General features: G+C 44.0%; 10 protein-coding genes, 1 long non-coding RNA gene, 1 other non-coding gene and 1 pseudogene across 33 annotated transcripts in view; 6 read left to right on the top strand and 7 right to left on the bottom strand.

The window, feature by feature from the left end:
• The window catches only part of Tyro3 (TYRO3 protein tyrosine kinase), a 17,755-nt gene extending 10,710 nt beyond the window's left edge, over positions 1-7,045 (bottom strand). Inside the window, exons 1-6 of the mRNA XM_020174219.2 lie at positions 6,886-7,045; positions 5,025-5,208; positions 4,749-4,849; positions 3,847-4,017; positions 2,289-2,375; positions 1,428-1,543 (exon numbers count right to left, since the gene is read on the bottom strand). Coding sequence (XP_020029808.2) covers positions 1,428-1,543; positions 2,289-2,375; positions 3,847-4,017; positions 4,749-4,849; positions 5,025-5,208; positions 6,886-7,003 — 777 coding nt within the window. The 5' untranslated portion in view covers positions 7,004-7,045. The remainder of the gene's footprint in view (positions 1-1,427; positions 1,544-2,288; positions 2,376-3,846; positions 4,018-4,748; positions 4,850-5,024; positions 5,209-6,885) is intronic.
• Positions 7,046-15,777: 8,732 nt separating this feature from the next.
• On the top strand, positions 15,778-38,022 carry Rpap1 (RNA polymerase II associated protein 1). 11 transcript variants are annotated; one of them, XM_074065711.1, is made up of 25 exons: positions 15,778-15,834; positions 22,282-22,510; positions 22,772-22,920; positions 23,119-23,208; positions 23,826-23,946; positions 24,461-24,682; positions 25,810-25,989; positions 27,010-27,125; positions 27,398-27,496; positions 28,425-28,526; positions 28,710-28,877; positions 29,360-29,542; positions 29,661-29,795; positions 29,877-30,047; positions 30,555-30,712; positions 31,124-31,282; positions 31,423-31,624; positions 32,128-32,237; positions 32,500-32,695; positions 32,876-33,028; positions 33,208-33,350; positions 33,822-34,659; positions 37,004-37,180; positions 37,329-37,388; positions 37,491-38,022. In XM_074065711.1, the coding sequence occupies exons 2-25, from the start codon at positions 22,330-22,332 to the stop codon at positions 37,638-37,640; spliced, it is 4,263 nt and encodes a 1,420-aa protein (XP_073921812.1). In that variant the 5' UTR covers positions 15,778-15,834; positions 22,282-22,329; the 3' UTR covers positions 37,641-38,022. The 11 variants fall into 11 exon arrangements, with proteins under 11 accessions (XP_073921812.1, XP_073921807.1, XP_073921806.1 ...); XM_074065706.1 differs by having other exon boundaries at positions 15,784-15,880; positions 21,757-22,510; XM_074065705.1 differs by having other exon boundaries at positions 15,789-15,849; positions 21,757-22,510.
• A 2,057-nt stretch (positions 38,023-40,079) lies between these two features.
• Positions 40,080-49,943, top strand: Ltk (leukocyte receptor tyrosine kinase). Its single transcript, XM_074058831.1, has 20 exons — positions 40,080-40,238; positions 40,629-40,881; positions 40,963-41,134; positions 41,529-41,679; positions 41,831-41,980; positions 42,192-42,348; positions 42,425-42,607; positions 44,753-44,851; positions 45,247-45,399; positions 46,142-46,237; positions 46,513-46,708; positions 47,182-47,272; positions 47,414-47,478; positions 47,646-47,775; positions 47,870-47,967; positions 48,443-48,535; positions 48,634-48,735; positions 48,873-49,007; positions 49,084-49,174; positions 49,293-49,943. Exons 1-20 carry the CDS (start codon positions 40,080-40,082, stop codon positions 49,620-49,622), a joined length of 2,904 nt encoding a protein of 967 aa, XP_073914932.1. The 3' UTR covers positions 49,623-49,943.
• A 43-nt stretch (positions 49,944-49,986) lies between these two features.
• Positions 49,987-58,590, bottom strand: Itpka (inositol-trisphosphate 3-kinase A). 3 transcript variants are annotated; one of them, XM_074065702.1, is made up of 7 exons: positions 58,030-58,586; positions 52,033-52,222; positions 51,725-51,941; positions 51,383-51,587; positions 51,038-51,139; positions 50,710-50,781; positions 49,987-50,588 (listed from the first exon to the last, which is right to left on the bottom strand). In XM_074065702.1, exons 1-7 carry the CDS (start codon positions 58,510-58,512, stop codon positions 50,385-50,387), a joined length of 1,473 nt encoding a protein of 490 aa, XP_073921803.1. In that variant the 5' UTR covers positions 58,513-58,586; the 3' UTR covers positions 49,987-50,384. The 3 variants fall into 3 exon arrangements, 2 of the variants coding, with proteins under 2 accessions (XP_073921803.1, XP_020029812.2); XM_020174223.2 differs by having other exon boundaries at positions 52,033-52,129; positions 58,030-58,585; XR_012445423.1 differs by having other exon boundaries at positions 50,522-50,588; positions 51,038-51,179; positions 58,030-58,590.
• A 6,792-nt stretch (positions 58,591-65,382) lies between these two features.
• Rtf1 (RTF1 homolog, Paf1/RNA polymerase II complex component) lies at positions 65,383-110,983 on the bottom strand. 2 transcript variants are annotated; one of them, XM_074065700.1, is made up of 18 exons: positions 110,779-110,983; positions 99,089-99,199; positions 88,049-88,196; positions 84,218-84,422; positions 78,408-78,522; positions 77,617-77,728; positions 75,047-75,182; positions 74,530-74,707; positions 73,720-73,802; positions 72,576-72,663; positions 72,374-72,481; positions 71,743-71,820; positions 70,967-71,088; positions 70,721-70,778; positions 70,176-70,253; positions 69,293-69,388; positions 68,217-68,328; positions 65,383-68,060 (listed from the first exon to the last, which is right to left on the bottom strand). In XM_074065700.1, exons 1-18 carry the CDS (start codon positions 110,974-110,976, stop codon positions 67,954-67,956), a joined length of 2,133 nt encoding a protein of 710 aa, XP_073921801.1. In that variant the 5' UTR covers positions 110,977-110,983; the 3' UTR covers positions 65,383-67,953. The 2 variants fall into 2 exon arrangements, with proteins under 2 accessions (XP_073921801.1, XP_073921802.1); XM_074065701.1 differs by lacking the exon at positions 110,779-110,983 and adding an exon at positions 100,072-100,276.
• LOC141421157 (small nucleolar RNA SNORA51) lies at positions 93,455-93,554 on the bottom strand (annotated as a pseudogene).
• An 8,370-nt stretch (positions 110,984-119,353) lies between the features above and the next one.
• Ndufaf1 (NADH:ubiquinone oxidoreductase complex assembly factor 1) lies at positions 119,354-144,494 on the top strand. Of its 4 annotated transcripts, none has more exons than XM_074065698.1 (5): positions 119,354-119,480; positions 121,323-121,958; positions 126,205-126,390; positions 133,757-133,831; positions 144,333-144,494. In XM_074065698.1, the coding sequence occupies exons 2-5, from the start codon at positions 121,398-121,400 to the stop codon at positions 144,348-144,350; spliced, it is 840 nt and encodes a 279-aa protein (XP_073921799.1). In that variant the 5' UTR covers positions 119,354-119,480; positions 121,323-121,397; the 3' UTR covers positions 144,351-144,494. The 4 variants fall into 4 exon arrangements, with proteins under 4 accessions (XP_073921799.1, XP_073921798.1, XP_073921796.1 ...); XM_074065697.1 differs by lacking the exon at positions 144,333-144,494 and adding an exon at positions 139,886-140,116; XM_074065695.1 differs by lacking the exon at positions 144,333-144,494 and adding an exon at positions 134,304-134,607.
• LOC109694357 (nucleolar and spindle-associated protein 1) lies at positions 138,085-166,321 on the bottom strand. 2 transcript variants are annotated; one of them, XM_074065694.1, is made up of 11 exons: positions 166,185-166,321; positions 158,429-158,497; positions 155,117-155,260; positions 153,165-153,270; positions 151,017-151,115; positions 149,113-149,222; positions 146,271-146,458; positions 143,972-144,126; positions 141,894-142,010; positions 140,111-140,219; positions 138,085-139,182 (listed from the first exon to the last, which is right to left on the bottom strand). In XM_074065694.1, exons 1-11 carry the CDS (start codon positions 166,275-166,277, stop codon positions 139,086-139,088), a joined length of 1,287 nt encoding a protein of 428 aa, XP_073921795.1. In that variant the 5' UTR covers positions 166,278-166,321; the 3' UTR covers positions 138,085-139,085. The 2 variants fall into 2 exon arrangements, with proteins under 2 accessions (XP_073921795.1, XP_073921794.1); XM_074065693.1 differs by having other exon boundaries at positions 138,095-139,182; positions 153,165-153,315.
• LOC141421178 (small nucleolar RNA SNORD77) lies at positions 157,038-157,105 on the top strand. The gene has a single exon (XR_012445838.1). It is a non-coding gene; the product is annotated as a small nucleolar RNA SNORD77 (small nucleolar RNA).
• A 146-nt stretch (positions 166,322-166,467) lies between the features above and the next one.
• Positions 166,468-180,319, top strand: Oip5 (Opa interacting protein 5). 3 transcript variants are annotated; one of them, XR_012445422.1, is made up of 7 exons: positions 166,468-166,944; positions 167,219-167,285; positions 169,928-170,026; positions 172,635-172,716; positions 174,629-174,792; positions 177,413-177,522; positions 180,119-180,319. XR_012445422.1 is itself a non-coding variant. In XM_074065699.1 (6 exons), exons 1-5 carry the CDS (start codon positions 166,623-166,625, stop codon positions 177,506-177,508), a joined length of 690 nt encoding a protein of 229 aa, XP_073921800.1. In that variant the 5' UTR covers positions 166,468-166,622; the 3' UTR covers positions 177,509-177,522; positions 180,119-180,319. The 3 variants fall into 3 exon arrangements, 1 of the variants encoding a protein (XP_073921800.1); XR_012445421.1 differs by having other exon boundaries at positions 169,904-170,026; XM_074065699.1 differs by lacking the exon at positions 174,629-174,792 and having other exon boundaries at positions 169,904-170,026.
• Positions 180,320-184,192: 3,873 nt separating this feature from the next.
• On the bottom strand, positions 184,193-193,580 carry LOC109694242 (uncharacterized). Its single transcript, XR_002213098.2, has 3 exons — positions 193,443-193,580; positions 191,809-191,897; positions 184,193-188,896 (listed from the first exon to the last, which is right to left on the bottom strand). It is a non-coding gene; the product is annotated as an uncharacterized lncRNA (long non-coding RNA).
• A 3,720-nt stretch (positions 193,581-197,300) lies between these two features.
• Chp1 (calcineurin like EF-hand protein 1) lies at positions 197,301-235,383 on the bottom strand. The gene is made up of 7 exons (XM_020176204.2): positions 235,142-235,383; positions 226,331-226,403; positions 212,361-212,441; positions 207,067-207,194; positions 202,486-202,547; positions 199,072-199,194; positions 197,301-198,946 (listed from the first exon to the last, which is right to left on the bottom strand). Exons 1-7 carry the CDS (start codon positions 235,206-235,208, stop codon positions 198,893-198,895), a joined length of 588 nt encoding a protein of 195 aa, XP_020031793.2. The 5' UTR covers positions 235,209-235,383; the 3' UTR covers positions 197,301-198,892.
• A 154-nt stretch (positions 235,384-235,537) lies between these two features.
• On the top strand, positions 235,538-265,833 carry Exd1 (exonuclease 3'-5' domain containing 1). Of its 3 annotated transcripts, none has more exons than XM_074065691.1 (12): positions 235,538-235,686; positions 238,829-239,012; positions 240,501-240,569; positions 243,621-243,678; positions 243,924-244,051; positions 248,311-248,369; positions 254,654-254,740; positions 257,666-257,770; positions 257,896-257,976; positions 260,921-261,064; positions 261,761-261,952; positions 264,168-265,833. In XM_074065691.1, the coding sequence occupies exons 2-12, from the start codon at positions 238,880-238,882 to the stop codon at positions 264,801-264,803; spliced, it is 1,692 nt and encodes a 563-aa protein (XP_073921792.1). In that variant the 5' UTR covers positions 235,538-235,686; positions 238,829-238,879; the 3' UTR covers positions 264,804-265,833. The 3 variants fall into 3 exon arrangements, with proteins under 3 accessions (XP_073921792.1, XP_020031628.2, XP_073921793.1); XM_020176039.2 differs by having other exon boundaries at positions 235,540-236,083; XM_074065692.1 differs by lacking the exons at positions 235,538-235,686; positions 238,829-239,012 and having other exon boundaries at positions 240,504-240,569; positions 243,919-244,051.
• Positions 265,834-281,577: the final 15,744 nt, after the last annotated feature.

Below are 281,577 nucleotides of genomic sequence, written 5' to 3'. Positions count from 1 at the left end.
ACCAGAGCAAAATGGACTGGAGGCGTGGCTTAAGCAGTAGAGTGCCTGCTTTGCAAGAGGGAAGCCCTGAGTTCAAACCCTAGTCCCACCAAAAATAATAATAATAATAAAAAGAAAAGTACTCCACATAGTATACGGCTAAATACTTAAACATTAAAAACATCTAACACTTTTTCTTTTTCTTTTTTTTTTTTTTGCAAGAGATCTTACCCAGGCCTTTATACATGCTAGGTAAGTGCTCTACACTGGGCTGTATCCCAAGCCTAGTTTCTATCTTGTTATCTTTAAAATAAACTTTCAGAGCCACCTTCCATTTATAATTCCCCAAGTCCTCAGAGTCCCAAGTCAGCGTGGTGGCTCTGGAAGAATTAGTCCCTAGGCAGTGGTCTGTACCACCAGGAGCCTCAAGTGCAGAGGTGTGGACAATGCTGCCTGCATACCCAGGCTTATCACCCCTGACCCCTCCCTCCAAAATGACTGCCCTTTGGGCTTAAAGGTACACATGACAGTGTGGGAAGATGGACCAGAGGCCTCACAGGCCCTGGAGTCAGACTCAAGGCCAGCCCTGTGAGGGCAAAAGACCCTGGGGCTGGTGGTGTAGCTCCGTGGTTACAGCACATGCCAAGCACAAGCAAGGGCCTTGGGTTCAATACCTAGCACCACAAAAGACAAAGAAAGAACGACAGAAAAAGAAAAAGAGATACTGGACGTAAATTATCGTGTCGTGGCTCATCTGAGAGGCTGGTTCTCATGACACTGGAGACTTTGCTCAGGCACAAAGGGCTGCGGCTAAAGAGATGGTGGAGTCCAGGGCAGGGGCCTCTCCTGCCCAGGGGAACTAGTGAGAACAATTTCAAAAGGCCCTCATTAAATCCCTTCTGAATAAACATAAAAATAAGCAAGGCTGCATTGCCTCTTGGACATAGTATCACGCTAGCCACCTTTTTTTTTTTTACTCTCCAGGGCTTAGGAGCCCTTCTGGTCCTCTTGGTCTCTTTGGGCAGCGGTAAGGACATGAGAGTGCAGAGTTTTACCCACACAGAAAAAACTCTTCCAGGGCTGGGGGCTGTGGCTCAGTGGTAGAGCACTTGCTGAGCATATTCAAGGCCCTAGATTCGATCCTCAGCATCGGGAAAAGCCAAAAAAAAAAAGCTCTTCCAGGTACTAAATCTGCCCTAGGATCCAGCCCGAAGGATTTATGTACAGGCTTGAGCCGATATGCAGAGTGTCTTAGTTGCCAGAGCATACTAAGATAAGAGACAGTGTTCTGGTCTCTTCCTGCTAAGATGCAGGCCCTGCATGGTGTGGCACATCAAGCCTGATGGACAGATCTGCTAAGTGCGACACCATTATCACAAAGTGCCAGTCAGGCAGCCGGAACAAGCATGGTCAGTCTAGGAGAACCAGTTGGGCTTATTTCAGCCTACCTGCACTGTACAGGATTGGAGCAGGGCTTGGCCATCAGCACCTGGCACCCAGGCCACGCTAGCATTGTTGCTGGAGAGCTTTGTCACTGTGATATTGAAGGGGGCCGCAGGTGGTGCTGTGGATGGAGACTTAGATTCAGTGCCCAGTAAGGATGTGAGAGGAGGGAGCAGGAGGCATGGGAGCCAAGCCTCAAGTTCTCCCTAGGGCCTGGAGCACCTCAACCTAGAAAACACTACTCAGCATCCCCAGGACACAGTGGTGCACAAAGCAGAAACCAGTAGGGCACAGCTGCTCATACCTGGGAATGTGCCTGGGTCGCCTCTCTGAATAAGGGGCCCTGACCAAAGAATAAGATAAGCTGATGTGTGGGGGCAGTTCTGGGGCCTTGGGAAATACAAAGGGACAAATAGGCAGCTGGCTCCTGCAGCCACAGACAAGCTCCTCCACCCGCTGGCTTCCTCCCTTCCTCCTTCTCTCCCTCTGTGCACAGCCCTTTGGGTCTCCTCAATCATCTGGGAGGCTGCTTCCCCCGCCCCCATTCCCTCCACAGGAGTGGGAGAAACAAGGTTGAGCTGGAGCCTTGACCATCTCCTGCTGGCTCCTTTCTCCCTCCCTCCCTCCCTCCTTCTCAAGGACTGTGCTTCGTGATGGGAAATCTGCTGTGACGTCAGGATTCTATTCTCATCTCAGCCATGACAGGGTCTCAGGTGCTCCCACTAGGAATGGGAGCTATGCCAATTACCCCTCTCCCAGAGAACCCAGCAGGACTGAAGGAAACTGGAACACCACAATTGTACTATAGCTGGCTGAGAACGCCCCGGCCTTACCTACCCTACCCGGCTGCCCTGATGTCTTCCTACCTTGAAGGCGAACAATGGCTGCTCGGGAAGTGGCCAGGCCTTTTCTGTTGTGAGCTTCACAGGAAAACTCTGTGCTCTGGGTCACCCCTAGGGCCAGGAAACCTCAGTCAGCCTCCCAAGCAGCAACTCCCATTCCGTACAGGCTTGGGGAAGGAGGGCACTCAGCCTCTGGCCTGACCATCCTAGAAATCCCTCCAACCAAAGGAATGGGCTGGACAGTGGGGCACAGTGGAAGGGAACAAGGTCTTTGGAGTCTAACAAGCTTGGATGGGGCCTCTGTTTTCTTATCTCTTGAATGGGAGAATTTTGAGAATCAGGCAAGTTATGTAAAGTGCAGAGCACACAGTGAGCACTTGAGAAATGTTACCCAGCACCTCCCACCACAATCCCATCTCCCACAGGCAGTGCAGAGCTGCCTCCCTTTTCTGGTCACTCCTTTTTGGTGCATACCAGAGCCCTTTTGTTTGCACTGTGTCCTATCTTTGTTGTTTTTGCAGATTCTCTGACGTGCAGTAGTCCTCAGCTCCTTATGCGTGTCTTATCTCCTCAGTTATACTCAATTCTTCCTGAGCTGGAAAGGTGGCTTCTATCTCCTTTGTATTTCCTCAATCCCCTGTGGTGCCCAGCACAGTGTGGTATGTGTAGTAGGAGTTCCTTGAGTGCTTATTATAGAACTGGCTGCCTGAGGGTCCTAACCACGCACATCTGGAGGGAAGCAGCTAACACAGCCTCCTCTCCGAACAGGACCTGCCCTTGCTCCAGCAGGTCCTATAATCCACCTTTTCTCAAGCTTCAAATTGCTGGGGACTTGGCACATCAGAGCCCTTTCCCTCTCACCTTGTTCTCACAGGAGACCAAGCTCCAGCTCTCATCATTTTTGCCCAGTTCAAGACTCAACCAGAAGCAGTAAACTGAGTTTCACAGATTGGCAAACTTCACAAGCATGTGATGGTGTTGTGCCTAAGGACCTTGGGAACCAGGAGGATATGCAGGCGTAGCTGCTTTGGGTCAAAACTGTGCAGAGGTATGAGCAGACACTGTAGTTTGAGAAAAAGTCTGGAGATTTCTGGAAAGGGCCATCAGGAAAGGGAGGCCAGCACAAAGATACAGGGGCCTCCCTTTCCCCCTCCACCTACCCCCATTTCCCTTTCTGCAGCATGGAGTCTTCTCTTTTCCATGTGTGCCAGACACTCCTCCCTAGCTCTGCGTGGGCTGGTTTCTGGCTCCTTCCCTTGGGAGGGTGGGGAGGGGATGGTGCCCCTGGTCTCACACAATTCATTGCCCAGGCCCCACTGTGCATGGCCAAGACTGCTGTGATGGAGGCAAGGAGGCCTCAGCACCCTCCTTGAGCACACACAGAAGGATGGCCACTAATCAGCCCACCCAGCCAGCCTAGCACGCCTGACTAATGAGCTTAGCAACGAGGTGGCCACGCACCCAAGCACAGGGGATCGTTCTGGACACTCATGACAGAAACCCAGTGATGTGGGCAGATCCCGACTCTGCTGGCCTCACCACAGGCAAGGACCCAGCACAAGGCCCTCTGGAGGCTGCTCACCTGTTACATTTAAAACAGAGGGAGAGGGAGCAGGGCCCTCAATCCTCGTGTGTCCTCTCCACCAGAAAATGGTCACAGGTTCGGGAGGACCCACAGCTTCACAAGACAGTTGGAAAGGGGCATTGGGGGGCACTGCTAGGTCTTTTGGCTCCACAGTGAAAAATGGCACACCTAGGGAGAGATGAGGAGTGGGGAGTGAGCCTTGCTGCTTCTCAGCCTCCTTCTGACTAATGACGGGCTTGCTTCATTCCAAGTCCTCTACCAGAAGGTCCTTACCGACCCCTTAAGGTGGGACAACTACAGAAAAGCCATGAAGCTTGGGGGGCAGGGGTGCCTCTTTTCCTCAGCTTCCTTGGGAATATCTTTTCTGCTGCCCCCACACTGTCTTCCCAGACCTGCTCTGACAGCCTTTCTCAGAGTAAGGCAGGAGGCTGGGGTGGGGAGCTGGGGGAGGGGCACGCAGGAGGGGGAGTGGGTGGGAGCCTTCCAGAGTTCTGCTGGCAGGCCCCAGCTCCTGTTCAGGGCCTTTGTTACTTTCTTAGTCACTTTGTTTTCTAGGGCTGAACAGCTCTGAGCTCCTGCAGCTGTGAGGCCTTCCTCCCCTCCCCCACCCTGCCCCTGCTGGTTGGGCCACTTGGCAAAGCAGGGCCCAGTCCCAGATGGGTGCTTGAAGCTTGCTGCTCTGACAACTGAAAGTGACAGCATCCTGTAGGTTGTGGGTCCATGTTGCCCCTGGGTTCTCAGATATCCAGACTCCAGCAGGTAGGGTCTTCTGATGTCTGGGTGGGCCTGGAGCCAGGGGCAGTAGGGTATCCCAGTTTCCACTGTGTTCCCCTCTGCAGAGGTATGCTCACTAGCACCTGCCCCAGGAACAACACACCCATGCGGCTCTACCTCCTCACCTTCCACCGTGAGCCATACTGGCTGGGAGATCTCAGTTTCACCCCCGTCCTCCACCTGGCACCAGTATTGGCCGGCATCAGAGCGCTCCACAGACTTCAAGCTGTGGAAACAGACACCAGGCTTGCTCCCCAAGGTCAAGAGGGACAGATCTGCTGGGGTCAGCCTGCCCCACTTCTGGAAGTTTCCACAGGTTGTCAAATTTTAAAACCACACACCTCTGGATATCAGCATAGCCTCCCCAGCTGGCCTCCCACACCTTCCCCACATTCCTGCACCTGAGGAAGCCAATCCAGTGCTGCTCGCTGACTGAGATGTACACCTGGTTCGAGTTCTGGACCACAGCCCCATCTTTCACCCAGTAGATATCAGGCTCCTCCATCCCCTCCACACTACAGTTGAGCTTCACTGGCTGACCCTGGGACACTGTCATCTTCACTGGGGCTCCCAAGAGCTTCAGGCCTGAGGGAAGGGAAGGAGAATGTGTCAGCCTATTTAAGATGAACCCTGTCTCTGTAAAAATCTCCCATTCTCTTCCAGTACGGAGCTTCTGTGTTAAAGGGCTCTCAGCCAATGCCAAGGAAGCAGAAGCAGGACAGGCAAGGTAGTCTGGACCTAGGTTAGGCAAGGGGCCTGACAAGCTCTCCAGGTACTTTTTGTCACTGCTAAGCTGCCTTTAGCTCTAAGGACCTCTTCCTCATAGCTCCCTACTGCCCAACCACCAAAAGGAAGATATGCTGAGCTAAACCTGTGGGGAGTTGTCACCTCCTGGCGCACGCACTGCCCTGGGAATGACCGCTACACACCCAACCTGTGCAACAGGCTTCCAGCTCTCCACCCAAGATGTCAGCCCAGTCCCTGAACTGCCGCCAGCACCCCTTGCACCCCCACTCTGCCAAGTGAAGGGAGGCTGAGGAAGGGAAGGGGGGTGCTCCCCTGAAGTGGAGAACATATGGCTGCAAAACCACGTCAGATCAAACACATGGCAGCCTTCCTGGCAGCCGCCTGCTCTATTAATACCTGAATGTGTGCAGGGGCGGGTGCTAGGAAGGTGGGAGGTAGAAAGGAGGGGTGGAGCTCTGAGCAGGAACCCAAGACCCCTGAGGCACTGTCACATCAACAGGGCCCACCCACTGGAAGCTTAACCTCCCCACAGAGGCACACACCTCTCCTGGCTTTTTGAAGATGGGCAGGTGAAATATTGGCATAGTTGAAATCCACTCCTGCTTCTTTCTGTCCTTTGCTGTGTGACTTTAAGCAAATTCCAGAGCTCTCTGAGCATCAGACACACAACTTAACTTGTAAAATACTTGTCACCCTTCCCTTCCCTGAGACTGATAAAGCCTGGAATACTGTCTCAAGAGAAGATGCCAGCGGGGGTGGGGGTGGGGGTGGTGCCCGGGCCTGTGTCTCTACCCTACTCCCTTCACCCGCTCAGCAACAGTCACAGGACAAGCCTCACACCCCATATACACTAGCAGTCCCAGAGGTGTGCAGTGGGAACTTGGGGAGCCAGGCACTGCATGGGGCACTCCTGCCTCAGTAAACGCCTCAATGGCTAAGTGGGAACACCAAGGTGAACCCCCACAAAGACCAGCAACCTTGCCCCAGCTCAAACTCCAACATTCTGGGGCTCGGGGACCTCTGAGGGCACAGGAACGAGTATGTCCAGATGCATTTTGTGACTAGGCACCCTCACAGTCCTGTATCCGAAGGATAGAGGGGCGCCCCTTGGTGCTCAGACCCTGTGGTTTCAGAGTGGGACCTTCGCGTGTGCTGCAGGCAGGCGGGCAGATCGGGGTCCCCAGAACTGGGCGGAGGGAGCGAGCAACCAGGAAGATCCAGGCGGGAAAACCCAGTGCCAAACACACCCCGCACCCCACTCTCTCTCCCGTCCACCCCTCCAGAAGAGCCCCGGGCGCGAGAAAGTTGGGGGCGGGGGCCCGGGCGGGAGATCTGGCAGCCGACACCCGCTGCGCCCCAAACGTCGGCCTTCCAGCGCCGGTCCCCCTACTCCAATCTCCGGCCCGCCCAGGCCCGGGTCTCGCGGGCTCCGGTGCCCGGGCTTCGATCGCCGCCCCCCGGCCGCACCCCTCCGCCAGCCCCCCGCTTCCCGCCGCCTCCCGGGCCGGCCCCTACCTGCGGCCGCGGACTCCAGGAGCAGCAGAGAGGCCAGAGCCGCCAGCAGCAGTGGCAGCGGCGGCGGTGGCGGCGGCGGCGGGAGCCCCGGCCGCCCCATGCTCCGCCTCAGCGCCATCGGCGGCGACGCCGCACCATGCCGGGCCCGGCCCGCGAGCGACAAGAGGAGGGCGGAGGGAGGAGGAGCGGGAGGGCCGCGGGAGGGGCTGGGGCCCGCCCGGGGGGCGGCGCTGGCCCAGCGCCTCCCGGACCCGCGGCCGCCGGCGTCAGGGGCGCGGGGTCCCCGGGGCCGCTCCTGGGCCACCGCGCTCCTTCCACAGCCGTCGCCGCCGTCGCCGCCGCCGCTGATTCATGTTCTTCTCCGAGCCGCCGCCTCCTCCCGGCCCGCCCTCTCGCAGCCCGAGCTCGTACCGCCCCCCCGCGGAGCCCCGGTGGCTCGCTCCGCGCGCTCACCGGGCCCCCGTTGCCCGGCCCGCGCCCCCCGCCCCAGGCCCCTCCAGTGCCGCCGGCTGTGGACCTGGCTCGGTCCCTAGATGGGCGCCCCGGCCACGCCCCTTTCCCTACACGCTCTGCACCCTCTCAACACTCCAGATTCTCCCCTCCAGCCTTTGTGGGAAGCCCCTACCGCACCCCAACTCCCATCCAGACCCAGACCCCAGAAGCCAACACTGCCCTGTCAGAGCATAAAGCACCTATTAGACACCCCGAACTGCCGTGACTCAGGGCTCCCCTCACAGGATCCCAGAGCACACCTTGTGCCTCTTTCATTGAGCCTCTTACCCCACTTCCTCATATCCGTGCTCTGTTTCCCACCAAGTATTCTCCTATCCGAAAGAGCCCATTCTTTTCCAGCCCACCTTCCCAAGGCGCTTTCCACCTTGAGTCCGGTCGTGAGTTTTGCACCATCAGTTTGGTAATTCTCAGGTGTCATCTGATAATCTGTCCCCACTGCTGCCCTGCACAGGCCAAAGCCCAGTTGCCCTGTGTTTGGGGGCTGTCATTCTTCCTACTTGTTTCCTCTGCTTCTACCTCTCATTCCCCAGAACTTGGTGTGAAAGTTGGAAGTGTCCTCATGTTATCTATCCATTGAAACATCAGCTCTCATTAGTAGACCACCCTGCGCACAGTAGGCACTCCAGAAATAAACAGATCCCTGTTAAATGAATGAGTAATTGCCTCAGAACCTTCACCACAATAATCACTTGGGGTGGCCTGTGCCCACAGACATCCTGTCAGGCAGATGCAGAAGTGGTTCCAAACCACACCGACCAAGTGGTCCCCCTGGAGCCCACTCTAGAAGGCCCTTCCAGAGGTCCTGGGTGGGGAGAAAGGCCTCCCATCGCGGCAGGCTTCCTGGATCTTTCCAGGGATTCTCCTTCTGAGCAGCAGGAGCTGCCTCTTCCTCCACTTGGCCCCAATGCTTGTTTATTAATTATCCTAATGATAACAACAGTAGTGCTGGCGGGAGCCTCAGCCCCAGCTGGGGGCGCCCCCAGGCGGCAGCACTGGGAGAGACTCAGATAGTGCTGTCAGGAGTTGCATGGCAGGGGCCCGATGACTGCTTGAGCTCTCTGCCAGATTTTGTGGGCGCTGTGGGTCGCTCCAGGACCTTTCCTAAAGGAAAAGATTTATTCCTTTCCAGGAGCCACCGCTTCCGAGTTTGGGCTGGCAGATAACCGTCCAGGGTTGAAGCCAGATGGCTTAGCCACTTGTCACTTCTCAAGACCTCTCCCTCACCTCTTTTCTCTGGAAACTCAAGTTTCCAGTCAGAGGGAGCCTCCTCCTCTTATTCTGCCTGACTTTTGAAAGACTGGAGGATGTTGAAGCCAGACAGAGCCCAAACTCATCTTCTGTTTCCTTTCTTCCCTTCATCCCTTCCCCCATCACTTCCTGACCTGACGGAATCCTAGCCCAAGGGCCATTCTTTGCCATCAGTCAAAATGGCTCTTGGAGAATGTCATGGATGCAACCACATTCTCCACTTACAGCCTTGACAAATTTTCCACCTCAGCTGGAGGCCTGAGACACATCACTGTCACCCCAGGCAGTCCACTTTTCATGTGGGCAGGGAGCCCTAACTTCCTGTTTCCTCTCCCCTTAACTAGGAATTCCTCCTGGTATTACTGCTTGGAGGGTGGAGATGGGGAGAAACCTGTGGGGTCCTGGCCCTTCGACTTTTCAGCTCCTACAGAAGGTGCTTGGTTTCTGAGCTTTGACAACCCACTCATCCTGCCTGTCACCCCACCTTTCATGCTCTCTCTCTCTCTTTCTCTCTCTCTCTCCTCTCTCAGGGCACAGTATAGGAATGTGCTTCTGGGGGTATGTGAGCAGGTGTGATTTTGTGGAAGAGATGTGTAGGTGGGTGAGAGGGTGTGCACTGTGATGTACGAGGGAGGGTGTGCATTTGTGCAAATTCTAAATGTGACTGACACTTTGTGGGTGGATGGGGAGGTGTGTGTGTGTGTGTGTGTGTGTGTGTGTGTGTGTGTGTGTGTGTGTGTGTGTGTGTTTGTATGTGTGTGTCTGGAGGAGGTTGGTTGCCTGTGAAATGCATGCCTGCAAAAGCTCCTTGCATAAATGCACTGCTTGGAAGGAAACTAATCAAATCAACAGGAAATGTATTTGACCTAACACAAGAGCAGCTGTTCTAGGAGCTCCTGTCCTCAGAACAGAACCAGAGCCAGCTATATCCCAGGAGGAGCAGGGGGCTGGCTGCAGGAGTGGAAGGGAACTGAGTAGGAGGAAGGGCCAGTGGCAGCCACTTATGGACAGAGCTAGATTGGGCCATGGCATCTCCCTACACTGGTAAAATGAAATACGTCTCTGCCTACACTCTGCCTGCTTTCTTGTTTTATTTTGTTTTGTGGGGCTGGGGATCAAACCCAGAACTGCTAAAGTAGGCCAAGGACCCAGAGAAGACAAAGACAATCCTGGAAATAAAAAGCATTGGTCCCAGTAGCAGGGCACCCTGAAGCCAACTCTCAGTGGTCCCAGAAAACAGTTGCTCCAGCCTTTTCAGATTTAACAGTCCCCGTCCCCTCCAGAGGAAGGAAACCAAGGTGAGCTGTGGGGACATGGCAGCCTTACTGACCCTGTGCCCAAGCATCTGTTCTTTCCCAACTACTGGCTCAAGAGGTAAGTTGGCAGGTCCCACTCAAAGAATGTGGCAGGCCACAGACTATGTTCCTTGTCACCTTACAGGCAGAGGATGTCTGCCTTTGGGACTTACAGGAAAACTGCCTATAGTTGTAATTCCAAGGATGCTGGGAACTGTTGCTGTGCCTGCCAAACACTAAGCAAGAGACAATGTCATCCTTGTCCCACAGAAGGTGAAGCAGACAGGTACGTTCCCAAGGGAGATACACTTTGATTTATAGTCACAGGGGAACTCCCAAACGACCAGATTTCTGCTCAAGAGGAGATTTAGGAATAAGAAGAGAACAATAAGGTTGGAGTTTCTGAAAGGGCAGATGGGTCCAAACTATGTAAGAGAATTGCTCTCTTCAAAACTTCACCTGGGGCCAGGTGCTGGCAGCTTACAGCTGTAATCCTAGCTACTCATGAGGCAGAGATCAGGAGGATCTTGGTTTGAAGCCAGACCCTATCTCTAAAAAACCCTTCACAAGAAAAAACAAAAAAAGAGGGCTGTGGAGTGGCTCAAAGTGAAGGTCCCCAGTACTGCGAAAAAGGAAAAGAAAAAAAGAAAATTTCACCTGGGGGTGACCCTAACAGGAAGAGTTTCATGTGTGAATGTGTGTGTGAATGTGCACGCGTATGTACAGGTTGTGTCTGTGTCTGAGAGAGTTAATTCTGTCTTTGTGACTAGCTGTGTCTCTATTTGACCATCTTCAATTGTAGCCTGATGGGTGAGGATTTTCCACCTTTATTTATTTGTTTATTTATTAATTTATTTAGGGTTTTTTTATACTAATAAGGTAGCCCAGGCTGGCCTCAAACTTTTGATCCTCCTGTTCAGCCTCCATGTGTGACCACATGCAGTTGTAACAACTAAAAAAAAAAAAAAATTCATCCAAGCTAGGCCTGGTGGCACACATATAATACAGTCCTAGCTCCTTGGGAGGCTGAGATGAGAAGAATGTTTGATCCCAAGAGTTTGTGACCAGCCTGGGCAATAAACTTGTTCATAAATAGATACAAATGGTTACATATGGAAACATGTATAAAGATGCATACTTACAATAGTATACACACATATATCTACACTCTCAGTGGGGAAAGGCTTAAAAGCATGACTCCCCAGTAGCAAGGAGCAACCCAGCACCCAGATCCTGGTTTCTAATACCACTCTCAAATAAAAGGAACCAAGGGTCCTCAGAGAAATGATTGATTCAGAGTAAGAAATACACAAGACGATCTTGAAGCATCTTGTACCACGCACACACACATACTGATAGAGCATTTCAAAGGATTAGGGAGAGGGGGTAACTTTCAGCAACAAAATAATGTAGTATTAGATTATATGCCAACATGTAAAGTGTGTGTATATTTGAATACATACGTTAACGGAGAATACATAAATAAGTGCAGAAAAATTTCAAATACTTTATATACATACTCCACCTGTAGAAAGTGGAGCAAAATTCCCCACTCATTAAGTGTGGCTGCTCATACTGACTTCCTTCTTCTTTTTTTTTTCGTGAGACTGGGGTTTGAACTCAGGGTTTTGCACTTGCAAAGCTGGTGCTCTACCACTTGAGCTCCACACCTCCAGTCCATTTTGCTCTGGTTATTTTGGAGATGAGGGTCTTGCAAACTATTTGCCCAGGCTGGCCTTGAAACTTGATCCTCCTGATCTCAGACTCCCAAATAGCTAGGATTACATCTGTGAGCCATTGGTGTCTGGCTATGACTTCTTTCTTAAAAAGCAGGGGAAAAGCCAAGTCTGGGTTCACATGCCTGTGAAAGGAGGACCACAAGTTTGAGGCCAACCTAGGCTACATTAGTGAGATACTGTCTCAAATAAAGAAAGGAAGGAAGGGGCTGGTGGAACGACCTAGCAAGCAAGAGGTCCTGAGTTCAAACCCCAGTACCACAAAAAAGTTAAAAACCCCAGTACCACCAAAAAAAAATAAATAAAAAAAATAAAAAAAAAAAAAAAAAAGGAAAGAAGGGGAAACAAAAAGCGGGGTGGGGCGAGGGGAAAAGGAGAGAAAAGAATAACTTTATATTGGAGAAACCCAAAAACATTACTTCAGTTGGGTAACTAAAGTCAATACCAGTAATGATGTCATGTTGGTAGTGAGTACCATTGATAGGATGTGATAAAAATGACAATTTAGCTTTGTAGTCTTCTCTTGCCTGCCAGCACACTGGCCCAGCGCCCTAGGCATTGAACTACCCCACCCGACAGCATGTAGTCTTCTCAAAAACCTATAAGCAGAGCTCTGTAAGTGCATATCTGCAGTACCAGTTTACTGCTCCAGACTGCCAAATTCACAAAAACATACAAAGTAAAGGAAATTTAGCTGTAAGTGTGGCTCAGTGGAAGAGTGCATGCTTACTTAGCATGCTTGAGGTCCTGGGTTTAATCCCCAGGACCAAGAAAAAATAAACAGCAACAAAAAAAGAACATTAGAGCCAGGTGGCTCACACCTGTAATCCTAGATACTCAGGAGGTGGAGACCAGAAAGATTTCAATTCAAAGGCAGCCCAGGCAAATAGTTCCGTGAGACCCTATCTCAAAAAAAACCTTTAGGGCTGGTGGAGTGGCTCAAGACCTAACACCACAAAAAAAAAGAAAAAGAAAGAAAAGAAAAGAAACTAATAGGAAAATTGCCATGAAGTCTAGGTTTAAGTGGTAAGTATCTGAACCAGGGTGAGGCAGTTAAGAAAGAACAGAATGAACCCACAAAGAAATCAGAATTATAAAATAAATGTGGAGAAGAATCAAATTTAGGTGAGTAAGGGAGGAGGAAAAAAGAGTCAAGGTCATTCAGGTCACTCTCTTGGTACAGTGTTTCTCACACTGACCTTACCATGAAAAATGAACTCCACTGGACAAATACATTTTGGAAACATTCCTCTTAGAAATTAGCATATCTACTAATTAAAGAACTTGAGAAGTTCAGTAGCTTTAAAAATCCTCTTTCATTTTGTTCAACTCAAAATTTCCCAATCTATGTGAAGCTAAACATTTTTCTCCATAACACATCTACTAATATCAAACACACAGAACACAGTGGCTCTGAGATCTCCTGTATGAATGAATATACCAATAGCACTGTCAAGATGAGAAAATATAAATTAGAAGTGAAGAAAATGATGACAAATCAATTTAAAATAAGTGTAAAGCAGGGTGCCGGTGGCTCACACCTGTAATCCTAGCTACTCAGGAGGCAGAGATCAGGAGGATCACTGTTCAAAGCCAGTCAAAGCCGGCAAAACAGTTTTGTGTTTTTTGAGACCCTATCTTGAAAAACACTTCACAAAAATAGGACTGGTGGAGTGACTCAAGGTGTAGGCCCTGAGTTCAAGCCCCAGTACCAAGAAAAAAAAAAAAAGAACATTAGAAGGAGATCATTAGGGAAAAATGGGAAATCTGAAATGGTAATAACATATCAACGTTCATTAGTTCTAGCAAATGTGGCATATTAATGTTAGATGTTAACAGGAAAATTGTTTGAGGTACATGGAAACTCTTTGCAATTTTTCTGTAAATTTAAAACTATTCTAAAATAGTGTATTTTTCAAAAATTAAAAAAAACCATAAACATATCTAGCAAAAAAAGTTAAGAACATTCACTACCATACAAAATTCAGTTTGTGGTTCGTTTTCTCCAAGAGTCTCAAAAAAAAAAAACCCATCTTTCACAGGTTTTTTGTTAAGATATAATAAAGCCAGGCATATTGGTGTGCACCACACACAAACTCAGGAGATTGAGGTAGGTGGATCACAAGTTAGAGGCCAGCCTAGACAGCATAGTGAGACCCCCACCTCAAAAAAAAAAAATGCTAGTGGAGTAGCTCAAGCAGTAAGAGCATCTGCCTAGTGTGAGGCCCTGAGCTCAAACCCCACGCCACCAAAAGAAAAAAAAGAGCTACAAATAAGGACCACAGCTGGGTGCCCGTGGTTCATGCCTGTAATACTAGCTTCTCAGGAGGCAGAGACCAAAAAAAAAGGGTGGTAGAGTGGCTCAAGGTGTAGGCTCTGAGTTCAAGCCCTAGCAACCACAAAAAATTTTAAAAAATAAATAAGGACCACATATTAGATTTAATAAGTAAATTGTTTTGTGTGGGTTTTTTTGTTTGTTTGTTGCAGTACTGCAGCTTGAACTCAGGGCCTTGGGCTTGCTAGGCAAGAACTCTTCCACATAAGACACATTTCCAGTTCATCAGTCATTTTTAAATCAATAAGAAGTTCTCTCTTCTTTCCTGGACATGAAATTTATAGATGAAACTGGGTCATTTGTACAGTCTTCCACAGTCTGGATTTGGTTAATTGTATCTTTGTCTCTCTGTGTCTCTGTCTCTCTCTTTCTCTCTCTCAGGAACACTATTCCACTGAGCTACATCTCCAGCCCTGCAAGTGATAAATTTTCTACTATCATTCATCCTGCATTTTTGGCCCACTTCTCCTTCTTTATCCTCATAACTGCTGACCAAGTCCAGTACTCTTTGGGACCTCAAGTTTAGCTAAATCTTAGTAAATGAAATTAACTACTGTGGTTGAGGTCAAAAGAACCTGAGAAGGATTCTGTATATATGTAGAATATATGTAGTGGTGGACCAGTAGCATCACCTGAAAATTTGTTACAAGCACAAACTCTTGGCTCCTACTAGACACAGACTAAATCAGAAACTGTGAGTTTTTCTGTTTTGTTTCCTTGTTAGGCATCAAATGAAGGGTTTCACCCATGCTGGCCAAATGCTCTACTACTGAACTTGTAAAAGAGCTTAACAAGCCCTCCAGGTGATTCTGGTATCTACTAAAATGAGAGACCACTGGACTAACACTGGTTGCCCTAAGATGGCCTCAATCAAGCAGTAATTTCCTAAGGTTCACTTATGTGAAAGGTGATATGTTGCATTCTGGGCATTATGGAGGCAAAGAATAAGGTCCCTCATGCTTCCAGTCTATTCTAGGGAACAGGACAATTTCTTTTTTTTTTTTTTGGTACTAGAGTGTGAACTCAGGGCTTCACACTAGGGGCAGGCACTCTACCGCTTGGACCACGCCACGGCTGTGCACACACACACACACACCCCATCTTTGAGATAGGGGCTCACTATTTGGTGCTGGGATTACAGGCCTGCGCCACCACATCCAGCTGAACAGGTCCTACCTTATGAAATGGTAACCAGTAAGAACTGCAGCATGCCATGCACGTGCTTGATGCAGGAGATAAGACTCTAGGCGAGTCCATGTTCAGTGAGTTGACTGGCTTGACTTTAAAGAACAGAAAGACTTTGTGGGCAGGGGGTGGCAGGGAAAACAAGGGGGATTTCCAAGAAGGGAGACTAGCATGAACTAAGGCAAGATTCTTGGGAAGGTGATACCCTTGACAATGAGGCTGTTTTCTTCTCACCATTCCTGCAGTCTCTCGATCAGTGTTGCTTTCTTTGGGCAACACTTATGTTACCTTCTTGCTCAACCATAAACACACAGGCAAGGTCACATCGGTGTGGGCGCGGGTACTGGGGTATATGGATGTGGTTATGCGGGCTGGTGACAGGTGAGGGACGTCTGGTGAATCTTTCGCTCCTGCTTTGGCTGTTTTCCTGTAGAAGGGCCTGTACCTGCAATACATCAAAAGACTGAGTGTTCGGAAAGCCTAGAGCTATGTAGGATGGGTCACCGCTAGATTGGTACTCAGCGGGCGGCCGCAGGGCTTAGAGCCACGCCCCCTATCTGGGCGGAGCTTCGAGCGGAAGCGGAACCCTAAGCCGCGGCGGAAGGGCGGACCAGCGGGGCAAGATGGTGGCGCCCAGGTGGGCCTCGAGCTAGTAGGTGGCCGGCTGGAGGGACGGGCTTCAGGTGACTCGGCGGAGGTGCCAGTGGACAGGGTGCTCGGTTCCTTTGCCATAACCTGCCCGAGGGTCTGTGATCTGTACGGGAGCGGCTGCGGCCTCTTCGGATAGATCTCAGGCATAGCCCTTCATCACTGGCAGCCAAGGCTGAGACTTGGTGATCTCTGGTGGCTGACGCGGGTGGTCCAGGACGCTTAACTAGAACCCCAGGGACAGTGGCGGGACCTGACTCGGGGCAGATCCTGTTGGCAATCCGAGAAAACCCACTGGTCCAATGTTAGCCCTGTGCGTTCGAGTCATTCTCTAAGAACCATCCTTATTGTAGTTCAAGACGTTATTGCTTTTAGCACAGATTAGATTTGAGCAAATCTGCCCTGGAATTGGTGAAGAAATACATTCATGTACAATTATTGCTATCATTTATTGAGGTGTTGTGGTTAGTGCTTTGTGTGCATTGATATATATGTATATATGTGCTTGTTTTGCAAGCGCTTTACCGCTTGAGGCACACCACCAGACCATTTTGCGCTGTTTTTGGGGTTTTTTTCAATGGAGTCTTAAGAACTATTTGGCCGTGATGTCTTCGAACCGCGATCCTCCTGATCTCAGCCTCCCAAATAGCTAGAATTAACAGGCATGAGCCACCAGCATTCGGCCATGCATAGTTATTTAAATCCACAAAATTCCTATTCTGTAGTACCTATTATCCACATTTTACAGTTTTGGAAACTGGACTTTGGATATTGTAAATAACTTGACCAATTTTGCACAGCTTGTAAGTAGTGGAGCTGGGATTTGATTTCTGACCTATTGATTCCAAAGCTGCTGCCTATCACCACCCTGACTCCCTCCTCATTGTCCAGTCCTATTTTTTTTTTCATTTTTCTTTTATTATTCATATGTGCATACAAGGCTTGGTTCATTTCTCCCCCCTGCTGTCCAGCCCTATTTTTAACCATTAGGGATTTTTCCCACCTCTGTCGTACTAGTTTTCTGTGGTGTACTGCAGTTTTTAAATTTTTTTTTTTTTTTTTTTGTGGTACTGGGGTTTGAACTCAGGGCCTCATGCTTACTAGGTAGGCTGTCTTACTGCTTGAGCCATTCTGCCAGCTCTTTTTTGTGTTGGTTTTTGTTTTTTTTTTTTTTCTACCAGTACTGGGGTTTGAACTCAGGGCCTCATGCTTACTAGGCAGGCATTCCACGGCTTAAGCTGCTCCACCAGCCCTTGAGTTGGGTATTTTCAAGATAAAGTTTCTCAAACTATTTGCCAGGGCTGGGCTCAAACTGCGATCCTGATCTCTGCCTCCTGGTTAGCTAGGATTATAGGTGTGAACCACTGTTGCCTGGCTACTGTGTTTTTAATGTATATGTGAAGTTACCAAATCTCCTTACCCCAAATTGGGGTGTGTCGTTTGATCAAAGGAAGACTTCTACAATCTGGGAAATGTCATTTAAACTACAAACCTTTGGAATTTCTTGGCTTGTGAGAAGAGAGAATGAAATGGGAAATTATTAAAAGCCTCAGCATTTTGGGTTGGTCTCTGTCTCCCCAGAAAACTTGAACCCAGAAAGTAGGTTTTGCCTCCTGTTTCTTTGCATTTACAGCCACTAGTACACCATTCTGCCAGAGTAAGAGTACCACTGTTCTGTGGCACTGGGGTTTAAACTCAGGGCCTTTGCTACACACTCAACAACTTGAGCCAGACCCCCCAGCCCTTTTTGCTTCAGTTATTTTTCAGATAGGTTCTTGTGCTTTTGCCCAGCTTGGACCTCTGACTGTGATCCTCCTACTTTTGCCTGCTGAGTAACCAGGATTACAGATGTGTATTACCAAGTCTAGCTTGTTTTTTTAAGATAGGGTTTCACTAACTTTTTGCTTGGACTGGCCTTGAACTGCAGTCTCCTATCTTTACTTCCCAAGTAGCTCAGATTACAGGCCTTAGCCATCCCACCTGGCCCTTTGATTATTCTTCTTCCCTTTTCTTCCTTCCCTCTTCCTCCTTCCTTCCTTTCTTCTTTTTCCTTCTTCTTTTTGGTACTCAGGTCCTTATGCTTGCTAGGCAGGTGCTTACCACTTGAAGCACACCGCAGCTGTTTTTGCTTTGGTTCTTTTTTGAGATGGAATCTCATTCTTCCTTGGGTCTGCCTGGACCAAGATCCTCCTACTTAGGATTCCTTTATAGCTGAGATGACAGGTGTATTCCGCCATGCCCATGTTTTTTATTTTGTTGTTGTTGAGATAGGGTCTTCTTTACTTTTTACCAGGGCTAGCCTTGAACTCTGATCCTCCCAGTCTCTGCCTCCTTGGTGGCTAGCTGGGATTACAGGTGTGAGTCACCATGCCTGCTGATACTGTTCTTAAAAAAATCACACCTTCATGTGATTATTTTGCCATTTCTACTCCTTTTAGCCCATCTGTTGGGGATGTTTCCAATGCTAACCTAGTTATTAGATCTGATACTGCTTAGAAGTGGGTGAAGAAGCTGTAAGGAAATACGCTGTACTTTTATTACTCCTGCCCATTCAGCTTTTAGAAGATGGCTCATCAAACACTCTCATGTGTTTATTCCCTGCTTCCACACCTTTGCTCAGCTGTCCCTTTGTGTGGAGGACTGTCATCCCTTTAAGGTCTGTTTAGTAGTTTTCAACTGGGGGTGATTTTTTTCCCTGAGAGAACATTTGGTGATGTATGGAGTCAGCTTTGCTTGCTACAATTGGGGAGAAGGTGTGCTAAGGGTATCTAGTTAGTAAAAGCCAGGATTGCTGCTGAATATCCTATACCAGACAGCCTTTCCCAACAAGCAGTTATTCGACCCCAAAGGTCACGGTTCCTAATGAGGGACCCTAATGTAACTCCAGCCTTTGCTTTTTAAGAGCTTCTTTACAGTGTCCCCCGTCTCCCCCACCATTCCAGACCTTCAGGACACCCAAGTACCATGCAGCACTAGGCAGCAGAACATAATGGCAAGACCATAAGCTTCCTAGTCCTGTCACTTGCTGACTGAGACCTTGGGCAAATGACTCACGTTCTTAGCACCCCTCTTTCCTCAGCTATCAAGTGGGGATAATAATTGTAACTACCTCATGTGGTTGTTGTGAGGATCAAATGAAAGAATATGGGATAAGCGCTTAACCAGTATGTGGCCTATCCTAAGTGCTCAAAAAGTGTTAGCTACAGTAACAACAATGATAATTTTTTTTGAGACAGGACTTTGGTATGTTGCCCAAAATGATCTTGAACCTGTGAGTTCAAGTGATCCTCCTTTCTCCTCCCAAATAGCTGGTACTATGTGTGTGTGCCACCACACCTAGCATAATGATAATTTTATTGTTGTCATCGAACTTGGAGGCCTCCCCTAGTGAGCCAGCTTGCAGATATGTTTTTGTTTAGACAGTCTAAGATTTTTTTGTTTTTTAATTGAGATGTAATTCACACACCATAAAACACACAATTTTAAAGTATACAATTCAGTGGCTTTTAGTATATTCTCTAGGTTGCAACCAACAAGAAGATTTTCATTTTCTCAAGAAGAATTACCATACCCCTTAAAAGATACTCTTTCTTCCAACTCACCTAGCCCCTGGCAACCATGAATCTGCTTTCTATCCCTGTGAATTTGCCTGTTTCAGACATTTCACATAGTCATACATTATAAGATCCTTTGTAACTGGCTCTCAGCATGTTATCAAGGTTGTAGCATGTATCAGAATTTCATTTTTATTGACAAATGGTATTGTATTGTGTAGCTAGACAACATTTTGTGGGTCCACTCACCAGCTGATGGACTTTTATGTTGCCTCCATGGTTTTTTTTGTGAACTTAGGTTTTTCATTTTTCTTTGGTGTATACCAAGGAGTTGAATTTTTGTGTCATATGGTAGCTCTATGTTTAACTTTTTGAGAGACCGCCAAATTGTTTTCCACAGTGACTGCACCATTTTACATTGGCACCCTCATACATTTACCAGGATTGTGTGAGGGTGCCAGTTTCTCAACATCCCTAGCCAACACTTGTTATTTTTTATTTCCCCCTCCTTCTTTAATTATAGCCTCCTTCGTGGGTGTGAAGTGACATCTCATTGTGGTGGTTTATTTATTTTTTTGGTGATGGGAATTGAACTAGGGCCTTGTGCTTTACCTGCTTAGTATAGCATTCACCACTGAGACACATACATGCATGCACACGCACTCACACACACCACTCTCATTATGGTTCTGATTTTGTTTTGCTTTATTTTATTGTTTTCTGAGATGGGGTCTTTTTTTCTTTTTTAGAAATTTATTCAGTTTCCATCAGTACCCTTTAATGAGGTGTTAGGATTTTCTTATTTTTGTAATTTTATCATTTTTACATTTACTTACATGTGTATATGTTATTTGGGCCACCCCCCACCCCCCCCGTGCCATGGGGTCTTATGTGTTGCCCAGATTAGTAGCAAACTCCTGGGTTCCAGCAACCCTTCTGCCTTAGCCTTCTAGTAGCTGGAACCACAGGCTGGCACCACTGTATCCAACCATGTGGTCTTGATCTTCATTTCCATGATTATTAATGATGGACAACCTATCATGAGCTTATTGGCTACGTTTATATCCTCTTTGATGAAATGTTTATTGTAATCTTGGCCCATTTTTATATTGGGTTATTTGTTTTTTGATTGTTAAATTATTATAAGTTTGGGGTTTTTTTTTTTTTTTTTTTTTGGTAGTTCTGGGGTTTGAACTCAGGGCCCCATGCTTGCTAGGCAGGTGCTCTACCACTAGAGCTACTCTGCCAGCCAAGAATTCTTTATGTGTTCTGGATTCAAGTTCTCTATCAGTTATGTGACTTGTAAATATTTCTTCTGTTCTGTAAATTGTTTTTTCACTTCCTTTTGTTTTGGTGGTGGTACTGGGATTTGAGCTCAGGGCCTCATACTTGCTAGGCAGGCGCTCTGCCACTTGAGCCACACCCCTAGGCCCTGCCTTTTCACCTTCTTGATAATGACATTTGATTCATAAAAGTTTAATTTTAGCTGGACATGGAAGCCTGCAATCTTGGCACTAAGGAGGTAGAGGCAGAAAGATCTCTGGGCTACATATTGAGACTCTATCTCAGAAAACAACAACCAAAGTTTTTGATTTTATCCAAGTTTAACTTATCTGTCTTTTCTTTAGTTACTTTTGAACCAGAATAATTAACCAATATAATTGTAGCTCATACATATAGGTCTTTGATCCATTTTCGGTTAGCTTTTATATGTGATATGAGATAGGGGTCTAGCTAACATCATTCTTTTGTATGTGGATACCCAGTTGCCCTCATACCATTTGATGAAAAGCCTACTTTTTCCTCATTTCTCATCCTTGTTGAAAATCAGTTGACCACAGATGCAAAAGAACAACATTGACCTATATGTATGCTAGAAGCATACAGTTTTGACTTAAATAGCTTTGTAGAAGTTTTGAAATCAGGAAGTGTGAGCCCTCCAACTTGGTTATTTTTCAAGAGTTTTTGGGCTAGTCAACTAGTCAATTTGTCAGTTTCTGTTAGAAAAAAAAAAGGACAGTTGGAATTTTGATAGGAATTGCATTGAATCTGCAAATTTGGGAAGTGTTTCCTTCTTAATAATACTAAGTCTTCCAGTTCATGAGCTGTAAATTGTTTTATAGTTTTCAGTGGGCTTTTTTTTTTTTTTTAAGACAGGGTCTTGCTATGTAGCCCAGGCTAGCCTCCAACTCACAATCCTTCTGCCTCAGCCTCCCAAGTGCTGGGATTATAAGTGTGTACCACCATATCTGGCTAAAATTGTTTTCTTAATTCCATTTTCTAGTTGTTTTTTGCTAGTGTATAGATATATAAATGATTTTTGTGTGTTTATTTATTTATTTATTTATTTATTTTAGTACTGGGGTTTGAACTTAGGGCTGATACCTTGAGCCACTCCACCAGCCCTATTTTTGTGATAAGTTTTTTTGAGATACGGTCTCAAGAATTATTTGCCTGGGCTGACTTCGAACCACGATCCTCCTGATCTCTGCCTCCTGAGTAACTAGGATTGCAGGTATGAGCCACTGGCGCCCCACTATGTGTTTTTTGTTTGTTTGTTTGTTTTTCTCTTTTTTGGTAGTACTGGGTATTAAACCCAGGGCCTCATTCATGCTAAGCTAGCACTATACTACTGGAGCCATGCCCCCAACCAGATAGCAAACAACCTAAGTTGTCTATAAGTATTTTTCCTAGGCTGATGACTCCCAGGTAGTGCTGAAGAGGGAGGGGATGGTATAAGGTATGAATGAGGAGGATGGAGTTCACTCAAACCCACAGAAAACAAGGATCTTCCCTGCTGCATGCTAGAGAATCGGCTTTGTGGCAGCGGCCCCATCATCTTTATTGCTTTCGGTGAATGAGGGTGACTCTCCACACCACAGAAACAGGGCTGAAAGGAGCTGTATCAGAGAGGCAGCTCAAGCATCAAGATGCTGTCCAGACCAAAACCGGGGGAGTCCGAGGTGGACCTGCTGCGCTTCCAGAATCAGTTTCTCGCAGCTGGAGCAGCCCCAGCCGTGCAGTTGGTGAAGAAAGGAAGCAGGCGAAGTGGTGATGCTGACCTGGACCAGCCCCTGCTACAGGATGGTCGGGATGTGGTGATGCTTGACAGTGAGTGCCTACACATATGAGGTTGAGAGGGAGAGGACAGTCTCGAGCCTCCCTTGTCCTCATCCTGAGGTTCTGCCCCATCATTACTGCAAACACTGCCTAGCCTCTGTTGCTTCATCTTGTAGATTAAGAAACCTAGGCTTGATGAGGTTAAATATCTTAACCAAGGCAGCTGCTTTTATTTTATTTGCCCACAACCCTCAGTTTCCATGGCTTCCAGGGAAAGTCTGAGTATCCTCACATCTTGGTTTTTTCTTTCAGATCTCCCAGACTCACCCCCAGCTTTGGTTCCTGCTCCCCCAAAGAGAGCCAGGCCCAGCCCTGGCTGCCCCCTGCCTCAGGATGAGGACCCTGAAGAGAGGCTGAGCAGGCATGACCAGCACATCACTGCTGTCTTGACTAAGATTATTGTGCGTCCCACCCTTTCTGGATGGGATGGGTTGTTCTAGGGCAGCCAGGATATTTGGGGGGCTTCAGAAAGATGGACTTTCTCCTCTGCAGTCAGGGTGGAGGCTGGGTTAGAATCACTGACACTGGCTGCCAGGTGGGATAGGGGCCAGCATGGGGAAGTCTCTGCCTCTTTACTTCTCTGTGCTTTGTTGCCACAGGAACGAGATACAAGTTCAGTGGTGGTCAATCTGCCTGTGCCCAGTGGTGTTGCTTTTCCCCCAGTATTCCATCGCTCACGAGAGAGACAGGTAGGTAGGTAGGTAGGGGTAACGATGGTGCTTAGAAGACAGTCAAGTGTGTCTCAGAGTGCATCTTTTCCAGGTACATAATTTTGGCAATAGAAGCAGTCCAGTAGTTGCATTTCTAAAGCAGCAATGTGCCAAGCATTACACAGTACCTCACTTAATCCTCAGGACAACCTGTAATGTAGCTGTCATTGTCCCTATTTTTCAGATAATCAAACTGAGACCCTTAAAGATATCTAATAGGCAAAAGAGCCAGGACTTCAACCAAAGTTTGTCACATTTCAAGATCTGTGTTTCCCTACATCCCTACTTTTTGTTTTGTGTGGGTTTTTTTTTTTTTTTTTTCCTTCAATACTGGGTTTGAACTCAGGACTTTGTGTTTGTTAGGCAGGTGCTCTACCATTTGAGCTGCACTCCCAGCCCTGTGTTTTGTTTTTTGAGGTACTGGGGATCTTGAACCCAGGGCCACACATGCTAGGTAGGTGCTCACCACTGAGCTACACCCCCAGCCCAAGCCCTACTTTTTCTGAGGACTAGGGTTGTGACTTCTAGACATTGGTATAGGGAGTTGAGGTAGAGTGGATAGGTGTCAGTAACCTGGGTTTTTCTTTGCTCTGTAGGGGAAGCCAGCAGCATCTGGTAAGAGGAGCATCTTTGCCCAGGAGATCGCAGCAAGGAGGATGTCTGAAGGAAGGACCCCATTGGTTGGGGAAGTTGTGCCCAACCTGAACCCACCAGAGGGTGAGCTGCTGCAGCTAAAGATACTTGGACTTGGATTTTTTCTTTTTGTGGTACTGGGAATCGAACCCAGGGCCTCATGCCTGTGCTCTGCCATTAAGCTATGTGCCCAGACCCTGGGCTTGGCCTTTTTAGAAAACACCATCATAAGATCAGTTTTGCATATGTCTTCCCTGCCTCAAATGAGAGAAACATTTGAGCCATCTCAAGAGAAAGTCATCCTTGAGGAAGCCCTGAATTCAAACCCCAGTCCTTCTCCCCCAACCCCCCAAAAAAAAAACGAAACTAGGATGTTTCTGAGGAAAATTTTTTTCATATAAGTCTTAGAGAAAAAGTAAGTGAATAGCTATCACAGCCCTCCTCAGAGTGCCTGGAGTTCTTTGCCAGACCCAGTGGGGTCTCCCCTCTGCCCAGGAAAGCTCTGGGGCCTTTGGCTAATAGCCGTATAGAAGAGGGCCAGAAAGTCCAGGCAGAGTCAGGAGGGCAGGCAATGAAACTGAACATAGTCTTCTTCCAGGTGCTGTGACCTTTGAGGCACCCACCCTTAGAGACAAGGGCAGCCAGCTTCCAGGGAGCAGCCATAGCTTCCAGGGACCCCATGTGATCACAGGGAAGGGGCTCAGGGGCCAGGAGGCTGAACAGGAAGCCCAGACCATTCATGAAGAGAATGTAGCAAGACTGCAAGCCATGAGTGCCGAGGAGATCCTGCAGGAGCAGCAGCAGTTGCTGGCTCAGCTCGGTATGAGGGCCAGACTTTCCTGCTGGGACTGGGCTGGGAGGGCCTGCCACTGTTGATGAAGGTGCTCAGCTGAGTTATTCTTACTTTTATTTTATGTATATACTTTATGTATGTATGTATGTATTTTGCAGTGCTGGGAATTTAATTCAGGGCCTCATGCATTTTAACTCAGGGCTTCAAGCTTGCAAAGCAGCAGGTGCTTTTCCACTCAAGCCACATCTCCATTCCATTTTTCTGTGGTTATTTTGGAGATGAGGTCTTTCGAACTATTTGTCCAGGCTGGCCTTGAACCACAATCCTCCCAATCTTAGCCTCCTAAGTAGCTAAGATGACAGGTGTAAGCCACTGGCACCTGACTAATGCATTCTTCTATTTTGTCCTTAAACTACTCCTACAAGGAAGTGATGTTCACTTCATTTTGCTGGGCCTTGCACATGAAAGGCATGTGCTCTGCCATTGAGCTCTGTCCCCAGCCCTACATACGGGATTTAAACACAAGTAGGATTAAATGTGGGAGGCCCTCTCAACCACTGTGCTATGTATTACTGTGCTACCTGCTGTAGTACACACTGCTTTATTATAGACATACTCTAATGTAACTGAAGTATGTTCTGTTATACGTATGATACTTGGCATGCCTCATCTCCCTCTTAGTTTCTTCTGTTCATCAGAACACTGGACACCTAGTCAGTCTTATTCCCTACTGTTTATCTAGCACCTATATAATATATATTAGATTTTTGGTAAGTGCATACATAAACTGGTGAAGGAAATCGTTCCACTAAATGCCTTCTCTTTTGGCCTAGCTAGCAGTCATTCTTTTATTCCACAGCCACTTACTGTGGACCTCTGACCTGATGGCAAACATTGGGGTCAAGTATAGGAACCTGGGCCAGAGGACTGTGAAGGATAGAGGGAAGGGGGTGCAGTCAGGCCCCAGAGACTCCACAGGTATGAAAAGGCAGGGTCATTGAAGGGGCATTAGAGAGCACAGGGGGCCCAGGCCATGCCTGGGAAGCAGCTCATCTTGTCCTTTTCCTTGGCACTCAGAGGCAAGCAGCTTTCAGCAGGTGCCAGGTCTATAGGAAGCTGGGAGTATCTCATTCTCTCTCCTCCCGCGCCTCTAGACCCCAGCCTGGTTGCCTTCTTGAGATCTCACATCCACACTTGTGAGCAAGCAGGAGAGAAGGCCACCAAGAAGGAGAGGCCAGGAGGACCCTCAATTCATGTCACCAAAGAAGAGCCCATCATGTCAGCTTTGGCTGGTGAATCCAGGAAGGAGGACAAGCTGGAGCCAGAAGCCCCAGGTTTGGAGGAGAGGGACTATCTTTTGGTGGGAGAAAGTAGAGAAAAGAGCCCTTCCTCATGGGCCTGGCGGATGGGGAACAGAGAAGCTTCCCTGCCCTTGAAATTGGAACGTTAATCCTCATTAGTGCCCTTAAATTGGCTCAAATCAGGATTCATTTGCTGATGCCCATCTTCTTCCTGCACATGCTTCCTGTTTTCTTGTCCTGTTATTGCTCCTTCCCTCTGTGCTTTGGTAAGAGGCAGCACGTGACAGCTGAATGCTCCCTCCCTGGGCAGACCGTCTGCCCTTGCTACAGCTACCCAGCTCTGGTTCTGTCCATCCTACATTTCTTGCTGCTGCTTCTCTGTGTTGGGAGAAATGGAAGGGCCAGGGTGATGGGAGAGGAGGAGTTTGACAAAGGTCTATAGACATGCCAGACTCAAAGTAGAGGCCAGTGGAAGCACTCATTTCCCAGAAACTAGATTATTCCATTAGGGATTAACAAAAGGAGAAATTGAATTACAACAGCCAAGAACCTCCTGCTGCCTGAGGAGTGCTGGGCTAGCAGGGCAGGTTGGGTAGGGGTAGGGGTGAGGAAGGAAGAGGATGTTGGGGAGTTCATATCCTGCCCCCTGGAGCTGTATAGCCTCCCCCTCCCATTGTTCCTATTCCCTGGCTCCTTCAAAGGGTTGGTACTAGAGAGTGGACAGCTGTGCTTTCCCTGGTCTATGTAGTTCTCCCTAGTCTGTTCCTCTTTCCCTCTCTCTTCTCTTTCTTTCTTACTCTTTTCTTCTCCCAACAAATCCTTGAACTCAGCAAAGAGCTATAGCCAGGTCTGGGTATATCTACAGTAGCTGAGATATTCACACAGTTCCCAGGAATTCCAGCTTCAGGCCATGTCACTTAGCCATAACTGAGAGTAGAAGCTGCTGGATTCTGGGAGACAGTGGGACTTGGCAGCCACTGTCTGCTGACTGGAACTCCTTGGGTTAATAAGCTGAGCATCTTAGGGAATATTATCATGCGTCCATCTCTCCAGTTCTGGCACTGCCCATGACCCCTCACAAAGAATGGCTACATATGGACACTGTAGAGCTGGAGAAGCTGCACTGGACCCAGGACCTGCCCCCACTCCGGCGGCAGCAGACACAGGAGGTGAGGAGAGCCAGCTGTCACACTGGTGTGGGGTAGGGTGAGAGTGGGGCTGTTGCTCTTGCACCCAGAACTCAGGCCCTTCTCTTCCCCAGAGCTTGGGAAACAACTCTCCTTTGTTGCCACCCTCCTCTCCCATCACTCTGCCTGGTCCTAAGGCCACATGAGCTCCATTTCCAGTCAGAACCAAAGTCCTAAGAGGCCTAGATAAAACTTGAGTAGGTACAGGGTAGTTGCTGCTGCCCTGAGTCTTGTTTTCTTTTTCTTCCCATCAGAGAATGCAGGCCCGATTCAGTCTTCAGGGAGAGCTCCTGGCCCCTGATGTGGACCTACCCACCTACCTGGGCCTGCACCATCATGGAGAGGAGGCAGAGGTGAGAAATGGAACTCAGAGAAGACTGGACAGCTCTTCGCAAGTGCTTTTAACAACTAACAACTAACTGTGTGGAAAAGGACCTCTTGTCAGGGGCCTTTTTTCTTTTTCTTTTTGGCAGTACTTGGTTTTGAACTCAGGGCCTCACGGTTGCTAGGTGGGCACTCTACCACTTGAGCCACTCTGCCAGCCCTGTCAGTTGCCTTTGACCTCCTACATTCCCTGTTCCAGTTCATGCTTGCTATCCACTCAGTTTGTTAGGTTCAAAATGATGTTCCTCTTCTACTTGCATTCTGGTCAGTTCTGGAACTTGCCAGTCCACTTCTGTCACCTCCCCATGGTGCTCCCTGGATCAGGGCCTTGCCCCTAGTGTCTGCTCACTTGCCAGGCCTTCCATGTTCTCCTTCAGGCCATTCCATCCCTCATAGAGCTGCCATACTGACTTCCTCTGGCCCAGCTCAAGCTCTGCCTTGCCTTGGAAGGTTTGTCTTCTCAATTTGAGTCACAGAATAAGGAGACAAAAAAGTCCTTCCATAGGCTGTCACTGATGACCCTCTTGCTCTGCATCCTTCACCCTGATGTGACATACCACTCTGCTGACTCCTCCCCACATACCCTGTGCTCAAGGACCTCCAGGGCTTGCCTCCAGGGAATGCCTGGACCCTTACTCCATGCTTATTGAAACCAGATCACTTTTCCAGATCCACCGCCGCTTGCAAATTAAACAATGACTGCATTCCTCCCACATCTCCCTTACGCCATGGTTACTTGTGTGCATGTCCTGTCTTCTTTACCAGGTTGAGGCTCCATGACAGCAGGAGCAGGGGGACATCCCTTACTTACCTTTGTCTTTCTCTTGACACCTTACTATGTATTTTGGGGCACTGCCCTGCATCTTGGCTCTTTCTGATTTTTCATCCCTGCCCCAGAGAGCAGGGTACTCCCTACAGGAACTATTCCACCTGACCCGCAGCCAGGTGTCCCAGCAAAGAGTGCTAGCACTGCATGTGTTGTCCCAGGTCATTGGCAGGGTAAGTGGACTGCTGACCTCTTCCTACCCAGACCCATCCCACCCCCACAACCTTAGGTTTCCCCGCCTCTTGCCCTTTCCACTGTGGGTCAGTCTGAGATTGGAGCACATGCATGGTTGTGGGTGGGCAAAGACTCTATATAACTTCAGCGTCTTCAGCAAAGTTTTATCCTCTTGTCCCCAGGCCCAGGCTGGTGAGTTTGGGGATCGGCTCGTTGGCAGTGTCTTATGCCTCCTTTTGGATGCTGGTTTCCTCTTCCTGCTACGCTTCTCCCTGGATGACAGAGTAGACGGGGTCATTGCAGCTGCCATCCGGGCTCTTCGGGCTCTGCTGGTGGCTCCTGGAGATGAGGTACAGCAGGGATAGGAATGCGGCTCGGAGGTGTCAGGGCCCTACTTCTCATTCTGACTATGCACCTTTGCTAAGACTTTATGGGCAGAATGAAGAACGAGATGGCAAGCATCACAAGCATCACTGTCTTCTTTCTTTTATTTTATTTTGGTGAGACTGGGGTTTGAACTCAGGGCTTCATACTTGCAAAGCAGGCACTCTACCACATGAGCCACACCTCCAGTCCATTTTTGTCCTGGTTATTTTGGAGATGGGGTCTTGAGAACTATTTCCCCAAACTGACCTCAAACCTTGATCTTCCTGATTTCAGCCTCCTAAGTAGTTAGGCTTACAGGCATGAGTCTCCAGTGCCCAACCTAAGGCCCTAGAGCCCAGAAGCCTTTCCTCTCTGCTCTTCATGGGGGGAGGGAGACTTTTACTCTACCGCTAGACCTGTTTCCTGTCCTTCTGCATCTTCCCATCCCTGACTTGTCCTCTGGCAGGAGCTCCTCGACAGCACCTTCTCTTGGTACCATGGAGCTGCAGTGTTCCCTCTGATGCCCAGCCAGGAAGACAAGGAGGAAGAGGGTGAGGAAGAAGAACCTCCAACAGAAAAGGCAAAAAAGAAGACTCCTGAGGAAGAAGGCCGACCTCCACCTGACCTGGCCCGACATGATGTCATCAAGGTAGAAGGAAAGCCTCTTTCTTATCCCTGACCTAGAGGGCAATGTGTTGGAGAGGAGGGGTCATCAAGGCCCAGGGCTCAGCCACATTTGGCAGTGGATTTCTCTCTCCGACCCCTAGGGGCTCCTGGCTACCAACCTGCTGCCTCGGCTACGCTATGTGCTGGAGGTGACCTGCCCAGGACCCTCTGTGGTCCTTGACATCCTGGCTGTGCTCATCCGTGTGGCCCGGCATTCCCTGGAGTCAGCCACAAGGGTGAGAATAGATAAAGAGCCTCAGGTGGCCTGGTCTTGACCCTTAGCCTTCCTGCCTCCCTTTTCCTCCTGTCTCCCACAGGTCCTGGAGTGCCCTCGGCTGATAGAGACCATAGTTCGAGAATTCCTGCCCACCAGCTGGTCTCCTGTGGGGATGGGGCCTACTTCCAGCCTACACAAAGTGCCCTGTGCTGGTGCCATGAAACTACTTAGGGTCCTGGCCTCAGCTGGTAGGAATATTGCTGCCCGTCTGGTGAGCAGGACACAGGTCAAGAGGTGGGGGCATGAGGCAGGACTGGACTAGGCTGGATTGGGAGCTAAGCATGATCCCTAAACTCTGGGTGGCTAGCTCATGCCATCTTCCTCTTTCTCTCTGGTCCAGTTGCTTAAAAATTCCACAGAAAGCACCAGGCAGGAACCTAGAGCCTAGTGCATCCTGTAGGCATACTCTGGTCCCAGGACATGGGGAGGAGGGGTACAGGAGGAATACTCCCTGCTCCCAACCCAGATCCAAAAAAGACACATACAGACAGGCATTTGTTACCTGTAGCCAGGTAGCTTAGAAAAAGTACTTAGCAAGTGCTTGCTACAAAAAGAGAAATAGAGAGCACAAGGTGCTTTGACCTTTGCCCAGAGCTATAACCTTGTGGTACCACAAAGGCTTGAACAGGCCAAGTTGAGCCCACTTCCCTAGTGAGAGAGCCTGACACTAGTGTGACTCCAGCTGACCCTGATTCCCAGACTTTCTGCTCACCTCCAGTTGAGTGGGTTTGATCTTCGGAGCCGCCTGTGCCGCTTCATAGCTGAGGCTCCCCAAGAACTGGTCTTGCCTCCTGAGGAAGCTGAGACACTGAGCACTGAAGCTTTTCGCCTGTGGGCTGTGGCGGCATCCTATGGCCAGGGCGGTGACCTGTACAGGTGAGGAGAAGCAGGGGGAAGCTTTCTTGTAGATCCTCCTCAGTTCTGCACTTATGGCCCAGCCTGGCCCTTCAGCCTTGCTTGAGGTCACAAGCTTGGAAGGAGGCCAAGAATGAAGAAGAGGGCGTTCTGCTGGGTGTGAAGTGCCTGGGGTCAGGACCAGCCAGAAAGAGAAAACAAATCTGGGTTCACTGCATTTTTGTGTACAAAAGCACTGGTGTCTTGGTGAAATCACATATAAATTCCCTATTGGGGGCTGCATCCTTCCCACTTTTCAGGGCCTAGGCTTCCAAGAGTACCCCAGCCTGGGCCTTTTCCTCCGGATCCTCCTTCACAAAACAGGGCCATGCCTTATGTTCTACATCTTCATCTCCCTTCATCCAGTGACAGCCAGTCATTGTTCTTCCTCAGGGAGCTGTACCCAGTGCTCATGCGGGCCTTGCAGGCTGTGCCAACAGAGCTCAGCAGCCACTCCCCACAGCCCCTGTCCATGCAGAGGATGGCCTCCATGTTCACTCTTCTAACCCAGCTGACCCTGGCAGCCAGCAGCACCTACCATGAACCTATCAGGTAGGCTGCCCTGAGTTTGCCAGCAGGGATATCCTCCTAGCAATCCCCAGTCAGGCAGGAATACCTCTCCACAGGCAGAGTGGCTGGAGCACAGGCGAGTGAGCCAGACCCTTACTGTGGCCCTTTTGGCACTTCTGCAGTGATTCTGCTGAGACCCACGTGCCAGCCACCCCTTCTTCAATCACTTGGGCACAGGTGTCTGGACTCCAGCCTCTCGTGGAGCCATGTCTAAGGCAGACTTTGAAGTTGCTGCCCAGACCTGATATGTGGAATGCTCTGGGCCCAGTGCCCAGTGCCTGCCTGCTATTCCTAGGTGCCTACTACCAGGCCTGGAGCCAGCAGGTGAGTGAGTGCTGCCTGCCTACCTTCCTCCATCTGCATCCCACCCACTTGTTCCCCTCCCATATCCACCTATCCATTCCTGCCTCTCCATTCCCACCTTTTCCTACCTCCACCATGTGTGTGTGCGTTGCTGGAGACGGAACCCAGGGCCTCATGTGCTAGACTAGTTCTCCACACTGAGTGGTACCCCAAACCCTAGACTCTAACTTTTAACTCCTGCCTGTCCTCCTCTTCCCACCTCCTTATCCCAGTGGAGCTTCCAAGGAGCCATGTTGGTTGGGACCAGAGACCCCCAGCAGTAGCTCTGCCTTGTGCTCTCTTTGTGCACCCTAGACATTGTGCACCCGAGTAGCCTCAGGGCCTTTTGTCCTTCAGAAGGGTAGACTACAGAATATCCATACTGATTCTGTGGGGCTCTGGGAATGGTGGGCTTGGCCTGAGTAGACAGGGCTAAGAGAATGGTGGCCTGGTCCATCGGCTTAGTGAGCTCCTTGGTCCTCCAGCCAGCCTTGTGCCCAGAAGATTGGCTTCAGGATATGGAACACCTATCAGAGGAGTTGTTGCTGCCACTGCTGAGTCAGCCCTCTCTGGCCAGCTTATGGGATTCCCTCAGGTATGTCCTAGGAGTACAGCTGAGGGGAGATGGGAGAGGAGGCAGTTTCTCTCCTTGTGGGATTCCAGGGTCCAACTCCCTGGTCTGAACCTGGGAGGTCTATCTCCCAGAGGCCTGAGGGGAACCTGAGTCCCTAGCTAACAGCAGCTCTGTGGGGCTCTGAGGAACCTGGGCACTGATCTGCACAGCCAAGCCCCTGCTGGCCTTTTCCAGTGTGGCACATCAGGCCAGAGCCTCCTCAGATTCTCCATTCTACCCACAGGCACTGCTCCCCTCTCTGCAATCCACTGACCTGTACTTCAGCCCGTGAAGCTCTCCCCAGCCTTGTGTCACTGGGCTGTGCAGGAGGCTATCCCCCTCTCAGTTTGGCTGGCTCAGCCTCACCCTTCCCATTCCTTACTGCCCTTCTCTCTCTTGTCAACACCATGGTCCGGATCCACAAGGGGCTATGTTGTCAGGTAAGCCCTGGGTGCCTGGTTAGGGGACAAGATGACAGAAGTCAGAAAGAAGGGAAAGGTGTCCACAGGAAGGGAGGCCTCTCCTGCCAGCAGGAGTGGCTGGGAGGGAGCAGCCAACTGGGGAGCCCCAGAAGGCATCAGAGTCAATTTCAAGATCTGAACAAATTTGCTTTTCCTCAGCTGGCCACCGTATTGGCTGCCCCTGGACTCCAGAACTACCTCCTCCAATGTGTGGCTCCTGGGGCTGCCCCACCCGTCACACCGTTCTCTGCCTGGGCCCTACGCCATGAAAACCATCTGCAATATCTGGTGCTCTCCCTGGCCCAGAAAGCGGTGGGTCCCCCTGTCCATGGGTTTAGCACCCCTAATCCATTACCCTTCCTACTTCTCTGGCACCTGTGCTGCTTCTGCCAAGCCATACAGCTCCTACTTTATTCCATATTTGTTCATCTGTGCCCTCTGCCATGTGTATGTCCTCTTCCTCACTTTTGTCTGCTTTGTTTTTCCCACAGGCAATATTGCAGCCAGTGTTGGCCACTAATGCTGCCCTCCACCATGCTGTGGCCTTGGCCCTGCTGGGTCGGCTGCTGCCCGGAAGTGAGTACATTGCCCAAGAGCTGCTGCTGAACTGTGTGTTCCGGCTGGAGTTCCTCCCGTAAGTCTGGGGTTGGGGACATCAACTCAGCCATTTTGGACGCTGTTGAGGTTGTTAACAAAGCAGCCCTGAGTACTAGGTTTGACTCTCTTTTTTGGGTTATACTTAACCTGTCTGAGCTGCCGTTTCCTCACGAGTAAGGTGAACCTGAGGCTACCACTGAGAGTGATTGTGAGATTTCAGTGCGTTGTATGGCTAAAAATGGTATAGACGCTGGCTATTTGCTTGTAAAGGTTACTGGGTGCCTACTCTGTATCTGATATTCCCTTAGGTATTTACCTTATTTCAAGTATTTTACTGCTATTGTCCCTGTTTTACTGAGAGAAATCAAGTACAGAAGAGCTAGGTGAACTTGGCAGCTGGCTCCAGCATCCATTCTCTTAACTGCTACACAGCACCAAGTGGAAGGGCTGGTCCAGCCTTCTGGATGTGATTCCAGCTCTCACTTTTGGCTTTTGGGTTCTGTTACAGGGAAGGTGCATCAGGGGGTCCAGAAGCAGCTGACTTCTCTGATGGACTGTCTTTAGGGAACAGCCAAGACCCTCCGTGTGGACGAGGGGCTCTCCTTGTTCAGGCCTGCCAGGACCTCCCCAGCATCCGCAGCTGCTACCTGACCCACTGCTCACTGGCTCGAGCCAGCCTGCTGGCTTCCCAGGCCTTGTACAGAGGGGAGCTGCAGCGAGTCCCAGCCCTGCTGCTGCCTGTGCCTAAGGAGCCACTGCTTCCCACCGACTGGCCCTTCCAGCCATTGATTCATCTCTACCACCAGGCTTCAGACACTCCCTCGGGACTCCCTCCCACTGACACCATGGGCCCAGCCATGCGGGTCCTGCAGTGGGTGCTAGTTCTGGAGAGCTGGCGCTCTGAGGCCCTGTGGGCTGTGCCTCCTGCTGCCCGCCTGGCCCGGCTCATGTGTGTGTTCCTGGTGGACAGTGAGCTATTTCGAGAGACCTCAATCCAGTGTCTGGTGGCAGCCCTCCTAGCCCGACTCTGTCAGCCTCAAGTCTTGCCAAGCCTCAACCTGGACTGCCCACTTCCTGGTCTGACATCTTTCCCTGATCTCTACTCCAGCTTCTTGGACCATTTTGAGGCTGTTTCTTTTGGGAACCACCTCTTCGGGGCTCTGGTCCTCCTGCCCTTGCAGCGTCGGTTCAGCGTCACCTTGCGCCTCTCTCTCTTTGGGGATCATGTGGGGGCTCTGAGAGCTCTGGGCCTACCTCTGACCCAGGTACTTCTTATCCCCACAGGTCCTGCCAAGGACACCCTGCACTGGCCTCGCGGGGGCAGTTTTGAGCAGTGGAGAGCTTTGGTGGGCCTCAGGTTCCTCAGCTTACCTTTTGGGTGCTTTGAGGGGATTAGAAGAATCCATGAAAAGGGCTTCATATAGTAGATATTCATATTATTAACAAGGCACAGCTTCTTGCTAATAAGGTACTACAGTCTAGATAAGAGGTTTGCGAAAGCCAGGTGCTGGTGACTCATGCCTGTAATCCTACTACTTGGGAGCCTGAAATAGGGAGGATCATGGTTTGAGGCCAGCCCAGGCAAATAGTTCCAAAGACCTCATCTCCAAAACAACTAGAGCAAAATGGACTGGCTGTGTGGCTCAAGCTGAAGAGTACCTGCCTTGCAAGCACCAAGTTGAGTTCAAACCCCAGTCCCAACAAAAAAAAAGTTTGCTTAAAACAAAAACAAAAACATGCTTCTGAATTATTCAGATTCTGAGTGTGTTAAATCAGGATTCGGAAAAGGGAAAGACCAGGGACTGGGGTCATGACTCAAATGGTAGAGCACCTGACTAGCAGTCTCTGGACCCTGAGTTCAAACCCCCAGTACTGCCAAAAAAAAAAGATTCGGGTTTTATTTTCATTATAACTTATTCTGGTCAGTTTAAATTTTTAATATAAGTGCATTATTTATAAATATTTTATATAAAAAGTAAATACATTTTTAGGAATGCAAAAGAACATTGCAGGGCTTAAGATGTAGCTCAGTGGTAGAGCACTTGCCTAGCATGCACAAGGCCCTGGGCTCCCTCCCAGGCACTGCAAAAAAAAAGAAAAGAAAGGGAAAAAGAGCATTACAGCAGGCAAGCAGGTGGTTGTCTATAATTCCAGCTACTTGGGAGGCTGAGACAGATCAAGAGTTTGAGGCCCGCCAGGTGCTGGTGGCTCACGTCTGTAATCCTAGCTTCTCAGGAGGCAGAGATCAGGAGAGTCTTGGTTCAAAGCCAGCCTGGGCAAATAGTTCATGAGACCTTATCTTGAAAAACCCTCCACAAAAGTGCTGATGGAGAGTCTCAGGGTGAAGGCCCTGAGTTCAAGCCTCAGTACAAAAAAAAAAAAAAGAGTTTGAGGCCAGTCTGAACTACTGATTGAGATTCTACCTCAAGGACAAAACAAAATGTTAGAGTCATCCATAATCTGAGTGCCCAGTGGTCACTCAGTGCCCAATGGCTCAGTGTTAACCATTTTGATTTTGGCTTACCTTTTTCTAGTCTGTTTTATATATATTTTTCCCTCACTGCACAATGAGTTTTTTTCATTTAACATGACATAATAAGTATTTCTCATATCATTAAATAGTCTAAGAAATCAACGTTTAATTTTTTTTGTGGTTCTGGGGGTGGAACCCAAGGCCTTGTGCATTCTAGGCAAGTGCTCTATCACTGAGCCACACCTCCACCCCTAAAAAATTATAAAGTTTGTTGTGCATATGTGCCCCAACTTATCAGAACCCCTTGAGAGACTGTAGATCTTTTCAGATTTTTTGCTATTTTAAGCAATACTGTGATAAACAGCATTGGAAGCAAAGTTTCTATATATTTGTTTATTATATCATTTCTGTGTAGAATTAAAAACTTTTTAGAAAGAGAATTATATGTCCAAAGAATGTAAACTGAAAGACTTTATAATGTAATTAAGCAGCTGAATATGACATTTTAGTGGTTCTGGGTTTTGAACTCAGGGCCTTGCAGTTGCTAGGCAGGTGCTCTACCACTTGAGCTTCTGTCAGCCACCGTTAGCTTTGTCTCTGGAATACTATACATGGGCTCCCAAAGATAACTTGGCCCTTCCTTTATGACCTTTTAAAAATTTTAAGTTTGGGCTGAAGATGTAGCTCAAGTGGTAGATCATGCATGCCTAGCATGAATGAGGCCCTGGGTTTGATTGCCAGTGTCACAAGAAAATAAAATTTTATATATATATATATATATACATATGTGTATATATACATATGTATATATACACATATGTATATATACATAAATACATGTGTGTATATATACCTACATGTACATGCTTTAAGTATATTAAACAAGAAGTGCCAGGCAGTAGATATTAACAACTGCTTCTTGGTTCCCAGTTTCCTCTGCTTTCAGCTCTTTGATTTTGTTTTCTTTTTTTGTGATGCTGGAAATGGAACCCAGGGTCTCATTCATGCTAGGCAAGTGGTTTACCACTGAGCTACAGCCACACCCCTGCTCTTTGGCTGTAACTCTGTCCGTGTGCTAGAAGAAAGATGGCTATCTTTCCAAGGCCTGATTTCTGCCCTTATGATTTGGTTTCATGTGAGCATCAACCATCCACCTTGACCAGTAAAGCAAGTTCCCACCCTCACTCCGCTCTCACCTGTCTCACTTCCCGTCACAGTTGCCTGTGGCCCTGGAGTGCTATACAGGGCCTCCTGAAGACAACCTGGCCCTCCTTCAGCTCTACTTCCGGACGCTGGTCACTGGCACCCTCCGCTCATGTTGGTGCCCTGTGCTCTATGCCGTGGCTGTGGCTCATGTCAATAGCTTCATCTTCTCCCAGGACCCTAAGAGTTCAGTAAGTTACATCCCTATCTTCAGAGGGAGGAAGGGAGCTAGTGATTTTGTTGCCTCTGGGCCAGCTCGGGAAGAGATGAGAGTCAAGCAAGGCCAGTGGTGGCTACCAGCCCTTGGCTTAGTGCCACCTCTCTCTGTTGCGCTCCTAGGATGAGGTAAAGGCTGCCCGAAGGAATATGCTGCAGAAGACTTGGCTGCTGGCAGATGAGGTATGGTTGGCACCATTAGGAGGGTGGGAGATAAGAGGGTTTGGGGACAGGGACCTTAACAGGATCTTACTACCGACTTCGTAACATTTCTTCCTTCTGCAGGGTCTCCGGCAGCACCTCCTCCACTATAAGCTTACCAATTCCAGCCTTCCAGAGGGCTTTGAACTGTATTCCCAGTTGCCTCCCCTGAGGCAGCAGTATCTCCAGAGACTGACCTCAGGGGTGCTCCAGAATGTAGCATCAGAGAACTAGGACAGTTGCTATGGATGGAGAGATGGATGCATTCTGGGGCTCACCCATGGATGCCTGGTCAGGCAGAAGGGCATCACGTCGTAGGGGAAGGCAGGGAACAAAGGAGCAGAAGCTTGCCTTCCTGAGAATGCCTTGTTTGAGCTTTTTTGGAGCAGAATGAGCCTGACCATTACATCCTGATATCTGGAGTTCAGGATCTGGGGCTTCTGACGGCTTGTGTTAGGAGTGAAAGGTGACTTACTTAGTTATTTATCCCCTCTTTGGGGACAGGACAATCTACGTGTACCTTCCTCACCTTCCATTCCCCAGCTTGGGCTTGGGTATATGGATGCTATGCTGTGCATTGAAATAAATTCTTTTTTAGTCTCCTGGCTGATTTGAACTGACTTTACACAGCAAGAATGTGGGTCCTAGCTCCTGAGTGGCAGAAACAGTGTTCTCGACTGTCTAATAGAAGTATAGGTGTGAGTGAGGCCGGCATCTAGTCTACTTATGGTCCTTTTCCCATATTTCCAGCAGCTGCTACCCACGAAAATGCCAAACTCAGTGTGGTACAGTAGCTGCCCATACCACCAATCTTCCCGATCTCTACCTCCTAAGTAGCTAGTTCAATCGGTTTTATTAAGCAGCTACTGCACCTATGAATAGCAATGGTTCTTAAGCTGATGTGACAAAAGTCACCGGTAGAATGTTTTAAAACAGATCACTAGATCCCACCACCAGAGTCAGTCAGTAGGTCTGGCATGTGGCAAAGAACTCGCATTTCTAACGAATTCCAAAGTGATACTGATCCTGCCGTCCAGGGTCAACCACAATTCTAGAACCCTTGGTTTAGCCTGGCACTGGTGGCTCACGCCTGTAATCTTACTACTCAGGAGGCAGAGATCAGGGGATCGTGGTTGGAGCCAGCCAGGGGAAACAGTTCCTGAGACCCTATCTTGAAAAAAAATCATCACAAAAAGGGGTTGACTGAGTGGCTCAAGCAGTAAGAGCACCTGCCTAGCAAGCATGAGGCTCTGAGTTCAGTTCAAACTCCAGTGCTACCAAAAAAACCAAACCCCCAAAACCCTTGGTTTATAGCAACCTTATGGAGTAAATTCACCTCAAGGTAGAATGTCTACAGAGTTAAGTAGAGCAGGGTACCAGAGTTTCTACAGGTGCATACCTGTAATACCAGCACTGAGGAGGCTGAGGCAGGAGAAGCTCAGTCTGGGCCACACAGTGAGATCCTGTCTCAAACGGAAAAAAAAAAAAAACCAAACCTGTGACTATACCTAATATTATTCACTAAAATTTTACCGAGTAGCTATTATAATTTGTATTCAGAAGGTGTTTCATGTTAAGCAGAGGCTTCAGTCTTTAAAGTTAGCATTTTGAGCCAAAGATTGAAGACTCAATACACAAAGCCACCTCGAGGCCCAAACTGAGGAGCGCTGCCTTACCGTTTACAGAGCAGTTGCGTTTCACAGGACTGCAGGTGCTGAGGCTGCTGTGTCAGCAGTGCTCTTCCACCTCCGCCGTTAAGTAGGGTGTTAGTACAAGCACTTGCATCTATTGACTTTTTTTGGTGGGACTGGAGTTTGAACGGGGGCTTTGTGCTTGCAAGGCAGGTGCTCTACCTGCTTGAGCTACATCTCCGGTCCATTTTGCTGTGGTTATTTTGGAAATGGGGAAATCTCACGAACTATTTATCCTGACTAGACTGGAACTGTGATCCCTCTGATCTCCACCTCCCAAATAGCTAGGATTACACGCACGAGTCACCAGTGCCGGGCTCGACTGACATCTTGCCCAGTAACAGAAGTGCCAGGGTTACCAGGGCAGTAGAATTGTATGAGGTGAACACAGGAATCCATGTTTCTGAGTGTGTCACAGAGGTTCAGCCCTGTAATCGCTAAGACATTAATGTAGCTGTCAAGTAAGGACGCCTTACTTGGGCAGTCTAAATTCTTCCCGTGCGCGGTTCTGCTCTCCAACCACAACCCATGATGCACACTCCCTTCTGCTGAGAAACCTAGAAGCTCCTGCCCAGTGCCTGGGGTGTGGCTAGCCGCCTTCCAGGCTGTTGCCTCAAAAGGATAGGGTCGGAGCACCTCCTCCCTTGTCCTAGCCCTTGGGGCAGTCAGCGGCAGACCCAACAGCTAGAGACGCAGAGCCCCTGGGCAGGTGGGATGGGGGGTGGGCGGGGAGGAGGGGGTAGGAGGGAAGACACGGGGACGCGGACGGGAGGGGGCTCCACAAGGCTCCTCCCGGAAGCATTGGGACCTCGCTGTCCACACGCCCCGCCCTTTCCTCCTTCAGCATCCTGGGGTCTGAAGTCGGGGAAGCTAGACCGGCTTAAGTCCAGGGGTGTCTCGCGGACTGCTGACACGCCTATAAGCTGCATCCGCGGTGGCAAGTTCTGAGCCTCCAAACTCAGCTGCGCGGGCCGATTGGGCGATGAGCCGCTCCGGCCGGCTGCTGCTGTGGCTCGGAGCTGCGGGTAAGTGCTGTCTGGCGGTCAGAGGCACCTTCCTAGGCTTGGGGACGACGATCGGGACAGACCAGGTCGCAGCAGCTCCTCCCGAGGCCTCGATCCTTTGCCGCCAAAGCTTTCTGGTCGGTGCTCCTAACGTGCACGGAGGAGCGCGCTCAAATCTGAGGACCCGATCACAAAGCTTGGGAACGAGGGACAAGCCCTGGGGTCTCCGCACCGCCTGGGAATAGGGACACCAATCTAAGTCGAGGAAAGAAGATAGTGGTGCTGAAGGACCGGACTCATTGCAACCCCTCCCCAGTCATTCAGTAGGAGAACCTGGCAGAGGTATCAGCGGCCACCCTCCTGGGCCTTGGCTACGGAGTTTGTGCGCACGGGCTGCGCGGCATTATAGGGGTGTGGCCGCGAGCAGCAAGGGCTAGCTGTTGAAGGGTTACGTCTTTATTTATTTTTTTAATTTTTTTTTTTTTTGGCGGCACTGGAGTTTGAACTCTGGGACTCGCTCTTGCTAGGCAGGCGCTCTACTACTTGAGGCACTCCGCCAGCCCAACGTCTTTTCCTTCTTATTTCCCAATCCCAACATCCCACGCCCTCTCCCAACCCTTCTGATTCCCTGCCACCTTTCAGGAGCCATTCTCTGCTCCAGCTCGGGCTCCCAGGAGCCCTTCCTGTCATCCCCGCCCCTGCCAATTTCCAGCTCCCAGGACCCGAAAATCACCGCCGCGCCTAGCGGATTGGAGTCAGCCTCGCCCCAAAATCCTCTAGGTGAGGTCCAGGTTCCTCCTTTTTCTTCCGCTCACGCTACCCAGACAGGGATTCGACGACTCTTTCCTTTCCTGCTCCCAGGCACCGAGGGGCCTTGGCTGTTCAACACGTGTGGAGCCAGCGGCCGGCGGGGGCCCACGCAAACACAGTGTGACGGGGCATACGCGGGGAGCAACGTGGTGGTGACAGTGGGGACTGCCGGGCCACTGAGAGGCGTGCAGCTTTGGCGGGCCCCGGGCCCCGGCCAGTATCTGTGAGTGCCCGGGCAGGTAGGGGTGAAGGGCATGGCAGGCTAAGGTGCTACCGTCGGGGGAAGGAGGACCACGTGCGCACCACTTTGCATCTTTAGAGGATGTGGCAGCCACGTGTTACCCGGCTACCTTGACTGCCTCTCCTTCCAGCGGAACCAAGGAAAGGGTGGCAATAGTCGCCTGTATCCTCGATCTTGTTACCTCCGAGAGCCATCTCCATTAACACTCCTCAAATATGTGGAAAATCTGATTTTTTGGTGTGCAAACCTAGTCTTCCCAACCCTTCAGAGTCGATTGCAATCTCAAATGAGAAGGAGTCGCTTCTGTCACCACCCTCTGCGCGAGGCGGCCGGAGTGACGACCGAGGGCCAGGGACTCAGCGCCCTCTTCCCGCAGGATCTCAGCCTATGGCGCTGCGGGGGGCAGAGGCGCCAAGAGCCACCTGTCGCGGGCGCATGGCGTCTTCCTCTCGGCGGTCTTCTCGCTGAGGCGCGGAGAGCCGCTGTACCTCCTCGTGGGGCAGCAGGGACAGGACGCCTGTCCCGGAGTAAGCGCAGCGCGCGGGAAAGGGCGGCTCGGGCGCGCGCGGGCTGGGAGTGCGGCGGAGCGGGGACGCGGGAGTCCCTTCCTCGGTGCTCGGACACCCACGCAAAGGACAGGGTCCCGGGCGGCGCTCATTGCGTCCGGATGCCCCGCAGGGGAGTCCGGAGAGCCAGCTCGTCTGCCTTGGAGAGCCTTGGGCCACCGAAGAGCACGTGGCGACAGTCGGGGCCGACAGCGTCCCAAGCTCGCGGCATCGCTGGGCAGGAGGTGGCGGCGGGGGTGGGGGCGCCACCTACGTCTTCCGGGTACGTGCTCCTCCGGCGCTGGCAGTCCTAGCCCGATGGCTGCCGTCGGGGTCCCCGTCCTCTTCCGACCTTCCTTGGGGTCCCTCCATCCTGGGGACAGCTGGAAGCCCCTGCCGGTATCCCGGCCCTATGGCGGGAGCCCTCGGCCAGGGCCGGTGTCGTCCCTCGACGAATGGAGGGCGCGGCCCCTGACTCGCCGGTGGCCCCATAGCTGCGCGCCGGTGAGCTGGAGCCGCTGCTGGTGGCAGCCGGGGGCGGCGGTCGGGCCTACTTGAGGCGACAGGACCGAGGCCGGACCCAGGCCGCCCCCGAGAAACTGGAGACCCGCTTGGCGGCGCCCGGGAACGGCGGGAGAGGCGGGGCGGCAGGTGAGGGCGCGGGGTCGCGGGGGCGAGGGGGCTGCTCCGCGTCCCAGATGCCAGCCATTCTGCTGTCGCTTTGCAGGTGGAGGCGGCGGCTGGACGTCGCGGGCCCGCTCTCCGCAGGCCGGCGGCTCACTGCGGGAGGGGGCGGAGGGCGGCCAGGGCTGCGCGGAGGCCTGGGCTGCCCTCGGCTGGGCCGCGGCTGGTGGCTTCGGGGGCGGCGGCGGCGCCTGCTCTGCGGGCGGAGGTGGCGGCGGCTACCGGGGTAGGTGCGCCCTGGGGGCGGGTGACCCGGGTGGGGGGTAGTGAGATCCTTAGAACTGGCCTTCAGGATGGGTGGAACTGCTCCTCTCTCCCACCTGACAGGCCAGAGCAGGAACTCTTAGAAAAGGAGGGCTAATCAATTGCAAACCGCACGCCAGACAGGCCTCCCTGGGTTTTCACTGAAATCCAGGCCAAGTTCTAGTCCAACACTTAGGAATTTAGAGCTGGCTGAGTTAGCAAAGTGAGCAGAGCAGCAGAAAGGAGGGGATAGTTTATGTCGATAATTTTCAGAGTGTGGTTCCTGAGCTAGCTGCTTCAGCTTATTAGAAATGCAGATTCAGGGGTATAGGGTTGGAGGTGTGTTGGTGAGAAGTTGTAAAATTTAAGTCAGATTGGAAGAAAGTTCAAGAAATCTCCATGGTAACTACAGTTTTGTTTTTTGTTTTGCGGTGCTAGGAATTGAACCCAGGGCTTTGCCTAAGCTAGGCAAGTGCTCTACCACTGAGCTTTATCCCCCCCAACGTTTTTTTGTTTTTTTTTGGTGGGACTGCGGTTTGAATTCAGGGCTTCACACTTGCAAAGCAGGCGCTCTACTGCTTCAGCCAAACCTCCAGTCCATTTTGCCATGGTTATTTTGGAGATGGGGTCTCATGAACTATTTGTCTGGGCTGGGCTGGGCTGGAACCTAGATCCTCCCGATCTCAGCCTGTTAAAAACAGCTAAGAGGGCTTGGTGAGGTGGCTCACATCTGTAATCCCAGCTAAACAGAAGGATCTTAGTCTGAAGCCAGCTGGGCCAAAACACTAGACCCTTTTGGAAAAAAAAAAAAAAAAAAAGAAAAGAAAACTAACTCAAAAAAGGGCTGGTGCTGGGCACCGGTGACTCACACCTGTAATCCTAGCTACTTAGGGGGCAGAGATCAGTAGGATCGAAGTTCAAAGCCAACCCAGGCAAATAGTTCTCCAGACCCTATCTGGAAAAAACCCATCACAAAAAAGGACTGGTGGAGTGGCTCAAGGTTTAGGCCCTGAGTTCAAACCCAAGTGTTGCTAAAAAGAAAAAAGAAAATGGCTAAGAATAGATTTTAGGTGTTCTAAAAAACCAAAAGTGAGTGGTGAATCTGCTGATTAGCTCAAATGCAGTATGTGTACATATTTCAAAACATTATGTTGTACACAATAGATCCATACAATTTTTGTTTATTAATTAAAAGTTAAAGCTGAGCACCAGTGGCTCACACCTGTGACCTAGCTACTTGGGAGACTGGCTGGGAGGATCACCAGCCTGGGCAAATACTTGGTGAGACTCCCATCTCCAGAATAACCAGAGCATACAATGGACTGGAGTTGTGGCTCGAGTGGTGGAGCACCTGCTTTGCAAATGCGAAGCCCTGAGTTCAAACTCCAGTCCCACCAAAAATAAATAAATAATTCCTGTAATTAATTTTAAAAAGAAATGCACATTTCCAGCCATCTCCAACCTTCTGATTCAGAAACTCCTGGGGAGGGTCTAACCATCAGAGCTTTAATCAGACCTCTAAGTGATTCTGAGGTGCTCCAGAGTTTGGGGAGCACTGGTGTGGACAGGAGGTTCATGTCTGTAATTCCAGCTACCTGGGAGGCATAGGTTAGAAAGATCCATGGTCCAGGGTCTGCCCTGGGCAAAAAGAATGAGACCCTATCTGAAAAACAATCTAATGCAAAAAGACTGGCGTTGTGGCTCCTATGGTAGAGCATTTGATACACAAGGCTCCAAGTTCAAACCCCAGTACCGCCACAAAAAAAAAAAGAGGTCCCCCCTCTGTAGCCCCTTAGCTCCCACTTGTGAAAGAACAGCTCCTGGGGCTGCTGGAGTGGCTGAAACTGTAGAGCACCTGCCTAGCAAGCATGAGGCCCTGAATTCAAACTCCAGTACTGCAAACAAACAAACAAACAAACAACCCAAAACAAAAAACAGCTCCTGTATGGTAATGGTAGTGGAGAAAAGGCCACACAAGTTTTCCCATGAGGATCCCAGCTTCTCCACTGTTCATCCGCTAGCTTCCCAGCTGTGAGGCCACTGTAGGCCCGCTTCCCTCCCCCTTCCCCACACCTTCACCCCCCACTCTCCCTTTTTGTAGTCAAACCCTCCATCACTCAATTTCCAGGGGGTGATGCCTCAGAGACTGACATACTTTGGGCTGATGGGGAAGATGGGGTATCCTTCATACACCCCAGCAGCGAGCTCTACCTGCAGCCACTGGCAGGTACTGGCCCCAGCCCTTCACCTCTCAGTTTTGTCCAGCCATGTCCTCAATCCCTGGCCCCACTCCCATAGGAGCCACCCACTCTGCACTGTGAGCTCTTACATCTGCAGCAAAGGAACATTTGAGAAATGAGCTGTGGTACCAGTATGGGGCATACTTAAGTGCTTGTCAAGTGTCACCTTTGTTATGTGCTCTCTTGAAACACCTGGAGTGGGGAGGAGTCAAGAGTCCCAGAAGAGGGAATATACAGGCTTGACAGAAGTCCCCAGGCCCACGATGCCTGGCACTGCTCCTTGCTCTGAGTTCCTGGGCTAGAATTAACCATGTGGCTGGAAAAGACATTGTATGTTCCCATCCCCCATCCCCACTCCCCATATCGGTTGTTTTGCTCACAGTCACAGAGAGCCATGGAGAGGTGGAAATCCGAAGGCACCCTAATTGCAGTCACTGTCCTTTGAAAGACTGCCAGTGGCAGGCAGAGCTCCAGTTGGCTGAATGCACATGCCCAGAGGGCATGGAGCTAGCTGTGGATAACATCACTTGCCTGGGTATGTCTGGTCTTTGCCCTAGATCTGGACTGCTGGGGTCCCAGGGCACTGGGAAAGATGGTGTAGAGGTCTGTTGAGTGCCAGACTCTGGGTCGGGTGCCGAGTGGGGAATTGGAGACGCGCATGCGTTGCCTTCAAGGAGCACGTAGGCCGATGTGGGAGGTGAGATGGATATTTGGATAGATATAGACATATATCTAAAAATGGCAGTTGCTATGGGAGGTACCAAGTGGTTTAGGGGTTCTCAGAAGGGAGAGGTTGTTTTTGTATAGGATAATTGGAGATCATGGAAGAATAAACACAGAGATGAGTCTTGAAGCATGGGTAAGACTTGAGGGCATCCAGGTATGCTGGGGCATGCCTACTATAATCCCAGCACTCGGGAGGCTGAGGCAGGAGGCTCTTGAGTTCAAAGCCAACCTCGAAAAAAACAATCAAAAGAAAAGACTTGAGGTAAGCCAGGAGTGATGGCTCATGCCTGTAATCCTTGCTACTTGGGAGGCTGAGCTCTAGAGGATTGTGGTTCAAGGGCAGCCTGGGCAAATAGTTCAAGAGACTCCATCTCCAAAATAAGCAGAGCAAAATGAACTGGAGTTGTGGCCTCCTCTGCTCTGCAAGCACAAAGCCCTGAGTTCAAACCCCAATTCCACAAAACAAACAAACAAATAAAAAAACAAAAAAAACTTGAGGGTAGAAGGACAGAGAGGAGATTCCCACTGGTGATGTCTATCTTTCTTCCTAGACCTGCCCACCACCGCAAGCCCTCTGGTTCTGATGGTGGCTGTGGTGGTAACCTTGACACTGAGCCTCCTTCTAGTGTGCGGGGTTCTGATTCTGGGTACGGACCATCTACGGGCATGGCTGATTCAAGCTGCACCTTCTCCTCTGAGCTGTGATGGGCTTCTGTGGGCTCCCAGGGGCAAATAAGGCTGACTTCAGGACCTCTACCTCTGCAGGGCAGTGGGAGACTCCTCTGGGCTTCTAAGAGCAAGAGCATCTGGGGACCTGGGAAAAACATTTACTTGACCATCTGGAAATGTGTCCTGGGCAGGGGGAGGCAGGGCATGCCTGATTGGCAGGTAGAGGGCGTGTGTCTGTTTTTCCTGCCTTCAGTGAGCCAGAAAAAGTGGCAGGGCCTGTGGGGGACAAGACTACCAGGCCCTGAGCTGGAGCTGAGCAAGCTTCGAACCTCTGCCATCAGGACAGCCCCCAATCCCTATTACTGCCAGGTGGGGCTTGGCCCAGCCCAGTCCTGGCCTCTGCCTCCAGGGCTCACTGAGATTTCTCCAGCCAATGTCACTCTGCTCAGGTGAGTCACGTACCTCCTTCTGAGAACCTCTGCACTCTGAGTCCTCCCCCCACATTCTGCTCCCTGGTGCATTATGGATTCCAGAGATTATCCAATTCAAATTGTGCAGAGCAGATGGAGGCCCAAACAAGCTCCAAAAGTAACTTGTTCAAGGTCAGCTCTCTGCCCCAATTCTGGAATGGTAGGGACATTGAAATATGACTCTTCTGGAGCCTTCCTCCCAGGGTGCCCCATCACGGACTCCCACCCCAACTCTGACTTCACCACCTTCCCTGTCTTCTGCTCTGGCACTGGGAATCACTATATATCACCCTTTCAGGGTGTGCTGAGACATCCATGATGTAGAGAGGACTAGGATAGGGTCAGCTGGGAACATGGAGGGGGAAGGGCAAAGGAGATAAAGGGGGTAGTAGACCCTCTAGGACCCTTCCCTGTGCGAGCCACCCACTCCCTTCCAACTTGCCTTTCTGTAGAGCCTTGGGCCATGGTGCCTTCGGGGAGGTGTATGAGGGACTGGTAACTGGCCTTCCTGGGGACTCCAGCCCCCTGCAGGTGGCTATCAAGGTGAGAGGGGATGGGGCTTCCGGCTGGGGGTGGTTGAGCAGGGCACCACAGAGGGGTCAACAGTGGCTAGAGCTCCAGTTAACCATCTGCCCCCTCCTGCAGTGTCAGCCGAGCTCAGGACTTCTGTGCTTTCCTCCCCAGACCCTGCCAGAGCTCTGCTCTCGTCAGGACGAGCTGGACTTCCTCATGGAGGCGCTTATCATCAGGTGCACCTGAGGCTGGACAGGCCTGGGCTGGAGGGAGAGCTCAGGGCTGCCTGCCAAGTGGCCTTTCCTTCCCTGGGGCTGAGAGGCAGCGAGTCCAGGGTCACAGAGGTCCTCTGAGTGATTTGGAGCCCTAGAACGTGTTTCTCTCCCTGCACCACCCCACTCAGCAAGTTCAGTCATCGGAATATCGTGCGTTGTGTGGGGCTCAGCTTCCGGGCTGCCCCTCGCCTCATCCTGCTGGAGCTGATGTCCGGAGGAGATATGAAGAGCTTCCTGAGGCACAGCAGGCCGCACCTGGTGAGACCCTTCTTCCACCCTCAAGACCCCTCGAAAGACTCTGTTCTTGTGTCCCAGGACTTGCATGGCCTGATGTACCCTCTGCCTAACCCAGGGACAGCTGTCACCTCTGGCCATGCAGGACCTGCTGCAGCTGGCCCAGGACATAGCCCAGGGCTGCCACTACTTGGAAGAAAATCACTTCATCCACAGGTTGGGAGCACTCTTGGCTCAGGGACCCCAGCCCGACTTGGTCTCCAAGGACCAGTCCTTGTACACCGTTTTTTTTTTTCTGGTTGTGGGGTTTTGAACTCAGAGCCTTGCACTTGCTTAGGTAGGTGCTGTAGTACACCCCCTAACCTTTTTTGCTTTAGTTATTTTTCAGATAAGGTCTCACATTTTTTGCTCACAGCCAGCCTTGAACTGTAATCCTACCTCTGCCTCCCACGTGACTGGGGCCACAGATGCATGCCACCATGAACAGCTTATTCAGATTGTGTGGAGCAGGTCTCCCTAACTTTTTGGCCAGGCCTGGCCTTGAACCTCAGTCCTCCCAATATCTGCCTCCCGAGTAGCTGGCATTAGTAGTGTGAGCCTGTGGATGGCCTACACACAACTTTTAAGGAAACCGATCAGGAAGGATCATTGCTTCTGAGTCTTGCCAGTGACTTTTTGTCGTGTTCTGTAGGGATATTGCTGCCCGAAACTGCCTGCTGAGCTGCACCGGGCCCAGCCGAGTGGCCAAGATTGGGGACTTTGGGATGGCAAGAGATATCTACCGGTGTGGAGCTCGGGGAGGTGGGAAAACTGCTGCTCCGAGGGGGTTTGTCCGCAGTCTGGCAGGATTTGAACTCATCATTCTCCTCTTTCCTCCTGCAGGGCCAGTTATTACCGCAAGGGGGGCCGGGCCTTGCTCCCAGTCAAGTGGATGCCCCCAGAGGCCCTCCTGGAGGGTATCTTCACATCCAAGACAGACTCCTGGTGAGAACACCCCTCCCTTGTGCTCCTCTCCCGGCCTTGAAGCTAATCCTGTCCTTTTGGACCACTTCATATGTGGAAAGGGGAGGCCCATGTTGGGCCTCACTTGTCCCCACAACTACCACCCCACCATGATACAGGTCTTTTGGGGTTCTGCTCTGGGAGATCTTCTCATTGGGCTACATGCCCTACCCTGGGCGCACCAACCAGGAGGTGCTGGACTTTGTTGTCACAGGAAGCCGGATGGACCCTCCTAGAGGCTGTCCAGGGCCTGTGTGAGTTAAGAATGCTGCCCAGGGAGGGAGGTCCCTCAGGACCATGAGTGGGCACAAAACTCCTGCCTCTCCGCAGGTACCGCATCATGACCCAGTGTTGGCAGCATCAGCCCGAGCTGCGGCCCAACTTTGCCAGCATCTTGGAGCGCCTTCAATACTGCACTCAGGTGTGCCTGAGTCCCCTCCTTATCTCACTGATCCCCTGTGACCATCCTGGACTTTCCAGTCAGGAAGAAAGTCATAAAACAACTCTATGGCCCTCTGTTCCCCACCCTCCCGTTACAGGACCCTGATGTGCTAAATTCGCCCCTGCCAGTGGAACCTGTGCCCATCCTGGAAGAAGAAGGGGCTTCTGAGCTGGGGAACAGGTCTTTGGAGGGTCTACAATCCCCACGGCCCCAGAACCTGAATTCAGAGAACTTGAAAAGCTGGGGAAGGGGCCCTCTTGGCCCCTGGCTGTCCTCTAGCCTTAAGCCTCTCAAATCCAGAGGCCTCCATCCACAGAATCTTTGGAACCCCACCTATGGCTCTTGGGCCCCAAGAGCCCCAGAGGGTGAGGGTGAGGGCATTGACCTTGGCAATGGCTCCTCCCTGCACTCCTTCCCAGGCTTCTAGGTGGCTTGTTACTCCAGTAGCCTGTCCCCTGCAGTCTGTGCTGCATGTTTGGGCCTGTCTCAGGGCTGTCCTACCAGCATCAGACTTTCCATTGCTGGATAGCAGCCCAGGCCTCCTGGGGAAAGGCCTGGCCACTGCCAGCTTTCGGTCTTTGGGATCAGAGGCCACCCTCCACCCACCCCAGGAGGTAGGGGTGATTTCCTGGATTGTCCTCTCCAGGAGCAGCTTTCATCTGGGCAGCTCCCAATCCTGCGGATATTTCTAATAAAAAGCTCCTTTTACTTCCTCCTGTGATCTGAGTGGACGTGAAAGATTCTGGAACTGTGCAAGAGGGGACTAGAGGAGGAAGGGGATGAGACTCGAGTCACAGAAGCTGGATCTTTGAGTTTTATTGGGGAGGGGAGTCCGTTGTAGTGTAGGAAGTTAGACCAATAGGTCTATACCTGCGAAATAAAGTGTTTTATCTGGTCCCTCTGGAATTGCACAGACCACCTCAGAAGAGCTGGGCTGAGGAAGAAGCCCCCCCTGTTCCCTTCCCCTCCTGTAACTTAGTGTCATCCAGTTCTGGGAACCAGGGCTTCTGTGGAGGCCAACACCTGGTGTTGACAGTGTACCCCTTTGGTGGTTGGCACCTGGCCCTGCAGGACTCGGTGAGCTGCCCGCCCAGCGGGGTTCCAGTCTCTTGCCAGCATGCACAGAAAGGACACCCCGCAGGTCCACATCTGTCTGACCACTGGCCCAAGTGGGGACAAGGCCCCAGCCTCATCTCTCAGCCAGGCTGGCCAGGATGCCAATGAGATTGTCCAGCCCCAGCAAATAGCCGTCTTCGCGGTTGCCCTCTTCCCAGGGCCGCCGGTGGTCCAGGATCTGGCCATCTGGGAGTGGTGTAGTCTTGCCAAAATCGATGAGCCACACACCAGCGCGATGGCAGTGATCATGCACGAAGAGGAGTGAGCTGCCAATCACCTGCAAGCCCCTCACAGTGAGGCCACCATCTTTCTCACAGAACAGGCCCCCCCACACACACACTAGTCCCACTCCAGCCTTTATAGACCTGACCCAACACCTGAGCCCACCAGCCTCTTACCTCGTGCCTCCTAAAAAACTCAGAGACCTCCAGGGTGTCCCGGATCTGCTGCAGGCGGTTCAGATACCTCCTCTGGAGAAGGTGGGGTGGGAAAATTAATGACACACTAAGGAAGGCCCTGCAAACATCAGCAGGCACCACGCATGTTCAGCTTGGCAAACAGGCTTGTGAGAACGACCAACCCCCACATGGTCCACCAAGGAAGGAACGTGCACAGCGAGATAAATGCTACCATTTATCACCCGGGTCACACAGACCAGGGATGACAAGGAGCCAGCCTTGGCTTCAGGAGTTCCAGCAACTCAGGGTTCTGGGAACCAGCTCTCACCAGCACTTCCGCATCTCCTTGCATGAACTCCTCAAAGACGCGGGTCACCTGCTCCCGGCTTCGGGTAGTCTTGAAGTCTGTGCTGCATGAGCCATCGGCTTTCTGAAGGAGGTGGGCAGGGAGTGTCAGGGGCCGGACCCGCCTGGGGGGAGAGGATCATGCAAGGGCAACCTGATGGTACCATCTCCCCATCCCCATGTCAACTTGTGGGGACCACGAGAGGACCGCCAGAGGGTGTCTCTTGGTGGCGGTGAGGGCAGGTGGTGGACAAACCGGGAAGGTCACCACGCAGGGTTGGACTGGACGAGAGGCGAGGCTGGTGCAAAGCGCAGGGACCTGGCCCACCTTGATGCCCTCGATGCGGAAGCCGAGCGTGGTGCTGGAGCTGATGCCCTCCCGCCACTGCATGTAGCGCGGTTTGGTGACCGCGCGCTGCGCGTGCTCCTCCTCCGTGGGCGCCTCTGGGTCCACGGCCAGCATTTTCTTGTACATGTCCTTCCTCAGCTTGGGCCGCTCTCGGGCCTTGGTTAGTTCCTCCTCCAGGTAAGTCCTGCGGAGATGCAGGCAGGGGTCAGGGCATGAGGGAGTGCCCACAAAGACCCCAGCAAGCACTCGACCTGGCACGGCTTTCAGCGCTCGTCCCGGACCCTTGGCCCCCATGGGTTCCGCCCGGCCCAGCACCCGAACCTGACGCCCATCTTGCAGTCAAGCACGCAGGGCCCATCGAAGCCGTCGAGGAGGTCCTGCAACTGCAAGTAGCTTTCCCCATCGCGCTCCACTACGCCGTGGAAGGCCGGCACACAGCCACGCAGCGCGTCCGCCATCAGGCGCGCCAGGCAATAGCGCTCCGGCTCCGAGCTGCGCTTCAGGATCAGCCCGCTCGTGCCCGCCGCCTTGAAACTCCCTGCAGAGGGACTCCATTTAGCGTCCCTCCATGTAGTGCTGCTGGCCCCTTCCTGACCCAGAACCCCACTCCCACCCGTCATGATGCTCACCCGTGTGCCCTGCCAGCTGCACCCAGGCGTAGCGCTTCTTGAAAGGGCTCATGACCGGCAGATTCACCATGGTCCGAATCTTCTGCCAGTGGCTTTTCTGAAAGCGACACGGTTCCATTCTGCAAGTCGGCATCTCAGTAATGCATAAATCCTCCCTATTCTGGAACAGGGGCTCGCCCGGATCCCAACCCTGGAAGCAGTTGGAGGAAGGATGGTTCGTTTGTTCCTTCATTTCACTCACTCACTCACGGAAAGTTTATTGTGAGCAGTGAGGCAGGCATTCAGACAAGCACAGAGGTCATTCAGCTTCCCAAGTAGACTAAAAGAGCCCTGCGCTTAGCTTCAGAAGGCTCATGTTTGCACCCCAGCTCTGCCACTTGAAAACTGCATGAGCAGGTTACTAAATTGCTTTACCAAGTTTGGTTTTGTTTGGTGGCAGTAGGGTTTGAATTCAGGGCCTTGAATTTGCAAGCACTCTACCATTTGAGCACTCCCTCAACCTGATGGTCACGGTCACCTTGATACTTAATTCTCAGATCTACCAGCAGGGAATTTCTGAATAGGTCTGGGGTAGGGACAAAAATGCCTCAGGAGATTCTGGGGCCTAAGAAACAAGCCTGTATGTATCAGTTTCTTCACCTGTAAAACAGAGAAGTAGCTACCCTTTCTGCATTGTTGTGAGTAGTAAATGAGGCTTGAGTGTGACAGGCAATCTGCTTCCAGTTCCTTGGCATGAAGCAGAAGCTAGACAAACTAGAACATAGATTCACTCACTTGGGATGTCAGTTCCTCTCATTTAGGGAAAAAAAAACACCATCAACCCTTTACACAGGACCCCTGCAGAGAGGCTAGCCTGGCAGATTTGCAGAAAGGATGGCCTGGGGCTCCCAAAGACCCTCTCACTGTCCTCGGATTCCAACTCCTGAGTTAGCAAAGCCAAAGCCCAAAGTACCCTTGGTCTGGACCCAGAGCCCTGAGCCCTGAAGGTGGGATGCCAAACAAAGGGCCTGTCACCTTAGACAAAACTAGCAGGGAAATGTAGGTGTGTGGGGGTGCACCCCTTTCCTCAGGACCATTGCTCTAGCCTCCACCCAATCCTGACAGCATCTCATATACTCTGGACCTTTCTGCTTCCCACTTCAAACTCAGCAGTCCTGTGTCTCCTCTCTGAAGTACACATCTGTGTGTCCACTGCCTCCTCCCAGGGGTGCTGGCCTTTTAGGAGTTACTTCTGTGTGTTTGCAAGACTAGAGCCCAGGAACCCGTCTCCCTGCTGGCAGAGAGTGCTAAGGAGAACTGAGAAGGCGATGCAGTAGTGGACCATAAAGTTTTGCCCATAGGAAGGAGAGGGGGGGGTGGAGATGACAAGGCACTGGGCAGGCGGAGAGTGAGCACAGCTGGTTCCAGACCTGGTGTTCTCACTCTCTGGCTGAGTGAACTCAACCAAGAGCTGGCATTTGTGTGAGCCTGTTTCCTCTGGGCGGATTTAGCGGCTGTTCTAACGCAGCCACCATTTGCTGACTACCTACTGCATGCCAGCCACCTTCTCATCTTCCCTCAGACAGCACTACTCTGACTTTCCTTCCAAGGTCCCTACATGGCATACTAGGGGCGTGATCACATATCCAATCCTCAGGGATCTGGGGGTGTAGCCAGAAGCAGCCCACTAGCAGCATGACATCGCTTTCAGAACTCCCTTTTAAAAGCTTTAAATACATACAAGGTTTGCATTCTGCTGCATAATAAATCCAAGTTTTATTATAAACTCCCCACCCCCAAATCCTCAAGGAAAATTCCAGGAAGGTGACTTATGTACCTCCCTTAGGCTCAGCAGTAACTTCAATCTCTTCCCCTATGTTTTGTGTGAGAGTCGGACACGGTGAGGTCCACATCGGGCAGGGTATGATTAGTCCCCTTGTGTAGGAGGGAACTGGGGCTCAGAGGAGTTGGCATCACCTCACTCCCTGCCTCCAGACGCCCAGTCTCTGGCTGAAGCTTTTACCGCCCTGCACTTCCCTTCTCCCATGGTCCAACGCTTTCCAAAGTCCATGCTACCATCCTGTCACCCTTTGGGGATCAAATGGAACACCTCTTGAGAAAGGGTTTTGTACAAGGTGAAGCGATTTGAGCCATAAGGTGCTGTGAGGGCTTTGATCTCTGAGAATCACTGACTTGGGCCTGGGGACCGTTCCCCTCTGGCTAGACATCTATGCCTTCATCCAAAGGAACGGCTTTTAACAGTGGAAGCTTCGGGCAGTTTTAGGAGTCTGCCAGCAGAATTTGGGGAACAGTGCGGCCAGAATGGACTCAACTAAAGGATACACCTACTTCTATAACCACCCTACAAGAGGGAGGTTAGGTTGTGTGAGGGAATGCACTATGTTTCCTTCTGGAGTTCTGTGGATGCAATGACAGGGCTGGGGAAGGTACAGGGGGCCTGGTAGACAGGGTGTGATAAGCCAGGCATAGTGCCTGTAGCCCCAGCTAATCAGAAGGCTAAGGCAGGAGAATCATTTGAACCCAGTAATTCCAAATCACCCTGGGAGACAGCGAAACCTGGTCTCAGTTTTAAAGATGGCTCCATATTGGTGGAATGCCTCAAGTGGTAGAGCTTAGAGTGCCTAGCAAGTATGAGGCCCTGAGTTCAAACCCCAGTACCCCCAAAAGAAAAAAAAAAGGCTCTATGTGGCACACTACCACTTGGTTGACGTGTGATAACAGCATCACCTTGTCACCTATTCTCCCTATCCTGGTTTTGGGTTTCACAGGAGCCAGCTAAGAGCAGCAGTGACTAAGGCTGGTTGTAGCTGTGTAGGTCAACAAAGGGCTTTGCTGCTCATTATCTTAGCTGAACCTCACAGCAGCCTTCTGAGGTTTCCTATGACAGGATGTATCACACATCCCTTGCCAGTAGTGGACATGGTCAAGCAAGGAAGGAGTTGATGGCAGTGTTCTGGAAAAATTCACTGCCATAACTTTCTGCAGGGAACATACTGCATTCGGAATGTATCCGAAAAGCTTTTTGGAGAATCATTCTTGGGTGGGTGGGTTGGCAGGTAGGTGGGTAGGGATTTTAGCTCATGTGTAACAGCAGGGAAGAAAATTTTGAGCAGGTGAGACTTATCGGAAAGCAGGCTATCGGAAAGCAGGCTTTTGATGTTACAGGGTGAAATCTAGCTGCCAACGAGGCCAAAGCCCCATCTTTTGGCTCACCCCTCTCTTGGAAATCAACACATAGCCAGAAGGCAGGGGAGCTGTGTGGGAGGCTCCTTGATGAAGTCCCAGGAGGACCCTCTGATAATTCCTTACCCCCAGGGCTGAAAGGGAACAAGGTTTCCATAGGCAAGACTTGGCTGGATCCTAGCCCCAGACCCTCCCTTGTCTATTTCTATGGAAGCCTTGAGGATACCTGCTTCTCATGTCACCTAGCCTAACCGGTGTCAGAACAGACCTTTGACTCTGTTTTTGTTATCACCCCGCTTGCTCCTCCAGTCATCTGTTTCTGGTTGAAGCTTTCTGCCAGCCCAATGCCCTCCCCATGTTCCGGTTGTGCCTGTGGTGGTGGGAGAGCCATCAGTTTAAATTTATAAAGTGATTTGCACTAAGGTATAAGTGACCCACGACTTCACAGTCCCAGGAGCGTTTCATTTTCAAAAAGGAATCTGTTAACCTAAATTCTGCTCTATAATTAGTGCAAAGTGATGGGGGGCGGTTCTGAGTCCAGGAGGGGACATCATCCAGGTCTCCTCACCTCTCCTAGAGCACTGAGAGAGGAAAACCAGATGAACAAGAGCTACCCCTCTCCCACAATTGCTCTAGGAGGCAGACAAGGCCTAAGAACACAGTCATGCCAGCTGCCCCTGGAGGTAGGCCTCCAGCTCCTCCCTTGGCTGGCTTGTGTGGTTTCCCTTCTCTGGGACATTTTCCTCTCTCTACCAGAGGAAAGGCACTGGAGAAAACCAAGTTGCCGGGTCTCAACTATTCTGCTGTGGTCTGGCTGTACCCTGGTCTTAGGAGGAAGAAGTTGTCTGCACCTGGCAGAGGCAGCCAGAGCCTTCCAGGGCCTCGGGTCTGCTCAGGCTGGAGTGGAAGGAACTGGCCAGGTGGCAGCCCTGGAGTTCAACCGCAGCACCTTCCCCCAGGTGCATCCTTCAGCCTGGGGAAGACCTATAGGCTGCTGGGACAGGCTGCAAGGCAAAGTCCGCTCCGGGCCTTTCCACGCGGGCGCAGGCAGCCTCTGTCAACAGCTCCTGGCTTATCTGTGTCGCTGTGGCTGTTTGCCTTCGGGGAGGCCCCGGCGGACTGAGGGGGTTGGGAAGGCCTGGAAGACGCAGCCTTAGAGCTGGAAGGGCTTTCAGCGGCCACCTGCACCAGCTCCAGGCGGCCCCAAGAGAAGCGGAGGCCCAGGGTGGCAGTGGCGGACCAAGACGCCCAGGGATCGGCAGTGACAGATCCTCAGAGTCCTGACCCCTACCGGGGCTGCTTACACAGCACGCCTTCCCCCCCGCGTCGCTGGGTCCCCGCGAGCGGAAGAGGGAAGCGGGGCGTGCCCTGGGCTCCCGCACCGCCGCGCCCTTCCTCTGTGCGTCCGCCTCTCAGGTGTCAGGGATTTGAGCGCGGGAGAGGCCGATCTAATGCTCAGGCTCTTCTGATGAGGACCTTCGAGGGTCCTCTCCCTGCGGCACGTTCCGCGGTCTTCGAAACCTTTGGTGACATTCACCCCGGTACGTAGGTCAGAGCAGCCCAGGAACGATCACCGGGCAGAGTGAGCTTGCCCTTCGCGGGAAAAGGATGAGGCGGGCTGGTGACTGAGCCCCCGCACCTACACCTGGCGGCAGGGTGGGGGGTGTTCCTGCTCGTGGCAGGCTGTTTGGTTTTCTCTTTTTTCTTTTTTACCTCTTGTGTCACAACCCCCTCCCCCTCTTCCTGGATACTGTAAGTCTCGGAGGCTCACTGAGTCACGGAGCCACTGCAAGTCGTTACAGTCTTCTTGGCTCTGTCCAACCCGAATGTCCGCGGAGCCTGGGTCCGGAATGCCCACTGTCCCACGGCGTGCAGGCGACCCGGGCGCGTGTTCGTGGCTCTTAGTCCAAGTCGCCAGCACCCGGCTTCTGGGAGGACCTGGGGACAACTGGAGGCAGCGGACGCCCCTCTTCTCTCCCTCCGCTCCAGGGACACTTGCGTAACTTGGAACTAGAGCAACTCCGCGCTGACTGCGGACAGTTAATTTAAGTATTTGGCCTTGGTTAAAACAAGGGGGACAAGACGGCTGTCCCGGGAGGTGCACACCCTTTAAGGGGCGGGAGCGGGTAATGACTTTCTTTCACTCTGGCCTGTTTAAATCTGGCCCCAGAACATCCAGGTTACAGAGGCAGTGACTAACAAGCTAATCCTGTCCCCCTTCAGCCTCAGTTTACCTTCCTGCCACGCTAAGGAGCAGTAGGCGGGGTGTCTGGGGTACGCACCAGGGGCTGCATTCTGCTCCCATCCCGCGCCCTCCCTTCCTGCGTCCACGCCTCGTGCGGGCGCCGGGAGCAGACGGCAGCGGCTCCCTAGCAGAGCGGGGAGCGCCGCTCCACTCCCACTCAGGAGAGGGAAACCGTGGCAACGGCGGGGGTGGGGCCGCGGCTCCGAGAGGGGGCGGGGAGAGCGAGGCGCTTGTTCGCCCCTCTCTGAGGGTTCGCCCCGTAAGGCTCAGCCCCTCCGATCCTTCCAGTCCTTCCTCACGGTCACCAAAAAGCGCTCGCCCACCTCGCGGGTTCCCAGTGGCGAGTCGCGTACTCCTCACCAGGGTCAGACGCCCCAGGACCCAGCTGTGACCCTCCAGCCGAGCAGGGGTGCAAACTGCCAAGACCACCCCCATGTTCCCCCCAAACAGTGAAAGTCGGACCCTCCGCGAGGGGCGCTTGGGGAAGGACTCGGTCCTCCGCGAGCCTAAAGCTGTCCCCAGCGCGCAGCCCCCGCGCCCGGCGCTGGCCCCGCCCCCGCGGCCCGTACCTGACCCACGTCCTCGCTGGCTTCCAGCTGCACGTTGCCGCGGCTCCGGCTCTCGCTGTCGCTCAGCAGATCGTCCTCCGAGTCCTCGAGTAGCGACGAGCCGGTGGAAGACAGCGACGAGGTGGAGAGGCGGCGTGGCTGCTGCAAGTGCGAGCCCACTGCCGGGAGGCAGTCACCCTCTGGCTCCGGGGGCCCAGGGCTGGCCGGGGGTACATCTGGCTCCTCGGCTGTCACGGTCAGCTGCGGGATCACCCGGGCAGGGGCAGCCCGCGGAAGCCCGTTGGGGACCTGTCCCCCACGCCGCTTGGCCCCGCGGGCCCGAGGATCCCCTGCGGCGGCGGCGGCAGCGACCGCGGCGCAGCGCGCCTCGAAGAGCAGGCGCAGCTCTCCGACGCTCCGGCGCGGGGTCCGCTCCAGCCCAGGGCTGCAGGACCCCGCGCCCCCCGGCTGCGCCATGCCCGTCGGGCCCCCGGGCAGGGTCATTTCCCGACACAGGAGCAGCAGCCGAGCTGCGGGTGGGCTCACCCGCCAGCCCGCGGCGCGGCGGGGACTGGAGACGCTGAGCGCCTCGGGCTTGAGCCTGCCCCGGGGCGGAGCCTCCGTGCCGCGCGCCCGGCCCCGCCCCGGCCGCGCCCCCCGCCCACTCCTTTCACTTTCAGAGAAAGCGCGGGCCTCCCCGGGCCCTCGCTCCGCAGCGGAGCTTCTCGGTTGCTCCTCGGGGTGGCAGGGAAGCCCAGGCTCTGCTGGCAGAAAACCCGGGCCGGGTCCCCGCGGCCTCTCCACCCGCCCTCAAGGAGGCGGAGGGACCGCCCCTGCCCCCGGACCCTTCTGCCTTCCCACGCTTTGGGGCTGGGATGGATTCTTCCTGGGGGCTCCAAGGAAGCTCTCCAGCAAGGAGCTCCCCGGGCGCCTTTCCGTGTTCCATCCATCCCAGGAAAAGGCTTCTAAGTCTTGAGCTTTTCTCCCGCCCGCGCCTCTCAGCACAGAGATCAAGGCCAGCAGCCTCCCAATGAAGCCACACCCCAGGGTGTGCGCCCAACTGGAGACTCTGCTGGCTGCTCCCCACCCCACCCCCATCCCTGAAGGTCCCCACTTCCTGAAGGGTAGAGAACAGGTCAAGAGGTGGAATCTGGATCTCTCCAATTGTCCCGGCCCAGTCCTGGCCTGCCTTCCCCTCCTCACCCCCAAAGCTGGTGTGCTGAGCCCTTCCTCCTCTCACCCCCCCCCCAACCTTTTGGAGCTGGGTGCCTGCTGTGTGGCTTTAAGCAAGTCATTACACCTCCCTGAACTGCTGATTTTTCCATTGCATGGTGGCTGTCCACCTTACAGGATTGCTGTGAGAATAAAATTCAAAGATGTTTCCAGGAGTGTAGCTCAGTGGCAGAGTGCTTGCCTAACATCGAAATTAATCCCAGTACTTAAAAACAAAGAGTGAAATCTTTAAAACCTGAGTGCTTTTTAGTGTGATAGTGGAGGCCAGACTCTCAGGCTCACCACATTCTAGATGGTATTTGACAGTCTTTCACCCCCTTGGCCCATTTCCCCACTTGTAAATTTAGGGAAACTCACCCGGCCCAGGTTTGTGACCATGCTACTACTGGGAAGGGAACACTGATGTTGAAGTTTCAGACACAGCAAAGTTCTTATCATGGTCATGGCTGAGGAAGCCTTTGACCTCTTCGTGTGTTGGTGGTCAGTGACCTGCAAGGCCACTTTGAACAGAGGCCAGTTCTTCTGCTTTCCCCAAATGCCAGAAGAGTAAGGATTCCCATCAGGCATTAGTGCCAGGGATTGTTGGGACAGAAGGCAGGAGCAATCCCTTACTGGCAAAGGCCACAGGAGGACTTGCCTTTTCTCTTCCCCCTTTCAGTGGGATTCAAGGATTGTCTAGAAAGAGGGAAAGGAAGGGTTCAGAGGGAGAACTGGAGCCTTCCACAAAGAAGAAAGGAGACCCTGGGAGACTGACAAAGGAAGAGAAAGAATGGAAGAGTGGGGGGGAGAAGGAAGGATGGAGGGAGCGAAGGAGTGAAAGAAGGAAGTACATGAGTTTGAACTCTTGACTCCTCTGTGGAGAAGCTGGGACATGACATGGTCACCTTTTCTGGGGCACAGAGGTCTAAAGGACTCTGGGTGTTTGTGTGAGGCGACACTGGAACATCCATACCTGGCACCTGCCCCTTCTTTCAGAGCCTTGCCAGCCTGTAGCAAGAAGGAGCTGTTCTCAGTGAGTGGGCTGCCGGCAAACCTGAGACCTACCAGAGTTTGCAAGGTAGGAAGGCAAATAGGAGGAGGGAACATGTCCTGTGGACCCGTATGGGCAATGCCATGGGTCCAAGTAGACTGGGCACTACATATATCTGTATAGGCAATACTGGGGTTTGAACTCAGGGCCTCATGCTTGCTAAGCAGGCACTCTATCATTGAGCCATGAGCCATGTGCCCAGCCCAAAAAACCTTTCTTCTTCTATTTTTTAAAGACAGAGGATTTCTGTGTAGCCCAACCTGGTCTAGAACTAATGATTCTCCTGCCTCTGCCTTCCAAAGTACTGAGATTACAGGCATGAACTGCCCCACTCAGTAAAACAACCTATATTCTTGAGGCATCAATGATCCTCAAGTTGCTTAGAGTCCTGTGCCCTGCTCGGCACAGGTGGCTCACACCTGTAATCCTAGCTACTTGGGAGGCTGAGATCAGAAGGCTCAAGGTTCAAGGCTGCCCTGGACAAATAGTTCAAAAGACTCCATCTCCAAAACAACCAGAGCAAAGCAGACTGGAAATATGGCTCAAGTGGCAGAGTGCCTGCTTTGCAAGAGCAAAGCCCTGAGTTCAAACCCCAGTCCCACGAAAAATAAGTAAATTAATAAAGTGTCCTGCTTCCTGAGTTGTTTTTTTTCTTCTTTTGTGGGAATATTCCTGAGTGCTCACCCCTGTCCATGACCTTCAGGATTTATCATACCTGAGGGCTGCACCCTTCCTGGAGGACAACCCTGGGCCCCAAAAGCTGGGAAAGGAAGGCCTAGAAAATGGGGTGGGTAAGATGAGGGGTTTCGGGGCTTAATTTATCTCTGTCCTCCCACAACCCTCTCTCAGGACAACTCCAGCAAAAGGAGCAAAGTCACTGCTTGTCACCCCCTGCCAGGCCCAGCATAGAGGACAAGCAGGGGGAGAGAAGGGAAGGGAGAGGACCTCCTGAATGGAACACCTGTTGCCTCTCCAGAGGGAGCCAGCTCTGTGGTGGAGGGGAGGGGAGGGGTCAGGCTGTTATGTTCCTGGGTCCAGGTGGTACAGAGTATCATCCCCGTGACAAGTCATGTTCTGGGGCTTTGTGGCCTTCCAAGGGACTTTCCTTTTTGTTTTTGGCAGTATTGGAGTTTGAATTCAGGTCTTCAAGCTTGCTAGGCAGGCCGTCTACCACTTGAGCCACGCCTCCAGCCCCAAAGGACTTTCTGAACTCAAGATTCCAATATTCTGTGGCAATACCTTTGACTCACTCATTCATTCACAGAGCAAACAAACTTCTATTGAGTAGCTGCTATGAACTAGACATTGTGCTAGGTGCAAAGTCCCCTGACTGGGAATGATGGTGTGTTATTTTTGCATCCTTATGGAAGAAGGAAATCAGAAAAGATCCAATCAAGAAAAAGGGCACTGGGATGCCAAATGGCTGCCTGCACTCTGTTTCCAAGGGACTGTTAGCCAGGCCCTCAGTGTCTTCATGCTCTCTCAGCTGCTTCCTGCATCTGAAACATTCCCGAACTCTGGTAACTCTGATATCCTGCTCTGCCCAGGGCCCAAGGACAGGTCTCTTTCTTCTGAAAAGAGCAATGAATAGCTGCCTGCCTGACAGATGGGCTCCAACCCCAACCCAGACCCTTTTCCTTGCTTCTGAGTTTCTCTATAATCTTTGTCCCATCACTGACCGACCAGACTTTATGGAAATATTCTGGGATAGGTGAAATGATAGTTTAGTAGGGCATGGGATCCAGCAGTGTTCCCTGACCCTCTGCAAATCTCTTGTCTAAGACAAACAAAATGTGTCACCACACCTGTGTATGCACAAGAACATAGTCGCTCTTGACACACTTCAGAAACAAGGTTTTGGTCCCTCCAGGAGCCTGTGTTCCTGTCTCCTCCCTGTCTCCAGGTCTCCCAGTGGAAACCTCAGAATCTCTCCCAGCTGCAATGTGGAGACAGAGAGGGCTTGAAGAGTCTGAGTTAGGGACTCTGTGTGAAGAGAAATACAGTGACCTCCCTCCCTCACGACGCCACTAGGGAACGTCCCTGCATTTCCTAATCGTGGGAGTCAGTCGTGGGGCGCAGCTCCCAACCGCATTTGAGATCTCGGTGTCTGCGGGTGTGACCTCCACTCAGAGCGCTTGGTGGCCCAGTCCGCAGAGCATCAGTGGCGGGGCGGAACCAGGAGCTATGGGGAAGTTGGGCTCAGCGGCGGCCGCAGGAACATCTGGCACGTGGTGCCACGCATCAGGGGCGGGCCTGAGAGCCCGCGACTCCGGGAAAGTGCCGGGGTCCACGCCTGGGGACGCGGCGGGCACAGTGCGGGTCCCGCGGCTCTGCTGGCCCCTCTGCTGCGGCCTCGCTCCCAAGCCTGGGCGGAGAGTGGGGACCTGGGGCTGAGCCCGGGGCCATCGGAGCCGTCGGGGGCGCGGCACACCAGCCGACGTGCGCGGGCTACCTCGGTCTGTTGCAGCCGCGTTCCTTGAACCCGAAGAACTGAAAGTTTGCGCTTTTGCTGCTGGCGGGCATTTCCCGGTGTGGCGCGGGGTCTTGCAGGAGACGCAAGCCGGGTGGAATGGCCCAGAACGTGGCGGCCCGGCAGAATGTCTGCTTGGTCTTTCCCCCTCCTTCTCCAACACGTTAATTGGGAGTCAGCCGCGTGCCAGGCCGGGGTGGGTGCTGGGGATGGGAGGAGATGAGCGGTGAACACCAGTGGTCTCCGGGCTGGGGTGGAGACCGCGCTGGGGGCGGGCGGCACCCAAACCACGGGGATGTTGGCGAAGGCTTCGCGGAGGAGGCGACTTCTCCGCTGGGTGCTGAAGGGCGAGGGGGAATTGCGAGAGAAAATCGATGGAGACAAACCCGCGCATTCCTGGCCAGGCGAATGCGCGCGCGCGTGGCTGAGCATTGCTCCACATCCGCACGCGCTCAGCAAAACAGGGCCACCCACAGTAAATACTCGGTAGGAGGGAATCCGGTATTTTGAAGACGGTAGTTATCATGGGAACGATAAGAACTCTGTTGGACTCTTGAGTTTTACTCTTGGTGGGGGTAAAGAGGGTTTTTTTGGGGGGTGGAGCGGGACTGAGGTTTGAACTCAGGGCTTCACGCTTGCAAAACAGGCACTCTAGTGCTTAAACCACCTCAGTCCATTTTGCTTGGTTATTTTGGAGATGGGGTCTCAAACTATTTGCCCAGGTGGCCTCAAACCTGGATCCTTCTGATTTCAGCCTCCCAAGTTGCTAGGATTAGAAGCGTGAGCCACCCTCCATCAGCCAAGACTCACAGTATTTAAAAGGAGGTGCAGTTAAGGACCAGAGGAATTGACAAGGGCAGGCACAAGCCGTCACCCACCTTCTCTGTGAAGGTTCACTGAAAGACCCACTGCCAGTCAATGGGAACCCCAACTTGGAGGCAGAGTTCATCCCCCAGGTACCTAGGTGGGAGCCACCTAGTTTCTGGTCCTGCCCTCTGCCCCATGCCCTGCAGCTTTTCCCCATTCCACAGGCCCAGCAGCCCCTTCCATCCTGACCACCATCCCTGGGGAGTGGCCTGGCCAACTCTTTCCAGCGCCTCTCCCCCAGGACCCAGTATCTTTCTCTCAGATTTACTGAACCTCTAGGGGGGACTGGAACATTTAACATTTAGCACACAATTCATGACAGATTATCTGTGTGCTGAGATGGTACCCAGGGAGCACTCTGCCACTGAGCTACACCCTTCCCCCCACCCCAAGGCTATCTTGGATTTTCATCCTCCTTCCTCAGCCTCCTGAGTTCTGTATATTATAGCCCAGTGCAGATCACCCTCTTTAAAGGATGCGGAGCCTGCCTAGCAAGCATGACGCCCTGAGTTCAAACCCCAGTACTGCCAAAAAAAATAAAAAAATAAAGATGGGGAGCCTGTGTCCCAGAAGAGTTAACTAGCTGAGCCCTAGATATTAAATGGTGGAGGTGGGATATGAACCCTGCACCAAGCCAGGCTGCCTCATGGCCCTTGGCCACAGACTGGAATCCTCGACGTTTCTATGCTCTGCTGGTTGACCCCTACCCTCGGTCAAGAAACTCCACCTCCAGGTTGCACTCACCAGCCACTGGGGGCTGGCCAGCCACTCAAGGCAGGCTGCAGTGGCCCCCCCTTAGAGGTGTTCTCCCCAATCCTCCTCCCACCCCCACCCCCCACCACCCCCAAGATTGCTTAGTGGCTACCTTTGGTCTGAAAAGTCACTCAAAACATCCAAGCTGAGTTCAATGGCTTCCTGGCTCCCTAAAGCTGCTGCCCTGAGCACCACAGCTATTACAATGGTCTCTTCCTGGAAGCTGGGGAGATGAAGGTGACCACCCACCACCCTTTCCCCTTTACTCACACAGGAGGCAGCTGATGCGGGGGGGGGGGGGGATGAGGGGATACGTGAGGGGCTGCCCCACAGCCCCGATACTGAGCTAAGCTTGTTGACTGTGTTGTCTGCTGAATCCCTGCTTTCTAGGCCCACTGCTCCTAGCAGTCAAGCAGAAGGAGCTGGAGAAAGTCTCAGTGGGCACACTGGCAGGCTAAGTCCCATGAACCCAGAGGCAGGTTAGGACTTGGCTCCTACCACTGTGTGACTGTCCTCTTTCTCCTTCCCATCTCTGGAGAGGGAGGATGATCCAGGATCTTCTTGCTTCTTAGCTAAAATTCTGTCAGAGGTTCAGATACAGCCTCACACTTCAAGGTGCGGGGCCTTTACAAATGTCCCTTGCTGGTAAAGGAAAGTGTTTCCTCCATAGCCATAGTCTAGCTTCACACACAGGGTAGACGCAAAACAGGAGCGAAGGACCTGTGCCTAGGCCAGGTGAAAGCTGTTAGGTCCAGATTCTCACTTCTTTAAGCTTACTGGTCTCTTACCAAGACAGGAAGTAAACCAGAAGTGGAGGTTGCTCTAGGTCGAGGCAACTATCCTACCAAGAAGATTCTGGGGAACCAGGCTGTTGAAGAGTTGAGAACAGCAACTTCCCCTTCTGGGGGCGCAGGGCTAGAAGGGAAGGAAGGAGAGGAAGAAAGAGTAGCCCTCTTGGACTTTCACACATGGCTTTAAGGAATGCTACTCGGATGCAAGCTGTGGACTAAATCTGACCCTCTATTAAAATGGCAAAGTTTATTTACAAATATCTGTACAACTTGAGTGACAAGTCAGGATTTCACAGAAACAAAGAAAACAAAAGCATTCTTTTTGGAGGGAAGTTGTAGACAGCAGAATTTCCCTGCATCTGTCAGAAGACAGACACACAGACCTGTATCTGCCATGAGCTAGGTATGAGAACATTGGCCCTCTTGATTCTTGGAAAGAACTGAACAAAGTATAGAACAGCCTTGGGTGCCGCGCCCTCCAACACTGAAACCACATTAGGGGTGCAGGGGGTACTGAGGCAATTCTCCAGCACAAGAAATACTGTGACCCACCCAGAAGCCCAGCCAGTGGACAAAGCTAGTGTCATGCCTGGTGGAGACCCTGACTCAGAGGCCCTGCTGAGCTGTGACAAAGCAGATGCTGGGCCTCCATCCAATCACCAGACAGGCTACCTGGCTGCCATGTTCACTTGCAGTCTTCTTTGGTTGGCTTTTCTCCCTGCTCTGTGCTTTGGCATCTTGGCATGAAGGTTTTAGCAGCGGCAGGTGGGGAGGTAGTGGCAAAGTGGCTACAGGGTGATGCAGTTTTAATAAAAATTTTATTACACAGCCATAACGTAATTGACACTTCTCCAAATCCAAATGATACTAAATACAGATCTACATGGTGGATCAGAATGACTCCAGCAAATTATATGGATGCTAGGATTTTGTCTCTAAAACCAGTAAGAAAAAAAAAAAAAGGTCCAAGTTTGACATGATAGGAGAGGTCCCAGCAGCTCTTGGACTCTGCCAGAGTCCCAGCAATGTTTAACAGTCTGTGATTCCGCACTTACACGACAGTCTATAAAGAGCTTTGGTCAATGGACTATTCAAGTATATATGATTTTAATGAGTCCATCACCACTCCTTCGCCCAACCGAACTGTCACAGCTGCCACACAGCTGTGTTACACTCGTATTTACCAGTTTTACAGTCACAATACTTCCTTAAAACAATCCGTTGCTGCTTATTTAAAAGTAAAAAATGTAAACTAAGTTAAAGCAACACTGACGCTCTACTCAATCAAGGAGAGTTATCAAGTTCATTTTTATGTTTAAATACAATGTAACTCCATGATTTCCCATCATCCCCCTTCCCTATACAAAAAGTAGAGTGAAGTACAGAGTAGAGCTTCTGGATTCCTCTCCCTCTTGTGGAAATCTGCAGCTCTCAGCCATTTCTTTAGCGTGGTTCTTGGTATATACAGTCAGCTGTACTTTGTTCTGAACAGATTTGTTAAACGCCACTTTTATTTACACTTGGAGCTTTACACCTGAGAATGATTATCAAGCAGTCAGCTTATCTCTTTTCAAACATTTCATAGTGACATACACACCTCTTGCTGGCTTCACCCTAGCTGCACACCGAATATGCTTACCATATTCATGGACACACACCGCACGTGCTGGTAACATCTGGAACCTAAACCTTTTTGTGTTTGCCTTCCACATTCCCATTGAGTAATTTTTCTTGAAAACAAAATGTTATTCTTGCCAAAACATCAAACATAGTCACTAGGGAGAGATAGGTACACTGGGTTGGAACAAGACACACTCTATGTTCAGTCAAGAAGCTGCTGGCTGTCCCATGGGATGAGCAACGCTTTCCCTGCCCTCCCTGGAACCTCCCATGGGCTTCCCTCTGGCCTGCCAGGACACAGCCTGCAGGGGAAGGGGGGTTAAACTGTGGAGATTTTTCCAGGTGGTGGGGGAGGTGACGGGGAAAGGAGGGGAAGTCACACAGCTACAGCAGTCAGGCCTGTTTAGTAAGAAGAATCACATTTAATGAGTTTCTTTCTTGCAGTTTCAGATGCTCAAGTACAGCTGAAAAAAATCTGAAACAGCTATAGACCATGACAGACTGATACAAAGAGTACTGCATTTTAAAAAAATGATAAAAAAAATCCACACACTCACACACACACATACACACACACTCTCTCTCTCCCCCCCCCCCCCCCGCAAATTAGACCCCCCTCCCTCCCCACAAATGTACACTTTTTGGAAACTGAACTGATTTTGAAAACCCCTCTTCCACAGAGATGGGAAGAAGAGAAAGCTGAGGAGAGAGGAAGGAGGACCGCAGGTGCCCAATCCCCGCTCCCTCCACAAGGGTCAGGTGCCAAATGTTCAATGGTCCGGCCCAAGGCAGTCTGGAGAGGAGACTGTCCAGTGCTGCTGCTCTCGCCCCCCAGGGGCCAGCAAGAATCCCAGCTCCATGGTAATACTGAATGCGTGCAGAGTGGCCAATGAACTGTGCTGGTTTAAAAAAAAAAACAAAACGGCACACACAAATCTAAAGACATGGAAAACCGCCCAGACAGCCCAGATCCACTCTGGGTGAGGCCCAGGGCTTGGTGGGAGATGGTGCAGACAAGGGAGGTCTATACAGCAAATGGTTTATATTACAGAAGACTGGCAGTTTAGAGTCTCTTCCCAGTTCAACTGCTGCTCCAGCCCAAAGAGGGCAAACCAAAGGAAAAGAGGAGAGGTGAGACACTGATGGGACATGCAGGGTCAGAAGCAGCAGGCTGGGCACGCTCAAATAAGCCCCCGTCGTTTTTTGTAGTCTTCCAAGTTCAGTGATCTCCTTGGAGCTCCATCCTTGGCAGGTGGAGCCTTGGAGGTGATGGCCAAAGCCTTTGACTCTGAGGAAAGAAGGGTGAATTGGCTGTGAAGTACCTGTAAAGGCCTACTTCACAAAATGGCCGCTGTGGATACTGATGCAGAAACCCCCATTTCTTTCCTGTCAGGCCTCCTTGCCGGCCATCTGGAGCCATCACCACTCCCCAGCCCTCACATACCTGAGCTGGGAACCTGTAAATCAATCTTCACATCAAAATCATGAACTTTGAATAAGTCTTCTGACAGGTCACTGGCCGACTTAGAATTCAAATCTTTATCCTTTCCCTGACCCTGCAATGAGGAAAGGAAAACTAATTATAAAAGCAGAAATGCAAGGAGATTTCAAGAAGCAGCAGCCATTAATGGTCAAAGTTCTCACACTCAAGTTCATTAGAGTTTCCTATTAAGACCCTATTTATTTAAAATAAAAATTTTTTTGGCAGTACTGGGGTTTGAACTCAGGGCCTCATGCTTGCTAGGCAGGCATGCTAGCACTTGAGCCACTCCACCAAGTTCCTCTTTTAAACATTTCTTTTTTAATTATTGCAAATTTACTTTTTAAATTCATTTATTTATTTGTGTGTGGGGGAAACCTAGGGCTTCACCCATGTGCAGCAAGTGCTCTGCTGCAGACCTACACCCCCAGCCTACGATCCTTTTCAGATTCTCTAAGCAGAAGGACAGCCAAAACCATGCATAAAGTACTTTCTTTTCTGAAGCTCTTTTAGGCTTCAAAGTGGGAAGGAGAAGGAAGGCTCATGTTTGCCTTATGTGAATAGAAAGGATAAGTTTAAGATAGCCAGCTACCTTCTAACCCAAGATTTCAGGAATTCCTGAGGCTCCATAGTTAACTGAGGTAGAAAATTGCTTTTAAGTGGGCAGTTTCTCTCAGATTATTTTTATTTTTACTGTTTTTTTTTTTTTCTGGTGGAACTAGGGTTTGAACTCAGGGCTTCCTTCTTGCTAGGCAGGTGCTATACCACGTGAGCCACACCTCCAGTCCATTTTGTTCTGGTTAGTTTGGAGATGAGGGGGTGGTCTCATGAACTATTTGCCCGTGCTGGCCTCAAACCTGGATCCTCCCAATCTCAGCCTCCCAAGTAGTCAGGATTATAGGCGTGAGCCTCAGTGCCTGGCTTGTGTTACTTTTATAAGTAATACCTTTTTGACCAGCTCAGGCCAGCTAAGATACTTGCCCAGGGTCCCAACCAGCAGCCTAGCTCTGCAGCGATAGGTGGTTAGGTACTGTACTTGCCTTGCTCATTTCCTTTGGAGCATCTGGTAACACCCCAGAACCATATTTTGCATTGAGCTGGGCCAAGATGGCAGCTTGAACAGCTGGGTCTCTAGACTGAGAGAAAATAAGTTATTTTAGAAACTTCAACATTCAAACTCCAGCTGCCAGATTCTTTCCCATCTAGTACTACTAACATCACAAGTATCACAGTGGACTCATTAGCAGCTCCGTGGAGTTTTCCTCAGGCAGCAAAAAAGGGCAATTAAAAGTGTCAAAACTAAACCCAGCCCAGCCAGGTCCAAGCTAAGTACCACATTACAGGTTTAGTATCCCTAGTCTAAAACTCCAAAATCCACAATGCTTCAATATCTAAAACACTGTGTGCACCACAGTACTCAGGTACCCCAAGTGGAAATTCCACCTGACCTTATGTGCAGTCAAAATGCAGGCATACTAAAAACATGATAAAAAAATTACCTTCCATGATGTGTACAGTACACATGAAATGAAAATGAATTTCACTGTAGAGTTTGGTCCTATCCCAAGTCATCTCATACAATAGATGTAAATAGTCCAATTTCCAAAAAACCTGAACTCTGAAACACTTCTGGCCCCAAGCATTTTGGATGCAGGCTACTTGCTCAGTACTAAAGTCTTGAACTGTAAGCCCACCCTGGTATACGGGGGTAAGTCCCTGGCCTTCACAAATCCATGCCAGGTTTTCACTACCCATGTGCCCTATGGCTAGATACAAAGGAAGTATCCAGACCCAAGAGCTGGAGGCGAGCAAACCCCAGCTAGAAAAACATTATTTTTAACTTCTTTATTAATTTCCTAATGGAATTCATTTTATGTCCTAGAATCTAGGTCCCAGCTAAAAATGTCCTCTTTAGGCACTCACGTTAGAAACGATGGTAGGTTTGCACTGCCGCCTGGTGAAGGGGTCCATCTGTTGGTTTTTCATGTTATGACTTTCAGCCTGAAACAGAGAGCACAGATGCATTAGGCTTCCTTCCTCTCCTCTCAATTGCCGCAGCTTACATGTAAATAACATCTTTGCAAAGGACTGAGAAAGGTCAAAAGCCATCTATCCTCTTCCCTTCAAGAACACCAGAACAGAAGGCGGGAATTGTAGCTCAGTGGCAGAACATGTGCTGAGCTTCCCAAGGGTTTAATCCCCAGCATGCAAGGCAGATATAGGGGCAGCAGTCAAAAATCAGAAACTGTAAAAGTGAGTGTCAGGGTAAGACAGGGCAGATGACTGCTGCTTTTCATCATAAGTTAATAAATTACATGGGGTATGTGTGTAGCAGACAGCATGTATGCTAAGTGCATATGCATGTTATTTCAATAATTTAAAAGATAAACTGGGTAACATGGAGGAAAGATTTCATGTCATTTCATTACAGATTTTTTCAGCGATCCAGATAAAGTTGTCTTACTCACCACAAGGGCCTTCTCGGACTCCACAATGTTCCACTCCCGGTTCCGCTGGTTGATGTAGCTATGTGGTGAGTAAGAGGGATGAGTCAGTGGGCTGAGAGGAGGGAGGGAGACACAGAGCCCTGACCCCAGAGATCTGTGAAGTCTGTGCAGCACAGTGTGTACAAGGCCACACGCTGGCTTGCTAATTCTGGCAAAGGTCTGGGGACCAAGGACAGGGGCCCAACCAAAACAGGCTCAGTGACACACCTGATGGCAGATATGTTCTTGGTCCGCTGGCGGTCCAGGGCCTCTGCCCGCTCCTCCAGTTCATTCAGCTGGTCTTGAATTTGTTTGGCCTTGTCCTGATCCCCCAGGTCCTCAGCCATGGCCTAGACACAGAGAGATGTGTGAGCTCTTGGCTCTGACTAGCTCTCTATCAAGTAACCCTGTACAGCACAGGCAAAGTTCCTCATGTGATGAATGAATGACAGGAGATGTGAAGGAATAGTGAAAAAGCACTTACAAATACAAGGTATACATTAAAAAAAAAGAAAAAAATTCACAAAACCAAAAATAAGCAAACAAAAGCAAATATAATTTGTACAGTTTTTCTTACAGTAGTAATACCTTCTCATATAGCAACCTGGCTCTGGGCCCCCAGCACATTAACATTAGAACCCAATCCCAAATGGCAAAGTGATCCTAATAAGGCTCACCTCCTCCCAATGTGAGGAATGGAAAAGCACTCACCACAGCGGGGCTTGACAGTATCATTTGTGTGATCAGACCAAATGCTAAATGCCCCTGAGGTCTATTTCACTACACACAAAACTAAAGTGACTGGAAAGTAAAGGGAATAGAACAAACAAGTTTGATTTTAATTTACACAATGGAAAATGGCCAGGGAATGCTGCTTGGGGGTCACAGATACATTGTATTGCTTATAATCGAGCCTAGAATTTTCTCTCAATCCTGTCACCAAACTTGGCAGACGATGGGCAAGGTTGAGTTCTGGTATTTCCTTACTCAGTGCGAGCCCTTACCTTTTCCTTCAGCAGCTGAGTCTTCTTCATAGCATAGTTGGGTGGGGCTTTTCTGAACCTCTCTTTCTCTTTTACAATCTGTACCAGAGAGGAGACACCAGCAGTGAGGCATTCCTAAACTACTGTTTTAGACAGGCTAAGCAAGCCCATTTTGGAGGCAAGTAGCTAGTTAAAAGGGACTGCTCTTCCTAGAGCAGTGTCATGCCCCAGACAGAGCATGCAAGTTCATTCCAAGGGATACTGTGCTGCTTCCCAGGTCACGGAGAATCTTCCGGGAGAGTACGAAGGAGTATGAACCGATACACAGCAGAAGCCCAAGGGCCTGGTATCGTAAGGCTAGCCACTGTCCAAGAGAACAAAGATCAAAGATGTTTACCAAAGTGTTTTGGAGAAAGAAAGCGCTAGGAGGACCAAGCCAAGGAAAACACATGTCCCTGAATCCTGAATACACTTGGGGCTATGGAGTCTCATCTTGTGGACTGTAGGTAATAAGGTGGTGATATTAGCATCCCTCATCTTCCTTCATGCACAGGAAAAGCATCAAGATAAAAGGAAAGAAAGGAAAATCATGATCTTCTCTAAACAATCGTTCTTAATGACCCTCCAGGCTCTGTGTGGGGTAGTCGCTTACCTCTTCAATGTCCTGATCATTGAATTTATAATTGAGAGCTTCTTTAATAGATAACTCCTTTTTATTGATTTCATCTAGAGTGGGCAGCTGCATGCCAGCAGAGAACATCTGGATGAAAGCATGATAAAAAGGTTATCAGTGAAGGATTTAGGAGGAGACTCACTGCTCACAAACAATGGCTGGACAGTCTCTAGCTACTTACCGCTTCTTTCCACTTCATGAATTCACTTTCAGTGAATTCCTGGTTGGAGACAAACTCTAGACGGAACACTCGCTGGTCATTGCCATGCCTACGTGAAAGAAAGATGGTATCTCCAAGAATGTGCATGTTGATGACAAGACAAGTAAAGCGACCCTACCAGACTGTGCACTACCTATCTCTGTGACTCTCAATCCTGGCTACTTTTTGAAATCATCTAAGAAGACTTATAAAGATCAGCTGAGTCAGAGAAAGAACTGGGTACAAAGCAAATGGCTCAGCTGGCTCAATGGGCAGCCAGGATGGAGCTCACAAATGGAAACCAAGTGGATTTGGTCAGGGCTTCAAAAGTCAATTCACAATGAGAACTGCCCCGCCCCCACCCCAGGCGATCAGCATCAGGAATATGTAATGTAATGTCACTAACTGAATAATAAGCAAGCGCTGTTCCCAAGAGAGGAAGAACATGTTGTCTTTCTACTGACCACTGTCTTGGCAAAGTTAAGGTCTCAGTGCCATTCTCTTAGGGACCCTGGCCACTATAGCCCACTTGACTCTTTTTAAAGAAACCAGGGCTGATGATCGGGTGGGGATGTAAGACACCCTGGTGATCAAATCAGCCAGAGGACAGCAGCCAGCAGTCATGTCTATTACATGCTATTTGCTGTGTGATCCTGGTAAACTACTTCTATTTCTTCCTATATGGGGTCTTTAGAATTCTCATGCTGTTTTGCCTGTATCTGTTTTGCTCTCTTCTTTTCCTGATGCCTAGAACAGTGCCTGGCACATAGTGGACATTTAGTGAATATCTGCTGAGTGAATGACCCTCAATTTTACTAAAGTGGAAACTAAGCCCAGAAAGGTGGCCTGACTTGCAAAGATGAAGCTGGTTAAGTGAGACAGCTGGGACCAGAAGCAGCCTCCTGGCATGCTCAGAAGGAAAAGGCTGCTGGGCTGTAGCAGGAGAGTCCCTCAGACCTGATATATATCTTCCTTTCTACTACCTCATAGCCCTCGCTCCCCCATTAGAAAGAGCAAAGACAGAACACAAGCCTCCCTCCGAGGCCCTGTGGAACCCTATGGTGTTCACTGGTACAAGAGACATCACACTGGAGGTGATGACAGTCCCACTGCCAGTGTCTCTTACCGTAGTTGCAAGCCTTTGTTTGTTCTGGTGCCACCCAGCTGGTACACTTTGGCAGTTTCCACAACACCTGTGATCTCAGCCACCTAAGTGAAATGATAGAGACACCAGTAAAAGCAGACTTTCCGAGCTGGCCATACCACTCTTCTTTTGGCTGCATCTCCCCAAAGAGACAAGTGACCCTGTGCTGAGAAAAGCCCACAGCCACCAGATGTTCCGGGACCTGTTTCAGGTTTATTTATTTTTTATTTATTTTCTGGCGGTACTGGGGGTTGAACCCAGGGCCTCATACTTGCTAGGCAGGCACTCTACCCCTTTAGCCACTCTACCTGGCCTTTTCTGTGTTGATTATTTTTAAGACAGTCTCATGAATGAACTATTTGCCCAGGCTGGCTTAGAACCACGATCCTCTGGATCTCTGCCTCCTAAGTAGCTAGAATTACAGGCGTGAGCCACTGGCGTCTGGCTCTGTCTTAGATTTAGAAGTCAGACAGCCAAGCACAGAACGTCTTGTGCCACCGCACCCTGTTCTATGTTCATTTTGTTATTGTTTTTGTTTTTATATCCAGAGACAGGGACTTGCAGTGTTGCCCAGGCTGGCCTCAGACCCTTGATCCTCTTGCCTCACCCTCCCAAGTGCTGGAATTACAGGTGTGAGCCACTGTGCCTGGCTAACCCCTTCTTTTTATAAATGTATTCCCTGAGGTATGTGTTAAAGGAAGGAACACGAACACAGAGTCAAATGGTACCAGACTGTTCGCAGGGAATCATTATATTGAAAACAGAGCATTGTTCAAAGAAAGAAACACCAACCCGGTAAACTGGTTTGCTGTTGTGGTTTCCAATGCCAATCCGTACAAAACATCCTGTGACTGTTTTAGCAAAGAAGGGCATGTGACACCACCGCTCTAACTTGTGCCGTGACAACCGAACCCGATTCAGTTCTTCAGGTAATGAGACAGGCTGGGATTTTGGAGGGACCTCTTCTTTCCTGGGAGAGACACAGGGTGCTCATCAGAAGAACAGAAAACACAGGTGCACAATCCCAAACTCTCATAGTTGCCCATAGTATGTGGGGTGACCTGGAGGCTCCTCAGCAATAGTGGCGACTGTCTTGAATGGGATTCCTTCTCAGAAAGGAAATCTTGGGGAAGCCACAGGCCAGGAGCCAGAGGCAGCAGAAATGATTGTGCTGGGGAACGCAGTTCAGCAATTGTGCATGCTGAACCAAACCACATGCATGGCCCGAACAGAGCAACTGTGGAAACTACTAAGCTTCTCCTCAAAGAGCCACCCAATGTGTCTGCCAGAGCCCACAGGCACAGCTTACTCTTCCTCTTCATCAGATGATGATGTTCGGGATGAGCGGTCTGACTTTTCACTGGACTTGTCGTCCTCCTCCTCCTCCTCATCATCTGAGTACACCTCACTCGTCTTTAATGGCTGTTTTTTGGCGAGGAGCTCAGCTAGAAAGAAAGGGGAATGTTCACCTTAAGTACTCTCAACAAGAAACCAAGTCATCCTTCATCTCTGAAAAGAACTGGAACAAGCAAGAACACTCAAATGGACAGTACGAGCAGTTTGAGAGTGGTCTGTGATAGCGTGGCTCTGGAGTCATTCAGGTGCCAAATACTGGGCCCCCAGAGACCAAAGAGGCTGAGGGTTTAATAAGTGGGCAGAAAGGGTCACCAACATTGTTGACAGCTGTCTTTTATTGTACTCAAGATGTTGAAGCTGGGCACTGGTGGCTCATGTCTATAATACTAGCTACTCAGGAGGCAGAGATCAGGAGGATTGTGGTTCAAAGCTAGTCTCAGGCAAATATCTTGAAAAAGCCCATCACAAAAAAAGGACCGGTGGAATGGCTCAAGGTGTAGTGTAGGCCCTAAGTTCAAACCCTGGGACTTCAAAAAAAAAAGGATGCTTGAAGATGGGTAGGAAAGAAGGGAGAAGGAAATGCATAATTATCACTCTCTTTTCTGGGTTTTTTGAGATGGAGTCTTACAAATAGCTTGAGGTTGGCCTCAAACTCAAAATGCTCCTGCCTCAGGCTCTCGAGTGCTGGGATTACAGCATGTATCACATGGCTGGCCATCACGATTATCTTCAGACAGCTTTTGAGACAAGCTATATTGAATTTGCAGTACCATGTATAATAGCAGAAGAGAGAAAGCAACCTAAATGTCTAAAAATAGAGTGGCTTTTTTACCACCAGTATATCCATTCAATGGACTACTATGCAGCTATATAAAAAAAGATCGAGACAAGAACAATCAAACAAAGGAAAAGGAGCAAGACTTAACTCTACATTCTGAGTTAGGAAGTGTTTCCTTAAAGAGCTACATGGTAAACATTTCAGGTTTGTGGCTCAGTGTCATTGTCATAACTATTCAACTCTCCTGTTGTAGCATAAAAGCAGCACAATATATAAATAAATGTGTGTTGCTATATTTCAATAAAATGTTTCCCTTGGTGCTGGAAATCCAATTCAGGGCCTTGGGCACACTAAGCGTATGATCTACCACTGAGGTAAACCCCCAATCGCCAATGAAATTTATTTAGAAAAACTGATATAGTGTGCCAACAGTTGCTTATATAAAAACTACAAGTACAGCAGGTATACTGTCACACACAAGTAATCCCAGCTATGGGAGGCAGACATAGGATGACTGCAGTTCTAGGCCAGCCTTGGCAAAAAGTTAGTGAGACCCAATCTTAACAAACAAGCCCATGTGGTGTTGCATATCTATAATCTCACCTAGTGGAAAGTATAAGTAGGAGGATTGAGATACAAGGCTGGCCTGGGCAAAAAGTATGAGATCCTATCTCAAATATAACTAAAAGAAAAGGAAAAAAAAAAAAAAAAAAAGCCTGGGGGTGTGGCTCAAGTGGTAGAGCATTTGCCTAGCAATCCTAAGGCCTTGAGTCCAAACAAAAAAATAAATTCACAAAAGTCATCTGAAAGGCAGACATAGCCAATGACATAGAATAGAGTCTGAAAATGAACTCTGGCACTTATGCTCAACTGATTTTCAACAAGGTTGCCAAGACCATTCAATAGGAAAATGACACAGTCTTTGACAAAGGATTCTGGGAAAACAAGATATAGCTAAGAAGAAGAAAAAAGAAAGACAGTGTCCTACTTTATATCATATACAAAAGTTAACACAAGTCAGGTGTGGTGGCTCATGAGCTAATCCTAGCTACTTGGAAGGCTGAGATAGGGAGCATTTGGTTCAAGGCCAGCACAGGCAAAACAGTTTGAAAGACCCCATCTCAACAGAAAAAACTGGGTATGGTGGTGTGCACCTATCATTCCAGGAAGGATAAATGGCAGGATCGCAGCCAGGGCTGGCCTGGGCAGAAAGTGAGATCCTGTCTCCAAACTAACCAGAGTAAAAAGGGCTCAAGTGGCAAAGTACTGCTAGCAAGTGCAAGGCCCTGAATTCAAACTTAAGTACTGCCAAAAATAAATAAATCCTAAATTTTTTTTTAAACATACACACACATGTTCACAAGTTCTGAGGCTAGAGAGGTCTTAGTGGTAGAGCACTTGCCTAGCATCTGTGAGGCCCTGAGTTCTAGTTCCAGCACTTACAAAAATAAATGAAACAAGAGTCCTTATTGATAAGAGACGTGTTTGAGACACATACAGTAGAAATATGATGCTGGGATTATTTCAAAACAACCTAACAGAAGAGGAGAGTACAGATTTAACAAAAAATGACGATGAGCTGATTGTGGATGGTGGATAATGGGATCAGAGAAGTTCATTATTGTATTCTCAGCATATGTTTTGAATTTTCTGCTAACAATGCAGGAGAGGGGCATAAAAATGGCACCTGGAAGTCAAATCTTATGATCAAAGGCACAAAGTGACCAGAACATTGCCCAACTTACCTGTTCTGTTCTTCCGTTTTTCCCGCTCAGCTTTCAGCTCCTCCATGGCTTGGGATTTCTTGTCTAGCTTCTCATCCCGTTTGGAACGTCGTTCCTTATTGTGGGATGTTACCTGGGAAGGGAGGAAGGAAGTGTATCTGATGATAAGATTCTTTATATGTAACAGTGAATAAATTCATCCTCCTGCACAAACGTAAACTTGCGTAAGGGAGAGAGCATCCTCTTGTGGACAAGGAGAGTAGAGCAGTAACCCCGCCCAGTCCTCCCTGCCTGATAAAAAGCAGGAGAGAACGCCTTGTTTCCAGAACACTCTGGGTTATGATCTAATATTAGTTGGCATGTCATCATGAATGCAGACATGACTATTTTCCCAGCTATATATATACCAGGGCCAAGATGATGACATACACCTGAGTAAACATCATGACCAATCTGGTTACCTTTTTGCAGTGCTGGGGCTTTGAACTCAGGACCTACACCTTGAGCCACTCCACCAGCCCTTTCTGGTGATGGCTTTTTTTGAGATAGGGTCTCGAGAGCTATTTGCCAGGGCTGGCTTCAAAATGTGATCCTCCTGATCTCTGCCTCATGAGTAGCTAGGATTACAGATATGAGCCATTGGGTGCTTGTACTCTAGTGTAACTTTTAGTGCAGAGGTCCCAGGAGTTAGCCAGTGTAGCCCCTGGTGAGCTGAAGACATGTCCAGAGACTCAGTTAGGCTGACTGAACAGACACATACACACTCTCAAACCCAGGTATACTCTGGAGAACGAGGTCACTGCATCGCCTACCTGAGATTCCTGAATCTGCGTCAGCTTTTTCTTTTCCTGTTCCTCTTCTTGCTTTTTCTTTTTTTCTTTCTTTTCTTTCTTTTTGGCTGTTTTTAGTTTTTTCTTGATTTCAAACCTGGTTAAAAGTTATTTGTTTGGTATTTAAAGAAGCTATAAAATATTTGTAAAGACTAATTTCTAAGGGCTGGTGGAGTGGCATAGTTCAGGTGGTAGAGCGCCTGCTTTGCAAGTGTGAGGCTCTGAGTTCAAACCCCAGTACCACCACCAAAAAAAAAAAAGACTGATTTCTAGCAGATAGATAGGAGAAAGGAATTAAGTCAGGGAAAGTTTAGCTTCCTACAAGAGACTCCAATGTACCTTACAGTACACTAAAAAGACTAGGTGAAAGAACAGCAAAAGCACTTGAGAGCATTAAGTGGGGCTAGACATAAAACACTCAGGATGCTGTTGTACTCATCTAGACTTTTGGTGACACCAGTTCTTCCTTAGGAAGCAAAACTAAACTCCAACAATGCTCCATTAGTGAGAAGGTATCACAAATTTTTTCTTTCTTTTTCCCCCTGGTATTGGGGTTTGAACTCAGGGCCTCACGCAGACACTCTATCACTTGAGCACCCCACCAGCTCTGATCTCACAAATTTCAAGTACATACAGAGAGCAAGGATTTCCCCACCCTTACCCTCCACACTGGGGGTGGAGCTCAGGACCTTGCACAGGCTAGGCAAGAGCTCTATCATTCAGCTAGACCCCTGGCCCAGGATGTATTTTAAAAACACCATGTTCCATCTTTCTTCATTAGGAAAAGTGTTCCTGATCCCAGCCCACATGTGAATAAACAATGTAGTGCAGGCTCCCCTCCTCATAGCAAAAACCAGGCTTTTATGAAACAAATAATTTCTTGTGAACTTAAGGAACTTTAGAGAATAAAAGAATATAATAAACATTAAACATTTTTGTTTTTTGGAAATATTCTGTTATTTTGGCAGCACTGGGATTTGAACTCAGGGTCTAGACCTTGAGACACTCCACCAGCCCCTTTTTGTGATTTTTTTTTTTTTTCCGAGACAGGGTCTCATGAACTATTTTGCCCAGGCTGAGTTCAAACCGCAATCCTCCTGATCTCTGCCTCCTGAGTAGCTAGGATTATGGGCGTGAGCCACCGGTGCCTGGCTAGTCAATACTTTTGTTATGTTCTTTTCACTCATTATTAAGGCTGTTAAGGTACACTTGTAATGTCAGATAGGGGAGCACTGTTATGAATTTGCTCCTTTTAAAAAGAGTTACTAAATTCAAATCCCAGTACCACCAAAAAAAAAAAAAAGTTACTAACTAGCCAGTGGGTGGCACAGTCTGTAATGCCAATGACTTGGGAGGCAGAGAGAGAGGACAGGATGGCAGTTTTAGGCCAACTTGGATAAAAGGCAGAAAGATCTTATCATAAAACAAGCTGAGTAGGAGGCTGGTGGAGTGGCTCAACAGGTGGAGCGTCTGCCTAGCAAGTATGAGGCTCTGAGTTCAAATCCCCGTACCGTCAAAAACAACAAACAAACAAAAGATTCAATGATTAACCAGCACACTCACATAATAAATAACCAATGGGTCAAACAAGGAATCAAAAGAAAAAAAAGTAACCTGAGATGATTGAAAATATACAACACACCAAAACTTACAAGATACAGTTAAATGGTATGCACCCAAATGAGCTGAAAATAGGTACTCAAATGCTTGCATATCAATGCTCATGACAGCAGCATTTGTACTGGCAAAGCAGTGGACACAACCCTAATGCCAGTTAGCAGATGAATGGGTAAATAAATGTGGCATACACAAAGAATGGAGTGTCCTTCAGCTCAGAAAAGGAGTTAAGGACAGATGTGTGCTACATGGATTAACCTCAAAAGCATACTAAGTGAAGCCAGGCACAATGGCATATGCCTGTAGTCCGGGGGTGAGGGGCTGAGGGAGATGGGGGCGGTGTGAGATAGGAGGATCACTTGAGTCCAGGGGTTCCAGGCCAAACTTGCCAACGAAGCAAGACCCTGTCTCCAAAACAAAACAAAACGAACAAATCAAAAAATTCCTAACGAACATAACACATGCCAAGTGAAAGAAGTTGGTCACAAAAGACTATATATTGCATGATTCAATTTATATAAAATTCCAGAATAGGCAAATCTATAGGAGTAAAAAGTAGATTAGTGGTTGCCTAGTGCCAGGAAGCTTGAGGGAAAATAGAGGAATGACTGCCAATGAGTACAAGGTTTCTTTCTAGGGTGACAGATATTTTGGAATTAACTGTGGTGACAACTGCACAGTTCTGTGAATATATGAAAACTACCATGGTGGTGCATGCCTATAATCCTAGCACTCAGGAGGTTGAGGAAAGAGGATGGTGAGTTTGAGGTGAGGCCAGCCTGGGTTACATAAGACCCAGTTTCAAAGACAAAAAACAAAATTAGAAATAAGGGCAAAATAGTTTCTGCTGGGTATTGAGGGGGTGGGGGGGAGAGGGAGGGGGCAGAGTGGGTGGTAAGGGAGGGGGTGGGGGCAGGGGGGAGAAATGAACCAAGCCTTGTATGCACATATGAATAAAAAAAAAAGACAAAAAACAAAACCAAACAAAACAAAACCCCATAAAAGTGTACACTTTAAGTGTATTATTTGAAGTTGTTTAGAAAGTTTATAATAGCTTATAATTTACATATTGTTATGTACATCATCTCATTCAGGGTTTACAAAACCTCTAAGAAGGAAGATAAAGCAAGCAGAAGTGATTCAATTCAGCTCTCCTGGCCCTTCTTCTGATTAAATGTCAGTGTTCTTTCCGCAGTCAGGCTACCTGTACACTGCCTGTCCCCAAAGGGACTCTAATACCTCAAAGTGACATGCTACTACTGGTGCTGCTGCTTTGAGAACAGGATGTTAATGGTTCTTACATAAATAAATTATGAGGTCCAAATAAAGATTAGATGACATCCAGATTAAGTAAAAGACATGGAGGACATTTTCTGAGTTACTATATTGCATAGCTGAAAAGCTAAACAAATAAGCTACAAAAATACCAACTTTTGGGGCTGGTGGAGTGACTCAAGTGGTATAGTGCCTGCCTAGTAAGCATGAGGCCCTGAGTTCAAGTCCCAGTACTGCAAAAAAATCCAAACAAACCAAAAAACCAACTATGTACGGCTTTGAACTTCTTCTTAATTACCATCACCCTGGACATTCTTCTAGTCACTAAAACATGTCACTCATCTGTCAACTGCCTCACAAGGTGAAAAGTTTTTAAACTGGGCTGGAGATGTAGCTCAGTGGTAGAGCACTTGCCTAGCCTGTATGAGACACTGGGTTTGATCCCCAGCCCTGAAAAAAAAAAAGAAAACAACAAAAAAGGATATAGTGAAGTTTGAGAAAACCACTTATCACTCTCGAACTACTTTGTGATTTTGTGATTCATTAGACAGCCCTATTGGTCAGATGGGATGAGTGCTGCATAGTTCAGAAACACAGATTTTAGAAGTCACCCCTGACCATCTGGCAGCACCAGCACAGCTTCTTAAGTGCTGTTTGTTCTAACACAGGTAACCTTAGAAGCACTCACACTCAAAACACATGTCTATTGCTTCCTGCTGACTGAAAGCCAAACATTCTTGTCTAGGATAACTCACCCTGTTTAGTATGTCTCCAGAAGGGACACACAGGCTCCAGAGGAAATGGAACTAATGCAGCCAAAGAAAGGGCCTCACCTTGTCTTTTCATTGACACTAGATAGGAAAGGATCCTATTTCTTTTATTTCCCAAGACAAAAGTCAAGTTTATTTTTACCTTGAAATTCTATTGGGAGATAAGGAAGAAATGTGCCATTTGAAATATGGCAAAAGCTGGGCCTGTAATCCTAGCTACTTGGGAGGCGGAGATCAGGAGGATTGTAGTTTGAGGTAAGCCCGGGCAAATAGTTCATGAGACCCTATCTTCAAAATAACCAGAGCAAAGAGGTATGACTCAAGCAGTAGAGCACCTGCTTTGCAAATGCAAAATCCCATTCCCACCAGAAAAGAAAAAGAGAGAGAGAGAGAAATTCAGAAAAATGAAATGATTTCTAATTCTCAAAAAGCAATTTAATATTTCAGCTTCTCTTGTCTTTTTCCAGTGCTGGGGACTAAATCTAGGGCCTTGTGCATGTTAGGTGAGCACTCTGCACTGAGCTACATCCCAGTCCAACATTTTAGCTTTTAAAAACTACAAAAAACATGCTAGAAGGACGCATCCCCAACTTGACCATAATGAGAAATTCCAAGCCTTGAATTTTATGAAGATAAGATTCCAAGTATAAATTCTGGAAAATTATCTTTACTTGTGAGGTTCAGAAATCTAAAGTCACTTTGTAGGACATAAAGCTGTAGAACACCATTTGTTCATTTAATTTCCACACATCACTTGATCTGTTCCCACATTTACTTTCAACAAGTACCAGATTTGAAATCTAAACTCAAGACAATCTCATGACTTCCTCAGTACTTTTTAATTCAGCAGACACCAAATTATGTACTGATGTTTATTTATTTTATTTTTTAGGTGGGACCGGAATTTGAACTCAGGGCTTTGTGCTCAAAAAAGAGGCGCTCTATTGCTTGAGCTGCTCCTCCTGTCCATTTCGCTCTGGTTATTTTGGAGATGGGAGGTGGGTCTCATGAACTACTTGCTCGGGCTGGCCTCGAACCAAAATCCTGTTCTCTGTCTCCCAAGTAGGTAGGATTACACTTGTGAGCCACTGGAGCCCCTAAATGTACTGATCTTTATCAAGACAAAAACAACTTCTGTAATTCCCTCAAGAATACTGCTTATAATGCCCATGCTACAGAACAAGTAATATAACAGGAAGCAGGAGATGGTGTTGCCACAGTGTGTCTTATGGAGTCAGATGATTTGAGACTTGAATTCTAGCTCCACAACTTTCCAACTAAGTAACATTGGACAAATGTCTTTTTTTCACTTAACAAATATTTAGAGCATATCTATGTGCCTACCAGATACTGTTCTAGGCACAGTCTGCCCTCACAGAGCTTACTCTTCAGTCACTTAATGTCTTGAAGTCAAAGTTTCTAACTCTTACCAGGTAAAATGACCTTCATAGGGCTGCTGTGAAGATTACTAACACACATAAATGTCTTACAATAAAATCTTATGAGTAATGCACATTAGTAAAGCTGATGGCAGAATAAATAATAAATGTGATATTATATTACTTGCTTCTCAATATAACAATCACATTTCCAAATGCCAGTCTCCATAAAACTCCTCAAAACGTTTTCTTTTTTTGGTGGCACTGGGGTTTGAACCCAGGGCTTCACACTTGCTAGGCAGGTGCTCAAAACTGTTTTGTGTTGGGTATTTTTGAAATAGGGTCTCCCAAACTATTTGCTCACTACAAACTGCAATTCTCCTGATCTCTGCCTCCTGTGTAGCTAGGAGTACAGGTGTGAACCACTGGCACCTGGTGCTCTATCTCGATAAACCCGTTAGAAATCAAACAGATAAGAAGCTAAAAATGCATTTAATACACCTAGCCTACCAAAGGTCATGGCTTAGACCAGTCTGCCTGAAACTGGTACAGAAACTTAAATTACTGTACATCTAACCATCTAACCCAAAGCTTATTTTATAATAGAGTATGGAATACCCCATGTAATTTATTGAAAAGTGTGCTGAATGTGAAGAACAGATGGCTGTATGGGGTAAAGTTGGGACCATTTGTACAGTCCAGATGTGAAGGAGAGGGGAAGCACTGAGAGGTGGGGAAGCTCCAGACTTACCTTCTCTTCAGCACCTCTCTCTTCTCTATGCGGTTGAACAGCTCTTGTTCTCTCTCCTTCTCTGTCATCTGTTCCAGTCGGGCCCTGTCTTCCTCATCTCCCATGAGATCCTCTCCGTAGCCATCATGGAACTCCTCATCTTCTGAGGAAGAGTCTGAATCTGAACTAGAAGAGGAGCTGTTGCTGTCGGAATCTGACACTTCGCCTGCAATGAAGGCCCAGGTTATGTTCCAGCGGTCCCATGGTGTTTACAATCATCACCCCTTGGCTCTCCCAGGTCAAATGGCATAGGGCCATCCATTTTAATGCCCTTGGGATCACTCTTTAGTAAATGTAAATGCAGGTTAGGAAAATTTAGACTGGAATAAGAAATTACTAATTTTTTTTTTTTTGGGAGACAGGTCTTACTATGTAGTGCAATCTGCCTTTGAACTCACTATGTAGCCCAGGCTAGCCTCAAACTCATGATCCTCCTACTTCTGCCTCCTGAATGCTGAGATTATAGATGAGCACCACCCCACCCAGCTTTCAACTCAAGCTTTTTTATTTTGAAAAAAATTATAGACCTACAGGAAAGTTACAAGAATAATCTGACTCTATTATATTCTTTACTTAGAGTCAATTATTACTAATACTACCAATGTATTCTCTCCTTCTGTCTACATATGTAAAATAATTGTATGGGTTTTTTTTTGTTGTTGTTGTTTTGCAGTCCTGGAGCTTGAACTCAAGGCTTATACCTTGAGCCACTCCACCAGCCCTATTTTTGTGAAGAGCTTTTTTGAGATTAGGGTCTGGTGAATTATTTGCCCGGAGTGGTTTCAAACTGTGATCCTCCTGATCTCTGCCCTCCTAAGTAGCTAGGATTACGGGTGAGAGCCACTGCACCCGGAAATTGTATACATTTTTATTAGTTATGTTGCCAAATTGAAAGTTGCAGTGACTATGAGTCTTTACTCCTAAATATTTCTCCCAAAGAGACAGTTTCTTATATAACCAACTACATAATTACTAAATTTAGGAAATTTAGCATGATACAATTCCATCATCTCACAAAAAACTCATACTCAAATTTCGCCAATTGCCCTATTTTTGGAGGCACTGGGGTTTGAACTCAGGGCTTCATGCTTGCTAGGGTGATGCCCTTACAGCTCGAGTTGCACCACCAGCCCAATTATCCTAACATTTAATAGTCACTTTTTAGGCACAGGATCCAACCTAAGGTCACGCATAGCATTTGGTTGCCACATCTCTCTAGTGTCTTTTAAGTAGATCACAACTTTTTTTTTAGGGTTTGAACTCAGGGCTTTGCACTTGCTGAGCAAGTGCTCTGCCACCTGAGCATCCAGCAAGGTTAGCCTTTTTAAATAAGATTAAAATTTTTCTTTTTTTGAGATGGAACTCTTGCTGTGTGGGCCTAAACTCTGGGTGCAAGTGGTCCTCCTACTTCAGCCTTGAGTAGCTAGGACCATGGGGATGCACCACCCCCTAACTTGGATCAGCCTTTCTTTATCTTTCATACCAGTGAATTTGTGGAGAAAAAGCCCACAAAATCATTGAATAGAATTTTGTGGGGTGGTGATGAAAATATTCCCCACCTGAATAGTAGCTAGCACGTGGCTGATGGACAACCGAAATGTGGCCAGTGTAACTCAGAAACTGAATTTTCAATATTAGTTTTAGTTAATTTAAGTTTAAAGGGAAGCAGTAATAAAAGGTCTCCCAATGTGGGTGAGTTAGTTTGTTTTGTCAAGAAAAAATTCAGGTTATAAATATTTTGGAAGAAAAGTCCAAAATTGATTGTATCCTTTGAACTGAATCACAGAGGAAGGGAAGCACCTAACGCCTGTTTGTGTTGCACAGGTGTGTTCTCCAGATTTCCTGTCTATACAGGCATCTTTCCCCGTTTGTAGTTAGTATATAGAGATAGATGCTTTTAGAGTATAAACATCTAGTTCTGAAGCTGGGCATGGTGCTGCATGCCCTGATCCCAGCATTGGGGAGGCTGAGGCAGGAGGATGGAGAGTTGGAAGCCACCTTGGGCTACACAGTGAGACCCTGTGTTTAAAAAAAGAAAAATCAAAGAAAAAAAAAACCCAAAAAAACAGCCAACCAACATCTTGTCCCCTACAAACTGAGTCAATGTGGTTTTTTTTGTTTGTTTGCTTGTTTTTTTGTGGTACTAGCGTTTGACCTCAGGACCTCATGCTTGCTAGGCACTCTATCACTTAAGCCACTCTGCGAGCTTTTGTGTTGGATGTTTTTGAGATAGAGTCTCGAGAACTGTTTGCCCAGGCTGGCTTTGAACCTTGATCCTCCTGGTCTCTGCTTCCTAGCTAGGATTACAGATGTGAGCCACCTGCACCCAGCTTTCACTCAATGTTTTTGATAATCACTATTTTTTTTTTTTTTTGTGGTACTGGGAGTTGAACACAGGGCCCCCACACTTGTTAGACAGGCACTGTTACCAGTTGAGCCACGCCCCCAGCCCTAATCACTGATTCCTGAGTCCATCAACTACCACGATGATGTTGAAAACTGGTGATTTTCTAACCCCATAATTTCTTCTGTATTTATCAGTTGGCATTCAAAAACTGATCAGTGATTTCTTAATGACACAATCTTGAAAGGACAGAGTATAAAAAAGGCAGTATTCATTATTAATGAGCATTAAATTAAATCAGAAATGTAACAAGAATTGTGCTTGACTTGATTTGAGCTAATATTCACAGGCATGGGCTTAAGTCCAGGTTAGGCCAATTTTTTATACTAGTTTGAATGTAAACCTTAGTTTTTCAAGGGAATTTAAAGTTTATCATTCGAGTCCTGGAACAAATTCAGTTGTTAAACTAGTGTTAACAAAAAATTCTGGAGCTGGCTTCACAAAAGACTGTTTTCTTCTCACCAGGCATCAGTGGCTCATGCCTATAATCCTAGCTACTCAGGAGGCAGAGATCAGGAGGATGGAGGTTTGAGGCCAGCTCAGGAAAATTACAAGCCAGGTGCTGGTGGCTCATGTCCATAATCTTAACTACTCAGGAGGTAGAGATCAGAAGGATCACAGTTCGAAGCCAGCCTGGACAAATAGTTCACAAGACCCTATCTCAAAAAACCCTTTAAAAAAATGGGCTGATGGAGTGGCTCAAGGTGTAGGCCCTGAGTTCAAGCCCCAGTACTGCAAAGAAAAAAAAAAAAACAAAAAACAAACAAACAAAAAAACCCAACACTAAACAAGGGCTAGTGGGGTAGCTCAAGTGGTAAAGTGCCTGCCTCATAAGCATGAGGCTCTTAGTTTAAATCCCAGTGCTGCCCTCCCCCCCAAAAAAAAGAGAAGACGACTCTTATCTTGGACTGCAGGTGTGGCTCAAGTGGTAGAGTGACTGCTTTACAAGTCCAAAGCCCTGAGTCCAAAACTCAACCTCACCAAAAAAAAAAAAAATTGTGCTGGAGTTGTGGCTCAAGGGTAGCATGCCTGCTTTGCAAGTATGAAGCCCTGACACCTTCCGGCTCCATCAAACGGAAAAAAAAAAAAAAAACCACTCTTTTCTCCAGTTTTGTATGTGATTCAAGAACTCCCTTCTCATTCAGACCAGACACAGCTAGGAGGAGAGAGAAGGATATGGAAGGAGACCAATAAAGGCGCCCCTTATGGCTCTCACCAACCCTTTGCAATCGCACACATTTTCCCTGCTTCATTCATGTTCTCAATGAGGCTGAGACCACTGAAAAAGCTAAGGACCACTGCTCTAAAGGCACAGGCCATGATGTAGCATGGACCACCTTTCTTCCCAACTCTGTGTCTGCCCAGCCTGACAAGAGGGTGAGTCTCACCTTCCTCGGGGGCTGAGCTCTCAGCTGAACTGTCTTTGTCTGAACTTCCCGAGGAGGCAGTTTTGTTGGCTTGTTTCTTCATGGTTCCTTTCTTCTCTATTTTTCTGGCTTTTCCTTTCTTCTTATTTTTATTGCTCCCAAATGTCCACTACAAGAAGGAAAAAAAAAAAAAAAGGAAAACTGAAATATGAAACAGGAATGGGGATTTTACTGGGAAAATAGCTGAAAGATTGAAGAGTTAAAGAGACTCCAGCCAGGTCATGCCTGCAATCCCAGCACTAAGGAGGCAGAGGCAAGAAGATTGAGAGTTTGAGGACATCCTGGGCTACACAATAAGACCCTATTTCAACAAACAAAAAACACCCCCCCACTCTCCAAAAAAGATTTAAATCTCTGACTTTAATCAAAATGATTGCAAGACTGCTTTTGAAACCAAAACAGACACATACTTTATATGAAGATAGAGATTTTTGTTAAATCTTGGTTAAAACTTTATAACTTCTGACAGGTGGCAGAAGTCTGTAATACTAGCTACTTGGGAGGCTGAGATCAGTAGAATTAAGGTTCCAGGCCAGTCCAGGCAAAGAGTTCTAGAGACCCCATCTTCCAAAATAACTGGAGTAAAATGGAGCTGAAGGTGTGGCTCAAGTGGTAGAGTGCCTACTCTGTAAGTGTGAAGCACTGAGTTCAAACCCCAGTCCCACCAACAAACAAACAAACAAACAAAAACTTTATGATTTCTGGCTTGAGCCACTCCACCAGCCCTTTTTTGTGATGAGTTTTTACAAGATAGGATCTCTCAAACTATTTGCCCAGGCTGGCTTCGAACTGCAATCCTCCTGGATCTCTGCCTCTTGAGTAGCTAGGATTATAGGAGTGAGTCACTGGCACCTGGTGGAATTTTCTAGTAATAGTAGAAAACTTGTATAATGGGCATAAAACTGACTTTATTTTCTGCCTCCTTGGAGTTACTATCGCTGCTGCCATCCATAATAGGAAGTGGCCCACATCCTTTCGCATCCTGTGCTTTCTATACTTTTCCCTGAAATTTCCAACCCAGTTTCCCTCTCAAATTTTGCCAATTGCCCCTCCCCGCCCCACCTTTTTTTTTGGCAGTACTCAGGTTTGAACTCAGCGCCTCACGCTTGCTAGGTAATCACTTTTACCACTCGAGTCACTCCACCAGCCCTGAAGACCCCATTTCAGTCAATAAAAAAGTTGAGCACTGTGCAGTTACTCAGGAAGTGCATATAAGAGGATCACGATCCACACCAGCCCTGGCAAAAAAACAAGACCTTTTCTCCAAAATAACCAGAGCAGAAAGGGCTAAAGTGGTGGAACACCTGCCCTGCAAGGACAAGGCCCTGAGTTCAACCCCTAGTACAGCCAAAAAAAAGAAAAAAGAACCACAGTTTCTTATTTCACCTTGATAATATAATGAGTATTATTTTATGTATGTCTGTATTTATTTATTCGTGGGTTTTTTGAGGCAGGGTCTCACTATGTAGTCTACAGGGAGCCTTGAAGTAACTTAAAGCTTGTATAATAGATACAACATTTAATTTATAATAAAATTTAAATAATTTTATTGCAACAGAAAAGCAAAGGTATCAACTATATCGAAAGTCAACTGAGGTAACTAAAACCGAGATTAAACAGTTTCTCAGCTGGAGGTGTGGCTCTAGTGGTAGACCACCTGCCTAGCAAGCACAAAGGTCTGAGTTCAAACCCCAGTACTGTCAAAATAAACCACAACAAACAACCACCAGTTTTCTCATGTTTTCTATGGCAGAGACAGCAGCAATTGCTAAAGGCTGGCATGTTGGGCTCAGTGCCGGACTGGAGCTCAGGAAGGTAGGGAAGGAAGCCTGCACCCAGGAGAAAGGCATAGGAAGCACGGGTGAAAGATGAGGCCTGCTTTTCTGCATGGATGGCAGCAGTGGGTACAAACAAAGTAGGTGGAAGTAGGGTAAATCATTAAGTTTATGTGTGTATACTTATTTAAAACCTGGACACGTTACACTACAACAATGTTTAAATTTGACCATAAACAGGAGATCCTAGACTTCTAAACATAAGGAACCTACAATTTGCATCATCAAAGTAACTGGCAAGCAAATATAGTTAACAACTGTAGGGCCCAAACCATCATCTTCAGGCACTTTAATTATCAGGCTGAAAGACGATAGGTATCATCACTTTAACTTGTTGATTTGGAATGATTTTAAGTGAAAAATACTTTTAAAACTTTATTCTATATAAGGAATAAATTTCATCCTTCCAACATCATAGACCATGAAATCTTTTAACAAAAAAATGTATATAGCTAACATTTAGCAAAAGCACAAAGTCTTTGCTTCTTCTACAATGGGATCATAAATGAACCTCCTACCTCACAATAACTACGATCAGAAATAAACTCAGTGGGTTTTCTTGGTAGGCCACTTGGGGGGAAAAAGAAGAGAGGTTCTGGAAAGGCTTCCATCTTAGAAATTTCCTATAGGACTTATTCTGAAGAACCTCGGTCTCTTACTTAACTTTGATAAAATATTGTGAAAGGGTATTATTTTATTTATTTAGTTTTTTTCTTTTAAGACAAGGTATCCCAGGGGAACCTCAAACTAGCCACCTCCTGCTTCAGTCTCCTGAGTACTGGGATCACAGTAATTTGGTTATTTTAATTGTCACTTTGTTATTGTACTCATGAACTACATAGAAGGAACAGGTAAAAATAAATAAAATAACCACATTATAGAATATTAGGTGAACGAACAGCAACTTCTTGTCATAAGTGAACTCATTCCCCAGACTGCCGTAACACCTACATCATTACCTAGAAATAATTTTCTTTCTTTCTTTTTTTTTTTTTTTCTTCTTTGTGGTACTGGGGAATTCAAGGCCTCACGCTTACTAGGCAGGTGCTCTACCACTTGAGCCACTCCAGCAGTCTGTTTCCTGCTGGGTATTTTTGACATAGGGTCTCTCCAACTATTTGCCTGGGCTGGCTTTGAACCTTAGACCTCCTGATCTCTGCCTCCTGAGTAGCTTGGATTACAGGCATGAGCCACCAGTGCCCAGCTTAGAAATAAATCTCATGCTTTCCTTTTAAACTGAGTTTTCTGGCTGGGCACCTGTGGCTCACATATGTAATCCTAGCTACTCAGGAAGCAGAGATCAGGAGCATCAACGTTTGAAGCCAGCCTGGGCAAATAGTCCACAAGACCCTATCTCGGAAAAAAAAAAAAAAAAAAATCACCAAAAGGGCTGGAGTGATCAAGGTGTAGGCCCTGAGTTCAAGCCTTACTATTGCAATAAATAAAATAAAATAAAATAAATAAAATAAAAATTTGAAGTGAGTTTCCAAACACTTCAAATTTTACTCACTCAAGGAAGATGAGTTTCAGACCCATTTGAAACACTCCAAAACAGGCCAAAGTATTCAATTTTTTTAGTTAACTGAGCTAAAATATATCAGATTTCTGTGATGAGAAGCCAGATTTTACTAGAGCCAATAATGTATAAGGTATCTTTTGCTTGTTACAAGAAATAGCACACAATTACACATGCAATACTCCATATTTCTTTCATTCTACTTTTTTTGAGGTATTGTGGTTTGAACTCAGGGCCTACTCCTTGAGCCACTCCACTACCCCTTTTTTATGATGGGTTTTCAAAATAGGGTCTTGCAAACTATTTGCCCAGGCTGGCTTCGAACTCTGATCCTCCTGATCTCTCCTCCTGAGTAGCTAGGATTACAGGAGTGAGCCACCAGCTCCCGGCAGCTATTATTTCTTGATTTTTGCAGAGTCTTGGCCCTTTGTACTTCCCCCAATGGTATGATGAGGCTGGGAGTGAAAGGCTGTGCTGCCAGGGTCACATGTGTGCTGGAGTGGTTAGGTCTATATTTGCATACAGAATCAGGTTTCGCATGTGCAACAGAGCCAAGCTCTGGACTCTCTAGGGAAAAAAGTGTTTATAAGAGCAAAAATGACCTAAATTGTGAGTCCCACAAGTGAATCCAACTCTGGAGGTGCTGTGAAGTTCCCTGGCTTTCCTCCTATCCCCTTCAATCTGCCACAGCCTGAGCTTAGCAACTGTCACTCATCTCTAGTCTATGATGTTTATTTCTTTGGGGGAGGAAAAAAAGACAAGGGTAAAAGTAGAATAAAATGAAGTGCCTTGATTTCGAAGGGGCTTTCCTGGCTAAACTAGAATATGAGAAGCATACTTGGTTTTTTTGTTCCAGCAAATTTTCATAAAAAATAGGATGACAAAGCTGCCTTGCCTCCCATGAGGCTGACTCAGTGAGGTTATGACGTCAAAGGCAAATAACAAGTGGCTCAACACATGACAAGATTCAGGGAAATTATAATAATGTAAGTGGCTTTACTTTTAAAATAAATTTCTGGGTTGGACACTGGCAGCTCATGCTTGTAATCCTAGCCAGGAGACAGAGATCAGGAGGATCGAAGCCAGCCTGGGCAAATAGTTCCTTGAGACCCTATCTTAAAAAAACCCTTTGCAGAAAAAGGGCTGGCGGAGTGGCTCAAGGTGTAGGCCTTGAGTTTAAGCTCCAGTACTGCAAAAAACAATTAGGGTGCCAGGGGCTCACACCTGTAATCCTAGCTACTCAGGAGGCAGAGATCAGGAGGATCAAAGCCAGCCTGGGCAAACAGTTCCTTGAGACCCTATCTTAAAAAAACCCTTCGCAGAAAAAGGGCTGCCAGAGTGGCTCAAGGTGTAGGCCTTGAGTTTAAGCTCCAGTACCACAAAAAAACAATTAGGGTGCCAGGGGCTCATGCCTGTAATCTTAGCTACTCAGGAGGCAGAGATCAGTAGGATCGTGGTTCAAAGCCAGCCCGGGCAAATAGTTCATGAAACCCTAGCTCAAAAAAATCCATCACAGAAAAGGGCTGGTGGAGCAGCTCCAGGTGGAGCCACTGAGTTCAAAGCCCAGTATTGCCAAAAAAAAAAAAAACAAAAAACCAAAAAACAAAACAAAAAAAATCAATCAAAGCACACAGAATGCTACTGTATCTTATATCCAGTAACCATATATATATGTATGTATGTACTCAATCACAAAAATTTAACCTGATTATGGAGACAAAACCAGAAATGAAACAGAAATGATATGAAGAAATGTAGACTAGGTGGGAAGGGATGAGGAAAAATGCTGGAGGAGAATCTAATTAAGGTATATTGCAAGAACATATGTAAATGTCACAATGAAACCCCTCCCCTTAAAACTAATATAAGCTAATAAAAATGTTGGAAAAAAAAAGAAGAAGAAGAAAAGAAAAACTGTATAATACAATTAAAACCACATTACCCAGTCTGGCAAGAAGTGTCAGAATTTGTTGCAAACAAACTTTAATATTATTCCAAATTCTTTTTCCTCCTATACCGAGTCTTCCCATTCACAACACAGCCCAAGCCCGGGCCTTACCTCCTATTTCTATGGCATCAGTGTAAGAACACAGCCTCTGGTAAGCACCAGGAGGCCTTACTCCTCCAATTTCTTGTGTTGAGATTTTAATGATGTTTAGATAAACAAGTGCTACTGTATAGTTGACTATGTAGCCCAGAGTCAAGAAGTATGTAAATCAAGGCTTACAAGCAATCCAAAACAGTTGTCACCAGGTCAACTACTAAAGCAGGGTATTCCAACCTAAATTCTACCGAGTCCCCTGCTTTCCTGATCCCAGAGCAGATCAGATGCAGGAAGCTGGAAGTAGAGCAGATTACCAAGAGATAAGCATAAGGACCCCTTCTCACTTACAGTAATGGAAGAGAAAGAAAAGATGTAAAAAGCAGATCCACACAGTTCAGTATTATTGAAGGCATTATTTCCCTGTACTAAAAACTGCCATTGAGGGGCTGGAAGCGGGTGCAAGTGGTAGAGCACCTGCCTAACAAGCAAGGGTGAAGCCCTGAATTCTAACCCCAGAATCGCCAAAAAAACCCAAAAGAAAACACCCAAGATAGTTGATAGTTGTAGCTTTAAATCAATCAGAAAAACTACTATATATAACATTTGGCAAAAATGTTTTCAAGGGTGTGTCTGAAGCAGTAGAGGGCTTGCTTTGCAAATGCAAAGTCCTGAGTTCAAATTCCAGTTCCATCAAACACTATTTTCAAATGTACGAGTTTTATAAAAAGTTTCATTTCAGTATTGGGATAATTCGCCTATGTAAATTATCTTGTTCTAGAGGTTTTATATTTATAAAAGGTTTGCTAAACCAAAATATACACAGGAAAATATTACTTCAGCAGCGAAAATCTTTATTGAAAGCACATGCTAAAAAAAAAAAAAAAGAAAGCACATGCTAATTGTGTGTTAGCTATATGGTACAGCAAGATAAAACGCTCTTATTTATCTCAGCTGGCTTCCTGGAAAAGCTGTTTCAAAAATGAATTTATAAGTAAAAATTGTATTATTTTCAGAGTGTTCTATTAAATTTTTTTTTGAGAGTGTCACTGCATAGTCCAAACCTGATCTTGAACTTGTGATCCTCCTGACTAAGCCTCACAATTGCTGTGATTACAAGTGTGCACCACCATGTTCAGCTCTATTAACCTTTTCCTATTAATAAATGTATTGGAGCCAGTAATAAATTACAGAGTATGAGTAGTAGTATGACTAGGTCAAAGCGGGAAACCCTAAAAATTCACATGGGCTAAGAGAAAGAGAAGCAAGACGTTTCAGAAAAAAGTTAGGAAAAAATAAAATAGAAGGAATAGCAAGAAGAGATCAGTCTTTAGAGAGGCAGGTGGGGTACAAACACAACCAAGGAAGGTTGATGAAAATTCTGGGGAAGAAGAAACAGGTATGACAAACACTGAACCACATGGCTAGGCCAAATGCTTTTAGTTCTCAAAAAAGTTGAAAACAAGACTAAACGTGAAGTTTTTTAAATAATTATTCTTTGAGTTGGAGCCCCAGTACCCCAAAAGGAAAAAAAAAAAAAAGCAGTAATTCTTGCTTAGATGGAGGGTATTAGGACAGACTTCAGCTGTCTCTTCACTGTATGAAATGTAGTTATTATCAATTTCAAACAATAGCAAAGATGATTTTTTTGGTATCCATTAGTACTTTTCACTGGCAACCAGGAAAAATTCAGCTTTCCTTCTTATCTAGCTGTTTCTATATGTTCCCTCATGTTTATAAAACGGACCCTAAAGTGCCTATGTAGGACCATGTTCTTCCTAACAAATGGACTTTTTTGATTTGGTTATTTTTTTCTTTTAAACCCCAACTCATTACTGAATGTCTGCTAGTCCTCCTCTTCCTAGTCTTATTATTTGTTTTTCCCATCATTCCAGTTTGCCCTCTCGGTGCTTCTCCCATGAAATGCTTTCAGGGACTGGAAGTAACAGCACCTAAGTGTCACACCATAGCACTGACTTTTTATCATTGCTGCTGAGGATGGAAACATCAAAAGCATGTAGTCTACCACTGAGCTCCTCCTCAGACCCACACTATGACTCACCACTGAGAAGTGTTGTCTCAGTTTCTGAGGCTAGGTTCACAGGAACCTTACAGAAAGAACCTCGCTTCTTATTTTTATATGTGCCTCAAGAATTGTAAGGATAATTCACTTATCCCAAATAATATGCAAGTATATTCTCTGTCACTAAACTTAGGGTTCATGGACTAGCAGAGTGGCTCAAGTGGTACAGCGCCTGCCTAGCAAGCGTGAGGCCTGAGTTCAAACCCCAGTACCACCAATAAATAAATAAAATAAAAATAAATAAATTTAGGGTTCTTCCCCCTCTCCCCAAAAGATGCTATACATGAAACATCTGTACCTTATACTTAATGTACAGAGCACATACTTTTTTCTGGACCAGAAATTTTCATAACTTCTCCCAATTTTCCCTTCTCCCATCAGTTACCTAGCTATCACTTTGCTCTGAAATCAGTACATTTCTCCTTATAACAAACTATCTATTGACTATTTTTCTGGGGGAGTGGGGTGGGACTGGGGTTTGAACTCAGGGCTTTGTGCTTGCAAAGCAGGTGCTCTACCACTTGAGCTATATCTCTGATCCACCCATTAACCTTTTAGCTCAGTTGTTGTTGGCCAGTTTTCTATTCTAGAAAATCTGAGGGGAATAAAAATTTTCTTTGTATTTATATTCATGACTCACTAATGACAAAAACAATAAAGAAGGCATATTGGAAAAAAGCTCCACTGTAGCTTCTGGTATAAGCAGGCTCCATTGGACTGAGATGGCCACTTCAATAGCCACATTTAAAAAGGGCTAATTATAGGTAATAAAGATGGAAAGAAGAAAGCAGATAGCTGGGGACATGGCTCAAGTGGTAAAGCACCTGTCTTATAAGAGCAAAGCCCTGAGTTCAAACTCCTAGTACTGGGGAAAAAACCCAAAGCATAAGTAAGATACAGGTCCTACTTTACTATGCAGTACTTTCCTTCCGATTAATGTCTTCATGTGACAGAGAAAAAACAAGAGCCCCCATCTCAAACTTCAGCTCTCTCAGAAGGCCCCTACCCAACCTAAGGCATCCATAGCAGGCAGAACTCTGAGTTCATGGTAGTATCACTGAGTTCTCTAATAGTGAATTAGTAGAATTTAAACATTTTTTAAAGGCTTTTAAAAATTATTTATTTATTTAGGTGGGACCTGGGGGAGGGGTGGTTTGAACTCAAGGCTTCATGATTGCAAAGCAGGCACTCTGCTGCTTAAGCCACATCTCCAGCCCATTTTGCTCTGGTTATTTTTGAAGATGGGGTCTTGCTAAGTGTTTGCCTGGGCTGGACTCGAACCTTGATCCTCCTGATCTCAGCCTCCCAAGTAACTAGGATTACAGGCGTGAGCCACTGGCACCTGGTTAAGTTATTTTCTTAGTTGTTTAAAATAACAAAATATTTGTTCTAACTCTGAAGTGCTCTGTGCTCAGCTACTAGTAGCCTGGGCCAAAGGGAGATGATCTTTCAGAATGGCCAGAATGCAGAGGGTGCTATTCCCACAGTGGGGCACAGTAGAACTACAAGAAGCCTGTGGGTCTGAGGGCAGCAGTAGGACTCAGAACCTTAGAGGAGAGCTGAGTAGGCCAAAGTGAACCCCCTGCCTCTACGTCTAGAGTGCTGGAACTACAGACATGCATGTACCACCATGACTAGCTAAATTCAGGATTTGTTAACTTAAGTGGCTGGAAGCTGCAAAGGGAACCCTGAATTGTAAAGATTTTTAGGAGTACTAGATCTACTCTAACACCAGTTTTGTGCTCTAATACTGTGGAGACACACACACTCTCCCCTCCGGTAGAAGCAGTTAAAAATAATGAAGGAAAAGCCAGTACAGTGGCTTTGTAGTGCTAGCTAATTAAATTGGGAGGCTGAGGCAGAAAGATTGAGTTCAGGACCAGCCCAGGCTTCAGAGTGAGACCCTTTCTAAAAACAACAAAAACAGGATGAAGGGAGTCCCTACAGTAACTGCATACTTAGGACTCCTGACTCAACAATAGGAATGTGGAGAATGGAAGAGTTCCAAGCAGAGTTACTGCTCACAGTTTTGTTTTGTTTTTTTGAGACAGGGTCTTTCTAAGTAGCCCAGGCTGGCCTTGAACTTGCAGTCCTTCTGCCTCAGCCTCCCAGGTTCTGGGATTATAAGTATGCACCACAATGTGTGCCTATTGCTTGTATCTTATGTAAATGCAATGATTACAAACACAATACAGGGTTTTCCAGACACAACAGATTCAATCTTAACATAATAAAGAAGAGGAAGAGAAAGCGAGAGTAAGCTGACTTCTAAACATGAAAAATGAAAGTATTTTCAGCAATAGTGAGAGAGGGAATTATTTCAAGATTTTCCTGTATTGTCTAAGCTTTAAAAAAGAAAACAGCAAAGCTAAAAAGCAAATTACTTCATAGACTCCACTGATGTTTTAATAGATTGGGTTACTTCATTAATTTGAGGGGAATTACAGTTCTCCTTCTAAACATAAACAAAAGAATACATATTACCTCTTGATATAGAAAGCGATTTTAGGTCAATTAAAATATTTAAGAGAATATCACTATGGTCATTCAGAATGTAAATATCCCCAATTTGCATTATGCAGGGGACTGGAAAATATTGTTCAGCTGTTAGTTAAATTTCATTACATTAAACAAACATTTTAAAATTTACTGTTAAAAGTATTTTCCTAGACCTCAGGGTAAGAGATAAAACAGAAAGGTGGTATCAGTCTCTTTGCAGGAAATAAATAGGGGAAAAAAGTACTTAAAATCAAATAAAGGGCTGGAGGTGTGGCTCAAAGCAGCAGAGCGCTCACCCAGAAAGTGCAAGGTCCTGAGTTCAAACCCCAGTACCACCTAAACAAACAAAAAATGATTATTAGTCAGCCTGGGTTTAAATCTACCACCTCAAAAAATAGGAAGGGGGACTGGTAGAGTGGCTCAAGTGGTAAAGTGCCTGCCAAGCAAACATGAGGTCCTGACTTCAAATCCCAGTACCACCAAAAAAGCAACAGGCAAACAATCAAATGAAGAACACACAAGGCTGTTCCACCCCTTTCCACACACCCATCTTTGGTCCCTACACCAGTGTTTTAGAGCTTTACTCTGCAGGTGGCAATCTGAAAAGGCACTGTGCTTTTAGCCCATGAGCAGCTGGACTTCCTCCTTCAAAGTGAATGCCATCACCTGAGGGAGGGCAAACCAATCTTCCTGAAAAAAGCTTTGTGTCTCACACAAAGGCTGGCATCGAACTCTCCATCCTCCTGTCTCAGCCTATGGATTGTACCACTGATGCCCAACTTAAAATCTCTTTTCTAACATGAAAGGATAAAACACAAAAGCTGACTAATGAGCTTTGGCCCTTCTGCAACATAGCAAGAAACAGACTAAAGAATGGCCAGAACTGTCCTACAGGGACCCTCCAGGTAACCAGCAGTCCAGCAAATAGGACAACTGAGAGCTGCCTTCACACAACCCTCTTCCCTAACAAGTTCTTGTAGGTCTCTGGCTGGAGGCCTCAATTCCAGCCCAGCCCCTCTGCACCTACCTCATCATCACTGTCGGATGTCTCTGAATCTGATGAGGCTGCAGGCTGACTCACAGGTGGCTCCTTCTCCTCAGAGTCACTGCGCTTCCGCTTTGCCAGGGACAAGAGCTCCTAATAGGGCAGAAAGTCACATAAGTTATGTTCAACAGGGAAATAATAATAAAATGCCTCCCATCTCTTCTACATCTTGTGCTTCCAACTGAAGGACATAACCATGAAGACTTTAACTACACAGTCTGGCCATATTCACAGGAGCTAAAAATATGCTTTCAAAATCTGCACTCCTTCTTCATGGAAAATACACGACTGACACAGAAAACACCTGGAAGTTCCCTGATTCCTCTCTAAACTTCAGAAATACTAGTCATCAGTACTGACTGATAAGAACTATGTTTACAAAGGTAATTTGCTCACTGCTTTCACTGGTGATCCAAAGGGATACTAAATAATTAAGTATCGTATTCCATAGTAAAATTTGTGAGACTGTTTGAGTAAGCTTACGAACTCTAAGTTTCTGAGGTCATTTTATATTTTGAATGTCTAAGCCAGAAAAAAAAAGTATATTTCTGTTGTTTAATTGGTCAGTGTGCTAGGCACTACAGAAAAATCCTAATTTGACAACCCCAATACTTTGGCAGCACCTCTGCCTTATCCTGGTGACTTAGTGAGATTAGAGGGGGTGGGAAGGACCAGTGAGTAAGTCACAACTACACCCAGGACTTGCTGTCACATGGCTCCTCTCACTCTTTATTGCTCCCCTACTCAGGACAGTTACTCAAAAACACAATCAAGGGTCCCTGGCTCTGCTCTCCGCTAACACTCAACTCAGCTGACAGTTATGCTGCTCTCCCCTAGAGGCAGGCACTTCTCAGCACCTGACATTAGCTCTTTGCAATGAGCCAAAGATTAAACATAAAGAAGCCAAGGAGCAGGAGCCAGGTTAAGTAATTCACCCAGGCTGTATGGCCTACCAAGTAACATACCTGGTACATGAGAGCCAGGGTTTAAACTCAGGCAGACAGAAGGATCCTGGCTCCTAATTCAGCCACGATTTAAAAAACTAATGTAAAATCTTTTCCCCTTTGCCAAAAAAGACAAAGCAAAACCAATAAATACAAGTGGTAGTACTTCTTGAGGATGGCGGTACAGCACAACTACAGGTCAAGTGCCAAGGCAGATTTTTTTAAAGTCTGTTTTCTTCTTCCAGTCTCTTTCTATTTTAGGAGGACCCGCCTTCCTTGGCCAGACTGAGAAAATGACCTTCTCAGATAAAACAGCTGACACTCTTCCCTCTTTATAAGCAGTCATGAAATGCTACTCTTCTCATTTTACGGGACAAATAGAATACTAGCTTCCTGAAAAGGTGGAAAACCACAGGAACACTCCTCTTTCATATCAAAACAGTAACTCCTATACATCAAATGCACATTAGAGCAATATCTGTGTGCTTATGTTTTTAAAAAACTGACATACAGCATGGTTCTATGGTTCTATGAGTTTGACAAATATATAGTTTAATACTACCAAAATCAAAATATAAGGACAGTACCATCACCCCCCACACATACCTAATTCCCTTGTCCTGCTTATGCCCTTCTCACCCTCCCCCGGCAACCACAGACTTGTTTGTGGTCCCATAAATTTGCCTGTTATAGACTGCCACAGAGATAGACTCATCCTACAGCTTTTTGAGTTTGGCTTTTTTCATTTAGCCTTTGAGGTTCATCATGTCACAACATCAATCAGTAGCTTGTCCTTTTTATTGCTAAACAGCATTCCACAGTGCTTATCCTCTTAGCAGTTAAAAACATTTGGGTTGTTTCCATTTGGGGCCAATTTTATGTTGGTATACAGGCTTTTGTATAACGTAAGTCACTATTTCACTTGGCTAAATACCTAGGAGTGGGAATACTGGGTTGTATGATAATTTTTTTTTTTTTTTTTTGGTGGCACTGGGGTTTGAACTCGGGGTCTCATGCTTTCTAGGAAGGTGTTCTATCAATTGAGTCACTCTGTGACCCTTTTTGGGTCTTGGGTATTTTCGTGGTAGGGTCTCAGGAACTATATTCTGGGGCTGGCTTGGAACTGTGATCTTCCTGATCTCTACCTCCCAAGTAGCTAGGATTACAGGCATGAGCCACTGGCACCTGGTCTGGCTGTATGATAGATAATCTGTTGGTGGCCTTTACTATTACTTTTTCCCCCATATTACCTTAATGCAAACTTATAAACTTTAAATTTTTGGTGAGTGATCTCCCTGACCCCTTGAAGTTCATATATGCACTATAACTCCTGTTTTAATGTGAACTCATTCTAACAGTAATTTGGATAGATACTCTTGCTATGGTTTGAATAAGTCTTGTGCATCTGAACTCATGCAGTAGTTTAATATCCAAAATCTTATTTAAAGCTGGGTGTGATAGTGAACGCCTTGAATCCCAACTACAAGGGAGGCTTAGATAGGAGGATCTATCACAGTACAAGGCTGAAAGATAACTAAAGCAAAAAGGGCTAGAAACATGGCTCAAGTGGTAGAGTGCATGCCTAGCAAGCACCAGGCCCTGGTTCAAACCCCAGTATCACAAGAAAGGCGGAGGAGGGGAGACTCCAAGCCACATTAAAAATTTAACAGAAAATGAACAGCTGCATCTGAAAAGCACAGTCTCTTTTTGTAGTGCATTAAACTCTGTTATCAACAACAGTATGGAGACAGCAAAGACCTTCCTAACAGTGTGAATAAGACCCTTCTTACTTCTTGAGGACTGTAAAGGAAGTCCTGGCAAGGTTACTCATCATAGTTTAGTCTTATATCCTACTGAGGGCTCCTAAGTACAGGGGGAGAGACCCATAGGCAACTAAAAGGCCTTCACAATCTCACACACATGCATAGATTTTGTAGGGTGATCTAACCAACACCCGTACTCAAAAAAGCCAAGCTCAGCCGGGAGCCGGTGTCTCATGTCTATAATCCTACCTACTTGGGAGGCTGAAATTGGGAGGATTAAGTTTGAAGGCCAACCCGGGCAAATAGTTCCAAAGACCCCCATCTCCAAAATAACCAGAACAAAATGGACTGGAAGTATGGCTCCCCAGTCCTACCAAAAAAAAAAAAGAAAAGCCAAGCAGAGACCACATTTCCTGTGTCTGTGGATCTCTCTCTTATATTATATCCCATCCAATAAAAACTTTCCCTAGGTATCCTGACATTCCTCAGGGGCATGGAGTGTGGAGTGACTGCATATGTCAAATTTAAGCCACACTGAGTATCTGCTTAAAGTAATGCCAGTGCCCAGCCCACTGCAGGTACAGTTATATAGATGCCATGTCTGGCTTCTACAGCAGCTTCATTAACATGGCTTAAAAGCCACACTTAAACTAGACAGCCAGATTGGAGGTGCTGCTCAAGTGATAGAGCACCGGCTGTGCAAGCAGGAAGCCCTGAGTTCAACTCCAGTCCCACCAAAGAAAAAAGCAAAACCAAACCCCCCCCCCAAAACTAGACAGTCAAAACTATAAAATAACACAAGAAAAGAGGAATAAAAGCCTTTATGAATAAAACTCAAGAAGTTTTGTAGCTAATTAGTATGCTAAACTCTTTTTCACTTACTTACTGTACAAATACAACCAATAGCTAGCAGCTAGCATGGCCACACATCCTGCATTGCCAGGATTGTCCTGGTTTAGGAAGTGAAAGCCCTGCATTTGGGAAAACTCAGTCAGGCATACAGAGATGGCTGATCACCTAACTACCAGTACCCATTATGTATCAAGCACTGCCAGGGCAGAGAGAAGGGCAGAGAGTAGTGCAGAAAAGACACAGGCCTCCTGACCTCTTGGAATGAGTGACAGGTAATGAGAAGTGCTAAGGAAGCAAATCAAGTGAATAGGGGGCCTGAGTCAGGGAGTAGGGGAGACTTCTCTGAAGCCATGGCACTTAAGGCTAAGATAAGAAGCTTTGACAGGAAAGGGGGTGTGGTGTTCTGGGCAGAGACCTACAGATGGGACAGCAAAGGCCCCGAATCTGGAAACAGTGAAAGAAGTGCAAGAGACAGGGTGATGCAGCTCAGCAAGCAAGGTGGATGAGGGTCAGGGTGAGAAGAAACCACATGGTTCTGAAGTTCACCAAGCAGGGTTGGAAGGATGGTTTTGTTTGAGAGTGGTGGGAAGCCAGCACTTGGGCTGGCAGATGAACAGACTAGAGGGGCCAGGATGGAAGTGCAAGAGTCGTCAGCAGGAATGCTCAGCAGCCTCAGCAGAGTGGATGATGGCCTGGACAAGCTAAGTAGTCACAGGGACTGAGAAATGGGAAGACTTGAGAGGTGCTGAGGAAAGAATAATTCACACTTCTACTACAGATATATCCATTTGTATTATTTCTTTCACATAGAAGTGGTTGGTAAAGGAACATGATTCAAAAAGTGGACACTGTTTTTTTGTTTGTTTGTTTGTTTGTTTTTTGCGGAACTGGAGCTTGAACTCAGGGGCTCACACTTGTTAGGCAGGCACTCTAACGCTTCAGCCAATCTCCCAGCCCTTTTGCTTTAGTTAATTTCTGAAAGGTTCTCGAGTTTTTTTGCCTGGGCCGGCCTAGACCACAATCCCCCTACTTACACTTCTTTCATGGCTGGGATCACAGAAATGCATCAACACACCAGATTGTTGTGTTGATGGAGTTGGAGTCTTGATAATTTTTTGACAGGGTTGGCCTTGAACTGAGATTCTCCCTATCTCAGCCTCCAGAGTAGGTAGGATTACAAGCATGAGCCACTGCGCCCCGGACACACTGGTTAATTTTTAAGAATAAGGACCAGGCATGGTGGCACACACCTGTAATTCCATCACTTGGGAAGCTGAGCCAAGTTCCAAGCCAGCCTAGGCTACATAGTGAACCTTGTCTCCCAAAACCAGAAAAAGTAAGAGTAAGAAAAGGAAAAGTTGGGTATGGTGGAGCATCTCTGAAATCCTAGCACTTGGAGACTAAGGTAAGAGGATCAAGAGTTTGAGGGCAGCCTGGGCTACTTGGAGAGACACTGTTTCAAACAAAACAAGCAGAAAAAGAGTAAGGAAGGGAGTCATTAAGTGTATGCATGTTTGTGGCAGGAGAGATATTCTGTAGTGTTAGAACTCGTTCAACAGCATGTACTATTTTTAATAACAATAATAATAAAAGAAAACAAAATACATATAAAACCACTTCTGAAGTTATAATTCAAAAGTGGCAGTATTTAAATTTCACATGATTAGCACTAAATGTGGAACTTTCCCTTGAAATTTCCACTAAAGTAATAATAGACAAAAGTACTAAGATAAGGGCTAGAGGCATGGTTCAAGTGGTAGAGTACCTCCCTAGCAAGAGCAAAGCCCTGGGTTCAAGCCGCTGTACTGCCAAAGAAATCAAAAACCCCCCACAATGTTATAAAACTGACAAAAGCAAATCACTTCTAACTCACTCAAAATTAAAGCTATGTAAAAGAGATTCTACTACTGCTACTCGTTTTTACTTAGTTCCCTTCCCCTAACACACTTTCTAACGCACGTTTCTACTCCTTAAAGAAGGGCTATCAAGAGCTGGCGGAGTGGCTCAAGTGGTACATTGCCTGCCTAGCAAATGTGAGGCCCTGAGTTCAAAACTCAGTGCTCAAAAAAAAAAACAAGGGATATCAACATTACCACAAGAACCCCAAAGTGACAGCATCCATTCTTTCTGTAAATGATTCTACAGTAACTAGACTAGACACTTTCCACTGTGAATATGCCAAGCAGCATTTGCTAATTCAAAGGAAGATATATTAAGTGTCTGTTGTGTATCAGGCAGGCATTATTCCCAACTCCCTATATGATGTATCCACTTGGACATCTCACAGATACTCTAACGTCCACATATCCAAGACTGGCTCATGATGGTCACCTCTAAATCTGATCTTCCTCTAGGTTCCCCATCTTATGCCACAGTGTGGTATCCATCCTTTACACCTCTTTTTGTTCTTTTGCAGTGCTAGGGATCAAACCCAGGACCTTGTGCATGCTAGGTCAGAGCTCTACCACTAAGCTACATCAATGGCCCTTGGTTTTTTGAGACAGGCTTTCACTGTGCAGCCCAGACTGATCTTGAACTCATGATCCTCCTACCTATCTCCTAAGTGCTGGGATTATAGGTATGTACCACCCACCACACTGGTATCACCTCCTCTTCTTAATCTCAACATCCAATCAATCATCAACATCTCTCAGTTCCATATCCTGAATACAACACCCATTCGATTCCACTGTGTCACCTCTGTAACTACTACACCAGTCCAAGCAGCCCTTCAATCAACAAGTATTGACAAGATGCCTGCTGCATGCGGGCATTGCTCTAGATGCCCCCTGCCACCAATGCCCATTTGGACTCCTTGATCTGCCAACTAACTACTGTGCACACCCATATTGCTCTCCACACAGCAGCCTGGACAAGTGTGCTTGCATTTGGTTGTTTATTTAAATATTGGGAATAAATCCAGAGCCTCACACATGCTAAGTAATTGCTCTACCACTAGCTATACCACCAACCCTTTTTATTTTTTTATATTTAATTAATTAATTCATTCATTCATTGTGGAACTGGGGTTTGCCTCACGCATGCTAGGCAGGTGCTCTACCACTCCAGCCAGCTTTTTTGTGTTGGTGTTTTCGAGATAGGATCCTTCAGCCTCCTAATCTTTTTCTTAACACCTGCTCCAGGTCTCAGTACAAATGTCTCCTAGTGTAAGGCTTCCAGACATACTCTCACAACCTTTCCCTTGCTTCAAGACCTGTAACTAGTTTTAAGGAAATGGCTCTGGGCATCTCCCCCATCCCCTGCCACCTAGCGCCTAGCACTGTCTAGCACATTTGTTGAAAGCCGTACAATCTCTACTCTTGAGGGAATATGCACATCAACAGAATCTATGTCTAAAGATGGGTTTGTATCTTTCCTAAAAGCCTTGCTGTTAAGGTTTTTTCTTCTTCTTTCTCTTTCTCTTTTTTTTTTTTTTCAGTACCTGGGATTGAACTCCAGGCCTTGTGCTTGCTAAGCAGAGGCTCTACCACTTGAGTCCTCTATCCTTACTTTATTTTTGAGGCAAGGTCTCCCAGCTTCCTTTGCCTAGGCTGGTTCAAACTCAGGACCCTGATGCCTAGGCCTCCAGGAGTAGCTGGGATTAAAAACTAAGTGAAAATTAGCAAATAAAGTACATCAAGCTAGATGCAACGTTATGATACAAATTTAAAAGTTTACAAGTTAACAATGACACTTCTCACAAATTCATTGTAGCCTTCAAAATCTGCCTTTGGCTGGAGGTGAGGCCCAAGAGGCACAGCATCTGTCTAGCAAGCAAAAGGAAGGAAGGAAGGAAGGAAGGAAGGGAGAGAGGGAGGGAGGGAAAAAGAGAGAGAGAGGGAAAGGAAGAAGAGGAAGAGAATGAGAGAGAGAGAGAAAGAGAGAAATATGCATATATTTTTTGCTTGCCTCAAATTCTGTTATTTTTTTCCTAATAAGCACCCATGAAAGCTTAAAAAGTTGAGGGCTGGGGGCAGGGCTCAAGTGGTAGAGCACTTGTGTTGCATGCATGATGGGGGAGCAAGGGGTTGAGGCTGGCTCCTGGCCAACAAAAAAAAAAAGTGAGGCCCTATCTGAAAAATAACTAAAGCAAAAAAGGATGGGGGACATGGCTCAAGTGTTAGAGTGCCTGCCTAGCAAGCTCCAGGTCCTGAGTTACAAACCCAGTACTACTGGCCCAATCCTCTAAATTCTCAAATTAAGGTTAGAGTTTTTAAAACTTTAAAAGTTAAAACAAATTTTAAATGATGCTATATTAGTTATTATAAATCTCTTCCCAAGAAGGAAGAAAAAAGAGAGGGAAGAAAAGAGGGAGAAAGACAGGAGTAGGCCTTATAAAAAGCATCCCTAGAGGCTAGGAGCATAACTCAGTGTGCTTAGAATGCATGACCCTCAAATTCAATCTGGGCAGCAACAAAAAAATAAGTAAAAACCATCTTATGGTCAGCTTATGCTGGGCATTGGTGGCTCATGCCTGTAGTCTTAGCTACTTGGGAGGCTGAGATCAGGAATCATGGTTCAAGGCTAGCCCATAGGTGAAACTGCTCAGTAGACCCCGTCTCCAAAATAACCAGAGCAAAATGGACTGGTGATGTGACTCAAGTGATAGAATGCCTGCTTGACAAGTGTGAAGCCCTGAGTTCAAACCCCAGTCCCATAAAACAAACAAACAAACAAACAAACAAAAAAAACCCAGCAGCTTTGTCACTTAAACACCCCTGTCAGGTTCCTTTGGTTATATATATGACATCTGATGGCAAAGACAAACTGCTTATAGTGTCTTACCCTATACATACAGCCAGTGGTCTCAGTCATTAACATAAGTCATAATGACCTGGCCTGCACTGTTACAAATGCAGAGTCTAGGACTATTCTCTAAGGCTCTAGTTCAGTAGATCTGGAGTAGGAGCTGCACCCCCACCCCTCAAACCTACAATTTAAATATGCAATCCAGTGAATTCTGACATGGGGTCCCCTCCCAACCACTAGGAAAACCAGCCTAGAAGGCTCAACCATCTCACCTTCAGTAAGACTAAGCTGATGGTGATACAGCACTTCTGACACACTGGCCTAGATTCCCATTCGGAAAACTCAGTTTTCCTTAGTAAGGTCTGCTTACTAACTATGCACCATTCTCACACTAGACATCTGGAGAATTGTCATGGTATTTTCTTTCCACAAGGACACTACACTAGAGAGAAAGTCTAATGGTAAGCTCCAACAGACTCAGAAACAGGTGGAGCAGCCAGGCAACTTGGTCAGGCAAGGCCCAGATGCACTGATTATGTTTTAAGGATTCCCGAAGACCCTAAAATCAGGTGATTGTGAACTTCTGCTAAAGGCCTCTGGTGAAAACATTCAGAGGGCAGAGATGTTTCTCTCTTTTACTCTGAGAACCTGACACGGTGCTGAACAGATAAACATAGAAGGCATTGGTGCCCCTATTAGGATGTACAAGGAAAATGACTTCTGATCTGGTTCCCATCTGATAACAAGAGTGTCAATGAATAGTTGAAGTTGGAATTGTTAAAAAGTACTGGGTATTAGTCACAAATTTAATTAATTTCTTTTTACAAATACCTATTTAGAATTGGATTTAAAACTGCAATCCCCTCCAGTTCCCACTTTGGAAAAGCTCTTTGTGGATCAGTTAAAATAACCCTATCACAACAGAAGCACTCCACTCATTCGTTCATTGGAATTCTATGGAAAATCATTAAGGACAGAATAATAGGCCACTTAGTTCATTCCTCTTTGGAACAGATGTCTTGAAAAAGCTTTACCAAGACTCCCAAATACTCTTTTTAATTGATTTACCAATTTTCTCTAAACTATTTAGTGTACTTTACAAACATGAATTCTAGCAACATGAAAAACAGCCATTAAAAACACCATTCTCATTTTGCAATATGAAAAATCAAAATACTAGCAGATGATGTTGGTATAGTAGAAATAGTATAGGCTTTATACTTGGGCAGATTTGGGTTAAATTCTGATTCTTCCACCTAGTAGATGTATGAATTATTTAACTTCTTCAATCTTCATTTTCCTCTATGTAAAGTAAAAATGAGTCCAACTTTATCATGATTTGAAAACTAAATGTGCAAGGCTATGGTTTGATCCGCAGTAATGCAAAAAGAAAACAGAAGGAGAGGGAGAAGAAAGAGAAAAAAGAAAGAGAAAACAAGGTGTTTAGTTCACATTGGATATTATGTAAATAGTAGCCAATGTTATTATCTGACACAATTATACTTGGAGATCAGAAAATAGTTTAAAAAATGGATTCTAATCCTAACTACCAGTTTAAGATTATCAACAAAATTTACAGACACTAATGGCTCACTAGCTACTTGGGAGGCTGAGATGGGGAGGACAGTGTTTCAAGGCCAGCTTAGGCACCAGCCCAGGGAAATAGTTTGTAAGACTCCATCTTCAAAATAACAAGAATCAAATGACAGACTGGAGATGTGGCTCAAGTGGTAGAGCTCCTGCTTTGCAAGTGCAAAGCCCTGACTTCAAAACTCAGTCCCACCAAAAAAAAAAAAAAAACCTTACAGATAAGAATATACTTTTTGTAGATTGTAAAACTCTTTCAATGAGAACACTTTCCGGCTTACTCTTTCAATTCCTATCCCAAAACAAAACAAGGTATCTATCCCTTGATAGCCCTCCACAGAACTCACTTCCTTACCTCCCCATCACCATTTTTAAAACAGTCCTCTTTAAAACTTTTCCAGTTCTTCCACTGGCAGCCTGGCTCAAATGATTATAGCGCCTGCCTTGTAAACTCTAGGCCCTGAGTTCAATCCCCAGTACCATAAAAAAAAAAAAAAAGAAAAAACCCAAAACAAACAAATACACCCACCTTTCCAGTCCTCTGTCTTAAAAGTCCTTCCTTTTCATACCCTGATGAGTTAAGTCCTGATACCTCTGGTCTAGTACAAAGGACCCCAAGAAACTATACAAAAACTTTAGAGTTTGCAAATGCTTGCACCAACATTAAGTCTACAAACACTTGATCCTTACAACTGCCCAATTAAGATACACAAGGCTGATGTTATTCCTCAGTTTTACAGTTAAGATCAAAGATACACAGCTAGAATGCAGAATGAGCCCAGCTTAGGACTCAGATTTTAAATTCCAAGTTCAGTGGTTTCTCTACCCAACTTATATTTTGCATATTCTTTATTTATATCATTTATTCATGCAACATGGAGGAAACCATCTTTGTATCTCCTGGTATCAGTAGAGCATTGCTTCAAAGAACAGTTTCCTACCTTCAGTATTTTCTGAAGTACACAAACAGTGCAAGCTACCCCAAGACACTAAGGCCAAAAGTTACTTTTAATGCTTCCTGTACAATCTTCAAGTAAAAAGAATTCTGGGATGCTGCGTGAAAAGGGCTAAGAGTTCTTCCATGCCACCCCACAGTTCTCTGCTTCCAGTATCTGCCCTCTTTCCTCGTCCTAAGAGTATCTTCTTTGGTCTGACATCCCAATGGGAACCCCTCTCAACCACAAACGACCCCAGACGCCAGAGAATCTCGTGTCCACAGCTAAGTCTTCCTCGCCAAACACGACAGCAGCTCCTCGGAACATTTACCAGTGTCCCTTCTCTCTGCCCTCACCTCTTGTCAGCAAAACTTCATCTTCCAGTGTCCGCACCTACTAGGCTCTCTCCCCTCCTACCTCACCACGCTCACCCTTGCACCTCCTCCAAAACCTCCCAGCCACCAGGGTTGGCGGGTGATACTTCCTACCTCTCTGGGCCGGGACCGCCTGGCCTGCAATCCATCGTCCCGATCCGGCCCCAGGAGATCGCGGCCCCTTTCCGTACCCCTGAGCCCGAGGCCCATCAGCCCGGTCCCTGCCCCGCCTCCCGGACCAAGGCGCCAAGTCCTCGGGGCTCGGTCTCCAGGCCTCGGCTGGACTCCGAGGGCCTTGGACGTAGCGAGGAAGATAGGAAGGGGGCTGCGGCAGTGGTCAAGGCACGGGGCGAGTTAGGCGCTCGGGCCAGGAGGTTCCGGGCCCGGCCAGCTCCCGGCTCCTGGCTCCCATGGCCAGGACTCAGCCCTCCCGCTCTGCCGGCCCGCGCCTCCGCGGCCTGCCCTCACCTGATCCAGGTTCTCATCACTGCCGCTGTCCTCTGTATCCGAGTCGATCACGACACGGCCTTTCCGCTTCTTTACCATGGTGGTCCCGCGGCTCCCACGCCGGACGCCGCCCGGACTCCCCTCTTGCCCGCCTGCCAGTGGGACCGCCACTGCCGCCGCTACCGCCGCCGCTCGACCCACACAAAGGCGACCGCGCATGCGCGCTCCGCTCCGCCCCTAGCCCCGCCCCCCGCTCGGCGCATGCCGTTCGCCGGCGCCCGACGCCCCGCCCCGCCCCACCTCCGACGCAGCGTGGGAGGCGGGGCCACGTGCTAAGTGGGTTTCGGGCTGAAAACCGCGGCAGTTTTCTTGCTCCGACCGGGAAGCCTCCGGTTTATCTCTGTTCTTCCAAAGTTCAGTGGCCTTCTTATCTGTCCGGGACTGGAACCGCAAGAAGCTAGGTTCGCTCTGAGGAAACTCACTCATCTCACCTGTCCGAGACTGCGTGTAGAGGGCGACTTCAGGGGTCATCCTCATGGTAGCCACGAGTCGCCTGAATCTTGCCTAGGGCACCAGTTGAGGGATGGAGCCTGTCTGTCTGGGCTCTGCAAGTGACAACTGAGCTAGGATCCGAAGAATGCATCTGAGTTGCCCAAAAGAAGAGTGGAGGAAAGGGTATTCCAAGCAGAGAACAGTGTGGACGAAGACCTAGCGATAAAAAAGAGAGTGGGATTCAGGGAACTGAAAGTTTAGACGGAGCAGCAGGTGTGGGGATGAGGCCAGACAAGTGCAACGGCCGCATCTTTCAGATCCTAATAAATTATATTAAGGAGTTTCATCTTTAGAATTAAGATATTTTAAGCTGAAGAACGACGTGATTAGATTTGTATTTTAAAGGAATTACTCTGGTCGAAGTGTGGCAAATGAGTTGGAATGGAGTGAGATTAAAGACTGGGAGATCACTTGGTTTCTTTGGTGCCCTCAATTAAAGAACAGGCAGTGAGAATGGAGAGAAGTAGATGGATTCAGGATTATTTGGAGATTAGTTGGCGGGTGGAAGGAGAGGTCCCAGATACGGATGATGTTCAGATTCCGGTTTTGGAAGGTGATGGCAAGTGAGCTCTTCATCAAGAAAAGGAAATTCAAGGGGAGAGAAGGTTTAGGGGAATAGTGTGTGTGGGAAATAAGTTGTTTTACACCTGTTGAGTTTGAGGTCAGTAGATTAAAAGATCAGGTCCAGAAGTGATTTTTTTTTGGTTAGGATTTAGAATATAGGGTAGGGAGCATAAACAGGAATAATTTGAGACTGTTCTGAAAACTTTTGGAGCCTATTAATTCATTACTTTTGGTAGTGAACTTGATATAAGAACCGTGTCTTCCCTGGACAGGCCGATAAGTTTTTGCTCTCCAGTTTCCTTTTGCCACATTATTGTAAGTTTTATTTTTGTTGCCAAGTTACAGTACACTTTAGAAATGTACATGCCTTAAGAAAGAAATAAAATAATCCCAGCATTGTGAAGGCTGAAACAGTAGGAGCATGAGTTCAAGGCCAGCCTGTATAAATGTTGTCATACATAGAAAAAAGTCCCTGGAACTAAACACAGTTTGCTGGTAGTTAGTTGAAAAAGTATTTAGGATTAAAGTGAAAGAAACAACTTAAATAAAGTGCAGCTACCTTTTTACTCGCAGACTTTTCTCCCCTAACTTATCCTTGAACTGAGTGGCCAAAATAAACCCCAGATGACCAAACCTCCCCAGTTTCAGGTGCCCTGGGCACCCTGAAGCCTAGTGATGACTCTAAATGTGTTACTAGAATTGCCTAAAAAGAAAGCCATAATGTAATCAGTGACCCTTGACTAGAATCTAAAAAGCTATGTCCTTTTAGTGAAATCAGTTGATTTTGATCATCTAGGAGGGTTCCTCTAGTGACTCATAATGAGTCACTCCATGTAATGTCTACATTAAGCAAATAACCATCCTGCATGCTACACTTCCTCTTGCATGGGCTTTCCAGAAAACCCAACCTTTGAAAACTTCTAGTTAGTCAAATAAGGATAATGATAGTATTCTGTCCTTGAGTTCCTATACAGTATAAATGAGTTAACACATAAAAAATTGTTTAGAATGCTTGCTGGCAAAGAGTAAGCACTCAATGAATGTCAGTTAAAATTGTCAGTACAGCAGGGGGAAGGGATTGTGGAGGAAAAGGATTGGAAAGGGAGGTCATGCAGCTGAGCTACTTATTAGTAGTCTCCCACTAGCTTTCCTCCCCGCCCCCGCCATACTCAAAGCCTATGCCTTGAACCACTCCACCAGCCACCCCTCTTTTTTAAAAAACGTGATGTGTTCTTTTGAGATAGGGTCTCACAAACTATATCCCCAGGTTGGCTTCAAATCGTGACCTTCTGATTCCTACTTCCTGAGTTGCTAGGATTACAAGCATGAGCCACTGGTTCCCAGCTCCCACTAGCTTTTCTGTAGATAATACCTCTGACATGTGGACTATGATGATAACCCACAGGTTACTTTTTAGGGACTTGAAGGCTGTCTTTGTTTAGGGTTATAGATCATGTATGAGGCCAACACACATGCAAATTTATTGATACTGTGACTCTTCACTTGGGTCTGTGAAGGTCTCTAATGGTTGATTTTTTGACATCAGGAGATCAAAAACTCTACCCTTCAATCATGGCAATACTACCATGTTCTGAATATGGGTTCCATGAGAACTCATGAACATTGACTATGCTTGTGCTGACTGACCACTGATTACTTCACCTCCAGTTACCTTTCCCCATGCCTCCCATCCCTAAAGCTGGCATGTGACTTGATCTTAGAAAACATGTTAAAATCATACCTGATTTGCATTTCTCCTTTCCGTGAGAATTCCTTTGTCTACAGGGTAAAGTTCATACTCTTAAACTTTGAATACATATCCTTTTGTTGTGGTCTGGCCCAGGCCATCTCTGCAACAGTGTTTCTCAGACTCTGAGTGGTGACCTCTTTGCACCACTCCCTGACTCAGATGAGCTAGTAGTGGGGAATGAGCCAGTTTCCTGGAGAGAGCCAGCAGAATTCCAGCCCCACCACCTCACCAGCCACAACCTCATAAGCTACTTAGCATCTATCTCTAAGATCTGTATCCTTGGGAAATCAATGTATCATCATGAAAATTAAAAGAGAAAATGCCTGGAAAGGGTAAAGCCCTCTAGCTGCCCCATCAGCGCTCATGACACGGTTCTTCGGGCCTTGCCTGTGCTTGTTACACAGCCTCAATGAAACTGTGTGTTCATTGAGCACTGTCCCAGAGTTTAGTAATAACGGGTAGCTTTTTTGAACACTTACAAAAAATTCCACAAGGGTTGTGTGTGTGGCTCAGTGGTTGAGTACTTGCCTAGCATGTATGATACCTTGGGTTCTATCTCCAGTAATAAAAAAAACCCCTACAAATTATACTAAGCATTTGTATAAACTATCCCACTTAATGTTTTATTTATTTGTTTTGAGACAGCAACTCACAATCATCCTGCCTTATCCTCCTGAGTGCTGGAATTACAAGTATGTGCCATCATACCAGGCCACACTCAATGTTGGTTGTAAATGAAGCTGGCACCTGCTGCCTTCTGAAGTTGGCTGGGGCTGAGTAACACTTCTGCCTCTTTTCTCACTGACTGCAGCATAGAGGACTGTGGGGCATTGCTCATTCACATCCACTTCACCACAGCTTCATTATCCTCTGCTCTCAGGCTTCCACATGACACCCATTTCATTTTGAGCGAGGGCCTTTTCCTTGCTGTGGTCTGCCTCATTTTGTTCCCTTCATCATACTGTCATTTCAGGACATCTGGCTGCCTATGTCCACAAAGTCAATGGGACTGCTCTCTGTTGTCTTCATTTCTAATTTGGGTGGTTTCAGTTTTGTTATGAACAAAGCTATGATCAAGCTGCCTGGGAGGCCAAGGGCTGGCTTAAATACATAACCATTTCTCCACCCCTCAACTCTTAGTCTTTATTTTTCTTCCCTGACACGTACCCCCTCTCTTCTGTCTACCCCTTGCATGTCCTTCCTTCTTTATTTTTTTCTTGAGACAGAGTCTCACTATGTAGCTCAGGCTGGCTTCAAACTTGTGATTCTCTTACCTCAGCCTGCAGAGTACTGAGATTACTGGCAGCTGCCACCACACTTGGCTTCTTTCTTTCTCTTTTTTGTGACACTGGGGCTTGAACTCAGGCACTTCACCTTGAGCCACCTAAGGGGAAGGTTTTTTGTGAAGGTTTTTTTCAAGATAGGGTCTCATGTAACTCTTTGTCCGGGCTGGCTTTGAACCTCAATCCTCCTGATCTCTGCCTCCTGAGTAGCTATGATTATAGGTGTGAGCCACTGGCACCCAGCTTGGCTCCTTCTTTCTTGATTTAAACAATTTTTCTCCCTCAGGACTCTGTTTTCCCACTACTGATAAATACGTATTGGGTTTCCTATATTTGGGGAAAAAACTGGGTGGGATGGCTCATGTCTGAAATTCTAGCTACTTGGGAGGCAGAGTTTGGGAGGATTATGGTTCAAAGCCAGCTGGGCAAAACAATTGTGAGACCTCACCTCAACAACAACAACAAAAAAGCTGGACATGGTGGTGTCTGCCTGTCACTTTAGCAACACAGGACAGGAAGCACAAATAGAAGGATTGAGGTCCAGGCTGGCCTGGGAAAAAACTTAAGAACCTATCCCAAAAATAACTAAAGCAAAATGAGCTGGTGGCATGACTCAAGTGATAAAGCACTTACCTGGCAAACATGAGGCCCTGAGTTAAAACATCAGTACTGAGAAATATTGAAATAAAACCCAAATAAATGTAAAGACATCTCATGTTCATGGATTAGAAGAATTAATCCTGTTAAATTGTTATATGAAAATATATTGCATTAAATATGTATAATTACTATGTTTCAATCACAAAAAGTCCATTCTACCAAAGCTATCTACAGATTCTTGCAATCCCTATAAAAATTCCAATGACATTTTTCATAGAAATAGGAAAAACAACCCTAAAATTTGCATGAAACCACAAAGACCCCCCAAAACTTCTATTCAAGCCACTGTTGGATTTTTTTTGTCATGTAACCCTAATCTGTGTGCTTTTATGAAACACCCTGGATTGCCTACATCTGGACTTGAACATGAACTCTACATGTTCTGAGGATCACCTGGTATGATGTGGGTCACCAGTCTACAGAACGTAACAGAGTGGCAAGTGGCTCTCATCTGAATAGGGGAACCTATTGGAAAAAGGGATTGTATTCTACCCCATGGAGCAGAATCCTTAGTGGTCCAGAGGGTTGACTGAGGCAGGCTTTTGGTGGGGAGAACACCCATTCCTTAAACCAAGGGAGAAAACAACACAGGTATAACAGTACCTGATTTCAAAATATACTATGAATCTGCTTCTATGCGTTCGAAGTTTTAGGTTCACAGTTGATCAGGCAATATTTGTCTTTCTGTGCCTGACTTATTTAATTTCATGTGATGTCTTCCAGATTTATTCCTCTTGTCACAAATGTCAGGATTTCCTTCTTTTTAAGCTGAATTTTATTTTTTGGTAGTACTGGAGTTTGAACTCAGGGTCTCTGCTTGCTAGGCAGGTGCTCTATCACTTGAGCCACTCCACCAGCCCTAGGATTTCCTTGTTTTTAAAGGCTCAATGGAAGAGGTGCTTAAATTATGTTTGCTAAGAAAGCTTGACTCCTTACTTGGATCCATGAATTAACTAACACCGGGAGAAAAGCTTGGCACCTCTGTCTCCATTTTGTACCTATTGTCCTTTGCTCTGAGCCATTCTGTCCTGCACCTACCTTGGAATCAAGAAAGGACAGGAATGACTGATAACATCTTTATGCCAAGGGACTGAAACTACTCCTTAAGGACCCAGCAGAGCCTTGCAGGACAGACTACCCTTCCAAATGAGGACAATTACCTACAGTGATGAAGCTGCACCCAGGAGCAGGCACAATCATATCATGGGAATCAGATTGTTCCCCTCGAGTGATGACAGCAAGATAATGGTCAACCAGAACATACCTGTGACTGGGACTGTTCATGCATAGCTTTTGTCCCTGTCCCTAATTCTTTGTCTATTTAAAGCAAAAGCTCACGTCTGTACCCTGAAGATGGCTGAAGAAGGGCTGAGTGCTTACTCTTCCTCTTCCCATGGTGTGTCCCGGGCCTTGTAATAAATCTCCATTCTATGCCCTTCAGCATGCCTCTTTATTTGGCAGATAGAGGCTAGTGGAAGGATCTGGCACATAGAATTCCAGGAGTTTGGGCTTTGGGTCCAAAACTCTGGTTTCATGAATAGTATTCCATTGTTTATATATACCAGCATACAGTCCTCTCTAAGCACCTGCGCCCAGAAAGTCATTGCATACAATTGAGAGGTTTGTGAAGTTAAAACAGTGAAGTCAGTTCATAATGAAAGTAGAAATCAAGCCAGGAGCTGGTGGCTCAAGCCTATAATCCTAGCTACTCAGAAGACAGAGATCAGGAGAATTGAGGTACGAAGCCAGCTGGGGCAAATAGTTTGAGAGACCCTATCTTAAAAATACCCATCACAAAAAGGGCTGGTGGAGTGGCTCAATGTGAAGGCCCTCGGAATTCAAGCCCCAGTACTACAAGAAAAAAAAAGGTAGAAATCCTGTGTCTGGATATAAAGCAGATTGATGCCTAAGGAAGTTGTAGTGGAACAGTGGAAGTGAGTGAAACCTCAGAGGGGCAAAAGCTTGATAACTAAATCTTGAGGAACCGCACATTAAGGAAATAAAGAAGGGAAAATGCAGAATAATGCCCTATGGACAAAACCATCTGAGACAATATTAGCTGATTCTTCCAAGTAATCTGTAGAAAAAAATTGTGCTTAGTTTAATCCTACTTCTTTTGTCATACTTATTCATCTCTAGCTCTCATATGCTGACTAATTTAGGAGTAATTCAGAGTTATTTTTTCATTATCTAGGACAACACTGTCCAGTAAGCAGTCACCAGCCATAAAATGTATTTAATCTTAAATTAATATAAAGTTAAAAATTCAGCTCCTTAATTATACCAACCATACTGCAAGTGGTAAATAACCACACATGGCTAGTGACTACCATATTGGACAAAGAACTTTCCATCTATATGGGGCTATATGGGGAAGAGAAGGGACTAGACTGCCAGGGTTACAATTCATTCAGTTTCACTCTAAGCACTTAATTCCTGCCAGCCCTATCCTAGGTGCTGGGGAAAGGAAGAACAGCATGGTTTTGGACCCAAGAAACTCAAAGCACACTGTGAATAATATAACTGAACAGTACAGGCTTCCTTGTCTGCAGCCCAATGGTGTCAGTGAATTGAGAAGCAAAGGGACAGTTTATTAACAAGCTGGCATGTTGGAAGATGGTAGGCTCTTGCCCCTGCCCTAAGAGAGAATCTCTCATATGATTTCTCAAGAGAAGGCATGTGGGTCCCAAACAGGCTCAGTTGTCTGGTGTTTCAAAAAGTAGCCTCTTTTGGAGTATGAGTTGTTTACATCTTGGTTACCTAGGTTCAGAAAAGTTGTAGTCCAATGGATCTAAAGAAGACATAAATGATCAAAGTTTCTGTATTGATTAAAGTGACTTGTGTCTAGGTGTTTTGTTTTTGTTTTTTTTTGTAGTGAGTGATTCTAGCCAGCAGGGATAGCCTTCTTGCGTAATTTGGGACTAGGGAGTGCTCAGGAAGGGAGGATCTGTGTATTCTAAGTTTACCGCGCAGTTAATCTATAAAAGATAGACTCCAGTGGGCAGCCAGTCCTTAAGAGAGAACGAGAGCAGGCCGGAGTTAGGAGAAAGTTCTGACAGTGGGGTCTCGGTGGGAGAGGGCTTATGCACCTTTATTAAGTTGAAAGGGCTGGGAATGTGGCTTAAGTGGTAAAAGTGCCTTGCCTGTCTAGCAAGCGCAAGGCCCTGAGTTCAAACCTCAGTACTGAGAAACAACCAACCAACCCCCGCAAAACAAAACAAAAGAACCCCACGATGTTGAAAGTTCTTTAACAGAAGTGTGCACAAGGTATACAGTAAAACCCTGCTGCGAGGCGGGATGAGGTTAGGACTGCTAGGACAGGTTGCTGTCCCGGTGCGTGGTGGGTGTCCAAGGATTCCCTGGGGTCGGATCTAGCAGAAATGGCTTTCTGAGGTCACAACAGCTCTCACCGGACTGAGGGGAGATGAGGCATAAGGGGTCCCAAGCGCTTGAAGGCGAAGGGGAGTTAGCAATAATTAGGTCCTCACTGAAAAGATACAGGGATGGGGGAAAAAAACGTAAACAAAACAAAAACACCAGGAAAAATACAGGAGTGGAGTTTGCAGCCTTGAGGGTGGGATGCAGGGAGGAAGACAAAAAACTTCTCACAAAAAGCAAACAACAAGTAGAAGCCAGCGTTTTGGAGACTGAGTGGACCAAAGCCTCAGAACAACCAGCCGCCGGATCCTTGCTACTCTCCCCGGTACTCCGTACCCGTATGGAACTCTAGTGTCCAGGTACGTAGTTTCACACCGGAATGGAAAAGCAGATGGACCCACAGGGGAGACAGGGAGGACCCGGCGGGAAAGAGCGGCGGACCCGGGCGGAAGTCACGCATAGCTTTCGGGAAGGTGAGCGGGCGCTAAACCGCAGTTGGACCTCTGGGAACTAGAAGGGTGACGCAGCTCTGACAGGTGAGGGTTGAGGGGCTGCTCCATACCGCGAACACCCTGCCTCCCGAGGCCGGGAGGTGTGGTCCGACACTCACTCCCGGGTCCGGAGCTGGACGTTTTGCCACTAGCTGTGTGACCTCGGATTTTGGAACCTCCGTTTCCCCGTCTTTATAATTGGAATAATAGAATCTCCTTCAGAGTCGTTGTGAGAAGTCAAGGAAAATACACTTAGAACAGTTTCTGGCACATAGGAAGTCCTGGATTCACAGTCTTTACTAAGACTACTTCTAGAATCACGGATTCCGTTGTCAAAACTCGCCATTAACCTCAGCCCGGTATCAATTTAGAAAAAAAAAAAAAAAGAAAACATTTACAATTAAAATTATAGTATTATTAGAAAAGCAACACTACTGACAGTTTGGAGGACAGGGTAAATAACGTTACTTATAATCTCATCCTGAAGTGGAGATATAGAAGATTATATATATATGAATATAGTTAGAAGTTATATTTTTAATGTCTTAGAGTGAATCAGAAGTATCTAGTGGAAGTTTGTAAGGCCAGTTTGTAAGGCTAGTTTTAGCTTCAATACTGAGTAGCATTGTAACTTTTGGCAAGTCACTTCATTTCTTGGTGTTTGTTTTCTACAGAAAGGAAGTATCTTCCTTATTTTTGGATTCTTACATGGATTGAGATAATTTGAAAATATTAAGAGTGTTATTTAGACTTTTTTTTTGTTTTTGGTAGCTCTAGGGTTTGAACTTAGGGCCTCATGCTTGCTAGTCAGGCACTCTGCCACTTGAGCCACTCCAGCCCAAGAGTGGTATTTAGGATAGGACTGGAGGTGTGTCTCAAGTGGTAGAACACTTGCCCCAGAACTGACAAAAAAAAAAAAAAAAGTGGTATTTAAATGTGATGGTATTATTGCTACTGTTAGGTTCTAAATAGTAAGGAGCTCAAATAGTGACTGATAGTAAGAGTTACCAGTGGTAAGGCCAACCAGTTACCAGTGGGCCTTGGACTAGGGGCTTGTTAGACACAAAGAATCATGGGGATCTCTTCAGAGTTACTGAATCAGAGAATTCTTACAGCCATCATCCCATCTGATATTAAGAAGAGCCTCTCAAGGTAGACAGGGCCTTACTCCTGAGGAGCGGGAGGACTCAAAAGGTCACCTGGTTTATTTGAGAGCAAACAGCTGTATTAGGTTTACTCCTACAAAATTACAATACTCAAATATTTACAACTTAATAGGTTTAACCACATACAAGGCTCATTGTAGCTCCTCTTTTTATAGATGAAGTGCTAATGTCTAAAGTCAGTTGGCCAGGTCCTAGAGTGAATTACTTGAATATTTTACTTTTTTGGAACCTATTGTTTCTTTTAAAAATCCAGCATAAGAATTGCTTTAAAACTGACACAACCTCGCTGGTGGAGTGGCAGAGTGCCTGCCTAGCAAGCATGAGGCCCTGAATTCAAATTCCAACACTGCCAAAAAAAAATTGATACAACCTCTTGAGATAGTTTTTGGCACATACTTGAATTATTTTGGGGTTGATCATCAGCTCCATGAAGCTGAGACCTGTGTTTTTAGTCATACTGGTATTTTTCACAATGCATAGTGTGATATTCTGTTCATAATAGGTACTGAGTAAATGTAGAATTAGAAAATAAATTTAAATCAGGTATGGTGTGACACAACTATAATCCCAACATTTGAAAGACTGAGGCCAGCTTGGACTACATAGTGAGAATATGTCTCAAAAAATGAGATTTATGTATTTCATAATACATGATCCTTGTATTGGAACTTGTGATGCATTCATTGCCACACTGGTAACTTCAGTGTTTCTTCTGTTATAGGTGGAATTGGACTGTTTGTTGAAACTTCTTTCTCTGGTAGCCAGGGAGAAATTTACATTTTGACTTTTTCTTACCATGGCTTTGGTTCACAAATTGCTGAAAGGCACTTATATTCTCAAAAAATGCCTGAAGCCAAGTGCTGCCTTGCGTCCAATTTTGGAGTATTGTTCCAGTACTCTTCAGAAACCAGTGGCTCCTTATAGCAGAGTCTCCCAGCAGAGCAAGACTGAAGAGGGGTTGCATGGACATCACCAAAAAGAGGTGGCTTTGGATATAACTTCTCCTGAAGGGAAGACTGAAACTAGTTTTGATAAAGCAATTAGAGATGAAATAAAGGACCATTTTAGGCATTTGAAGGATGAAATTGTGACTCGTTGGATGGGGTCACAAGGCCGCCCACTGCATGAGGCCTTGATGGAGCAAGCCAGGGTTGTCTGGCAGTTCCGTGGAAAAGAAGATTTAGATAAGTGGATGGTGACTTCTGATAAGACAATTGGAGGCAGAAGTGAAGTGTTCTTAAAAATGGGCAAGAATAACCAAAGTGCACTGCTCTATGGAACTTTGAGCTCTGAGCCGCCTCAGGATGGGGATAGTAGCCAAAGCGGGTACTGTTCAATGATATCCAGGATCCCGAGGGTAGGTAAGGCTTAGGAGCCACAATTTCCTAGTGAACTGGGGGGAACTGTGAACATGAGCCGTGACAGCTTTTTTTTCCATAAATGAACTCACCTGGCATGATACATGTGTGGGCATCTCACCTGTATATGGGCATGAATGACTACGTGGCCCAAATGCAATGTGAAAGCACAAGGGGGAAGTGGTTTCTGAGGAGGAGTTATTTGTTTCTAGGCATTGTTTTGGGTCAGGGAAGAACATTCCTATGTTTGAGGAATCCTGAGAGGGAAAGATTTGGATCTCCTCTAACATAGACCATAGTCCCTCTTGTGGCCAAGGGTTTCTTATTGTGGATGTAGGATCAACTTGTGGTTTTTTTTTTTAAGTAGACTTTTTATTTTAGAATAGTTGTAGGTTTACTAAAAATTGCAATTGCAAAGTTCCCACATGCCCTTCACCCGGCTTCTATTGTCAGCATCTTCTGTCAACACTGCATTTGTCAGGATTGAGAAGCTAACATTGGTACATTCTTTTTGTTTTTGGCCACATTGGGGTTTGAAATCGGCCTCATGCTTGCCAGGCAGGCGCTTTACCATTTGAACCACTACTCTAGCCCTGGTTTGTGTTGGGTATTTTCCAGATGGGTCTCCCGAGCTATTTGCTGGGGCTGGATTCAAATAAAAATCCTCTGATCTCTTCCTCCCAAGTATTTCGAATTACAGGTGTGAGCCACTGAACCCCTCACACATGGTACTCTACCACTTGAATCATCCCCTAGTCTTTTTTTTTGGTAATACTTGGGTTTGAACTCATGCTTGCTAGGCAGACATTCTACTGTTTAAGCCACTCCACCAGCTCCTTTTTTATTTTGTATTTTGTTTTTGTCATTAACTTTGTCTGCTTTTGTATAGCTGGGATTACAGTTGTACCCCACCATGCTTGGCTCATACATTTCTTTTAACTTAATTCCAGACTTCATTTGTACTTCATTAGTTTTCCCAATAATCTACTTTCTCTGTTACAGGATTCCATCTAGTATAGCACATTACATGTAATATCATGTATCCTATTTATCTTTGTTTATTTTGTTTGTTTCTCTTTTTTATTTTTTATTTGTTTTGAGACAGGGCTTCATTATGTTGCCCAGGCTGGTCTTTAACTCCTGGGCTCAAGTGATTCTCTCACCCCAATTTCCTGATTAGCAGGGACTGCAGGTGCACTGTTTTTCGTGAGGAATTGAGATGTATCGGTCAGGTATTTTGTGGACTTTCTGATTTTTTTTCTCCTGGTTCGACTGGGGTTCTGGGTGTTTCACGGAGAGTTGAAAGTATGGAGTTGAGGTATCTTTCTCGTCACATAACATGAGTACATGCTGTTGTCATATATATCATTGATGCTAACCTTTATCACCTTGTCAAGGTAGTGTTTGCCAGGTTACTCCATTGTAAAGTTACTTTTTTTTTTTCTTTCTTTTTTTTTTTTGTGGTACTCAGGACCTCACACTTGTAGAAAAGTGATCTACCACTTGAGCCATGCCATCAGCCCTACTTTTCTTTGTTTGGGGGGCAGGGGGTGGGATTGCCATTTGAATTTATGGCTTTGTGCTTGCAAAGTAGTCACTTTACTTCTTGAGCCACACTTCCAGTCCATATTGCTCTGGTTATTATTATTATTTTTTGAGGTTTTTTTGTTTGTTTGTTTGGTTGGTTGGTTTTTTTTGCAATACTGGAGTTTGAACTCAGGGCCTCACGCTTGCTAGGTGGGTACTGTATAGGTTGAGCAACTCTATTAGCCCTTGTTTTGCTTTTTTAAGACAGCTGGTGTGTTGAGTATTTTCAAGATAGGGTCTTGTGAACCATTTGCCCAAGCTGGCTTTGAACTACCAGCCTCCTGATCGCTGCCTCCTGAGTAGCTAGGATTATAGGCATGAGCTACTGGTGCCTGGCCTATGTAATTATTTTGACTTTGAGTCTCACTATGTTGCCCAAGCTTGCCTTGAACTTGGGCTCAAGTGGTTCTCCTGCTTCACCCTCTTGAGTAGCTGTGATTACAGATACATACCACCTAGCCCGGTGTCAATTTCAGAATTTTTTTTTTTTCTGTGTCAGTGATCAAACTCAGAGCCTTGTGCCTGCTAGGCAAGTACTCTACCACTGAGCTATAACTCCCTAGTTTCAGAATTGTTAATCTGTAACCCTGTGCAGAAATAACTTATTAAATAGAATACAGTGTTTATGTACAGTTTCTGTTCTTAGTCTCAGGCTTTCCGGTTAAGACACTGTTTTCCAAAGTTATTTAGGTCAGTTCCTTTGTCTGTTGACCAGCCTCTGGCTTTGTGTGAAATTTTGCTGACTTGCTTTAGAGCTGCCCTGCACAGGCTCCTATGCCTGACGCTGGCCATAGCCCCTGGACATTTGCTTGGATATTGTGCTTTAAGGAAAAAGGCAAGTGTCAGGAGTCGTATTAGGCTCCTTTTCTCCATATAATAATGAAAGAGGAAGCTATGTCCTTTTTCAAATGCAACCAGTGATACATACAAGTTGTTGGGTTGTTTTGTTTTTTTGTTTTTTTTGTGGTACTGGGGTTTGAACTCAGGGCCTCATGCTTGCTAGATAAGTGCTCTACCACTTGGGCCACCCTGCTAGCCCTTTTTTGTGTTGGGTATTTTTGAGATAGGGTCTCTCGAACTGTTTGCCTGGGGCTGGTTTGGAACCGCGATCCTCCTGATCTCTGCCCCCTGAGTAGCTAGGATTATAGATGTGTGCCACTGGCGCCTAGTACAAGTTGTATTTTTAGCCTCTGAAAATTCACAGAATGGATGGTCCTGATACTGTGGATTAATGAAAATAGATAAATTTGTTAATGCACCTTGCTAGTCCTGTGCTAAGCACTTTATATACATTGTCCCATTTATTTCTCACAATAATCCTGTGAGGTAATACAATCCTAATTTTATGTATGAGGCAACTGAGGTTCAGAGAGATTTTGTAACTTATCCAGTTATACAGTAAGTATTACTTTGTATTTGAGCATCGATATTCTTTTTTTTTTTTTTTGGTGGCAGTACTGTGGCTTGAACTCAGGGCCTTCACCTTGAGCCACTCCACCAGCCCTATTTTTGTGAAGGGTTTTTTCAACATAGGGTGTTGTGAACTATTTGCCCGGGCTGGGTTCGAACCACAATCCTCCTGATCTCTGCCTCCTGAGTAGCTAGGATTCCAGGCGTGAGCCACTGGCTCCCGGCAAGCATCAATATTCTTTTTTTTTTTACACATTTTTTTATTTTATTCATATGTGCATACAATGTTTGGGTCATTTCTTCCCATCGATATTCTTGAAACCAGATTATCCTTGAGATACATATCAAATGCCTCTGGAAATTAACACTAAATTCCATGTTCGAAGAGAGAAACAGTAGAGATAGCTGTTAAACATATAGATTTGAGAGTTAAACAGCATTAGATATACTGTTTATTATCTGAGTGTTCCATTTCTTTATTTATGAAGTGGGGTAAGATAGTAATACCTATCTCATAGGGCTTGTGTGAGTATTAAATTAAATTATGCATGCAAAATGCTTAATGTAGCATTCAGTGGATACTAGCTATTGTCAATTAAATCCACTTTTAAAACTTGAGCTATATTTTCCATAAAGTTTTTTTTTTGGTGGTACTGCGGATTGAACCCAGGGCCTTGTGTATGATGCTCTACCATTTGAGCCATCTAGCCTTTTTGTTTTTTAAGTAAAATCTCACTAAGTTTGCCTAGGCTGGCATCCAACTTACTGTCTTCCTGCCTTTGCCTCTATTTTCCACACTTTTCTGACAGGACAAGGCAGTTGTTATAAAATGGCCACTCAGAAGCTGTTATTCACAGGATCAGGAAAAAATGTACTTTAATTTCCATTCAGCAAACACAGATGAGGGGGATGAAAAGACTGTCCCAGCACAGCTGTGTCTTGAACATTACCTTAGAAATATATGTCAGGAGGCTGGAGGTACAGCTCAAGTGGTAGAGCACCTGCCTAGCAAGTGTGAAGTCCTAAGTTCAAATCCCAGTACCACCACCGAAAGAAAAAGGTTACAAGAGAAATATGTGTCAGTATTTCTTGCTAAAATGACAATCACCAGATTCATCTGTCTCCGTGGTAGAAAAGGACAGAAAAGTAAGTGATAGTGTATTCTTTTATGCTGCTGATTTGGTGATGACTCACATTTTGTTAATAGTTCAGAGGGAAGTAAAATTAATTTGTCTTTCTGCACTGCAGGGAGCCTTTGAGAGGAAGAAATCTTATGATTGGTCCCAGTTCAATACTCTGTATCTCCGTGTCCGTGGGGATGGCCGGCCTTGGATGGTGAATATCAGGGAGGACACGGACTTCATCCAGAAGACAAATCAAATATACAGTTACTTCATGTTCACCCGTGGGGGCCCCTACTGGCAGGAGGTCAAGGTAAAGCGCAAATCACTATTAATAAAAATGAAGTTTTTTGAGATTATGGTTACATTGTAGTTTCCTTTCTCATGCTAATACTTCTTGGAAGGTGGGGGTAGAGTGGGTAGAAGGAAAGGGACCTACGGAAGAGACTTATAGGACATAAATGGGTCTGGGGGCATGGCTGAAGTGGCAGAGTGTCTGCCTAGCAAGCATGATGCCTTGAGTTCAAACCCCAGTACTGCAAAAAAAAAAAAAAAAAAAACCAAAAACTTTTTTTGCTAATATAAATGTTATCCAGCCTCCTGACATACATTTCTAAATATATATTTTTTTTTTGATGATTTTTTTTGGGGGGTTTGATCTGAGGGCCTTGTTCTTGCCAGGCAGACACTCTATCACTTGAGCCATGACCCCATGACCCTAGCCCAGTAAATAGTTTTGATAAGTATATAGTCAGGTCTATAGGTACATTTCTGCTCTGTGCCCAAGTAAAAGTGTCTTTTTTTTTTTTTTTTTTTTTTTTTGGAGGTATTGGGGTTTAAACTCATGGCCTTGCACTTGCTTGGCAGTTGCTCTACCACCTAAGCTACTCCACCAGTACCGAAGTGTCTTTTAAAGTTCTGCCATGTCACCTCTTCCAAGCAACTCTATTAAGCTAGTATCTGTAGCTTAGAAATGTTCCCTTAAGAGGAATAAATGCTTAATATTTCATAATCATAAAAATTTCTATTTTCTCCTTGGTAATATAAGATAGCCTTGTTTTATAAATGAGGAAATGAAACTTTAAGAAGGTATGTGGTACAGGCCTGTAACCTCAGCACATAGGAGGCTCAGGTAGGAGGATCAGGGATTCAAAGCCTGCTCAGGTTACATAGCAAGACCCTGTCTCAAAAACAAAAAACAGGGATGGAGGTGTAGCTCATGTGTCAAGCTCAAGCTGTCAGTACAGCTTGAGAAGAGAAGCATGCAACAATCAGATTCTTCACCTGCTAGAAAACTGCTCAGACTTCACCTACAGAGCCCCCCTTCCACACAGTGCTCTGGATCTTGTCAGTGACCTTACCCAGCCTTTCTGCCATGAGGTGATCAGAAGAGAGCACTGAGAAGAATGCCCCAGCATGTGGTGACTGTGTAGAGTCTGAGCTGGGAAGTTCTGTCTCATTGCCCATGTGCATAGCTGACTGACTGCAGAGTACTTTGATATTTACTGAGTGATGGAATTTATGAATCCAAAAGATACTGTAGAGATACTTTTTCCAGAAATGTATAAAATGCTTGAAACTTTCTTTTTGAAATGATCTTCAGAACCAGTGGCCCATTGTTTTAAATATCCTTCATGGTCAGAAATCTTCATCCTGTGAAGATGTTTTCCAGGTTTTGAAACAAACCAAAGTCATCTAGGACCAAGTTTAATGAAACATTTTAGGGATCACATTAGGTTCTGGTCATAAAAGCATGAGACTGGTTTTCTAGGTGATTTTAGGTCCAGGAGCATTGAGCATTGTTTACTCAATGGAAATCATTGGGATACATCAAAATCAGGTCTCATTTTTATGACTTGGCTGGCCTTGACCATGATCCTGCTACTTATGTTTCCTGCCTGAGAGGACAGGTATGTACCATCACACCAGCTTGGTTGATTGAGATGGGGTCTCAATAACATTTTGCCCTGGCTGGCCTTGAACCTTGATCTTCCTATCTCTGTCTTTTGAGTAACTGGGATTATAGACATACACCACTACACTTGGCCCCTAAGATTGCTTTTATTTTTTTATAGTACTGGAGATCAAACCCAGGGCCTTGCACATGCTAGGTGAGTGTTCTGCTGCTGAGATGCACTGCATCCCCAGAACTTTATTTTTCAAAAGTCACTCTAGTTGCTGTGTGGGTAATAAAACCAAGCAAGGTATGGATCTGCGAGAACAGTTAATCTCCCTCTGTAGTTGAGGTAAGAAATGACAGCTTGTCTAGGTTAATGTTAAGTGGATGGGGGATGGGGCACGGCCTACATTGTTCTTAGTGTCTGGATCATAGTAAGCCTGAAAACTATGTATTAAAAACCCACCCTACCATTTCTGGGACTGAGAAAAAGTTATTTAACTTCTTGTATCTGTAAGGTTAGAAGAATGATAGAATTTATATTGCAAGGATACTATAAGGTTTAGAATGGTGGTATCAGTTTGCTGCTGAGGCTGATGGCTTAAACAAGTGGGTGGATGTAGAGCAGTTAAGTGAGATGGGAACGCTGACAGTTCAATCAGACATAACAGGTAGACAGACAATTCAGCCAGTCTCATACACACAGGTGGATTACTGGGCAGTGAAGTCTTGATTAGAGAGAAAATTTGAGAGTTATGTGTAGTTATTGAAGATGAGAATGGATGAAATTCAACAGAATAGAGCAAATAGGAACGTTTCAATCAATCTCAAGGAATCCCAACATTTGTCAGGAATGGTGTTAGGTGCCTACTGTTTCAGAGGCAGAGAGAAAACAGTGTAAAGCATGGAGGGAGTCTTACTGAGTTTCCTCACCTGTAAAGTGGGGATAGAATCACCTTTTCAGGGGAATTATACCTTCCCTCAGTTTATTACATCATATTGCATGTTTTGTTTTTTAAATAAATATTTGTTCAAACTTGAGAAAAGAGGTGTGTTTGGTGTCTTAACAGCTAAATACGATAGAACATAGAAAAATAATACCGAGGTCCAAGCATCATTTAGTTCTTATTTATCTCTATGGATGAGGCACTCAGGTGCAGAGAGACCTAATTAACCAAGGACATAAAGATGGTAGTGGAGGGTGAGCTAAAAACCAACCTGGCACTCAGTAAATGTTAACGAAGAGCCATAAATCGTATAATAAATGGCTGTGCTTAATTGTTTTCCTCTACCCAAATTTCGTTCAAGAATTGTGTCTGATGAATTACAGTATTATCACAGTCCTTTAAGATGTTTGGCTGTGTTTGTTACATTTACCCTGAGAATAATCAGTGATACTTAGTGATCAGTTAATACTTAGATTAATAAATAAGCTCCGTAGGGGAAGATACTAAAAAAAAAAAAAAAAAAAAAAAAAAAAAAAAAAACAGGGCTGGAGGTGTAGCTTATGTGGTAAATTGCCTTACTAGTAAGCTTAAAGCCCTGAGTTCAAATCTGAGTACTGCCACAAAACAAAACAACATAAGTGACTATGGATATAGGTCAGTAGTAGAGAGCTTTTTATGGGGGAGGGAGGAGAGAGTCCAGGGTTTGAACTTAGGGCTTTGTGCTTGCTTGACAAAGCACTCTGCCACTTGAGCCACACTTCCAGTCCCCAGTAGTAGCATGTGTAAGGCCTTCAATCCCAAGATCTGGAAAAAAAAAAAAAGGAAGAAAGAAAGAAAAGTTAAAGCAATGTTAACCTAGAGGAAATTGAGGGAATGAGGGCAAAATCACATTCTGTTCACTTCCTACTTACTGTATAAACTCAAAGTCCCCGAGCTGGGCATGGTGGCCCATGCTTGTAATCCCACACTTGGGAGGTTGAAGTAGGAGGATTGTGAGTTTGGGGCAGCCTGGGCTGAATAGTGAAACCCTGTCTCAAAATAGATAAATAGATAGGAAAAGAAAAAGTCCCTATTTTACTTAGGCGATGAACCTAAGGATCATCCTGGATTCCTTCATCTCTCTCTCACACCACACCCAATCTGTTAACAGAGTCTTGGTACTTCTACTTGCAAATGTACCACAGTCTGGTCATTTCTACTGTCTCTTCTACTTTCACACTAGTCCAGGTGTTTGAATTAATGCAGTAACTTCATTTCTGATTGCTAAGGAGGGGAAAGGAGCTGAAGGTTGAGGTGATGTCTACTGGCAAATGATTTTATTAGTCATTCCTATGTAATGAAACTTCTTCTATAAACACCCAAAAGGACAGTTTATAGACCTTTGGGATAACCACAGCTGGAGGTTCCTGGAGTATGGCATGCCTGGTGAGGACATGGAAGCTCTGAGTCCATTCTATACCTTGCCCTATGTATTTCTTCATGTGGATATTCATCTGAATCTTTGGTAATAGACCAGTAAACACATATGTGCACCTGAGTCCTGTGAGCCAAGTCTAGCAAATTAATTGAACTCAAGGAAGGAGTTGTGGGAATCCTGATTTATAACAGATTGGCCAAAAGTATAGGTGACCACCTAACTCTTGCAACTGACATCTGACATGGAGGGTCATCTTGGGGCCTGAGCCCTCAACCTGTAGGGTCTGATGTTGTGTCAGGTAGCTAGTGTCAGAACTGAATTGGATTAGAGGTCATGTAAGTGGTATCTGCTGGAGGGTTTGCCAGAACATTGTTTGTTATGTGCCCCCCACCCCACCACCCCTCGCCTGCCTATAACACATATTTGGCATCAGAAGTGTTTTGCATCCTCAAAAGTTGTGTTTTATTTATTTATTTTCTCCTGGCAGCGTTAGGGATTGAACGCAGGGCCTCTCCCAGGTGCCCTACTACTGGGCTACACCTTCCTCAGAAGTTTTGATTTGCCTTGCTCTTATGCGTGAACCTGAACACACATTCTATTTGTATTACTTTTTCTGTGAATTGTCTGTTCATGTCTTTTCTGTTGAAAAGACATGTTGGTCTTTTTTCTTCAATTTCTAGGAACTCTTTTTTTGGCAGTACTGGAGTGTGAATTCAAGGCCTCATGCTCATTAGGCAGGCACTCTACTGGTTGAGCTACTCTGCCAGCCCTCTAGGGACTCTCTTATTTATTTATTTATTTATTTGGTGGTAGATGGGCTTAAATTCAGGATCTTGCGCTTTCTAGGCAAGTACTCTACCACTTGAGCTATGACTCCAACCCTGTAGGAACTCTTTCTTCAGATTAGCCTTTTGTCTGTGATAAAAGCAACTAGTATACTTTAAAAGTGAAAAAAATAGTCCTTCAGGCTGGAGCCATGGCTAAAGTGGTAGAGCACCTGCCTAGCTAGAAGTGTGAGGCCCTGAGTTCAACTTCTGGTACCACCACCACCAAAAAAAAAAAAAAAAAAAAAAAAAAACGGAAGAAAGAAAAGAGATAGAGTCTCTAACTTTGCCTAGGCTGGCCTTCAGCTCAAGATCCTCCTGTAGCTGGATTACAGACATGGCACTTGCCCAGCTCACAATCTGTCTTTTTTTTTGACTCAATTTAAAGTTGCCAGTATCAGTTGCCTAAACATTTTAGCATGAAGATCACTAGACTTCAGTGTTTGTGGTACTAGGGCTTGACCCCAAACAAGGCCTCATATGTTAAACATGCGCTGTACTGCTGAGGTACACTCCCAGCCCAGATTTTGTATATAACTTGCTTTCTTACTAGTAGTAAGTACATCACAGAGGTCTCCCATTTATCCTGTATGGATCTACTTCCTTTTAACAGTAGCCACATATATAGTTGTATAGATGTACTGTAAATTAGCTAGCTATTCCTCTATTTTTCTTTTTATTTTTTAATTAATTAGTTAATTAATTTGTTGTATTCCTTTTGAGTCAAGATTTCCCTGTATGGCCCAGGCTGGCTTGGAACTCAAAATCCTTCTGCCTCTGCCTCCCAAGTGCTGGGATTATAGGTTTGTACACTCACACCTGGCTTCCTTTTTTATTTTGCACTATTAGAAAAAGTTGTATCTTTATGTATTTGTCAGAATTTATTTGTAATATAAATTCCTGAAAGTGGAATTGGTAGGCCAAAGTTATGGCATTTCAATTTTATTTATTTATTTGGTGGTACTGGGGTTTGAGCTCATGGCTTCATGCTTGCAAGGCAGGTGCTCTACCACTGGAGCCACACCTCCAACCGCCATTTCACATTTTGCCTAGTTAGTATCATATTAGTTTTCTGTCATTGCAAAACAAGTTACCACAAATTTAGCAGCTTAAAGCAACACAAATTTATCATCTCATAGTTCTGTAGCTCATAAATTGGGACATGGTGTGGTTTGGTTCCATGCTCAGTTCGTTTTTTGGCAGTACTAGGGTTTGAACTCAGGGCTTTGAGCTTGCTAGGCAGGTGCTCTCCCACTTGAGCACCTCCAGCATCATGCTCAGTTCTTATAAGCCTGAAGTGAATGTGTCAGGGGGGCTGTGTTTCTTTCTGGAGTTTTTTTTTTGGGGTTGATGCACTTCCTAGCTCATTTTGGTTCTTCACCAGATCCAGTCCCTTATGACTATGGAACCGAAGTCTTCTTCCTTCCTGTCAGGTGGAGCCTCTCAGCTCTTACATGCTACCTGCACTCCTTGCTCTCTCTGTCTTCAAAGTCAGCAGTGGAAACTCTCCCTCCCATTGAATCCATACTTATATTCTCTTTCACCACTGCCTTTATGGGCTGCAGAGGATAATCTTTTTATATTAAGGCCAACTGATGTGGAACCTTAATTATATCGGCAAAAATTGAGATTAGTGTTTAATTGAATACCTGAGACAAAGTACGTATACACTGGGGGGTGGAGATCTTGGGACCATCCTAGAATTTTGCCTATCATGATTACCACCTACTCTCTAAAATCATAATGCTTGCTGAGCTCAAGTCGTTGAGCACCTGCCTAGCAAACACAAGGCTGTGAGTTCAAACCTAGTACTATTTAAAAAAAAAAAAAAAGGTTTGATTTAAAATAGTGGTGCTAACTTGCCCTCTGATGTTAAAAATGTGTGCCTATTTCTTCCCACTCCCATTTTTGTACTTGGTTGTTTAATCCTTTTAGTTATTTGTAAGAGCTGTGTTTAGAATATTAGTCTCTTATCGATAAATGCTACAGTTTTTTTTCTGGTTGTCCTTTGTCTTTTGCCTTCAGAGTTATAGTTTGTACTCTGTTACTTTTAGGTCCTGTTACCTTCCTTCTGTACTTCTGGATTAGAAAGGTTTCACTGTGTTTTTCTCTTACTGATTATGTTATTTCATTTTTTAAAACTTTATGTCTTTTGGACTTGGGCCACATTTTAGTCATAGAGTTCTTTCCTAGCATTCACAAGACCCTGGGTTCAATCCCCAGCATTGCAAAACTAAAGAAAATTATTTCTTTGATCCAAATGGCTAGCCACTTCTCATAACTTCATGTATTACTTATTTGGGCTAGAAATGTGGCTCAGTGGCTGACCACTTGACCGGCATGCTCAAAGCTTCATTCTTGGAAACAAAAAGCTTTCTAAATTATTTATTTATCGAGATGGTCAGATAGGGTCTCCATGTGTTGGCCAGGCTGCTCTCAAACTGTTGAACTATGGGGCTAAGCAGTCTTCTTGCCTTAAGTGTCCTGAGTAGCTGGACAACTTAAAAATGAACTTCACTTTTTTATCATTGCAATTCCATACAAATGCCTCAGTTGCTTATTTCAGCTGTGAAATAAATGGTCTTTTATTTCAGATTCCTTTTTCCAAGTTTTTCTTCTCGAATCAAGGAAGAATCCAGGATGCCCAGTACCAGCTTGTGCTTGACAAGGTAACTTTGCCCTGTACATGTCACCTTTAGTGAAAAGGATTCCTGCGAGGACCATGAGAAATAACTTATACTTAGGGCCCCCTCTGTCCCAGACCTATCCTTTGAGCTAACCCCCATCCTAGAGGAATGTTAGTATGATCACCTTTTCAGGTGCCTGAATTTTATTTTACATTTAAAGTAGGAGTTCAGGAGAGCTTCAAGTGATCTCTATTAGGTGTCCTTGTTGTCCTTACTAGTCTTAAGTGAAACCACTTAATGGAGTAAGGAAAGGAAGTACAAGGTAGAAAGAAAAGCAGTTTTGTACTTCCTTTAATAATTCACTACAGCATATGACTCCTATTGCATGCTTGCTGAGGGCTTATGGTGTAAAGACTCCATTATAGTAATTACCTCCTGGGATTTGAAATCTCCAGGAATAACATGAGCACATCAGTGTATGAGATTCTTACCAATTTCTCTGTTTTCAATTTAGATCTCTTCTATAGGATTTACCCTGGCCGATAAAGTAGATGGTCCATTCTTCCTTGAAATAGATTTTATTGGAGTGTTTACTGATCCAGCCCATACAGAAGAATTTGCCTATGAAAATTCTCCAGCTCTTAACCCAAGACTTTTTAAATAGAGAAAAGCATGTGGCAGTTTGTATTACTAACCTGAGAATGTTATAACAACCACAAGATAGATAAAATAAAGCATTTTATTTTGAAACCAGGGCCTCACACATGCTAGGGAAGTGCTCTACACTGAGCCCAAAATAAAACATTTCTTTGATGGCATCCAGTGAATGCTGGTACGTGTTCCTTAAGGCTAAATGCTGTTGCTAAGAGAGAGATAAGCATGAAACTAGTTTCTAAGCTGTGTATAAATGCAAGTACTGGTGCAGAGGTGTTGTGTAAATAACTTAATGCTTTTGTCCCAAAGTTCTCATGAGGAATCTCTGAGGTGATTTTTGATGGCCACCTACCATTCTTCCTGAGAGGTTTCTTCTGTTTCCTAATTCATCCTTTTTTTGGTGGTACTGGGGTTTGAACTCAGAGCTTTGTGCTTGTGAGGCAGGTGCTCTATCTGTTAAACCAGGCTTCCAGCCCAATCTACTTCATCTTTGAGGAAAGGAGATTGTTAAATAATATTTAAACATTTTTGTTTTTGTGGTGATGGGTTTTGAACTCAGGACCTTTCACTTGCTAGGCAGGTGCTCTACCACTTGAGCCACATTCGCAGTCCGTTAAATAATACTAAGATAGGAGCCGGGCATGCTGGTAGCTCAGGCCTGTAATCCTGGCTACTTGGGAGGCTGAGATCAGGGAATCATGGTTCAAGGTCAGCACAGCTGGCCCCCATCTCTAAAATAACCAGAACAAAATGGATCGGAATTGTAGCTCAAGTGGTAGAGTGCCAGCTTTGCAAGTGAGCCACCAGTGCTCAGCTGTAGTGACTTCTAATGTAACCACTGGAGAAACTAAGATACTACATTACTGTCTTTACAGCTTCCCCAGTCATTTTATTCATTTAATCCAACTGCATCTTAGAACCCAGTCATTTTAAATATTACATGTTGGATTTGTCAAAAATAAGACCCTGATTACCAGTGTGTTTATTCATTCATCCTTTTGAAGACAGTTTAAATCGATAAATTCTTGTGATCTTAGAGAAAGAGGTACAAAACTATTAGCCAGAGTACCTCAAGGGAGCCAAAACTATGAATAAACAAGGGCAGTAGGCTTTTCAATATCTTGCCTAAAATCCATTTTGTATTTTTTTCAGTATTGGGAATTCAACTCAGGGCCTTGCATAGGTTAGGCAATTGCTCTACCAGTTGAGACATGCCCCCAGCTCTTTTGTTTGTATTTTGTTTTTGAGCTGGGGCTGAATAATAGTCCGGTCTGGCCTTGAACTCAGGATCTTCCTGCCTTATGCCTAGTAGCTGGGATTATAAGCGAGTGCTATCACTGGTATAATTATCTTTTTTAATTTATTACTTATTTTTGGTGGTACTGGGGTTTGAACTCAGGGCCTTGTGTCTTGTGCTTGCTAGGTAGGTGCTCTGCCACTTGGACCATGCCTCCAGCTCTTTTTGATTTGGTTAGTTTCAAGGTAAGCTCTCAAATTTATGTTTGGAACAGCCTGGTCTACGATCCTGCTGTTTATATTCGCTGTGTAGCAGAGTGATACACGCTGCCACATCTAACTCTTACTGGGTGAGATGGGCTCTCAAACCATCTGTCCAGGCTGGCCTTGAACCTCAGTCCTGGGCCTCCACCTTCCAGTAGTTAGGATTACAGGCATGAACCACTTTTTTTTTTTTTTTTTTTGAGGTCCTCATATCTTAGCCTCCTGAGTAGTTAGAACTACAGAAGCATGCCACCATATTCAGCTTGTAATTACCTTTTTAAATTTTAACAGCTTTATTAGGTATAATTTATACAACATAAAATTTGCCTGCCTTAAATATACAGTTCAATTTTGTAGAAAATTTACAGGTTTTTTCAATCTAATTATAGAGAATTTCCCAGGCCCAAAAAGAAATCTCAGTTCCCCTTTTTGTAGTTACTTTATTCCCATTCCCATCTCTAAGTGACCACCAGATGTACCTTTTCTGGATATTTCATACCAACAGAATCATACAAAATGTGGTCTTTGGTGTGTTCTTTTTGCTTAGCATAGTATCTTTGAGGTAAAGCCATGTTTTAGTATGTATTAGTGCTTCATTCCTTTTTATTGCTAAAGATAACAATATTTTATTGTTATCCTGGGCTGGGAGTGGTGGCTCACAGCTATAATCCCAGCTGCTACTGGAGGAGGAATGAGGTTTGAGGCCAGTTTTGGCAAACAAGCCCAGGTATGAAGGTGAAAGTCTGGAACACCAGCCAGGCAGGAGGCATAGGTAGAAGAATGGTGCCCCAAAGCTGGCCCCAGGCAGAAAAGGAAGACCCTACCTGAAAAATAACAAAGCAAAAAGGCTGGAGGTGTGGCTCAAGTGATAGAACTCTTGCTAGGCCAGCAGAAGGTCTGAGTTCAAGCCCTAGAACTGCCAAAAACCAAAAACCCTATTCCTTTGTTTATCCATCATCCATTGATAAACATCTGGATTTTTTCTACTTTTTAGCTGTTATAAGGCTACTGCAAATAACTTACATACACATTTGAGACAAGTTCTCACTGTGAAGCCCACTCTGGCCTTGATCTCTCAATCTCCTTACCTCAGCTTCTTGACTGTTGAAATTATAGGTATAAGCCACTGTACGTGGCTATATACAAGCTTTTCTCTTGGGTGTCTAGCTAGGAATGAAGTTGTTGGCTCAGGGTGAACTTGAGCCACCTGAGAACTGTCAAAACTACTTGCAAAAGTGGCAGCATTTTACATTGCCATCTGTAGTGTAAAGGACTCCATTTCTTCCACATTCTCCCAGCACTGTTACCTGATTTTTTGATTATCAAGTGGGACGAAGTGGTATCTCCTTATGATTTTGATTTACTGATGGACATGTAATTAGACAATTTATATGTTAATGGAAATGATGTTGAGTTTCTTGCCATTTTTTTGTGGGATTGAACTCAGGGCCTCATGCTTGCTAGGCACTGTACCACTTAAGCCATACCTCAGCCCTTTTGCTTTTAGTTTTAAAGATATGGCCTTGTGCTTTTGCTCTTATGGCCATGGACCTTGTCCTACTTATGTCTTCCTCTTGAGTAGCTGGGATTGCAGATCTGCATCACCACACTTAGCATCAGGCAAAATTTATCTAACATAGTTGTACTATTTTACATTCCCAGCTTTTTTTTTTTGAGACAGGGTCTCACTAGGTAGCCTCAAGTTTATTTTTTTAAAATGAAACTGGGATTTGAACTCAGGGCTTCATGCTTGCAAAGCAGTTGCTCTACCACTTGAGCATACTGCCAGCCATTTTGGAGATGAGGCCTTGCATACTGTTTGCCCAGGCTGGCTTTGAACTGGGATACTCCTGATCTTATCTTCTGTGAGCCACCAGTGCCCAGCCACATAGCCTCAAACTTGTGATTCTCCTGCCTCGACCTCCTGACTGCTAGGATAACAGATGTATGCCACCATGTCTGACTTGATCCAGCGTGTGTGTCTTGGTTGGTCTCATCTTCGCATCTCATCAGGAAAATCTGAATCAGGCATATGCCATGTTCTGAACATATATGCAAAACAGTAAATATAAAACTGGAGAGGTAATGTGGAAATACAAAGGAAGAATATGTCTTTTCTTTGCTAGGTAGAAGTGGGTGGTGAGGAAAGGATGTGTGCAAGGTACATAAAACTTAATTCTTCTTAGCTGGTCATCCAAATCTTCAATTAATTATGTTAACAGAGAACAAATTTGTCACAATGAAAAAAATTTTTATTTATAAAAATCTTAATTAGTACACAACTCAGAAGCTCTACATAGACACAGCAAAGACTAGGATAGGTGCACAACTCTAGTCTTTTTCCATAGAATTAGTAAGATTTAGTAAGTATGATGGAACATCATAATCCTTAAAAGCAGTAATCCTCAGGGTTTTGTTTTTTGTGTGAACTGGGGATGGGATCCAGGGCTTAGGTATAATGTAGGTGCAGTCTACCAATGCATACTCCCAACCCTCTAAAATTTTGATTGGGTCCTGAGCTTTTATCTTGAAATAAGCAAGGCTGGAATGAGCTATAGAATTTTATTTTTAAGAATACAGTAAGTGACAGATGACAATTACATGAAGCCATCTGAACAAAGGTGCTTATAAGTTTAAAATAATTTCCATACAGTTAAAATGATGCCACGACAAAGCACTGGCCCAGTTTCATTAAGGTTACTAAATTTTCTAGACTAGAGGATGATGAGGTGACCTTTGAACCCCACCTTTCCAAATTATTAACTTTATTCCAGTTTGAAGCTTGTGAATAACCAGCTGCCGTAGGTAAATGCTTTTGCGTGGAAGGGGACTACAGGTCTGTTAGTACTGCAACCTCCAGAGGGACCTGGACATTAGAAATCTGGGGTAGGAACTGCAAGGGTGGTCTCATTAGGAAACGGAGTGCACAGGGAAGAAACCACTCCAAAGAACTTAGAAGGCTGAATGTATCTTTTCAGAGCTATGGGACGTGAAAAACCAATGGAGGCTACATAGATAATGAACACAAGTTAGTGAAAAAAGAGCTTTGAAATGGGAAAGACAGTACAAAAATACAAAAGAAAAACATTTACAAAAGAAAAGCATGTTAGGAATAAAGGAATATTGACAAGATGTGAAAAAATTATTTATCTTTAAGAACAATGAGGCCCCTTCGAACTCCCAAAAGCTGTGCTTTCTTCTCCTTCCGTTGTTGCTCGTGCTTCTTCCGTTGCTCTTCCCTAAGGGGACAGGTCACGTGTTAGGCTCTAGTGAAGTGCTGAAACAGACACTTCAAAGCAGCTGTTTCTGGACCAATACTAACTTAATGACATTGAGCACACTTGGGTGAAACTCTCCTAGAAGGCGCTGTGCTCTGCCTAGGTTCTCACATTGTTAGTGTTGGTCAAAGGGCTACAAATTTGTATTTTCCTTTTTTTTTTTTTGCGGTACTGGGGCTTGAACTCAGGGCCTTCACCTTGAGCCACTCCTGCCAACCCTTATTTTTGTGAAGGGTTTTTCGAAACAGGGTCCGTGAACTATTTGCCCAGGTTGGCTTCGAACCTTGATACAGGCGTGAGCCACTGGCACTGGCTGTATTTTCCTTTTTACAGCACTCTGTTGTAAAATCAAGCATGGGACAACAGGAATCAGCAAGTACCTCCTTTTTGTTGTTGTTTTTTTTGGTGGTACTAGGGTTTGAACCCAGGGTTTTGTACTTGCAAAGCAGGCATTCTATGGCTTGGGCTAAGCAGAGCACTGGGGACGTGGCTCAAATGGCAGAGCACCTGCCTGGGAAGTGTGAGGCCCTGAGTTCAAACCGGTGCTCTCTACCACTTCAGCCATGCCTCCAGTCCCCATTTCTCATTTTTTGTTTTTCTTTTTCTTCCCGTTTCTCATTCTTGAATGTGCTCATGCCATGTGATGCCATCTGTCGTGACACAGCATGAAGATGTTGCCAGCACCCAATCTTGGACTTCCAGAGCCATAAGCCAAAGTAAACTTATTTCTCTATAAAGTACCTGGGTTTAGGTATTTTGTTATGGCAACACAAAAGGGACTAAGACGCTCTGCTTCTAACCTAGTACTCTGAGTCTCCCTCAGAGGTGCTTTTGTGTACTGTCATTTGAAATTAAAAAAATTGGAAAGCTGAGTAATTATGTACTCAACCTGGTCTGAAGAGGAGGTTGTTTGTAGGTTTTCTTGTGGAAGCTAACTCTGTTTCCGTGTTCATTCAGACAGTTCTTTTCTTTAGATTGCCCCCATGGTTTCAGCTTTCCTAGTTTAGAACAAAGACAAAGACTATTAAAGATTCCCTTACTTCTATCCCCAGCCTTATTATCTCGTAGGTGGCTGCCTGCTTTCTATCAACATATATATATTTTGTTTTGTAGACATTTGCCAGAATATTCTACAATTTACTTTGATTTCACATTCCAGATATAAATCAGATTTTCCTCTACAAATGAGTCATATTTTTTTAAATTCTTATGAAGTCACAGAAAGAAACAACAGTAAACAAACACTTAACACCAAAGCCAACTACATAGCACATTGAAGGGAGCTGTTATAACCAAGTACTATGCCAAGATTGCTTAAGTGTTATGTTTCATATTAAAGTGGCATTTTATCTATGTAGCTTGTTGTTATTGTCACAAATTATGTTCAGAATGGAATGTGTGGGAAGCTTTTTTTGGAGGCAACACTGGAATTTGAACTCAGGCCTCACGCTTGCTAGGAAGGTGCTCTACTATTTGAGCCACTCCACCAGCCCTTTTTTATGATGGGTTTTTTTGAGATAGGGTCTAGTGAAATGTTTGCCCAGGGTTTGAACTGCAATCCTCCTGATTTCTGCCTCCTGAGTAGCTAGGATTACAGGTTTGAGTCATAGGCAGCTGACTGAGCAGGAATATTTTTGGTATTAGAACTGGGACCAGATCTAGCAATTCTCAATTCTAGGTATTTACCCAAAAGTAATCAGTTTCAGTTTGTTGAAGAGATACCTGCAGTCCCACATTCCAAGCAGCACTATTCACAAGAGCCACGTTATGGGATCAACCTAAGTGTGCATCAGCAGGTAAATGGATAAAGAAAATGTGGTATTTGTACACAATGAAACACTATTCAGCCCTAACAAAGGAGGAAATCCTACCCTTTGCAATAGCATGGAAGGAACTGGAGAACATCACACTAAGTGAAATAAGCCAGGCACAAGAAGACATACTGTGTGTTCTCACTTAGGTGAAGAATATAAAACAAATGAATTCCTAGAAGCACAGTGTGATAGTGGTTACAGAGGTGGGGGAAGTGTGGAAAAGGATTGGGGAGGTACTGGGTAAAGTTACCCAAAACTTCAGTTTTGGGTTACTCAGGAGGAATAAAAGTCTAGTACGTAACATGATGACTACAGTTAACAATGTTTTATATACTTGAAAATTGCTAAGAGTAGATTTAAAGTGTTCTCACTACAAACAGATATGTAAGATAAAAATCAAAGGGGCAGAGACTCAGATGTGTATATACCCATGCTCATAGCAGCAATATTTTGTCCAATATTCACCATGGACAAAAGGTGGAAAGTTAGCATTGGCTAACTTGTAAGTTTCTTGATTTTGGCTAAAATTTTATTAATTTTTTTGGTAATAATATTATTTAGAAGTTATACCTTGGTTAGCAGAAGTGAGTCCATTGTTCAATGGACAATCTTCTACATGGACCCATGTGAAAGTAGATGCAAGAGAAGGAATTCTAGATAAGTATGGCTTCCATTGAGTCACTAGAATTTTTTTTCATTTATTTCATTCCTTCATTCATACAGTGTTAGGGATCAAACTCAGGGCCTTATGCATGCGAGGCAAGCACTTTACCAGTGAGTGACACCCCGGTCCTTTTCACATCTTTGCATACATAGTTTTTAATCTTAAGTCTTCATGGCCTAAACACCCCTACATACCTTTGTGTGGCTCATAGTTGAGGGGACGAGATAAACTTGCTTTGAGATCAAATACTGGTTTCTTACTGGAGACTGGAGTCCTCACTGCCACAGTTGTTAATTTGAATGGGGTAATAACTAAAAAAACAAAACAAAACAAAACCCCGAATACCAAAGGGCTTAATTAGAAAACTAAAAAAACCCCAAAACGATTGTCATTTTAATCAAAGTATCACTTCTCCACCTTAGAAATAATTCTATGTTATGGACTGAAAACTTTGTATCTTCCTGCTCCCAGTTCCTACATTAAAATCCTAAACCCCCAGTGTGAGTAGTGTCAGGAGGTAGGGCCTTTGGGAGGTAACTAGGCCATTAGAGGGATTAGTGCCTTCTAAAGGAGCCCCACAGAGCTCTCTAGCGCTTCTGCCACCTGAAGATAGAGGAAATCAGCAGTATGCTACCTGGAAGAGGGCCTTCACCATAACTTAGTACCTTGATCCAACCTTTAGATCTGAGAAATAAATTTCTTTTGTTCATAAACCATTTAGTCTTTGGTAATTTGTTATAGCAGCCCAAACAGGCTAAGATAGTCTATATAAACAGTATAAAATACATGTATGGCTAAAGAGCAGGAGGAAAAAAAAACCTAAGAAAAGCTAACCACTAGGAAGTTTTCCCCGTGAACAGTTCCCTAAAGATTCTGAACACAAGTACACATCCTAGTCTAGAATTCTGTTTAAAGAAATTGTTGGGTTATTTCTTAGCCTATTCCCCGGCTAGTCTCACAATTTAGTCTCTTTTTTTGGTGGGACTGGGGCTTGAACTCAGGACTTCAAACTTCCAAAGTAGGCCTATCACTTGAGCCATGCCTCTAGTCCATTTTGCTCTGGTTATTTTGGAGATGGGATCTCTCAAACTATTTGCCTGGGCTGGCCTTGAACTGCAATCTTCCCAATCTCAGTAATCAAATAGTCAGGATTACAGACATGAGCCACTGGCACCCAACTCACTCTTCAGTCTTTAGGGTCATTAAGCCATGAAGAAATCCTCGGTTTCCACAAAGATTACCAACAACGACACTGGCCTCTATTCTGAAGTTCCTGTGGATTCCTTTAGTCTCAGGAATCCTTTCTGGGTAACTAAGGCTGTTGTCCTGACACCTTGACTTCTTTTTTGGCAGTGCTAGGGATGGAGCCCAGGCCTCGTCAGGCACTCTACTACAGAGCTGCACATTTCATTTTAAACCTTTACCCTACTACTGTGGTGTTCTTTTGAACCCACCACTGTGGGTTGAGTATGTGCTCAGAATGCACAGGGCCCTGGGTTCAATCTCCAGACTACAAGAAAGAAAAAGTAAGACAACCACAGGGGTGTTGTAGCTGGCTGTCAAGCAGCCAGCATGTTGAAGAGTATCTGTACAGTTTAGTCTGGTGTGGAAAGTCTACTCGTCATGACTGTGGCATTTACTCCATGAATTCTGTGGTCTGGGATCCTGTGAATTCAGAGTCCTGCAGGACCATTCAGAGGTTGTAATGATTACAATGATGCTTCTCTTAATCCCTGAGTCCTAAAGGGGCTGGTGCTCTTCAGGAAGGGTCACCTTTTCCACAGAACAGATCCTCAGGCAGTAGACAGCTTTTGGCTCATGTCTCTGCTCACGTCTCAGCAGTACAAAATGAAAAATATGCTGAAGTTTTTCCTATTTTTTTTCCCCCCTTGGGGGGAGTGTTGGTTTGAATTCAGTACCTCATGTTTTCTAGGCAGGTGCTCTACAACCAGCCCTTTTTTGCTTTAGTTATCTTTCAGTTAGGGTCTTGCCTTTTTGTACTGGCCAGCCTCAAACTGTGATCTTCCTAATCTAAGTTTCCTGTCTAGGAGGGAGCACAGGCATGTACAACCACATCTGTTGAGATGGCATCTCACTAACTTGCTGCCCAGACTAGAACTGTGATTCTTCCAATCTCTGCTTCCCACAGGGTGAAATCTTTACATTTGCTATTATAGATATGGGGAGGATTTAAGAAAAGAGAATTAAATTTGGGAAGTTACATGGCTTAAAAGCGAACCAGGTTTTTTTTGGTCATGTTGTTTTGTTTTACCAGCAGAATTCTCCTTGGTGGTGTTTAACTTGGGTGTCCCGAGCACAGTCTGGCCTTTTGTGATATTTCCAGATATGGTCACATGTGGAGACTTTCTGGCTGGAGTCTTGGTCAGTGAACGCTTGTGCTCATTATCTTCAGTAGCAGCTGAAAACCTAGATGTGACAGTGGAGTGGAACACGTGAGACTTGTGTTAATCTTAAATAAAACCATTGGGCCACCACAGGAAGCTAGAGAACCTCAAGCAATATTTGTGTGTGAACAAACTGCTCACACACAGAAGCCATGTTCTTAAAGCAAATCATTTATCAACTTCCATTAGTTCTAAAATATGTTTTTGTGTCATTTGGTGTCCCTACAGTGGTCAATGCCAGTGTAAGGCAGGGCTTTGAGATGTTCTCACCTTTTCTCTTCCTCGTGGTGACATCAAGTCAGAGGGACAGGAGACTGCTTTGCCAGATGAGCAACAATAACACCTTACTGGAAGAATGTCATTGTGGGAACACAGACCGGTCCATTCTCTACTCATGACAAATTCCACAGATGCATTTCAGTAATTCTCTGATGGAGATTCTTTTTACATTTTAGCATCTTTGAATTAGCATACATTTTTAAATTGGTAACAATCACTAGCAGTGATTGTTTTGTGTGTATGGTTTGCAAAATAATGGTGAGTCTTCAATCAATGGTCTTAGATTCAATAAAAATTCAGGAATGACAAATATAAAGATATATATGTTTGTTATTGTTTGCTTTAACAGAAGGGAAATTCTGGACTTACAACTAAAAGTTTGATGGTGATTTTGAATCCATAGCCCCAAATGATTACCACAGGCTCTGTGATGGAGTTTGATTAGATGTGCTAGGAGGTATGGCCAAGTGCATACCTTTCTACATTTGCAGTGAGACTTAGCCTTTGACCACGGCGTTCTTAAGTAGCATTAAATGAAATTGGAATTACTTTTTTTTTTTTGTAGAACTGGGGTTAGAACTCAGGGCTTTGAGCTTGCAAAGCAGGTGCTCTACCGCTTGAGCCACACCTCCAGTCCATTTTGTTATTTTGGAGATGGTTTCATGAACTGTTTGCCTGGCTGGCCTTGAACCTCAATCCTCTCAATCTCAGCCTCCCAAGTAGCTGGGATTACAGGCATGAGCCATGGTACCTGGCTAGAATCACTTATAGGTTATATTCCAAGCCAACTAAGTAAAGAGCATTCTGAAGGTAAGGCTATCTTTTGGTCTTAAGAACTACATTACATACCAGCGTATGTTGGGGAAAAGCCACACACACCTGCTCTAGAAGATACTGTCCTGTCTAGGCAAGCACTCCACATGTAAGCTATGCATCCGGCCCTAGCTATTGCAAATTTGTTACAAAAAGGAGAGAACAAAATTTCAATATTAGAAGTCACCTGAAGATCTTCAATTGTGGGGATAGTCACAGTTGAAGGAGAACCTGATGTCAGGAAAGGCACAAGCAAAGAACACAGGAATTAAATGGGGTGTGACATAGCTATGATCCTGCAGTGCTCAGTGGATTACAATATTAAATGCACCTCGGGAAGAGTTTGTTTTTCAGCTCACTACATAGCTTCACTTTTTGTTTTTGTTTCTTTGGTGGTACTGGGGATTAAACTCAGGGCCTCTCGCTTGCTAGGCAGGCGCTCTGCCACCTGAGTCATGCCTCCAGCCTATAGCTTCACTTTTACATTTAATTCAATGGAAAAATTTCTCTTTAGACATCTTTGCTGGCATGTATCAAATTAATAAAGGGACAATTATCCAAATATATCTTATTTTCTGTCTTCATTTATTACTCAAATCTGTGTTGAGGGAAGTTGGATTAAACAAGAAAACTGAACCCAAATGTAAAGAAAAGATTAAAACTTATAAAAACTGTTTGCTGATTTTTGTCCCCAGTTCCCTCTCTCTCTCTCTCTTCCCTTTTAACCAACATTAAAGCATATTTGAACTGGGCGCAGGTGGCTCATTGCCTGTAATCCTAGCTACTCAGGAGGCAGAGATCAGGAGGACTGCGCTTAGAAGCCAGCCAGAGTAAATAGTTCTGCAGACCCTGTGTCAAAAATATCCAACTCACGAAAGGGCTGGTGGAGAGGCTCAAGCTGTAGAGCACCTGAGTGGAGGGCTGGGATGAGCTCAGTGGTAGAAGACTTGTCCAGTATGCCCTAGGTGCCAGGTTTGACCCCCAACACATACATACACACAAACCCACGAGAAACAAAACATTTGTTAAGTTCAAACTCTAGCCCCTGATTACATCTCGGAGTGGCCTCTTTACCTGACATTCATTTTGCTTGCTGAGAGACCGGAACGCTTGACTGACCCCTTCAGACACACAGTGTTCCGACTTGCTGGGCCATGGGTCTGGCCTGGTGAGTGTCGCTGGCTGGCGGGAGTACAAGCCACAGAGAATCTTCCTCTCAGAGGAACTGGAGTCACTACCTCTCCCTTCCTGCCGAGTTGCTTCTAAGGAAGAAACAACACATCACTTTAAAAGCTTGGCCTCTTACACAGTTCTGTGCCCTTGGAAAGTAGAGGAGTGCTCCCATGTATCCTGTTTCATGCCCACTTTTATGTGACTCAAACTGGCATCCCTTTCTTCCCTGCTACCTCATTCTATCCTACCATACAGCCACTGTGCAGTTGCTGCTACTGTGTTGCTGTGCTGATTCTGATGGAAAGAGCAATGTGTGGATTTGCTGAGTAAAGTGTTATAGGAAGGCCGTTCCCAGTGGCCATTTTGCAGTTAGAGAAAAGTATAGAAAAATAGCCCCTTGTACCCAGAGAGGAAGAACAGATAGATTCTCTTACAAATGATACAGCTGAGAGCATGACATAAGGTTACAAAAAACAAACTTAAAGAACCAACTGGGCATTGGTGGCTCATGCCTGTAATCCTAGCTGCTCAGGAGGCAGAGATCAGGTGGATCATGGTTTGAAGCCAGTAGGGCATATAGTTCTCGAGATCCTATCTTGAAAATACCCATCACAAAACTGGGCTGCTGGAGTGGCTCAAAGGGAAGGTCCTGAGTTCAAATCACAGTATTGCAAAAGAAAAAAAAAGTCCTTCCTCAAGATAAGATACTATTAATATAGTTGGAAGACAAATTGCAAATTGTGGAAATGTCTTTGTCACTTGGGAGAGGTGTCATGGCCACGACGACCTCTGCTTATTATTGTCTACCTGTATCCAAATGACCAATCCCTAAACAGGTCACCTGTCAAGAGCAACTTCATACTTGCTATGGTAAAATGACTGTAATTGCCTTTTAATCTTTGGTCTACAAATAGATCAGCCCAAATATGATAGAACAATGTGGGTGGAGAGGGGAATTTTAGAACTAAACTCATTCAGATGGGGCTAGCAGGCTGGAATTATACTGCAAATTAAGCTACAAATTTAGTCATGTCTTTAGGACAACACAAAGTTTAGGTTGAGGCAGTTGTTTTGATCATAACTTTTTTTTTAATTATTCATTTATTCACATGTACGTACACTGTTTGGGTCATTTCTCCCCCCCTGTCCCCCATCCCCTCCCTCTCCCCCGGATCATAATTTTTATTTGGAAAATTAACTCATCTGTGTCACATAATATAGAAAATTTGACTGTTGATCAAGGACTTAACTAACGCGGTTCTGGTAAGGAAGGTTAAATGGCTCTGCTTCCAGGCATCTTTGCAGTTGGCTCACAGCTCTGCAGAAAAAGAAGCTGATGTCTCTCTTTAATGTACTGGCTTTGTTGCTGCTTGATAAAGATTGATATACAGTGTCTTTAAGTAATAGTGATTTCATGAGTACTGTTGAAATGAGTATTTGTTCTTTTAATTAAGCGCTTCACCATTTCTCAGCCTTTCAGCTAAGATCAAGTGTAATTAAGAACTCACCAAGAAGCTTATGTAAATTTAGGGGATGGGGCTGTAGCTCAGTGGTTGAGTGTTTGCATGAAGCCCTGGATTCATTCATGCAATCCCCAGTACAGGGGAAAAAAAAAAAAAAACTTAAACGTCTGTTTCCTAGGATGTCATGTAACTCAATCTAAGGGTTCATTACATCACCTTCACTTCAGGGTCAGGAGCTGTTACCATAGGAACCCTTCAGGCCAGCCACTAAGAATTCCCTATTTTCCTTTAGGTGAGTGCAAGGGCAAAAGGATGGCTCCAGCCAGAGATCAGTCCATCATCAATGACAGTGATATGTAAATCATCTGAGTGTGGAAAAGAGAAGAACTTGATGGGTGCCAGTGGCTCACACCTGTAATCTTACGAATTTAGGAGGATCATGGTTTGAAGCCAGCTGGGGCAAATAGTCCACAAGACCCAATCTCAAAAAACACCATCACAAAAAAGGGCTAGTGGAGTGGCTCAAGATGTAGGCCCTGAGTTCAAGCCCCAGTACCACAAAAAAAGAAAGAAAAAAAAAAAAACAGAAGAACTTACTGCCACTGTGGAATTAGTTCATTAGTTCCTCACGGTGAGGCTATACTGCTCTACCCTGGGAGAGGATTGTGAAAATTCTCAGGGTGGAAAAGCAATTTTTACATTAAAGCAAATCCATCCCATAGGGAAAGTAACACTACTTAATGTATTAACCATGGTGTTATATGATTTCAAAATTAAAACCAAAATAGTTTAGTACCATAGAGAACATGAATTTAAGCCAGGAGTAGTAGTTGGGCATGCTGTAAACCCAGCACTCAGGAGGCAGAGGCAAAAGGATCAAGGATTCAAGGTCAGACTGGGCTACAAAGAGACTCTGCCTCAAAAAAAGAATATAGGGCTGGAGGAGTGGCTCAAGTGGCAGAGCACCTGCCTAGCAAGTGGTTATGGCCCTGAGTTCAAACCCCAGTACCACCAAATAAAAAAAAAAAGAGCCAGGTGCCAGTGGCTCACACCTGTAGTCCTAGCTATTTGAGAGGCTGAGATTGGGAGGATCATGGTTCGAGGACAGCCTGGGCAAATAGTTTGGCAGACCACATTGCCAAAATAACCAGAGTGAAATGAACTGGAGGTGTAGCTCAAGCAGTGGAATGCCTGCTTTGCAAGTGCGAAGCCCGGAGTTCAAGCTCCAGTCCTAAACAAAACAAACAACAACAAACAACCCATGAATTTTATCTGCATACCTTCAGTTCATTAAATGAGTTGTGTTCTTCAAAATGTTTCCTTTTTCTCTTAACATATTCATCAATGGACTCCATTTCCTTAAAACGAGCCTCATGAAGCTTCTTAAAGTCTAGATGTTCCCAAAATACAATTAGTAAGACAAAACCCATTTATTCACCTTCCTGTGTTTTTTAATGTTCATTCTTTTTTACATCCCTGACATTCAGCTTCAGTATCATCTTTGCTAGCTTAATTTCAAAACAGTTCAGTTTTTGGAAACCTGGGGCAAAGTATACTCATAAGTATTCACCATTCCCTCTCCCATTTCCATAACTAACAGCTTGGTTTTATCTAAAGGAAAAGAGCAACAGATTTATCCTTTCCCATTGCCAGTTAGTCAAATGGCCTTTGTAAAATTATCATAGATTTGATTGTGTGTATATGTGTATGTATGTGTGTACACGTGCACTGGAGATTGGGGCAGAGCCTTAAGCACACCAAGCACATGCTCTCCTACTGAGATATAACCACTTTGCCTCTCAAGTCTGGAATTTTATAATGCTTAAGAAGCTCTAGGCTAAGGACTGACAAATTTTTTCTGTTAAGGGGCAGATGGCACAGTGACACAAGCCTATAATCCTAGCCCAGGCCAGCCTAGGCAAAAATGTTCGCTATACCCCAATCTCAACCAATAGCTGGGTGTGGAGGCACATACTTGTCATTCCAGCTACACCAGAGGCTAAGATAAGGAGGGCTGTGGTTTTAGGCCATTCTAGCAAAACTGGGCATGATGAAGCAGACCTGTTATCCCAGAGATAGCAGGAAGTGTTAAATAGGATTGTGGTCCAAATGGACCTGGGCAAAAAGTGAGACCCTGTCTCAAAAATAACCAGCGCAGGGCTGGCAGAGTGGCTCAAGTGATAAAGTGCCTGCCTAGCAAGCATGAGGCCCTGAGTTCAAACCCCAACATCACCAAAAAAAAAAAAAAAAAAAAAAAAAAGACATTCAAGAATTGAGGACTAGTGGAGCGGCTCAAGTAGTACAGCTCCTGCTTAGCAAGTGTAAGGCCCTGAGTTCAAACCCTAGTGCTGTCAAAAAACAATAACTGATCTTTGGGCTGGAATAGTGGCTCAAGCAGTAAGAGCACCTGCCTTGCAAGCATGAGGCCCCGAGTCCAAAACCCCAGTGCTGCCAAAAAAAAAGAAAAGTACTGAAATGTATAAAAATAACCAGTGTAAAAAAGGGCTGAAGGCATGGCTCAAATGGTAGAGCACCTTGCCTACCAAGCAAGTGGCCCTGAGTTCAAACCCCCGTGGGAAAAAAAAAAGTGAAAGCCAGTTTTAGTTCAAGGGATTTCAGTGGAGCCAAGGTAGATAGACAGTAGTGTTGACTCCTACTCTATGCTTTTCTTTTATATACATAAACATTTAAACATTTCTTGACTTTCTAATATATGATAAACAGTATTCTTACTATAAATATATAATCCTCAGCCAACATTGTATGTTCCATCAGTTCCAGAAATACAAGATAGAGAAAATCTGTGCATCCCTAAAGGGAATGTTTTAGACCAGTGGGAAGCAATGCATGTGGGCATTGTGCCAAGTGTGTCACACACATCATCCGTCAGATAGCCACTGACTCCCCGCTGCATCTATTTGCTGTGCTGGGGAAATCAAAGCAGATAGAGTAGTTTCAATCTCCGTATCAGCCTGAGGAAGTAAGAAGCACAACCCTTTCCACTTTACGCTGAGGGAGCTGGATGATTGAGAATAAACTGCCTAGAACTGAAACCTAGAAAACAAGAGTGGTAGAACGTAAACCATCATTCCAGCACCTGAGCTTTTAGCTGCTGCCATTCACCACCTCTCCAACATGAAACTGAAGTGGGCCAGCCATTAACTTGTTTGTGAACACAACTTACTTGGAGTAGTGACTGCCATTCTCTTATTGTTTCCAAGTTTGGAAACCCCATCTGTGTACAGAGGCTTTCTTTCTGAAGGTTCCTTAGAATTGTCATTATCTAAAATCCAAAGACACAAAACTAATGAAAAACATTTTCCCATTAAGCTCTGATGGCTTGAATAATCAAGGACTTATTTACTTATTTATTTTAAACTTCTCACTAAGAAACATCTCTCTGGGGTTGAGAGTGTAACACAGTGGTAGAACACTTGTCTAGCATGCATGAGGCCCTGGGTTCCATCTCTAGTACCATTTAAAAAAAAAGGAAAGAAGAAAAAGGCTTCTGCATATAACATGTCATTCTTGCTGAAGTCATTATGAAACTGCCTTGCCTCACAGAGATGCTTGGCTGAAAATGGAAGAGCACTTTAACAGCTTTCTCAGGTAGTTGTGGGTACCCTTCTTTGATACTATACTAAAACTCGTTAAGTAGTAGTTTCTTCAAGTTTAGCTTAAGAAGGTGGAAGTAAGAAGATGGAATAAGAGCCAGCTCAGGCCTATAATCTTAGCTACTTGGGAGGCTGAGATTGAGAGGATTGCAGTTTGAGGCCAGTCTGAGAAAATAGTTCATGAGATTCCATCTCCAAAGTAACCAGAGCAAAAATGGACTAGAGGTATGGATCAACCAGCAGAGCACCTGCTTTGCAAGCATGAAGCCTTAAGTTCAAATCCCAGTCCCACCAAAAAAAAAAAAAAAAAAAAAGGTGAAATAGGAAATCATAGTAATGATAGTAATGAGACTGGGCAAGTTGGTACACTTCTGTAATTTCAGCTACTGAGGAAGTGGAGAGCATGAGGATAGCCATTCCAGGCCAGCCAGGGCAAAAAGTTAGTAAAACCCATTTCAACCAATAAAAAGCTATTTGGGTAGCAAGCATCTGTCATCCCAGCTTCAGGAAGCATATATAGGAGAATCATGGTCCAGACCAGCCTGGGCATAAAAATGAGACCCTATCTGGAAAACAACTAAAGCTAAATGCACTGGCAGCAAGGTTTGAGAGGTAAAGTTTGCCTAGCAAACACGAGGCCCTGAGTTCAAACCCAGTACCATCACACAAAAAAGTATAACACCACACACTCACACACCCAGCAGGAGAGTGCCAGGCCTACCTCAGACCTACTGAATGAGAATCTCTCCTCCTGCAATTGTCTAGATTTAGTAAGACATTCAAAATTCAGAGTGGGGTGGGATGGAAGACTCAGGATTAAACATTCTGCATTTAAGACCTGGTAGACTCTATAGTGGGTCGTCATCTCTACCAGTTTCTCTCCTTTTTCCTCTGGCGAGTCTCCACAGCCCAGGCAGATCTGCCAGAGTGAAACTAGTGCTAAAATGCTCTGTGGCAACTGGCAAGCTTCCCAAGGAATGAAATTAGGGACAGAGAAACGGAATTTTCTGGCCCTTGAAACAGTTAGTTGAGAAAGTTTAAGTAAAAGGTTTTCAGGAAGTTGAGAGACTAAGGAACACATACATTTATTATAATAAAAACGCCACATCACTGGGAAGATAGGATTCGTGCTCCCTGCAGCTGTACTGGTGGAGGAGACTGCAGTTGGGACAAAATGAGGGCTCTCCTCTTACCAAGGAGAGATTAACTTCTCTAAACTTTCTAGCTACCAGTCTTATTCTAGCCTGGTGCTCAGGGTTTGATCCCCAGTACTTGAGGAAAAAAACGTTAAAGATGAGCTGATGGGCTTCTGCACTTGATTCTAGCTTTTGCTTAAATTACAGAACATTTATTAGTTCTGTAACATAGTGCTGTGGGTTAAATGAATTGTGGCCATGCCAAAGATATGTTCAAACCCTAAGCTCTGATAGAGTTTTTACAAATATAATCAAGTTGCAATCCTATGGGTGGATTCAAATCCAATAGGACTGGTGTCCCTTTAAGAAGAGACCAAGGAACAGCAGTCATCAACAGCCATCACCAAGAGCATGGTCTACTTATACCTTGATTTTGTACTTGGAGCTCTCAGAACTATGAGAGAATCAGTTTCTGTTGTTCTAATCCACCTAGTTTGTAGTCTTTCTACAGAAATCCTAAGGAAACTAAAGCACATGGCTCACCCTAACAATTTCACTTTTTAAAGAAGTCTCTTAGCATACCGTTTATTTCACTTTTTCCCAAGGAATCTGCATTGTCATCCCCTTGGCTCTGGTCTGTCATAGAAGACACTTTTGCAGTACTTTTGGGATCCTGGTTTTCTTGATTCTGGAATGCAGTAGGATCACTTATTTTTATCTCAGAATGATCTGGCTACAAGTTTAAAAGGAAATAAACAATTTTAGTGATAAATAAAAACTAATCACTACCTTCTAAAGATAGGTACAGACAGGTGTGGTGGTTCATGCCTGTAATCCCAGCTACTCAGGAAGTGGAGATAAGGAGGCCAGCCTGGACAACGAAAGAAAAAAAAAAAGTGAACAAGATCTTACCCCAAACAAGTTGGGTGTAGTAACTATCTGAAAAATAATGAAAGCAAAAAAAGGACTGGGGGGGTGTGGCTTGGTGGAGAAAAAAAAATTAGATCCGTAAAGGAAAATAAGACTTCTGAGTGATGGCTTTGGTTCTCTGCCTCATTTCATCCAGTCTCATGAGAATGAGAATGTGGGAACAGGAGATCAGAGACCACTGGGACGAATGGGAAGATGAGCTCCCTTATGGATGACAGAGCAACACTAAGAGGCCTAGCCAGTCCACTGAGCAGTCTAATAAATGTTCTGTAATTAAAGCAAAGCTAGAATCTACTGACGATGTGAAGCCAGAAAACAAGAAATTATGACCATGATTGGTAAAAGCTCTATTTGAATGAAAGGTTAAGATGGAATAACAAAATCAGTCTACTCAAAGCAAATGAGAAAACATCACTGACTACTATTGAAAGAAAGTACAGAACTGGACCTGGTAGTGCACACCTGTGCTCTCAGTCAGCACCTGGGTTGCCAAGGCAGGAAGATAGAGAATTTGAGGTCTTCCTGGGCTACATAGCCAGACTTTGTCTCAAAAAAAAGAAAACAAAACAAAAAAGAAAGACTAAGTACAGAGTAATCACCAGGCCAGGGAAAAACTGGGAAAGAGAACTTTAAAGCCACACTCCATGCTGCTTTCTCTTTATTTACTACACCTCGCTTAAGGGAACACTGAATGAGCATTCAGATTTATTCAACACATTTAATTTATACTCACCACTAGTAATTGTTTCCCAAGCAAGGCACGAGATGTGATGAGGAGCAGCCTAGACACACGTGGGTCTGCTTTTGTTTTTGCTTTTTTTTGGAGACAGGGTCTTGCTATGTAGCCCAAGTGAACCTTCAACTCATGATCCTCCTGTCTCAGCCTCCCAAGTACTGGGATTACAGAGCTGTGCCACCATGCCCACTGAGTCTGTGCTTTTTTTTTTTTTTTTAGCATTACTGGGGCTTGAACTCAGGGCCTACACCTTGAGCCACTCCACTAGTGCATTCTTTTTTGTCATGGGTTTTTTTGAGATAGGGTCTTGAGAACTATTTGCCTGGGCTGGCTTCGAACCTCTATCTTCCTGATCTCTGCCTGCTTAGTAGTTAGGATTATAGGTGTGAGCCACCAGTGCCCAGCAAATCTGTGCCTTTTTTTGGGCAGTATTGGAATTTGAATTGTGGGCTTGAAGTGGTCTGCACCTGAGCCACACCCTCAGCCCTTTTTGCTTTAGTTATTTTTCATGTAGGCTCTTGAGTTTTTGTCCAGGTCAGCCTGGATCATAACCTGCCTATCTAGGGTCTCTTATATAGCTGGGACAACAGGTGCCACCACACACAGCTTCCTAGTTGAGATGGGGATCCACTAATTTTATTGCCTGGGCTAGCCTGCAACTGTGATCCTCCTGATCTCAGCCTCCTGCATAGCTAGGATTATAGGCATGAGCCACTGCACTAGGCCAAGTTTTGCTTTAGAAGAGCTTCGAGCAATGGTATGTTTCCGACCATCTGATACCATGAACAAATGTAAAAGGAAAGTTCACTAAAACTACCAATTTTGGCACAAGTGGTAGCTCTTTTTCAGTTTGTACACTTCCATTCACCTGAGAGTCCAGGTTCCCACGGGCTCTCTTGTGCCTTCTCCTCCTTTTGGTGACATGGCCAACTGTTTCCTTTTTGGCTTGGTCCTGACTGTTAATCTGTATCTCAGTCTCACCACAGGAGAATGTAGCAGTTTGATTTTCATCCTGAAAAGAGAGAAAATAATCTGGCATGTTCTGTGTATATATATGCTAGCAACTGCTAGCCAAATCCGAAGTAACTCAAGTAGCTCAAGTAAAAATAAGGGCAAGAGGAGAATAAGAACATTTGCACTATCATAAACTAAAGGCAGAAAGTTATAATATGAAAACAGTATGGTCTGGAAACAGAACATCCAAAACAGATCTGCTTACAGAAATTACTGCATGAGGGGGTTTGGCTCAGTGGCAAAGTGCTTATCTAGCTTCAGTAGGGCCCTGGGTTCAATCCCCAGTACCACAGGGGACAGAGGGAATTTACTGTATGATGTTTAGAGAGAAGGTTGTTTTCATTATTCACAATGTTAGGGATTTGCTGATGGCACATTCATTCATATTTACAGTGCTCATAGTAACTATCTTCTTCCTAAGAGAATTACACTACTTTAGTCATTCTGTTACATTTGTAGCTTTAAATAAACATTTAAATTTTTTTTTTTTTTTTTTTTTTTGGTGGTACTAGGGTTTAAATTCAGGGCCTTGTGCTTGCTAGGCAGGTACTCTACCACTTTAGCCCTTGCAGTCTGCTAGCATCAGTCCTGTAAACTGCAGATAATGTGTATCCCTTTATACTTCTCAACTATTTTTTTCCTTTTAAAAAGGTCCTTTAACTTCAACTTGTCATTGATCTCTCTCCCCATCTTGTCCCTTCTCCCTTCCCTCCCTTTCTTTCTTTCAACAGTGCCTCAATTCTGTGGCCCAGACTGACCTCAAACTCACAGCTTCCTGCCTTTCTCTTGAGGGCTGGGATTATGGGCATGAGATACTGTACTAGGTCATCTGACTCTGTAACTATCCAAGTTAGTGACATTTATAGTCTGCACTATAAGCATCACTGGATCAGCTCTGGCTTTGGCTATCTAGCTTGATTCTAGGAGCTGGATTACTCAATAAATTAGTCTAAGGATTTCTTTTTTTCTTTTTAATTTTTCAGTTTTTTCTCTATCAGATCCATTTCCTTTAGGGCCACCCTTTCCAGATTATCTCAATCTCTCAGGTTGCAGGCTTTCCACAAATATCTGCTCATTGTAAGAAGCTCGAATTGTTAGGAGTGTGTTACCTGCAGGAGTCATCTACTAGGGTTCTTAGGTGGAGAGGAGGCCATTATGCCAAAGGTCCCTTGAAAACCCAAAGGCAGAGGGCAGCCTATGCCTGATGACCACATGGTTCCCTTACAGAGAAACCTTCCAATGTTTTAGAGGGTAGTGGACACCTGTACTGGGCACTGGAAGTAGAGAGCAGACTACTTTGGTTTTTTTTTTGAAACTAAATACATTTTAATAGAAAACAAAATACAAAATAACTCTTTTCAGAAAACAGAAATATTTACTCCCCCCCACACTAGAATTTGCTTTTCTGGCGCATGTTTGATACATATGCTACGTGTGCTTGCTCACAACATATTCATTCGTGAGACTGGTGCTGCAGTGCGGGGTGGGGGTCATCACAGGAAGACACCAAAAGCCATGTTCATCTGAAACCCAACACTTCCTAAACCTATCTTGTGACTTATTCCAAATTACTCTTCAGCATAATCTTTTTTACTTTTTTGGTGCTAGGGATCACACCTAGGGCTTCATACATGCTAGGCAAGTGGTGGGCAGACTACTTTGTAACCTGACATTCAGTCCATTTCACTCTGGACCTTACTCCCTGATAATCTATTTAGTCCGCCTAGGGTTTGATGAGATCTACATATTAGTATCTTAATTAAATTAAACTAATCACACTATGATGGTTGCACCGCTCAGCAGATGCAATCATGAAGAGATCCATCATCTGTCTGATGTATCTGGGATAAAAAAAATTAAACTTACTAATTAATTTTGGTGGGACTGGGGTTTGAACTCAGGGCTGCACACTTGCAAAGCAGGTGCTCTATCACTTGAGTCACACCTCCTGTCCATTTTGCTCTGGTTATTTTGGAGACGGGGTCTTGTGAACTATTTCCTGGGGCTGGCCTTGAACTTTGATCCTCTCGATCTCTGACTCCCAAGTAGCTAGTATTACAAGTGTGAGCCTCTGGCACTCAGCATATCAGTACGTTTAAAAAGATTCCTGAACGATTCTCTCATACACCCTAGGTTAAGAACCACAATGTAAGTATGTTATGGACTGTGGGTGCAACTCAGATGACAGAACACTTGCCTAGCAAATGTAAGGCCCTGAGTTCAATCTCCAGTAACACACACACACACCCCCCAAAACAACAAAATGTATGCTGGGAATAAAATAATAAAGCAGCCAGGCATGGAAGTCCATGCCTGTAATCCCAGCACTCGAGGGTCCACAACCAGCCTGGAATATACTGCAAGTTCCAGGCTGGCCTGGAAAACTTTAGACAGGATAGAAGTATTGCAGCACAAGTGGTGTAGGGTACAGGCTAAGCTGAAAGAGCTGGATGGCTGATGAAGAGCAGAAGCTAGGGCACTGGGGCTAAGGAACAGAGGCAGGGAGTGCCACCAAGAAGGGCCTTTGAACTCACCCAGAGCAAGGTGAGGATGAAAGGCAATGGAGACAATGAAGCCGGGAACATCAGAAAGCAACTGGGAGTGAGGCACTGAGTTCAAACCCCAATACCCACCCCCAAAGTAGAAAGCAGCTGAGAGGCAGAGAGGAGGAAATTGGATTTTCAGTTACTTTCACAGCCGCTACTCCACTTGATTCTCAAAACACTCAATTCAGCAAAGCAGATATTATTCCATCTTAAAGAAGTGTTCAAGTTTTCCAAGGTCACAAAGAAATGAGAACTGCTACTTAACCTGTGTTTCTCTGCTTCTATCATGCTATCTTTTATGACATTTGACAACTTGTATTTAACTTTTGCATTTTTTTTCCTTTGGTGGGACTGTGTTTTGAACTCATAGCTTCATGTGGTACTGCTTGAGCCAAACCTCCAGTCCTAACTTTTGCATTTGTTTAAGGATATCTTATTCAGTAGATTACATGGAATTTACAACATTTGTGACAAAATTACAAAAAGATTCAGTATCTGGCACTATTACCAATAATGATCTCTGTGCTAATAAAGATTTCATAAACCATCATTAATTGGTACTAATTGCTCATTAACTAAACACTGTAAACTAATAATAGGTGATAGGACACATTACTCACCTGATTCTTACTTCCTTTTCTTGCTTCCAATTTGAGGTGTGCTTTCAAGGCTTTTAACAACTTGTCTGCCTGCAGAAGAGATCTTACATTAGAGCCAAAAGTCAAGTAAGCAAGAAAGATATGCTGAATATTTTTTTTTGCTGTTCTTTGTGTTCATTAATGTATTCTGGTCAGGCCGGAGGACTAGAACAATGCTTGGATAGATTTGGTTTCTGACCTCAGGGATTTCACACCCCAATGGGAAAGCCAGAAAAAGAAAAAGAGGACTGTGATACAGTGAGGTAAGTGCCACAAAGAAGCACTGGCTGGTGTGGGCTTAGACATCAATGTTTGGACTGTGAAGGTAGACTTGGACATGCCAGTTCTAAGCTAGATGTCCTGACTGAGATCTGCTGAAAGGAGAGGAGAGTTGGACATAGAGAACATAGGAAGGAAATGGCATAAGAAGGCACCAAAGGTGGAGTTTGAAGAACTAAGTTTGATGTGGCTGGAGCTGTTGGATGGGATGGCAAGACAGAAAAAGTGGAGAAAGTGGGCACTGATCTTGCAAGACTTGCCTTGTAAGCCTCTTAAGAGTGTGAACTTGGGTCCATCACTGGAGGCCCAAGTAGTTGCACCTATAGCCTAGCTACTTTGGAAGCTGAGATCCGGAGGATCACAGTTCAAGACCAACCTAGGCAAAAAAGTTAGCAAGATCCCCATCTCAACCAACAGCTGGGTGAGGTGGTGTGTACCTATACGGGAACCACGTGGTCATCAGGCATAGGCTGCCCTCTGCCTTTGGGTTTTCAAGGGACAAATGGCAGTCTCTGAAGAACTGGCAGCAGGGCGGCAAGTGAGCAATCAGTTTTGCATCACTCCAAGGAACACTGTTTTCCTGTGCTTTAAAATGTCAAGCGTATTAACTGGTTTCTCTTTTCTTCCTCTTCCACATAGCCTCGTTGAAACCTAGAGATTTTCTTTTTCAGGTGGGCTCGGCCACTGAGCTTGGCTCTTCTCATACCACTTTTATCACTGGCCTCGTGCTCAATGAGGAATAGCACAGATTCTGAAGTTTGGTTTGGGCTTTGAGGTACAGAAGATATTTTGCTTACAGTTTGAGCATAAGACATGTTCTCCCATCCATCCTATTAGAATGCTATGCATCAAGATATCGGGCACATCCCAGCTAGTTATAAAGTCGCACCTTATTTCCTACTTGAACCTCTCTTAGGGGCTTCTCTGGGAAGGGGGGAACTGGCGTGGTACAAGCCAGGCATTCTCGATTCTGTGACTTCTTTTGTTGTTGTTTGTTTGTTTTTTGAGATGGGATCTCACTATGTAGCCCAGGTTGGCCTCAAATTTGCAATCCTCCTGCCTCAGCCTCCCAAGTGCTGGGATTACAGGCATATATTGTCACACTATGCTACCCTTCCCTAATAGACCATGAAAACTTCATCAAACATCTAACAGTGATGAAGTGAGGTGCCTGAGGCAGAGCCAAGTGAGGACATCTAATAGGTTAAGTAACATGGGGTGAAGCTCAAGAACTGTCGTACAAGTAGGATGTCAGTTATCAGCACTTATTCACATATACCTTCAGCAGCATTTATTGTGCTGGGCACTGTTCTAGGCACCAGAGACTGGTGAACGGAATGATGTCTCTGCTCTCCAGGGGCTTACAACAATGGACGAGTGGGCAAATGGCCTAGTAACCAAGTGAGCTAGAAATAAATGAAAGAGGTGCTATGAAGCAAAACCCAAATTGGGTGACTAATGTGGGATGGAGGTGCTACCTGAGTTAGGATGGCAATCAAAGGCCTCTCCAAAGTGGTGACAAGCTGAGATGTAAATGAAAGAAGAGGCAGCAGGTGACACTATGGTAGGGGCAGAGCATTCCAAGCAGAGGGAACACCAAATCCAGAAGTTCTAATATAATTTGATGAATTTGAAGGAAATAAAAAAGTCAGCATGGCTAGAAAGTGGTACACTGGGGTGAGTACAGGGGAGGGAGATCAAAGAGGCTGAGCAGAAGGAACCAGAGTCTGGGTCACGGGGAGAGCTACAAGCCACAGCAGAGTATTGATTCCTTCCCCCTAACTTGTCATTAGAAAAATGTCAGGCCTGCAGAAAAATCCAGCTGGAACGATGTTTCACAACTGAGTTTCACAACAAGGACTTGCATATTCCACATGTACTGGGCACTGTTCACACAAATCAGACCTGCAGTGCTATGATTTTATAGGAGTGTTATCAGTTTCAGAGCTGGGAATAAATTCAAAACAATCTGCTTCCATCAACCCTTTGGTAATTCGTGTGCAGCAAGATAAATATGGAAATACAGAGTATACAGTTAAAAACATATATAGTAATTTGACAGCAGTTTTATCTATTACATATTAAAAAAAAACCTTGGAGATTGAAGATTGAACAAAAAAAGAAGAATCCAAACAGTATAATAAACACTGATAGCCACCACCTAGATTCAAAAATCATCTTTATGACTGCTCTATTAATATATATTTCTTAACAACCTATTTGAAATTTAGTTCGAAACATCAAAATCCTTTTCCTCTAAACACATAAACTACATCTCCTAAAACTAAGGGAGAGAATTTTCCCACATAACCTCTAATGCATTATTTTACCTGGGTAAGTAATAATTTCCTAGGATTATTTAGTACATGGCCCTAGTGAAAATTCCTCAATTGTAAGTTGAGGGAATTGTCTAGTTGTTCACTTCTAAAAAATTATGATAAAACTGAATGGCTTGCATTACGTTTGGAAGAATTTGAATTTTATTCTGGATGTGAAGAAGTCCCTGGAGGGCACTGAGCAAAAAAATGACATGCCTACGTTTCAAATTCAAATACCAATTTGACTACCAAGAGAATACTGTTCTGAGGTGAGAGAGGCAGAAAGCTTGGTAGACAGCCTGAAGTACAGTCCTCAGAGGAGAGTGTTGTGGCTCAGAGTTACAGCACTGGAGGTTGTTCTCAGGTCAGATCTCTCGTGTACTTGGGAGGAAGTGCTGACAGGATGGGTGACTGGGTATGGGTGGCAAAGGGAGGAATCAAGAGTGATTTATTTGGGCTGGCTTTGTGGCTCAAGTGATAGAGTACTTGCCTCAAAAATACAAGGACCTGAGTTCAAACCCACCACCACTAAAGCAAGAAAGAAAGAAAGGGAAAGAAAAAAAGGTGGTACACTTTAGTAGGTCTGACCATTTACTGAGACTGGGAAGAGATAAACAATATCTGGAAGATAAACTTAAATAACAAGTCAGCAGCTCAGGAAAGACATGGCTTTGGGAGGCATTAGCTTCTAGATGAAATCAAAGTTAATGCAAGTAGATAAATCACCAAAACTGAGTATACAGATAAGAAGCCAACCAGAGAACCCCAGGGCACTCCACATTTAGAGATCAGGCAGAGGAAAGACCAGCCAACGAGACTAGAGAGAAGTACAGGAGAAAATAAAAAAAACAAAAAAAACCCCACAAGTCTAGAAAAGTGGTTTGAGCAAAAGGCAGTGTTCAAACATGCCAAATGCTGCTGATAGTCAGGGGCGAGGACAGAGATGGACCACAAGTTTGCTAGGACAGTGACCTCAAAATGTTCACTTTCAATAGAAAAGAACAGAAACAGGGTAACAAATGGGAGGGAGACAAGGGTCAAGAAAGCTTTTTGTTTCTTTTTTTAAGTTCATGCCATTTATTAATCCACACACAATTACTTGTCCTCTGCTTTTTTGAAGCAGTAAGTCCACAACACTTGTTACAATAATGTCTGTCAAAGCAGCTAGCCATAAAAACTCCAGTATCACATTTATCTGAAGGGCAAGCATAATGAAGGTGACTAATTTTGCCATGTTTGCCTACCTTAGAGTATTTCAGGACAGCCAGTTTAACCTTTCTCCTATGCTTATTCTTCTTGGGAGTGGGATAAGATGTCTTCCTTTCCTTAGCACCATCGCAAAGTCTTAACACTAAATGAAGGTGGACTCCTTTTGAATGTTGTAGCCTGACAAAGTATGTCCATCTTCCAGTTGCTAACCAGCAAAGGTCAGTCTTTGCGGCTCAGGAGGAATTCTTTCCTTACCCTGGATCTTGGCCTTGACATTTTCTATAGTATCTGAGGTACAGCATGATGGTTTTCCCCATGAAGATTTAAAAAAAAAATTTTAATTGAAAAAAAATTTTTTTTTCTTTTGGTGGTACTAGGGTTTGAACTCAGGGCCTCATGCTTGCTAGACAGGCATTCTACCACGTGAGCCACTCCTCCAGTTGTTCCCTGTAAGGTTTTTTATGAAAATATGCATCTTGATGGTAGTTCTACTGCAGTTGATAGATCAGAAAGGGCAAAAGTATTATTATTACTATTTTTTTTTTTTTGTGGCATTGGGGTTTGAACTCAGGGCCTACACCTTGAGCCACTCCACCAGCCCTTTCTTGGGATGGGTTTTTTGAGATAGAGTCTCCCAAACTATTTGCCCCAGCTTCAAACCTCAGTAGGATTATGGGCATGAGACACTGACTCCCAGAGAAAGTATTTTTTAAAGATGGGTAATAGTAAGACATGATTTCATACAATACAGAAATGAGCCAGAAGAGTGGGAGAAAGTGATGGAGAAGGGAGGATCCAATTGCAGAAGTGTAGCCCTAGAGGAGGCCTGAGGGCCCAGGATCCTCAGCCTAAGAGGAAATGTTGCCAACAGGTACATGCCTTTTACTATGACCTGAGGGAGGGCAGAGCATGGGGATAAAGTTTGGTAGTGGAAAGATGAGGTAATTTTCAATTGATGGCATCTATTTTCCCATGACTTGAGGAAAAGTCATCAAGAGAGGGAAGGAAGCCAATTTGAGGTGAAAACACAGAAAACAATTTTCCTCAAAAGTGAAAAAGTATGCTTTTGAGTTCAATCCCCAGTACCACTCAAAAGTGAGAAAGTTATGATCACTAAGTACATACAGGAGAATCAAATGCCCATTTTAATTTTTTTCAGTCAAATTTAAAATAAGTTCAGTAAACAAAGTTGGATGATTTTCTTCCCCAGTCAGGGTCAGCTGTATGAGTACAGGCAGATTAAGTGCATAGCTTGGTTTAATCAGCATTGGATTTTGCCAGTGAATACAGGGTGATGCAAAAAAGCAGAAATAGTGTCCTCTTTGTAATTTAAGCTTGTAAGAAGGGAAGACAGCATGAGTGAGAACAGGACCAGTAGCTTCAAGTAAATACTTGTACCTGCCTCTTTCCTTTTTGTTTTACCATGCAAGGATGTATCTCAAAGCTGTGTTCTCTCCTCTAAAATTTATTTTAAATTATATACATATAATTTAACCACATATATAAAATCTTCTCTCTCCCCTCCCTTCCCTTCCTCATACTGGGGTTTGAATTCAGGGCTTCAGGTTGTGAGGCAGGTGCTCTACCACATTGACCCATTTGTAGAGCTATAATACTGGTGAAATTCTTTAAAATTATTTTTCCCCTTTTTTTGTGAGGGGAGGGAAATACTAGGATTTGATCTCAAGACTTTACACTTGTTAGGCAGGCACTCTACCACTTGAGCTACATCCCCAGTCAATTCTGTTAAGTTTTAATCAAATATTGATAATTTATTATTTTTTGCTCTTGCTCTGTTCCAACAGTAAGTAGTTAAAATATTATGGAAAAATCTCAAATATACACAAAAGTACAGAGAATTAGGACTTGGGGGTGCCTTCTTCAACTGGTAGGCCATCTGCTTAGCAAGCAGTACCGCCAAAAATAAAAAAATACAGAGTATAGTGTGATGAATCCCCATGTATCTATCACATTTCAATTGTTATCAACATTCTGCTGTTCTTACTTCATCTAGAGCCCTCCCCTCATTTTCCTGATGCATTTTACAGCAAATTTTATAGGCATCCTAACATTTCACTTGTAAATACTTGATACACGTTACTAAGAGTTAAGGATTTAAAAAAAACCCATAACCATAATACCAACAAAATAGCCAATATAACTTAATATAATTTAATACCTAACCCAATCTTAATTTTTCTTTAGTAATCTCAAAAATGTTACAGTTGATTATAATATGACTATGATATGATCAGGTCTGTGAGGAAATATACATTCCAACAAGTATTTGTTGACACCTACAATATGCCAAATATATGCTAGGCGTGTAACTGGAGGAGGGGTCCTGTACTGAGAGGACATACCCTACCTCTAATAAACAGTAATGGATTGACTAGACCCGATCAAGTGCCTCAGAGGCTGATGAGCAGGACTTAGAGAAAAGAGCTAACTTGCATTAGCTCTTCAGATCCAATAGATGTGGGGCCTAACAATGGCCAGCACTCTGAGCTCAGATGAGAAGCCTCCACATAACGCTCCTGCCACCAGAACCACCTTCTGCGGGTTATTCTAGCGCCGCTAAGAAACAGCTCTAATGTGGACTCCTGAGTTACTATCCAGCGTCTTCTAGTAAAATGTACTGCGCCTAGAGCTGTAAGGACTTCCCACGTGAAGGGGTGAAATCAATACTTGAGGAAGTTATCTTCTGGTGGAGAAAATGATACAAACGCACAAATAATCAGATCGCAGGATGGGAAGCCAGCAAATCCTCAGAGAGCACTTGAAAATAAATTCCTCTAAAAGCACAGAGAGGGTTCCTGGGATTGCTGGGAGTGGTGGACCTGTGGCCAAGAGAATGAAGGAAAGGGAAAGAGGCCCCAAGACGACGACATGTCAGTTAAGAATTTGAAGAGCAACAGCAAATCTTTCCTGCAGATGATGGAGACAGAAGGAATGTAAGGCACAATGACAGGTAAACTGTGCCAAACTGTTTAGGGACGCAGCCTTGGACGAAATTCCAACCAGGATGGGCGTGGTGGTCCATGTCTGCAGTAAGAGCACGCAGGGGAGGCAGGAGGATGGAGAGAGTTGGAAGTCAGCCTGGGCTAGCTAGCAAGATCCTGTTTCAGAAAGATTCCAGTCAGATAGCAAAAAGCCTAAGGGATTTAAGTTAAGGAATTAAGCTTCATTTGTGAAGTATTAAACACTATAGCCCAGGAACATTCCTTTCTCATTCAGGTCGAGGGATACCTCGACCTGGTCTATCCTGCTTAAATCATTCCTATGACCGATTGGACATTCATTCACTATAAATATCGCAGCTTGCAGCATAAATCTCCTTAGTATACATTAGAAGTTATGTGGAAAATCTCAAGCACAATATATAAAACGCCAATCCCATATTCAATACGCCATCTCCCAACACCTTACAACACCGCAAAGACCTAACTAGTTTTGCGCAAGAACACTTCAACAGTGATCAATAAACGGGCAATCATACTAGATCAGGGCGGAGCTATAAAAATGTATCCGCAGGGGTGATCATTCTTTCTGCCAGGTCTCCCAGTAAAGTACCAAGAGATTACGGGCTACTTCGGTTGTCTAAGCACCGGCACTAGGCACAACATCCCTTAGGCTTTCTGGGCCTGCGTTTCCTAATTGATACCCTGTGAAGTAGAATAATTACTTCCAATAAAGCCAAACCAACCAACCCTTTTGCAGCAGAGAGCTATTGGGCTGCCCCTCCCCCACCCTCGAAAAGTCAGCCTCAAAATAAGGTGACGACTAAGGCTCTCTTCCGTTTAGCGAGTTTAGCCCCATGAACCAAATCTACTGGCCCGGTTATGGGGCGCTACCTTAACCTTGAGAAGGGCTCCGTCCCTTCTCGGCGCGTCCCCCCGCCCGCCCAACGGCCGGCCCCGCCAGCCCCATACCCTCAGGTTAGCCCGGAGGCCCAGACTCTTGGCTAAATTCTGCAGGTCACTGTACTTGAAGGAGTCCAGCTCCTCCGCGGAGGGGACCGTCATCACGTTCTGCAACCCAGGTAACACTCAGAAGATTGAAATTAAGCAGCGCGGGTCTAACCTCTAGCACCACTCTAAGCGTTAGCCCAGAGGCACAATATATTCAGTTTAAATGAAGAACGCTGCATGTCCATTGGTTGAAAATGCCTTGAAGGCGGGGTTTCTGACTCTAACCAATAGAAAGGTTGATTCCCGGCAGACGCACGGCTCTTCTTCATGCCTCACCAATAGGCAGTCGCTGAAAGGTGCGTGGGGCGTGCCCAGACGCACCTTATCCAATGAGGACGTAGAAACCATGCTTGGGGCGGGGCCTGGTGTGTGTTCGAAATAGGCGCCCTCAGCAGGAAAATGGCGGCCAGAGCACAGCGGTATCACACCCGTTGTGCAAAGCATTCCCGAGATGACTTTTGTGAGGGCACTAAGAAGGCGATTGACGAACCTTCTATCACGACTTCCATGGAGTGGGACACGCAAGTGGTGAAAGGGTCCTCGCCGCTTGGCCCAGTGGGGCTGAGGACGGAGGAACTCCCCGCCAGCCCACCGCTGCCGTCGTGGCTGCAGCCGGAGAGGTGCGCCGTGTTCCATTGCGCGCAGTGCCACGCGGTGCTGGCGGACACGGTGCATCTAGCCTGGGACCTGTCGCAGTCCCTTGGGGCCGTGGCATTCTCCAGTAAGTCGGGGGAGGCGGAGACGGGCGCGAGGTGGCCTTGCCGCTTTTCCCACCGGCTGGCGCAAAATTCGCGGGGAGAAAAGGAGCAGAAGATTTGGAAGGAAAGTGGCCCGTTAGCCCGGGGGATGCGGCCGAGGGGTTTTTGCTTTAATTCCCTAGCAGCTGGGCGTCCAAAGCAACCGCAACCCGGTGCGTGAGCCTGCGTGGCGGGCGGGAGGCGCTCCTTTTCGATATCCCCGGAGGTACCGGTTCTGACCCGTGTCTGTCTTCCCAGGAGTCACGAATAACGTCGTTTTGGAAGCGCCCTTCCTGGTGGGCATTGAAGGTTCGCTCAAATATAGGTACGTGCGAGAATTCCGGGGGGTCAGTGACACTAGGAACTGATGTGGACGGGGACAAAACGGCTAATGCTCCCATGGCGCGATGGAAGTTTATTGCAAGCTCGCCGGGTGCTGAATGATGACACGCGGTTGGCTCTGGTATGAACTTCGTGGATTGTAGGAAAATGAACAAAATTAGATTTGGGTGGAGGTTTTAGGAAGGGTCTGTGATGTGATGTGGCTAGTGCCTAGTGATGGAGAAAATAATTTTTTGGTTTGTAGTGAGAGTACTTATGAATTATGATCCTTTGAGATAACTAGGACTTTGAAGTTGGCATTTAACGTGAAATTTGTAATAAACTATGGTAGGACTAATTCTGTAGAAATCCCAGAAACTGGGGAAAAACACAGAGTACTTGAGTACTGTCTCGTAAACTTTGCATCTTGCCGGTGCTATGACTTACAAGTGAAGTAGAATACTCAGCAGATTATTATAGAAAGACTCCAAATTTTGAATATTAGCTTTAACAGGAAGACAGTTCATTCGATCATAGTTTACATAAAGTATAGGGATTCTTAGTTGCTTTGCTGGGGGAACAGGAAGAGTTCTGCAGTTTAAACAAACTTAAGTTAGATCCATAGCTCCCTTCCTCTTTCACGATTGAAAAGACACCCACCTCCCTATCCCTGCAGTAGTCCCCATCCCTACCAAGGGGACAGAGAGGAAAGCAGTGGTGCTCTGTTTGGATTTGGGTGATTCGGAGGCAGAGACAGAAGCTCTCTGAATCTCTTCCTAGACAGCAACACAGTGCATGTAGACCGGTGCTGTCCAAAATTATAACCAGTAGCCATACGTGATTATAAAGATGTGGTCATTCTGAATTGAGCTATGTAGTGAATGCAACACACAAAGGTTTGGTGTGAAAAATTAATATATGTTTAATATTGATTACGTGTTGAAGTGACATTTTTAACATTGAGTTACATAAAATTTCTTAAGACTTGTTTTACTTTAAGCTGTACTGGGGTTTGATCTGAGAGCTTTAAGCTTGCTAGACAGACGTTTTACCACTTGAGCCACACCTCCAGTCCATTTTGCTCTGATTATTTTGGTGATGGGCTCTCAAGAACCACTTGCCTGGGCTGGCCTTGAACAGTCATCCTCCCGGATCTCGGGCTCCCAAGTAGCTAGGATTACAGGAGTGAGCCACTAGTGTTTTTATTTTTTTTAAACAAGTATTTTAAATTACATATGTGGAGTTGGGATGTGGCTCAGAGGTAGTGTTTACCTAGTTTCAATCTCTAGCACCACAAGAAAAAAACATAAGAGTGAAATAGAGTACACACGTAACTCACATAATACTGTAGTTGCTTTGTAAGACCCTGGAGAGAAAGCCTCATGTTTATCTGTATTTGCGAGACTTACAGAGAAGGTTATGCAGTGGCACAGCTTAAGATAGTTCAATTTGTGTTTTTTGTAGTGCTGCCCGTTGTTGTTTTTTATATAAGAGCATATGTATTCATTACTTAGATGGAATTAGACAATGGATAAAGAAGTTGATTATTGATGCAGCCGAAAGAGCATAAATTTTGGAGTGAAGAAACATGTTCTTTTACCTTGACCTTTTTTTTTTTTTTAATGGTGGTACTGGGGTTTGAACTCAGGTCCCTGAGCTTGCTAAGCAGACACCCTCCCCTTGAGCCATACCCCCAGTCCTTTTTGCTTTTCGTTATTTCTGGAATGGGGGAAAAGTAAAAGTGATAATTATATGGTCTCATAGGGTCAGAAAAAGAACTTTATTTACTGCTACTTCCCATAAGTTACATTGGATATTTATCTTCCTAATAAACTTATACCCAGGCTGTCCTGGACTGGGACTTCCTATTTATGCTTTCTGCCGAGTTGGGATGACAGGTAGGTGCCAACATGCTCAGTTATTGGTTGATATGGGGGTCTCACTAACATTTTGCCTGGGCTGGTTGCTTTTTGTTTATTTTTTAGGTAGGGTCTCACTTTTGCCTAGCCTACCTGGGATCGTGATCTTCGCATTGATTCCTCCTGGATAACTGGCATTACATGTGTGAAACACCATGCCTGCTTGTTTGTTGAGATGTGGATCTCATTATTTTTGCCCAGGCTGGCCCTCAACTGTGATCCTCCCAAAGTAGCAGTGATTACAGATGTGATCCACCATGTCTGTGGTTCTGTTTTTTTTTGGCAGTACTGGGGCTTGAACTCAGGGCCAGAACATCAAGCCTCTCCGCCAGACCTTTTTTGTGATGGATTTTTTCAAGATAGGGTCTCACAAACTATTTGCCCAGGCTGGCTTTGAACTGCGATCCTCCTGATCTCTGCCTCCTGAGTAGCTAGGATTACAGGCGTGAGCCACTGGCACTGACTCTGTTGTTCTTTTGTGGTATCTATTGACGTGAATGTGTTTCTTTCTAGGCATGTGTGGTTTTTTGGTTTTTTTGAGACAGGATCTTGCTAAGTAGCCCATGTTGGCCTTAAACTCATAATCCTGCCTCAGCCTGCTGAGTGCTGGGGCTATAGGTATAAAGCACCATGCTCAGCAGGAGAGGCTACTGTTTTTGTTCTCTGATTTTCCTTCTTATCTTTTTCTGTTTTTTCCCCCCAGCACATACAACCTTTTATTCTGCAGTTCTTGTGGGATTCCCATTGGCTTCCATCTGTATTCCACCCATGCTGCTCTGGCTGCTTTGAGAGGTCATTTCTGCCTTTCCAGTGATAAAATGGTGTGGTAAGTAGATGTTGATAATGTTTATCAAAGAAATTAAAAAAAAAAAAATCTTCTAGGGGGGCGGGGACAGGGGAGAAGAGGCCCAAACAATGTATACACATATGAATAAATGTATAAACAATTTAAAAAAGAAAAAAAATCTGGGAAGAGAAAATGTCTGTACTAAAGGCGGTGCTAAAGGCAGTGCTGTCTTACAAAAAAGCAGTGGAACCAGAACATAACCTGTAACATTATTATCGTTTCAGATGTCTTCTTAGCATACTGTGTCTTGATAGTCATATCATAATTCAAAAGGGATTCTTTCATTAAAGAAAATTCTAGAAGGTATGCTTTTTTGCATAGGCTCGCTCTCTGCTTTTCCACTTCTCACTACCATAGGGTTGGACTCTGGGCCATGACTGTATCATGTATTCCTAGGTATAGGATGTGCTCCTGCTGCTTGAGCTACTTTGCCAGGCTTTTTTTGTGATGGGTTTTCTCAACATAGGGTTTGATGGACTATGCCTGGGGCTGGCTTCGAACTGCCATCCTCTTGCTCTCTGCCTCCCAAGTAGCTAGGATTAAGGTGTGAGCCACTGTGCTAGGGTAAAAAATACATGATGTCACTTTTTTTTTTTTTTTTTTTTTTTGGTAGGACTGGTGTTTGAACTCAGGGTTTCACACATGCAAAGCAGGCACTCTGCTAATTGAGCCAAACCTCCAGTTCTGGGTTTTGTTGTTGTTGTTGTTGATATTTTGTTTTGTTCTGTTTTATTTTGGTGGTACTGGGGTTTGAATTCTAGGCCTCATGCTTGTTAGGCAGGCATTCTACCACTTGAGCCACTCTTCTGGCCCAAAATTCTTTTTTGTTGTTGTTTTGTTTCCTTTTGTGGTGCTAGGATCAAACCTGGGGCCTTGTACACAATAGGAAAACACTCTGCTTCTGAACTACATTCCCAGCCCTCTCTGAGTTCTTACACAAGAAAACCTGGGCTCAGAGATGTGGAGGAACATTTGAATCCCTGAATTCAAGCTTATTTTCCTTTCATTAAAATATAATGAAACACCAGCTGGGCGCTGGTGGCTCACGCCTGTAATCCTAGCTGCTTGGGAGGCTGAGATTGGGAGGATCAGCCTCTGCAAATGGTTTTGGATACTCCATCGCCAAAAAAATAATCAGAGCAAATGAACTGGAGGTGTGGCCCAAGTGGTAGAGCACCTGCTTTGCAAGCTTGAAGCCCTGAGTTCAATCCCCAGTACTGCCCCCCTCCAAAAAAACTTTCATTTTTTTTCATTTGATGTACTTAGTTGTATGTAATTGAATGTGGTTAACAAAACAATAAAATAGGTAAAACCCATCCTTTATCATGAGGCTGTTCAGTGTGCGTTAAGTATACCATTTTCCCTTTATTGTAGATTTCCAACAGGAAATATATACTTCAGATGAAACAATATTTTACTTTCTAGTTTCTTTTAAAGTAATTTCTATTTAGAATTTAAAGAGAAAAGTATCTCTAAATGTATGCTATTATTAACCTCAAATCATTTTTTACTTAGGTTTTTTTATGGCTCTGAGGATCAAACCTTAAGTCATTTTTAAAAATAGGTGTGCCTCAGAGGAGCCATAATTGAGATTTTGCTGAAGAAGTAAGCTTTCGGTAATACAAACTTCTGTCTTTTATTAAAAAGCATAGTGAGTCTTTGATTATTATCATGATCTTGAAAATGAGGAGTTGAGTCAAAGGTTAGTTCATTCATTTTGATTAAATAGAAAATTAGGGAAGTATAGGTAGCATGAATCTGGCAATGTGATGAATCTTTGTGTCTGTTAGAATAAATTTGTTTGCTAGTAACAGAAAATCTGACTTATCAGTGGCTTTAACAAGAAGAGGGGGTGGTTGGCTGCTCCAGGAGTCTTCTGTTGGCTCAACCATGATAAATCTCTGGGTCAGCATCTCTGCTTCTCTTGACATTTTCCTCTTTGATACAGGATGGCTGGTGCAATAATAAACATTACATCTACTGATGGTAGTGTACTCAAAGGGAAGGAAAAGGATACGGGAGTATGGGAACAAAAACACGTCTCCTTTTCTCAGCAGAAAATTTCCTTGTTCTGCAAATGGTCAGAACCATGTCACATGATCACTTTAAGTTGGAAGAGCAAATATGTGACAATAGACTTGTCACAGTTGATTTGGAACAGTTATGATTCAACTGCTGGGACAGGCACACAGCTGTTGTAGACAAAATCTGGTTTCTGTTGGTAAGATTGTAGTTAGGAATGGCTAGGCAACCAACAGTATTTGTCACAACGTGATTACTTTCCTTCAAACTGTGCTGCAGGATCTACTGGTAGCGTGAAGCCAATACTCATGATTTTCATACATGACATGGTTTTTGTCTTCAATTTGTCCTGGGATAATTTTGTCTCTGGGAATGGGTAAAACTGAGGCACGATGTCTCTCTGGTGATTTGTGTACTGAGAATTTGTTTTTCCAACAAAATAAACCATAAGTCATGAAATGGAGATGATTAAGGTGCCATATATGTTTGAGATGGTAAGTTTGGTTCACTGGTAATCTTTAATGGGGTATGGTAATAATATTTCCTCTCTGTATTTTCCATCTAGCTATCTCTTAAGAACAAAAGCCATAGTAAATGCATCTGAGATGGATATTCACAATGACCCTCTACCAGAAAAGATAGCAGAGGTAAAATTTTTGTGATAGTTGTGTGCTTCCTTTAATATGACCAGTTTTTTTTTAAATGGTGCTGGAGGATTGAATCCAGATCCTTGTGCAAGCTAGGCAAGTGTTCTACCTCTGAGCTGTATCCCCAAACCTTAATAGAGACAACTCTTGATAATTTGTACCAGGGAACTCGAGGATGGTAAAATGGTTTGATATTCCTTATTTATAACAGAAATCAAGTACTACAGCCACATCATAAGGTCTAGTGTAGGAGAAGGGAAGCTTGCTTTTCTACTACATTCCTGAATTCTTTATGCTGGAATGGACATTATTACATTACATACAGCTGTCCTTTTTTTTTTTTCTTATGGTGCTGAGATTTGAACTCAAGGCCTACACTTTGAACCACTCTACCAGCCCTTTTTTTCTTACTGGTTTTTTCAAGATAGGGTCTTGCTTTGAACTGCGATCCTCCTGATCTCTGCCTCTTGAGTAGCTAGGATTATAGGCATGAGCCACTGGTGCCCAGCTAGCTATCCTTTTTTGAAAGTAACTTATAACCAAGGAAAGAGTGGTAAAATTGTTGTTTGTTTGTTTTTTGTGAGGCGGGGGTGAAAATTGAACCCACGATCTTGCACATGCTTTGCCACTGAGCTATATTCCCAGCCCAAGAATTCTTATTTATTTAATTTTTCTATTTTGTTTTATTTATTTGAGACAGGGTTTTGCTATATGTAGCCCACGCTAGGCTGGGCTATCTTCCTGCCTCAGCTTTCTTAGTGCTGGGAATTGCAGGTGTATACTACCACATACAGATAAAAATTCTTTTTAAATGGGTTTATGGCTTTGAGTTGAAAAAAGCAAATTTTTGATAGTTTACTGACTGATTCATTCTATGAATAATTTTGGAAGAACAACCTTAGAATGTCCTGTTGATTTCAATTTTATTAGTGCTAATACTTTATTCTTTGCAAAATAACACATTTAAAAACCATTGACATTGTTTTTCAAAGTTTAATATTAGTAAACCTAAGCATAGGAAAACAGTGATTTTTTTTTTTTTTTCTGTAAAGGTATAAGAGCATGTACTAAGCCAGGAGTTGGCAAGCTTTTTTTGTAAAGGATTAGCTGACATCTTTTAAGCTTTGTGAGCATGGGGTCTTACTTACAACACTGTGCCATTCTATTGCAAAAGCACTCATAGGAAATATATCAACAAATGCTCACAGCTATGTTACAATAAAACTATTTGCTAAAAGGGGCAGCAGGTTTAGCCCATAGTCCATAGTTTATTAATCCCTATTCTAAGCAAGTGAGTTGAGACAATTAGTAAATATTGTGCTCAAAAATAAATGGCGTCAGATTGGATTTTGGAATTTGGCCATGTTAGAAACAGCACAGACCTACTCCATGCAGCTGAAGAAAATTATAAAGAAAACAACTATCTTTAGTGGTGACTTTCTTCAAGGCATACAGTAAGTGGAGATACAAGAATTTAAGAAAATCTGTTAGACACTGGTAAGAGCACTGAGAGTCTGTGTCATTTGAGCCACAACAACTAACTGTCTCCTACCCTTCCAGCTTGGAGGGGCCTACCATCTGAGCAGATACAGCCATGAACACGGGAATCTTTTCCCCTCATCTCCCAAATGAACAGAACTATAGTATATTCCCAGGAGGGGCAGGCCATCAGCATCCCCTCCTCCCTGTTGACAAACTACTCCAGGGGAGAGTGACCATTTGTTGCATGATAGCTCTACCGCAGCCACAGCAGGCCAAGAATACTGGAAACTCAACTCTTGCCCAGCTTGTTTATAGGGCAGAAATTCCATGCTGGGAGAAGTAAGATGGGGTGACAAGAGGCTATCAACCCAGTGCCTTGAGTATTAACCAGGGATGTCATTCTAAGAGACACCATCTCTTCTCCACACAGACACACCTTCCCACTCCCAATTTGGAAGCAGTGGCATATAGGAATTTTGCACAGGGTGAGAGGCAGATTTTAAAAACAACTCTTGTGTTCCTCAAGGCAACTGACTATTTGAAACGAGATATGGAAAGTTCAAGTTGCGATCTAAAATAGTGGAAATTCTTGTGGTAAGTGATTAAGAGGAAGCTTCTCATTCCATAAAGACCAGCTAAACTGTAGACTAGTTAGAAGCTTATCAGAGAAAATTAGAGAAGTAGCCAAGAAGAGTCCCCCAGGGTTCAACCAGCCGTTAAAGACCAGCCGTGCAAAGGGGTTTGGATTTAATTGGGTAAGACTGGAGTTTCTGTGCCAGGGCACTGTCATAGCAGTGGAGCAGCCAGCCAGCTACTAGTGGAGACTAAGAGCTGGTTGTGATGCCAGTGACAGCAGATAGCTGAATACACAGAGAGCCTTGTTAAAACCAGTAACATTTCAGGCTGTCTATACATGCTGAAGACTTCTTTCTCTGAGGAGTGACATCAGGCGCTTACTCTAGGGGAAAAGAGGAAAATGGGTCAAATAGCCCCATTTATTTAAACCAAGCAAGCAAACAAGAAGCTTGGTAGAGTAGCATTAATTAGTAACTAGGTTTGCTATCTTGTCTAAAATACCAGTTTTCAATAAAAAATATGGAAGTGTGATAAACAGCAAGCATCAGAAACTGCTTTTGAGGACTGGTAAAGTGTCTCAAGTGGTAGACCGCCTGCCTAATAAGCTTGAGGCTGCAAGTTCAAACCCCAGTGCTGCCAAAAAAAGAAAAACTGCTTTTGAAAAGGCTGAGATGTTAGACTTAGTCAAGAAAGCTTCAAAACCATTGTTCAAAATACTTCCAAAGAAAGAAACCATTCTTAGAAAAGTAAAGTAGTATGCCAGTGTCTTAACAAATAGAAGATATCAGTAAAAAGTTTTTTAAAAGAACCAAATGGAATTTCTAGAGTTAAAGTATAACTGAAATGAAAGATACACTAGAGGGACTTCAGCTGATTTGAATGGCAGAAGAAAGGATTACTAGTCTTGAAGATAAGAGTATGCAATCTGAAGAAGAGAGAAAAAAGAATGAAGAAAAATTAACAGCATAAAAAAGTCCCATTGAAACCATCAAGTATTCCTAAATATGCCTTTGTAATAGAAGCACCAAAAGAAGAGTCAAGACTAGAAAAAGTACTCAAGTTAAAAATGGCTGGGATGGGGATGTAGCTCAGTGGCAGAGCATTTACCATCAAAACAGAAAGAAAAAGAAGTAATGGCTGAAAACTTCTCAAATTCAGTGAAAACATTAATTCACATATTTATTGAATTTAATAAATCTGGGTAGGATAAATGCAGAGAGATCAATACCCAGACATATTAAAAATGTTGAAAGATAAGGACAAAAGTCTTGAAAGTAGAACAGTAATTCATAGGTAGGAGGGCACTCCAGTAAGAATTACAGACTCTACAGTTACCTGATTAAGCTGAGTGTCTGAATAAATACTTCTTTTTTTTTGGTTTTGTGCTTTTTGGGTGTTTTTTTTTTTTTTGCTTGTTTTTCCATTTTTTGGCTATTTTGCATGTTGAACTCAGAGCATCATACTTTGTTGGGAAGTGCTCTACCACTTGAGCCACTCCACCAGTCCTTTTTCTGTTGGTTGTTTTTGAGATAGGGTCTTGTGTTTATGGCTGGGCCATTCTGGACCTAGATCCAGAATGTGCTTTTTCCACATAGCCGGGATGACAGGCACCCATCACTGGCCCAGCTGTTGGTTGAGATGGAGTCTTGCGAACTTTTTGCCCAGGCTGGCCTCAAACTGCTATCCTCCCATCCTCCGCTTCCCAAGTAGCTAGGATTATAAGTTTCAACCACCACTCCCAGCTGATTTTCTTTTTTTTTTTGAGAGTCTCCCCTGGACCCCAAACCCCAAACATATGCCATTGTTATTGGCTAACTTTGTGTGTTCTTATAACATAAATCGTAACAGAGTATGTATCTAACATTGCAGAAATAATGCATTTTTGTTTACCCTGATTTCAGTAGAAGGCTAAATTATGTGTAATGCTGTATTCTATAACTTTGTGAGTTGAAGTACATGTATATTGAGTAATACTACTTAGTTTCATTCTAAATCTAGCTGTTCAAAGGTGAAAGAACTCTTGGAAATATATTAGACATCTATTTTAAGCCTAATAGCACAGAGGTAGATCCATTAGCAGAATATTAAAGTCAAAAAGGTATTTGTTACTGTTAAAAGCAAAGCTAATTCAAGTGCTAGCAAACATGAAGCCCTGAGTGCAAATCCCAGTACCGCAAAGGAAAAAAAAATAGCATCTTGCTTATGGAAAAGGAAAGGAAGAATAATTAATGCTTCTTTGTTCATGAGTCTCTGTGACCCCACTTTATTCTGGTCTTCACAGAACAGTGATGCTTAGCAATAGTTTGTTATCACAGGAAGGGTTTGCTGGATAAGTTCTCTCAGAAATAGAGCAAATGTATTCCTGACATGTGGAGGTATTGCCAAGTCCCAGTCATGATAGAAAATAGCATGAGTTTGGGAGGGCATTACATTTTCTCCCCTCCCCTCCCCTCCCCTCCCCTCCCCTCCCCTCATTTATTTATTTTTGTGGTACTGGGCATCGAACCCAGGGCTTTGTGCATGCTAGGCAAACACTTAACCACTGAGTTACATCCCCAGCCCACTGGGAGGGCATTACAACTAGCAAATTGAGAGCTATACAGAAGATGCCCTGATGTCTCTATATTGTTCTTTCTAGTTGAAAGAGAAGATAATGCTAACGCATACTCGCTTAAATTCACTAATGAAGATTCTGAAAGAAAAGACTCCCGACCAGATCAATACAGAAAACTGATTGAGAACCAAGTTGTAAGTACCAGGTTCAGGATGTTTTGGTGTCTTCCAACAACAGTTGCTATTTGGTCATATCTGGAAAATAAAAAAAGGTAAAAGAAAAAAACTGACTAAGAATGGGGGGAGCTGGGTGCAGTGGTACCTGCTTGTCATCCCCAGCTACTTAGGAAACACAAATAGGAAGATCTCTGTCCAGGCCAGCCTGGGCGTAAAGTGAGACCCTATTTCAAAAATAACCAGCACAAAGGGCTTAGCAGAGTAGCTCAAATGGCAGAGCACCTATTTAGGAAGCCCTAAGTTGAAGCTCCAATACTGACCCCCCCCCAAAAAAAAAAAAAAAAGGGTGTGATTGTGGTTTATTATGTTTACCTCTATTCTGATTTTCCAATTGATTTATGAAGTGTTTTTAAAAGATGAGAAAATGAGGGGTCTTCCTGTCCAGGTTTCATAGTTACTTTCCTGAAGTACTTGTTTTAGCTTCTTACTAATTTTGTAATACCTGTCTGTGCATCTTTCACTGCAAATTTAGGAATTAGGGTGCAATGTCCCATGTGTCCTCTGACCCAAAAATGCACAGTTGGTCTGAAAATATAGGTGGGGTTAACGTTCACTACTAGTGTTCCTAGATGAATCATTTGTTACATAAATACTGATAAATCATTTTCTCATGTAAAATAGATACATAATATTCTTTGGGTAATATTTAATAAATTTATGGCATAATATACAATTTGTCTCTTCTGTTGTAAACTCAGCTTAATATAGTACTAATGAAATAAGGGCTGGTGGAATAGCTTAAGTGGTAGAGCGCCTGCCTAGCAAGCGTGAGACCCTCATATCAGAAAAAGAAGTAATACATCAAACACCCACTTTCATCCCAGTGGGAAATGCTTGAAGAATTTTAAAAAGAGGGGTGTGATGAGGACAATTTATTTTGACTGTCCTTATGGTTATCCTCTGGAATACAGGTGGGAGGGGCCCCAAACAAGTGGTAATGGGTAAACTTGGTTGATACAGCTAAAATTTTTAAGATAGATTCTTTCCATTTCATATTACATATTGGATATTTTCCTTTACAAATGTTTTAATCTGCAGGAAATTCTGATTTGTTTGCCTCATGCTTTTGAGTGTAAAATTTAGTCCTACAAATGAGGGTGACACTTCCTGACAAATGGCTCCAGAAAAGCTCTTATGTTTTAAAGAATGGAACCTAATAAATTAATACTGTATTGACTCATTCTGGGGTTTTTAGAGAACGTTCTTTTTTGGCAGCACTGGGGTGTGAACTCGCGGCTTTACACTTGCTAGGCATGTGTTCTTACTACTTGAGCCACTCCACCAGCCCTGGGGCTTTTAATATATATGGGTATGTCTACCTCAACATTCAGCATATTTCTTTCATCTTAATTTGAAAGCTGTTCTTATGTGTGGGTATGTTGTGTGTGTTTGAGTGTTGCTGGGGATCAAATGCCTCACACATGCAAGGCAAGAATTCTGCCACTGAGCTACACCCCCAGTAGCCCAGTAGTTGTTAAACTCTGGATTTGCCATTTTAGATGAGATGCTCATTAGAAAGTTAAGTGCTTGTACTTGACGTCAAATTAAATGAAGTGGCCTCATAGATACATATTTTTCCTCCCAAATTATATGTGCAGTGTACAAAAAAAATTCATATATATGTGTAACAAAGTAAACTACTCTTCTCCCCTTTCCATTTTTGAAAGGCTAATATAACATGCTGTTAAGTGAGCAGACTTTGGAACCAAACTCTTTGGATTCATATTATTGGCTGAAGTATTTATTAGCCATGAACTTGAAGAATTAACATAAACTGGTTTTGTTTATAGGGATTAAAAACTATTGTTACAGGGAGAATCAAATGAGTTATAAATTAGACTAAACTGGGACTAGATACCCACATGGAAAACACTGAATCCTTCCTTGTAGGAAATCAACTCAAGTACTGTAACAACCTTTTTTTTCTGGCACTGGTATTTGAACTCAGAACCTCATGCTTTCTAGACAGTCACTCTACCCTTTTTTTGTGATGGTTTTTTCCAAGATAGCATCTCTTGAACTCTTTGCCCGGGGCTGCCTCAATCCTCCTCATCTCTGCCTCTTGAGTAGGTAGGATTACAGATGATAGCTACTGGCAACGCTTTACTTTTATATTCCATTCTCCAGCACAGTTCCTTTTTGAGTGTAGTTTATCAGTTGATGCTTGTTAAATGATGAGTCTCTCAAAAATCAGAAAGCGTGTCACATAAAAGCCACATAGCTTATTTGTTCCTCCTTGTTTGACAACAGCCAGTCCTAAAGAACTGATTTCCCCACATCAAGAGAAGCATTTCTTCTCAATACACTTTAATGTAAAAACTTTGATAGGGTTGGTGGAGTGGCTCAAGTGGTAGAGCACCTGCCTAGCAAGGATGAGTTCAAACCCCACTGAAACATACCCACATGCACCAGTTTGGTTAGGTAACCAAACCAGTACGATAGTACTATATCCTAAAGAGAAATTAAAAGATTCGTTCATAAGTCAGGTGGGCCCTAAAGGTGAAAAGGGAATGGGGTTATTATTAAGTTTAAACATGATGTTCTTTTTCTGCAGATGGCTGGCTGTCCCACCGGATAACATGTAACAGAAACTGCCACAACTAGTTATCAAGAAACCTGGTCCATTGGTCTTTGATATCGGGAGCCTGCTTTAGCACAGGCTTAGGGAATGGATCCTCCCATTACCCTAACATACTACTTTATTTAGAATTACCCATTTTAAGTAACAACACAATAAAATTTCAGTGCATTCTCAGCCCATGCTGCTTTATTGCTAAAAATACATATATACATAGGTGCAGAGTTTCCAACTCTTAAAATAGTTCCTTTTTACATCAAGGAATAAAATTTCTTCAAAACTCCCCAAAATGCATAGATTTAAAAGCTGCCGTTAGTAATACTTCAAACATATTCAATGAAATTCTTTCAACATTATCTTATATACCAATGGTGCCATGGACAATATACAGAACAGCAAGTAAACACAGTAACTTCCATACTTAAAGGACAGTAAATAAACTATTGTGAAGGGTAACTGATATTAACCTTTTTATTGGCAATGGGTGGCTGTAAAGCTAGTTCCAAGTCTAGTCCCAGACTGCTGATAATGTATTGCCAGAATCCTTTTTGATCCCTGGGAGCATCCATGCTGAGGTTCAAACTCAGGGCTTCACACATGCTGAGCAAGTGTTCTACCACTAAGCTGCACCCTCAGTGCAAAAAATACATTTTAGTTGAGGACATGGCATGACAAAATGTTTTGAAAATTGTTAGTAACTATTCTGACTGTAGAAGTCTGGGCTCCAGCAAAAGTTTCATGTGATGTTTGGTGTTCCATTATCTATTTTAATATACCTTAGTAGAACAGGAACAGAGTTTAGAGGAACTCTTAAATCTTTGTTGGCAGATGTTATCAATGAGTAGCAGAGATACTGCCTGTATTTGAGTGAAAAACAAAATGATAAAGCTAATTCTGAGTTACTGAATTTGCCATTCTAGTTGATGTATCCCCAAAGGCATTTGTAGCAAACTCCCACAGCAAAGAATACAAAGTTATAATTATCTTGAAAAAAACTTTGTTTTTCAAAAAAACAGGACATGTGACCCAGATTGAGCCTAGTAAAACTCAGTCTTATCCTGAATTCTTTTCTGTTTTGGCCACTTTCAGATGAATTCTATTTGTATATTATTATACTTACTTGTGTTACTTTCAAAATGTTATCCTACCACAATATGTTGAAGACTTTCTTGCAAGGCTAGGGATCAAAGCTATGGCCATGTGGATGCTAGGCCAAGTGCTCTATTCCTAGGTTACAAGTTCCTCACCCTCCCCTACCCCTTATAATACAATAAACTGATGAAACTGATAATTGCTCATCAAAATAAATGCTAAGGTTTTCCTTTTTTAAGTAGGGACACTTAACTGTTCATTTGGGACCAAAAGATTTAGGCAAGAAATTATGTAATCTGACCACTTCATCAAGAATAAAACTCTGGCTATAAAAAAAATAAAGTTTTTAATGTAATACAGTAATGAGAAATGAAATCAGTGATATTAACAGTATTTATATAACTCTACAACATGGAAAAATGCTCCCTCGCTGCAGGGATCCTTTGTGGTTGGTCCGTAGCATCCAAAACAGTTAACCCAGTTACCTGAAGTCCTGAAATAACGTGCATATCTACTTTATTCACTTCCAAGGTACTAATTTGGTTTGTGTGTATGAGACAGGCTAGCCTCCAAATTCTGGGCTCAAGCTATCTTCCTGTCTTCTCAATAGCAGGAACAACAGGTGTGTTCTACCATTACCTGGCTCATGATACTACTTTTAAGGGACCCACATAAACCTCTTCAGAAAAGCCCCACATCTAATTCTTTTACTGCATACTGGTATTTCCTAAGACTACCCTACTTAGCCTATTTACCCTAACCTTTCTGAAACTCTGCACCTTTCTGATTATAGCCACAGCAGTTTATTTATTATTCATGCTTAGTTTGACTTATTTTCCAAACATGCTTGGGGACTAATGGAATTAGGAAGGAGGTCAGTGAGCACTGTTATGCCCTATTCCTGACAGGCTGAATGTCTTGTGGTCACCCCTGTTTATCTTATACTTCCATTTTCAATGGAAGATAATTAGAAAGTAAAGTAATTCAAATAAATCCATACTATTGGCTTAAGTATCTATTGCTTCATTATTAAATGCATATATAAAATTACTAGTAACCACCTAACAATGGAATATTGCAATCATGCATCAGAATATTAATATCTAAAATCAGTTATGGGCCTGCAACTATTGCTTGCACTTTTAACCAGACCCTGTTTTAATAAGCATGCAGAGTAAACCCCTTGATTCAGAGGACTGTGGAAAATAACAATGATACATGCAAAATTTCAACTGAGTTAATAAAGTAATTGCTTAGAAATACAGGCAGGTGTTTCACATCTATCACAATGGTGCTTCAGACAGATGTAGAAGTCATACAATTAAAAGGATAAAAATTAGGACCACTGTTCAGTTACAAAAGGCTTATAAGGAAATTCTGGCCCTTTGAGTAAAGAATTAAGGGATGCAGACTTAAGGTAGTGATAACTTTCCTTGGCCATTTACTGGATCATGGAAGAGCATACACGGTATAGGGAGATGGTGAAGGTGCTCTTAGGCAGCAGAATGGTTTCTTTTCTGATTCACATTAATGAGCATTACCTGTACAGCTTCCTGGGAAGGAACAGAAGAGCAGAGCTAATACAATGTAAACTCAAGCACTAATGCCCTGAAATTCAACATAGCACTTGGCCAAGGGATCCTTTTGGCCAAGGGATCCTTCCAAAATGGTATAATTAATAGCCAAGCAATGTTCTGAATAAACTAGAAGCAGTTTGCTTGCACCAACAGCACCATGAGAATGTAAACTCCCAGAGGCCAAGGAACTCTTCATATTTTGCATATCACAGGTACATAAAAGTAAACATGAGACAAAGATAACTTTGAAAAGTAATTAACTACATACTCAGACTACAAAAACTTGTAGCATATTTTAGCATTCTGAACTATTAACATGGCTGTCATGGGTAATCTTTAATTGAAGTAACTATTGACATCACTGTAACTAGTAGCCACATCTCCATGATCATGCAGATGTCTGAGTATTGCTTGGTAGTTCCAATACTTAACACGGATGGACAGCATAGGACATTTAGAGAGAAACTATAATCAGCTTAATATAGCCTTATCCCTGTCTCTTGGAGTTGCCATATAAGAATTAAGTATTTTAAGAATTAAGCTCTACACCACGTATCTTTTATTTTTTTCCCTGGGAAAACAAAGGAACATAGACCCAATCTTTTCAGGGACTTTCAAGGTGCTAAATGGCTAAAATGGAGATGAGGTAAAAAGGAGTATGACACCCTAGTTCCACTATTACATCCTGATATGTGAGCTGTGTGGTTTCTCAGATCAGGACAGAAACTATTGCTGGATTCTCCTTGTTAACAGAATAAGCAGTCACCGGCCATTGACTTCATCGTGTCTACATTAGACAAGGTTTTTAAAAGAAAAAAAAATATATATATATATAAATATGGTCTTTGGCTACTTCCCAATCTTTTTGCTTCCTATCTCTGAATCCTAACTTCCTAAATCAATCATGAGGAAAAGCCAGCTATGCAAGTTCTTGTGTTTTATAACTAATCACACACACAACAAACTTTTCCTTTTAAAAAAGGTATGCAGGAAGCCAGTGGAGGTGACAAGGCATTCTACAGAATAAATGCCTGTTGTTGACAGGAAGAACAAGCAAAAACCCACTTGTTGGCGTCATTGGGACTGTAGGAGTACATTTGTTTACATAGATTAAGCATGAGAAAGATTTCAACAGATCTAACCTCTACTTTGCAAAATAACACAAAAGTTGGTATTTCTCATACAGATATGTATTCATATACATTCATACTGTTTTAAAGAAAGTACCCATCAGATGCTCTTTACCTAGAACTTCTTTTTGCTTTTGTGGAACTCTGAACACAGAGCCCCACAAACTCAAGTAGTAGTCACGTTCCACTGTACAGTTTTGCAGATGCAGTTCCCTATACATGCAGAACTGTTATTGCTCCTAAGATTCTACTTCTCCAATATTGTTAGTTCATTTTATGGCTTTTTTTTTTTCTGCAACAGGAAATATCTTTCCCTATATTCTGTGCTATTTTGTATTCATTACCTTTTCAAAGTTTATTTTTTTAATTTAAATGTTTTTCAGAAACACTAACTACTTGAGCTAAGAGTACAACTATTTAAGTACACCAATAAGGATCTACACCTGGGTCCCTGGAGATGTGCTATGAAAATCTACTTATTCTAGCTTGTTTGTGCACACAATAGGCCACATTAAAATAGTTTTGCATTTTCTATCATATTAGTGTGGAATCTCTGTGAATAAATCCTGGACTCTCTTTAATACTGAGATTTAAAAACCACTCCAAGTGAGGTTAGCCTGGCCCAAAAGACCAAAAATCATATGTTCTCCCTCATATGCGGACATTAGATCAAGGGCAAACACAACAAAGGGGAATGGACTTTGATCACATGATAAAGCGAGAGCACACAAGGGAGGTATGAGGATAGGTAAGACACCTGAAAACTAGATAGCATTTGTTGCCCTTAACGCAGAGAAACTAAAGCAGATACTTTAAAGCAACTGAGGCCAATAGGAGAAGGGGACCAGGAACTAGAGAAAAGGTTAGTTCAAGAAGAATTAACTTAGAAGGTAACATGCACAGGAAATCAATGCAAGTCAACTCCCTGTATAGCTATCCTTATCTCAACTACTAAAAACCCTTGGTCCTTCCTATTATTGCTTATACTCTCTCTTCAACAAAATTAGAGATAAGGGTAAAATAGTTTCTGCCAGGTAGCGAGGGGTAAGGGGGGGTAGGGAAGGGAGTGGGGGGGAAGGTAAGGGGGGAGAAATGACCCAAACATTGTATGCACATATGAATAAAATAAAAATTAAAACAAAAACAAAAACACTCCAAAAAACTGCCACTTCCAAGACAGCTTTTAGAGGTAGGATGCCTTTTTGCAGAAAGCTATCTTTTGCTTTCAGAACAATTTTATTTCCATAAGGAAAGTAGAAGAAAAAAAAAAAAAAAGCTGACTAACAACCAAGGAAAAGAAATCCACTTATGATTACATGGCAACCTAAATCTAGCTACATTTCCAATTCTTGTGAAAAAGCCAAACCCCATCAAAATATCATTCAGCAGAATTGGTAATAGAACAATGCAGGATACTCCAAACTAGTAATGTTCTTTCACTGACACATGCTGCAGAGAGAAAAATCTAAATGGTCAGCAGATTCGATAAGCATTCCCAGAAGCAATTAACATAGCATCTCAGTCATGCATGCAAAATATAAAATCACTGCTAGACACAGAGTAGGAAAAATGGTCAAACAATGTGAAGACAGTGTAAGAACAAGCTCAAACAGCAATGCAGGATCATGAAATGGGGCCTCATTTTGATTTGAGGTTTCATAAGATACAAAGGCAGCTGTTTCTAGCTACCTTGTGCAACTATTACATATCCTCAAACACAATGTTTCTAAATGTTAACCCACATTTTGTTCATAAATGAGTCTTTTTGGCCTTTATCTCCTTTCCCCAGGGAGAATATCACAGATTGGTTATTTATGAAAAAGTCTATTATTTTCCACTCTATACACCATTGGTTACTATCCACAATTCATCCTGAAGTTTAGGATTATTACTAGGCTCATGCACTAACCCCTAACATGGCACTACAACATGCTACCAAGCACTAATGCTTACAAAACTATACACATCTCAAAATGGAAGACATTGGTGATTTTGTTGTTCTTAAACAACTTGTAACATTTGTCCACAAGTATTAAAATATACATATATATATTTCTATTGCACATATCCCGTTTTTAACTTTTCAAAGGAAAAACTGTCAGCTAAAATGGACAAATAAAGGAAGGAGACACAGCCATGGACCAAAGTATAGTTCTAAAGTTACAGTTTTTACCATCAAGAGTGCCAAAACAGATGAGAAAAAAATAGATGGAAATGTATTAAATCCTGGGTTACTACAACTTGAACATGACCTCATTGGTAAAAACCATCTGATGTCAACCATGCAAGATGAGGGAACAATTTCTTTGATCAAGTGTTAAACACGGGTGTTTGAAGATGTGAGGTGAAAAATATAAAGCATCTGGCCAAAGTGGGTCCGATACTAGTACAAACAAATAGTCAGAGCTGGTTTCACTGTGCTTACCTCCCCAGCTCAAAGATCCTACCCAAAAGTTGCCAGAAAGACATGAGTAAGATGAGACCCATGCATGTAGGCTCCATTCTGTCTTCTAAAGGAAAATACATGGAAGTTACTGGGGAAGTTATTTACAAAAAAATTTTTAGGTTGCCTTTAACCAAAGTTATTTGTATTATGATTAATTAACCTCAATGAAAAGAAAGTATATTCTATCTATACTATTTTACAAAACATTTTTATTCCAATTCAAAATGATTGATCAATTTCACTAATCATTAGACTGTTCAATACTTCATTTTTTGGCCATTTCTTTCTTTTTTTTTTGGTGATACTGAGGTTTGAACTCAGGGTTTCACACTTGTTAGGCAGCACTCTACAGCTGGAGTCAAGTCTCCAGTCCTTTATTTTTGTCCATTTCCATCACATCACATTCAAGTTTTAGTAAATCTGTCCTATATTCCCAGCATCACAGTACCCACAGCCCTGGGCAGCCATTCCAGGAAAGAGATGATCTAACTTTACCTGTTCTTAATTTCTTCTAACAAGTTTAAAATTCCTTCTTATAAAGAATCAAAGTTTTCATGCTTATATAAGAAACAGTCCTCTGTTGATTTGGAACCAAGGACAGGCTCCCACAATAAGTCTGTTCATCATGTAGTACAATTGCTAAGAGAAAAACAGGAATATCCACGGTTTCTTATTGGAACACTATTTTTCTTGAGGTTTTTTTCCACACCCTGAATTTCTTCTAAATCTATAGTGACCCAGCAACAAGATCCATGCTTCTTACTGGAACTAGTTTTTCTTGTTTGAGTTTTCTTTCAGATTCCTTCCAAATCTTTAATGACCCAAGCACAGGTTTAGGAACATTTCTTCTGAGGCAATTATCTTATGAGAAAGTTTAGTTCCAACTGGGGAAAGTTACCTGAGTCCCGGCCTATTGAGCCTGACACACAACTTATCACCTAGAAAAATAAGTTAACATCCAAGTATGCTCCTCTAAAAAATGGAACTACATAATGTAAAATGCCAAAAAGTCCGATGATGCTACATTAACACATTTTTGCTTCTTTTTCTTAGGAGAATTGACTTAAATGGAAAATTTTCTCATTTTTCCCCTCTACTCCTCTTTGTTCAAAGTTGAAGGCAGGTTGTATTATAGGGTCCATTACATCTTTTTTTTTTGCAGTACTGGGGTTTGAACTCAGGGCTTCGAGCTTGCTAAGCAGGCATTCTACCATTTTAGCCACTCCACCAGCTCTTTTTTGTGTTGGGTGTTTTCAAGATAGGGTCTTGTGAATTATTTGCCTGGGCTGGCTTCGAACCTCGATCCTCCTGAATTCTACCTCCTGAGTAACTAGGATTACAGGCTCAGCCACCGGCACCCAGCTCCATTACATCTTCTTAACTGAAAAGACACAAATGCTACTTTTCTTCCAGTTTCACCACATGAAAAATAAAGTCTCATGTGCCATATATGACTCCACAAAAGATGAAAAAAGTTGTAATCTTAGGGAGGTGAACAGGGTTCTATCACTGTACTCAAACTGTTTTCTTTCTTTTTAAAATTATTTTTTCATTTAATTTTTTATTTTGGACACAGGGTCTCACTATGTAGCTCAGGCTGGCTTTGAACTCACATGCTCCTGCCTCCACCCACTAACTGCTGGGATTACAGGTGTGGACCACCATGCCTGCCCTGTGTTGTTTTCCATTACCACTCTCAGTGAAATGCAGCACACATTCACATGGTTAGCTTCTATACAACCTGGCTCTTCCTTAGAAACATTTAAAAATACCAAACATTCACAGCCTTCTACAAAAGTCAACACCAACTTCCTTTTCCAAGAGAAAAATCCCTCCTTCCAAATCCCTCCAAAAGTGTGGATTTACATGTGTAAAAATGTGTATCTATATAGAAACTGTGACGGTTTATTCTCATATCACATCAACCATGGTATCTTGTCTTTATGCTTCTTTGTATCACATCAGAAGTTTAACTGCAAAATTGGAGCTTTGTTCTTGTCCAGTAAATCTATGTCACAGGATTTAGAAATATGTAACTTTTAAACATTTCAAATTATAAGGAATACTTGAAATTTACTGTTGTAATCTCAACTGTGCTTATCATAAAAGTGGCCAAAACTGGAAGACATTTTTTTAAAAAGCCCTGAAGTCATTCATACTCGCTAGTTTTCTTTTTGCAACAAAAGGAAAGAATTCAAAAATATTACTACCTAAGCACCTGTTTCAAATTAAACCTCATCATTCCATTTGCAAAACAGCTTCTTTATAATTAATCAAACTGCAACAGAAGACCCAGGTCAGTTGCTATTTTTTTTTTCCTTCCTAGAGAATTCAGCTGGACAACTGCATCCTAAGGGCTTCTCTGTGTTGAATCTGAGAGGTGAACAAAAGAAAAGCAGTCTTTTCAAACCATGGAGGTAATGTGTAGAAAGATATCCATATTTCAATAGGGAAAGTGACTGGATAAAAGAAGCAGGACTACCCGCTCGAGAAGACAGCAGAGAAATTCCTGGAAATAAAAAATAAAAATAGGAAGATTAGGATGGGTACCTCTGCAAGAGCTTATTTTTAAAAACAACACACAAAGAAAAGGGTGTTTTGGCCAAGTGTGGGAATATATACCTTTAATCTCAGCACTCAGGAAGCCGAGACCAGAGGATCTTAAGTTCTAAAAGGATCTGGCATTTCCTCTTATGCAAATGGAGTAATATACACAAATTTTTTAATGCCATAAAATTACGATTGAATATAAAACAAGTGTTTAAGAAGGCAGTACCAAGCACGGTGGAACAGTGCGCAACTGTAATTTCACCTACTTGGGAGGTGAATTAGGAAGACCATTTGCGCCCACAAGTTTTGAGACCAGCCTGGGTAATGGGGTAAAAAAAAAAAAAAAAAAAAAAGGCAGTACTGTATTCCAAGTCTGATGCTAGTACTGGAGATATGGCTCAAGCTGTAATGCTCCTGCCTACCAAGTGTGAAGCCCTGAGTTCAAACCCTAATACTGCCACATTACCTAAATTTACTTGCATCAGTTATCTATTAAATAGTTCCCCATTTCCCCTTCTGTGCTGCCCTGAAAAGCACTATTCTATGTCTCTTTGATTCTTTTCTTGGCAGTACTCTACCACTCCACCCACTCCACCAGCCCTTTTTTGCATTGGATATTTTCTAGATAAGGTCTTACAAAAACTATTTGCCAGGGCTGGCCTTGAAACTCAGTCTCTGCCTCCCAAGTAGCTAGGATCGAAGACTTAAGTTGCCAGCACCCAGTGTCTTAACTACTGTAAGAACCCCACATAAGTGGTATACAAAGCTTTAATCCTTAAACTGATTATAAACTAAATGGTTTTAATATACTCAATGTGTATAAATAAATGTTAAGAGTTGAATGGTGTTCTGCCAAAACTGATTATGTTGATGTATTGATGTCTAGCATTTCATGTGACTTTATTTGGAAATAAGGTCAATACAGATGCAATTAGTTAAGATTAGACCATACTGGAACAGGTTATAACTTTTGTGTCCTTATAAAAAAGAAGTTAAAACTTGTAAGTGGTTTTTTGTTTGCGACTATAATCCCAGTTAAAGGCTGAGGCAGAGGCTCTTGAGTTCAAGAGCAGCCTGGGCAACACTGTGAGATCCCATCTCAAAAAAAAAAAAACCAAAAAATAAGGGCTGGCACAAGTAGTAAAGTTCCTTCAAAGGCTATCCAAGCATGAGGCCATGCATTCAAACCTCAGTACTGCTAAAAAACAAAACAAAAAAAGCAAAACAAACAAAAAAAAGAGTTAGGACTCAGATACGTAACAAGCCAAGGGACTACCGGAGAGAGGCCTGAAGAAGGAACTGGAATGGATCTTTCCCTGAGTACCTTCAGATGGGCCTACAACACCTTTATTTTAGATGCTTGCCCTCTAGAACTGCAAGACAGTAGATTTGTTGTTCTCAGCTACCCAGTTTGTGGTTCTTTAAGCAGCAGGAGGATTTCGAGTTCAAGGCCAACCTGAGCTACATAGCAAGACCCTGTCTGAAAACAAACAACAAAAATCTTAAGGCTGGGGATGTATCACAATAGTTGGGGGCAATCCTAGGATATACAAGGTCCTGGTTTTGATACACAGGATTCAAAAACAGTAACAAAACTTAAGTGATTATAAAACTTGCCTAGTAACATTTACTTTCAAATTAGTTAATTTTCTTCAATCTAATTAAATCAGTACCTGTTTTCTGTATTCAATGAAAATTACTGGTTGGATAAATGATTAATTTTTTTCTTTTTTTAAATCTATTACATTGTCTTTGCTAAAATATAAAATGCAAAAAAATAAAACAGAACAAAATATATCTGAAGTGCAAGCTAGGGGTGGCGCCTATAGTCCCACTAGTGGGGAAGCTGAAGTGAAGGGTCACGTAAGCCCAGGAGTTTGTGGCTGGTCTGGGCAACAACATAGTAGGACCCCATCTCTTAAAAAAGAAAAAGACAGAGAGAACATGTATGGAATTATCACAATGAAATCCCCTTAAATTATTAATGTATGATAAATCAAAAAAAATTTTTAAGCCCAATGTCACTGTCCCATGCCTGTAATCCTAGCTACTTGGGAGGCTGAGATGGAGAGGATTTCAGTTTGAGGGGAGCCTGGGTAAATAGTTCAAGAGACCCCCGCCATCTCCAAAACTAACCATAGTAAAATGGACTGGAAGTTTGGTTCAAATGTTAAAGCACCTGCCTTCCACACACAACAGCCCTGAGTTCAAACTCCAGTCCCATTAAAAAAAAAAAAATTCATTAAAAAGGGATAAAAATATGTATGCCATCTAGTTAGCTATACTCAACTATCAATAATTTACAGTCATCTTTTTTGTGTGAGATAGGCTCTTGCTACATAGCCGGGACTGGCCTTCAACTTAAAATCCTGCCTGAGCCTTACATGTATTCACATAACACACATTTACCACCATGTTCAGCTAAGTCACTTTTTAAAAAAATGTATTATAAATGTTTTATTTGTATATGTGTATAAAACACAAACGTAAAAAATTTTTTTAAAAAAACGAATGAAATTCAGTTAACATACCTATTATTAAATATCATTATGAATGGTTTTGAAAAAATTTTAAGTGTTTAAAATTTTACTGTCTATACCATTTCTTCCACAGTAAAAATTCATTTTTAACACAGCTGATTTAAGTCAGATACCACATTAACTTTTATACTTAATACCTTTGCTTCCTTTGTTCAGCCTGATTTCTATGAAAATATTAAGTCAAAAGAGACATGATCCAGCATACATTAGTAAATTACAGCCACTTTTTAAAGTTCATCTTCTTTTGAAGCTAACAGCTTATTCCACTATTGTCTAGCTATTTTCAAGCTCTAGAAACAGTATTTGGAATGATTAACCTACTACTACTTACTTGCCAGGTCCTGAGTTCAGAATGTTGTTTTGAGATGAAATTAAAAGCACCTGTTGTCAGGAAAATGTTCTTCCTGTGTGATAAAGTTCCTGAAAATAAAAACATTAAAGTAAGGATATAGCCCTCACTGGTGCACTTGTGAGGCAGGGACAGAAGGATCAAGGTCTGAGGTCAGCCTAGGCAAAAGTGGGAGACAGTATCTGCAAAACAAATTAAAAAGCAAAAGGCCTGGGGAAGTGGCTCAAGTGGGAGAGTGCCCTGAGTTAAATCCTCACACTTCTTGAAGCAGTAGTTCTGAAGCTTTTATGAAACACAGTTCTCAGAATCTGCTGATAGAATGAACTGTCTTCTTCCCCCCAAAATATGTTAATTTTGCCTAACACTTCGAGTTTCTTCTCCTCTACTTAAGACCTTTGCTTTAGTGTAGATATACTGTCCTCTGTACAACAGGGAAGAATGTTAGGTTCCTTTCCTCTGGTCCACATCTTTTTTAGTTCTGGATGAGATTAAGAAAAAAAAAAATTAAGGTTCTGTTTTAGAAGTGTTTCCTTACTGCTAATTTCAGCTTTACTAAGTCTAGGGCCAGCAAAAAGCATATGACCTATCAAAAACATTCGCTTGTATTGGATTTCCATTTAAACGGGGCCCAATTAATGTGTCGCAGGTTTTTTGTTTGGTGTTTTTCTGAGTTAGGGTCTCAGTATGTAGCCCAAACTGGCCTCAGACTTTTGATCTTCTGCTTCATCCTGGTCAGAGGTGAGATTTCAGCAGTACAGTGACTGCCAAGCCACGCCTGTGCCACAGTTTTGATCAGGCCTCAATTCAGAAATGTAGTAACAGAAACTTTTCTAGAAATCTAAGTGAGATCCAGGGAGAGGTTATAATACAAATTACAAGAGATGCCCATAAACTTAAACAAGAACCAAATACAAAATCTGACAGCACTGAGACTCAATCCTGCCACTTACACAAACCATATTCTAACAATATTCTCCAAAACTGTTCGCACTATCTCTCTATTAAAAACAAAAGAGCGCCGTGGGTCCGATCTAGCGCCAGCCGCCGTGAATGCGCCATAGGCCATGGCCGGGACAGAGTGGGCAAAGCTGCTCACGGACAGCTGGGGTGCGGGTGCGCGAGGGGCGCGTGGAGAGCGGTTCCGAGGGCTCTGGGAGAACCCGAGCACCTGTTACACGGACAGCTCAAGGTCAGCGGGCTGGGGACCAGAGCCCCTGCCGCTGCAGGCCACCTGCCACCTGCACGCACGCCGCGGGCCCCAGCTGCCCGAGGCGGCGGGGCGATGAGTGGACTGCCAAGAGCACCCCAAAAAAGCGCCGAGGCCGACCTGCGGCCGCCTGACGCGGGCCCGCGCGGTGCCGTCCCCCGGGAAGGAGCCGACCGCGCAAAGGCCACACGGGCCAGGCACAGGGAAGGACAGTGGGGGTTGAGGAGGGCGGGCAGACTCATGCACCCGAAGACGAGGCGGCCGACCGAGGGGCGGCCGAGGCTGGAACCCCCCCGGTCCAGGCCCGGCCGGCGGCCAGCAGGCTCCAGCGCACTCCGTCCACGGCCGGGATGGCTGCCCCACCTTCTCACCGCCTACTCGTCCTCCGTCGACAGCCTTCTCGGCTCACCTCGCGCAGTCCAGCAGAGGCACTCGGCCTCCGGCGGCGGCGACGGCGAACCGGCCCACAGGCCAGCCGGCCGCCCGGCGCCTCACTCCGCCATCTTCGCTCCTTCTCACGTCCTCCAACTCTAGGACGGGCGGCTCCCACAAGTCCCGCCCCACAGCGAGTCCTGATTGGACAAGGGCTTGCTCGCGGCGCGCGCGCGAACTCCTTCTGCCACTGGTTGGCTGGGATGTACATCCATCAATAGCCACGCGCTCAAGCTCTTTGGATTGGGTTTTAGCGTGCAAATTACAAGAAAAAACGCTTTTGTGATTCGTGTATTAGGAATGTAAAATTACTCTCTAGTGGAAGCAATGCCACATCTTGGTAAGAGAGTATGCCACTATGTTAATTTAAGCCACTTATTTAAAGCCACTGTTAAATTGAATTGTAGGACTAGTAATTTCATTACTGAGGCTGGAGGGTTTTTCATCCTGGACGTAATACACCTAGGGAAACGTTTTGTTTTTGAGACCAAACCTTCATAGCCCAGGGCGGTCTTGAGCTTGCGATCCTCCTGTCTTGTCACTTGTTCGCTGGGAATATAAGCATGTGCCACTGTCCGCTCCATTTAGACTCTATTTTGAGGTGGGGGGGTGGAACTGGGGTTTGAACTCGGGGCTTGGCGCTTGCAAAACAGGAGCTCTAGTGCTGGAGCCGCACTTCCTGTCCATTTTGTTCTGGTTATTTTGGAGATGGGGGGATACCCTCTCAAACTATTTGCTCAGGCTGGACTCGAACCACAATCCTTCCAATCTCAGCCTCCCAAGTAACTAGATTACATACATGAGCCACCAACCCCCCAGCTTCCATTTAGACTCTTAAGGACGTAACTGTTGCCCTTCTGAGCAATTGTCTGGTCAATACATTTAACTTTTCTTTGAGAGCCTTTCTGTGGAGTGACACTTGGCAGTTTTCTTGTTTCCTCCTCCCAGCTGTAGGATTCTGAGATCTTTCTTTTACAGATGGTTCCAGGAGAGGCAGGGAAGGTAATATGGTGGCTTTTCCAGGTTGCCTACCCCTAGCTAGACAATGTGGACCCACAGTACTTACCAGACACCACCAGTGTTGTGTCATCTGGAACACTTAATAGAATTGTAGAGTCCAAGTCTGAACCTTCTCCCAAAACCAGTTCTCTAAGGCCTCCTGAGGCCAACAAATCTTATTTTTGTAAAAGTTTAGAATGTTTTTAGTTGAAAAACTTAACAGTTCACATCATACTTAATGGTAAGATTTTATACTTGTATCAAGAACAAAGCAAGGACATGGGCTACCACTGGGGCAGGACAGATGGATGAGGAGAAAGGGGAGTTAAAATTATATTAGCCAGGTGCTGGTGGCTCACGCCTATAATCCTAGCTGCTCAGGAGGCAGAGATCAGGAAGATCACTGCTTGAAACCAGCAAATATTTGGTGAGACCCTATCTGGAAAATATCCAACAACAAAAAGGACTGGCAGAGTGGGTTGAGTGGTAGAGTACCTGCCTAGCAAGCAGTGAGGCTCCAAGTTCAAACCCCTGTACCTCCAAATAAATAAATAAGAAATACAATAAAATTTAACATCTTAACTTTTTCTGGTTCTTGTTTGAAAATTTCTTTCCTTTTGTTAACCTATCCTTTTTCAGGGTGGGAAATGGGCAGGTCTCACTGATCCTTCTGCCTCAGTCTCCTAAGTGTTTGAGTGCTGGGATTATAGGCATGCACCACAGCCCACTCAAATATCCTTCCTTTTTAATGCTAAATATTACATTGTATTTATACCACATTTTATCCAATCATTTGTTGCTTTCCTCTTTGGCTATCATGAATAAAGCTTCAATGTCACAGGTACACAAATATCTCTTCAAGTTTTTGTTTAAATTGTTTTGGGTATATACTCATAAGTGGAGTTGCTGGATCATAAGATAATTCTATTTGTAAGTTTTTGGGCTGTATGTGGTGGCACATACTTGGTAGGAAGATCTCCAAAAGTCCAGCCTGAGCTACATAGCAAGACCCTGTCCCACAACAAACAAACCCAACACTCACAAAAAAAACCCCTCCATCTTACATTCCTACCAGTAGTACAGAGGGTCCCAAACTGGTTTATCTTTTTATTATTGAGTTGAAGTAGTGATGTACAAATATATTTTCATTTCAAGGGCTGAGGACCTGGCTCAAGTGTTAAGAGTGCCTTCCTAGCAAATGCAAGGCCCTGAGTTCAAACTCCAGTTCCAAGAACAACAAAAAACAATGAAAAGCCTAGCCTATGAAATGAATACACACACACACACACACACACACACACACACACGACAGTACTGGGGTTTGAACTCAGGGCCTTGCATGTGCTAAGTAGGCACTCTACCACCTGAGCCACTCTGCCAGCCCTGCAAGAAATATTTTAATAGCAGCTAGAAATTTTATATTTCACTGTTGGCAGAGAAAAGACAAATCCTACCCTCAAAAAACTCACAGTCCATGATAGATAGACTGGCTCAAGTGGTAGAGTGCTTGCCTAGCAATAAGAGAGGCCCTAAGTTCTATACCCAGTACCACAACAAAAGGAAAGACAGACAGATAGAAACTTAGCATGATGACAAATAGTGCTTTTTTTTCCTTTCAGTCCATAATGCTTTTCCAGTATTGCAAATCTCTAAACCACATCACTACAATCACTTTTTTCTTCTTTTTTTTTTCGCAGTACTGAAGTTTAAACTCAGGGCTTCACATTTGCTAGGTGGGTGCTCTATCACCTGAGCCACACCTCTAGCCTAACCACTTCTGTTTCCAAGGTGATAAGGAAAAAGATGTGACATCTGTAGAAACTAGATAGGAACTACTGAGCTCAACCAGGACACATAGTTACAAAGATCCAGGTTTTGGCTCAGCCTGAATTATATGTAATAACATTATTTTTGGTTTAGTATTATCAGGGATGTTCCACTTAAGTAAATTTCCATCATTCTGAAGATTAAACCTGTAAGCACCAGCACATTTTAAACATGGAGGACTTGAAGTCTCTCTTTTTTTGTAGTACTGAGGTTTGAATTCAGGGCCTCCACCTTGAGCCACTCACTAGCCCTTTTTTGTGATAGGTTTTATCGAGATAGGGTCTTGCAAACTATTTGCCCAGGCTGGCTTCACCACAGTCCTCCTGATCTCTGCCTCCTAAGTATCATAGGATTATAGGCGTGAGACACTGGCACCTGGCGAGATCTTTCTTATAAACTCATGTAGCCATACCTTCAGGATTAATAGGATGCTTAAGATTATCTGAGCTACACTAGACTATTTATGGGGCTACTTTATTTTTTTCTGACTTCCTTCTTTGATTTAGGGAGTGAAGAAAAGCAATTGAATCTTACCTGGAATGAATGGGAGTGATCAGACAGTGTCAGCACCTAGAGATGAGTGCCTCCACTTCCCAGGTCTGGGTTGCAGCTAAGTGCATCCGCATTTGACAGCACTGACATAACCCTGAGCAGGGGAGACACTATCTGTGATTTCAAGCTTGAAGGTCACTGAATTATATAAAACTCTTTAAAACACATAGACAAAAATCAGCCAACTTATTTTGTTTTAACCGTAAGTCTTTTATTGATGGATCAAAGAATACAACTGGGGACAATAAGGCACAACTGTGGAATAAAACAGTTCGCTAGACAGCCAAAGGAGGGAAGCCGTATCTCAGGAACTCTAAAGATGGAAATCAAGGAGCCTCTGAAGTACCTCTCTTAACAGCCAAGTTTTCCCTTTGGTATAATTCCTATTTAGTATCACTTGATCATAGAGTTAACTGATACTTCATGAAGAATTCCTCACCCGTTTATACTTGAACCATCCAGCCTGGTCATGCCTCTCTGTTCCCCACCTTTACCCATTCCTTTGCAGTGGTATTTTTTTTTTTAAGCAATTTCCTTCCTAAAGAATTGTTTATACATCTTTGATAGCCTTCCAAAGCAAGGAAACTAGCAAGCAAACAGCAAGCAACGAGTCAGAGAAAGTCAGCCAAGGGCATCAGATGAATAAATAAACCTGTACAGACAGACATGGGATGGCAATTGCCTGATTCCAGAAAGTCTAAATGAAGCTGACTTTGGCAGAAAAGTTGCTCTGGCTCACTCAAAAACCTCTAATGCCACCTCAGGTTGTGCCACCAGTGTCAGACCCCTGGTTTTAGGAGTCTACACTAGGAGCTAGGAAGGTGATGTAACCAGGCAGCTAATGATACAGTACATTCAATGCTCTGGATCTGTATAAGGAGCTGACTATGGCTTCCTGCATTAACATTTGCCAAGTGTAAAATTCACAGGGAATTTTATGCAAAATTTCAAGACGTAATCTTTAATTCTTTTGGACTGGGATAAGTTAGGCACTTCTGCAGCACTAATCTTTCTACTTGCAAATGTGACCTGGAAACAGTCCAGTGCATGCTAACACAGGCATAACCCAGGCTGCAGCGTGTGAACACAGGGGCTTTATGGGGCATCCAGCCCCCTTGTTCAAAAAGCCACAAGAAGGTCCCCAAGTATGCTGTCAGAACAGCCGCTATGGTGGTCACAGTGTCCCAAAGCTAAGCAAACTTGCAGACACAGGACTATTTTCTGAATAGTTAACACTGCATTCACAGAGGAGCCATGGGAATCAGAGGCCAGAGGTAGAGTGACCTGGGCAAGCCACCTAGAAGATTCAGCTCTACACTTCTCACCAAGGCCACCTTTCACAAAGGACTTCTCCACTCAGAAGCCCTCTGATGATGCTGCAGTGCAGGGGACCAAGGAGGGGGTCACATTCTTTCAAGAGAAGTGGTTACTGAGAAGCTCCTGGAAAGGCAACATCCCAGAGACCCACAAAGTGATAATCGAGATCACCCAACTATCCTGCCAACCCAGAAACAGATTGAACAAGCGTACCTGGGGTGCCAAGTGGAGCAGAGGTAACTGTGAGGCTTAATAAAAAGCAGGGAAGCTGGAAGAAGTGGATGGTAGGCTGGGTGACCAGGAGGGAGGAAGCAAAGGACTTGTAGACAGGATGCAGGAGCAGCCAGAGCTTCACTGCTGGCAAGGCAGTATGGCTGTTGTCTACATCAGTGACAGCCTTGCTGGCTTGTCATTCTTGGCAGGAATCCCTCTCTCACTATCTCAGATGGGATGGAAGGTAGCATTCAGCAGCAAAGCAGGGGAGACGGTGTTTATAGATGGAAGACCGGTGGATGGCCACTGAGCAGAAACGGACCGGGGTAGCATGCCATCGTGCTCTGGGTCAACAACAAAGGCAGGGCCTTGTGGAAAGATGGGGTTTGGGTTGTCATGCAATCGCAGGAATACTCTGGGAAGGGGACAATAGGGTGGAGGTGGGGCTGGTGGGCAGGAGGGCTCTAAAGTTCCAGTTCTTAAATACTAGAGAGTGAGGAATGGCTTGGTCTCTGTCCTTCAGTGAAGAAATCGGATGCTCATTTTCTGTTCTACATCCACCTTCTCCAAAACCTGGTAGGAAAAACCCCAGTACAGTTAGGAAGAGCACAGCAATCCCAAGAACTTTTCCGAAGAGCGCGTTCCCCCTCCCCCTATGGAGCAGAACCTAACACAAAATCAAGAGGTGATCGACTGACCTTCACAAACTCTGTGAAAGATATGGCACTGTCCCCATCCTGGTCGGCTTCCTGGATGGTCCTGTCTGCGATGCTGCCCAGCTGCTCATCTGAGATGTTCACTCCAACCATCATGCGGAGCACCTACGAGACCAAGAGCCTGGAATCACAGGGGACTTGGGACTCAGAGGGACTCCTGCTGAGGTTACAGGCAAAGCCACCCAGCACCCCTTTCCTTGACTGTCTGAAGATTAATGGATAGAAAACCGATACGCTTCTCATGCAGGCCATTCCGAACAAGGATGGAAGCAGAGCTCTTCAGCAAGGTCCCTGGATAGGCAGGCAATGCCTCACTAAGGGAAAGTCCTCTGCATTTGGCTAGTCCCTATTCTTCCTGCCTAAAGAGCAGATACAATGCCTGGTGGCATAGCAGCCATCCTGGGGTATGTGGCATGGATGTACCAAAAGCCAGGGTCTTGGACCAGCCTAGACAACCTATTCCCAGATATCTTGCTTCATGAGTCACACTAGTTCCTTATCGATCTCAGTTTGGTGGGACTTTCTGGAATGGCACCCAAATGCACCTCTGTGAGGAGGTGCATTAAGCCAGCTATTCCTGGGGTATTGCCCAAAAGACATAAAGATTTTTGAACTCAGGGCCTAAACCTTGAGCCACTCCACCAGCCCTGGAAAAAACCTAATGGGTTTTTTCGAGATAATTTCTCACGAACTATTTGCCCAAGCTGGCTTCGAATTGCCATCCTCCTGATCTCTGCCTCCTGAGTAGCTAGGATCACAGGCGTGAGCCACCAGCACCCGGCAGACATAAAGACTCTTGAAGGTTACTCAGGAAGCCAAGGCAAGAGGACTGCAAGTCTGAGTCTAGGCTGGATAACTTAGCAAGACCCTGTTACAAAAACAAAAATAAAAACAAAGGGCTGGGGACATAGCTCAGTGATAGAACTCTTGCCTAGCATGCACCAGGCCCTGAGTTCAATCCCTAGCAACACACCTATACAAAATTGCTATCTTAAACAAAAGAAGCAGCTTTAATACTGTACTCTCATATAATATGAAAAAGTTGACTCTTAGGCTGAATGGAATAGAGATAGCCACCTCTGTCTGGGCAAGAGCTGAGCTTTCCCACAAGAAGGCAACCCTGTAGCCCTATAGTTCCAGGCCTTCCTTTCACTTGCTTCTCTATGTCCTTCTTGACATACTGATTTATACCAACACTGTTTTCTTCCTTCACAAACCAATTTTTTTTTGTTTATTTCTTCAGACAGGGTCTTGCTATGTAGCCCAGGCTGGCCTTGAATTTCTGGGCTCAAGTGATCTATTGCGTCAGCCTCCGAGGAGCTGCCACTGTTAGTGTGTACCAACCATAGTACCCAGCTGTAAACCAACTCTTGGAAACTGGAATTTGTACATTTTAGGCACAAATGTATAAGGGTTAATAAAACAGAGGCCATGCCGGCAAAGGCCATTTGAGCCAATTTCCCTGAACATGGTTGGCCAAGTCAATGAAACCAAATTCAAACTGTGACTTCTTCAGATTTCAATCCAATTACTTTCTAAGTTGTTTGATTTTTAGAATGATGAACAACTGAGCTTAGGATGTAGCTCAGGGGTAGAGTACTTGCCTAGCATAATCCAGGCCATGGGCTCAATCCCCGACACCACACCCAGAAAAAGAACTATAGAACTGAGGGATGCATTCGTAACTGGGTGGTGTACTGCACCAGGAGTGCAGTGTCTTAAAAATCACCTTATCCGATCCATTAATGAGGACTTGAGGGCCAGCTCAGAAGTGACTTGATCCAGGTCCCAAAACCTCTGGCCTAAGCCATCTGCCCAGGCCTCCATTTGCAGGCCAGTGCTCCTTCCACCTGTCTGTGTTGCCACTTACTGTTCCTAGTGAAGTTTAAAATATAGTATTCTTTCCATACATTTCTTGATTCATAGTATCAGTATCTCATATTATTCACTGTGTTAATATTTGGAATTTTCACATCTATATGAATAAAAGAGGTTGGGTCACAATTTTCTTTTCTTATACTGTCTTTATAAGGTTTTCATGTTAAAGCTCCACCAGCCTTGCTGAAGGAGTGGCTCAAGTCGTAAGAGCGCCTGTCCAGCAAGCATGAGGCCCTGAGTTCACCCAGTGCCACCAAACAAATGAACAAACACATAAAGCTGTGCTAGCCTCATGAGTTGGGGAGCACAGAATTATACTTATTGAAGTATAAATGATATGCAATAAACTATAGGTTTAGCAAATGTCTTAGAACTCACAGTGTCTGAAAAGATAAACTTTGTCCTCTCACTATGGCAAAAAATGTTCACATTCTCTTCTTACTACAATAAAACTAGTCGTCTGACTCCCCAACAGTCCAGGAGTAATTTGTTCCAAAGTCATTCCTAGCCCCAGGAGCACTCCAGTGGAGCTGATTGGAAATCTGGTCACAGTGTCCTCCTTACTACCTGCCCCAGGCTTTCTTTAGCCTAATAACAGAAAATCAATCAACGCTTCATTCCAAAACCATGTTTCTAGCAGCCAGCTCTGGACCAGAGGATGGAAACATGTAAGTCCAGAATGGCTGCTCTGTCCTTCTCTTCGGTGCTCAGAAGCCCATGTGTACAACTTTCAGTTCGACAAACTCTTCTCAGTGATGAAAGCTATCTCTACTTCAAAAGCAAGGAACACTAATACTGATCAGCGTACTGTTTTGTTTTTGCTCAGACAGAAATGTTGGAAAACTTTCGGTTGGTCTTTAATCTGGCTGAAACAATCTTTAACTTTTAGTCTTCTTAAGGCACTGAATGAACTTAGATTTACTTAGGAGTGAGTGGAAACCACTTCAGTTTTTAGGTGTATCGTGGAACAGAAATATCACCCCATAGAGATCCCTGCATGTGTAGCCTCCTTGCATCGGCCAGTCTCAAGGCAGGGATAATTTTCTCCCCATCTGAATTTAGAACAGGGGAAAGCAACGAGCACCAGTGCTAGAGGAGGCAGGGAATTGTCCACAGGAACAGCAAAGGACAGAGCGGTCAGCAACTGACTGTCAGGTCAAGTGAAAGGATAGACTGAACAGCACAATTTACCTGAGAATCACCACAAAGCACCTGACTGCCAACAAGCCGCCCTGGCAATAACTGAACCATTTGCTCTAAACCATGTCACATATTTCCCCTCTGGCAATCACCACTAAGAGACATGCAGTTAGCACCTAAGTGGTGGAGACATCAGTGTGTGTGAGGCCTCGGAGCCACTGCAAATGTTTCAAGTCCTTTGTTCTGTCTTGTATGTATGATGGAACACTACACAAAGCAGGTGTTAAATTAATGCTCACTGAAGGAAAGAACGATGGATGCCCACAAAAACAAGCAGGCAGGGTCCACAGCACAAGCTGTCTTAGAAGGCTCACATACCTGTAACAGCTCATCACGGGAGATCTTGTCATCTTTATCCAGATCGTACAGTCTAAAAGCAACTGTTAGGGAACAAGAAGTTAGTAGAAATCCTGCGCAGTTTTGCCTCTTCTCTCTGAAGAAGCTAAACATGTAGAAGACACTAGACAGAACATTGGGAACCAACTGACAGATTTGCCATTAACTGTAGGACATTTAAAGACACTGTAAAACTTAGGAAATTGACACTTGATGGCATCTTAGATCTGATGAAATGTACTCTCTCTTGTAACAAATCAGAAAATTTCATACGAGAAAGCCAAATGCTCCTTTTCTTTTCTTTTTGATGGTAGTGAGATTTGAACTCAGGGCCTCGTGCTAGCTAGGCAAACTCTCTACCACTTGAACAATACCCTCAGTCCCTCAAATGTTCCCTTTCTTATCCTAGAATGTGGGGGGAAGAAAAGCACAAACAAACAAACAAGCAAAAAAACCCATATGCTTAAATGGTTCTGTAAGTAAGTCACCTCAAACGAGTCATAAGCTCTTCCACACACCACTCAGAGGAAACCAACACTAAGAGCCACACAGACACAACAGCTGCCTACACAGAGTGTTGCCTTAGAAACACGGCCAATGTCAAGCAATGCCCTACCACCTGGAGTTTCAGATTACAAACAGCCAGACTCTTCTGTACTCCTGGCCTTCTCAGGTTTCTTCCTGTTTAACAATAGATGAGTCTTCTAGAAAATAGGATATACAAGAACTGTGCTTGTGTCCATGAAAGCAAGTACTCAGGACAACAAAACCATTCAGCTTTTGCTATGCACCAAAGAGCTGCTCTGAGAACAGTGTGACAACACTGGGTGATTTTGTAGGCACACTGAGGAAGTAACAGGCTTGTCATATTGCTGAATTTCTGGTGGAGCTGGGGAAAACACCAAGGAGAAACAGGAGAATAGTTTGAGGCCACCCTGAGCTACATAGCAAGTTCTAAGCCACTGTAGGCTACACAGAAAGACCCTGTCTCAAAATAAAGGCAGGCATCATGGTACATGCCTATAATCTGGGGAGGGGTAGAGAAGAAGGGAGGGACATGGCACATTTATTACAATAAATGAAAGAATAATGGCACATTATTATTAACTGAAGTCCATAGTTTATATTAAGCTTCACTGTTTTGCTGTCATATATCTACCATTACCACACTTAACAGTATAGTTTCACTTCCTTCAAAATTCCCTCTTCACCTATTCATTCTCCCCTTCCTAACAGAATCCCATCCACCTAGGCTCTGGTGGCTCACACCTGTAATCTAGCTACCTGGGAGGTTGAGATTGGTAGGATCACAGTTTGAGGCTAACCCAGGCAAAAAGTACATGAGACCCCATCTCAATCAACAGCTAGGTGCTGTGGCATGCACCTGTCATTCCAGCTACAGTGGGAAGTACAAAATAGAACAATAGTGGTCTAGGCCAGCCTGAGCAAAATTCAAGAACTTATCTCCAAAATAGTAAGAGCAAAAAGTGCTGGAGGCATGGCTTAAGCAATACAGCACCTGCCTAGCAAGCTCGAAGCCCTGAGTTCAAACCCCAGTAACTGCTACAAGCACACAAAAAGAATCCCATGCACAGCACTGGAGGGCTCCCTTAGCACTTGGTACTCTCCTAACCTGCACAACCTCTATCAGTCTCTCCTCTCCCAGCCCCAAACTGTAGAATTTGGCCCTGGTGAAGGAAATATACCACTGAAAATGAGAATAGCTGTAACGCTGCTGGATGCTAACAGGAATGCATCCTGGGTCCTACAGATATACTGGAGCACATTTGCATGAAAGTAAATAGAGAAGTTTGGAGGCACTGAAAGTCATCAATCATATCATAAAGAAAAAAAGGTTTGTGAGACAAGGTGTTGCTGGGTAGAACAGGCTAGACTCTAACTTGAGATTCTCTTGCCTCAGCCTCTTGATTAGATGGAATTATAGATATGGACCACCATGCCCATCTGTTTTGGGCTTTTTTTGGCATGCTGGAATTTGAACTCAGGGCTTTACGCTTGCTCTACCATCTGCGCCACTCTGCCAAACCTGTTTTATGTGAGGTATTTTCAAGATAGGGTCTCTTGAACTATTTGCCTGGGCTGGCCTCAAACCTTGATCCTCCTGATCTCTGCCTCCTGAGTAGCTAGGATTACAGGCATGAGCCACTGGAGTATGGCTGCAATTTTTTTGTGTGTGGTAAAAAAAATGTAACAAAGTTTGCCATCTTAAGCATCTCTAGGTTAATAGTAGAATTAAGTGTTGAGTCATATTATTGTGAAACCAATCTCTAGAGCTTTAAGAACTTGCAATTATGAAACTCTATACCCAACAAACTCTCCTTTTCCCCCATAAGGAAGATTGTGAAAGAACTGGCATAAAGGTTAGAGATTTATCTTCAAATACATGAAATTCTGTCAAGTAGAAAATTCACGCCATGAGGATCATGAAAATATTTCAGGTAAACAGAAGGAAGAATTTTTTTTTACTTTCTTTTTTTTTGATATGTTCACCAGACTGGCCTCAAACTCCTGGGCTCAAACTGATCCCCTTGCCACAGTCTCCCAAGCAGCTGGGACGACTGGTGTGCTCTTGCACCTGATGGAAGGAAGAATATTTTAAAAGAGAGGTTCACGTACAGAGTGCCTTAGATAAGGGAATGATATCCCTGTTCAAGAACAGAAAGCAAACTGCACATAGTGGTTCGTGTCAGTAATCCCAGCACTGGTAAGGCTGAGGCAGAAGGAGCGTTCCAGGCCTGGGCTATAGAGGAGCAAGACCCAGTCTCAAAAATAACAAAAGAGATGCTTTTTCACTTGTGCTTCTCACTGTTTTGAGAAAAGGATAGCTCTTTGAGCTGTGAATGGTGGCCAGAGCCTATAATCCCAGCACTGGAGAGGCTGAGGTAGGAGGATCATGAGTTTGAGGCCAGCTTGGGCTACATATCAAGACCCTATCTCAAAAAAACCCAAAATCAATAAAAAACAAATGAGGTAGTCCTTTGGCCCCATGCCACATCCTGTCAATGAGTGTAAATAAAGAAGCACAAACACTACGGTGTCAGTGTTGTTGGTTAATTTGGTTTTTTGAGATGGGGTTGTACCATATAGCCCAGGCTGGCCTCTTACTCCCGAGTGCTGGGAGTGCTGGGATTCAGGCACACGTGTGCTGCTGTGCCCCACTTGCAGGTGTTTTAATGACTGGTTAAATGCATGTCAGCATCCATGCCACCTGCTGAGGGATGCTTTCCAAGAGTCAGGCATGTCGATTGTTCTAAAACTGCTGCTATTTGTAAAAAAAAATTTGCTGAAATAGATTTGGCAAGAGAACTAGAAAAGTTTAAGGAAAAGGGGCTACAGAGGCTGGTGGAGTGGCTCAAGTGGTACAGCACCTGCCAACCAAGCGTGAGGCCCTGAGTTCAAACCCAGATACCACCAAAATAACAAAAGGCAGCAGCAGTGTAGCTCAGTACTACAGTATGTGCTTAGCATGCATGAGATCCTGGTTCAATCCCCAGTGTCCCCCTCCAAAAAAAAAAAAAAGAAAAGATGAAGGAAATTTGAGGATGTCACTGGAATTTAGTTTTTTTCTGTATTCAATTTTGTGTGTATTTAAGTTTTCTGCTGTTTTTAAGGACCAGAATATTGTGGTAGGGCCAAACAGTATTTTAGTAATTTTGTACTAAAACCTTCGCTGTCCTAAACAAGATTCATTTTAGCGCTTCTCAAACTTTGCACCTCATATAGGAACAAAGGAGTGAACCTTTGTCGGGTGTATGCAAATATACTCTAAAACCAAAAAACCTTTTGGCTTTCTTTAAATCATCATGAAAAAACTTTGACAGGTCCCCTTATTCTGTGGCTTCACAGACCTCCCTGTGCACCACTGCACACCCTTACAAGAGAAGCCTGGGTTCAATCAGTTTCAATTTCAACATGTATTGAAAGAAAACAGAACTTCAATTTCAACTTCCTGGAAAAGTATTTTAAGAGACTGGGCAGTACCACCTGCACCAATGAGAGCAGAAGGGACAGTACCCAAAGAAAGGAGGTAAGAGGCATCGGGACAAAAATTCAATCTCACAGCAATCCAGCCATCTACTCCTTCAGTCACATCCAGTATCTACCTAATTTAGATGGACAGAGGATAGCCATTACTCTTCAGAGATGGCGCGTGGGTCTAACTCACTATTGTCGCTCTAATACCTTCCCCCATGCCTGGCATACAGGAGACACTCAATGAATTGCAACAATCATCACAGAAGGAACACTTGTTGGACAGACATAAGGCACTGTTTGAAGCACTTGGCCTCTAGTGATCCTTACAACCGCCTCATGCAGAATTCCTCAACAGCCCACTTTACAGAAGAGGAAACTGAACCCAAAAATCTTAAATAGCTTGCCTAATGTCCCATAGCCCAAAAATGGTAGAGATGGGATTCAAACTCAGCCAGCTTAACTCCAGCATCTCTGCTCTTGCAATGCTGCTCCATGAATAGAGGAGAAAATGACTGACTTACAAGAAAGGAAAGAACTATTTTAAGGCAGACGACTTCAGTTCCTTACAGTGCAGCTTGCTGCTTCGGCTGTTCAAGGGTTCTGGCCCGTTCACGTCTTTGCTCTTTTCGTTGTCCTCAATGGGCCGGAAATGAGCCAAAGTCCTCATGAATCCACGGAAGTTTACCTGGTCCTCCCTGGTTAGGAAATGTAACAAACAGAACATGTCACTCGGGGTGGAGGGTGGGGGGGTGGCTTTTTGTTTTACTTTGTTTTTTGTTTTCCAGTGCTGGCTATCGAACCCTGGGCCTCACCCATGCTAGGCAAGAGCTCTACCACTGAGCTATACTCCCAGCCCCAGGGGGATTATTTCTTATGAAATATGGGCAATGCTTTTAGCTACAGTAAATGCTAAGTGCATTTAATAAGCTCTTTCCCTATCCAGGCTACTTCATGGCTTATAAAATACCTCCATTTAAGCCTCTCTTCAACCTTGTCAAGCAGGTGTTTTACTGCCACTTGTAAATGACTAAGCAGGCTTATAGGAGACAACTGGACTTAAGCAGGGTCACAGTTAACTGAATTTACTTTACCTATTTTCCAAAAAATGGATTTAGAGTAGTGCCAGGGCTACACAGGTAGGAGAGCCAGAACTTCTACTCACTGCTATGAACGCTGAGGTAAGCAACAAGTTGGCCATTTTAACCCAAAGGCTCTTCAACCACCTCCCATCTTCCCCCCTACAGTAAGCTAAACCTAGAACTATTTTGAAGTTACGGCATAATGGAAAAGCTGTTTTTAAAATAAAGTTGAGCCAGGTGCCTATAGACCTATAATCCTATAATCCTAGCTGTTTGGGAGGCCTAGGTTGGTAGGATGGAGGTATGAGGCCAGCCTGGGCAAATAGTTCTAGAGACCACCATCTCTAAAATAACGAGAGCAAAATGGACTGGAGGTGTGGCTCAAGTGATAGAGTGCCTGCTCTGCAAGTGTGAAGCCCTGAGTTCAAACCCTAGTCCCACCAAAAAACAAATAAATAAATTAAATAAAGTTGATTCAGTTATATAAGCAATTAATTTTTTTTTTGAAAACTTGGGAAAAAAGTAGAAAAATACCACTTGTAGTTCTACCAATCAAGTAAACCACTGTTGACAGTGAATACATTTTCTTTCATTAACTTTTCTATACTTCCTGCATATCTGTGAACATGCTGTACATGTAATTTTGAATCCTTTTATCTAAGTAACTTGCCTAGTGCTGACCTCAGATCTCTGCCTCCTGTGGAGCTGGGATTATAGACACGCAATACCACACCTAGACCCATATAAACAGCGTGAAACATTTAAATGCCCGTATAATACTGTGACCACATCATGACTTTATCATTCCTTCATAATTGGATAGGTGTTTCCCCTTCAATCTCCCTGATCATAAACAATGTTCTCAAAGACCTCTCTGTGTATAAAGCCTTTTGAGCACTTAAGTTTAGATAAAATCTTTTTATTGAGCCATAGGTTAATCAGTAGCCCTATAAGAAACAATTCTAAAATATGAACAAATAAAGAATATTCTTTTTTCTTTTTTGACACAGGGTTTCTATATGTACTGTGTCATACAGAAACATGCATGCTAGCATGTGCTGGCTTGGAACTCATTATACAGCCAAGGCTGGCCTCAAACTCACAATCCTCTTAGCCTCCCAAGTGCTGTTAGCACTTGGCTATGAACTACTATGCCTGGCTATGAAGAATATCATTTTTGGTACTGGAGCTTACTTTGCAAACACTCTGCCACTTGAGCTATATACCCCAGCCCTTTTTGCTTTAGTTATTTTTCAGATAGGGTCTACCATTTTCTCTGGGCCAGCCTCTGTCCATGATTCTCTTACTTCTACCTCCTAAGTGGCTGGATTACTAGCATGAGCCACTAAGCTCAGTTGAAGAAACGTTCTTTTTTCTTTCTTTTCTTTTTTTGTTTTTAAACTCAGGGCCTTGGGTTTGCTAGGCAGGCACTTTACCAGTTGAGCCATGCCCTCAGCCCTTATTTTTCAGATAAGAGTCTTGTATTTTTACCTGGGCCAGCATCAGACTTCAATCCTCCTACTTATGCCTTTCTCATAGATGTACACCACCATACCCTACTTGTCTGTTGAGATGGAGTCTCAGTAAGTTTTTTCCAGGGCAGCCTTGAACCTTGATCTCCACTTCCTAAGTAGCTGGGATTACAGGCATGTACCACCACACCTGGTCCTGAAGAATGTTCTTTAATATTAGAAAAGAATGTCCGATGTGACATTATTTAAGGTAAACATAGAAACAGTGGGTGGCCTGGTTCTTGTAGCTATCTCCAGTACCCAATGTTTGTGTACTAGATGAGATACGAAGTCAACCCTGTTCAGACCTAAGACGCAAGTTCAAGGGCTGCCTCTCCAGCTCATGGTAGTCAAAAGAATGCTCCTTAGTTCTTCCAGGTGGTGATGTGGTCTTTGGAGCAGTGCATGGTAAACATGTGAGTGAGATCCAGGGAATTAAATGCATGGAATAGGATGTGACTTGCTCCCATAACAACAGGCTAATGAGTACATCCAGTGTCAGCGGGATGCCTCTAAGTAGCAGAACTCAATGGAAATAGTCTACTAACAAAATCTCAACCTTAGACACAGACACACACACAGACACACACAGAGACACACACTCAGACACACACAGAGACACACACACACACACACACACACACACACAGAGAAGGGAAAACTCCACCTATTCAAGATGCGAGGAGAAATAAAAGCCCAGAAGGCAATTCTCTGCATCTGATGACAGCAGGCAGAGGGAGCAGTGCTGCTGCCGGGACGTGGTGGCCAGCACAGCCTCTGCTTTCTCGGGTGCCCTGCCTGGGTTCCTTAACACTAATGTGCTGAGGACGGAGGGACCACCAGATCAGAGATAATGTGCTTTAGTCTTTCAATAGCCTTCCACAAGCTGCCTCTTCAAATAACCCATGATGACTAAGGAACTGAAAAAAAGTTGGCAAAAGGTTTGGATACAAAGCATGTCTGTGAAAGCTGGCTCTGCACAGGGGTCAATGCTCTGCAGCCACTGCAAGTAGTAGCAAAGAAATGGAAGAATTTAGCACAAAAGCCATGCCAGAGACAGACAGCAGTTCCCAATTTGATGTAAACTGACTGACAGCCTCCCCGACTGCCACTCCCACTTACCAAGTGTCCAACCTCCCATCTCAACTACCCAACTCCTCTGATCCAAATTCAGACTCCTAAGATTTCCTTTCCAGGCATTTTATCTGGTAGTGCTCTAGCTGACAGTCTCATTATTTTTCTGTGTTTTGTTTTGTTTTGGTTGTTGTTTTGTTTTTGAGACAGGGTCTTGCTATATAGCCCGGACTGACCCTGAACTTGAGGTTCTCCTGGCTCAGTATTCTAAGTGCTGGGATTATAGGCATGGAGCACCACACCTGGCTCAAGTCCCACTGTTTAAAACTGGCACACATACAACACTTTGAAGACCTTTGGATCGTACAGACAACTCACATGAAACCGAAAGGAAACTGTTTAGGAGATTACTTCAAACAAGATTGTATGATTAAAGGCTGGTCGTGTGGCCCCAGTGGCAGCATGCCTTCCAAGCCAGTGTGAAACCCTGGGTTCAAAGCCCAGTGTCACCAAAAAAAAAAAAAAAAAAAAAAAAAAAAAAGATTATGATAATTATCTTTTTCATGTGTCATAAAAAACCATAATCAAATCAGCAAATCTGTCCTCAGGAATGTGAGGGCAGTATATTAGGTAGAGAAGCAAATCAAAAGTCTAGTTTCCAGAGTCTTTACTCCCATTTCCTGGGTGGGGAGCAGGAAATGTTCCACCCCCTCCCATTTCTCTTTACTTTACTCTATTATATACTAAAATAAATCCTTGCTAAAACTTAAAAAAAAAAAGTCTCAGCACCTGGGAGGCTGAGGCAGGAGGAAGCTGGAGGCCAGCTGGGGATCTGTCTCTGGAAATTAAAAAAAAAAAAGTCTAGTTCGACATTAGACAAACTCAAGGAACACTCCACTTGAAAAAGTGTGTATGGTGTGAAGTAGCCAAGAGGGAGGAGGATAAGCAACCACGGATGCACGAACTGCACTATCAACATCATAGCCGCTAGTTACATGTGGCCATGAGCACTTAAAATGTGGTTAGCAGCTGGGCACCGGTAGCTCACACCTGTAATCCTAGCTACTCAAGAGGCAGAGATCAGGAAGATTAAAGTTCAAAACCAACTCAGAGCAAATAGTTCGTGAGACCCTATCTCGAAAATACCTAACATAAAATAGGGCTGGCAGAATGGCTAAAGTGGTAAAGTATCTGCCTAGCAAGAGTGAGGGCCTGAGTTCAAAGCCCAGAACTGTCCTCCCCTCCCAAAAAAATAATTAATCTAGGGCCAGGTTGGGGGGGTGGCTCACACCTGTAATCTTGGGTACTTAGGAGGTGGAGATAAGGTAGATGACAGTTGAGGCCAACCTGGACTCTAAAAAGCTAGCAAGACCCTATTGCAACCAAGCCGGGCATGGTGAGCCACACCTATGATCTGAGCTGTGTGGACGGCCATAATGGAAGGCCATAAGGGAGGTTGTGGCCCAAGGCTAGCCCCAGGCAAAAACTCGAAACCCTACCTGAAAAATAACCAAAACAAAAAAGGGTTGGGGCATGGCTCAAGTTCCTGCCTAGGAAGCAGGAGCCGGAGTTCAAACCCCAGTGCTGCCAAAACAAAAAAATCAACCAAACCAAACAAAAACCCAAAATGCTTTAACATAATTCAACATGTGTCGTAAGTTTTAATTACACATTGGGGCTTCCATTTTTTAACATGAAAAAAGGTAAAACTCAGTAATTTTAACACTGATTATACACTGAATGGGTTAAATGAGATATATTGTGAAGTTAACTTATTTCTTTTTACTGATATGGCTATTAGAAAATGTATGATTATGCATGAGCTTGCATTGTATTTTTATCAGCTGCCACTCAGAATACACTGAACAAGGCAAAATGTTAACACGAAAACAACAGACGTGTCTTGGTAAAAGATACACAGGAATTAGTTGTAATATTTTTTATAGCTTTTCTGTAAGTTTGTAGTTATTTCCAAATGGAATTTTTAGGTTAGCTTTACATCAACGACAAACAGAAGACAGAATTTTGAAGCCAAGCTCATATACATAGTGACTTAAAATGGAGGAGAGTAGGACAGAAAAGATAACCAAGAGTTGACAAAATTAAGAGTTTCCAGTGTAATCAGGGGGATTGTGACCTGAGATGACCCAAGATGAGCAGTCCAGAGGAGGCAGGTCTGAGCACTGCTTGGACTTACCCTTCTGAAAAAAAGGCATTGATGATCCGGTCCCCCAGTGGGTTGATGGCAAGTTCTGGAATCCTCTGGAAATCTTCCCGGCTGCCAAGAGAATCACCGTGGGTTAGAGACCACTGGCCCTTAGCATGAGCTCCTCCAGTCTGCAGCAGGCTACAACCTAGCAAGAATGTTACCTCCCAGAACTTACCTCAGTGACAATTACGCCAAAAAACTGCAAAGAATCGCACTTTAACAGCTGCCAGCTCAGGGGAAGCAGCCAGATCTGACTATGCCACATTCCAGCAAATTCAGCACACAGATTATGTCAATAAACCAAGGACGAGGAAATACCCAACTGTTCCTTAGTTAATGATCCCATGACCATACCATCTTGTACTCAGTGTTAACTTTAGCCATTGAGCAGCAAATGGAAGGTATCGAACACCACAGAACTTGAACACGGGGGCAAAAATTTGGAGGAGCCCCCGCATCCTTGCTAAGACCTAAAGCACCTAGGAAACGCAAGGGATTCTCAGGTGATAGTTTCATTCAAGAAAAGAGTATGAAGACCAGTGGATTGCCAAACTTCTAGTTTTTTCTCCATTTAACCTTGACCATGCCCAGAGCAGTCACGTTCACATAGCCAGGAGGCTGTTCTGACATGATTATTAGCTGCTATCATGGCATATAAATCCCATGCTACTCCCTATTTATATACATGACCTCATTTCCTTATGTCTTAGAGATGAGAACAATGAATTAGAGAGGTAAAGTAACTTGCCACAGCCACAACTACTGAGTGGCAGGAATTCTATTTAAATTCAAATCTCTAAGTCATAGTGTGTGTTCTTTCCGTAAAACGCACACGCACACGCACACATTTCTTTCCCATGTTAAAACTTTTAGTGTTTGTTATTTCTTTCTTTTTTTTGGTGGGACTGGGGTTTGAACTCAGGACTTCACTCTTGCTAGGCAGGTGCTCTACCACTTGAGTCACATCTGTAGCACTTTTTGTTTGTTTTCTGAGATAGTGTCTTATTGTGTAGCCCAGGGAGACACTATGTAGTCCAGGGCCAGCCCTGGACTTGGGATCTTCCTTTCTCAGCCTCCCATGGGGATTATAGCCCAGCCCAGACTAAACTTTCTTCTTTTTTTTCAGTACTGGGGTTTGAACTCAGGCCTTGTGCTCTACCACTTGAGCTATAGCCCTATCCCTTTTTGCTTTAGTTTTTATTTTTCAGATAGGTTCTCAAACATTTGCTTGGGGCTACCGTCTTCTTCCACCTTCCACTCATATAGCTGGAATTGTAGGCTTACAGACATGTACCACACTACTCAGTTTGTTCTTTTTGTGATTTTTTTTTCAAGATAAGATCTCTCGAACTATTTGCCCAGGCTGGCTTTGAACTGCTATCCTCCTGATCTCTGCTTCCTGAGTAGCTGGGATCACAGGCCTAAGCCACCAGTGCCCGGCTCAGCTTGTTCTGTAAGTAGGGTCTTGCTCACTTTTTTTTCTTTGTCCAGGCTGACCTAGACAAAGAACACAGCCGGGACTACAGGTTGCAATACCATGCCTGGCTCTACATATTAAACTTTTTGAAAGAAAGTTGCTCTCTCAAAGCATACTAAGTATTTTTAAAATTTTCCTGATGTTCTGTACCAAATACAAAGCTATGCAAAACATATCTGTGTTTCATTCTTCAAAAAAAAGCCAATACCAGGAAGGACAAAGAGAGGCAGAGTTGCTTGGGTGGAGATCACTGGTACAGTACAGGCTTAGCATAGCAAGGCCCTGAGTTTGATCCCAGCACCAAAAAAAAAAAAAAAAAAAGGCAGGCAGAAGAGTGTTCCAGATCACAGGGCACTAAAAGAAACATGGGACTAAACTTAGTGCATGGTAGTGCATGGTCTTGGACTACAGAAACACTGCTCTGAAGGACATTTCTGGGTGACAGTGAGAGTGAAACATGGACCACATAGAACATAGCATATTATGTAATAGTTCTACACCAAAAGCTCAATTCCTTTTTGATTTTTGATTTATCATACACAATAACACAAGGAGATTTCATTGTGACATTCCATACACGTGTGTACTGTGCACCTTGAGCAAGTTCACCCTCCACTACATTCCCATCCCCCGCTTCCTCTTCTTCCTCTTCCCAAAAGCGCTTGGTAGGTTTCATTATGTTGTCTTCATTCGTGTCCATGTAGCGAACTTTCATCCTCTTCACCCAAAATGCTAAACTTCTTGGTTTTGATCTGAGAATGTCCATATTACAAAAATACACTCAGAAGTGCCTGACAAAATGCTAAGGAATGGTGGCCAGGGAATCTGGTACGTGACAGCTCTCTGCACCCTTCTTGTACAATGGAGTGCTAAAGTTCTCTAAGCGTGAAATTATTTCCCGAGAAAGAGTTGGGTGTACATATCTGTGAGTACAGCTCATTCATTCCTGCCTCTAAGAATTCTCCCAACAGAAGACAAAAGCAAAACCAAACACCCCTCCACCTTCTTCATGTGAAATGCTACTGAGGACAGAAACCATCCCAGCTGACCCAGGACTCACACTGTCCCGAATGTGGTTTCACATCTGCATGGTGCTTGATGAATTAACTCATTTAGCTCATCTCCACCTGGAGACATCTGGCTGCAGGTAGAAACTGACCTTGTGGCCTGAGCACAAAGCCCTGGAACTGAAACTATGGATTTTAATCGACCTTGATTATTTAAGGTAATAATATTTGTATCAATGAATGAACCAAAAGAAGTCACTCATTACTGGTTTGCTTAAGATGACAAAAGCTAAAGAGAATTACCGGGGTCCCGATTATCTAATCCAACAAACTCGGGGTTCTCAGCTTTCATTACATAAGCTGTCCACATTATCACCAAAACATAGCTGCTCTTGTTGGACAGAGGTTAGGAAACAATACTCCCTTTTAAGTCAGGCTGACCTGACTTGCATGGCCACATAACTCAGTTTAATGACTAACAAAATAAAGTGATTTCAGCTGAGAAATACCAGTTTATATACCAGGTGTAGTATCAAGTAGTGGGTGCGCAACCTGACCTGAACCCATCCGGCCCCAATGATGGAATTTAGAGTTGGACTTCCAATGTCAGTAAGGACCTAAACCCTGTCTTTAGCACTATTCAATTCTAGTTTTTGTTTTTGTTTTTTTTAATTTAAGACAGGGTTTCACTATGTTGCCCAGGATAGACTTAAACTTGTGTTCCTTCTGAATGCTGGAATTACAGGTTTGCACCATCACGCCTGATGTAACTCTAATCTAAATATTTACTTCGTATATCCAATGTGCTTCTAGTCACAAGACAAGGGGAATACTACTGAAAACAACAAAATTTAAATTCAAGAGTATTTAAAAACATTTCTTCAACTATCAAAACAACACACAAACAACTGTATAGACCGTACAGAATAGAAACCATCAAGACAGTTTCACTGAAACTTAGCTCCCCAAGTATGCCCACCAACACAAACCCAACAAAGAAAAAAATAAACATACAAGTGTAGCTGAAATGCAGATTTGTGTGTACTCATCACAAAACACACCAACATAATATCCTGCCTCATACCATACATAAAGATATTCCTGAAGGACTATGAGAGAAAAAGCCCGTTACTGGTAGCAGGTAGGTCTGAGAATGAAGCTGTGTGTAATGGCTGTACTTTGTGGTCCAGAAATTCCCAACATGAGTGGTGTTCTAGTCATTCCAGAGCACAGGGATGCTTTACAAAGCCAGTCTGAGAGACTTCAGTAATCACAGGCGCCATCCCTCTCTACTGATTTCCTTCACAGTGCAAGTACTTTTTCTGTCCCTCTTCCCTAGGGCATATGCATGCTGGGCAAGCACTCTGCCACTGAGCTACATCCCCAGTCCCTGCAAGTGCCTTCTCTCACTGGGAGAGCAGGCTTCACAGGCACCTGCTTACATTTCAGGTACCCAGAGGTCAATGCTTTGCATAACTCACACATAGTGAGATGAGAATTTGCTTCTAGGACACAGGAACACACATTCAATTGGGACAACACAGCTTAGGAACCCATATTCAATCCCCAGCAATGCAAAACTGCATAGTGTAACAGAGACTAACCAAATAGTGTGATATATTTATTAACACTGAAATGATCACTTCCAATACCTAAGGCATTTAATCAGTATTTTAAATTAAGTTGATAATTCTGTTGTTTTGACGGAGGCATTTTGTCACATGCCAATCAATATTGAAGCTTATCATTGCTGGTTGTTTATTTTAGTGTTCCAAGCCGGACTTCCTTATCTGCAAGGATGCATTCTGACATTTGGTTGACAGTAATGGCATATAAACGTTTACATTCTCTCATTCTCTAAAATTCCCTGAGATGTCAGCAAAACAGTATACACGGCCAGACAGCCACCACAAAAACAATTAGATTGTCAGTGGCTCACACCTGTAATCCTAGCTACTCAGAAGGCAGAGATCAGGAGGATCGCAGTTTGAAGCCAACAAAGGCAAATAGCTCCTCAAGACCCTATCTCAAAAAAATCCATCACAAAAAGGGCTGGCGGAGTGGCTCAAGATGTAGGCCCTGAGTTCAAGCCCCAGTACTGCAAAAAAACCACAAACCAATTAAGTTAGGATAAGTGTACTAGTGGACAAGAGAGTCTGAGAAATTGTGGAATCCAGAAGGTACATGCAAACGGCATGACAAATAAGTTGGAGTAAAAAGGTGGCAGCAGAATCTTGATGAGGTATCACACGCAGTTGCCAGGGAAGAGAAGTGGTGTTCAGAGTAATCAACTAAAGGAACTTCTAAGAATGGGGCCCAGGGGCCTGGAATGCAATGGCTGCAAAAGGCAGCCCCCTCAGAGGCAGATGAAGCCTATTGCTTGTAGGAGCTGCCCCTTGGGACCTTGGAGTCAGACCCCTCCAGTGGATGTTCATCCCATCCTCAATCTAGCCTCAAGAAAGGTATATGGAGTGCCTTTGGAAAGCCCCACGGCACAGCATCATGTCCATCTGTCCATGTCCAGCTGCAGAACAAGAAGTATGTTGATTGATAACCTACACAGAGCCAAGTTCAAGTTCCCTGGCTGCCAGAAGAGCCACATCTCAAAGAAGTAGGATTTTATCAAGTTTAAGGTAGATGAACTTGAAGACATAGTAGCTGAGAACAGATTTATTCCAGATGACATTGGGGTCAAATGCATCCCCAGTCACAGTCCCCTGGACTAGGGGTGGGCCCTGCACTCATGAGAGCTTCACTGTGCTCCCTCCTCCCTACTCACATCCATTAATAAATCCTATTCCCTGTCTACCTAAAAAAAGAGAAAGGAAAAAATAATAATAACGAGCCAGTTGTCCTCTGCTGCCAGCACCCAACCCAGGAATGCAACAGCAATGGTAGACATTATTTCCTCCAAATCATGCAGCTGGGAAAGTAAGATCTGTAAGGTTATGGAATATGTTTATGGGATGGTGCCCCTGCCCAGCAAGTGTGACGCCCTGAGATCAAACCCCAGTATCAACAAAAATAAGCAAATCAAATGAAATGTAATGCGGATTCCATTCTATGAAACACCAAGCTGAAGAGATGGTCCACAGAAAAGGGAATTTACAGGGAAGGAGTTGATCGGCTTCAGCAAATGCTGTTTATGGTACTCCCCCTTGAAAGCATCCCACTTCACCTAGGGGATCAAGGATGTGGTGAGAGCTTGTCATAAAGAAGCCTTTTCACCTTGTTCGCCAAGCTTTTCACTAATTTTAACCCTCCCTTCCATCCTTCAGTGCTAGGGATGGAATCCAGGGCCTTATGTATGCTAGCTAGACACCCATTCCTCTGCTAAGCAATATCCAGAGCCCATCTTTCTTCTTTTAAACACTATACCTATTGACAGATTAAGGAATTTATTGTTCTATGAAACACTTCACACTGAATCTTTGAAAGCACTGTGAAGACGCTCCATTCTAATCCAAGCCTTTTGTAGATCCTGCTTTATGTTCTCATTTGGAACAATCACCATAAAGGAATACAGAACACAAAGAATGTACACTATAGCCTCTCACCCTGCAGAATTCACCTTAATCCCCAGACATAGAACAACCGGGAGGAGAAAAGCCACGTGCAGTGCCATATGCCTGTAGTCCCACCTGCTCAGGAGACTGATCCAGGAAAATCACTTGAACCCAGGAGTTTGAGGCCAGCCTAGGTAACACAGTGTAGAAGGAAAAGTATCTCTCCTAATAACTACAGCTGCCTTCCTAGGCAGCTTATTTAGTGGTATAGTTGTAATTTATGAAGACATAAATCCAAACTCAAAGAATTATGAAAGTACCAGAACTGACTCATTCTGCCATCTTTTTGTACCTCCAGGTAGGTTTTTTTAGGCTGTGCTCCAAAACCAAACTCTAGTTTCTTTTTGGCAGTACTGGGGTTTGAACTCAGGGCTTTAAGTTTTCAAGGCAGGTGCTCTACCAATTGAGCAACACCGCCATCCCTAGTTTCTAACTGAAATGATAAAACATGATTACATTGCTAAAATTGAAATCACTGATGATCACAGAGCTGGAAAACCATTGACCAGGCAAGGTAAACAAGTGTGGTGCCATCAGCCCATGATTTTATGTACAGTTCAAAGACCTAGAAAAAGGCAGAATAGGGTGTTAGGCATGCCTCAAGTGGTAGAGTGTATGCCTACCAAGCTCTAGGCACTGAGTTCAAACCTTAGTACTGCAATAATTAACTAATTAATCTGTTCCCATGTTTGGTTTCACTACACTGACAGCCTAAGTTGGAAACACGAGCCAAAAACAAGCAAGATAAAAAACACAAAAGGAAAAAGTCCTGGAATTCTCTTTCAATGTTCAAAAAATAAAAAATAAACCAGTATGGGAGCTGAAAGAAAAACTGAGATTTCTATTCTTGTTATTTTCAAGTGCAGAGTTACATAGGACTTTTTTTTTCTTTTTGTGGTACTCAGGATTTAATCCAGGTTCTCAGACATACTAGGCAAGAAGTCTACCTCTGAGTTAACATCCTCAGCCCTTTCTAACTTTATTTGAGACAGGGTCTTGCTAAGATGCTCAGTCGAGCCTATGAACTTGAGATCCTCCTGCTTTAGCTTCTGGAGTAAATGGTGTTACAGGCATATGTCAACATGTCCAGCTGTCACATAGATTTAACAGTGTCTTCAACACTGGGACAATTGGATATCTACATGCAAAAAATGAAGTTGGAGTCCTAACTCATATCATGTATAAAAATAACTTAAGCCAGGCCCCGGTGGCTCACACCTGTAATTCTAGCTACTTGGGAGGATGAGATGGGGAGGGAGGATCACAGATCAAGGTAAGGCCAGCAAATAATTCACAAGGTCTCATCTCCAAGATAACAGAGCAAAATGCACCGGAAGTGTGGCTCAAGCAGTAGAGCTCCTGCATGGCAGTTATGAAGACCTGAGTTCAAATCCCAATCCCACAAAAAAAAGACCTTTATATGAATAATTATTTAAATATAAGAACATTAAAAACACCCAGAAGAAAATACAGGGGTAAGTCTTCAGAAGCTTGAATTAAAAGCTTTTGTGCCTAAAAGAACACTATAATGACAGTAAAAATCAAATCCACAGAGCTAGAGATGCAGCATACACGAAGCACTAGGTTCAGTCACCAGTAGTGGGGCATGAAAAAAGAAAATCCACAGAATACTAGAAAATATTTACATTTGCAAATCATTCATAAATTGAATCCAGGTGGGCTGAAGGCATGGCTCAAGCTGTAGAGCGCCTGTCTAGCAGTGTGAGGCCCCGAGTTCAAACTCCAGACCACAACAAAATCGAAGTCTAGTATTCGGATTACATAAGAACCCTTACAACCCAAAAAAAAAAAAAAATTCCCCCTTAGGAAGTGCAAATCGAAACCACAATACGCCACTTCACTAGGGTGGCTATAATCAGAAGAAGAATAAGTGCTGGTGAGGATATAGAAAAACTAATACCCTCATAAACTATGGTGAAAATCTCAAAGGGTAGAGCCACTGAAGAAAAAGGTTTGAAGAACAATCTTGAGCAAAATGCTGGTGGTATCACAATACCTGAATTCAATTTATACTGCAGAGCCACTGTAACAAAAATAGCACAGTACTGGCACAAAAAGGCATGTATAACAATGGAAAGGAAGACGTAGAAATGAGCTCACACAGTTACAGCTATCTGATCTTCGACAAAGTTGCCAAGAACATGTTTTCCCAACAAATGATGTTGGGAAAACTGGATATCCATATGCAGAAGACTGAAAATATATCTGTCTTGCACGCTATACAAAAATTAATTCAAAATAAATCAAAGACCTTAATGCAAGACCTGAAACTTTGAAACTACTACAGAAAAACATAGGGAAAACACTTCAAGATATACGCATAGCCAACAACTTTCTGAACAGGTCTTCAATAGCTCAGGAAATAACAGCGAGAACTGACAAACAGGATTGCATTAAATTAAAAAGCTTCTGCATGGCAAAGGAAACAACTGTCGGAATGAAGAGACAGCTTACAGAATAGGAGAAAATCTTTGCCAACTATTCATCAGATAAAGAACTGCTATCCAAAATATATAAAGAGCTCCAAAAATCAGACACAAAAAAAACCAAATAATCCAAGCAATAAATAGGCAAATGAATTGAACTAATAGTTCTCAAAATAAGTACAAATGGCCAATAAATACATTAAGAAATGTTTATCACCTTGCCAGACACCAGTGGTCATGCCTGTAATCCTAGCAACTCAGGAGGCAGAGATCAGGAGGATCGTGGGTCAAAGCCAGCCTGGGCAAATAATTCACAAGACCCTATCTCAAAAAAACCCTACCACAAAAAAACTGGGCTGGTGGAGTGGCTCAAGGTAAAGGCCCTGAGTTCAAGCTCCAGTACCATACACACAAAAAATTTTTCATCATCTTTAGTCATAAAGGAAATTTAAAATGACACTGAGGTTCCATCTCACCTTAGTGAGACTGGATATCATCAAGAAAACAAGTCGAGCACTGGTGGCTATGCCTACAATCCTAGCTACTTTGGGAAGCCGAGATCAGGAGGACGATGGTTTGAGATACCCTATCTTCAAAATAACTAAGCAAAACGAACAGAAGTTGTGGCTCAAGCAGTAGAGTGCCTGCTTTGCAAATGTGAAGTCCTGAGTTCAAACTACAGTCCCACCAAAAAATAAAAATAAAGAACAAGGGTGGACAGGGTGAATTCAAGTAAGATATATTTGATACATTGTAAGAACTTCTGTGAATACCATAATGGGCCCCCACCCAACACAACAATTAAAAAAAAAAAAGAAAACAAACAACAAATACTGACAAGGATGGGGAAGGAAAGAAAGAACCCTTACATTCTTGGAGGGAATGTAAATTCATATAGCCACTATGGAAATCAAAATGGAGGTTCCTCCACTCCTATTCAACATAGTACTGTAATTCCTAGCCAGAGCAATTAGGCAAGAAGAAGGAATAAAAGGAATACAAATAGGTAAAGAAACTGTCAAAATATCCCTATTTGCAGATGACACGATCCTATACCTTAAAGACCCAAAAAACTCTACTCAGAAGCTTCTAGACATCATCAATAGCTATCGCAAGGTAGCAGGATATAAAATCAACATAGAAAAATCATTAGCATTTCTATACACTAACAACGAGCAAACTAAAAAGAATGTATGAAAACAATTGCATTTACAATAGCCTCAAAAAAAATCAAATACCTAGGTGTACACCTAACAAAAGATGTGAATGACCTCTACAAGGAAAACTATACACTTCTGAAGAAAGAGATTGAGGAAGACTATAAAAAGTGGAGAGATCTCCCATGCTCATGGATTGGTAGAATCAGCATAGTAAAAACGTCGATACTCCCAAAAGTAATCTACATGTTTAATGCAATTCCCATCAAAATTCCAATGACATTCATTAAAGAGAGCGAAAATCTACTGTGAAATTTATATGGAAACAAGGAAGCCACGAATAGCCAAGGCAATACTCAGTCAAAAGAACAATGCAGGAGGTATCACAATACCTGACTTCAAACTATATTACAAAGCAATAACAATAAAAACAGCATGATACTGGCACAAAAACAGACATGAAGACCAGTGGAACAGAATAGAGGATCCAGATATGAAGCCACACAACTATAACCAACTTGTCTTTGACAAAGGAGCTAAAAATATACGATGGAGAAATAGCAGCCTCTTCAACAAAAACTGCTGGGAAAACTGGTTAGCAGTCTGCAAAACACTGAAATGAGATCCATGTATATCACCCTATACCAAGATTAACTCAAAATGGATCAAGGATCTTAATATCAGACCCCAAACTCTAAACTTGATACAGGAAAGAGTAGGAAATACTCTGGAGTTAGTAGGTATAGGTAAGAACTTTCTCAATGAAACCCCAGCAGCACAGCAACTAAGAGATAGCATAGATAAATGGGACCTCATAAAGCTAAAAAGCTTCTGTTCATCAAAAGAAATGGTCTCTAAACTGAAAAGAACACCCACAGAGTGGGAGAAAATATTTGCCAACTATACATCAGACAAAGGATTGATAACCAGAGTATACAGGGAACTTAAACAACTAAATTCTCCCAAAACTAATGAACCAATAAAGAAATGGGCAAGTGAACTAAACAGAACTTTCTCAAAAGAAGAAATTCAAATGGCCAAAAAACACATGAAAAAATGCTCACCATCTCTAGCAATAAAGGAAATGCAAATTAAAACCACACTAAGATTCCACCTCACCCCTGTTAGAATAGCCATCATCAGCACCACCACCACCAACAGGTGTTGGCGAGGATGGGGGAAGGGGGGGGAGAAAAGGAACCTTCTTACACTGTTGGTGGGAATGTAAACTAGTACAACCACTCTGGAAAAAAATTTGGAGGCTACTTAAAAAGCTAGACATTGATCTACTATTTGATCCAGCAATACCACTCTTGGGGATACACCCAAAAGACTGTGACACAGGTTACTCCAGAGGCACCTGCACACCCATGTTTACTGTGGCACTTTTCACAATAGCCAAGTTATGGAAACAGCCAAGATGCCCTACCACCGACGAATGGATTAAGAAAATGTGGTAGCTATACACAATGGAATTTTATGCAGCCATGAAGAACGAAATGTTATCATTAGCTGGTAAATGGATGGAATTGGAGAACATCATTCTGAGTGAGGTTAGCCTGGCCCCAAAGACCAAAAATCGTATGTTCTCCCTCATATGTGGACATTAGATCAAGGGCAAACACGCAACAACGGGATTGGACTTTGAGCACATGATAAAAGTGAGAGCACACAAGGGAGGGGTGAGGATAGGTAAGACCTAAAAAATTAGCTAGCATTTGTTGCCCTTAACGCAGAGAAATAAAGCAGATACCTTAAAAGCAACTGAGGCCAATAGGAAAAGGGGACCAGGAGCTAGAGAAAAGGTGAGATCAAAAAGAATTAACCTAGAAGGTAACACACACGCACAGGAAATTAATGTGAGTCAACTCCCTGTATAGCTATCCTTATCTCAACCAGCAAAAAACCCTTGTCCCTTCCTATTATGGCTTATACTCTCTCTACAACAAAATTAGAAATAAGGGCAAAATAGTTTCTGCTGGGTATTGAGGGGGTGGGGGGGAGATGGAGGGGTCGGAGTGGGTGGTAAGGGAGGGGGTGGGGGCAGGGGGGAGAAATGACCCAAGCCTTGTATGCACATATGAATAAAAAAAAAAAAATGGAGGTTCCTCAAAAGACTAAAAGTAGAACTGCCTATCCTGCTGCACCACTCCTGGGCATGTAGCTGAAGGAATGGAGTCAGCATACAAAAGAGGTACCTGCACACCCATGTTTATTGCAGTACTGTTCACAATAGCCAGGCTATGGAACCAGCCTTGTAGCGCACACTTGTAATCCCAGGTACTGGGGAGGTAGAGACAGGATGCTTGAGTCTTGGAGGCTGGCCCAGGCAAAGTTAGTGAGACTCTATCTCAAAAACAAAACAAAAAACAGAAGGGCTAGGGACATGGCTCAAATGGTAGAGCACTCGCAGTTTATGGCCCTGGGTTTAATCCCCAGTACAGACAGAAAAAAAAAAAAAGAAACTATGTCATTTGCAGGAACATGGATGGAAATGGAGATCATCATGTGAAGTAAAACAAGCAGACTAAGGATGACAAATGTCACGTTTTTCTCTCAAATGTGGAATCTAGATCTATGAATATAAATGACATGCACGAAACAGAGGGACTCTTTGGGGAGAACCAACGGGAGAGGTGAGGATTTCACAAAGGAGAGATCATAGTAAGTGATATGAAAATAGTGTAATAAAAACCATTAAAATGATTTAAAGGGGAAGAACACAGGGAAATAAAAGTAACAGAGGAGGTGAATGTGTTCAAAGTTCATTCCTACATATATGGAATATCATGATAAAAACCTTTTGTACAAGTAATATACACTAATTTAAAAAAAGAAAGAAAACCATTTGGCATTCTCTCTACCAGCTAAGAACAGAACTGCTAGCTGTTCTGCCAATATGTATACATCCAGGAGAAATGAAAACATGTCTACACGACAATGTCCAAAGCAGCACAAAAAGGTGTACACTCAAATGTCCATCAACTGATGACTGGATAAACAAACGTGTTCATACAATGAGTACTATTCAGCCATAAAAGGAGTAAGTACTGCGCGTGCAATAACATGGATGAATCATCGTCAGTAAAAGAAGCCAATTCCGGGAAGGTCACCTACTGCATGACTCCCTTGCATGAAGGTCCAAACAGAGTCAGAAAGTGTATTAGTGTCAGCAAGGGTTCAGGGACAGGGTGGATGGAGGTGATCACTTAATGAGTATGGGATTTCCATGGAGGGTGATGGAAATATTCTGGAACTGGATAGGGTGATGGGTGTTAAACATTGTGAGTGTACCTAATGCTACCAAGTTATTTGTTGTACTTACTTTCCTACAGTTTTTAAAAACGTACAAAGAAACAAGCTCCTACGTGGTCTTTGCACATGGCAGTTCCTCACCATGATTCAGTGGATCTCAGAGGCAGCAGACTTTTGCCCCGTCCACACACAGCCCTGTGGATTTCTTAGCATTCTCTAGCTCTTCCACGTAAGGATTAGCAGCTGTATTCCTTCCCCCTTTACGTTACTACCCACACCTGTGCTGGCATTTCCAAACAAGTCTTAAACTGCTTCAGGCAGCTTAAGCTTCAGCTTCTACATACCAGTCCATCAACACATGAAACAGTGGTGTAGAAAAGGTTGCTCCTCGCATTTAGGGTGGGAGGTGCCAGTTCGGAAATATTTCACTGGACTGGAAGACGATCACGAACACGAAATGGTATGGCGTTACGTCACTCTGAGATCATACACTGACTCTGTACGAGCGTTTCTCAACTTTGGCACTACTGACATTCAGGGTGTCATATAGTCCTTTGTCATGGGCTGTCCCCTGCACTGCAGGATATTTAGAAACATCCTGGTAGCATTCCCCAGTCATGACAACCAAAAATGCCTTAGACAATGTGCCCGGTGGTAAAATGCCCTCAGATGAGACCCACAGCTCCAGAGAAAATCCTGAACATCTTGTATGGTATTAACACAAAGAGGTGTGCCCTAGGGTCATAGGTTGCTTTGGGCCATGAGAAGAGAGAAGATAATGCAACCTAGACCGCCTGCAGGGCAACTTCATCAACACTGCCTAAACCAAGAAGGGCTGGAGTAGAGCAGCAAACACCGAGTGATAAAAATTAGCCACTGTGTTCTGCTTATTTAATTCCCTCGTGATGTTCCAGGACCAGGGCAGAAATGGTCCCTGCCATCTGCATTATGGACACCTATCATGTCTGTCCCTTGGGATAAAGGGAGCTATTTAGATATTGCCAGAGTTTCCACTTTAGGTGAGGAAAATAAAGAAAGGAACTGCCTACCTGAGTGTCCCGTTCTCTCCTTTGTCCAGGCTGGTGAACCGGCTGTAGAGGCGGGTGATCTGACTGTGGGAAACTAAAGAGCACAAAATCAATCCCAACCAGGCACACAGGCCTCCATTCACACTGCACCCGCCGCCCAGCATCCAGTGCTTCTTAGTGTGTAAGACCCAGAGCTGCTGCACCTCTGTCATCTCTGAAGTGTCAGAGCAGAAAGCTATGCAGTGGAAGGAGTTAGAAAGTAAATGAACCAAGAACAACCAAAATTCACTCTCAGGAATGATGTCTAGGCTTAATTAAGATGCGTTAGGGGAGCTGGAGGAGTGTCTCAAGTGGTAGCATGCCTGCCTAGGTGAGTCTCTGAGTTCAAATCCCAACACCACCAAAAAAAAAAAGTTTAAAGAATGTGTTAGGGGCTTAGGGGCTGGGGCTGCAGCTCAGCTGGAGAATGCCTGGTTAACATGAGCACGTAATGGGTTTAATTCCTGGCAACACACACACAAGTTCATTGTTACAGGGTTACGATTTAACAAAACAAATTCCATACAGAAGGGAACAGCGAGAATTTAACATTTCAACAGCCTGAGCTGGAGGTGATGAAATGCATGCTTTGACTGAAAACTCACACCTTAATCTGTTTGGTGTTTCAGGCTAGAATTACAGGGCAGGTGATATGTACTGAAGGAAGGACCAGGGCAGTGCAAACAGGCTGCATTTTGAAAATCTGGCTATTTCTACACTACACAGTAGCGGCTTTACCTCTTTCCTCAGGACTGACCTTTGGGTAAAAGATCATCAGAGCCTCGGACTGGCCTCTTTTCTGTGACTACATGAGTTCCACTGAGTTCGCAGGAGAGGAACTGGCTCCAAGGGAGCAAGTTAAGACACTTTACAAGGTGGTCATGTCATCATCAGATGACCTCTGCAAGAAAGTGTTGGGTCTGGAGACTCCAGTGGGTAGCCCATCCCCCCATGGAGAACACTATGATTCCTGCACCCTGAAGAGGAGATACAGGGTCTTATGGATCTGCCACAGGGCTGATGAGCAAAATGCTTTCAAGACTGTTTCCCATCCCCAATAAGGGGCAGACAGACCAGCTCATCTAAGACATCCTGTGAATCCTCGGCCAATGAGAAGAGCCCACCTAACCCTTACCCAAACCCAGACTTAAAACATCTACAAAAGCCCCAGCCTTCACCTGAGCAGGGAGCCACCAGCTTCCGGCTCCACCGCCCTGCTCTAGCTGTAGCCTTTCCTTTCTCTAATAAATCCTACTTCATGTACAAGCTTTGCCTCACGAGTCAATCAGCTGCCTCAGGAGCCAGTTCTCTGGCCTGTGAAGACAAGGACCCTCGACACCAGCCCATGACATTTTACATCAGCATGTAACAAAAGCTATCTTGCTCCTCATGTTGGATGACTGACAATTTAAGTAAGGTAGCTACCTGGCATTTCTGAGAAACAGATTAGACTCCTGGCAGGTGGGAGGTAACAGGAAACAAGGCAGTCATCACAGGAGAAAAAAGGGTGTGCCGAGTTCAGACTTTGTACCAGGCTACACCTTCCAGGGCATAAAAGGGTGGCTGAGGTAGTTTTGGTACTTGTCCTCCTCCCCAAGCTCAGGCAGCAAAACTTGACTGGCAGTGTTAGGAACAATGAGGCAAAGCAAACAGGGCAGGGGGGAGCAGGAAGTGAGTGGGTAGGGCTGGGCTGCAAGGACACCCAGGGAGGCTCTAACTTCTGAGTTAGGCACTTTGTTCTGCACCAGCACCTACACTGAGCAGAAAAGGGGAATGAATTCCTCCCATTCCCTGCAGAACCAGAAGGGTGCAGTGGCTAAGAGAAGCTGGTGTGTACCAGTCACCAGTCGGGCAGCTGTGAACTGCTCTCGTAGAGCACACACTTGTGAGGATCAGTTAGACATACTCCGATTCTATTCACAGCACCATGGGGGTAACGAGGGGGGCTGGGGGAGTTAATGAAAAGAAAGTGCTTGGCAAGGTGCCTGGCATTGGGTAAGTACTCCAGGTTAGCTATTAGCACCAGTTCATCACCCCTATGCCTGGAGCCTGAAGGTACAATTTTACTGCTATGCTAATTACTCTCCTCCAGACTCCACCAGTCAAAACCGCTTTCTGTAGGAACCTGACCAGTTTATCCTGACCTGGCCTCAGGTGTCGAAGGCTACTCTGGTAAAGTTCCCTTTACTTTAGCAAAAATAAGCCAGTTAAAGAATTACTACTAAGGTTCCCAAAAGATTTTTGAAAAAGCAAAATTTGTTCCCAGTCCCAATGTGCTGTTTTTTATTTTTTTCTTTTTCTTTTTGGCATGACTATATAGCCAGGCCGGCCTTGAACTCTCCATCCTTCTGGCTCACCCTCAGAGTGATCAGATTACAGGTGTGTCCCAGCTTGCTGTTATAATTCCTTTTTTTTTTTTTTTTTTTTTAAGAGCAGGACTGGGGTTTGAACTCAGGGTTTGATATTTACAAAGCAGGCATCTACCACTTGAAGTCCACCTCCAGTCCATTTTTCCATTTTGGTTTGGGTTATTTTGGAGATGGGGATCTCAAGAACCATTTGCCAGGGCTGGCCTTGAATCTCGATCCTCCTGACCTCATCTCAGCCTCCCAAGTAGCGGGGATTACAGGCGTGAGCCACTGGCTGCCCACATGTTAAATTTCTTTATACACCATCTAATATCAGTCACTTGGATACTTTACATAGTCTTAATAGTTTACTTTTCATTTAGTTATTCATAATTTTTCTGCATTGCTTTGGAGTACATTTTAATAGCTGAAAAATATTTAGTTCTTAGTGTTGGGAGTCATAGTTTGGATAACTTTTAAGAAGGAAAACAAATTGTATTTTTATATTAGTTTTAATCCATTGACATGATGAAAATGCAAATGGAATTTTTAAAATACACAATGCAGTCTCCCCCAATACCCCAATTCCTCAGTCTCCCATGCCTAGGCAAACCTATTATACCAGTTTCTGTTGAATGCTCTAGAAATTTCTTACAGGTATATATAGAGATGTATACAATTTTAAAATTGGGAGGGATACTATGATGTAGTCCGGCCCCTTCTTAACAAATGAGCCATTAGACATCTTTCTTTCTTTCTGTACTGGGGTTTGAACTCAGGGCCTTCACCTTGAGCCACTCCACCAGCCTGTTTTTTGGTGATGGGTGTTTTCAAGATAGGGTCTCGCAAACTATTTGCCTGGGCTGGCTTCGAACCGCGAGCCTCCTGATTTCTGACCCCTAAATAGGCAGGATTACAGGTGTGAGCCATCAGCGCCAGCCCTAGACATCTTTCTAATCTAGCTCATCGTCTCAAAGGATGGGCATGGACAGCTCTCACAGTCTGACTTGCCAAACTGCAGTAGTTTCTAAACACTGGTACTACACTGGTTAAGTACCAGTGTAGCATTACACCCATATTTCAGGGGAAAAATCAGTTTACAGCTGTTCAAATTTACAATTTAACAATAGGTTCAAAATAAAAATGCACACAAGTAGCTAAAACAATTAAGAAACTGTTCTCTTTCATGATAAAACTGTTCTATGTGGAAATCAGTGGGGAAACATACAACCAAATGTCAACTTATTTTTTAGTAGCCAGAGAAGACCAAATATCAACATTTAACATTACTCAACATGGTCACAGCTAAACTATCTCCTAATTTCTAAACTAATGTTATGACATTGTTAAACAGTTTTGTTAACAAAAAGGAGAGAAAGCTTTAATCTAGGTGCTGAATCCACTGTGACTAAGTGAACATACGTACAGAGCTCAGAATAACCCAGTCTGCCTTTAAAGGTGCTGTGTAACCATGTGGAGAAATGTATTAGAAAGGCACTGCCTAGCCAGCATGAGGCCCTGAGTTCACACCTCAGTGCCACCAGGGGGGGAAAAAAAAGGAATGCCATGAATGAAGGCAGGACATGTTCTTAGTGAAACTGTTGTCACTGGAAGTAGCTAACTTCCCCAGCCCAAGTGCCCAAAACATAACAAACATTCTTGGAAACCCAAAGGAAGTCTCAGGACTTGACAGTTACCCTCTGAATAGTAGACAGATGTGAACAGTGGACAGATGTGCCTTGAATGAAGTGGAATTTTCTTCACTATTAGGCCAATAATTATTTTATATTGTTGAAAGATTTAAAAGATACTGCTAACTTTCCTGACTACAGCTTTCTCTCATCACCGCCTTGTACTCAGAGTAGGAAGGCATCTTACATCAAGGTGGACTGGCAAAGAGAAGAAACCTGAAAGGGAGTAAGAAAGGTTATCCTGCCCTTGTTTTTCTCCTAATCTCAATGCAGAAGATAAGCTAGGTAAAGCATACAACCATGACCAAGAGTAGCTCTAGATAAGGATTATAAAGCAGAAGCTGTACCCTTAACCATTCCTCCTCAACATTTCACACCTCAACATTTCCCCAACATAAGCACTTCAAGTTCTGGCCTACTTGAAGAATTAAGAGACTTAAAAGGTGCTTTATAGAACAAACAAGCTGGGGACACAGCTCATTGATAAAGAGCTTGCCTAGCATGCTCAAGGCCCTGAGTTCGATTCCCAGCACTACAAAAATAAATAAATATACCAGGTGATGGTGGCTCACTCCTAGTTTCTTGGAAGGCTGAGATCAGGAGGATTAAGTTTGAGGCCAGCATGGGAAAACAGTTCACAAGACTCCATCTCCAAAATAACCACAGCAAAATGAACTACAGACATGGCTCAAGCAGTAGAGCATCTGCTTACAATCATGAAGCCTTGAATTCAAACCCCAGTCCCACTAAAAAATAAATGAATAAAATAAAAGCTATCTTCTTATAATTAGGCAAATTCAAATATGGACTGAATGGTAGGTAACATTATTGTCAACTTTTCTGTTGTGATAATAGTAATGGGGTTACGTAGGAAAAGTCTCTTTTCTCAGGAGACTCCTACAGAAGTCAATATTTAGGATCAAAGCATTGCAATGGGGGCAACTTTCAAACTGTTCATCAAAAAAATTATATATATATATGTATATAAAAAATTATATATATATATGTGTATATATATATATATATATATACACATATATATATATATGTCTTTGCTCCCACTTCTTGTGCAGGGAACAGGAAATATTTCTCTCTCTTTCTCTCCCTTCATACCATCACTACACCCTTTCAAACGAATTGCCACCAGCCTACACCTTGCCTCCTAGACCTGTTCACCATCCTCCCATAGTCACAAGATGGCTAAACATAAATCAGTCAATCAGCCCTCATCACGGTTTAGTGGGCATGAACTGTTTCTCGTAAAGATTTTAAGTAATTCACAGGCTGTTGCTACAGGTAAGTGAACCAGGGGTGGAGATGATAGAAACACCCAGGACATTGCGTGACCTTCCTCCTATTACATCTTTATTCGAATTGCTTTAAATTATAAAAACGGAGGCATGTGAAAGAAGATAGTAGAACAAAGACGATCTAGCAAACATTTTATACCCAAAGTGTGTCTAGAATGTTTCTTAAACTTAGCAATGCCAGGATTACTTTTTGGTTCTTTTTTTTTTTTTTTTTTTTTTTGGTACTGGGGCTTAAACACAGGGCCTACACCTTAAGCCACTCCACCAGCCCTTTTTGTGATGGTTTTTTTTCTGAGATAGGGTCTCTCAAACTATTTGCCAGGGCTGCCTTCAAACTGGGATCCTCCTGATCTTGTCTTCTGAATAACCAGGATTACAGGCGTGAGCCTCCAGCGCCAGGCTATTCTTTTAGTTTTACTTCCTCAGGATTGGCAAAACGTCTCTATTTGATCCCTAACCCAGTGCCTACTGAAAATAGGAAAAGTATAAAATGCTGTCACCTCCCCACTTATATAGCCCTAGGCACAATTTTCTTTTCTTCTTTCTTTCTGTCTTTTTTTTTTTGGTGATGGTGTCTTGCTATGTTCCCTAGGTTGGCCTGGAACTCCTAGGCTCAAGTGATCCTTAGCCTCTACAGTTAAGCCTAAGCACAGCCAAACGGTATTTCCCCAAAAAAGATTGTTATTTCTGTTTCAAAACAATCATAGTTAACATTTACACCAAACACTATTCTAAGTGTCATAATGCATTTTACTGATGAGCATCAGACTCCCATAAAGTAGGTACACTGTTGCTCCCATTTTACAGATGATGAAATCTAGGTAATTCTTGCTTAGAATTACTTTTCCAATATTTACCAGCTAAATTTCAAATACTATCTAAACTAATCATATATGAATCCTCATCAAGCTAAGTGTATGAAAAGTATTTAAACATAACCATCAATTACAATGCAATGCTTTCAACTTGAATATAAAGTCACTTTTCCTCAATGATGATACATTTTCTTACAGGGAAAGGAAGTAATAAAATGTCTTATACTTGTTCTTAAAGTGGTTCTAAATAATAGTTTCCTAAAGTCTTGTTCCTCAAACAAGAGGCAGATGAAAACTGTACAAATTTCACCTCTCTACCCCACCCTCCAATCTGTTGTTTTTTTTTTTTAATTTTTCTAAAGCCTTTGCACCATGCTAAAATTACTTCTTTAAAAAAAAACAACTGTCCCAGCTGGGCCTGGGGGTACACACCTATAATCCCAGCACTTGAGAGGTTGAGGCAGTAAGATCAAGTTTCAGGCTACATACACTGTCTTTAAAAAGGAAAAAATTAGTTCTGCTGATGGGCACTCCTACATAAACTGATGGCTCTATTCCTAGGAATGAATTTGTAGCAAACTGGGGGAGAGAGCACCTGTAAGCCACCCAAACTGCCCTAGGTTAATTTACCCAAACCTACTCTACTCATGCTTGCAGCAAGGCCCAATCCCTATCCTCCACAAAGCCAGCTCTCAAAGACTCTTTCTGAATGTCTAAAGGTGGGAGCTACCCAACTTCAAGCCTCCTTATTCGTGATGCTAACCATACTTCTGGGGCTTTTAACCAGATTGTGGGCGTCTTTTGTCACCATCTGTTCTGAGAACCTAGCATAATACTGAACGCAGACACTGTGAAAATTCAGTACGTACTTATGTCATCAGGCTTTCTGGCTCAATACCTGCACTTGCACTGGTTTTGGTGATAATCTTGCTCATTCTTGAGTCACTCTAGCAACCAGGAACACAGCTCTTCCATGAGTACTTAGCTGTATTTGTCCACAAGTCACAGAGTAAAATAACCCTGTATAACAGCAATCCAAGCCCTTCTCATTTGGTCAAATGTAAACAAACCAGAATGAGATAATTGCTCCCTTCATTCTGAGGCAAAAATAGTTTTTCCATCCTCTCTACAGCTTATACTTCCTCATTATACAACCGTTTTAAGCATAGTGCTTTAATTTGGGTATCACCCTAGGTTTAAAGAAGTCATTACATTTACAAGCGTGGCCACAGGACATAGCCAAAAAATGTAATAAAATGCTTGTTGAATCCAAACTGCCTGCAGTTCTACTCTTGAAGTCAGAGTTGTCATAAAATGACCATAAAGTAAAGTGACCAATCACATTCTGCAAATTATAAATAGCTGACCACTTTCTGTCATTCATTCAAAATTGTAAAAAGGATTGCCTTAGTTGGTGGTGAGGTTAATCGTGGTTAAAGGTCTTTATGGAGCAGCTAATGGCCATATGTTAGGGTCTGGTCAAGGAAGCAAACCCATCTGATAAGAGGTGGAGTAGATAATATCTCTTCCGACTTGAAGATTCTAGAAAGTTGAACTTGTCAGACTGTACAGGACAACTTTTAATTTACCCAAGACTACCTCCCCCTCAGCAATTCCCCCAGTACTGCTCAGTATTATCTGCCTACAGGCTTCTGTTGTACTTGCTGGTCCTATCATTATCAAAGACAGATATCATGAAGCCACAGAGCTTCATAACTCAACAAGAGTCCTGAAGGAACACCAAGAACAGAAAACACTGCATGTGCCAATACAATTCCACCATACACTGCATTACCAAGGGCTTTTCAAACACATGATCGTGTTTGCAGCACTTTTGAATTCTCAAAGCCCTCTTGCTCCTTTGTTCAGGTTAACGAGGAAGACACTGGACTATAAAAAAATCAGTTCCTAGTACAAGTCACAGAGCTTTTTGGAGTACATCCAGTTTTAATAGTGACTGCATAATGTCCACCAGCACAATAGAAATCAATATACATATGAAATTAGGACGGCAAGTATCCTAAAAAACTGGAGGTCACAGTTTCAGTGCTTTTTCTCCAAGTTCAGACTGAAAAGTCTCAGGCTGAGGACCCCTGATTGTTTAAAGGTCTCCGATCACTGGATCACGCCTTCCAAAGCCTTATTATATGGTCTTCCTTTCTGAGTTTACTTGTTCAGTTTGTGGCAAGAACGTGTTTGTGATTTCCACACAGTTATCAGTGGTTTTAGATCCTGATTAACAGGAACAGCTCATGTTTTCTATAGGATCCATTCAGAGTTCCCGAAGCTGCTTCTCGGGCTTTACCTACAGCTTGAGGATGCCTCTTCATAGGGGAAGATACAGGGGACTTTCATGGGTTTTGAAAAGTGGTGTCCGCGTTCTGTGAGTAATCAGGGCTCCGGCTTTTGCGAGAAAGGACAGCACCACGGGAGCCACAACCCAGCTCCAGGAATCTACAGTAGGACGAACAGGTCCTCCAGCCCTCGGTGCCCCGAAGTCACAGCACCAGAGGCTACCCAGGATCCCCCAAACCTCAGCACCCCGATCCCGACCTCAGCGACAATCGCCCCCAGTGCTGAAGCCAGCCGGAGACGCCGGGCCGCCTTCCCACCCCCAACCCCAACTCACAACCAGTCTCCTTTTTGATCTCCTCGAGCTCTTCGTCCCGCAGTAACGTGGAGGCCCGAGACCCCATCACCGTGCCAGGAGCTCCTCCAGCAGCAGCGGCACCAGAAGCGACGGCGGCAGGAGCGAGGGAGGGAGGGAAGGAAGGAAGGAAGGCAGGAAGGAAGGGACAGGGGTCAAGAAGGGAGAGGGCAGTGTTTTCTACTGCGGACCCGGGAGGGAACCCAGGGGTGGTGCGCGGGGGTGGGTGGGGGGGGGTGGGCGGTCCCCAAGGCCAGCCAATCAGAAGCGAGGTTGCGCTCTGCGCCAGAGCCAACGTCGATGCTCGGAGTTCCAGCGCCAGCCAGAGTCCAGCTGGAGGCAGACCCCGCCCCCCGGAACCGCGGCTGCCACCGGTCTTAAAGGGGCGATGCCACTGTGGCGCTAGCGACCGCAATTTAAAACGGCAACTCCATCCACCCAACATTTCCCAACAAACTAAGGAGCGGCAGACAACGTAGCCCACAGGTTTTTCACAGGACTCTGATGCCAGGAGTCCCAGCCTTCAGGTAGCAAGGATTGCGGAGAGAAACAAAAAAACACAGACAAAACTTTGCGTGGGAAAAAATCTTTGGGTGTGTCCCCTGGAACTGTAGGTTCGCCGTCGTGCTTCGTCTCTCCTGAGCGCTCTCTCCGCCCGGGCGCAAGGGGGCGCTGGGGAGCCGGCGTCGGGGCCGCGCGCCGATTGGCCCCTCGGGAAACAGCGCCTCGAGGGTCGGCCCCGCCGGCGTGCGCTGTGCGGCTCCGGTGACCGGCGCTGCGAGCTTTCCTCCGTTTGCTTCACTGTTATGCTTTGTTAACCGCCGTCGAGTGGCTTGGAGCGCCCCGAGCCTCCGTCTTTAAACCGCAGTCCTTCTTTTAGTGTTAGGCTGAAGTTCAAGAACTCACCATTTGGCTGAAATTAAGGTCCTCATTTCCCAAACTTCCGTGGGGTGGGGGGAGTCCTCAAGGTGGAGGAGAGTGAATTTCTGGCGAAGGGATCGCCGTTTATTTGAAGCTTCTTATTTTGTATTTAAAATGAGTAATTCAGGCCAGGCGTGGTGGCGCATACCTGTTATCCCAGCACTGAGGAGGCTGAGGCAGGAGAATCGGGAGTTCGAGGCCAGTCTGGGCAACTTAGAACCAGTCTCCAAAAAAAAAAGAAAGAAAAAGAGGAATTTTGCATTTTATTCTTATGGCATAGTCTTGCTTGCTTTGATGAAAAGGTTGAAAGCCACCCGTTACATTACTATACACCAGTAATGTTCCTGTGGCTCCAAATCTCACCCGTTTGGACCCCGTTTAAGATAGGAAAGAACCAAATTGTGATCACTCTCACTTAATAATTAAATTAATAACTAGGGAAGTGACATAACAAGCTTCCCCAAATCAGTTAGGTGACCAGCTTGAATGTAAGATGAGATTCTAGTCTCACCCCCTTGCTTTCATGATTGACCCCTTTCCTCTTCTCTCTTGAGATTGGCCTTCATGTGCAGGTACCTACATTTTGGATTTGCCAGCCTAAGAAGCCAGGGGACGCGCTTTTTCCTGAAAATATGAATGTGGTAGGAAAATCTTGGTGTCAGAGGCATGAATGTCCACTTTTTGATTTGAAGCCCATCTCTGGATCCCGACCTTACCTTTTCCTTTCTAATTTTGAATCTCACCATTTATCTTTTACATTGCTTTTTTCACTACCTAATAGTATTTTTTTCTGATTTACTTTAACATTTTTTTCTTTAATGTTCTTATTTTCCAAGTATTTCACAAAAATTTTTTTCTTGGGTATCTTTTTAGCATCTATTATTTTGCCTCTACAAAGGGTTATCAAGGTTTTAGCTCCAGTTTTAAGTCCTTTGCTTTTATAAAAAGTCCCCTTTGCCTGTTGGGCTAACTTAAACAAATAATTATTTCCTAGTGACTTGTTTTATGTTCTCTGTGGATGCATCACTTGATATTACATTAGACCACAACTGTCCTCAATTTGGGGTCTGTTTTAGTTGACGTTCTATTATCTTGTGGGGGTGTGACTTTGAGCACGTGTCTTAAATCTTTAAGCCTCCATTTTCTCATCTGTAGATTAGGTTATGATTGTTGCAAGTATCAGCTAATGTTTGTGGAAAACCTTCCCTTACAATATAAAAATACAGAATCTGGCATGGTGGTCCACACCTATAACTGCAGCTATTTTTGATGCAAGAAGATCTCAAGTTCAAGGCCAGCCCATGCAAATTTAGTGAGAACCTATCTCAAAAACAAATTGTAACAAAAGGGCTGGGACATACCTCAAGTAATAGAGTACTAGCATGCACAGGCCCTAGGTTCAACCCCCAGTAATGCCAACAAAATAAATAACCCATAAAAATATAGATTCTTTATCGGGCTAGAAATGCTGTGTAACCTCTCACCACCTCCTTAGTTGAATGAGACTCATTATCCCATCACTATTTTCTAATTAGAGTAAATTGCAAAATCCGCTGTTGAATTTTCCTAGCGTGCCAAAGACAAGCAGCTTTCAAATTTAAACCTTGGAGCCTGGCATGGTGATATACACCTGTCATCTCAGCTAAGGCTGAGGCAGAAGGATTGGCAGTTCAAGGCCAGCTTGGGCTACAGAGTGAGACCCTGTCTAAAAATTTAAAAATGAACCATGATAAAACAATACTTATTTAGGGTTGTAAATATAAAGACATCAGAAAGAAAAAAACCCAGAATTGTTCTATAAGATACTTTCAAAAAGAAAGAGCCAGGTGCCAGTGGCTCACGCCTGTAATCCTAATTATTTGGGAGGCTGAGATCAGGAGGACTGAGGGTCAAGGCCAGTTCGAGCTAATAGTTGGAGACCCCATCTCCAAAATAACCAGAGCAAAACAGAGTGGAGATGTGGCTCAAGGGGTAGAGCACCTGCTCTGCAAGCATACAGCCTGAGTTCAAACCCCAGTTCCACCAAAAGAAAGAATTTTTTAAATTATAGTATTACACTAAAAAATCTTTCAGAATATTTACTATGAATGACAGTTATTTCTCCAAGGCAGAGTTTTTTCTTTGCATGTTGTAATTCTTTATAATGAGCATACATCATCTTTACATAAGCACTTAAGTGATGGTATGTGGCAATTTGATCTGTCAGACTACACATGACTGGTTGGTGACACTACAGCTTTGTCACTGAGCTATAGCCAGGTGGCATGGAATAGCCAATTGACAATGCAGAAATTGCTATAGCTCTAAGTCAGTTCTGCTTTGGCTGGTATCAGTGCAGACCCTGGAAGTGTTTCTAATCTAGGAGAATCTACCCACACATTTCTGGGAGAAAAGTTTTTGTAACATGTACTGGCAAGTATTTTTTATGAAATCAGGATTTTTTTTTCATTTATTCTTGACATATATGTACCATTAAAAACCCTCTAAATGTTCTGCTTGTTCCATTTAGCTATAGACAGAGAAGCCAACCTTATGTTGCCCAAAGTCTTACAGTTTTCAGTTTCCTCTCTGTGATTTAGAGTTGGTATTTTGATGGTCCATTTCTCCTTAGCCTTCCAAAAAGATGAACAAAACTGAGTCACTCCTATTGTTATTCTCCTTGTTTCTTACAGATACAGAGAGAGAAAAAGTAACCATACTCCCCAAACCATCTTTTTAAAATCATAGATCTCTTTATTCAATTCTCAGGTGTTTGGATGCTTAAAGATTATTTGGAGACTGCTTTTGGAATCTAAGAGCATGGATCCCAGCAGTGACTACCACTTCCTCAGTCAGATTTTGTGGAGAAGAGTGAAACTCACATTGATTTCTGGCATCTTCGAGGGTGTGCTCCAGCATGTGGATCCTAACAAGATTGTTGTCCTAAAGAAAGGTTTTGTTCCACTTGTCATACTCTTCTGCCTTTTAAGAGATGAGTGACTAAGTGTGACTGATGACTTTGGACTCCATTAGGAACTGGAGTCCTACTGTAAGGAGGAGATCAAAGGATGATTAGAATACCATCTTCCCTGACAGCAGCATGGCTGCCTGTGCTGCTTGGTCCCTAACTCTATACATTTATTGATATGATAGTGGAAATTTTCAATACAGAATGTTTTTAATAGGGTACTTCTTTTAATTTCTCTCCATATGCATCTTGAAGTAAAAAATAGCCCCACTATTAGTTAGAATTATTTTTGGCTCCAACACAAAGGTAGTGAGGGATTAATTTTTCTCATGCAAAAAGAAGTCCTGAGATAGGTTGCTGAGGATTTGTGCATAGCTAAAAGACATCAGCAGAGACCAGGTGCCATGTGCTCCTACTCTGCTACCTCACGGTCATCTGTCATCTCCATGGGTCACAAGATTGTCACCCCATCTCCCAGCTTCAGTTCTGGTTTTTCATAAAGTATAAAACTCAGGAACAGCCAAGTGGAACAGATACCCCCTCTGTGTTCACCATCCTGGAAGCTCCAGTAGAGTTTTTGTTCGGCTAGACTATTTATGTCCTAAGATAGCTGTTTTCATTATATAAGTTTCAAGTTAAAGTTGAAACAAACTATAAATGAGATTTCAGAGGTAACTACTATGCCATATTTTGAATTAAAATAGCCTTTCATGGCTAGAATGGGACATCAACAGGCTGTTGCAAATTAATTCACTCAGTAATCATTTATTGATCTTTTATATTGTTTTGGCCAACAATACATATAGGAATAACATGGTTTTAGTTGTCAAAAAACATAGCCTAGAGCTGGCAGAGTGGCTTGAGTGGAAGAGCACCTGCCTAGCAAACACCAGGTCCTCAGTTCAAGCTCCAGTACCGAAAAACAAAAGTTTGTTAAGCCAGGCACAGGTGGCCCACGCCTATAATCCTAGCTACTCAGGAGGCAGAGATCAGGAGGATCGTGGTTCGAAGCCAGCCCAGGCAAATAGTCTTTGAGACCCTATCTCAATAAAATCCTTCACAAAAAAGGGCTGGTGGAGTGCTCAAGTTGTGGGCCCTGAGTTCAAGCCCCAGTACTGAAAAAAAAAGGTTTTTTCTGGAGTTAAGTAGAGTACAAATAAATAAGAATATAATAAATAGTCCTTAGCCTCAAGATCTTAGCATATTCTTGGAAGAATTTTTAATTCAGTGTACTATTGCTGCCTTTTTTACTTTCTTTGGACCATCCTGAGGTTTATTCTGTTCTTTATGCTATTTGTTTCTAAGCTGCAGTTTTCTAATTTATTATTGACTCTTCTTTCTTTGGGAAAAAATAATTTGGGGATTTTAATAAACTTAGAGTGCAGCAATTTTAAGAGGCATCATATTTTCTTAAGAGTTTTAGGAATTACTATTTTTTTTAATTACCCAAATGAATTGTTTTTTTTTTAACAGTGAAGAATGTGGAGACTGGCCGGAGTGCTCCAGGAGTGAAGATGTTTTTTGGGCACGAGATTTTGAATGGTGAGAGTTTTATGTTCCCCGAGTACTGGTATTGGAATTTACAATAGTAAACTTGCTGCCCCGCCCATTGTAGTATTTGAAATAACGTGAAGTACTGTCTTGCCTTTTTATTGTTTGAACCCTCAAAGCTGGTATTTGAGAATTGGTCCTTCTCTTACTGTTTCTGTAGCTATACTAGGAGCCAGACAGACTTACAGAATCAGAATCATTTCAGTTTTACAGTGTGATGTCTGCTGGTGCCCAGTCACTGTCTCAACTAGCAAGCAGAGTCAGCGACCCGAGATGAGGCATTGTCTTCTTCAGTAAGCTAGTTAGACACCATAGGTTCACCATCCACTCTGAAAACTTGGGGCCAAATGTCTCAGAATCCAGAATTGGTTTGCATTTTGAGAAAACAAACAGAGTACATACTGTTCATATTACATAACACCTCAGAGGGTGTGGGTGGCATTCTGTAGTCTAACACACTCCTGTGGAGGACTGAGTAGACAATCATCCTAAGCGGAATAAGCAGGGCTGTAATAGCTGTTCAGGTCAAGGTTTGCCACCAAAAGAGTTACAACCAAATTTTGGTTTTCAGAGCTTTTTGGATTTTGGAATTGCAGAGAGCAGCTTGTTCTTGTCCTGTTAAATAAAGCCATTTAGCAGGAGTAGGTCTGATTGTTTGCTTATAGAGCGGCTATAGAAGATCAGCTGGTCAGTGCCCCTAGACAAGCCAATAGGACGAGAGAAAGGGGTTCTGAGCAAGAAATGGTCCACACTTTTCCCCTTCTGCCAAGGAGAAGTAAAGATCATCGCAGGGCTGAGGGGGCAAGAGGAATGGTAACTGGGAAAGAGAGGGGAGGATGAGAAGAGAAAGGCTCCTGCAAATAAGACTTCACTAATGCTTGAAAGATTGCTTTTCTTTGTGAAAAAAGTAGGATTTAGGAGATGACACTCTCACCAAATTAATGATTGCCAATCCAGAGCTTCAAGTTAGACAAGCCTGCGCAGCTGCTACCTGTCTTTCCTCACTGCGTGTGTTGCCACATGGGCTCTTTGCTCTTGAACATCTTTTGGTTATGGTATTGATGGTGGTGGTAAATGTGGGATTCTTTTTTGTGTGTATGTGTCTGGTTCTGGGGATTGAAAATAAGGTCTCATGCATGCTAGGCACATGCACTACAATTGAGCTACATCCACAGCCTTAACTGTGGTTTGTTCGACTTTTTTGGTTGTTTTGGCAGTACTGAACTACATTCCTAGCTTTGTGCTTTTTAAAAAATTTAATTTTTAATTTTTAATTTTTTTTGCAGGTACTGGGGTTCAATCTCAGGCATTATACCACTCCAACCATGCCTCCAGCCTGTTAACTATGTTTTTCTTGGGGGGAGGCAGGGGGGACTGGGGTTTGAACTCAGGGTTCTACCGCTTGAGTTAACTGTGTTTTAAAAACTAGCCTTTGCATTAAAATAGCGCTTGAGTAGAACAAAGCCAGGCTGTGGGTAGATAGGTAGAGAGAAGTAAAGGAATCACTATTACCATCTCCCTGGCTCCAAAGGAGGCAGACCACCGACCAGCTTTGTGATCTGTAAGGAAGTCATCTTCTAAATTCTTTCCCACGACTTGACCTCTGTTCATAACTGTTAAGCTCAAAGAATGTTCCTTTCCTCTGCCCTGTGGCCCAGTCAGCCATGGGGGGGGGTCTCCCCCCAAAATCCACCTTGAATAACAATATCAGCATGGAGGGCAATAATGGCTAGTTGGTTTTTTTTTTTTTTTTTTTTTAAGCAAAGTTCACTTTTTTCTGTCCAGATTTAACACCTCTAGATAGTGCAGGGAAAAGACACTGGAAACATAGTGGCCTCCTGGGAGGCTTGCTCCTTGGAAAGTAAAAAGTAATGAGTGTGGGGCTGGAGATGTGGCTTTGTGGTAGAGCCTTTGCCCAGAAGGTGCAAGGCCCTGAGTTTGATTCCCAGCACCACAGGGTGGGGAAAACAAGTACTGAATGTACTTCATTGAAGCTAAGTGTTACTTTTTGCATCCTAAAAAAGAAAACTGCTCATTAAAATGTCACGTGCAGGTGTCCAGTTTTAGAGCTGTTAAAAATCCATATTATCAGTAAGACCCACACCTTTGACTGGGAGTACTCAGTTATGCTGAGCTGTCACGCTCCCCCAGTTCTTCCTTTACTTAAACCTGAAGTTCATTTCTATACCCGAGGATGGACAGAAATGTTTCCCTTCTCTCTTTCTACACATGGCCACATCAGTACATCTTTCTCTGCCCTCAAAAACCCCCTTTTAATCTTAGAATCAATGCAGTACAATATTTCCCTACATTCCTTGCACAATTAGGCTAAAAATAAGTTTCAGCACCTCTGTTTAATGTTTCTCTCATAATTCTTTTGGGTTTTCCACTATACTTTTATGTCACTAAACCATAAATGGGAGAGGTAGAAGTGACAATCTGTGAATGACTTAAGAGAATACCTCAATTTGGGGGGCAAAGTGGGATAAAGAATGATGGAGGGGGTAAATTTAGCTAAGATACATTGTAAGCACTTTTGTAAATGTCACAATGTAACAAAAGACAACAATAATATCATAAAAGTGAAATTAAATTTAAAAAAAAGAAAATAGCTCTGGACTGGAGGTGTGATTGAGCATCTGTCTAGCAAGCAGGAAGCCCTGAATTCAAACCCCAGTACCACAAATAAATAAATAAATAAATAAGCAGAAATAGAGAAAACCTCCCAGCAGTATTAGTGTGAGGGAAGGAGCCTTGGAATTGGGATGAGAAATCTCTAGCATAGTGGGAATGACCACACTGGGGGCAAAAAAGGTAAAAAGAACAAGTAGAAAGTTCCTAATCCTGCTAAGTAGCCAAGAAGCAAGGGAATCTTTGCTTCTTTTCTAGTGATTGCTGGCCAGTGAAAGCGTCTGTGCACTGACAGCTCATCCCTAACACTGTGCAGTCCTAATGTAACTGGCTGTGGGGGCTGGGTATGCGGCTGGGTATGTCGGAGCTTTCCAGTTGGAAACTGTTGGAAGCCATGTGGTTATTTTTCAGTGGAACTACTGGATGACATGGAGCAAGGTGCAGCGGGAGACAAGGCATCTTCTGTGAGGTATGATTTTCCTTAATGAGGTTTTCCAAATGTGACAGCCCACTAGCTGCCTGGTTCCTGAAGTGGCCTACAGAGCTAGAAATGAGAAGGATATGGCAGCGATGTAAGCAGTGGGCGAATGGACCTCCTACTTAATGGAGGACCACAGTCCTTGTTATTAACGACTGTCAAAGTCAGTATGTGGCACCAATAACAAGGAACAAGTTCACCTGAGGGTTTTTGGTCTTTTTTTTTGGTAAGGATAGTTTCAGTACTGAAGGAGTCAGGATGGGTAAAATGAAAGATGAGGACCTAAATGTGTGTGAGCCTGCTCCACCTGCACCCGAGGCCCCGACCACCTCTCTGCTGAAGGACCTCAAGTACAGCCCGTCAGGTGAGCACTGGAACTCCCAATTGTCTAGGCTGTCTTTATGGCGGCTCAAAGCCTTCAGAGTCCGCCACACCCTGAATCAAAAGCCTGTGTGGAATGCCCAGCTGAGCGTTAACGTGGGTATCGTGACTCATTTAGTTCGTAAGTGAGTACATAACTATGTGCCCGGGAAGCAGACCCGTGCCACCGCTGCCAGCTTCTTGCTTCACATGGTCTCACTAATTTTTTTTCCTTGAGCTGGCCTAGAGCTAGAATCCTCCCAATCTCCACCTCAAGAAGCTGGGATTACAGGTGTGCACCACCGTACCCAACATGTTTTCTAGATGATTGCCATTGTGACTGGGGTGAGACGGAATCTCAATGTCATTTTGATTTGCATTTCCTTTGTGGCTAACGATGTTGAGCATTTCTTCATGTTTATTGGCCATTTGCATTTCTTTTGAAAACTGGCTATTCATTTCCCGTTTACTAATTGGATTGCTCATTCTTTTGGTGTTTAATTTTTGGAGCCCTTTATGTGTTCTGGATATTAATCCTTTTGCCAATGAATAGCTAGCAAAGATTTTCTACCATTCTGTATGTTGTCTTTTGCTTCTGGTAATTGTTTCCTTTGCTGTGTAGAATATTTTTAATTTATTATAATCCTATTTGCCAATTCTTGCTCTTTTTTTTTTTTTGCAGTGTTGGGTTTTGAACTCAGGGCTTCCTGCTTGCAAGGCAGGTGCTGTACCACTTAAGACATACCCCAGTTTTTGCTCTTATTTCCTGAATAATTGGAATTTTACTCAGAATGGTGTTACCTATGCCTATGTCTTCAAAAGTTTTCCCTTTGTTTCCCTATAGTAGCTTCAAAAGTTTAGGTCTTATATTAAGATCTTTGGTTCATTTTTAACCAATTTTTGTGCAGAGTGAGAGATGGGTATCCACTGTCAGTCTTCTACATGTAGATACCCAGTTTTCCCAATATCAGAGGCTGTCTCTGCTCCAACGTACATTTTTTGGCACTTTTGTCAAAAATAAGATGGCTGTAGCTATATGCATTTGTTTCTGGGTCTTCTATTACATTAATTTATATATCTGCTTTTGTGCCAGTACCATGCTGTTTTTGTTGTTATAGCTCTTTGTATCATTTGAAGTCAGATGTTCTGATACCTCCAACATTTTTCTTTTTGCTTGGGATTGCTTTAGTTATTCGGGGTCTTTGTGCTTTCAAATGAATTGTAGGATTGATTTTTCAAATTATGTGAAAAATGACATGGGAATTTTTGGGGGATTGCATTGAATCTGGTAGTATAGCCATTTTCATAATATAAACTCTGCCAGTCCATGAACATGAAAAGTCTTTCCATATGCTAACGTCTTACTCAGTTTCTTTCTTTAAGGTTTTTTAGTTTTCAATGTAGAGATGTTTGACCTCCTTAGTTTGGTTTATTCCTAGATATTTAAATTTTTATTTATTTTATATTTAAAATTTTTGGTGAGAATCAGCTTTGAACTCAGGGTTTTGTACTTACAAAGTAGGTACTCTATCGCTTAAGCCACACCACTAGTCCATTTTGCTCTGGTTATTTTGGAGATGGCATCTCATGAACTATTTGCCTAGGCTGGCCTCAATTTACAATCCTCCCAATCTGAGCTTCCCAAGTAGCTAGAATTATAGGCATGAGCCACTGGCGCCTGACTGATACTTGAATTTTTGAGGCTATTATGAATGGGATTGTTTTCTGAATTTTCAGCCTGTTTGTTATTGGTATATAGAAAAATTACTGGGCTGGAGGTGTAGCTCAAGTGGGAGAGTACCTGTCTTGAAAGTGTGAAGCCCTAAATTCAAACCCCAGTCCCACCAAAAAAAAAAAAAATGTCCATTTTGCTCTGGTTATTTGAAGGGGGGGGGGGTCTCACGAACTATTTATTTAGGTTAGCCTCGAGCCTTGATACTCCCAGTCTCAGTCTATCCTTAATAACTAGCCACTGTGCCCAGGAAAAGCTACTGCTTTTTGTATGTTGTTTTTGTTTTGTTTTTGGCAGCACTTGGGTTTGAATTCAGGGCCTCACACCTGCTAGGCAGGTACTGTACCACTTGAGCCACTCCACCACCTCTGTTTGTTGATTTTGTATCCTGCTATTTTGCCACAAGTGTTTATCAGATTTAAGGGTTTTTTGGTGGAGCCTTTGCTTTTTTTTTAAGTATCAGATCATATCATCTGCAGATAGGGTTAATTTGATTTCTTCCTTTCCTACTTGTGTGCCTTTTATTTCTTTCCCTTGCTTTATTGCTCTGGCTAGGAATTCAAGCAGTACATCGAATAAGAGTGGAAAGAGTAAACACCCTTGTCTCATTCCTGACTTTAGAGGAAATGGTTTCAGTTTTTCTCCATTTAGCATGATGCTGACTATAGGTTTATTGTACATAGCCTTTATTATGTTTAGGTACATTCCTTCTGTTCCTTTTTTTTTTTTTTTTTTCACTTTTGGCAGCACTGGGGTTTGAATTCAGGGCCTCACGCTTGTTAGGCAGGCACTCTGTCACTTGAGAAACTCCACCAGCCTCTTCCTAGATTCTTCAGGGCTGTTGTCATGAAGGAGTGTTGAATTTTGTCAAAGGCTTTTTCTGCATCTATTGAGATGATCATGTGATTTTTGTCCTTTATTCTGTTTGTGTTATGTTATGTTTATTGGTTTATATATGTTGAACCATCCTTGCATACCTGGAGTGAAAGCAACTTGATCATGGTGTATGATCTTTTCAATGTGTTGTTGAATTCAGTTTGCACAAATTTTATATTGACAATTTTTACATCTATGTTCATCAGCAAAATTGCTATAAATGATACTTTTTAACTTCAGTTTTCCATCAGATGGTCTTGACCAGAGGAATTACCTGATTTTACATCTGTTTTTCATGTTTTGTTTTGTTTTTGCAGTACTGGGGTTTGAACTCAGGGCCTTGTTCTTACTAGGCAGGCACTACTCTACCACTTGAGCTAAGTCCCCAGGACTTTTTCCATCAGTTATTTTTTTAAGTAGGCTCTGTGTTTCTTTGCCCGGGCTGGCCTAGACTATGATTCTCCTATTTACGCCTCCTGCATAGCTGAGATGACAGGTGTGCACTACCACACCCAGTTATTGGTTGAGATGGGGGTCTTGATAACTTTTTTGCCTAGGCTGTCCTCTAATCATGATCCTCCCAATCTCTGTCTTCTGAGTAGCTGAGATTATAGATGAGAACCAGTGGGTCCAGCCCCTCTGACTTTTGTTTTTTTGTGGGTTTTTTTTGTTTTTGTTTTTGTTTTGTGGTACTACTGGTGTTTGAACTCAGGACCTCATGCCTGCCAGGCAGGCATTCTACCACTTGAGTCACTCTGCCAGCCCTCTCTTGAGTTGGGTATTTTCAAGATAGAGTCTCTCAAACTATTTGCCCAGGCCAGCTTTGGACTGATCTCTGCCTCCTGAGTAGCTAGGATTACAAGTGTGAGCCACCAGCACCCAGCTGACTTCTGTTTTAATGAGATTACTCTGGATTTTGTTTGGGTTCTGAGAGCAGAGCAAGGTTAAGAACAAAACATGGATACCAATTAGGAGGATATTGAAATAATTTTTGTTTGTTTCTGAGACAGTCTTAATTATGTAGCCCAGGCTAGTTTCAAACTGGCAATTCTGCTATAGCCTCTTCCTCCCAAGTGCTGGGATTATAGGCATGCTCCACCACACCCAGCACTATTGAAATAATTTAAGATAAGTTGGTATGGTGTCTTCAACCCTGATGGTGGCAATAGCAGAGGTAAGAAATGTTGGAATTCTGGTTGTATTTGAGAGTGGAGCCCATGAGTTAGGTTGACAGATTAGATGTGGGTGTGAGCAGATAGAGAGCACTCAAGAAAGACTTTAGGGGTTTGCCTGGAGCAACTGGAAGTATGGAGCTGCTGTTATACTAAAATGGGAAAGGCTATTGGTGGAAAGGTTTGGGGAGCTACAGGGGAGTTTTGGTCAACTTAAATTTGAGTAAAAGCCTAGATGTCAGTACTCAGGAGACTAAGGTAGGAGAATCTTGAACTTGAGCCTGGCTTCAAGGGTACATAGTGAGACCCTGCCTCAAAAAAACAGTGGTGAGGCTCTTGTCTACTCTCAGTTAACAAGTAGGAAAGCAGTTAGTATTGACTGTATGAGGGACTGGCACAGTGATAATGAGTATGGCCAAAGCTAGCAGGTGGACTGTGCTATTGGCAAGGGAGAAAAAACTCAATGCCATCCTTCTCTCATAGAGGAAGAGGAGGTGATGTACACAGTCATCGATCAGTTCCAGAAGAAGTTTGGTGCTGCAGTAAGTACTGCCTTTACTCATGCCTGACATTGTCTCTGTCTCTAAGATCTGTGATGTTTTCCATATTAACTCAAAGTATTTTGGGTCTTTGCTATATACTCTAGGCTGTTCTGAGATCTGCAGTATAACAGTAATCAAAAGAAAATTCTAGCCCTTATGGAGCTTATATTCTTTTTTTTTTTTTTTTTTTGCGGGCCTAGGGTTTGAACTCAGGGCCTTTATCTGAAGCCACTCCTCCAGTCCCTTTTCTGTGAAGGGTATTTTTGAGATAGGGTCTTGTAAACTATGGGGCCGGCTTCGAACCTTGATCCTCCTGATCTCTGCCTCCTGCGTAGCTAGGATTACAGGCATGAGCCACTGGTGCCTGGTCTAGGAGCATACATTCTAATGGAAGACAATAAACAAATAATTGTGTATCAACTGGTAATAGTTGCTGTGAAGAAAAATAAAGCATGGGATGGAGAGTAGAGTGATAGGGAGGTTCTGTTTTATGTGGAACAGACAGAGAAAAGGTCTCTGAAGAGATGATATTGGGTCAGGGACCTAAGGGAAGCTAGCTATGTGGAGATCTAGGCCTTAAGAAAGTAGAATTAGGCAGTACAGAATGGCTGAGGCTGAAGCATTCCTGATTTGTGTGATGGAACAGCAGGGAGGTTAGTGTGCCAGGGTGTCAGTGAAGAAGAGTGGTAGAAAATGGGAGGGGGGAGGCAGAGTAGGGAGGGCTTTCCAGTCATTGTTAGGATTTTCATGTTGGCCAGGTGAGATGAGAAGCTGAGGGAAGAGCCAGTGCAGGTGGCTCAGGCATGTAATCCTAGCCCTGAGCAAATAGTTCTCAAGACCCTGTCCTGAAAATACCAAATACAGAAAACGGCCAGCAGAAACACTCACGTGGTTAAGTGCCTACCTGATAAGTGTGAGGCCCTAAGTTCAAACCCCAGTCCCACAAAAATAAAAAGCCATGGGAAGTTTGAGAAAAGAGTCTTTTTTTCTTTTTCTTTTTTCTCTTTTTTGTGGTACTGGGGTTTAAAGTAAGGGCTTCAAGCTTGCTAGGCAGATACCACACCAGGGCTCTTATTTTATTATATATTTTTTTCAGTACTGGGATTTGAACTCAGGGCCCACACCTTGAACCACTCCACCAGTCCTTTTTTTGTGAAGGGTGTTTTCAAGATAGGGTGTTGCACACTATTTGTCTGGCTTTGAACCACGATCCTCCTGATCTCTGCCTCCAGAATAGCTAGAATTACAGGTGCCCAATTTTATTTTATTATTTTTAAATTTTATTTATTTATTTACTGGTAATACCAGGGTTTGAACTTTACAAGAATTTGCCCTTGAAAGCAGACAGTCTTACTGCTTGAAGCACACCTCCAGTCCATTTTGCTCTGGTATTTTCCCAGGCTGGCCTTGAGCCTTGATCCTCCCCATCTCAGCCTCCCAAGTAGCTAGGATTACAGGCATGAGCCACCCACACCTGGCTCTTACATTTTAAGTGGACTGTTCTGGATGGTGTATTTAGCTTCTCAACAGTCATACATGAGTTGGAGAAGTGACAGTAACTCTTTAGCCTACAGTGTAGTTCATAGATGGGGTTCAGGAGAGTCAGTGGGCTTTCTGTTGGATGCACGCTTGTATTTCCATGTGCACAGGTACATTAAAATTTTTTTATTGTTTTGAGATTGGGTCCAAACTGCCCAGGATGGTATCGAACTCATGATCTTCCTGCCTCAGCCTCCCAATTAGTGGGGTTACAGAGGTGCACCACAATACCCAGTATAGGTTCATTTTATTTTATTTTTTCCTTTGGATAATCTTTCATTTATTTGGTTTGAGACTTTTCTACTTTTTAAAAAATTTAAGACATGGTCTTGCTTGAAGCTTTGCTGCTCTTGGTTGCACATTAGAACTGGAAACTTTCAGAAAAACAAAAATAAGACAAAAAAATTAATGCCAGACCCAAAAAGTCAGAATCTCTTGGAGTAGAGCCTATACATCAGTATTTAAAAAGTTCAGATGATTTTAAAGTGAAATCAGATTAAGTGCTACTGTGTATTTCAACTATTTTGATGTTCCAGTTTTATTTATGCATTTTAAGGTGCAAAATAATCACCGTAGTATTTAATTTAGTAGATTTGGCTGGGGGTTGGGAATTTTTTAATTTTTTTTTTTTTTTGTGGCACTGGAGTCTAAAGCTTGCTATGCAGATGCTGTTACAGTTTGAGCCACTCCACCAGTCCTTTTTTGTGTTCAGTTTTTTTTTTTTTTGATGGATATTGACAAATAATGTTTTTTGTTTGTTTGTTTGTTTTCAGTTTTTTTATTTTATTATTCATATGTACATACAAGGCTTAGGTCATTTCTCCCCCCTGCCCCCACCCCCTCCCTTACCACCCACTCCGCCCCCTCCCTCTCTCCCCTACCCCCTCAATACCCAGCAGAAACTATTTTGCCCTTATTTCTAATTTTGTTGTAGAGAGAGTATAAGCCATAATAGGAAGGAACAAGGGTTTTTGCTGGTTGAGATAAGGATAGCTATACAGAGCATTGACTCACATTGATTTCCTGTGCGTGGGTGTTACCTTCTAGGTTAATTCTTTTTGATCTCACCTTTTCTCTAGTTCCTGGTCTCCTTTTCCTATTGGCCTCAGTTGCTTTTAAGGTATCTGCTTTAGTTTCTCTGCATTAAGGGCAACATATGCTAGCTAATTTTTTAGGTCTTACCTATCCTCACCCCTCCCTTGTGTGCTCTCACTTTTATCATGTGCTCAAAGTCCAATCCCGTTGTTGCGTGTTTGCCCTTGATCTAATGTCCACATATGAGGGAGAACATACAATTTTTGGTCTTTGGGGCCAGGCTAACCTCACTCAGAATGATGTTCTCCAATTCCATCCATTTACCAGTGAATGATAACATTTCATTCTTCTTCATGGCTGCATAAAATTCCATTGTGTATAGATACCACATTTTCTTAATCCATTCGTCGGTGGTAGGGCATCTTGGCTGTTTCCATAACTTGGCTATTGTGAAAAGTGCCACAGTAAACATGGGTGTGCAGGTGCCTCTGGAGTAACCTGTGTCACAGTCTTTTGGGTATATCCCCAAGAGTGGTATTGCTGGATCAAATAGTAGATCAATGTCTAGCTTTTTAAGTAGCCTCCAAATTTTTTTCCAGAGTGGTTGTACTAGTTTACATTCCCACCAACAGTGTAAGAGGGTTCCTTCCCCCCCCCCATCCTCGCCAACACCTGTTGGTGGTGGTGGTGCTGATGATGGCTATTCTAACAGGGGTGAGGTGGAATCTTAGTGTGGTTTTAATTTGCATTTCCTTTATTGCTAGAGATGGTGAGCATTTTTTCATGTGTTTTTTGGCCATTTGAATTTCTTCTTTTGAGAAAGTTCTGTTTAGTTCACTTGCCCATTTCTTTATTGGTTCATTAGTTTTGGGAGAATTTAGTTGTTTAAGTTCCCTGTATATTCTGGTTATCAGTCCTTTGTCTGATGTATAGTTGGCAAATATTTTCTCCCACTCTGTGGGTGTTCTCTTCAGTTTAGAGACCATTTCTTTTGATGAACAGAAGCTTTTTAGCTTTATGAGGTCCCATTTATCTATGCTATCTCTTAGTTGCTGTGCTGCTGGGGTTTCATTGAGAAAGTTCTTACCTATACCTACTAACTCTGGAGTATTTCCTACTCTTTCCTGTATCAAGTTTAGAGTTTGGGGTCTGATATTAAGATCCTTGATCCATTTTGAGTTAATCTTGGTATAGGGTGATATACATGGATCTCGTTTCAGTTTTTTGCAGACTGCTAACCAGTTTTCCCAGCAGTTTTTGTTGCAGAGGCTGCTATTTCTCCATCGTATATTTTTAGCTCCTTTGTCAAAGACAAGTTGGTTATAGTTGTGTGGCTTCATGTCTGGGTCCTCTATTCTGTTCCACTGGTCTTCATGTCTGTTTTTGTGCCAGTACCATGTTGTTTTTATTGTTATTGCTTTGTAATATAGTTTGAAGTCAGGTATTGTGATACCTCCAGCGTTGTTCTTTTGACTGAGTATTGCCTTGGCTATTCGTGGCCTCTTGTGTTTCCATATAAATTTCACAGTAGATTTTTCAATCTCTTTAATGAATGTCAATAGGTTCATTTTAAAAGGAGAGTTAGCTTGAAACAGATTGTTTCCTCTCAACATTTTTTTTTCTTTCCCCTTAACACTTTTACTCAGATATATTTCATAGGTCAGGTAATTAACCTATATAATGTATCACTCACCTTTGTCATAGTCACAGAGTGTACTTCCACCATCATAAGGAATTCTAGAACATTTTCAGTACCCCACAGAGAAATCCCACACCTTTTGGTCACCACTCCCAGTCCCTCATAGTGGCTGCAACCACTAATCTGCATGTACAGGTATGCTGGTCAGCACACTTCCTGTGGCTGGGATCATGTGTGGATGGTCTTTTGTGACCTGCTTTCGTTGTTTTCAAGGATCATCTGTAGTGTAGATTGTATCAGTATTTCACTATTGGTTTTTTTGTTGTTGTTTTGTTTTTGATTTTTTGAAACAGGGTCTCACTATGTAGTCCAGACTGGCCTTGAACTCACGATCCTCCTGCCTCAGCCTGCAAAGTGCCAGGATTACAGGTATGCACCACAGCACAAGGCTCTCTGTTGTAGTAATAGACTACATTTTACTTGTTTGTCCATTCCCCATTTGGTGGGCGTTTGAGTTGTCCCTTCTTTTCGGCTATTAAGAGTCCTGCTGGTGTGAACAACCATGTGCAAGTTGTTGTGTGGACCCGTTTTTATTTTGCCTGAGCAGATACCTAGGAGTGAAGTGACTAATGCCTGGGGAGTGGCAAGGCTGTTGGCCAAAGCTGCTGCCCCATTTTACATTCCCACCGGTGTGTGAGGATTCCTTTCCCATGTCCCTGCCAGCATTTGATGCCATCTGTCATTGTGATTACAGCCACCTCTGTGGGAATTAGGGATTTGCTTGCTATGGTTTTGATTGGCATGGCCCCAATGACTAATGATGCAGGGTGTCTTCCTGTGAGCTTAGTGGTCATTCGGGTATCTGTCAAGAAATGTCTAATTGGGTTCTTTGTCTATTTTAAAATTGAGCTGTGATAATTCTTGTTATCTTTGAATTATAAGAATTCTTTATATTTTCACGGATTCTTTTTTTTTTTTTTTTAAGCAGTGCTGGGGTTTGAACTCATGGCCTTAATGATTGCTCGGCAGGTGCTCTTACCACTTGAGCCACTCCACCAACCTCTTTTTTATGATGGGCTTTTCAAGATAAGGTCTCCCTGGGGCTGGCTTTAAACTGCATCCTTCTGATGTCTGCCTCCTGAGTAGCTACGATTACAGGCGTGAGCCATTGTGCCCAGCTTGCAGATTCTTTACATGGTCTGTAACATTTTTTTTTAGATGGGCTAGGAGCTTTTGCTGTAGTTATGTGGAGAGGCAATTGGGAGTTATTACCAGTATGGAAGTCCTGTGTAGCTTTTGATCCCAGTTCTGCAGCCTCTCTGGCTGAAGATGAAACTGAAGCACAATGTCCTTTTCTCATCATCGGTGAGAGGGACTCAGGATGTAGAATGCTTTGTGCTCTTTCACGGAAGATATTGTGCCAGTGTAAGTCACTATGTCCTCCTGTCCTCAAGTAATCCACCCACCAGTAAAACAGAGAGAATCTTATATCAAGTAAGTGTCTTTATAAATTATACATTAAGGATTTTAGAATTTAATTGCCTTGAAATAGGATAAAATTATAGATAATTAAAGGATAAAAGTGTGTTCATGGGATACCACTGTTTCAATTTTGAGTAATTCCTTGAATCCAAGGCTTCAGAGACCCGTTGGATGCTTGCTGTCACCCTGAACATTAGTTACTGTGTCCCCTTAAGATGTAGTAAAGCACTCTGTGTTAGGACATCATAATTTGCATGAGGACTCCTGTCAAAAAGACAGCAGCATTAGTGATGAGTAGAAGCATCTGAAATTTATCTGTTCACACTTGGAGTCTGAACGGCTTCTCTTCCGGAGTGCAGCACTTCTGCTAAAACTGAAAGTGGGTCAGGAGTGTTCGGAGGCAATTTATGATGTATTTGAGCAGACTCCCTTTTGTATGTTGAAAAATACAATCCATTTTGGCAGCCCGGGGGTTTGAACTCAGGACCTCACACTTGCTAGGCAGGCGCTCTACCACATAAGCCACTCTAGCAACCCTTGTCATTTGCAATGTCCATTGTCACCTGGAGCTTCTTCCTTTTCTTACCAGATGCTCCACATCAAGAAGCAGAGTGTCCTGAGCGTGGCCGCAGAAGGAGCTAATGTGTGTCGCCATGGGAAACTTTGTTGGCTTCAGGTATACAATTTAAAACTTTTTATTTTGAAATAATCATGGATTCACTGGTTAGTTTATTTTTGCCTTCTTTGTCTCCTCACTGTCATTGTTCTGTAATTTATTTGGAATGTTCATTCTTCCTGTATTCAATTTAGTCTTTTCAAAAGAAAGACAAGGATGGGATGTGGCTTGCCTAGCATTCTGGAGGTCCTCGGTTCAGTCCCAAGCAAAGAGTGGTGAGATACTCCCTATAGGTTCACCTTTATAGCCATCATTGCTGCTCACAGTCTTCTTATCCAGCTTTGTTCTTTTTTTTTTGCCTTACTGTGATTTGAACTCAGGGTCTCATGCTTGTTAGGCAAGTGCACTGCCAGGCCTTCAGCTCTTTTTGCTTTTTGCATTGTTTTTCAGACAGAGCCTTGCATTTTTGCCCAGACCAGCCTTGGACTTCAGTCCTCCTACCTATGTCTCCTCAGTAGCTGAGATTAAAGATGCCCCCACTCATTTTTTGAGATGGGGTTCTCACTAACTTTTTGACCAGGCTGACTTTGAACCTCAATTCTCCTCATTTCTGCCTCCCAAGTAGTTGGGATTACAGCCATGAACCACCATGCCCAGCCCCAGCTCTGTTCTATCCCCTTAGATGTACAAAGAGTCTTGTCTAGTCTTCTGAGGTGGAAGTTTTGTGTAGTAGGTATCCACCACAACATTTGAGTTTCCTGGACCTGGGAGATGTCAGGTGAGGGCTCTTTTGTATCAAAAGGCTGTAGTGTTCCTTTAATATGCAGAGGGCGAGGATCAAACCCAGCAGAAGCAGTACAGGAGATTAGTCAAGAGAGTGAGCTGCATTCTCAGATTGTGTCTTCCATACTTTGAGTTGGGTCCTCCCTCCACTCACTGACAAAGGGTTTTTGTTGTTGTACTAGGGATTGAACCCAGGACCTCAAACTTGCTAGGCAAGCACCTTCACTTTCCTAGTAGCTTGGATTATAGATGTGCACCATGGTACCTTTTTCTTTTTTCATGGGACCAGGGTTTGAACTCAGAGCTTCACACTTACAAAGTAGGCACTCTACCACTTGAGCCATACCTCTAGTCCATTTTGCTGTGGTTATTTTGGAGGTGGGATCTCAAGGATTATTTGCCCAGGCTGCCCTGGAACCTCAGTCATCCTGATCTCAGCCTCACAAGTAGCTAGGATTACAGGCATCTTCAAACTCATGATCTTCCTGCCCCAGATTCCAACTTCAGGGATTACAGGCCTGTAGCATCACACCCAGGTGACTGCAGAGATTTTTTTGGTCTCTGTAACCACTACTTCCTGAATTAGCTGTAGGATGTCCCCAAATAAGAGAAACTGTGAAGCAGGGGTTGATAAAGGCATACAATGAGCCCTCCTTACTCATTTACTGCATGCAGTTTGGATCAAGTGCAGTCAAAAATGATAAATTCCTAAAAATTCTTTCTTTTTCTGAAAAGAAGTTTCAAAAACAAGTTTTAAGTTCCCACATATGCATTCCACAGCTCAGTGGACGTGAAGTTCTCAGTCAGTCCTGCGCTGTGCTCAGCTGTGTTTAAACCGCTTTGTGATCTGCTGAGTGTTTCCCTGTCCTTAATTTTGTGAAAATCTCCCTACAAAAAGCAAATGGTGCCCAAAAAGCAGATAAGTGAATGTGCTTAACTGAAGTGATAAAGTGAAAATGTGAGCTCTGTTCAAAGGTGACCTGTCTCTAGTGGAAGTTGGGCAGCATTATAGGAGAAACGAATCCAGCATGCGGGTGCAGCACTGAACTCTGCGCACCCTGAGCGTGTGCAGTTTTTCCTCAACGGTGGTCTCCTTGGAACTACAGACCTGAGAGTACCAAGATCTACATGTTCACTGTGTATTAAAATAAAAAAAAAATAAAAAGATGGTAAAAGTTTAAGAGAAAAGAAGAATCACCACTCCACTTTCCTCTTTCGGGGTAGTCCTTTTTTTCTTTATTTTTGGCAGTTCCAGGGTTTGAACTTAGGACCTCATGCTTGCTAGGTAGGCTCTCTACCACTTTAGCCATTCTGCTAGTCCTTGCACCATTTTTGAGAATCTCCTAATAGGGTTGTTAAAAATTCTTGTAGTACTTTACAAAGCATATAGACAAACATTTCACTTACAGTAGCAACTACTTTTAGCAGGTTGAAATTTTGCTTCTGTTTTCCTGTTTCTAATAAGATTTTTATTGCTCTCTCTTGGTTCACCAGTTTTACAAATTTTCTATTAACTTTCATTAAAATTGTGTGTCTGTTATTCCCTGCTGATGGGCTAGCTCCCCATCCCAAAGCTGTCTAGCAGAGAGCTCCCCCAACTGCTTATCATCTCATTAACATACAAAGGATACTCTGAGATTCTGAGAGTTTTAGAAGCTGGATGTCAGGAGCCCAAGAGGAAGATCAAATATGTATTTCATATGGCTGGGGATATAGCTCAGTGGTCAGTGGTTAAATGTTTGCCTAGCATGCAAGAGGCTGGGTTCAATCCCCAGCACCACAAAAAAAAACTAATTTCACTGCATCACAACTAGAATGCCATGGGAGAAAACTGGCCAAGCATTAAAGTTGGGACTATCAGCAGTGAAAGTCTAATTCCCCTGAGTATCCTTTTCTTTCTTTTTGAAAATGACAGTGATTGTGTCTTTCATTTAATGTATTCATTCACTTATTGCAGTGCAGGGGATTAAACCCAGGGCTGCACCCATGCTAGACAGGCTGTCTACCACTGAACTATAGCCAAGCTTCATCATGTCTTTCTGTAAAACCTGTGATCATTTAAAACAGTTTTCCCTAAGAATCATTCAATGTTGATTGTTTACTCCACAGTGAAGATGTTAAACAGTTATCCTGTGTCTTGTCCTCTTGATCCTCAGAGCCCCTTCTCCAGTTCTTCCTATTCTATGTCACTGTCTATTGTAGGTGGCCACACATAGCCGCGTTTACTTATTTGACATTTTCCTTCTGGGAAGTCGTGCTTTCAACAATGGACTTCAGATGGTATTAGAAGACAAGAGAATTTTAAAGGTGAGTATGGAAGCCTCTTCCTCAGTGGTAACATGTAGTGTAAGGATGTAGTAAGGTCATACAATGTAATGTAGTGACATTGGTGGCCAGGTTCTGATTACTCTCTCCATCTTCTGACTCCTCAGGTTGTCCATGATTGTCGCTGGCTTTCTGATTGCCTTTCTCATCAGTACGGAGTCATGCTAAGCAATGTGTTTGATACACAGGTATATGAGGGGATGCTGGATTCAAACCCGCGCACATAGCGCCTGGTAGAAAATAGCACTTTTCTGATAAATGATGAAAGAAAGTCTTTTTGGGGGGCACATCATTCTTCCCACCTCTCATATGAGATATTTGTATGATATGTAAGAATATTTGTTGAGCTATAGAAACACTGCAGAAAAGTTACTTAAAATTATTTTGGAAGCCAGGTGCCAGTGGCTCATACCTGTAATCCTAGCTGTTCAGGAAGCAGAGATCAGGAGGATCACTGTTCAAAGCTAACCTTGAGCAAATAGTTCGGGAGACCCTATCTCAAAAAAAACCGATCATGAATAAAAAGGCTGGCAGAGTGGCTCAAGTGGTAGAGCACCTGCCTAGCAAGAGTGAGACCCAGAGTTCAAACCCCAGTGCCGCAAAAAAAAAAAAAAAAAAACTTGGAATATGTTTTCTTCTTTGCTCCAGAATTTGTCAAATAAGAAGCAAGACCTATGCTCCATGGCATTCAGAAACCCGAGCAATTTGAGGTCATTCAGAAGCCTGACCTGGGAGACTTGGTGTGAAATGAACAGTCTCATCTCTGCCTTTACTACTATGTACCTCAAGCATGTAGACTGTTCTGGATGTGCCACCAAAACCTATTCTGGCCAAAATAGCCCAAAGAGATAGGATTTAACTCTTATCCAAAGGACAGCAGCGAATGAGAAAGCCCTCATCCACACTAGCGCTTAGAGTTGATGTGGAATTCTCATTGGTCTATGAGAAGGAGAACTCCTAGCTCCCATTAGGGCTTCTTTCTTTTCTTCCTTTAGTGCTGGGGATTGAACCTCAGGCCTTGCACACGCAAAGCCCACACTCTAGCATTGAGCTACCCTCCAGCACCTCATTCTGTTTTCTTCAGTTTCTTCTAATCTTTTTAGTTTGTGTCAATGAAAGGGAGATCGTGCATACATAAGCCTGTAGCTTTGGCGTGAATTACACTAATGGGTTGACCAATTATTTTTGAGAAGCAAACCCTGAAAGTTCAATTTCATGTTACTATATGTGGTTCAGTTTTGCTCATTATGAATGTGCTTACAAGTAAACTTAGTGCCATTTCTCGTTTGCTTATTTCTTTGGGCGATCTTTCAGGACCTTTCCACTGTGCAGTACAGATTGTGTCTATACCACGTTTACTCCAAAATGTAAGACAATTGCTCATTATTTCTATGAGACCATCAGGCTTCTTTTTATTTATTTATTTTTTTTTGCAGTGCTGGGGATCAAACCCAGAGGTGCTCTACCACTATGCTATTCCCCAGCCCCATGATTCTTCTTGATTAAAGCTTCATATGTATTTTCTGGTGAAGACTTTGGCATATTTTTCCATGTTTTCTTTTCAGATTCCCACAGCGCAAGAAGCAGGGATTCAGAATTTACTGATTTGTTTTCCTTTAACTCAGAATATTAGTTTCCTGTTGTTCTTGTAAGAAATCACCACAGCTGGGCATGATGGCTCACGCCTATAAACCTAGGTATTCATGAGGCAGATATCAGAAGGATCACAGTTCTAAGCCGGCTCAGGCAAATGGTTTGGGAGACCCTCACTCGAAAAAACCCATCACAAAAATGGGCTAGTGGAGTGGCTTAAGGTGTAGGCCCTGAGGTCAAACCCCAGTACTGCAAAAAGAAAAAAAAAAACTACAAACTTAGTGCCTAACACATTACAAATTTATTCTCAGTTCTAAAGATGAAAAATGTCCAGCAGGGTTGCTTCTGAATGCTCTCAGGGAAAGACTATTCCCTTGCATTTTTTAGCATCTTATGTTACTTGTACACCAGGGCATCAGTGGCTCACACCTATAATCCTAGCTACTAGTACTGGAGAGGCTCAGGAAGAGGATTGTGAGTTGAAGGCCAGCATAGGTTACATAGTGAGTCCCAATTTTAAAAAAAATAGAAAAACAACAACAAACCCAAATCAAAACAAAACAACACTTGTGATTTCATTTAGAACCCAGCCAGATGATACAAGGTGATCTCAAGAGCCTTACCTTACTCACAGTGGCAAAGTCCCTTTTGCTGTCTTACCTAACATTCATAGGTTCCAATGATTGCAACACGGATAGCTTTATGGAGTCATTATTCAGATAAATAATTATTGCAATTCTTTTTTTTTTTTTTTTTTTGGCAGTGCTGGGGTTTGAATGCTGGGCATGCTTGCTAGTCAGGTGCTCTGCCACTTGAACCACACTGACAGCCCAAAATTCTAAACTTTATGAGTTTTCCTTGCCAAAATTGTACCAGAATTTCTATTATATAATAACAATTTTTTTTTTTTTTTTGGGTTCTGGGGTTTGAACTCAGGGTCTTGCTCTTTCTAGGGAGGCACTCTGCCACCTAAACAATACCCCAGCCTCACATAATAACTGTCCTTGAGCTGGCCAAGGTGGCCCACCAGTTAATCCCAGCACTAGAGAAGCTGAGGTAGGAGGATTGTGAGTTTGAGGCCAACCCGAACTGTACAGCAAGACCTGCCTGGGACTGGAGATGTAGCTCAAGAGGTAGAATGCCTGCTTTGCAAGCATGAAACCCTAAGTTCAAATCCCAGTCCCACCAAAAAAAAAAAAAAAAAATCCTCAAGACCTGCCTCAAAAAAAAAAAAAAATTCTCGAATGTGTCTTCCTTTCCCCATTCTCCAGAGGCACTCCCATAAGGGAGGCAAGTAAAAGAAATAGAAAAGAAAGTAGACAAGAACAGGATAAGCTTGGGTGAGTTCTTTGATTTCTAAAAAGTTTTTTCTAAATAAATTGAGTGAACATCTTTAAATTTCCTGGTGGCATGGTTTATCTTGTGTGTCCTTGGGGAAAATGGTACTTAAAAATATTTTTGCTCTTTCTCTCATGAGACCATTTTCTGTGCATATTCATTCAACCAGTTAGTCTTTTTTTTTTTTTATTAATACTGCAGGTAGCAGATGTCCTTCAATTTTCCATGGAAACTGGTGGCTTTCTTCCAAACTGTATCAGTACTTTGCAGGAGAGTTTAATTAGACACCTTAAGGTCTCCCATAAACATCTCTCCTTTCTAGAAGAGAGACAGAAACTGATTCGGGTAAGTGTTGCAAGATGTCTCATTGAGGATAAGTTTTTCAAGTGTTTTCTGAGCAGGATTGATAGCCTATCAGATAGAGAAATGACAGCTGCCCAAGAAGCACTTGAGCATTGCAGGATCTTAGCTTGTCAGATAGGCAGTTTGTGGTTTCCAGTGGAGTGAAACCAGGATCCAGATTTGTTGGTTAGCAATTGAAAAGTACTCTCAATTAAAATTTCAAGTTGGGACAAGGGAAAAATTTGTGGAATTTGTATTAAGGCAATGGAACCAAAATCATTCTAGTTATTTCTCCCAAAGTAACAAAATTTTCTTTAGTGCCCATATTGTTGCATGCAAACTTAGGCCATGACCATATTGTCCACAAATTCAGTCATCTACTGAAGTCTGCTCCCTCCAATGAGAGAGGGATGAATGAGAGAGAAGTCCCGATGGACCAACCTACCTCTCCATTCCTTGTTCTGTCTCACACGCACCTGTGTGTAAGTGTCTGTGCATGTGCACTCACGTGTGTTCAGAAGACTGCTAATAAAGTGAAAGTATCAAACCGCAGGCCCATAAAAGAAACAAAACCAAAACAAAATGTAAGGTGAAAGTAGAAGTAATAGTAGAGGAAAATGACAGTGTTTTAAGCAACTCTTAAACGGTTATTTTCTCTCATGTTTTGCTTATTCATAAAAATTATTTTTGTGTCTCTAGGAAAATCCAGAAGTGTGGTTCGCACGACCTCTTCCACCCTCTTTACTGAAAGTTTTGGCCCTGGAAGCAACCTACCTTCTCCCCCTTCGTTTGGTTCTCCTGGATGAGATGATGTCAGACCTAACCACCCTGGTGGATGGGTACCTGAACACCTATCGAGAAGGGTCTGCAGACCGTCTTGCAGGCACAGAGGTAGGCAACTCTCTGTGGAGTATCTTCAGGACCTTCTTCCTTTTCTGTCTCTTCCTCACAGAGCACGGTGATGCCCACTTTTCACAACCACAAAACTTTCCCAGGCACACTGGTGCTAAATGTCCTTAAAGAGGCCGTGGCTTTGGCCTGATCCATCGCCCTCAGCACCTCTCTTGTTAGGTTTCCAAGAAAGGTTTCTGTCAAAGTACTGGTAAATTTAGGATTGCATTAGTTAGGTCAGGAGTTGGCAGACGGCTGCCTGCAGGCCAGGTCTAGCACACAGAATGCTTTTTTTTTTTTTTTTTTTTTAAATCTTTTAGCAGCGCTAGGGTTTGAAATCAGGGCCTCCCACTTACTAGGCAGGTGCTCTGACACTTGAGCCTTGAGCACTCTCCAGCCCTTTTTTGCTGTCATTATTTTTCATATATTGTCTTGCACATTTTACCTAGGGCTGGCCTCAGACTGAGAACCTCCTCCCTATGGCCTCCAGTGTAACTGGGATCACAAATACTTACCACCGTTCCCAGATTATTGATTGAGATGGGGTTTTTACCATTCTTATTGGAATGTGGCTGGAAGTGTAGCTCAATGGTAGAGCACTTACCTGTCCTATGTGAGGCCCTGGGTTGCATCCCTAAGACTGGAAAAAAATGGTAGTAGTACAGATAGAGGCTTCTTGACTTACTACAATCTCATGTCCTGATAAATCTGTCATAGCTGAAAATACTGTAAGTCAAAACCCTGCATTTCACTAGTCTAACCTGCCAAATGTCGCTGCTTAGCCTCACGGTGCATTATAGGCTGTGGTGGTTCACCTTCGTGACTGGGTGGCAGAGCCTTGGCTTATTGCCTCTGCCTGGCATTGCAAGAGCGTTAGGCTGGCTGCTTTTTGCTAACCCAGGACAAGGTCAAAATTCAAAAATCAAAACATGGTTTCTAGTGAATGCATATTACTTTTGCACATCGTAGAGCCAAAGTTATGTATCAAACCATTGTAAGTCAGGGACCGTCTGTGCATGAGACAGAACTTGTGGCTCCCTGGGCTGGTGGAATGGTTCAAGTGGTAGAACACCTGCCTAGTAACCATGAGGCCCTGAGTTCAATCTCCAGTGCTGCCCATAAAATAAATAAAATTAAAACATTCTAAACAAAGTCAAGAGAGGACATTTTCTTAGTATATTTTCTATTTCAGCATTTCTGTAATGACCAAAGACTGGACGTGGTTCAAATATCCACTAATAAGAGTTTGGTTAAGCAAGTTATGGTATTTCTATACAGTCCTTAGAAATACTAATATGTGGCACTCTCCAATATAAACTTTTAGTTAAAAAAATCAAGATGTAAGCAGGGTGTGTTAGCACAGGCCTATAATCCCAGCACATAGGAGACTGAGACAGGAGGATAGCAAGCTGGAGAACAGCCTGGGCTACTTGGCAAGAATTACAGTGCTGATCATTATATAATACAATGCTACTATTTGTGTAGAATGATTTTAGAAGCAGGAGTTATCAATATTAAAAGGGGAAAAAATTAAAAATGTAATCCAGGACTGGGACTGTAGCTCAGATGTAGTGCATTTGACTACCAGGTATGAGGCCCTGGGTTGGATCCCCAGCATCACCAAACCACAAAGACTAATCCAATGAAAACATAAACATTTAGGAAGAGCCAGGAGCCAGTGACTCATGCCTGTAATCCTTGCTACTCAGAAGGCAGAGATCAGGAGGATCATGGTTTGAAACCAGCCAGGGCAAATAGTTTGCGACACTCTATCTTGAAAAGCCTATCACAAAAAAAGGGCTGGTGGAATGGCTCAAGATGTAGACCCTGAGTTCAAACCCCAGTACTGCAAGAAAAAAAAATCAACATTTAGTAAGGCATATACATATGTACATATGATCCTATAAGCATAGACTATCCTTTAGGTTACATGAGACAACATTTCAGAAGATTCACATGGTAAGGCAGTTGGGGCAATGTTGGGAGACTCACTTTTCCTGTCTTATCTTTACACACACACACGCACACACACACACAATTATGGTTTCATTGTCTTTTCAAAATACAGTACAGTGATAGTTAAAGTCACTAGAGGGGGCTGGATGAACACATTTGAATCCTGATTGCCTATTATCTTCAGGTGTAATAGAAGTAATTTTAAGCACCACACTCTGAAGGTTGTTTACGGAAAGCTGTGTTCATTTTCTCTTCCTAGCCTACGTGCATGGAGCTTCCAGAGGAACTCCTTCAACTCAAAGACTTCCAGAAGCAGCGCAGAGAGAGAGCTGCAAAAGAATACTCAGTAAATGCACAGGGGCTTCTTGTAAGGAAAGTGCTGCATCCGAGGAAGTCCATGCCACAGGCATCGGGGAAAGAGGAAAATGTCCAAGGCTTCTTATTTTGTAAAAGTTCTAGAGTCAATAAAGCTCCGAGATTTTTATCTCAGGAATTTCATAAGGATGTGAATTTTGTGAAAGAAGAATCCAAATCTCCGTGTCTATGTCCCATCAAGGAAGGAGAAGCCAGGGAGGATACCAGCAACAAATGCATCAGCCCTGAGTCAAAGGGCTCAGGGGACCGGGGAGTAACTCACCTTGTGACACCCAAGCTTGAGTTTCAGGCAAGAAATTCCTTGAAAGACGAGATAGAAAAGTTATTAATGGTGGAAAATAAGGAGGAGTTAACGTGCCCAAAACAAGATGTTTCAGGGTCTCCTCTTCCTCAGGAAGTGAGCATGCCACAAAGTGACATCTTTCATTCTTTCAAAAGAGCTATGATTCCCACCCTCCCACCTTGTCCAGCTTTGGAGAAGACAGATTCATGGATAACTCCATCTCTCAATCTGCCATAGGCAAGTGCAAGACCCTGAGTTCAAAGTACTGCAAAAAAAAGGAAAACAAAACAAAAAAAAAACCACCTTAGGATTTGCAGTTTGTCCTTGAGGCCGCAAAGGTGGCTGGCTCATTTCTCCTGCTATCCAGGGTCTTCCTCAGTGCCTAGGTTTCTCATATTGTAAGTTTGTTTGGTCAGCTCTTGGTCATGGGCTTCTGGGAAGGGTCCATCCTCTTGCTTACTCCTGCATTCCTGATGTTTGGGTAGGATGAGAATGAGTAAGTTAAATAATGCAAGAAGTAAGATTTCTGATTATGTCACTGTATGGAAATGTTCCCAGTGGCCAGAGTAAATTATTTCTCACAATTTAGGTTTAGAAGATTTGAAGAAGGGAAAAAATCTTGGGCTTAGTATCAGGAAGAATCTAATTTTAAGATTTTGTGAGGTTCTCTTAGATTGATTTGAAGGGGTCTGCAAAACTCTTAGTCATAGGTTTAAAAAAAAAGTTGGTATCTGCAAGTCAGATGTGATATGCATTTCTGTAATACCAACGCTGGGCAGGCTAAGGCAGGAGGGTTACAAGTTCGAGATCAGCATGGGCTACATAGCAAGACCCTGTCTCAAACAAAATAAAACAACAAACTGTCTAGCAAGCATGAGGCCCTGAGTTCAAACCCCAGTGCCACCAAAACAAACAAACAAAAAACCCCAAATTGGTATGTGCCGATTTCACCTTTTTTCCTTCTTGAACTATTAACTCTGCACTTGAATTTTCAATGTTTGGCCTGTCTTATGTCTAGGCAAACAATAGGTAATGTTATTGTAAGAATCAACATCTCAATTTTGATTTATTTAATTTACTTTCAGTGAGTTGTGTCCATCACCCTAACAGAGCAGGAGCTCTGGGTTTCTTTTTAGTATGCCTATTATGTAAACTTGAGGCTTAACTCCGTGCTAATTGCACAGAGTTGGTGTACTTTCTTAGGGTGAAAGAAAGGAAGCTGTATTGAGCCTTTTTTATATTGAGTATTTGTGAGCTGTTCACGATTTTTTGAGTGTGAAATAACCAATAAACCTGTTTTGGTATTAGGTTATCTGTCACTTCTCTTAATTGGATAAGGGTGTGAAGAATATGTCTGGATTTATAGGTCTAGAGTCTAATTTAGAAATCTATATTCTAGTCAAATGTGACTACATATCTGTAATCACAGCTCTGAGCTGAGGCAGGAGGATGAAGAGTTTGAAGCCAAGCAGGTGCCTGTGACTCACACCTGTAATACTAGATACTTAGGAGGCTGAGATCAGGAGGATTGCAGTTCAAGGCCAGCCTTGAATCAAATAGTTCACCAGACCCCTTCTCCAAAATAACCAGAACAAAATGGACTGGAGGTGTGGCTCAAGCAGTAGAGTACCTGCTTTGCAAGTACAAAGCCCTGAATTTAAACCCCAGCCCCACCAAAAGAAAAAAGTTTGAGGCCAGCCTGAACTATATAATGAGACCCTGTCTTGAAAGAAGAAAGGAAGGGTGGGAAGGGAAGGGAGGGGAGGCATGGGGAGAGAAGAGAAGGAAGGAAACTATCTTTTGCCTTGGTTATAGGTTATATTTCTTATTGCTCCTCGGGGAAATTTAGGAACACTCTAAAATCAGAAATAGTCTCGTCTGCACTAATTCTTTTATGAGTGCCACTGAAGGAATTGCTGTGCCCTCCTAAACTCTAGAACCAGATCTGAGATTACGTTTAAGGCAGGCCCAACAGCAGGTGGCTTGTCTCATTGTCTCACCTTGTCCTTACTTTAGAAAGTCATGAGGCCAACATGGTCCCTGGCTCATCTTGGATGAATGTATCTTCAGGTTGAGCTCAAAATATGGTTACTCTAGGTTTACTCTAGAAAAATCTAGGTTTACTCACACTTTTCCTAGAGTGAATTCCTGTGAAATTCCTGGAATTGATGTATCTTCTTATGGAATCATTAAGTTACCACTCACTACACATGCACACACGTGTGTATGTAGTATGCATGTGTACATACGTGTGTATATATACACACATGCTGCAAAATAAAATACAGTAGTCTTCATATTAAAAAAAAAAAAAAAGGATTTTCCTTTCACTCTGTAGTTTCCTGATTGACCGCTTTGACCTTTGGTCCACTGTTCAATATGTAGCCATCAGCTATATATAGCTATTTCATTTTATTTATCGTTTTTTTTTTCTGGTGTTGTGATCGAACCCAGGGCCTTGTGCATGCTATGCAAATGCTCTACCACTAAGCTACATCCTCAGCCTGTAGTGATTTGATTTTAAAGTTAATTAAGGGCTGAGAGTGTGGCTCAAGTGGTAGAGCACCTGCCTAGCAAGTCTGAACACAGAGTTCAAACTCCAGTACTGAAAAAACTCCAGTACTGAAAAAAAAAGCTCCAGTACTAAAAAAAAAAGCTAAACTTAAATTAATTAAAACAAACAAAAAAAAATCCCACTCCTTAGTTGGACTTGCCACATTTCTAGTACTCAATAAATAGCACAGGTGGAGAACACGGCTGTCATTCCAGAAAGTTCCAGACAGTGAATTTGAAAGGTACTTTGACTCCCAAAATTAAATGGGCTTTTTGGATTTCACTACAGTATTTTCTCAGTGAGACATTCACATGCTCAATCTTCATTCTAGCCTAGCGTGCCTTCTATATCCCATGTATGTATTTACAGCCTGCCACAAGTTCTGTTTTTGCTAGACAGAATGTAAATACTCCCTCAGGGCTTTGCCATTGCTCAGAGTTCTTGGACAACCATGGGTTCTTGTTTCAACCCCTTGTTGATGGATTTTTTTTTTTTTTTTTTTTTTGTCATACTGGAGTTTGAACTCAGGGGCTCATGCTTGCTAAGCAGGCACTCTACCATTTGAGCCATTCTGCCAGCCCCTTTTTTCAGATTGGGTATTTTCAAGATAAGGTCTCACTAATTATTTGGCTGGGGCTGACTTCACACCACTATCCTCCTGATCTCTGCCTCCTGAGTAGCTAGGATTACAGATGTGAGCCACAGCGCCCAGCATAACCCTTGTTGAATTCTTTGTATTTTCCCAGTAGAGAGGTCATAAACTAGGCTGCCTGGTTTCCCAAATTCTTGGTGTCTTGCTACAGTCTCCCACTAATTTCTGTGTCTCCCCCACTCAGATGGCCTTTCTGTACTTGCCCTACAATTTCAGACTCCTAAATCATCTGAATCTTTGTTTTGGAATTAGGAAATGAGGTTAAATGACATTCCTGAACAAAAATGCAGAAGTGAGACTAGAAGGAATGCTTCTTGGCTTCTTGGTCCATTCAGTGTTCTTTCAAGTACAGCATGACAACACACTGCAGCAGCTTCACCTCCTGTCTCCCTCTGGGTTTAACAAATACTAACTTGACAACAGCAAGGTAATAGGGTTTCCATTACCGTGTACTAACCCCCTTGTAGTTCAGACAGGTACACTTGGCGGAAAGGTATTAATTATAAAAGTAATACAACCTGAGTACTGGAGGTTCATGCCTGTAATCCTAGCTACTTGGGAGGCTGAGATGAGATCAGGAGGATCTGGGTTCAAGGTCAGCCTGGGCAAATAGTTCTCGAGACCCCCATCTCTAAAATAATCAGTACAAAATATACTAGAAGTGAGGCTCAAGTGGTTGAGTGCCTGCTTTGTAAGCATGAAGCCTTGAATTCAAACCCCAGGCAACCCAAAAAATAAAAATTTTTGGAAAAGACCATATTATTAATAGGTTGAGAATAAGGAAAGGATGTCTACTTTCATTCTACTGGTACTAGTTACTACCACTGTACTTGGGTACTTGGGTAATAAAACACAAAAAATAAAAAGCATGTAGATTAGGAAGAAAAGTTAAATTGTGTTTGAGATGACATGATCACGTGCATTTAAAATCCATGCAATTTACACAGAAGCTACTAGAGGGCCAGGAATGGTGCTGTACACCTATAAATGAAGCTACTCAGGAGGCAGAAACAAGAGGATCACGGTTTGAGACCACCCTGGGCAAAAGCTAGTGAGACACTGTATGGAGGTGGTGGTGCACCCATGCCTGCAATAGATAGGGGGAGGGGGGAGAAAGAGAGAGAGAATTTTAAAAAGACCTAAATATGTCATGGAAGACTAGTTGTTAAGATGCTAGTACTTCCCATCAAATCAAAATTCAAGCAGGGTTTTATGTAGAAAATAAGACAATTTAGAAAAGGAAAACTAAAGTTGGATGATTTTATACTACCAGACTTTAAGACTTTCCTATAAAGGAACAATAACCAGGCAGTGTGGCAGGGCTGGGGATGTAGCTTAGTGATAAAGTGCTTGCCCAGCAGGTGCCAAGTTTGAGCGTCAGCACCAGTGGGGGAAAGTTGGTTCCTAACCATCTCCTTCCCTACCTCCCTAGGCTTCTTTTCTTTCTTTTTATTTTTGGGTGGGACTGGGATTTGAGTTTGCAAAGCAGACACAGCTCACAAAGCAGGTGCTCAACTGCTTGAACCTCACCTCCAGTCCATTCTGCTCTAGTTATTTTGGAGATGGGGTCTCACTGTTCACCCAGGCCAACCTGGACTCCAATTCTATTCTAAGCTTCTCGCTACTGTGTGCACCACCACACCGTTTTTTCCATTGAGGTGGGTGTCTTGAAAACATTTTGCCCTGGCTGGCTTTGAACCAAGATCCTCCCAATCTCAGCCTCCTGAGTAGTTGGGATTACAGGCTTGAGGCACTGATGTTCAGTTTGTTGGTATCTACTTTTAATACTTAAAATCCCTTCTTCTTTTCCCCCCATAAACTACAGTAAAAAGTGATGGATGTGTAACAGTCGATGAAAGGCTTTTGATTCTACGTAAACCAGAGGCCACAAGTATATGGCTCTCTCCATGTCACACCAACAGTCTCTGATTTCTAGGAGACACAAATTCCCCAAACTGCATTCTTGTTTATAACTTGAAAGCCACCTGGTGGCTAACTACTGAATAATTTAATGAGAACTTTGTAATGAAAACAAATTGTAATGGAAAACATTCTTTAGGAAGAGCCAAGACAGCAAGTTCCAGGAAGGAGGGAGAGAAGTTCTTTTTATTGTGCAAGCGGCTGGGATGCCATCCATAGTTTGTATGTTAAGAAGCCATCAAAATAGCAAAATCTTGTTGTTAGGGGAAAAGAAACTCTTCTTCAGCCCTTCTTTCTGAGAAGGCCAACTTAAGAGAAGAAAAACAGTGTGGCTCCAGTGTGGAGCACCTGCCTAGCAAGCTCAAGACCCTGAGTTCAAACCCTGGTACTGCCAAAAAGACCCATAAAAGTTCAAGGAGACAGATTTGTTTAACCTGACTTAAGCATTACACAATATACATGTACATAAATATCACATTACTCTGTTAATGTGTACATTTTTATGTATTGTTAAAAATTAATTGTTTTTGAGGTAGGATCTCACTCTGTAGCCCAGACTGGCCTCCAACTTGTGAACCTCCTTCCTCAGTTTCCTGAGTGCTTGGATTACAGGTACATGCCATGAAGCCAGACTAAAAAATAAATTTAAATGGAAAAAAATGCAACAAAATCCAGAGAAGTTTTTTTCCTACTTTTATTAATGTATATTAATTGCACAAAATAACGGGTTCGTGACTTTCACACACCCGTGTATTATTTGATCATGTTGACCCCCATGCTAGCTCCCCCTGTGTAAAGGTCAGCGGATCTTATATCGTGGACCAACCCATCTAGAACACTGCCCACAATGGGGGAAAGGTAATTTTCCCAGAGGGATCTAAGTGCACAACCTGAGGAAGGAGGAGTTAAAGATATGCCTTGCCAGGTCCAGTGGCTCACGCCTGTATTCCTAGCTACTTGGAGTAGGTTGGCCAATCTGGGCAAATAGTTTTCAAGACCCCATCTCCAGAATCACTAAAGTAAAATGGACCAAAGTTATGGCTCAAGCAGTAGAACACCTGCTTTGTAAGCATGAAGTCCTAAGTTCAAACCCCACTCCCACAAAAAAAAAAATCTGAAATAGACATATTAGGAAATGTACATCATGGACTGTACAATACTCTCCAAGGTTTGAGCATAGAGTGTAAGAGGAAAGGAATGAAGAAAATTACATTCTAAAAGGAGAGGAAAGAGGAAGAGATACACATGGAGACCAAAGAAGAAAAAACAGGCAGGAAGAACATCACAGTAGTATCATGTAAATTGGATGAGATGGCACATGCCTGTAATCCCAACCAAAGTCAGAGGATTGGGAGTTCACGGCCAGCCTGGGCTACACATCGAGGGTCTTAAAGACTCAGGGACATCATAATTAGAACATGCTCTAACTACTCATTTTGTTCACGTCACACATGTGGATGTCTCATAGCAATGACGTACATTGTTTTTTTTTTAGTGGTACTAGGGTTTGAACTCAGAGCTTCACACTTGCTAGACAGGTGCTCTACCCTTTGAGCTACTCTTCCAGCCCTACATCACAATTTTTGAGGAGGATACATGTCAGAAGTCACCTGTAGTGCTTGCCACAATCATCTGTGATTTCTCCAATGACAAAAAATTCTGTATTGCAAAAAAGAGAGGGAGGGAGGGAGGGAGAGAGGGAGGAAGGAAGGAAGGAAGGAAGGAAGGAAGGAAGGAAGGAAGGAAGGAATTCTGGTGTGTGAATTTCTGCTATCTACTACCAGTGTCATCCTGCAGGAATAAGAGAGAATTTACAATAGTGATAGTTTGGAAAATGTTCTATTAATTAGGTGTAGGAAAAGAAGTGGACTGCAGAGTGGTATCCTATAAATGCAATTAGAAGAAACATCAACAAAGGAGGAGCTGGGAGGTTCAAGTCAGGCAGAAAACTGGAAAGGTGGCTATATATTGAAAAGCTCCTTTTTAATAAGCAACAAAAAATAGACCTGGTCGTGATGAAATGCAAACACCGGTAAGATTAAATGACTCATTGCTAACGTTTAACAAAATTTAACGAAATCAAAGTATTGTGCATCAGAAGTGTTTCTCATTCTATGACAGGTTAAAGGCTCCATTTGTCATTCATTTTCTAAAATATCAACAAAGCATCCTTGATATTTTCTTATATCTCTATGCTTTAGGTGTTGAACAAATAATAGAAATTAGGGAAGGGTTGGGACGTGGCTCAAATGGGAGAGTGCCTGCCTGGAAAGTGTGAGGCCCTGAGTTAAAACCGCAGTACCAAAAAAAAAAAAAAAAAAAAAAAAAGGAGTTAAATTAGAGAAAAGCTGGCTCACCCCTGTATGTCCTAGCTACTCAGAAGGCAGAGATCAGAACTGAGGTTCGAAGCCACCCCAGGTAAATAGTTCAAGAGACCCTATCTTGAAAATATCCAGTACAAGAAAGGGCTGGCCTGGAGGTGTGGCTCAAGCAGTCCGAGTGCCTGCCTAACAAGCATGAGGCCCTGAGTTCAAACCCCAGTACGGCAAAAAAAAAAAAAGAAATTAAGAGAAGAATGAGAACTAAATACTTGAATTTAAAAAAAAAATGTTTGTGGAAATCACCATGAGGCAGCTATAATCTCAACCTTAAAGAAAATAATGTAATAAATTTTTAAATGGAAAAAAAAACCCAAACTGTAAGCTTGTAAGAATGGAGGAATTCAAATTCATGACTGCAGCAGCACTGAGTGAGAAGCAGCGGCCTTTGCCATGCTGCTGGGCCTGGTTTTCTGGGGGGTTTTTGGATCAGGAATTCCAGGAACAAGCGAAGCTGCACAGTGTCCTCGCCTCTGTAGGGGGTCAGTTAAGCATTTTCATAGCATCTTGTGAAATCCCAGTTATGAAACCGACTTGCAGTGACTTCCAGGTGAGAGTGATGACTGGAAACGGTCAAGGAAAGCTTAGAGGAACAAGTGAGCAATGCTCGGGAATTTTCACAAACTTTTAAATTGTGAAATATACATAGATGTTGATGGATTGAAAATACAGTGTTTGGAGAAAAGTCTGAAGTGAACGTCCAGTTCAAGAAAGAGAACTTTACCAGAACCACAGTCTGTTCCATCCCAACCCCCTCCCACCTTCCTGTCCCCAGAGAAGCTATCACCCTGGTTTTTATATGGGACAGTTATATCCTTGCTTTTCTTCATAGCATTACCATCTAGCTATAAATTCTCCAGCAACATAGTTTTTGAACTCTGTGTACATGAAATCATATTGCAGATATTCTGGCTTCTTTAATTCAATATTAGGTTGCTGCATGCATTTTCTTTATGTATGGTATTCCATTGTTGGTATACAGTTATGTGTAGCTTAAAGGTTCTGAGAAATGGGCCATTAGGTGATTTCATCATTGTGTGTACTTATACAACCAAGATGGTGTGACCCAGTTGCTCAACATGACCTCCTGATACAAACTAGACATGTGGTAGGGTTGCTGCCAGTGTCCCAGACCATACTGTTTTACAGTAAAATATTTTTATAAGTAGAAGGAGTACCCTCCAAAATAATGGTAAAAATATTTGTATAGTAAATATCTCGGCCAGTCATTTATTATCATTGTCATATTTATGTACTGTACGTGAAAAATGCATTGAGCTATGACACTACAAGGTCCATGACATTAAGAACTTCTCAGTTCCATTTGAGTCCTTCATTGTACATGCAGTCTGTTGAGCACAATGTTATTATGAAGACTGGTATGGTGGTTCACACCTGTAATCCCAGCACTTGGGAAGCTAAGGCAGGAGGAGTGCAAGTTCTAACTTAGCCAGCTTGGGCTACATATGTAGACCTTGTTTGAAAAATTTGAAAAAAAAATCCAAAAGACATTGCTTGACTGGACAGACAGTGGTATATTTTATTGTGTGTATTAGCTTCGCAGCAGTGAGCAGCTATTAACTAAGCCACACTGACTTGCAATAAGAAACACGTAAACTCTGCCAGCTTAGTTCTTTCCATGTGTTTTCTCATTTTAGGACACAGACTGAAGGGGCCAATGTTGTATGGCCCATGGCTTTTTGTGTCAGAGGCAGAAGTAACAGCTCTGGTAGAAACTTATCACTCCTTTTTATTTATTTTTTGGGGTAGGACTGGGTTTTGAACTCGGGGCTTCACACTTGAGAATTTTTTTTTTTTTGTCAGTACTGGGGTTTGAACTCAGGCACTTGCACATGCTAGGCAGGTGCTCTACCACTTGATCCACTTCACCAGCCTAAGGGCTTCACACTTGAAAGCAGGCACTCTACAGCTTGAGCCACACCTCCAGTCCTTTTTGCTCTGGTTATTTTGGAGATGAGGTCTTTCAAACTATTTGCCTGGGCTGGCTATCCTCCTGATCTCAGCCTCCCACGTAGGCATGCAATTGTGCAGAATCTCTAAGGATATCTTTTTTTTTTAATTTCTAAAATTGGCTATAAACCCCCCATCTCCTTTTGTCCTTAGTCAGTGTTGTTTGACATTTATAAATTTTTAGTCATTTTGAAGAATTGACTTATAATTTTATTGTTTCTTTCAATTAGATAACAGAATTTTTTTTTTTTTGGTGGTACTGGGGTTTAGAACTCAGGGCCTCACGCTTGCTGGGTGGGCACTTTACCAATTTAGCCACATTGCCAGCCCTGTTCTGAACATTTCTACCAGCATAGAAGGTTCTGGTAGATAGAGTCACTTCACTCAAGAGTGTGGTCCATGGACCAGGAGCATCAGCATTGCCTGGGACCTCGTGAGAAATTTACAAAGTCTGACCCACCTCCGCCCTACTAACTCAGATCTCCAAGTGATCCAAATACACACTAAGTTTCCAGGTCTCTATTCAAGATATTGAGAGGAAAAAAGTTAGGGCTCTCTGCCAGGTGCCGGTGGCTCACGCCTGTAATCCTAGCTACTCAGGAGGCAGAGGTCAGAAGGATTGAGGTTCAAAGCCAGCCTAGGCAATAGTTCATGTAAACCCCATCTTAAAAACCCATCACAAAAAAGGGCTGGTGGAGTGGCTCAAGGTGCAGACCCTGAGTTCAAGTCCCAGTACTACCAAAAAAAAAGACTCAGAAAAGAAAGTCAGATGGAAGATGGAATACCCTCAGTGGAAACTTAAGAATGTCAATGACTTAAAGTGATGCTGGACCATCTGATTCTGTAATTCCATTTTTGAAATAGGTGCTAAGAATTTAAACTGTAATGCAGCACAGCGTTCACCATAGCATTAATTTTTATTGTGAAAAAAATGGAAGTAACCTAGGTATTGTGAAAACAAATAAATTATGATATATCTAGATGACGCATCCATTAAAATACCTGAAGAATTTTCAATAATGTGGGAAAAAGAAAAACCCAGTCTCACCAAAAGAAAAAAAAAAAAAAGGAAAAAGAATCAGACTGGAGGCTCACCTGTAACCCCAGCTCTTGGGAGGCTGAAGCAGGAAGATCAAGAGTTCAAGGCCAGCCTGGGCTTCATGGTGAGTGCCTGTCTCAAAGACAAAAACAAACAAGAGATAAAATGCTCATATTACATTGTGCTTTAGAAAGCAGTAATTAAAATTGTATTATCAGGGGAGAGAGAGATGGGGGAAAAGTTGATGGGTGGGTACAAAGTTACAGGTTGACAGGAGTAGTACATTCTGGTGTGCTATGGCACGGGAGGGGGAGGATAGATAGCAAGAAGCTAATACACATTTCAAAAAGCTCAAAAGATTTTGAAAGTTTTCACCATAAAGAAATGATGAAATGTGGTGACACTGGCCTGTAATCCCAGTACTCAGGAGGCTGAGGCAGGGGGATTGAGTTTGAGACCAGCCTGGGCTACATAGAGAAACCCTAACTCTAAAAAACAACAACAAAAGATAAATGATAACAAAGATAATACCTAATCAGATTTAGACATTTAATACTGTATACGTCACATTACCCCATTAATGTGTATAACTTTGTTTTGGTAGTACTGGTGTTTGAACTCAGGGCTTTCTGCTTGCTAGGCCACCTGAGCCACACTCCCAGCAATGTGTTGTGTTTCAGTTAAAATAGGTTGAATTTTAAAAAACACTTGTTTAAAGTCTACATTAAAATTAAGCTGGGAAGAGAGTGCATTTAAAAACTATCAGTGGTCTTTTATTTTTCTTTTGTGGTGCTGGAGTTTGAACTCAGGGCCACTCCACCAGTCCTTTTTTTATTGGGTAGTTTTGAGATAGGGTCTCACAAACTATTTGCCTGCACTGGCTTCGAACCACAATCCTCCTGATCTCTGCCTCCTGAGTAGCTAGGATTATAGGCATGAGCCACCAATGCCTGGCTTAAGTGGTCATCTTTGAGTTGTGGAATTGTGGCTGACTTTTGTGTGTGTGTATGGGACTGAGGTTATGTACACTCTACCACTTGAGCTACACCTCCAGTCCATTTTGCTCTGGTTATTTTGGAGATGGAATCTCTTGAACTATTTGCTGGAGCTGGCCTCGGGCCTTGATCCTCCAGAGCTCAGCCTCCCAAGTAGCTAGGATTACAGGCATGAGCCACTGAGGCCCAGCTATGGCTGCCTTTTTAAAAGTTCCTTATCAACTTTTCTGTAATAAACCCAAACTATTTTTTAATCCAAAAATGAGCACTGCTCAATGAAAACAAAAAATCATGTCTCTTATAAACAAATAATGTTAAAGCCTAGAAGGAAGGATATGAGGTCAAATATGTTTTTTTACTTCCCCATCTCATTAACATTCCAAGAAAGAATTCTTAGGCATCTGTAGAGAACATTCCAGAGTGCTCAGGACTGGAATTGCGGCTGTTCTTATCTCTTACCATCAGTATATTTTTCCACAGTGGTTGAGTTGCTGAAGTTTCTTGGGCTGGTAACCTAGCTTTGTTTGAGTGGATGGAACTAAGAAAAGTTGTTGGGTGAGGAGTCTTGCAAATTTTCTAAAGTCCTTTCTCTGAGGAAGAGAGAGGATTGGCAACCCCCACCCAACCCTTGATACCTGCTCAGGTATTCTGTCCTTTAGGAACTGTTTGGTGTGTCCTCCCTGCACCAGCACTCCGTCCACAGTTACCTGTGTGCTCAATCATAATGAATGGCTTCTGTGTCTGGGCTCCTTATCAAGCGCCCCTCTTTTAAGGGCAGACCGGAAGGAAGAGACTGTGGCTCCATTCTGTGATGGCGGTTCAGAACGTCTAGGGCAAACCCTGAGAATATGTGTAGATGAAAAGTAGGTGCAAGGCTCAGTATGTTTTTGGACAGATCAAGTTATCCAGTTTGCAAATGAGAGTATTTTTCCTCCAGAAAATTATGAAAATATTCATGGGACCCTCTCGCCTATCACGTTTTTACTGCTTTGTTACTTATTTACTCAATGCAAATAGTATACTAAGTACTGCAATTAAAATTAGAAAAATAAGATATGCAAAAATAATCACTGTAATAGAGTTGCCAACAGACTCACACGCTGGATGGTTCTTGTGAGGACCTAAGAACTGGAGAGACCAGGATAAAGGAGGGTCCTGGGTCAGGCGTGGGTGGATGATGCCTATAATCCTAGTTACTTGAGATGCTGGGCTCAGGAGGATGAACAAATAGTTTGGGCAAATAGTACCACAAAAAAAGGGGGGACCCTGGGATGAAGCCCCATCTTAGGGATCCAAAGAACATAAACATAAAATGTCTGGGTATCGTAGTGAGAGGTAAGGCTATGGTTGCAGAATTTCTGATCAGCACAGATGTCAGCCAAGGAGTAGGAGCAGAGGGTGATGTGAGCCAGTGTGAGCCCTACAGAAAGAGTCTGGCAAAGCCGTGTAAGTGCTAGAGCTTTAACTGGAAAAAAAAAAAAAAAGAAAAAGAAATGCTCTAGAGACAGGATGCAATCCTGCAAGGAAACTGGAGTGAGACCCGGAGGTGCAGGCTGGAGGTCAGTTGCCCAGACTGACCTCGAGCACTGGAAGGGTAGTAAATAGGAAGATAAGTCAGTGTCTCCAGACACACGAGGCCCAGGGCACGGACTCCACTCACATTGCAGGGAGAGGGCTAGAACTCGATTCTCATGGGCATGGGGCAGAATCTACAGAGGGCAGGCTGTTGGTGCTCACACATGTGGGGCGGAGGAGCCAGCAGGAAGAGTTCTTCATGTGTCCCAGATACTTGTCCTCTGTTAGCTGTGAGGTTCACAAATATCCGCTCAGCCTGTGCCTTGTCTTTTCACCCTGTCTCTCCCTCTTTCTTCTCTTCCTTTTGTGGGACTGGGGTTTGAACTCAGGGCCTTGTGCTTGCTAGGCAGGTGGTCTGCCCCTTGAGCCACTCCCCTACCTTTAAACTTCTTTTATAAAAATTATTCAGTCTATGATATTCTGTTAGAGTAAATAGACTAAGATAGGTGGTCTTCGGGGGTTGATGAATGGTCTAAAATTGTGAATACGCTAAAAGCCACTGAGGAGGGAATTGTATGGTATGTGAATTATATCTCAATACAGCTGTTAAAAACTCAGTGAGGCAAATTCCTACTGGTCTATTCCTGACATTCTCTAGTAATTTCCTTTTTTGTTTGTTTGTTTCTGTGGTACTCAGGTTTGAACTATAAGGCTCATGCTTGCTAGGCAGGTGCTCTACCACTTGAGCCACTCCACCAGCCCATTTTTGTGTTGGGTATTTTCAGGATAGGGTCTCTCTGGCTATTTGCCAGGGCTCGCCTTGAACTGTGATTGCCCTGATCTCTGCCTTCTAAGCAGCTAGGATTTTAAGCATGAGCCATGGGCCCCTGGTGTAATCTTGATTCTTGTAGCTATCTAAGAAGTCTTTAGATTGGATACAATGATTCGTCCCACTTTACTCTGGTTTTTTGTTTGTTTGTTTTGGTTTGGTTTTTTTGTGGTACTGGGGCTTGAACTCAGGGCCTTCACCTTTGAGCCACTCCACCGGATCTTTTTTGTGATGGTTTTTTTTGAGAACTATTTGCACCTCAATCCTCCTGATCTCTGCCTCCTGAATAGCTAGGATTAAAGTGAAGCCACCAGCGCCTGGCTTCACTTTACTCTTTATTTACGAAATTCTTTCAGCAATTCTACCTCCTTTGCTTTTTCTTTAGAAAAATCTTGCCTGTATCTATCAAAACAAATCTTGTGATTTTGATAGGTGCTGTGTAACCTACATACTGTGTTGCATCTTCAATCCATGAACACTTGGGTTGCCTGTTTATTTAGATCTTTGATTTATTTCACCAGCATTTTATAGTTTTCAGCAAACAAGTGTTGTATGCTCTATTAATACCTAAGTGTTTTTAAAGCAATTTTAATTTTAATCCTTTATTTTTTTAGGTGGTGCTGGGGATCAAACCTAGAGCCTGGTGCACACTAGGCTAGTGTTCTATCACTGAGCTACTTCCTCAGCCCATACAGGCATTGTATTTTACAATACAATAAATACAATAAAATATAATACAGGCACTATGCCTGTATGTTCATAGCTAGTATATAAAAATGTTATTGATGCTGAGTACAGTGGTTCACATCTGTAAATCCCAGACACTTGGGAGGCCAGCTTGGGCAAAGAGTTATTAGGACCTCCATCTTAATAAGAAGATGAATATGGTAGTACTTAGCCTTTGCGATACCAGTTACATGGGTAGGAGGACTGAGGTGCAGGTCAGCCAGGGCAAAAATGTAAGACTCTATTTAAAACATAACTAAAGCAAAAAGAGCTGGAGGCATGGCTCAGGGATAGAGTATCTGCCTAGCAATTATGAGGCCCTGAGTTCAAACTCAAGTACCACAAAAAAAAAAAAAACAAAAACATTGATTTTTCTCTCTCTCTCTCTTTCAGTACTGGGATTTGAACTCAGAGCTTCATGCTTGCTAGGCAGGAGCTCTACCACTTGAATCACTCCACCAGCCACAATTTTTCATAAATATATCTCGTACCCATAGAGCTTGTTGAACTCACATTAACTCACATTAGCTACTTGTTTGTATGTGTGTGTATGTGTGTGTGTGTTTTCTTGTTGTTTTAACTATTTTCTTTGCCTACATTTAGAACATCTGAGAATGAAGTAACTTTTGCTTCAATTGTCAAACATACTCAAAAAAGGAGTTATGACAAATATCCAACAAACTCGTTGAGTCAAACAAAACCGAGGAGAAAGAAACCCTATTGCATTTACACATATCTTTACTTACCATGTTCTTTTTTCTTTCCTGATGTTCTAAAGTGCTTTCTTTTGTATTTTTGAGACAGAGTCCTTGCTATGTAGTTCTATAGTCCAGTATGGATTCAAACTTTTTTGTGTGTGATAGTGGGGTTTGAACTCAGGGCCTCACACTTGCTAAGAAGGCACTCTACCACTTTATTTTTTTAATGTTGGATTTTTTTGAGATAGTGTCTTGAGAACTATTTGGCTTCTAACCTTGACCCACGTGATCTGTGCCTCCTGAGTACCTAGATTATAGGTGTGAGCCACTGGCACCTGGCCAAACTTTTTTTTTTTTTTTTGGTGGGACTGGGGTTTGAACTCAGGACTTCAAACTTGCAAAGCAGGCATTCTACAGCTTGAGTCACATCTCAGGTCCATTTTGCTCTGGCTATTTTGGAGATGGGTCCTCTCAAACTATTTCCCCAGGCTGGCCTTGAACCTCCATTGTCCAAATCTCAGCCTCCCACGTAGCTGGGATTACGGCATGAGCCACAGATGCCTGGCTGGCTTCAAACCCTCCATCCTCCTGTTTCAGCCTCCCAAGGGCACCACTTTGCTAGGCTTTGCAATTTCTATTTAGAGAAATCCGTTAGCCATTCTTTCAAGATAGGTTTAATAAATTGGAGGTGGTGGTGTACATCTGTAATCCCACCACTAGGGAGGCAGTGGGCTACATAATAGGATTCTACCTTGTGGGGTTTTTTGGGGGTTTTTGGCAGTACTGGGGCTTGAACTCAGGACCTAATGCTTGCTAGGCAGATACCCTACCACTTAAGCTACTCTACTAACCCTGTTTTGTGTTGGGTTATTTTTTGAACTATTTGACCTGGGCTGGCTTCAAACTGCAAACCTCCTGATCTCTGCCTCCTGAATAGCTAGGATTATAGGCCTGATCCACCACCTGTCTGAGACCCTGCCTTATACAAACAAAAAAACAAACTTAAAAAAAAAAAAAAAAGGTGTGAGGACTACAAATTCTTTTAATGTGACAATGCTTTTCTCCATCTGATAACTTCTTGATTTTCCCTTTACCTCTGAAGGACGTTTTCACAAGGTTGAACATTCTGTGTTGTCAGTTCCTTTTTCAGTAGAAAAACATTTCTCTACTTAATTTTTACCTCCATTTTTTTTTTTTTGCTTGTTCCTTTGTTTTTGTAACAAAGCAGAATTTATTTTTAAAAAAAGCTAGATTTTTTTGGCAGTACTAGGTTTTGAACTCAGGGCCTTACACTGGCTAGGCAGGCGCTCTTATTGAAAAGCTAGATTTTTATTAAGTAGAAGTGATTGTGATTACAACGTGTTAGTATACCCCAAAGGAAGCTGAGAGTGGGCAGCTTGAGCAAGGAGTTAAGTGCCCCCAGCTGTCAGGTCTTAGGCACTTTTATGGAAAAGGTGTAACGATTATGTATGAATATTATGTGCATAGTTGGGGGGATTTTTCCAAGAACTGGGGAATAGGGAGTGACTAACCTACTAAGGTGCCCTCAGAGCCAAGAAAGCGATGTGAGGGAAGGTGTGTGCATGAAACTGCACCCATAGTGAGATGTAGATATGGCCTTTGCTAATGTCTAGAGTTGGGAAAGTCTCTGTGGGGGTCATTTCTGGGGACCATTGGCCTCTGTCTCAAGAAGTAGTTTCAATCACAGTGTTACTCCAGGACAGTAGCAGAGAT

The sequence above is a fragment of the Castor canadensis genome, chromosome 2, assembly GCF_047511655.1.
Source record: "Castor canadensis chromosome 2, mCasCan1.hap1v2, whole genome shotgun sequence".
In the NCBI taxonomy this organism is placed as follows: Eukaryota; Metazoa; Chordata; class Mammalia; order Rodentia; family Castoridae; genus Castor; species Castor canadensis.
The sequence above is the reverse complement of the archived record's forward strand: the minus strand, read 5'-3'. Positions and strand labels throughout refer to the sequence as shown.

What these genes read in the sequence shown, in the direction of transcription:
- Rtf1 (XM_074065700.1), bottom strand. Translation starts at nt 110,976, where the DNA reads ATGCGCGGTCGCCTTTGTGTGGGTCGAGCGGCGGCGGTAGCGGCGGCA. An exon ending in GAGCTCAGCCCCCGAGGAAG is followed by an intron (nt 84,423 to 88,048) that starts GTGAGACTCACC and finishes CCTTCATTGCAG; the next exon opens with GCGAAGTGTCAGATTCCGAC. An exon ending in AAGAACATATCTGCCATCAG is followed by an intron (nt 70,779 to 70,966) that starts GTGTGTCACTGA and finishes CTCACCACATAG; the next exon opens with CTACATCAACCAGCGGAACC.
- LOC109694357 (XM_074065693.1), bottom strand. Translation starts at nt 166,277, where the DNA reads ATGACGGTCCCCTCCGCGGAGGAGCTGGACTCCTTCAAGTACAGTGAC. An exon ending in GAAAAGGAAGTAAGAATCAG is followed by an intron (nt 155,261 to 158,428) that starts GTGAGTAATGTG and finishes CTCTCTTTTCAG; the next exon opens with GATGAAAATCAAACTGCTAC. An exon ending in CAACTATGAGCCACACAAAG is followed by an intron (nt 140,220 to 141,893) that starts GTATGTAGGGGT and finishes GTTCTAAACTAG; the next exon opens with GAAAGCTGAAACCATGGGGG.
- Chp1 (XM_020176204.2), bottom strand. Translation starts at nt 235,208, where the DNA reads ATGGGGTCTCGGGCCTCCACGTTACTGCGGGACGAAGAGCTCGAGGAG. An exon ending in GATCAAAAAGGAGACTGGTT is followed by an intron (nt 226,404 to 235,141) that starts GTGAGTTGGGGT and finishes TGTGCTCTTTAG; the next exon opens with TTTCCCACAGTCAGATCACC. An exon ending in GGAGAGAACGGGACACTCAG is followed by an intron (nt 212,442 to 226,330) that starts GTAGGCAGTTCC and finishes TTCTCTTGGCAG; the next exon opens with CCGGGAAGATTTCCAGAGGA.
- Itpka (XM_074065702.1), bottom strand. Translation starts at nt 58,512, where the DNA reads ATGACCCTGCCCGGGGGCCCGACGGGCATGGCGCAGCCGGGGGGCGCG. An exon ending in AAGGAGATGCGGAAGTGCTG is followed by an intron (nt 50,782 to 51,037) that starts GTGAGAGCTGGT and finishes CACCTTCTCCAG; the next exon opens with AGGAGGTATCTGAACCGCCT. An exon ending in AGTTTTTTAGGAGGCACGAG is followed by an intron (nt 50,589 to 50,709) that starts GTAAGAGGCTGG and finishes AGGGGCTTGCAG; the next exon opens with GTGATTGGCAGCTCACTCCT.
- Oip5 (XM_074065699.1), top strand. Translation starts at nt 166,623, where the DNA reads ATGGCGGCCAGAGCACAGCGGTATCACACCCGTTGTGCAAAGCATTCC. An exon ending in TCCAGTGATAAAATGGTGTG is followed by an intron (nt 170,027 to 172,634) that starts GTAAGTAGATGT and finishes TTTTCCATCTAG; the next exon opens with CTATCTCTTAAGAACAAAAG. An exon ending in TACCAGAAAAGATAGCAGAG is followed by an intron (nt 172,717 to 177,412) that starts GTAAAATTTTTG and finishes TGTTCTTTCTAG; the next exon opens with TTGAAAGAGAAGATAATGCT.
- Rpap1 (XM_074065711.1), top strand. Translation starts at nt 22,330, where the DNA reads ATGCTGTCCAGACCAAAACCGGGGGAGTCCGAGGTGGACCTGCTGCGC. An exon ending in GCAGTTGCTGGCTCAGCTCG is followed by an intron (nt 24,683 to 25,809) that starts GTATGAGGGCCA and finishes CCGCGCCTCTAG; the next exon opens with ACCCCAGCCTGGTTGCCTTC. An exon ending in CTTGGCTGCTGGCAGATGAG is followed by an intron (nt 37,389 to 37,490) that starts GTATGGTTGGCA and finishes TTCCTTCTGCAG; the next exon opens with GGTCTCCGGCAGCACCTCCT.
- Ltk (XM_074058831.1), top strand. Translation starts at nt 40,080, where the DNA reads ATGAGCCGCTCCGGCCGGCTGCTGCTGTGGCTCGGAGCTGCGGGTAAG. An exon ending in CTCGCCCCAAAATCCTCTAG is followed by an intron (nt 40,882 to 40,962) that starts GTGAGGTCCAGG and finishes TCCTGCTCCCAG; the next exon opens with GCACCGAGGGGCCTTGGCTG. An exon ending in ATGGCAAGAGATATCTACCG is followed by an intron (nt 48,536 to 48,633) that starts GTGTGGAGCTCG and finishes TTCCTCCTGCAG; the next exon opens with GGCCAGTTATTACCGCAAGG.
- Ndufaf1 (XM_074065695.1), top strand. Translation starts at nt 121,398, where the DNA reads ATGGCTTTGGTTCACAAATTGCTGAAAGGCACTTATATTCTCAAAAAA. An exon ending in TGATATCCAGGATCCCGAGG is followed by an intron (nt 121,959 to 126,204) that starts GTAGGTAAGGCT and finishes TCTGCACTGCAG; the next exon opens with GGAGCCTTTGAGAGGAAGAA. An exon ending in CCTACTGGCAGGAGGTCAAG is followed by an intron (nt 126,391 to 133,756) that starts GTAAAGCGCAAA and finishes CTTTTATTTCAG; the next exon opens with ATTCCTTTTTCCAAGTTTTT.
- Exd1 (XM_074065691.1), top strand. Translation starts at nt 238,880, where the DNA reads ATGGATCCCAGCAGTGACTACCACTTCCTCAGTCAGATTTTGTGGAGA. An exon ending in TGGGCACGAGATTTTGAATG is followed by an intron (nt 240,570 to 243,620) that starts GTGAGAGTTTTA and finishes GTTATTTTTCAG; the next exon opens with TGGAACTACTGGATGACATG. An exon ending in GACAAGGCATCTTCTGTGAG is followed by an intron (nt 243,679 to 243,923) that starts GTATGATTTTCC and finishes TGGTAAGGATAG; the next exon opens with TTTCAGTACTGAAGGAGTCA.